Source organism: Syngnathus typhle, linkage group LG2 (genome assembly GCF_033458585.1).
Source record: "Syngnathus typhle isolate RoL2023-S1 ecotype Sweden linkage group LG2, RoL_Styp_1.0, whole genome shotgun sequence".
Lineage (NCBI taxonomy): Eukaryota > Metazoa > Chordata > Actinopteri > Syngnathiformes > Syngnathidae > Syngnathus > Syngnathus typhle.
The window spans coordinates 17,135,295-17,418,896 of NC_083739.1; the positions used below are offsets into that span (position 1 = coordinate 17,135,295).

Consider the following 283,602-nt stretch of genomic DNA (forward strand, 5'->3'; position numbering starts at 1 on the left):
TGGTATCTGCGCATGCAGTTTTATCAGGGGTCAATTTTCACTCTCAAATTGATCAGATTGCTGTTTTACCGTCATTGCTAGCAATCGTAAAATGATTAAATGAATCCCAAATTCTAATCAAAATCTAGTGCAGAGACAGATTGGTTGAACAAGAACCATTTGCGTATTGTACTTATTTTCCTTTAGGAGCTGCTATCAAGCTCGTGGAGATTTTGACCCCATTTTCCATTTTTACTGAAATCGGTGTAATGTAGCGCAATCGCCACAAGATGGCGTAGGCAGCGTCCCTAAAAGCGCCTAATGTCAAACTGAAAACAAATATAAAAACGTATTGGTCTCGGGAGGTTCTATAAAAACAGCTTGTTTTTATACTTTGATTTAGGTGTACAATTTTGACTTTATGTGCGGTACAATTGAATTGAACTATGTTTTATTTATTAATTATGTTAAAATGCACCTTTTCACTGATAAATTGTGCATGCACAAATAAAAGACAATGAACGGAATACTGTCCTTGTCACCCACTGTTGCAGGACCCTTGACTATTTATTAATTAAAAAAAAAGTCTTAAAATATGTTTTCACAGGCTCTCAATGTGCAAAATGTAGAACAAAAAATAATATGTACAATACAGATCCAGTTGCCACAGAGAGAGAGGAGACTCATTCTAACACTGAAATGTTCTGTTTAGACAACTTTAAGATCAAACGCAGACAAATCAACGCACCTTTCTACAGATTGTGCCTTCCGTGACTGTAAAAGCATGAATCAAGGTGGTCCTTAACACACTACTGTACACTGTGCATGCAAATTGAAACTGAAATAGAACTTTGCTTTTGCTAAAATTCCAATATTAAAACATAAACAAGAACATTATTGCAACCACGCGTTGACAAGAGAGGGAAATTCAAAGGAATATTTGTTGGAAGACATTTCCAGCTCAATGAATCACTGTTTAACACTTGCTCCTCTTCAAATTACAGTGAAACTGTTGGTTGAGCATTTTCATTTTATTTGTAGAAGCTTCATCTTATTTCCTGGAATAAGCAAATAATAGTGAGAAAAGTCGATACATTTTTAATAATAATTACAAAAATGAACGAATACGACTCACCCAGTCCTTTAAGAAACTTGTTGACTCCGCTTGGTTCCGGGTCGGGAGAAGAGTCCAAATAGTTTGCCACTCTCGTTTCAAACAAGCCTACAGAGGAGAAACACACATTATTGCATGCAGATGACATATTCTGCCATCATACTATTTTTCAATACAAATTCCAATAATTGCCACAGGCCCATCATTTTTTAAAAACGAACACAGTGCCCCTATTTGGGAGAGGCAATCTTTCATTTTTTTTTTTTTTTAAACGAAAAATAAACAATGAGTATTACCCCTTCCTCCTCCCTTGCGCAGCTCTTTGTCCTGAATGAATCCGGCAAACATCTGCGATTCCATGAAGAGCTGCAAGAACTGACGGACGCCGCGCGACGGGTGAGACTTGCGGAAGTTGTCGCGCTGAAGCTCCCGGCTCCCGTTGGACGATTCTGCCATGTGGAGGGGATAGTGGCCAACCAGCTCCACAAAGAAGCGCACAAAAGCCTCTGACACCAGGGAGCACAAGTCCACCGGCTGGCCTGGACGGGACACAGAGATTAAAGCCCACCTCTGAATTTGTTTCCCTTCTCTGACAAATACCAATATGTATGTAATGATTTTTATGTGACATTATTGGACACATATGTGAACGGGCATACTGATGTGTGTATATTGTGTATACAGCAACGGTGTGTGTGTGACCAGGTTTTAATATGACTCACATATGTGATGTCACAAACCTTCAGACGTGTCGCTGTCCTCCTGCTTGAGAATCTCTTCCCGCTCTTCTAGAATCTGCTGTAATGCTGCTTGAAGTTTACTAGGCAGGATGCAGTCCTCATCACCGAGCTACACAGAAACGAGGCATCAGATTACTTTCCAGTAACACTGCAAAGACTACAGTGGTGTGGAAAAGTGTTTGACTTCTTTTGCATGTTTATCACATGTTTCCTCAACAGCAAAGGGGGGCAAAAACCTTTCCTTTGCTCTGTAAATGTCAGGTGAAAACTTCATCCAATCATTCTCAAAATACAATCTTGGGTTTACATACCTGAATGACAAAGTCATCTGCACACAAATCCACAATGAGCACCTGCAAAGACAGAGAAAAGCTGATTTGAGCATCATTCACATTCATGTTCAGGGAAAGCAAACAAAAAAAGTTGACAAAATGAATAAAATACACTCCAAAACTAGACCGTCATTCAGTTAAAGGAGGCCAACTTCCACGTGGTTCATCGTTTTGCAAAAGCGTCTGTCATTTTGTGGGACAGTGAGGGACTTCCAGCTTCTCCAACATAAGACTAAATGGATGGAAGAGTTCCACCATGACTCAAGCCACAGAAAGTCATTCTTCTATTTGCATGTTTTCAACAAAAAGGAATATCGAATTTCCTCAAATAGTGTCATATATTCGTAAGTGAGGAGACCTTTAGCTGTAAAAATGTATTTCTATAATATAAGGCAGACTAAATACCAATAGAATTCAGAATAAAATTTGACTGTTTCCATCCATGAAAATCATTATCACATTTGAGTGTGATAATTAAAAACGATATGAGCAGAGTAGTTGTGACCAACCTCTTCTATGGGGAGTTCCAGCACCTGGGGCAAGGAAGGGGCCAGCACCCCAATGAGGAAAGGTGTGGGGGAGCAGGTAATGTCCAACATGCTGGTAGGAAGCACAGGCACAAAGGTGTGCTGCCAGGTGAACGGGTAGAGCAGCGCCAGCACTGCGTGGCCGCAACGGGACAGCACGCTGTCAGATCAGATCAAACAACCACGAGATGAAGAGATGTCTTTCATCGAGGAATGTAAGTTAAGAAAAGAACACAGACGCGTGTTGGTATGTGTTTGTGTTGGGGGGGCGGGGGGCACCTGAGTTTTTCAGCGACAAAGATGACTCTCCTTTCAAGCAGAAGGGAAGCAAACACCTGCAGGAGTTTTCCCACACTGAGACACTGGAGCAGCGTGTCAAAGTCCACATGCTCTAGTCGGGAGTCGACGGGACGACACAGAGTCAGCACCTGCATTGAAAAGGTACGAGGACTAAAAAGGCCAAAGTCCCACAGGACACTAAACTTCAGGCAAATGGGACTGTTGTGACCGCCAGAGGACGGAGCGTGAATGTAGCCTTACACAGACGGCCTGACATACTAACTCAGACACAGAAGAACAAAAGTGCTAATTAGCACTTCCCTCCTGCGGCTTACCTCATTGCCAGTGCCAGGCAGGAAACTCTTGACCATGACTGTGCGGCCTGGAGCTGGGAACGGCGCTTCCATCACACTACGCATAAAAGGGTAAACGAGTGCCGGGGAGATCTCTCGGCGCCGCTCCACCTCCTCCAAAATCTGTGCGGGCAAAGTATTGTTGCTTCTGTGTGTCACTTCAAAAGTATTTGGACACCAGGCACTCATCTCATGTGTTGCCTATCAAATGGTCGGTGCGCTGGTATGAAAACACCATTGCAGCTTTCGCTCGATTACCTGAACGAAACGTGCTCATAACTGCAGAGTGAACTATCTTTACCTTGGCAAACAGGTTGAAACAGCCCAACTTGCTGACGACACAATGAACCTCAGGGAGCCTTTTGCCCTTTCCGCTGGGCTTAAAGAAGACAAAAGTTTCATATATCAGACACACCCATGACATCAATGCTCGAGTGTCAACACTCCAGCAAACGCAGTTGGTTTAACAACATCAGACTCCACGGAGCACAAAGGTAGTAGGTTTAAAAGCATTTATAGTCCAAGGCAACAAAAATCGAACTCAGTCTATGGTGTTAACAAGCCGTGTTACCTCACAGGCAGCAATCTTATGAGACTGTAAAACTAAAAATCGCTGCCAGGACACAATAGGCGAAAACCACACAACACAACAGCAAGACCACATAATTTCAACCCAAAAAGACTGTGGGGAAGAAAGTGCTTTGACGGTTCCCTGCAAGACAAAAGACGGGAAATTCTTCTCACTTTCAGTCATGTGGTTTTTGCTTCACGATTCACACGCACTGAGCCTACAGAGTTGAGTAAGCATGTGGCTGGCTGCCATATCATCACACAAACATCACGCTAAAGTGACTCACCAGGATCTTACGGCAGTAACAGAACCAGCGGCTCCCGTCTTCTCCGGTCAAGACGAAGGAGAATGTCTCGCTGGTAAAAACAAAACAAAAAACAAGTAAGAATTATTGTCAGGCATGAGTGTGCATTCAAAGATCTGACGAATGACTTTTCTGTTTTAGGGAAAGCACAAAGGGGAAGTAGAGATCATCAGGGAGCAACTTAAAACAATGAGAACATACCGGAGGAGGTATATCAGTTTTATTGGTGCATACAGAGAAGCAATGTATTCAAAAATATCTTCATTACTGTGATACAGTAGTATAGACTGACTGACTGACTGCACAACAACAGACCGCCAACTATTTCGTTAGTATTACTGCTCAGATGCCAACAATGCATGTAAACGTGAGAAAAAAATAACTAAAACTTACCCTAGCCCTAGTTTGAAACCCTAAATTTATTATGAAACCCTTACCCTAGGTTGAAATGCTGACTTTAGTTTGAAATCGTACTACATTTAACCAAGAACCCTCACCCAAACATTTAAACTCCACTGCTAACCCTAACCCAAACCCTAACCCTTGCCCCTAACACTAACCCTAGTTTGAGACCCGAACTTTAATTTGAATGCCTACTTTGAAACTACTTAACCCCAGTTTGAAATCTTAACCTTATTTTTAAACCCTACTTTGAAACCAAACTCCTAGTTTAAAACCCTACTTTGAAACCCTAACCCCAGTTTAAAAAAACGGACTTTGGTTTGACACTGCAATACGACACTTAATCAAGAACCTTAACCCTAGCACTTAAACCCTAAAACCAATCCTGACAAGAGACAAAGGTTCGAATTGAATTGAAGGAGCAAATGGAAAGCTCTTATTTAATAGTTGTAATATTATGTAGTTTGTCCAATTGGAGTGCCCGTCACGTGACTATTTTATGATAACTCGGATATAGTCAAGTTTATAGATATGCCAAGTGTCATCTTCCACGATGGCTGACCTTGGTGTGTGCGCTGAAGGCTTCCAGTCACGTACATCCGGGAAGCAGAATTTGGGAATGACCTTTAATTGATCTTCAGCTTCTTTGGAGAGTCGAGATGATTTTTCAAACTGAAAACAGAACAATTCATATTTAAACCCAGGGGCAAGTCACTTGATTTGAATTGCTCAGTGATTCCCATTCCAAAAGATCATCTACACGATGATACAATAAGGTTTGACGATTGTCATCAATCACTCATCATAATCAGAAGTTACAAACCATTTTTGGAAACTGTTGCGTTATTTCAGGGGAGTAGGTATTGGCTGGGGAACCTTTCCTCAGAGACACCACTACAAAGATCTGGAAGAGCTGCTGCTGCTGTGCCTGGATCAGGTCTTTCTCCAGAGTGCGATAGCCTGGCTTGCGCTTCAGTGTCGACTGTTTATGAACAGATCTCCTTAAACCTGCCGGATGGACACCACACAGTGAGCTTCCTGTTTTCACAAGACATTTAGGGACCCAAATATCCCAAACATACTACACTGTAAGGGTTAAGAGTCATTTTAAAGGATACTTAAGATACCCTGTGTTCCAATTTTAAAGGTTTTGTACTCTGCGATAGATTTGTATGGATAGATTTAATGTATCGGAATTATAGTTGATACGTCAACATTACAAAAAGGAATTCTACCAATGACACATTTTTTTTTCCCTGACGAAGCCTCCGGTGGCCTCACATCGGAATTCTTTACAAGAGTAAATTTCTACTTGGCGATTAGTCATTGACTGCGCAAGCCAAGTCCACAGTTGGAGCTTACAGAGGAGCGACTAAAGAATAGAGAAGAAAATAAGAGGCAGCAGGAAAAGGAGTTGAATGTGGACAGCTGCTCAGAGGCACTTTCTCCTCACACTTTTCTCATTGCCAATTAACTTTACAAAAGCTATCTAGATGATGTTTCTTTTTTGAAGGTTTTTGTACGGTTGTTGTTTATTTGCAAGGACTCAAGAAGACAGAATACAGACACGAAAAGCCTTTCATTCTGTGTGCTACCTTTGCCATTGTCTTCAGGGTCGCTCTCAGTCCCACTGGTCTCCTCTGGCCAGTTAAAAATGGAGAGATTAGTGACACGCAGCGCTGCGGAACGGCCTTACAGTCACCCGCGGACATGTTATCAAAAAGAAAGTGAATTCACTCCGCGGACATGTTATCAAAAAGAAAGTGAATCCACTCCTAATCATCTAAATTACTGATACACATTACATCTGTACTTTACAAATAGCTGTAAGCGTGTGTACGTTTGTGTGTGTGTGCCTGTGTCACCTCGCACTGCAACTCCTTGGTTTTTCACTCGCTTCCTCCCTCGCTTGTCATCAAATATCGTCTCGATCTTATTAACGTACTGTGGGGTATGAAACACAAACAACACGTTTTTGTTAGACCCCATGATTCTGGAGCTATGACAAAATGATAGAATTGATGCCATCTGGCTAAAAGGCTCTTAACAAGTACATTCAAAATCATAAAATTGAAATGTATGTTTTAAAAGGCCATTTTTTTTTTGTATTTGTGTAACAGAATATCATAAAAAGTTGAATAAGTAAGGGGTCTAATGAACATCGGGGAAGAAATTCCGGTTGACTTTAATGGACAATGGTAAATGTGCTTTTGTTAAGTGCTTATAAGCTACAGAAGTCAAGTCGAGGAATGAACTGTATTCAAGATTCAAGAGTTTTTATTCGTTTTTTATTCATATTAACGCTTACAATCGATCTGAGTTATAAAATCATGTCTTGGAATAAACATTTACATTGCATCCTGCACAGAACTCTGAAAAGTAATCTAATAGTAGTACTAGTAGTGGCACCCACAATAGAGTCGTGACAAATGCCGTATTATTATAGACCCCTTGAAGTATGTCATACACAATGACACTTTTGTTATTGGAAGATGAAATTACATGTGGTTATCGTTACAAAGAGTTGCCATTATAGGTCTCTTATGAATAGTAAATTGATACTGTACCTTATTAGCAAAGGTCGTTTCTGTCAAGTCACTCTCTACAGCCATGGCTCATAGGTTACGTTTTTATTTATATCAATGCGCTCTTAAGCTACTCATTTATCTCTTTAGTTCGGTGTCTTCTACTTCCGTCTAGTAACAACAGCGTCTCCATTTATATCCTCCACCTAAACAAATGACGTCACTCGTTCTACCACATTGCAGAAAAAACACCACGTGACTGGCTGAATGGCACATGGAATGCAAGGACAAAACCAAACTATTACCAGAGGTGTCTTGTGGATTTTAGGAGCGCTTGTGCGTCGGGGGGTTGCAGCATTGGCGACGGTTGATCTTAAATGTGGCATTGTCCTCCTCTCCATTTTGGTTTGGGATTTTGCGTGGCGCTGTAAAACAATTAGTCAGAAATACAATGTAATTCCAGAGGAATGAATCTGAAGGAAGCTTCGCTATACAGTGAAGTCATGCGGCAAAGGGACCAAAAGCACTGCCGCAAATAGCAAAATGGACAGAATAATAGATACTCACCCAAAAAGGGTTGTAATTGCCTATACGGTTGTGGCAAAACGCAAAAATGCAACTCCTTCCTTCAGTGAAAAAAAAGGTGCTTGGCACAAAGATGTAGTTTTATTTTTGATCCGAGCTTTGTCAAGCAAGTGAAATTTCCCAGCAGTTAATAAAGGATATGCTACAAAACAAATCTGTCTCCTTACCTTTGTGTTGTGAGGCCTGCTAATAGGAAGACACATAGGGGGTAACTTGATATCCTCGTAAGGGTTATCTCTGGTCACTTCACCTGAAGTGGGATAAAGTAATGGGAGAAATTGAAATAACCCAAACTCTTAGGATCCAATGTGTTACTTGTTAAGTATGGAATGGAAAGCTGCAATTGCCAAGAATAATGAATAATGCCTCATGCTAAGTGCAAGACAACAGACAAGTGACATGATTGTTATTAAGTAGAAAGGCATGCTCATACACAATTACCGTATTTTCCGCACTATAAGGCGCACCTAAAAACCTCCTATTTTCTCAAAAGCCGACAGTGCGGCTTAGAATCAGGTGCACCTTATATATGGACCAATATTGAGCCACTACAGCAGGCGTGCCAAATGTATATATCTTATATATGGACAAAGTTTTAAAATGGGCCATTCATTGAAGGTGCGCCTTATATATGGACAAAGTTTTCAAATGGGCCATTCATTGAAGGTGTGCCTTATAGTGCGGAAAATACGGTACATACTGTGTATTTGATGTGTCCATACTTCAATTGTGTATTGTTTTTTTGGTTCATGGTTTTGCGGTACATACATGTAGCACAAAAAAAAATGCGTAAGACAAAATTTCAGCGTTCATGTGTTCTGCATATCAAAAATCGTCGCGTGTTTGACTATGAATTCAAATAAGACTTTGACACTCAAGCAAGCTCAACTTACAAACAATGTCTTCATAAATATTGTCATCGGAATATGCATGGTGAAGGGTTGAGTGCCTCGCTTGGTTTCCCTTCACAGTGGGATGCATCGCGTCCTCGTACTCAAAGGACCTCCTGTAGAATTATGACATTCATTTATCACAATAGCATGTTTTTCTTCGCAGTCAAAATGTTGGAACATGCCCTTCCCCCAAAGGAAAGAAAATCCTATCTCCGCCAGCGATCACTTAGTCATTTGCGAACGAGTCTGGACTTGGAGGTGTACTCCCGATCAACTGTTACGTAAGTGCATGCCAGTGACGGACGGCATGATCAAGCCAAGCGATGACGACCCCAGTGAAGTTTGAGGAAGGCTACATCCTGAAACAATAGGGAACAATGCTGGCAGATGTGACGTGACATCACACTTGGATGCAAGCCAGCACTCATGTCAGAACAAGGCCTTTAAACACCTGAAAACACCATCAGGTGCTAATAGCAACATAGAAAAACATTGGTGACATAGAACAAGCATTCAAAATATTGAAATTTTGAGAGTACACAGATGATCAACTTTGGTGCATCAACCCACCTGTTATTTTTATGCCTTGAAAGTCCATTGGTCCTGGCGACCGGACACGGAGGGGGCGGGAAACTCGGCGGGTGGGCTACCCTGCGACCCCTCCCGCTGGGCTGGTTGTTGTGGATTGGTCTGCTGTTCCATGGCACTGCGTCCTTTGTAGCTCCCTGATACTTGAACGTCCGTTGTGGTTTAGGCGGAGCTTCATCCAAAGACGTTCTGCCTTTCTCCCAAAGGCAGCGGTCCACTTCCAGACTACGCCAGAAACCCCGAGAAGTATAAAAGTTCCCAGCGGGCATGTTGTCTTCGCTGTCATCGGCTAACCGTGGGAGGTGTCCGGACTCTGCATCAACATCCAAGATGCAGTTTGACTTTAGCTTGCCATCCACTATGACTTTGTCTGTGTTGGAATCCATGAAAGGCAACATCAATACTTGTGTCGACTTGTTTCCTGGGCTGGACTTTGGAGCAATACTGCAGCTTCTGGACTGTGCTCGGGATTCCCGGAAATCCAAAGCCAAACTCTGAGCGTTGGCAAGATCTTTACGATGAAGGTTTTTGTTCGAACACCCATTGCTCAAGACACCCTCGGACGAAATTCGGGCCACACGCAGAGGCTCGGCCTTCATTGAAAGATCCTTGCTTCGACCTTCCCACTGGGAAATCCTCTCTCTGATGTTGCGGCCCGGCTCGGGAGACTGCGGGCCTTGCCATCCTACAGCAGCCCCCTTGTGCGGAGGTTCAACATTCGCAACCCCTCGCCTGCCTTGCTCCACACTCAGAGCCAGCATGTTCAGAGGGGGGAAGAGTCAACTTGCCTCCGGTTCTCCATTCATGAGCACACCCAAGAAGTGCCGTCTTGCTTATGTGTTTGCCTGCTTGTCTCATTTTGCAAACCTAAAAAGTAAACACACATATATCAACCATTAATCACTCTGCGCTTTAAAACAAGTCCAGATAGCTAATTGGGGGCTCAAGCAAGGCAGACACGCGTGAGACCATCCTTCCAAAAATAAAAGCAGTAACAATATGGAACAGAAATAGGGTTACTGCATGTCATGTCTTGAGCTGACCCAAGCCCCGCTGAGGCCTCAGGGAAATTCTGCTGGTTTTGTCTTCACCCAACGACACAGCGGAATATTGGATTTTATTCAGTGCTTTCAAGGCTCACTTTCACATGCAGCAGTTTCAAAATAGAGTCAGTATGTGAAAGTGTTGTGAAATACTTGACACAAAAATACTAGTGCGTGTCAAAAGAGAGAGCAATAAGTAAGAGTAGGTGACAGGTTTTGACCACACTTTAGACATTCTATAGAAGTGTATGTCTATAGCCAGCTGTGAGATCCCCGTTGTGTGGACCGCAGCACTCCAGTCTTGTTTACATGTACACTGTGAATAGCCAGGGGAAAAAATGTAAATGTGGTCATACCGGCCTGCTAAATTATTTCAGCCTGTACAGTGTGACCTCGATATAGTAGGATTCTGCCAAGTAGGCTATGCAGGGAAAAGTCTTTTATTCTCAAAGCATTTTGAATGGTCGTAAATGACAACACATGATGATTTCATGACAAATCTGTTACGAGAGGATAGGGCGGCTCTAGAGACAGCACGTTTGCTGTATTGAAGAGAGAGCAACAGCATATTTTTGTTAGTTTATACAAACTTACATACTTTGCATACTTTTATAGTGTTATACTTATCATGTCAATCAATGTGGACATATTCCTATTAATTTGTATATTTTATCATGTCAATCAATGTGTAAATACTCTTATTAATTTATACACACATAGTTATTCAATCAGAACACTGGCACAGAGCTTGGTAACTTTTCCATTACACATAAGGTAAAGTTCATTAACTTCATGACACATGAACACAAAACATTCAGTAGATGACAAGACGGGTGATAACAGAACAAATATTACTCCACATCTTCGTTTTCCTTGCTCGACGACGGACATCTTGAACAATAGTATAATACTACTAATAAATAATACTACTAGACCAGCATTAAATGTTCAATGTGGCACAACATCTGGCAGTTTGGGATACCCTATTGTCAAAGAATAAAGGCAGTTCAAAAAGATGATGATGAAATGCTAATGGAGCGATGAATTTAGCCTTTTGTGTTCAAATTAGAATGCAATGGTCGGCGTTTCAAAAATGTGTCCTAAAAAAAATTTAATCAAATCAAAACAATATTTTCTCTTCAGATTTCAGTTTGCAAGCATTGACAGAAAGGTTTCTACCCACTCTACACATGAATATATTCATCAGCAGCATTCACCCTGACTGCACATCAATGTAGTCAGTGTACGCATGAGGGAAAGGGAGGTGGGGGCTTGTCAAATTCCACAACACAACTCATGAGCTTCATAATGATATGTGCTAAATTCCATTGGAGCAATAATGAAGGAATTTGAGGACTACCTTTAAGCAGAGCCATTCTCTCACTCAAGTGTCGCCTTTGTTTTGGCTTGACCTCAATCCAATGCAGGCTTGGACTGGAATGCGCTTCCAGTGGCGTGCCATGACAATGTGTCTCCCAAACTGACCCACTTGCATTAGTTGCACATTTTCACAGGAAGGTTGCAGTTGGGTTTCCTGCACTGCAGGAAGATAGATCACCCGACTATCCATAATGATGGGGAACAAGTTGCAACCACTTATTTGAGCTATGTTGAGATCAGATACATTTGTGAGCCTTTGAAATAAATGACAAATGAGCAATACGATTCGGTGTCAATTTATTAGAAAATCAATGATTTTTTTTAAATGTCAATGCTGCATATGGAAGATGTACAGGACTTGTTATTGTTTGTATACAAATAGTTGGCTGAAATGCCTGCTCACCCACTTCGGGAGACATGACACTACACACCCACACATTGTGCTGCAAAACAGTGAGGCAAATTAACACAATAACTGCTCCTGTTATGATAAAGTTCCGCTAAACTGTCCACGTCATTCGGCGGCTTGCTGATGAGAGGCAAGAGTCTATGAGACTTTCGGAGATGACCACATGAAATCGATTAGTGGGGAAACGTGTCGTCTTGACTCATCGGGCTCAATCCAACCCTAAAAGATATTTCCGCATTTTACAATTGCGTAGAACATGTTAAGGATTGAAGAAATGTGAAATGCAGACAACTGCAGTACTCCAAAGCTCCTCTGGCATTACAATTATCACGGAAAATGTTCTCGAGCATGACTTTTTCTGGCCACGCAGCTGCAAGTGTCAGCTTGTAAGTGAGTAGCGTAGCGCACATCACTAAATTCTGGAACTGTACAAAGTGATTTGTCACACTTCTCCATTTGGCAGACTATGGGATGGTTTTCCCAGGATAAGCCTGTGGACTGTGGATCTGGACAGCTGTGTTCGGGGTAAATAGTTTTCTGTTTCAAGCATGACTGTGCCCCAGTCCACATAGTCCACAAAAGGCATGCTTGGATGAGGTTGGTGTGGAAGAATAAACCTTTGGGATGAATTAGTATGAGGAGGCACTCTCAGTTCTTCAGTCTTGTCGCAAGAGTGGAAGTTGTGGTAGAAAAGGAGACACCTTTGGGTTTCGAATGGGAGCTCATGAATATTTGCCCATACCCTGTAATGTAGTGATTCCTACCCAGTCAGCCAACAAAGATCATCACGTATTCTGTGGAAAATTATCCAAGTTCACGTTTCATTATTGTTATTCACTTACCACAAATCAACATTGCAGTTAAGGTAAAGGTTGGGAAACACCATCCTAACGTGACTGATGATAAAAATAAGAAAAAAGAACAAAAACAAAAACTCCAAGAATAAGGAACTCCAGTCCAACCTACACATTTCACACTCGCCACAAAAAAAAAACACTATACTGCAGTTTTTTTCTTTATCTCATTCACTGCCAAGTACATTTAAATTTGCCAACAATAATCCAATCCAACCGGTATATAACAAGCAACATATATTGCAGATATTCAGGTTTTTAAATCACTGAATAAAAGATCCCTGGAGATGGTGGATTGATCGCTTTCACACATTTTGAATAGAAGACAAAGATTAAACAACAAAACTCTATATGTACTCTAATGGCAACACATAAGTGAATATGAATGACATGCATGGTATAAGACAGGGCTAATTTTGAAAATAATCAATATTTACTCTCAATATACCGTATTTTCCGCCCTATAAGGCGCACCTAAAAACCTAAAATTTTCTCAAAAACCAACAGTGCGCCTTATAGTCCAGTGCGCCTTATATATGGACCAAATTCCTAAATTTAAACTGGCCCAAAGCATTGTGTCATGAAATCAATCATAAGTGGCCCGCTGAAGACTATGAATCATGACTCAAAAAGACTATGGATCATTATTTTATGATTATAAAGTAATTTGTTCCGTCTGAAGTTGAAATAAAAAAGATAAAATGGAGAATGATTTGATTTGGATTAAAAATCTGACATGATGCATTAATGGTGCGCTTTATAGTCCGGTGCGCCTTATATAAGGATAAAGTTTTAAAATGGGCCATTCATTGAAGGTGCGCCTTATAGTCCGGTGCGCCTTATAGGCCGGAAAATACGGTAATAGCTTTGATTTATCCTTCCATCCACCATCCACTTTTTTTTCCTACAGATGCTGTCCATGGAATTAACTTTGTTGTTTCTTTCTGATATCAAAACCATCTCCCGTTCTTGTTTTTGTTCCGTTTGCATTGTCTCAGGAGTAAAAAAGAAAAAGAAAAGTCACTATTTTGAGAGATGTATCTTTTCAACAACAAAATCCAATTGTTTCCTCTACTTTTTGGTCAGAAACTGGTATTTTAGGTGAAACCAACGCAACGCATGATGTTCTACTGCTGATTTTCTAGGATTAAGGAGAAATCCTAATGGAAAAAGCGAGAAGCAAGCATTTTAGTCTTCTCTTTCTTGAGCTAGATTCGGTGTCATGAAACACAACGTTCTGTCAGTCTTGCGTGATTAGTCAAAATGCTCCAAAGCGGCAGAAAATACGGGGGAAACTCCTTGGCAAAAGGCTGGTAGTCAAAACAAACAAAACATTGCACATTTCCATTATTGCATACAAATAAAGTGGGGCAACACATTATTACCACCATTTAGCAAACAATAAAGAATGTCAAACTCATCATCGTAGGTTGTTTACGGAACAAAACAAACATATATGCATTCAAAATGAATGTATCGATAAGGACTTACCGGTTAAATGAAGTGCAAAACTCATCCTCGTCCCCCTCGGCGATCAAATATTTGATTTAAAGTTAAGACTTTGGTCGCGCTCATCGTTCAATGGGAAGTTTGGAGACGTGGAATTCTGCATTCAAAAATATTATAGATACTAAGGTGTGGCTTCAAACTAAAGTTAAACTTAAGTATTTGTGAATGCGTGTCAATTGATGTGCAGTCCAACAACAACAAAGAAAGTTGCAAAAATAGAGGGACGAGTAGCGTTTTGCAGCACTCGCCCTACTCCCATTGAGGACAATTACAAAAGTTCAAGCTAATAAACTCACGCAACTTCCCGTTTAAAGCTTTCAAAATATAGCCGAAAAATAGTTGAGTTACGGCTTTCAAAATAACATTTCATCAAATGATTCAATGTCACATCGTTTTGACTTTGTTTGACAGTGAGGCAAACGTGCTATTCAAAAATATTGAAATATTCCCCCCAAAAAAATCTTCCCTTTAAAATCAATGACATGCTGTAGGTTCAACACACGATTTCTCACCAAATATGATAAAATGACTGCAATGATTTAGAATTACAAAAGATCAACATTAGTGACTAGTCTCATTGAAATATATTTGGTTGGTGTTGTAAAAATCAAGCAAGAGCTGAGTCACTACGTCTACACTGGACAAGATCCTATTGTAAAGCAAATAAACTCACCATTTTATCCTGGAGTCATGATCACAGAGCAAACATCACAGACAGACTTTTTTTTTTTCCCGACTTCATCTGCTTTTAATGCGTTTCCCCATGATAATGCACTTGCAGTACATTACAGCGTTCGCAGTTGTTCTGTGTTGCAGATGAAGTGAAAACTAAAGCCCTTTCCTTCATGAGTTTGTTTTATTCCGCCTTCATACACTCTTTGATGAGGTTGAGCTCGTAGCAGATGGTCTCATAGCGGTACGCCATACGTATTTGGGCCACATTGGTCTTACGGATGTCGTTCCCTTCCGGTCCCTCTTTCAGGTAGTCCTGACCCAAGAAGTGACTTTTCTCCTGAGCACAGACAACAGAGCAGAGGGAATGTTAATGATGGACGAGCAGCTAGCTCCATCAGTTGCCACCAAAAATGATTACTTCATCTTACCAAAATGCTTTGGACAATTGTATGCTTTGAATCTTCCCCCTCTAATACTACGTATAAATGTCAAGACCCCAATGTTTGAATGCAACGCCTCTATCAAAAGTTTGGCAACTCTACCTCATGCGACAGTGCGCTCTGCAGCACACTGTTCCTGGAGATCTCGCACATATCGCAGGTGCTCAACTTGAAAACCTGCGCTGCAATGGCATACTCCTCCATCAGAGGCTCCTGCAGGTAAGACAAAACGACAGCATGGGGTACCTGTCCATTCACTTATTTAGCCCACGACCAAGACCTTGGTGTAATGGAACTGCATGGGGTCGTCGGTGGAGAGGGAGACCACCAGGCCTTTCTTTTGGAACTCCAGCAGGGGGTTCTTGGCGTACTCGAGGAACAGACTGTTGTTGCTCAGGGGGGACATGGCGATGGGGATCTGGGTCAGGTAGTACAGGTACTGCAGCACCGGACTCTGCATGGTGGATGAAAGTAATGACCTCACTACAGTTGTTTTTCCGAGTCATGCTGATTCAAATGTCATGTGACCTGACATTTCACTCTAAATTTTGGCTGATAACAGATTTGTAAAATGAGTCTTTTTACACACCACCTTGAGTGGAATAGAAAAACATAAAAAGAGCAAGATGTGATTGAAGCATGCCCTGGATCAAGGCTGCCCTTGCACACCGTCACTGACCTTTTTCAGGTTGAGGCCATGGGAGATGTTGTCAGCAGTCATGAAGGCGGCCAACAGATGAGTGATGGCGCCGGCTTCACCGCAATGAGGCCTGAACGTGAATGTGTTCATCCCCCGTTGTCTGAAACACAAATATACCAAAAAAGATTATTCGTGAATGCAAACTGATCTGAGGACAAATGTATAGAAGTTACAGCTTGATGTCACCGACCTCCGCAGTTGGTTGAGCACAACGATGTTGGCATACATGTAATAGATGTAGTAGGTGTAAGACGGGTTCTTAGCAATGTCCCACTCTTCTGGTTTGGGACTCTTCATGCTGAACATGTGACCACTGTGCTTGGACTCGTCATCCACACTGTCGAAACCTGTCACCTACACAACACGAAGCAAATGGTCAACTTGTTTCTGATTGTGTGAATGATGCTCGGATTTGAACATTTTTCTCGCTCACATGCTTGAGGAAGATGCTGAGCTCGGGGTTGGACTTCGGGGCAATGGTGGCTTGGAACACGGGGAGGAAAATGTTCTCCAACATCTTACCAAAGTGCGGGACAAAGTCCCTGCCTCGGAAGATGTCACTGAAGTAGAAGCGGGGCGAAGCATTGAGATGGAAATGAGGATTTATTCAGCGGGATGATCAAGCGTTGCCATGACGCTGGGGACTCACTAGATCCTGGGAATTTGAATCATCCACTTGAGGTTAGGGGAGTAGACCCTGTGCTTGACAAACCAGCTGGACAGGTTTTTCCACTCGTTGGCCGTGCAGCCGTAAATCGATAGACGAGGCTCGGCATATTGATACTTGGCATCCTCCAGGTCGCTGGCGACTTCCTGCTCAAACAAATGGTGTGTCAATCGACACTCATTTTGTGGATAGTGTCTTATAAAAGTCAACGTTTTAATTGTTAAGATGCAGCACGTTTTTTGACCATCTCCCATCATCAATAATACAACATTGTACTTTTACTTTAGTTTTCATATTCACCTTAGAGTGGAGATTATTGCTCTGCCATCACTGCCTTGGTGGCGAATAATAAGGGTACTACAGTTATTAGATGATGTGTGTAATATCATTTAGGACAGCAACTGACCTTAATGATGGTGGCAAAGTATTCTCCATTGATGTGATTCTCCGTCTTCATGTAGAGGTCACGCAGCTCGCTGGCTCCCACAGGATTGTACTTGGCATTGAACTTGTCGAAACGCTGAAAGGTTTGTCTGCCCTTTAAAGACGAAGAAAAACTTATTATTTTTAGTTTCTGTGAAAAGTTAGAAAACTGTAACATTACCACTCCATTTTTCTGACATGGCAACCTTTTTCCGGTAACACCCAAAGAATTGTAAATTACAACATTTTAGTAGTAGTAATTTTGAAATTGTTTTTGTGTGTATAATAATAATAATGTATAAAAACTCTTTAGCATATTTCACTTATGTAATGCACTTTGGTGATCACTATAAAAAATAATAAAATATGTAATAAAAAACACTTCAACAATACCTAGTACATAAAAAACATAATTAAATAGTTTAACTTTAAACTTTCTTCCTGCAGTGGTGTATGAAGTTGATAACTTACAGCGTGCACGTCCAGCGAGTCCACAGTGAGGTCGTACGGATGCAAGTGAAGGGACTCAAAGAGCTCCTTCAGGGTGACCTCTTTGCCTTTGAGATTTTGCACGACGCGGTCTGCGTCCACGCGGTACGACTTCTTGATGAATCGTAGGAGATGTTTCTGGTTCATGCAGGCAGCGGCGTGGATATGAGTGTCCACCTGAGGAGGCAAACGGTGCCCATGTGACAAATCTTGACCATCGTTAAAAGAAAGCAGATTGAAGTTCTGTTAACGATGATGGCTACCTTCCTGCAGTTGTAGAAATCCCTGTGGGGGTTCTTCTTTAGCTCCTTCAGCTCCTCCATCTCATTCAACATCTCATGCACGTTGAACTTGGACATGAGGAACTTCAGACGACGGTGAGTGTAGGTCTTCCTGAAAGTAGAGCACCATTCACATACATGAAAGAATATCCCAGGAAAAGTCTACTAGAACATCTGAAGTTTGTTACGAGAGAATCAGAGGCACTTAATTGTCTCCCGTTTGATTTGAGATTGAATGTGATTGTTATTCAAATGCACGCAAACAGAAAACCACCCGGACAAGAGACTCACGTGGGACCCTGCGCGATGAGAGCAATGAGAAAGTTCATGTCGTCAATGAAGGTGGTGTAGTTGACACACGGCAGGTTTCTGGGCTGATGTTTGTCTGCAGCTTTGGCGTCGTCGTACACGTAGATGACGCCATCCTTCATGCGTGCAACATAGCCCAGATTCTCTGGCAGGTTCGCGGTATCGAACGGATCTTCCTCCTTCTTTGACGGAGCTGTGAAGACTAAGAGACAAACAAACATTGTGTGGAAATGTTCAGAGGTGCACTCCAAGACAGAAGTATGAGCATGGGCATGTCTGTGTGGAATTGGCATGTAGAACTCTGCTATTATTAATTTTGCCTTTCTGGCATTGTTATTCGATGACGGTCAAATAGATTTATACAGCAGATGTTGAGAATTAGCGAGGACAAAAGACTGTCCTCACCGGGCTGCACCTGGTCCTCCACCTTGAAGGTCTGGCCCTCGATGTCACGGAGGCACTGTGAGGCCGTCTGTGGGAAGCGCTGGTAGGCCAGCCTCATGTACTTCTCTCTGATGCTCAACGCACGGTACAGTCCGCTGCAGGAAATCTCAAAGTCGTCCATTGTCACCTGAATAAAACAAACAGATCAACATTATCTTTTGTTATGAAGGACACACGCTTTATACCAGGAAAATTTCACCGCAGACCGTCACACAACATCACAAAAAGTAGACATCCTGGAAGAATACAAGTGTTCTGTCTGTCAATATTCACAGCTATCATAGAGAGGTGAACAAAAATTTAAAAAGCAAAATCATTTTGATTTGCATTCATACAGATGAGTGTTTATGTTGTGATTGCAGTTTTCTCTTTTTCGAGACGTTCCTGTTAAATTGTGGTCTCAATCCACAAATGCGGTGAAAATGAACAATATACGTCGTCATAAATTCACTTTTATAAAACTAAAGGTAATTGCAGCTCTGCTCAATGGCTATTGGATCTGATACAGGCGAATCATTTGGTACATTGTCAATTTAATATGAAAATTCATATTTGCATGTATCTCATATCAGGAAAGTTGGTACACAAGTATGAACTGATTTTAGATCTTAGCTCTCCTCGACCTTTTAGATTTTAGAAAAAAACAAAGTTCATATCTGCTTTTATGATACCGACTAAGATCTTTGATTGTAAATATTCACGTAAATTATTAGAAATGTCAAACCTTGATGGAGGTTCTGTTTTTATCCAACTACTTGATGGAGGTTCTGTTTTTATCCAACGAGTTTAATTTAAGTGAATATTAGCGGCACCGAAGGTGAATCACGTGGAGTACAATACCCCAGAAGCGTAGTCCCCGAGAATGGCCACCCTTTGGAAGTCCGGCACTTCCAGGTAGGTGGGGACGTTCCCATCCACAGACACCTCAGGGACCGCTGATGTCTGGGCAGCAGCCCTTGGCACTGCCCCGAAGCGAAAGCGCTTTTTGCTGTGGATGGAGGCAATCAATAATCAGTTCCATGACATGCATACAACCAAACAATTTTAACAACTACAAAACTAAAGCGACACAAACTCACCGCTTCTCAAGATCATCATCAGTATGCAAGTGGTGTGCCATTTCATGGTGGAGGATGGGACAGTCCTCTGGCACGTCAAAGACGGAGATCTCATCGCGGATGTCCTCGCCTTTGGTCTCAGATGCAAAGATCTGCTCGGCAAAGGCCCGCATCTTGTCATCGGTCGCTGTGGGATAGCAATGATAGTAAAAGTGCTGAGTGTGTGGAAATGCTGGACGTTCCACATACTGCCATGCAGCACAAAGACTAAAGAGCTACGGCAATCCTGTCAAGCAAAATTCGGACCAGTTGCTGATCAGACTCCAGCAATACGCGGCTACAAAAAAATGGAAGAAAGATAACAAGAATAATGATGCACAGCACCATGGCTTCAGTCCAATCTCACAATGCCTGCTACTGATGAAGCAGTGGCCTACATGCAGTCATCTACAGGTCTACTCCAAAGACTCATTCCACTATGTGGCCCGTGTGGTCAAACGGACCATGTCTCACCCTCTATACTTACTATGTTCACCTGATCATGACCCCGGCAAGATAGTAGCGGCACCCAGGGTAAAAAAAGAGAGTGTTAGAAAAAGCATGAGTTAGAAAAAAAGATGATTATACATAAAGAGCCAGGAATACAGAAGATGGCGACACCATGTGTCATCGTCACAAAATACAAGTTGAAATCGATTGGAGATTGAAAATCATTGCTGTCCACCAAAATCACACAGTATATTTGCATATTTAGGAAAAAAATAAAAGAATTCTGTATGAAATGAGATTCAACAAAAAGACAGTTGTGGTTGACATCAGTCTTTGTCATTACTGGTAGCAATCTGTGGTGGCATCACTAAAGAACTACACGTGGAATGTATCTGTTCAAACCTCCCAAATGTGAAACCTCAAGAGAATTGCTGACGTCTCGTGTGACATCAAGCATGATGACGGTAAACCCTCTGAATCGGAATTTGTTTTGTTTTAATCTTGCGCATATTTTCTTCAGTGTAGTTTGGGTGAAATTTGAACTTTTAAACTAAAAGAGGTCTTTATTTCACTTGTCTTTTCACAAAACGTTTTGATTTATAATCATTTCCATAACATTACTCAAGTGTAGACAAATCATTGTGGAAGAAACGCTTACCATATCATGTGAATAATTGTTTACTCTCAACATTGTACACAATGAACTGGCCTTCTAAAATTAGAACCTGCAGTTTGGTATCTGACTTGTTGCTGACATAGCCTACGTCACAGCAAAGGCGTGACCTCTGACATATGCATTCACAAGATTACATGGGCTCACTTGTGAATTTTTCGGCCACCCCGCCCCCCTGAACACTTCAACAACACTTCCACTTTTGCCATTTAAATTGTGTTGAAGCACATTGCCCCCCACTCACCCGGTACCAGAACTTTCGGCATGGTGACTCGTTTCGTGCGCGTCTCCAAGAGAATAAATGAAGAAGGACTGTCGGCCACTGGACCACTGCGGTGCTGGTGGGAGTGCACAGACCAAGTGGTGGGTCACGGCAATATGAAGCTCCTGCATGGGGTCGCCGCACATGAAACCGGAATCTGCTGCGCCCTAAAAGTGTGCATGCTGAGTCGCAGCGCCCATTTCCCCCCAACCCGACACCACCCGCACTCAGAAGTGTACACGCCTCTATTTTAAGTTGAGTGTCACATGCACAACCCACGGACGTGACAAAGACCCACGAGTAACGCAATTACAGGCCGATTAGGGGGGAATCAGCATTCTTTATGTATGCAAAATTCCAGTATCCTCTGGAGCACTGCCTAATTGTACCTGGAAGATAAACTCTTCTCAGGCCTAAGAAAAAACACAATTTAGTAAATTGTGTTTTATCAAGAATATGTCCTACTTTAGTGGATGCTAAGTTTGAAAATAAGCTCTTTCACATTGCTGATGGACATTCTTAATTTATAAAGAAGTTATGTTACCTCATGTTTGTCATTTTTTAACTGCAACACAAGTGTAAAAATAAGTGGACACCAAAAACAGTCAAAATAGTCAGTCTTTGATCATGAACAACATTAATGATTCTTATATTTTTTGCACATACACATTTCATTTGAATGTTTCAAGTAACGTCTTGCGTGGACATTTAAATAAAAAATATGAATGTTTCAATAATGTCTTGCGTGGACATTCAAATAAGATTTTTAAATCTTTCAAGTAATATGTCTTACGTGGTGCAAAACACACCATACTGGCATTTTATGCAACAGGCCTCTTGAACTCCATCCATCATGAGACGTTGCACCGTAAAGACAGTCAGTCAGCAAGACATCTATTTTTAGAGAACGTGATCTTAAATGTCAGAGTGCGTTTGACGGCTGAATAGGTTAGAGATCAAGTAAAAAAAAAAAAAAAAGAAGGCAATCGAACCAAAAAAGTGTGAGCAAAATAAGTAGTTAGTGTAATACCGATTGCATACCCTGAGTAAACAATTTAATTTGAGATACTGTCAGGAGTTTGAAACTTGGCTGTTGATCTGCGCCATAAAAATTCTTATCCAACAACAACAAATTGTGCTTATCATGTATCCAATTTTAGTGGGTTGTCATGATACTGACGCCTGGAAGCGTGAAGGGCTCGGCACTCGAGGGTCCTTGTTGGTCCATGTTAGGTTCAACTTCAAGGACACCAGTCAAAAGATAAGCAAACAGATGAATCATTCGTCAGTTTTAAATTGAGATCTAAATGACATCGAGCTGCTGGACCTTTGGTTTACACGGAAACATGGAGTTGGAGGGGTCCAAGTTGCATCCTATCACATTACCTTGCCCTCCCACCACTTCCCACCCTTCTCTAATAGCCAACAACAGCTGCCCGCACGTTTAATTTTATTCGAGCTGCTATGTGATTCTCAAACTTTAGCCATCAAGTACCCCCTAAAACAAATTTTTAAAAAGATTCTGAACTAGATTTCTTGTTGGAAATCATCTTGAAAACAAACGAGTGGTCTCAAGGACAAGGACGAATGATTTTGATGTTTTAAAAAGAAAAAGTTGCAAATGTTCCAAGTGTAGTACTCAAATTAAAGCGGGAAGAAAAGTCAGTGAGTGTAATATGGGTGGGATCAGATTCCGCCTTTTGGTTGTTGAAATGCCTTTGGGACTTCAAATTACTCTTAATTAGTCTGTTTTTTCCTCCTGCGCAGAGCGCTCAGTTAAGCAGACAGTTCCCATCATCTTTACCACAAGCAGCACGAAACGGTAAGTCCCGTTAGGATTTTTTTTTTTGAAGATCCTTGAAAATTCAAGAACATTTTGTGTTTTAGGGATTCACTAATTCCATTCAGTCATATTCCTAATTATTTTTCCTCTTTTGTCAAGGGCAGACCAGGTCTCCAGTACTGTGCTTGAGATCTCATCATGGAATTGTTTTATTTGACCTGACCTTGTAACTGAAATCTGATTGTACAACAACTGAACTTGACTCCCCGTTATCTTTATATGAATGTTAAATCATTCAGTGCCATTGACCGTTATAAACGTCGTATCTATAAACTGGGTTGGCAGTGAATGAGTTCATATATGCCCTTATTTCTTAAGTCTCTTTCACTAAAACGAAATATTTTTCTTGTCAGATTATGTACGATGGAAATCAAAGTGTCTGTGGATGGCGTGCCACGTTTGGTTTGTGGGGTCACAGATGAGACAACATGCCAAGAGGTGGTGACAGTGTTGGCTCAAGCTTTGGGTATGTGGCTGCTGTAATGAATGAATTCATTTAAAAAGTTGAAAACAAAACCCTGTCATCATTTTTTGATTCAGGCCAGCCTGGGCGCTACATGTTGCGCGAGACCTTCAAAGACTTCGAGAGGTGCATGGCACCGGATGAGCGGCCTCTGGAGATGCTAAAGAAGTACGGGGAACACTCGAAGGAGGTCCAGCTCACTTTGCTCCACAGCGGTCCTTCAGTTTACGACGAAATGAGCAGGGCCAAAGTGGGCCGACACCAGCCTTGTCCACCGCTGCGGAGAAAAGAAACCGGTGCTAGAAATTGGCGTCGGAGCGGATCGCTGAATCTGCATCGGCAGAGCTTTCCGCTGTCCTGCCTGAGGCAGGACACAGACCAGAACCACGAGCTTTTGAAAAGACCCAAAAGAAAGTCCCTGACTCTCATGGAGGAGGCCTGGGAATGGCTAGAGAGTCTGGGAAAAACACAGGTTTATAGTACGTCATGCGATAAGGACAGCAGCAAGAAGACGACTGAAAAAAAGAAAACTTTTCTGAGTGTCACACTTTCCACAATGAGAAAGAGTCCACATGAGAAGAACCAAGTCCGAGGTCACAGAAACTCAAAGTCCGACTTGGATCAGACATCTTGTTGCATGGGAACCCAACAGAAGGTGAAAGAAAATAAAAACTCCAAGAAAGCTCATGTGGGGAAACTCGATAGCTTCTCCGATTTGAACAGTGACAACGAGAATAATCGCCTGAGAGAAACGATCATCTGGCAGCTCAGCATACTTCAAAAGCTCCAGGTCCAGATCGGCGATGTGGACCATGAGATTTTAGAGCTGGAGAAAACCGAGCGGACCAGGGAAGAGCAAAAAGTGATTGAAGAAGAGACGGAGCAGATCAAGTTCTGGGAGAATGAATTAAAAGCAGAAGAAGACTTTGAGAGAGATTTGCAAAATCAGTTCCATGGCCTGAAAGCAAAGATTGTGGACTGCAAGGCCAAACTGGAGGACTACAAAACAGAAATGCAAAAACTGGACTTCTGTGGAGCTCAAAAGGTTGACTCCAAAGAGGGCCGACACGCCGCAGACGGCAATCCGAGCAAGGTCTCAAATGGGCATCTACTTGAGACGGAACGCCAAGTAAACAGCGACAGGAAGTGGCCGCCCAGAAATATCAACCCTTCTCCTGCTTTATTTCCTCCCAATCAGATAAAGGAGCGCCGGCTCACTGGGCCAGCTGAGCTCAGGGAGTGGTGGGCATGCTGGTCTGCAGGCCAAAAGTCAAACTCTAACAAAAAGGTGACTGCGATACACCGCTCGGAGCTCACGATTTATTTGGGCGGTACAAAAGATTAAGGAAGAAGTCTGAGATTACGTTTTTTGGAATGGGCACCTCAAAGTTATAACTACAACCATATTGCGACTGCTATGGGTGCTTGGACTCATGGCCCTTTTCACTTAATTCCCACCAAAATGTTATTATTTTAGCATGTGCTTGTTTTTCAAATCCGTAGGCACCTCATGCGCAGATTTCTTTTCAATTTTTTAAAATAGATTCATTTTTCCTGCCTGTGATTTTTTCCGCAATTTCACTTTACTTGGCGTGGGAAATTGAATGTTCATCACCAGTTTCGAATACTTTTTTTTGGGCTTGTATAAAAAGGGGGGAGAAAAAAACAGAATTTAAATTCAATACATTTTTAAATATCAATACAAGTATGCATCATTTATTAAATTGAAATGAATAGTATTTGATAAAGTTGGACTGAGATATGCCCGGAGGAGGAAACGAACCAGTGCCTGATCTGTGCCAACCATTGCAACACCAAAGTCTTGTTAAAGTTGGTAAGATGTGAAGCAGAAACAATGTGTTGCCGTCACATTGAATGCTTGCTGCAGAATGGATCGTTAAAAGTATATAAATGAATTTCATTTAATCAAACTAGTAAAACTCATGGAACTTATGGATATGAATAAAGTACGGTTAGAGACTACTACAAAGCACTTGGTCAATGAGGAAAAATAAAGAATCAGAATAACATAGGTGTGAATGTGGAATGTTTTTTTTTTTTTTTTTAAATTGTTGAGCCCAAGCAGATGCTGTGCAATTACATTGATGGGGGGGGGGGGGAGGAAAGAACCCACACAACTTGATTTTCATAAAACTTTAATTTGCTTATTCGTTCAAGACCATTGACAAAGGTACATAGGGACCTCTGAACGTGGTTCAACTGAAAGCCAGTGATCTTTGCAGACTGACTGATCCTGTTTCGATTTTTCTTTTTTTTTTTTTTAATTTAGTTTCTAACTCCTTACTTTTTCCCCAATAAATCTGTTCTCATATATGAAGTCTGACGTTAACTAAAGGGGGGGAAAAAAAGAGCACACATTACATACAGTATTGTTTAACCAACAGGTTCGGGATGCATATCGTTATCTTTACTTAACAAGAAAGCCATTCAAAGATTGTTCTTTATATTGGTGGGTGGCTCGCTGGGAAATAAACAAGCTTTTTAAAGCTCCACCACCCCCTTCTTTCATTTTGCTTGTAGTTATTTTTAGGCACCTTGTTTTTCAAAGTAGACAGAGTTTCAAGAGGGAAAAAAAACAACATGTGCAAAACAAAACCCAACCTAAAAAATAAAAAAAAAATTGCCGATATAAGTTGCCCCAAGGAATTCTGCACCTGGGAGAAATTGCTTTAGTGGAGCTAGTGAATACCAAAAAAGTATTTAAAGGCTCCAGATTGGTAAAACTAAACAATCCCACCCACACAGTCCATGCTTTCAAAAAGCTCTCAAGTCAAGCATTTAAAAACTGCTCAAAAAAACGAGCAGAGAAAAATCCTCGGTTGAAGCTCGTACATGAGAAATATGATCCTCCTTATGGAGGGAACTTTGCTTTATGCAATTTGTAGGAAAGCATACAGTAGCAGAAATCTCACAATGAAACCATTTCAAGTGTCTTTGGGTAAAGAAGCAAACAATATAAGGAAACAAAATATGGAAAAGACACTCAAGACATTCAACCGCTCCAACTAAACAAGAGGACAAATTTACAGGTGCAGAATTCCAGACAAAGCTAATTGCAAAACAATTGGGGCTCGGATGGCCACACAGTCTTATTTAGAGGGACAAGGCCCTGTCCCTACTCACAGCTAGGATATATCATCACACATGCACACGCTCAGAGATCTCACGTGCACTCATCAAGAACGTCATACAATGTAGGCGGGGAGGGGAAAGGGGAGGAGGGGGAACTTGCCCAACATTTAGCCATGGCTCCATGAATTAGGTGGGCCAATTGCTGCACTGTGTGCATACGTATTGGGTTTTAAGCGGCTCGTGACGTATCAGGTTCACAGGTATCCCCCCCCTCCCCCAAAAGCAAACCCCTCCCTGGTCTACCAGCACCAAACAGTATTGCTCAGTCAATGACACCAGGCTGGCGAGTCATGCGCTCCACATTGAAGCCCTGCATGGGAGACAGTTGAGTTTCAGGTTAATGGTCACAAACAAGATATATGTTTTATGTAGTAGTGATTTTGTCCTTAAAAGCTGGGTACCATGAAAATCAATTATGCTTAATATGTTATATCAATTAGGCTTAATAATCTTTAATATGGAGGCCCTAGAATGCTAAAAAGAAATAAATACATGACCAGTACAAACACATGTTATCAAAACAGCCTTATGATTATGTATCTAAGCATTTAGGTATTCAAACTGATTTTAATTTATTTCAGCATGTATTTATGGCACTCCTGTGTGACACGTGAAATTGAAATGGATATCCTAATTTGGCAATTTTCTGCAGTAAAAAGTGATTTTCATAACATTTTTCTTTTCGAATAAGTAATAAGTAAGGAGCAATATCATGCTAAATAAACAAAAAACACCTAATTCCTCACCACAAAGACCCCCTAAGCGGTGTTTTCCTCCATTGATTTTGGAGCATTCCTATACCAGCCCTGCCTGATCCATGAAAACTACAGAGCCTCCTTTCCACAGCCCGCATCTACCCTTGCTCTACACGCATAAACAGCTCCACTGCCACCGCTAGGGAGGCAGCATCAAATATATTATGAAATGTTCCCACGAACCCTCAGCAATATAATATGGCCAAGTATTAGTCATTGCTGTTTGGTGTATTTAATGACTTTTATTCTATGTAACTTAGATTTGTCCTACGTTGTCATCGATCGTGCCTCGTGTCTACCGCCTAACATGTGACTACAGTAAAGACGGGCTTTTTGTGAACAGAGGGTGTCTTACTTGCGGGTGAACAAAATAGGCACCAAAATGACTCGCATTTCATTGGAAATTAGATCACCATTGCGCCAAAAGTGATCTATAAGCATGTGCCTATACTCAACAGTGAAAAGCTTAAAACAGCACGACACAACTCCTTTAAGGCCGCACTAAAGACAACATCACATACTAACAACCAATCACGGCTCTGGTTGCGAATGTCACATGAACCCAGTTGTGCTTTGATAACCAATCCGATTGAGGTACCTTTGAATTGTCGGGACCACGCGGCTGTCTAACGATGATGAGACGAGGGGCGCTGGCGTCGTCCAGAGTGATGCTCTTCAGTCTGTTGACCAGACGGTCCGGACGTGGTGTCGCCACAGGTTTTGGCCCCTCGCTGCAATAAGGTTGAAACAGAATGAAGGGTTAGCTTCATGCCTCTTCAGTACGGCCAGTGTTACACTTCGCTGATCAGCGGGATGATTTGGTTTACACAAGCCTCACAGTGGTCCTACCTGACTCGGCGCACGTTGCAGGCACTACATTTTCCAGTGCGTTGATTGAAGACTACCGAGAACTCCACTTCATCCCCGGTCTGGAGCTCCAAGTTATCCTGGACTTCTTTGACGTGGAAGAAAAGCTTCTTGCTCTCACCAACTTCGTATGTGATGAAACCAAACTAGGAAGAACACAACTTCGACTAAGACTAGTTTTTCTTCCAGCAAGAATCTTGACATATTGAGCTGGTGTGTGAACACAACCTGGTCCTTGACAAACTCCACCAAGGCTCTACGCGGAGGCACTACATTGCAGGCCATCTTCTGTCCAGTCTGGGATATTGTGCAAACCTGGAATTTCACCTGCTCTCCCTTTTGCAGACAGGTAACCTTGTTAGCCATACCCATAATCCCAAAGGGATAGGTCTGGCCTTTACCTCCCCCTGAAAGAACCAAGTGTAGATTAAAAAAAACAAAAATAATCTTTTATTTAAAAAAATAAAAACAAAAAACTTTTAAGGAATTGTGAGTTCTGCCCCACCTTCCTCTATGACTTCAATAAGCCCTTGATATTCTGTCTGAGAGGGGTCCACACTGCGTATTGGACGGATGACTTTCCCCACCAACACTGTCGTATCAACATCATCCCCAATGCCATTCACTGAAAACAATGGATTTAATCAGATTCATTGTGTACACTGTACAAGAACGCTAACAATTCTCCAAAGGCAAACTCTTACCGGCAGTCACTTTGGTGACCTTTTCAGCACTGACTTTATTCCCTTTCCCCTTAGAAAGAGTATACTCCACTGTGTCGCCCAACTCCAAATCATCCAAGTCCCCACACATTTCACTGAAGTTGAAAACAAACATACACAAAAAAAAACATGAAACTGAAAACATTTCAACATCCAAGTGAGCATTTAATTGTTTTACCTGTAGTGAAAGAAGATCTCCTGGTCATGATTTGCAGTCTCAATGAAGCCAAAGTTATCCTTGAGTGTGGCAATGAAGCCTAGCAGTCTCTTGCCACCACTGGCACTACGGTTCACCACCCTGATGGAAACTGCAGTCTGCTGGCCGCTTCTTTTCACTTCGTTGATAGAGAACTCTACCTAGAGGTTGAAAGTGACAATGCGTTACAGTTAGCACAACTAAAGGTACTACTCAAAGGGTTCTGTTGGCAAGCCATGGAGACTATTTCAAACATTTTGTAGATTCTCTTTAAGGTCAAGATTCTAGAAGAATGACAAAAAAAACGTTTGTAAAGTTATTTGATCAGGTGAGATACCTTGTCCCCAACCTGTGGGCGATATCCTCCCTCCAAGTCTTTTGTATGGTATGCCACAGTAAGTTTCACTCCGCAATCTTCATACGCGATGATCCCGTCCTCAGGTTCCTACAGGGAGAGCAACAAAATTGAAGTCAATGCACTATTAAATTTCTCCCTCTTTGATAATGGAGGGGGTAAGTATATGACCATGTGTATCAAAATAGCAATTTACTTTTCTTTAGAAAAATATCAACGAAGCACATCAAACACACAAGTTATAAGTATGATAAATGGATCCTATGATTTAAGAGCTTGTTAAAAAATCTTGCGTGCATGTGAGAGTTAAATTCATAATGTACTTAGTCCAGACTGCCCCTATGTCAAGGCATTCTGAAAAAATGCAAGTAACGTTTTCATCTACTTGAGCATGTGCAACCAGTGCACATTTTATTTATTTATTGAAATCTTTTTTACAGTTAAATTTATGCTCCACACTTTAGCGCCTATAGTAAAAATTAGTGGATGTAAATAATCATTTTGCAATGTGCATCCCTAGAGTTTCTATTTGCGCTCTAAAAATGTTTGGTTAGGTTTCACCGTGCTCCTCGCAAAAAAAGGTAGTCTGCTAAACATGATCATTTCGTCAGAATGGACTTTTGCTGCATGCAGTGGGCCTGAGGCCTACCTTGTCCTTTTTCTAACAAGAAGAGGGAGAGGAAGTGGTGATTGAAAAAGAAAGGAAAAAAGTCAAAGAAAATGAACTGAGTTGCCCTTTTAAATGCAACATGGCTACATTGCCATTATCTGTTGCAATTAACAACAGTACCTTTTCTTTGCCCTTGCTGGGACTGGCATTTTTAGCAGTGGCTAACACAACTTCTTTCTGCACCACACCCATAAAGCGCTGCTCAGACTGTGTATGAAAGGACACCGTGCCCTTAGGCAGCTTCTTGATGCGTACGGCATGGTTCCTCTGAGCAGAGAGCATATCCTTGGCAAAGACAAGATCAGATCATGAGATTTGAGTTTTGTTTGTTAAATTCAGACATTGTAAAGTGCATGCAAAATCTAAAAACAGCGTCACTGGGGAAAATGCAACGTACAGGCACAACAGTAAACTCCACTTCATCAGAGATGTGCAGCTGGCTCTCTTCCAGAACTTCACTGAAGTGGAAGAACATCCGAGCATCACGATCCACACACTTGATAAACCCAAAACCGTCACGTATAGCAGCAATCACGCCCTGAAATAAGACTCAACGTTAGTCTGGATGGCGGTGTCTTCCACATGAACCCGCTAATTTGCATGAATTCAGTTAGGTCGTTCACCATTGCATCTCGCTCACCATTTCACGGGTCTCTTTAGTGACATCAAAGGAGTCTGGGAGTATATCGATGTTGGTGGCCCGCTCCAGCTTGTCTCTGCGGTCAGTGGAAATGTTGAATTGAACATGATCGCCCTCCAGAAGAGTCACCTTTGACTTGGTGTCCTTTTCACCAAATGGCATTTCTTTGTCACTGAATCCAATACGAGCACTGATACGACCTGGGAGAGGGTCATTCTGTGCCAGCAGAAAAAAAAAAAGAGTGATCAATAAAAGGTGTGTTCTACTTGGGCAATCTGAATTTTCCAAACCGGCTACCCCGGCAACACATTTTGACTGGTGATCGACTTGCCTGGTTTTTGGTGGGAACCTTGGGGATGACCTTGCTGACTGTTCCTTCAAACTGTTCAATGCTGATATCCTCAAAGATGACTGTTCCTTGAGGGAGAAGTCTCACTTCTGTGGCAACCTCCTTACCCTTAGAACACAGGAACATATGGTTCAAGAGCTCAGTATGAAGTAATGCAGAATTGTTCAATTGTTCAAAGTTGTGTAAAAATCTGGGAGATGCCTACATTACGGTCTTTGATTGTGAACTCAACATCATCTCCCGCCTGCAGAGCCTCAAGATCACCCTTAAACTCGCTGTAGTGAAAAAAAATTTCCTTCACCACATCAGCCCTCTCGATAAACCCAAAGGCCTCCTACAAAGACAATGGATGGTTAAATATGACAAAATTGTACATCTAATATTTGCATAATTGCAAAAACTCTCATTCACAGTAGGTATTCATTGCACCAAACCCCACGTGCATGAGACAATCCATAATTCTGTTACGTCAGAACATGGTGAAATGCCGTATTTCCCAAACCAACGGTGGAAGAAGCCATTTTGGGTGAGTCCGTTTTTATGGAGGCGGATTACAGTAAAATCCTATCATTTTTCAAAACTAGGCACACAGTGTCATTCCAAAGTGCTTCTTGATTAATGACAATTGTGAATCAATTATGTGACCTGCATTATCATTAATCTTTAGGTTGACAAATCATGATGTATTTTGGAAAGTGTTGGACTTGAGGAACCAAATTTTAAAATTGAGAAATCATGTCATGTATCCACTTGGTAAATATCTAAAAGCAGATAATTGCTCAAATAATTGCTAGGGCACAAATATAAAAACACCAGAGTCTAGGCTGAAACACCCTCAGATTATAACCCAACTATTCCAAGTCCAATGTTTAGTTTTTGAGTCACGAGCCCAGTCAAACAATGTTTTCAGTGATCATTCATTACCTTTGTAGCGCACACCACACCTTGGCAGCGCATTTGCTTTTTCGTCACGAGTTGGATATTACGAGCACTGACCGCACCAGAGCTGAAAAACAGAGGGTGTATACAAATCATACAATTTCATGGTACCAAGGAAACACTAATGACCAAGACAAAGCACCAGAACTCACTGCTTGTTGGTCTCCATATAAAAGCTAACTTTGTCGCCAGTGTCCAAGTGGGTATTGCCCTCCACATCGTCAGTAGTGTAGGTAAGGTAAAAAACTTCCTGTGGAAATCATAGCAGTGTCAAATTGTGAATGGGTGGACTGCTTATAACTGTGCACTTGAAACAACTTTAAAATCCTGACATTGCACATTTTCTGAGTCATGGTCATGTGTCCCAGATGCCGGACATCCCAATCATTGATTATCCAACACTACATAGTATACGACACTTCAAGACAACCCAAGATCGGCCACAACCGTAAATATTTTTCTACGACACGTCTGTCGGAACAAAATCCTGGCTACAACCATAAAGTCTGAGCTTGACCAAACAGAAATCTGACAGAACATGAAGGAAATAATATGCCTGTTGTATGTTACAATTAAGTGGTTTAGAGGGATAATCCAGGAATAAATTCTTGACACATTACCCCATTTCTTTCATAACAAACACTTCCAGTGGGCACCTGGCCAGGAGCAGACTTCCCATCTAAAGTTGCAGGAATTGAGGAGACAACCTATACAAAACAAGGGCGTTGGTTAACAATCATCTTTGCCAAACCTTTCTCAAATTAAGGTCAAAACATGAACACACAGACAAAGTCACACACACACACACAGACACACTTAAGCACGATAAGTTGACTACCACCTATCATGATTGAGAACAAAAAAGGTGTGCACCACACACACTATCTAGCAGAACAGTTGGATTCAAATGCCTTGCTCAGGGGTACAGCTGTGATTGTGGGGGTGTGTCAGGAAGAGGCCATCCCATATTTCTACTCCAATTACATGCCCTTCAATCAGGGGGCACAATCAAAACTACTCCTGTTCAAATGTAGAAATATTTGGAGTTGGGATGGTAGTCCCATGAAAAGTATACAATATCCCTTATTTGACAAATATCCACATGTCTGCATATATCATGATCAAGCTCAGTTTCTCTTGATATTAAAGTTTTTTGTGAGTGATGGATTCCTTTTCAACCACACTGAGTTGCAAAAAGGAACCAAGCCACGCTCTGAGTGAAATCCACTATGTTTGAAAGACTCCCTAATTGACATACCCTACTCAAAGCAAACATTTACAATCAATTACAGACCACTTGAGCATGGCATCAGTCTTCCATGGAGGTCACACACCCCAAGAAAACACACTCAAGACAACATGAAGGCCAACAGTCTAATGTAACTTTTGGCTTAAAGTGATGTGAAATAAATAGTTATATACTGCTGTGTATGTATATACGGTATAGAGCTGTATGGAAACGCCTTCCTTTAAAATAGAGCTCAGTTGTTATTTTTTTTATCTCCCTGTTGTATTTTGCAGTGGTGGTGGTTATACTGAGGTCTTTCCAATATTTTGCCTATTTAAAATATTGGATTACTCAGAATGACAGCAGAATTCCTGCCACAGTTTATGTACTATGCAATATGCAAATAGCTGCAATGTGTCTGGTTGGTCTTTGCGTGTTTGTGTTGTGTCTTTTTGTACCCAATTGGCTGATCTTGTGCATACCTTCTGAAAAACTCTGAAATTAAACATGACTTGAGCAGTTTAAAATGACAGACAAGGACAGAACCAAATATAAAACGGTGTTCCTTAACTGGATGAATATAACCATGCAGCACAGTAAAGGGATAGGCGTGCAGGTCTGGCCCCACCTGGCCTGAAATGCGCTCCTCTGGCAGCACCTCTGGCTTAATCTTAAGCAGCTTCACTGCTATGGGCTTGCCAGTGCGCCTGTCAGAGGAAACCTCAAACTCAACATCATCTGCGGAGAGAACAAACAGCAGAGGGGGGGGGGGGGGGGGGGGGGGTTAAATAACTATTTACTGTGGGCGGAAATTAGAAACAGAGGTTTCAGTCGGTCCAATATTCCTCACCTCCTATTTTGAGGTCCTCCAAGTTGCCACAGTACTGAGAACAGTGGAAAAAAAGACGAGCCTGACGTTCAGAACACTGGATGAAGCCATACGAAGTCAAAAGCTTCTCTATCACCCCCATCTCTCTAATGCCAGGACCTGTTCCATTGGCGTATGCAGTGTGTCCATTGTTATGGAGCATGCCTGGGTCAAAACTCATCTGGGGAGGAGGAAAGAATTTGAAGTTAAAACATTGCAGACACCGCTAAACAATAAACCTCAAAATTGTTTCCTATCAATCTTGGAAATAAATATATACATTTACAAAAACATGCATATGGCAAACTTCAAAAAGGTGGAAAGGGGAAAAAAATGTCATTAAAAAGCTTCTATAACTGATACAGTTGAACTGTGTTCCAGGTCAATTCAAACCATTCGCAGCAAAAGAAGAACATGTTGCACAATGGTTGAAGTTGCATGCACTGAAATAAAAAAACTATCATTCAATTAGGAGTTGTAAGTACAGTAATAACTGCAATTCAGTAAGTAAAACTTAGTCGTAAAACTGAGAAACTGTTCACCTCCCTCTACAGATGTGACATATAGGTCTGGATTGAAGCACAGAAGCCTTTTAATAAACCCAAACCTATTTAAACATTACTTTAACTGACATCCGTAATATAACCAGGTCAACCAAATTCATTTGGCCACTACAAATACACACAGCCTTTTTGTGTCCCAAGTGCAAGACACTGATAGACCGACTGGATTACTGGCTGGATAACTATCTTTCTCTCGAATGTCTCCATCTTTCTCCTTTTCTACTCTCGGACCCAGACGTGGACTAAGCCAGGCCCGGTGCCCACATCTGACCCCGCATTTCCTAATTATAGCAATACATATCATACCTACACACATGGCAATCTTTAGAAAATAAATGCAGAATAAGGTTAGGTTGGCGTGGCCCTCAGAAAGCATACCCTTCTCATGTGGCCCCTTTGCAAAATTAATTACCCTGCTCTAAATCAATCGGCTGTGGCCGTGGTTTCTTTCCAAGACGTACTAATTTTTTTTTTTGCCTCTGTTGCCTAGTGCTTGCTCAGTTAGTCTTTTTATAAAACAAGCCTAACTAAAAGTGCAGTTTTGACCTGCTCCATGTCTTAAGTTCCCGAGGAAACCTCTGTTTTGATAAAAAATATATATAATTGGATAAATTAGAAAAAATAAAATTAGTTGTTTTAACAATCAGTAATTGCAGTTAAATGTGAAAATGAACAGTAAAAACTGCTGGAATAATAAAGAATGCTCTTTTTAATGTGACAGTTATTTGATGGCCACAAAATATTTTTGACTGAAAGACCATACACGGCCGCTTGCTATACCATCATGATGGTCAGAACCTTGCTTTCAAGACATTTTTGCCAACGTTGGGAACCTCTCTAGCTCAAGAACTCCTGACCTCGGTCGTGACTCAAGTTAAAACCGACAGAGCCACACACCTTGGTAGAACATGGCTTTACAACACCACACACAGTGCATGCTGTTAAACGTCACACGATGTTACAGAAATGTAAAATCCTCAGGGTCACCCAGCATGCCCTCTTACTGATCTCTGGTACAAAGGTGTCCGCTTGTGTTTTCTACTTCCCGAGTGGGGACGGCAAGAGAACGACGAGGAGCGGGGAATAGACATGGGAGCGGTAGAGGAGGTGGATGGGCCAGTGCTGCGAGCCACTGGGGGCTCCGAAGTAGCCCTTTCCATTTCTGACATTGCGGCTTGACCTTGCCTATGCTGTTGGAGAGGAGCATTTCAAATTCAACTACCTTTAAGCAGATCATAGAAATTGTGTCATAGCAAAAGTTATTCAAAACGTCAACATCCAAGCTCTGCCAAAATGTTGCCTAATTTCCTTCTCGGCACAGCTATTGGCACAATATAGCTCAACTTTATGGTAGTCAATCGGAAAACCTCTGCAACACCAAGCGGGAAAAACCCACAGATACCAAACAGCACACCAGCTTCCATCACTTTTGGATGACTTTTCTCAACAACAGAGGAAAAAAATAAAAATCAGCTTTGGTCAGTTAAGACGTTTCTGATGGAGTGTCCCAAAAGGTTACTGGAAGACTAAAAGTATTACACTGTGGAGGGAATATCAAATGATTGGGCAAACAACAGTGCATCTAGATTGCAGTGGCGATGATGAATGGTTATGGGGAGAGGAGGGGTCCGAGATCAGCCTCTTTTGTTGGCTCAGTAATGAATAACTTAGTCCAATGAATGGAAAGGGTCTTATTTTTATTGTCCATTAATAAGGGTGAACAAAAATCGATCTTTGGCAGCCAGTTTTTAAATTTCTTGGCCATGGATTGCAGGCAGCGATTTGCCCGTGTAGAAGATGAAATTGATGAACCTGCATTGATATGTGGGGGCGGTGGGGAGTGACACGGGAGGCAAGAACAGGAAATGTGAAAAGTTTTGATATTCTTCTTGGAACAGCCACCCAGGAACAATACTCCCGAGCAGAGGCTAGTCTCTGGAGCCCAGAGGGGATGGAAGGTTGGAGTGGCCATTCACAACCAAGAGATGCAGAGCAAGGCAGGCTGATGAACATTGGATGGGAAGGGTGGATGAGAATTCGATGGAAGGGCGGTGGGGCTTTATAGAAAAGAGGTGCGAAGGTGGCACTTACGGATCGGCCATATGGCGACAGGCTGAGTCCGACAGGGGAGGTGGTGCTCAGGTCAGCGCTAACAAACGTGGTGGGTGGCGACGCGGGCATGGTAAATTCAACAAAGCCTTTCCAGGGGCTGCCCATATTTTCCCATAAACTCAAACCACGCTTGCTTGAGCGCTTCTGCTGATTTTGATAAGTATATATGTTTAATTCTGTTTGTTTGACTGTAAATGATTAGTTCTGATTAAACCACCCAATGATACATCGCTGGATGTCTGCAGGGGCGAAGAGAGGAACAAACAAGACGGGTGAGGAAAACATGTCAACCGGCCACAATTTCACAAACCAAGTGGGAAAGTGGGTTTGGGCTCTTCCCTGACAGAGAAATGCAGATTGTGGAAAATGAACTCGGGAGAAAATGGCGTGAAACAACAGTAGGCGCACAGCGGTGGCTACCAAAGGCAATCAAATAAAAACTTCATTTGTGTTTTGTTGATCACCTAAGGATACAATTAACAATTTGCGATGACAAAATGTTCCGTTTGAAAAGGATGATCTAAAACGAACAACAGATAAGAACCCATAAAATTGAATGTCTTACAAGTAAGTAGGGATGGGCGATAATATTATATCAGTATATATATATAGAATATATATCAAAATACTTTTTTTACTCTTCAAAATAAGCAGCTCAGATGATGAATGAGTGAATGAATAAGGACCCACAGGAAAAAAGGCTGAATTTAGGTTAGAAGGCTTAAAGGGCAAACCCCACCACTTTGGTTAATTGACTGAACCAACTTAAACCACTAGTGGAAACGGAACGCTTCAAGAGGGGGAAATGTGTGTTAAATAGCTAAATATGTGCTGGAAATACACTTAAGACTCACCTTTATTAGCTGTTTTGAAAAGGTAGTGTGCAGGTAGAGTCTTGATGCCTAATATGTTTCTGCAGATCTCTTCATACACGGTCCAGCACACACTCACGCACTCTTGTTACAGGCTTGTGGCACCAGTTGTAGATGCTTGCATCAAGCAAAAGCAGGAAGAAATGTTGCGCAAAAATTAAGACAAAAGCAGGTACAAAAAAAGACTGCTTCGAAAAAGGTTGGGTGAAAATAGTGGGCGAGCGGAGGGGGTAAACTGTATGTGTGGAGCGGGAGGTTTATGGAAAAATAAGATAAACGAGCAGACAGCAGCTCAGTCCACACCCCGGTGTCGAGTCGGCGGTGCGGTGAGGATGAGGAGAGCTAGGAGCAGCGTTGGGACGTGTGCTTTGTCAAAGCTGTTGAGTAGGCACAAACTTCTGGTTTCAGATCAGTTGTTGTCGTCTCTTCAATAGTTTGGGCGTAGGATTGCTTCTCTTTTACTTGTGTAGACTGGCCTGATGTTGGTCTTTGGTCAATTCAGGATTTGGTTACACTTGTTGTTTGAAACCCTTGAAATGAGCCTAGAGCCAACGTGTCTTGTAGTCATGGGAGTTGCAACGTTGCTTATTTTGTTTTGGAAATTTCTCTTCGGTTTCTTTCTTGTGATCTGAACTTTGAAGCAGTTGCGGATGGTACAAAAAAAATTCAGTCCCGTTTCACTTCATACTGTTGGGGTAGAAGCACAGTGACAGGGACAAAGCATTAATACGGTTCAAACAAACATACGTACATCAAATGAAAGGGTTGAGAGCATGAGAGCAAAATACAATGGTGTTCCTCAATTTTAAATGCCTCTGAGACCAAGGCGATCAGATTATTTTCTAACATCGTTCACATCTAATCTGATGATCATAAAATCGGACTTGGCCACTCGGACCTGTAGTGTAAATCCAGCCTCGGGGATTACCGCCGTTCACTCTCTCATATGAGTGATACAAAACAGTGTATATTCTGTGTGACATGCAAAGGGATTGTGCCATTATGTGTTCTGGGGAAGCCTGATTCATGGGTATAAAAATAGATTCGACTCAGACGCCTGTGATTGCAGCTGACTAGATTGAGTACAGAAAAAAACGCTGGAGCAACAAGCGCTCAGGCATACCTTCAGATCAAGTCATGATATTTATGGCTGCATTCCTCTAATGTGATCTAGCGCAACACTTTTGAACACGAAAGTGTATTGCGTATGCGTAGCCGCATGTGCTGTCAGAGTACATAGGGGCTCGTCCAACAGAAAAAGGATTTCTTTCAATGGGAATTTATTAAGGGCTCCTTCAATGTCAGTGAGCTTGCAACAAGGTAATGAGTGCACAACCTTGGGTTTTGATTTATAAACTTTAAAACCCCATTATATATATATATCTTTTTTTTTTAAACAAATAGCAGTATCGATGTTTAGGGAACATTGGCCAGAGACCCACTTCATACATTTGTGTTTGCTTCGAATGTAACCTTAACACACATTGGTATTTCTATTGGCCCTTTTCCCTTTAGCTTACTTGTTCAAGCATGTGTTTGACGTTTCTGTCACTGTCCGTTAGACAAACACCATTATGTTCTAAAAACTGTATTTTGTTTGTTTTCCAAAAACATTGAAATATGGCTTCGGCAATTATGTTATTTGGAAAACAATATGTACCTTGGGTTAATAAACGTTGCAAAACATAGGTAGTATTTGATTGACATTCTTTTAAAGGGGTTTTGTCATTTTTCAACGCGCATAATAGTAAACCTAGTTTTGTAACATTTTTTTCCCGTCTAAGTTACTTTTACAGAGAGTCGCTGATGGCGTAAGGGGGTACACTTGCCTGTCTTGTGCGCCAACACCGTGAGTTCGATTCACGCATATGACGTGAGAATATGTGCGTGTGTGTGACAAAAAAAAAAGTTACTTTTACACGTTTGTCTCTAATTGTCACACTTAGGACTTTACATTTGACCAGCAACACTGTTTTTATAACGGTGCAATTTGGAGCCCACTCCAGGTTATGTCTATTTCGATTCCTTCAGCTTCAAATCACTCAGTGGGCCTACGCTTGCTCAAGAACAACAAGCCCTCCTCTCTCTGACAGGAGTCGCCATGTGACTTCCCAGCAGTCGCCATACTCAGCTGGACCTACGAACGGCCTGAGCAAACACGTTGCATCACACTACAGCCGCTCAAGGTGCATGACCGCTTTCACAAAAAACATGTCCTGGAGCAAGGGACGATGATTTGCTACAAGTCGTTCCATAAAAAACATGTGTTATCTCAATGACCTTGTCAGGTGGCCAAACGGAACCACGCAGATTAGCATTTAGCTAACTATTTGGTGCTTAAGCCCAGGGCGTTCCCGATCGATTCACGCGGTAGTGGGGGCAGTCAGGGTCCCAAAATAAGTTTGTCACGGGAAATGCTTGTTTGCTGCGTTCAAAGTCGTATACGCTGTCACGCAGTAAACTCAACACTACGGTTCATGGAGAACATGCGCCACACACTGAAGGCAAAACAATCGAGGGTTTTGTTACTCGTTTACAAGTCCAACTTCGGAATTATGATCAACCTCATTGTGTAGCACCCATTTGTACACTGCTCGTATTGCACTCAAGCAACTTGGTATATTAGCAACGTTGGCTTCATTGAAGCCAAACATGGACTTTAAGAGATACCAGTAGACTGCGGTTAACCGGGACCGTTAAAAAGCTAGCCGCACGAGGACCGGACAACAAAGAAGCCGAGATTGGAGATCGAAATCGAGTTTGTTTATCTTTGTTGTCAGTCAACTGTCACGTATGCGGGATCAAAACAAACTATTGCACAATTACCGTGTCACCATTACATTGTGGTGTCCAGACATAGTCGCGGGCGTGTTTAACCAGCGGTAACGTGGTAAGGCCGTACCCGGTGCTAGCGGCTAAAGCTAATTCGCTATGCTAACCAACGGGGTCCTTGTACGGGGTGATTTATGCTGAGGGGAAAACGTCGGCTCTCACCAAGGCCCCACAAGCACGGCAAAGCGAGGGCATGGGAGTTCGATTTTACCTTGCCATCATCACAAATTGTACCTACCCGCTAGACGTGTCCATGCATGTGTTTAATACAATAAAGAACCGTAAATATTTATAAAAACTTACCCCAACAGCTTTCAGCACTGTCACCAGCGCCGCTAGAAGCAGCACGGCACATTACGTAGTGAGTCTGATGGCTGCTATCGCGATATTTGCCTAACGCTCGAAAACCAAAGAGTATAGAGGGGGGATGAAAGAGACTCTTACTGTACATGTTGTTGTTGTTTTAATTACTTTGGAACAGTCCTTTTGCAATGATGTATGGGTGCAATTAATTTAAGACACGAGCTTTAATACTGCATTTGACAGTGATAGTGCAGACACATTTATTATGAAAATACACTTGAATAGCTTTTAATCAGTTCACTGAATCACAAAGTCTTATTTTGTAAGGAAATTGTAAGTGTGTCAACTTCGTTTAGTAATGAAATTTTTGTTTCGATTTCTAACGTTGTATTCCCCCTATATTAGCGACTGAGGGTGAATTACATTTTAAAATAGAGGGGGAATTTTAATTTAATAAAAGCGAAACAAACGGAAGTGACGACAACTTTGTGCTTCGAGGACCAGGATACGAGTTTTGACTACAAAATAGACGGTCCACTAATCGTGTTCAACGCACTATTACTGTACTCCGGGAGACATTTTTTAATTGTATATTTAATCGTTGTAATATTCGTATGCATGTAAAACTAGCTACAACATAGTAGAAGCTACCTTTGGTGCACAAAGATCACAACGCTCGTGTCGGCAGAACACTGAGGTTGTCTTAGCCAGCGGGAATTGAGGTTTGTAAGTAGCTTGTCAGCGTTAGATGAACTGTTCACCTTCAGGCAAATGGCCTGCACTTTAGAGAAAGTGTTGTGTGATGCGCGGACACTGTTGGAGAGGTTGAAAGAGCACGACACAGCCGCCGAGAGCCTCATCGACCAGTCCGGGGCCCTCAGTCTCAAGGTGCGGAGCATGAAAGAAGTGGGAAATGCTCTTCCGGACAAGGTAAAAGACGTAATTTGAGCATGCAACAAACCATTCCTCAACTAACAAAGTTTACAGCTACAATCCTGTTGTAGACATACCTATGGGTGTCAATTGTTTGTATTATTGTCAATCACAATAATTTCCTATTCCAAATTGCGTTTGGGTTGGGTGTGAGAATAGCTATGTGACTAGAAGCACATAGCTGTGATTGGCTGGCGACCAGTCCAGGGTCTCGCTCTTGCCTGAAGAGAGCTGGGATGGTCTCTAGCTCAATAAAGTGGAAAGATGGAGCTAATTTTCGTTAAAATAAATAAATAAAAGTATGGAGGAGTCATGTGGTCACTGAATGGTCATTGAAAGCAGCCTCTAAAATGCCTGGGCTTGCATTTGTTTTGCAGCAACTTTGGGGTTCCCGGTAGCAAGGCTCAGTGTCTTACTGCCATTTGTTTGTGATGGCTCACTTTCTTCTAGTTTAGTCGTGATGCTTGATGTGTGACTTGCTTTACTGGACATAACCCTTTCCCTCTCTTACTCCATCAGCATGCAGATGACACTTCAGAGGTCCAGGAAATGATCAAGTACAAGCCTCATGTCCTTTTGACTCAGGAAAACACTCAAATCAAGGAACTCCAGCAGGAGAATAAAGGTTTGGAAATATCAATTCCCTCTTCTTTCTTTCTTTTTGTTTAGTACATTGCTAGACTGTCTGTATTGACAATGTGATCTTTTGTCTGCAGAACTCTGGCTGTCTCTTGAAGAGCATCAGTACACATTGGAGTTGATCATGGGCCATTACCGCAAGCACATGCTCCAGATGATGATGGCTAAAGAGGAGCTGGACACCAAACCTGTTCTTATACTCCATAAGGACCACGCAAAAGTACAGCAGCCGTCTTTACAGTATTCACATCTTGCTATTTTCACATGAATCCAGTTGCAGCTTCATTTCCTAATCTTCTGATTCAAATTTCACTAAATTGAGAACTATGGCATTGGCTCTTATGCAGGAAGTACAGACCCAAGTGGGGCGAATATGTGAGATGGGCCAAGTGATGAGACGAGCAGTGCAGGTGGATGATCAGCGTTATTGTTCCGTTCAAGAAAAGCTTGCCCAGCTTGAGGTAACTAGACTCTTTTGTCCCGTTGACAGTGACAAACCCAACCTGTGGGCTGTGGCATGGAGGGGAAAAATTTGTGGTTGTCTGGCTAAATACAGAAAATAAACAAAGAAAACATTTCATCCTGCTGGATCCTTCATCAACATTTAGTATTTGGTGGTTCATAATTGAAAGCACAAAAAAAATGCCAGAAATATTTTATTGGAGTGTGTTTTGGTTACCATTTTTTGTTCTCAGTCACGATTTGTTCTTCCTGACACTCTCTTGGTCAGATTGAAAATAAGGAGCTTCGAGACCTGGTGGCCATTAGTAAGGACTCAATGGCACTGACGAGAGAGGAAAGGACCAAGCCGCCAACAACACCGACACATGAAAACAAGACCCAGCCAGAGTGCAATGATTAATATAAAGTGCGTCGTCAGGATCCGTTTGGCCCATGCTCCATGGTGACAAATGATCTGATAAACCACTCCATTTGGTTTTGGTAATAGTGCAAATTTGTATTCTGTATTCTGATTGTCTATTGTTCATAATTAGGTAGATGGCCGAGTTGTAAATTCAGTGGTTACTTTTTAAAAGAACAATCAAAAGGTAATTTTGTTGTTTTTGGCCAAAGATGTATTTAATTTATAAAGACATGGGTTCTACCTCTTTGCTTTTCATACACTTGCTTATAATCACTCATGTTGGACTTTTTACCTGAAGCAACCAAATGTAATTTTAAAAAGTGAGAAAGACTGTGCTTGATGCTAAATCGACGTCCATGTTTTTATTTTTTTTTAGGTTACTGACCCTTTTCTTGCCTTAGCTGACTGCACGTTTATGTAGTAATCCCCAAACATGGCCACGTGTCTTCGTATTGGAGTACTTTTTGTGTCATACAATGTGCTTAGTTGTCTCAGGAAATCAGAATTATGGTTGAAAAATATGTAATTTTGAGTATATCGCTAGGAAAATTGTAAATAAAATTATACCAATGAAACTACAGTAGTGTTTTTGGGATGACTGATTTTTTTGGGGGCTTTCATAATACTACGTTGAATTTCACCCTGGCGCACAACGTAATAATATCGCGAGAACTTAGTGCTGCGTTCAATGCAACAAGCATAAGCGAACATTTCCTTAGCAGGTCTTTCGGTATCGCAGTTTTGTTACACTTTGGACGCAATTTCAGTTTGGTCTTTTCTTTCTATAGTCCACATAAATTCAAGCTTTTTCCGGCCTGACGCTGCATCCACCTTTTTTTTTCCCTAGCATAATTTCCTTATTTCCGAGTACAATTGAAAGCACCACGAGTCCGCTTTTGACACAAGGAGCCTGCTTCAAGCTAAAAAGCTCAGCATGTCTGAGAAGGAGCTGGGGAAAAAGTGGGACCGATGCCTTGCGGATGGTGTTATAAAGCTTGGTAAATATCCCCAAGCTTCTCCGTGTTTTCTGTAATCATGGCAAGGATGCGGCACAGCATGAGCTTGTAAAGCAGCAGTTGTCATTGAGTGGTGCGGTAGCTAACTAGCTAGCGAAGGGCAAGCCAATGACCACATAACATTTTTTATTTTTTACACGTACGTATAACACATCGGAACTTTTCGACACGAATAATATATCAGAACCTTAACTCGAATGGCGGATCTTTCGTTCACAGTGTTTGAAGTTCAAATAAGCGGCATTTTAACACTGTCGGTGTTGTTTGGTTTTCATATAATAATACCTGGCTTTGACCTTAGTTATTCTGAGGCACCATTATGCTTTTAAACTGGACATTTTATTTGTTTGTGTTGAGAGAGTCCGAGTACAATAGCATTTTTGCCCTAAAATGTATTTATTTATTTAATTAATTAATCGCTTGTTGTAGTGGTAATTATTATTGGAGAGCATCAAGTCTTCAAAATGCTACATAAACGCTATGTTTGTTGTACTGCAGTAAATCCCAATACAATGAAAACCATTTCACTGTTGCTCTCTGGAGGTCATAGGGTGTTTATTCCAATCTTGCTTTGTTTCCATAGGCACAGGTCTGAGCTTGGGAATTGTGTTTTCTGTCATCTTCTTCAAAAGTGAGTTCCATTTTGTTGCCGCTCCACCTCATGAACAGACAAGCATCTGATGCTGCACACAATGTTTTGTCTCTGATTCAAGGGCATACATGGCCTATTACGCTTGGCTCGGGGATGGGCCTTGGCATGGCATATGCCAACTGTCAGAATGACCTAAGATTACACTACTTGCTGCATAAAAAGGTAAGTAGGATCTAGGGCAACTCCAAGCCTGTTGTGCTTTTATCCGCTTGTGTATTGAAACGCACAAGAATGTTCAGATGGCGGACAATGTGACACAACCACTGATTTCTACTTTTTTTTTAGGGCAATGTGGAAAAAAATTCTCATGAGTCATGGCGCATTCGTACGTTTGTTTTTGGTTTTTAACCAATGTCCTTTTTTTTTTTTTCAACAGGACCAGTAATTTCAAGTCATCAAAGAGCTTCTTTTTTTTTTTTATAAACATCTTTTGTTTTGCTTCTGTGGGAGTCATTGTTTGCACTGTCCTCCTATTAAGACACCCATGTCTCCGTATTGGAAAACCCTTTCCCTGTGTGGCTCTGTATTACATATGCCTGATCAGGATCTGTTTATGTAATAAAATGAGTATGCAACACAATGTGAAGGTTGTGTTATTTCCACACAAATTCTAGTGAAATAAATGGATTAAATCCACAGATTTAAAAGATTGGTTCTCAATTTACAGTCGATCATGTCAGATGGTTGGTCACAATCGTCGCAATTTTGAACTTCAATCTATTTTCTATGGCATTAATTAAAGCCTCACCAGGAGCTCAAGTCTCTCTCGATTACCTTTGTGGTGAAATGACTTTCCAGACAAATAATTGTCTATACTTGATTTGACTGCTACTTTTTTAATACCGATACAATACGCTATAAGCACTTAGTACAAATATTTTGGACGGATAGTTTCTGACACCTAGTGGTTAGCACTGCAAATGACCATGTAAAATAGAAACTAGATTAGCCTTAAATGCCACTTTGCTTCTGTTATTTAAAATAATGTCAACAAAAGGTTGTCTATGAAGTTATTGAGAAGAAACAAGTCTGCTTATAAATAAAACCACAAGGTAACGTACTCCAACGCATAGATACTATATCTAAAATATGAAATTAAAGGCCAAGACCGTTGGCTAGTCAGGGGCAGGGCACTTATCGAGACAATCATTCACTCTCACATTAACAACCTCACAGAGTGGGAACTGAACCCACGTTGCCTGCGCAAGTCAAGAAAATGCACCACTAGGCCATCAGTGACCAATAATGAAACATGAGTGCCAATCAAAACATTTATGAAAAGCCTAAAATTTTTATGCAGCTCCTTTATTGGATACGATTCTACTGTGCACATATTATCCCTATAAATCAGTGAAGCGCGTCAAAGGACAGAGTAGATAAGGATTCCAGTAAAAGCTTCTTTGCAAAAATCTCAGCATGAGCAAGCCAATTCATCTAAACCCACCTTTTAAACGACTCACTTTACAGATGAATCTTTTTACTCATAAAGCATGAAAACTTTCCCTCTGGGTACAAAATGCCATGGCCAAGCGTGGAGCACAGCCACCCACACCGACACCATTAGTATGTCTTGGCTGTGATTGTGCATGCTTATGCATTAACAGCCCCAACGCTTTGACACACTCCTTCTCAGAATCTGTTCGACTTGAAGGGGAGGCGCGCTGGAGTGGCTGACACGGGGATTAAGGAGAGCGAGAGACTCTAAATGCAGCGTTACAAGGACCGTGATACCTATGCACCTCCTTAAAAATGGATTTTACCTCGCTTTTTTTGCTTCCCTGTTGCGTCTCCCGGAATAGAAAGAAGTGCCGGCAGAGCACAAGCTCAGCGCAGACTTGTGAGCTGAGGGGGAATTTGTAAGAGTCTCTTGTTTTGCTCTCTCATATTCTTGAATGACGCTTAACTTTTGGATTCTCCTGGCCATTGAGTGGCTCATTCATGCTCTTCGCTGGGGACGGATGGATTGATGATAAATGAGACAGTTTGGAATTTTGTGAAAACAACTCTAGGACATGAGGACACATCTCCACAGGCAGATGTTTCACTTCTGGATCTTCATCTAGTTAACCCGCTTTGTGAGTGGTTTGTTTCCAAAGAGACAGCAGCATCCGGAGCTACTTTTCATTTACTCAGCAACCGGCACCATGCCCGGCTCTGGACCTTTTAGGAGCTACAACGGCAGCTTTCCGAGCAACGGCGCTTGGAACATTAGTGGCGGCGGTCCCTGGTTTCTCGCCTTCCTGCTGAGTGTCATCATCCTCGTCACCGTGTGCGGCAACGTGTTGCTGATCGTCTTGGTTTTTGCTCACCGCTCTCTCCGGTGCACCTCTAACTGCTTCTTAGTGTCCCTTTTTCTGTCTGACCTGATGGTGGCGCTGGTGGTCATGCCCCCCGCCATGCTCAATGTGCTGTGCGGGGCCTGGGTGCTCTGGCCGGCTTTCTGCCCTGTGTGGCTCTGCTTTGACGTCATGTGCTGCAGCGCCTCCATTCTCAACCTGTGCGTGATCAGTTTGGACCGCTACCTCTTCATCATCTCGCCACTGCGCTACAAGCAGAGGATGACCCTGCCTCGGGCGCTGCTGCTGGTCGGAGCGGCTTGGGGGTTGGCAGCGCTTGCCTCCTTTCTGCCCATTGAGATGAAGTGGCACAGTATAGGTCATCTGAGCGGGCAGCCTTTGGGTCCAGGAGGCCAAAGCACCAACATCAGCTCCTACTCGGACTTGCTGTACCCGGCGTCCTACTTCCAGTTCCACGGCCTTTATTTTCAGTGCCGCCTGCAGGTCACCTTGCCCTTCGCTCTGGTGGCGTCCTTTCTCACCTTCTTTTTGCCCTCTAGTGCCATCTGCTTCACCTACTGTCGAATTCTTCTGGCGGCTCGTAGGCAAGCCAAGAGGGTCGCGGCCCTGAGCCACCCGCCGCACCCTCATCCCTCTCTTGGCGAACCATCTCAGCCTCCTTCACTCGGTGATGGAGCCCACCAAGATGGAGATGACTGCAGTCATCAGGAAGCCCCGGTACCACAGAATGCGCCGGTACGTAAAGGGTGCACTCACACTAGTCTCAGTTTTCCAATAATGAGCACATATTGCGCAATTTCCGAATGGGTTATATGAGTCTACCATGCTTGATTACTCCCAAAAAATCTTCACTCCAGCTTCTGTTATTACTGTAGGCGGGATGACAATATTTCAATTAATTACATAGAAGTGTGACATAATAGTGGCCCGATAGTAGTTCACCAGTGAAAGAAGCTGAAAAAATGATACGAGTTCAGCGGGTTGAGCTCCATCTCAAATTTTTGGCGGTTAGTAAAGCCATCGTGACTTATTTTGGTACCTTTGATAAAACAATGCAAAAACAAAGCCTGAACTGAACCCAGAGAGTAGTGCTTGGTGGTACCACGGAGTGGAGTGCAAAATATATACCTACAAGTCTCCAATAGCCAGAGTAATGACAAAAATGAAAAGCTGATCCTGTTCCAAAGCAATGCAAAAATGCCTTCACGCATGTAGGATTGGAGGAGGGTGCAAAAGAAGAAAAAACCCTGCAAAATTTACTGTACAATAAACAAAATGGAATTTTTTTTACTCTGACATAACTTTTTAACTTTTTAATTATAACATATTTTTTTGTTACGTAAATGATGATTCCTTAATACTTAATTGAGACTATACTTTGTGCAAATTAAGGTGACGTATACATTTAATTTCACTTGTGACTTTAGCCATCAGTGAACAGTGAGCGCCATCTGGCTCACAGGCAAGGTCGGAGGGCACTGAAGGCCAGCCTGACGCTTGGTGTTCTTCTGGGACTCTTCTTCTGCACTTGGCTACCCTTTTTTATCATCAACATGGCTCAGGTCAGTAAAGTACACTTGCTTCCCGCGTCGTGTGCAAATGAAAAATGAATGCTGGGTGATAGACGCCGGCCCTTCACAGTGCTCCCCATATGCTTCTCAATGGCTCTCTGCATCAGAGCAATCTGATTGGACTATTAGTGAGTACTTTTACGCGATGTCAGGGGAGTATGTCATTTCCAAAATTGCCACTTTTCTTTTTTATGTGATGTTGTCATATGCTGAGGTTTAGGCACAAAGGGAAAGTACATGCGCTTAAAACTGCCAAATCCTTACCAAAAGTGATGATTTCCCAAATTCACTCATCTTGGAGTATTTGTCGTCTCGAAGCACCAGCCCTGCCTGATCCAAGAAAAAGACAGGGTCCTCACTTTGTGACATTATAAAATGAGGACCCGGTGGTTGTTACTAAAGGCAACACAATATCATGAATGTAAACGCAATAAAATGACTCGTCTGTCTGATACTCTTCAAGAAGCGACAGCAGCAGTCTGTGGTGTCCTTCTGAGTCAGAGGTTTTGTCACTTCTCTCAAATGAATATGGATGCGTGACCATTTCAGTGTTAAATACATGCACCGGCAAGAAGAACGTTGGCTACCGCTCTGTTTTTGTATTTGCCAGCCTTGACGTCAAATCGTCGTTATCCAACAGAGGATGACATGCATGGATTGGCATTTCAGCTGTGCGTCTGACTCATTTCAGAATCAAGAAAAAGAACACTTTGTCGCCACCACTTATGCTTGTTATTCATCTTCACTTGTTGATCTTCATGGCCATGACAGTTCAAAACGGCTCCATCTAAATGGTGGATAACATTTATGCTGTTTTTCAAGCTTTTGATGCTCCAGACATTTCGACCTCCCCGGCCCAAAACGGCACCACGCAGACTGTGCCTGTGCTCATCTTCCTTCTCACACTCAATGTGGTGTGTGAAACACACACACACACATGCATACACGCAGGCCTCTCTTTTTTGTTTCACTGCACCCCCGCCATCTCATCTTGATGATATTGGAAGCTGTCCTCTAGCAGCTGTCTCCTTTACAAGTCCTCTCTAATCTGACTGTTTATGCACTAACAGGCTCACTCAAATGTGTGCACTCTTATTCAGAGGAGAATGTTTTGTTAGGCCACAATTTAAACTGTCATTTTTAATTTGTTCTAGCAACATTTGAATACAATCGATTTTTCACAAGAACTTTACAGGAATACTCAAGGAGGTCAACCCAAATGTTTTCTCTGTTCTGTTTTGGTGCGGAGTTCCCCTTTAAATTTGGAGGGTAAAGGGAAAAAACCCATTAACCTATATTTTCAAAGCATTTATTGTAGTTTTTTTCTCCAAAGAAATATTTTTGTGGGTATATGCAATTTTTAAATCATCACCACAGAATAATAAAATCCTGTTAAAAACACTCCCACTACTGTGACTCACAATCCCCTTGAGGTACAAAATTGCATTAAATAAAATAGACAAAGCTATAGAATAAAAGTTTCTCAGAACTCGAATGTGTAAAAACAGCATCAGTCCTGTCACATCAAAGCGTAAAATTTAATTGTTGAGCATGATCACTGCATTTGAAGAAGGGGTGAACTCAGTGTCGCTGTTTTCATTTATTCAGGCAGTGTGTGAGTGTGTCCCTCTGGCGCTCTTTGACGCCATCACGTGGCTGGGCTACTGCAACAGCACCATGAATCCCATCATCTACCCGCTCTTCATGAGGGACTTCAAGCGTGCACTTGGGAAGCTCTTGCCATGTTCCTCCTCGCGGTTGCCGAGACAACCCTCACCAGCGGTTTCCCTATCCCTCCGCAACTCGGGAGAACCCAACATTTGCAGCCAGCCCCCGTCCCCTCTGGCCTCGGATGCCAGCCCTCCGCCTGCCACCGCTACAGACGCTGTGAATTTGCTGGAAGCCGAGCATGCTGGAAGTGAGCTGCATATCCTTCTTCCCAATCAGGTAGTCACATTGAATTGAATGACTGAAAGGGTGACCACTAAGACATTTTGCTAGTCCAATTGTGACCTCTAATGACCTTTACCAGTATAATATTTCCCTGCTACTGTGTATGTTTCTTTCCAAGCGATTGTTTTTAGCATAGGCTCAATGTAATACCCTCACATGTAGAAAAGAACAAAGATAGTCGCTAACAGTTTTATTTGTAAGCTGTTTATTTAATCGCTGGGGGAAGAGTAACACAAATACACTCAGAGCACGTGAAAATGGAAAATACTTTGATGGCCACAGTTCTGATCTAGACACACGCAGACTTGTTGACATCATAACACACCAACCCACCAGTTTTTCTGGACTCCCCCCCCCCCCCCCCCACACACACAATAAACAGCGTTTCACTGTAAACTGCAAATACATTGGATAAAGGTGACAGTAACACCATAAATTCTAATATAACAGTAAAAAAAAGCATAATTGGACTTTAGTTCCATTTACCAATAAACTGTAATTAAAGTAAAAGGAATGTTTTTTTAAACAAGGTTTCAATCAAAAACATACATATTGTTTGAAGTTACTTAAAAAATTGTGTCGACCATTCATCCATTCATTTTCTATACCGCTTGTCCCCACGGGGGTCGTCATTTTACGAAATTTTAGTGGTTAAACAAAACACTTCATTTTCACTTGAAGCTACAAATGTTATATTGCTGGCTCTTACCATTTCTGGTAGGTTTTCACGAGAATAAAGTACGCAGCATACTGTACTGTATCATTTTTTTTAATTGAACCACAAAAAATGGCATTATTGGCAAGGAAGAAGCGGATTGCCAAACAGAGGAAATTGACAAGAATTAAAATGAGTCTGGCTATTTTGAGCAATGACAGATGGCCCCTATTCCATGACTGCACCTTTGCATTTTTCACGTTTATTAGCAAGAAGTACATATGAAATGTTGTAGTTTTAAATATCATTGTGAAATACAACATGTACAGTAAACTATCGGTATGGCTTGGCAGATTGGCAGTGCCCAGTGGGGTCTTGCTTATGTTTAGCATTATTACATGGAAAAGTGCTTTTTTTTTTTTTTTTTTAGTTGGCTGTTGCATTTGCAACGAGGTAAATCTGCAATTGAAACTGAGAATCGCCGTGGCCACTTGTAAAAACTAGCGGCGGAACCTACAAACTGTGCGACAGTTTAGTCGCGTTAGGCCAAGAGACCGACATGTTCACTGACACTGAGAGGCAAACCTTCAACAAGAAGGTTCACACTATCTAATCCCAACTGTATTGCATGTTCTCTCTGTGTTTGCGTGACCTCCGCCAAGAGTCATTTGTCAAAGTGATGCCCCAAACACCTCCACCCACTTATTTCAGTCCGTGACTTGAGATTCACCGAATCAATTCATTGCAGAACCTTGTAGACGTCACTGCCTTCATTTTATCACAGAATCCATCTCACTTGTCATGAGAAGTCTGTTCAAACTCCGTCATTTTTTAAATCTCTCTTCAATGCTAAAACAAAGAGTTGATAAAAATCAGCCAATCCTGAAGCAGCCATCTCATTTTTTTGGTCCACTTTGTTCATGACTGTGCTCTGCAGTCCAATACGTATCATCCCAGCTCCAAGAGACATGTTCATCATCGGGCTCAGGCTCTTTGCTCTCATTAAAAACTTGTCCGTGGTTGGTGGCACTCTCCTGATAGAGAGCTACATTGTTTGTGTGTCTTGGTGGACTTTTTGACTCATTATCATCACAATTAAGGCCGTCCAACAGATCTGAGATATCGGGGACGTCCCAGCCATCGGTAATCGCCTTAGTTGAGTCCTCACCAGTGTGTGTCTGGACTGAACTTTGGGTTTTCCGCAACTGCTGCCCGATGTGGCTTTGGTCCATGGTGTCTACTGTGCCCTCAGTAATAGATACAGGTCGAGGAAGCAAGAAAGAGGATCCTGGGACCTCTTTGGTGGGAACTCCCACAGCCACCAAAATGGTGTCCATTTGACGCATGTAGTCTAAGTGACCTTTCACCTGGAGAATATAAAAATACTAAATATGTGTTTAAATTTCTTTGTTTCTTTTCTTTCATTTCTTTCTTTCATTTCTTTTATTTCAAAATTATATTGGTGGAAAAAGATTTAAGATGATGAATGAAGGTGTTTTCACCCATCTTTGATGGCTACCATTTGGACATTATACCACCCTCTGCTGACTAAAATGAAAAAAGTGACAGAAATGTGTCCTCAGGGTATCATTGCGAACATCACGACGTTCCACCACCAGAATAATGTCTTTAAAGTAGGCATGTGAGGAGGGCACAAAGAACAATGTACTGCCTTGAGTTTCTCTTAAAATTATAAAATTAACTACCGTAATTTCCACACTATAAACCGCTACTTTTTGCACACGCTTTGAACTCTGCGACTTATCTGTCTTATTTATGGATTTTCTTATGATTTTTATGATATTGTAAAATGATTTGTTTTGTTAATACAGGTAATATAAATGAGGACAATTCATTTAAAGTCCGATGTGTTTTATATATGTATGAAGAAAGCAGGATTTTCCCTTCCATGGTGGTGCGGCTTATAGTCAGGAAATGACGGTATTTGTACTGTGGTTAACGTAACATTATACTTTCTCTTTTTTTTTAATGTTTAGGTCAGTGTGTGGTTGCATTAGTGTATTATGTCACTGTGGTATTAATGTTGAAGTTCATTCACATTTTATTAAATAAACTGGTGTGACCATTTTTGCATACTTTTTCAAGGAATATATTTATGTTTATTTATTATAATTTATATGTTTCATTTGTTTCATTAAGCTATTCATTTTTATTTCATTTTCATTTATACATTATTATTAGTTTCCATCCATTTTATTTGATGAATCGGACAAAGACTTTTCTTTAGTCTCCTCTTAAAATGAAATCTAAGAACAATGCATTTTGGTTCTCTTAAAAGTAATAGTGTACACTGTGCAGTAATGTACAGTACTGTTCAAGCCCCCCAAAATATTGTCTTTGTTTGCATGATACTGTTACTTTGAAACCCTCAATTCAGGCGACCCATTTTTGAGACAAATTTATTCCAACAACCTATGTTGAGTGACATATGCCTAATTGCAATCTCTGCAAGACAATTCTGATAAATACAACTTGCATTTCAAACTCAAAGCTGTAATTGGTTGGTTCCCTTCCGCATTGTAGTTTTCTTTTCTAGTTTCTAGTCTAGCGCTTCCACTCCAAATAATCAGAGGGAAATGTTCTAAGAATCTGATAATGAATAATATTCATAATATGAATAATTTTGATTGATTCGTTTATATTTGTATAATTTATATAAAAGTATTGTAGTTCATTTTCTTCTCTGCAGAAGAAATGAGCAATAAATGAAAAAGTACATAGAAAAGAATAAACATTCAATCCATTTGGGATTTTGAAAGTTAAAAACAAAAAAAATGTAAATGTCCCTTTATTTTATACATTTTTGAAAAACCTTGTGTTAATGCTAATGTTAAATGTAAATGTCACTTAATTTTATGAGAGTGACTGACATTTTTGAAAGACCTTGTGTTAATGCCACACTCCAAACCAGTTAAAACTGATACTGTGTATTATTGTATGATCTTAATGCATTACAAATATGTATTTAATCAATTTCGTCATATTTCTAATTCCAATGAGATTTAATAATAATAATAATAATTCATTAAATTTGTATAGCGCTTTTCAAGAACCCAAAGACGCTTACAGGGAACAAGGCAAAGACATACATGATCGGGGAGGAAACAATCGGATAAACTTAAGAAGAGGAAAACAGTTATGGGTAGGGGATCAATTGATCAAAGGTCAAGGGGTGGAAATCGCTGCCATGCCTGAATTAGTTGTATGCACCCAAAACCCTACTAACTCATCAGTGACCTTATTTAAGAAAATCAATTTAAAAAAAATGACTCACCACGTGGGAGAGGTCTACATTGATAATGCGGCGATCCTGGATGCTGATTGGCTGTAGCCCAGCAACACAAAGCTGAGCAGCTGAGCTTCGGTACAAGAACCCCAAGAGCCAATCGCCTCTGAAATGTGGATAAGGAAGAAAGAAGAATTTAAGTGGGCTATGTAATTAAATCACAACTTTGCTGAGAACACAGCAGCTGTTAAATAGATTGCAGCTTGATACCCAGCATTTCCTTGAATATGTAAATAGATCACCTGCAGTAGCCATTGACTATTTTTCCAGCCACCACCTTGGTTATTCTCATCCAGGCCTTCTCCGAGCCATCTACAGGAGCCCCGAGCAGGACCACGTCCTCCACAACACCTTCACTACCTGGAAAACCAAAAGAAGTCACATTCCTGGGATTGTTCCTTTCCAATTATTCATGATAAGTGCCACACTTTTTCAATAGGAGACAGGTCCACACTGCTGGGAGGCAAGTCTATGTAATATTCGCCAGGTTGTTGTAACACTCGCAGACTGTGGCTTGGTGTTGATGATTTCCAAAACAAATATAGACTCATCAGACCACAAACAAGTTGCATTTCTGGATGTAGTGATAAAATGTGTTAACTGACAATGGTTTTCTGAAATGCTCCCGAGCCCACGTGGCAATATCCCTAAGACAGAGATGCTCATTTTTAAAGCAGTGCATTCATGTTGGTTTTCATCCTTGCCCATTACATGCAGAAATCTTTCTTAATTTTTCCAGATCTTTTGCTGGTCTTATGGACCGCAGATGACGAAATCCTTATATTCCTTGCAATTGTACATTTAAAAAAGCTCTCAAACAGCTGGACTATTTGCAAGCAAGTCAAGCTGAGTAAGTCCCACTCAGTTAAAAAGAGGTTGATTTAAGAAGAAACTTGATTTTCATACCTTGATCCTTAGCGAGCTCTTGAAGACAGAAGTAGATAACTCTGGCCCCAAGACTGAAACCTATCAGACTGACTGGCCGCTTTCCCTTTAAATACAGAGAACCACATTTGTTGCAACATTATGGATAGAAATAAATGTCTGTGAAGTCCAATCCATCAATTAGAATTTCCCCAGTCTTGTTTTAAATAGATGCTTTTGAACATGGCTGTCAGATGACTGGCTTCAGATCGCAGCAAAAAAAAGCACTTCCTTACTTGTTGCCTGCTTCTCAAAACCTGAGCAAGGTGTTTCCCGACCTCAGCCGAACGATTCAGACAAACACACCAGGGATTGTCGATGACGCTGGCGGCGGCCAGCAAAGAGGCGGGCCATGTCAGAGCTGTAACAATACCTGGACATGGTCGAAACATGTCACTAAGCACCAAGTAAGCTGTCATATTTATGTGTTGAATACAGTAGAACTAATTATTCAAACTTGCTATTTGAAAGTTGATCTAACAATCCTCAGGCTAAATATACATTGAAGGTTTAAACCCAGTCAGGTGAGATTTCAGTTTAGAGAACATCTAAAGCGCTGTTTCCCATTCTTTTTTTTATCAAGCCACGGAACAAAAATCTACATTTACAAAAATCTCAAGGGCACATCACCAAAAGATGTCACAAAAGCAGTATAAAGATACTGAAATAGTGATGATTTTGTCTTAATTTGCTCACATATGTACACAGAAGTACACAGAAGTATGTGATAATTAAGAATGTTGATGTTTACAGTATGATGGTGACAGTTTATCTCTTGAATTTATGATTGGTGATTGGTAAAACACACACACACACACACACACACACACACACACACACACACACACACACACATGCACACGCAGGTCTAGATGTTTCAGGCAGCCTTCTCCTACCTGAAAGAACGGTGTACTTTAGGGCCTCCTGAGCCATCATGCTAACCAGCCCGTCCAAAAGCGATGTCATGGCTGAGCCCAGATCCCTGAGAAAACGCGACTCCCACACCAAGCAATACTGCTCTCCGCACTCTCCTAGGCTGCACCAAGGGGCCTGGAACGAGCCTAGATAAGCGCGGTTAGCCTCTTATGTCAAGTCGACTGGGTGGCAATTTCAAATAGAGTACTACTTAGCTATTACAAGTCAAGTATGTACTACAAGAAGTGCGTTGGTGAGTCAAGATAGCTGATCAATTTTGCTATCTTCTACTTGTATCTATTTATTATGCAAACAAGAACGTGTGCATATTCACAAGATAAAGTGATATTCAAGTGACATATGTATGTATCCATATTTATTTGTGTAGTTTCTAGATAAGTTCAGTGCCACTTTGAAAACCTCTGCTCTGTAACTACCAGTATCGACAAACACAAAAATACAAATGGCCGTTCATTTTAGTAGGCATGCTATTTGGTCATTTTAATTGGATCTCAATGACCCGCTTAATGTTGTTGTGGCCTTAATCAGTGTGATTGCGTTAGTAACTCCAAAAATAAATAATACTATGAATCACACTTACTGTATTTACCAGTGCAGAGCCACCCTGTCACTGTGATGGTAAGGTGAAGATGCTTTCCAGAGCTGAGGGGCAGGAATTCAAACTCCTCTATTGCACCCACACACTTATTCATCTTGTACCCTGAAGAGAAACATAATGTAAAAACTGAAAACACACCTCGAAGACAACAAAACAAATAAAATGGCTAGAAAATAAGAATAATAATGAGAATAATAATGATTGAGAAGTTTAAGAGACATTTCTACTCCTCTTTGCACCCACCGGTAAGTCCAGCCCCAGCTGCTCCAAACAGCGAGGCCATAATTGCAATGCCAGTGGCAGAGCCCAGAGCAGCAGCGCCTCCGGCCCCAATCACAGCGCCAGCCCCTGCTGCCACCAGGGGGGCTGCCAGCCCACCAGTCACACCTGACGAACAACATGCAAAAATAAATTGCCAACCAATATAGTAGACCTCATTAACATTGCTTAGGAACTGTTCATGTTTCCTCATGTAGTAGTCATTGACAGGCGATCTCTCCATTGTGTACCCATCTTCTCGCCATAAGATGGCTTCAGTTCCCCCAGGCCACGTGATAAACAGCATGAAATATGGATGGATAATCACCAATTAAAGTTCCACCACCAACTGTTGCTAATCCAATAAGAAAGTAGCGTCTTAATTTTCGTCCCCGTTCTCTTCTCCGGCGCCGGGATGACTCCTCCCTGGTAAACAGAGGAATAGATCAATCAATCAGCTGTAAATATTACATTGTGCATCATCAAGGCAGGATTTTGAAAACAGTAAGCCACTTGCTAAGCATCTTACTCGCTCTCCTCTCCTCCTTCCGTCAGCCTTTCTCCAAGCGTCTCCTCAAATTCTTCCAGCTCTTGTGGAGACACTCGGAGCAGACAGGTGACATGCCGGATGAGCACCCTCGCTCTGGCATCATAGTGGCCTGACAGCATGAGGGTAAACATTTCACTTTGGCATCAGTGCAATGGGCAGTTTATTACGAGAAAAAAGGAATGAATATATGATTTCGGTCAAAAGATGTCTGTAAGACTTGTGTCAAAAGTAAAAGAATACATGAGCTGTTACTCCAAGTCAGTTCTGTCAAGCCCTCATCATTTGCCATTAATGTTAGGAATGATTGTGTTGTGGGTTTTATTTCTTAATGTTAACAGTGGTTAACAACATGACCTTTACAATTAATAACTCTTTTATGATGGAGATATTTGGATTGTTGAACACACTGTTGAACATACTTGCCAGTAAGGGTTCTTACCGTCTTTGAGAGAAAAAGACACCAAATCCTGCAATTCACAAATAAATATATTTAATGACTAACAAAAATAGAATAGCAAGAATTAAATCGTGTAAAACAACATTTCATATTTGTTTACCTTACTCTAACTTGTTTTTGTGATACCTGTATGATGGGCATGGTGCCTTCAGCCAACAGCGATTCAGCTTGCAGGATGGACAGGAAGGTGTCAGAGCCCTCAAAGCCCAGGCCTGACAAAAAGGCTCCCATGACGGGCATCACAGATTCATCCAGGTCCAGCCAGTGGACCAAACCCTGCAGGTACTGTTCCCTAAACACACTAGCGGGTGGGGGGAACACATAAACTGGGATAACGCCTTTTGACATTTTTTGGTTTGGACCTAACTTGATGCTGTCCACTTTTGTTATTGTTACCTGTTTTCATTCCCACCAAACAGCTGCCCCAGAGAGACACCACATAGTGCAGCATAGGCAAATCGGCCCTGTTCACTCATCTGTCTACTGATAATTCCATCGGGGCTTTGGTCACAGGAGGCATCTTGTGCTGCTTCTGCGCCCCCTGGATCTGAGGAGATAAACAGTAGGTACTATAGTGTAATTATTAACTCGATTAGCAGTGAGATTCAATTCGTGTAAAAGGACATTGATACCCTACAAAATACATTGTGTCAGGAATAGTGTTGGGGAGATTACAGAAACTCAGTTAACCAGAAGATGACATACTTAAGAGCAATTATGTTGTCATTTTGAATATATACCAGTGGCATATTTTTAAGCAAAGAAGCGTTGTTTCAACAGGCAACCGAAATAGCTTCAATGACCTAGGTTACGATTTCTCCAATGGGCTAACCTGAATTGGAAACGCGATCGCTCTGCAAGTGGAAAACAATGTAAAATAAAACTAACTGGAAAAATAAAGGAGTGACAACTTGTTGGCAACAACAATTCGAGTACACAAGTTAGTCAACATCAAAACAGATGCGCGCGCAGTTACTAGTGATTCACAAGTACCTTTTCATAACGTCAACAGTTGCTCAACTGTCGGAATATGGAGATTAACAGATTATTTCACATACCAGGATTGAAACTAGCGTCCGCGTTGCTGTGTTTTGCCTCCATTGGTTTACAGATGTCACAATTTACACGGTTGAACTTTAGTTGCCTTCATGGCTTGCGACCAGGCTCGGATATGTCACAAGCAAATACGCCTACATACGTTCAGACAAAGCACCATAGAACATGTTCCTTCAACGGTTTTATTTATGATAAGAGTAAAAAATGTAACCTGTTATATTTTTAATGAAAAAAAAAACATATTAAAATGATGACTTGTCAAAGTAACGTTAATGTTTAAACTCTTGCTGGCAATTCTTAGTGACGTGTAATCCACGTGGCCTAAAATTGGGCGGAGCTTTCGAAGAGGAAGCGTTACGTCAGTGGGTCCCAAATTTTTTTACTTGTGGAATGACAATATTTACTTATCATCTTGGGGTAAAAACATGTTTCCACGTGACACACTCCCTGTTAGTCTTTAACAGAACAAAATAAACAACCCTGAATTAGAATACAATTCTGAAGTTATTTCTATTTGATCATTTCATATTGATGCATTTAAACTATAGTCACTCTACAATTTAGCCGAGTTGCGTGCAAATATTGTCTTCATTGATAAAATCAATGAAAAAAATATTTGCAGGTATTCTGTATGATAAAACGGAGTTGAGACTATATATTTAAATGATGCTGTGTGGACACACTTTAATTTCTCTCGGGGTTTGTATACAGATAAACACTTTAATTTCCCTCGTGGTTTGTACACAGATATTCAGGGTGGGAAAAACGAACAATTTTCTTTTCATCTTCATCCGAACCGCTTCATAGCGAGTCAAATTCTGACAAAACAACTAGTATCACTGTTGACCGTAATTTCGATTTTTTTATGTGTCTTGGCATGTGAAGAAATTGACAATAAAGCAGACTTTGACTTTGACCAACAGGGGGCAGTTTCAACCTGCAGATCTTGATGTCCTCAAAGTCCGAAGTCAATGTCGTGTACCTAGTAAATACAGAACAGTACAGTACTGCACTGCCTACCCTGGGCCTTGCTTCCCATCTTTTCGACAGTTTAATGGGGATAAGATCTGAATCTTGTCTATAAACAAAAAAGAGTGAAGGTGGCAGGCAGTAAAGGTCATGTGGAACAACTATGTATTGAGAGCACTTTGTCAAAATAATATCTTTACCTTGTCGCTGAAGAATTCCCAGAAACACATGTGCGGTTTGTGTATCTCAGAAAGGCATCCTGTTTATGTTTCAACTGAACAATCTGAAACAGATCAAAACTTGAGCAGTTGTAGAGCTCCTCATCAGGGATTGCAAATGATACACAGTAGCTTCGGAATCTTTGTCTTGTGATGATTTAGGACTCATTCAACTAAGCAATGATGATAAGCAGACACAAAATGACAAACTGGACCCTCGGACTTGAACCTCTAAAAGAATATAAAAGACATGGAATGTTTAGTTCTTAAAATGATTTAAAAGTCACAGTTAACATTAGCATGGATTTTGTCTTTACAAAGAGAAGCATTACAAGCATTTTCTTAGCAAAGATGCTTTGACACAGGCTCCCTCTGTCAGTCGCCCTGTCAGCCATCGATCTGCACTCCAACCAAAAACGTCTTCTTCCACCACTGAATAATCTCTGCTGGTGTGTGTGCTCAGCCTCGAAATGGATTACTCATTGGTGAACAAACAGCTAGACATGCTTGGCTCAAACCAGACAAGTTCAAACAAATCCCATCTTTTCCTATACCACTAGCAGACAATGACAAGCCTTTTCTCCCGTCACCTTGTCAATCGGCAGAAGTTGAAACCACTTCAACCTTGAGGGCGTGTGTGTATGTGTGTGTACATAAAGCAAAACAGGAAGTTGTGAAGCAAATGACAGGGGCGAGCTAAAAGACTTGCACATGTCTGGAGTGAAAGGCAAGGAAGACTTGATTGGCGGACAATGGGCGGATGACAGGCCCAATGGAAAGCTTGTCATCTTTGTGACAGTTTCAAGGGCATCGGGATGTTCGTCACACCTGGCGAGGCCTTCGGGTGCAAGTTTGAGTTTCAGCCTCACCGTAGACCCTCCTCTGGTATGTCAGTCAACAGTCGAGATTTGACCAGGTGGGGAGATTGTGGCTTTTGTTGCCTTTTGTGTCCGTTTAGGTTAGTGTCGGGAAAGGCGTGGCTTGTCCATACAGTACCTTTAGTTGGTTAAAAAGCTCCGCCTTTGACTCAACCTGCCCAGACAAATTCCTCCGCAAATGTGCATGTAATTACCAAGTGTACATTTCTAAAAAGAAAAATCAGACTCACATACCACAAAAGTGACCTCAACTACCTTTTGTGTGCATGTGTCGGTCGATGAGGGCTTTGATTCCGCAATGCTACATGTGAGGGCTTGTGCGGGGGTTTTGTATGGAGTGTCACTTTGGGTGGAAAGCAGCTGGGGTGCAGTAGAGGGAGTGTGCAGGATGTGAAGCAGCAGTAAGGGCGGCATGAATCACAATATTAAGAATGAATGCACAATGCAGCTGTTATCCTCTGTGGCCTGAATTGCCCCAGAGCATCAGGAACAATCTCTTTTAAAAAGATCGTAAGAATAACATCTTTTTTTCTATGCCACCTGTAGAAACAAGTTGCAACGTGCTTTAGTGGCCACAAAATCAATGATCCGAAAATTAATTTGTACTGAAACATATTGAATGATGTTTAGGTTTTTTTTAAACTCTGTTGAATTAAAAAATGGTTTTTGCCAGTTGCCCATCCCTGATCTTCACCCATGCATGGCCTAACAGAGCAAAGAGGGTTTCTTTGAGTCCTTGTTTACCATTCAGCACGGTACCAGACTGTGATGACTGAGTGTAAAACTTGTCAGTTAAATCCTACCAAGTGAAGTCAGTTTGTGGCGCTTCCCACAGGCAGCAGGCTGAAGTAGATGAGTCATCGCCGTTGACCTTTCTTCTGTGGTTTCAGTATTTTGTGGGTTGCTTGTTCTTATGGGTCAAAGTCCTTTGTGTCATTGAGAACAAGGGAGGGCTCAGGGCACATGGAGGATTTGAATGGGATTTTATTTGCTTTTATATTGTTGAGCTGTAGTTAGTCTGGCAGAATTCACATGGATGTATCAGTTACTCTGCTGAGGGCTCTTGAAAACAACAAGTCAAGTGTTTCCATGAGACTTTAGGCTCATTAGTGGTCCAGTTTCTCTCAAGTAGCTAGCGTACATGTAACTTTCTATCTCATAGATATGGTCAAACACTGCCCCTGCCTTGAATCTGTGCCTCTTTTCATGGTTCATCCTTTTGTTTGGTCTTCTTGCTAAGCCAATAATACGCAGACATTCATCCGTACATATTCTTCTGGACAAGGGACCCCATTGTCTGAGCTGATTTCTCAAGAGGAGTCAAAGCTGCTCCAAAGAGAACCTGCATTGACCAAACTTGGCAGAACCAAAGGGTGTGTGTGATATTTCACTGTGGAAACCCGTGGGTGTTGGCCTCGTTACTGTTGTTCATTACGAAACAGATGTTTAGCCAAAGGGAACCAGTAGTACTGAGGTTGGAACTTGGATGGAAACTTGAATTATGCACTTTCACCTACCCTGACAAAATGCAACCCAGCTTCTTCGTGGCTTGTGTTTAACATAACTTGTCATATTTGTTTGGGTTAGTCCAAGATTAAGCATTTGGGTTCTTGTAGGCTAAGAGTTGAGAATTTGAGGTAGAGTTGAAGCTTCCGAATGAAGGACCAGCAGATTACATGGCTGTTAACGGTTGCTTTTGTGGTTGTCACGTTGCGATCATATGAATGAGCTACTGCTTCTGCTTTATAGTGGCACCCCGTGTAAGTAATGGATGAACCCGTTCTGACACGCAATATCTTCCTGCCATCTAAATTGGGATTTCCTCTGCGATACACTCACTGCCATGTTTGGAAGAGTAAACAATGTTCCAAACGTTGAAGGTGAAATGCCTTATGACAGATGGAGCTCCACAGAAAAATACCCACTGTGGACATACACAGGATGCTCTTTAACGAGGGCAGGAAAGTAGCAATGACGCAGATCGGGTGGTACCACCCTATCAGGAAGGTAGAAAGCACTTGTCTGCTTTTCTGGTCCTCTTCAAATCCCAAAGAGGGGGAAGTACCAACAAATTCCTTGTCTCTATTTCAGGGCTTTTATTCCTGATCTGGTAAATTATTCTGTGGTGTTTCCCCACCTTTCGGTCCAAAGAGCACAAACACATCCTGCAGATGGCGTGTCACCTTACAGGATATTTTTTTATTCCTCCAGAGATCCAGTACCCTCCAAAAGTATTGGAAGGACAAGGTCAGTTCCTGTGTTTCAAATGATGACTATCAGACAAAAGTTCACAAATCCAGCTTTTATCTAACAGTATTTAGATGTGTTAAACAGAGCATCGTTTGTTTGAGGTCACCCGTGCACCCAGAAACAAACATGAAGTAAAAGAGGTTGTAATAAAGGCCAGTAGAAGTCTTTCAAATGAAGAATGCAACAGTTGGTGAAGTCAACGTGTTGCAATATTGAAGCAGTTATTAGAAGTCATGGCACCAAATGTTGGTCTCATGTTCATCTTTCAATCCGAAACCAAAATCAAAGGAATTGACTGTGTCCAATACTTCTGGAGGAGACTGCATATTGTCATCACTTTTCATAATCATCACCCTTGGATCTATTTTCTCCTCAAGCATTCGTCTTGGTGTTTTGGCCGAGTTTGCTGAGGGACAGACTGCATTCTTTCTCTGACTCAGGCGGTACAAAACCTCAAATACCAAAGACTGGCAAAAAGGAAGAAAAATACTGGCAACTGTGGACCATGTGGAATCCATTCAAATCTGATGGTGCCAATCATACAGTGCGTTTCCAAAACAGTGTTTAGAGAGACTTTTAAAAAGTCATAATGGCTGCTTGCACAGTTCCAAGCTACGAGTTAAGTGGTGGCTCATTGAGTGTTTCAGCCCCCTCCCTCCCCCGAAGGATATGCTGCTGAAATTCCATGATATCACACCCTCAATGAGATGAGCAAAATGTCATAGAGTTTTCCGTTGCTGTCATTTCGCACTTTTTGCCTCTTCCTCCTACCCCTCCCACCGGGGGTACGGCCCGGCCCGAGACTGAGCTGAAGTTTTCTTTCTTCCCAAAAATATGTCCATTTGGAGCAAAGATGTTATGCGAAAATTCACGCAAATTGCAGAACACCACGTGCAGATTGAGATGCTTGGACGTGCTGACACAAGAGCGTGTGGTTGGAAAGTGCTGGAAATGTCTGTGATGTAGTTTCAAACACGAGTTGGTCAGCTGTGTGTAATGTATTGCGATGTCACGACGTGATTGAAGACGCAACGGGCTTGTGTGTACATGTGCAGAGGGGGAGGAGGTGATATCCTAATACGTTTCCAAGAGAAAATGTTCTGTGGATATCAAACCGATTGACTGTCAAAACACTGGAGAAGGATTCCCATTTGTGGTAATAAGGCAGCCATTGTGTACAGTACAGCAAATGCACGTGACAACATGTTCAGTTCACCAGGAGAAGAATAAATGTAGCTTACTGGTGTGTTTTAGCGTTCTATTTGAATGCAATTGTCGTAATATTACATAATAAATCAGCAGACTTAGATGATCACACTTGTCAGGATTGGAGGTTTCCAATTCTTGCCCTACTGTAATGCTAGTCTAGTGTTTAGTTACCAAGAAGGTGTGTGTACCAAAACAGGGTGTGTTCATTGTGAATGTCTTTACTGGAACAAAAGTGAATCCAAAGTGTCACAGTGGAATCCAAACCTTTGTTCAATCCCACTTAAATTCCAGCATCCTTCTCAGTCCATTTATCCCACTGGGCCTCCTACTGCCTTTGTTTCCACTTGGCTTCTGTCACACAACACACACACACACACACTGTTTTCGAGTATTTGTGGTGCCTTCTCCCTGTGCCAGAAGTTCCCTAATCTCTTAGACGCCAAATATTCTGTGGGGCATTTTTGTTTCTTGTTTCTGTTTCCGTCCAGATAAATAAATGAATAAATAAATAAATAGTATTGAACGTTCCATGCATCTAGTTAGTCTGGAATTACTTTTCCCCAATTGGTTTAATATTTGAACCATATTGCATGTGGGTTCTGTTTATGCTACCATGGCGCATATTGCAATTGTACCACTTGAGGGCAAAGATTTGGAATTGTGTCACTTGAACCATGCAGTCCAAGCGGGGCCACTGTGAAAAAATAGACACCTTTTTAGGGATTAATTGGGGAGCAGCATTTATTAGCCTGGAGTCTCACTATGGCAAATTCAAAACCCAGACATATGCCGATGCAGGATCATCAACATTTCTTTGGGATGAGACCCAAGAGGACAATCGGTTCGTTTATACTAAGTAACGTCATATAGCTCAAAGGCTATTGAAAGAAAATTTCAAGTCCATTGAGGATAATCCAAAATCAGCTCCCTGCGGTGTTTATGACCTCATATCTATTACCGTCAAAGTGGGAAGAAGATGTGCTGAAGTTAAAATGTATTTTTGTCCCTGCCAGTGGGGGGGAACATTTCTGTCCCATGTCCAAGATGTTGATGCCTGTCTGAATGGTGAACACGAGCCATATTTGCTATTCCTGGTTGGAGAAACTTGACAGGACAGGGGAGGAGTGAAGAGAGAAGACAAGTGAGGTAAGTTAGTCAAGTTGAATGGAAGGCGCCCGAGGGCTCTTCTGTGGGGTTTGTTTCATAATAAAGTCTTAAAAGGGACATACAGTAGACAATTTTGGGTCTCTGGTGTATCTGCTCAATCTGCAAGTGATGAAGGAGACAACCAAGTAAAGCTGTATGTAGCTAAAAAGGAGATCTCATTTGCTGTCATGTACAGTATGTCAATTAAAGTGCAAAGATCAGGCAATCAAAAAACTAATTAAATAGAGAAGAAGGACTGATGCGTGCTTTTTTGTTGTTGTTTTATGGTAGAGTTAATCCCCAAATTGTCTTTACAATAATATTATAATTTAATCATAAAATAGGACGGTGCTTCAATTTGTGTTTAGGTCCGCAGAGAGGGGGGGGGGGGGGGGGTATCTTGCTGTCCTGATGGCTCACCACTAAAAAAGGGAAATCGTTTGTTCTGAAATTCTCCCATTACCGGAAACGCTGCACCTCATTACAGTGACTTGACAATGTATATGGGGTTCATTTGCATGGCCGAGGAGCGTCAGGATACTCTGAGGAAGAACTTGGCGTCTCACTTCAGTTTGAGTTTGCGGGGCGTCCACCCACCTTGCTGATTAAAAAAATTAAAGAAAAATATTATACGGGAAAGAAAGAAAGACTCAATTATGATCTGCATGGAATTTTCTTCCTCAAAGTTGGAGTTCATCGCATCTGTCTGATTTGGTGGATTTACATTCATCTTGAAACGCCGCAACAATACATTTCATGTTTACATTGCATTAGGTGGGTGGACCAGTACCTTTGTCGCTGCAGTCATGGAGAGGCACTTGCCGCTGACATGCGTGCTCATCTGTTTGCTCCTGAGAACTTTGAACGCACAGGGTAGTGCACCTGTGGGAGGTGAGTCAAATTTAAATTTAATTTACAACATGGGGTTATTCCCTGGGGAAAGTTCAAGTTCAAGACAGAAAGATAAGACGCTCATAAAAATACTCCAGCACAATAACGCACAGCATGAACAAAGCAGCAGGCAAAAGATAAGCATCAGATGGCCGTTTTGATTTCACATGAAATACTTGAACCTCACATATATATATATATATTTTTTAATTTGTATTATTCTTTAGTTAAAATAAAAACGGTACGTATGGATAAACGTGTGGATGTACTATGGGAACGGTATGTGTCTATATTTATGTATGTATATTTGCATTAATGTATGTATGTACAGTATGGGTGTGAATATATGTACAATATTTGTATAAATAGTTATAAATAAATCTCAGTATTTTATGTTATTGTTATAGTTAAGTACAAAATGAAATTGCAGGAAACTTGTTGGCAAGTAAATATTTTGTCAACTTTCCTTTCTTAATTATATATTATTCTTTGTGCGGTACATAATAGGACTGTAACAATTTTAATTGGAGGATTAATTTAATTAGAGGTTTTGGACAATTATCAGTTTAAAAGTGGATCTAAATATTTATTCAATTACCAAAACTAGTTGTCCATTGATTTAATAAAGGATTATTTTTTAATTAATCATTGGTCCCACTGTCCTTTCAATGTCCCCCTTCCGCAAAACCCACAATTTCAATAATCAGCATTAGAAGCTTCATAACGATCCTGATCAACAGGGAGACATTGAAAACATGGGAGGAGAGCAGCCCTTCAGGACCCGAGGTGGAGGGGCCTGCTCTAAAGCATCATAATGTTATTCTGACACAAATAGACTGTTTTTTTTTTTTAAACAAACACTTCAAGCATCCAGGAGGCTAAACTATGTGGTATAACTGCTGAGTCTGTCATTGAGAGTTAATATAGTAGTTGTGAGTGAGATGCCGCCACTGTGCTATGTCCACAAATAGGGGATGATCGTGTTAAATCCCCACAGATTTGTGGGGAAAAAAAAGAAGCTGTACACCTGTTAATATGTGCAAGTCACCACCAACCTAAACATATACATCGACATAAAGACAAATTTGCTCGTGAATATTGCAATATTATTGTGTAAAACCTTATTGTGTGGAACACAAATTGGAATGTATCAGATGGTTTTCTGTAGTTCCTTAAAGCCATCTGCACTTTACATCTACTTAAAATCCATCCCCATGTGTTCTGCAGGTTGCAAATCCGTTGAGTAGATTTCTCATCACAACTTTGAAACAGACAAAGTATTGAGACACATCCTAACCAGCCAATTAATCAATTAGGCTTTTACTTTCACTGTGCAAATTCAGTTCAGTTGTATTTTACTTTTTAGTCTAATTTTGCTATATTTAGGTGTCATTACTGTGACTTACAATAATATATTAATGAACACTGAGACCAATTGTGTAATTGGTACTTGGAGGGCACAGTATTATTATTATTTTTTTAGGTTGTATGTGATGTAAGGTTTGGGAACGGCTGGACTAGACCTCTCTCTTGAATTTTTAATACTTCAAGATGTTTCAGGCTATTTATTTTCCACAGTCTACATAGGCATGCTTGGATGAGTTTGGTGTGGACCAAACTGACAGCCTATAACCTTTAAAGTCATCAAACACTTTTAGAAGGAACTAGAACAAAGAGACGGCAGGCCCTCTCTAATTGACTCCATACTGTACTCCGTTTCTCACTTCCTCTAGGTTAACCCCCGAGCATGACGGCTCTGTACGTCCAACCATTATACTGTATCTACAGATGTTTAAGATGACTGCATAGTGCCTGCACAAAGGTGCAGATGGTGGGGAGGGGACGGCAGTTGTTGTGATATGGTGAACCCTCGACACACTCCAAAGTCCAAACAGTGAGACTTATTGTCAAAAATTCTTCATGCATGTGTGTTCAAATTGTGTATGGCTCCACACTTGACTGCATTCAAATATAATTAGGAATTGAATCATTCTTAAGCAATGTTCTGGCTGCTTTCTGAGCACAGATCTGATATCTGACACATAATTAGTTTCCTGCCACTAATGGTCTGAAAAGATGACACTCCATAATCCCTTTTTATATTCTCCCCTATTGCTGTCACTTTATGTACGGCGTGCATGACTATCCATACATTCCTTCCCGTCTCTCGCATGGAACTACCCGCAGACCGCCCCTCTTCTTTATTTACTGCCTTCTCTGTTTCCTTGCCCAACCTCCTTTCTTCACTCACCCGACACCCTCAAGATAAATAATCCTAATTTGGTACCCACCTCCCGCATGTGCTCTAATTTAGTTTTTTACTCTTAAAAGTCAACATTTCACGACATTGCCTTACTGGACTGGAGTAAAATTACAACCAGGTAATCATTTAGTTTTTTTTTTTTAATATATATTGATTTTAATGTGATTGGAGAATCTCTGTGTAAATGATATGAATTCCAAGCAGAGAAGTTGCCATATGGTGGTCGTCCACCTGGATATTGCTCAAACTTAACAATTTGATGTTATAGCTTTATTATTATTAAATGTAATATGTTCTGCATACTGTTACTTTTTTCCGGGGGTTAAATGTTGCAGAATCCAGCTCATTCAGGAAACAATTGTGTGCAATTAACTAGTGGTTAATCGTGCCATGAAGCAGCTACAGTAGTAAAACGGAGTGCAACCGTGGTTGCGACCTGCATAGCTGCTGTTGATTATGTCTAAATAAAAAACACTGTGAGGCCTTCAGGTATGTTAAGCATTATTTCGGTCACTACAGTAGTCCATTCGAAGCAGGCGTTCAGAACATTCAGGATGATTCTCCCCATGTCATTTAAAAGGCTATTTGGAAAATTTGATTTAAGACGATCATTTCCCCAGATAATTTAATTAAATATCCATCTGTGAACCAAACAGCCTTTTGAATAATCCATTTTATTTCATTGAATTTCTTCATCTGCTTTTATTTCTGCTAATGTAGACAAACAAAAGAAACATGCTCAGCCAAAAGATCTCCTCCCTTCCTTTTGGGTCTGCAACTCACTGCCCTGAAATACTGAGAGGGGACATTTACTGCTTGGGAGCTTTTTATAAACACTCCTCCTCTGATGCTATCACATTGACGGTTTCACTTCGAGGTTCCTGTTTGTTGTGCTTTTGTCTTATCGTCACTGATATGGCAGGCTTTCACGCTTTAAGCTCATTTTTCTTGGTGGGGGAGGTGCGATGATGGGTGCTGGTTTCGAGAGCGTAGTGTGTATATTTTGCGGAATGAAAGGCAATCCCTGGAGAACTTAGAAACGTTTGAGTGTAACTGTACGTTAACAACACAATGAAAAAAAGTAATTGTTCTTACGGTCTTTGTACATATTGGGTCAAAATCAACCAAATACATTTAAAAAATAAATACATCACTTCCATCTGCTACAAATGCGACTAAACAATGTGTGAGTTTTGACTTTTTGTCTCCTTTGTATTCTTCTGCATAGTTCTTAACTGCTGCGAGGGGGACGTCCTTTTCCTGTTGGATTCCTCTGGTAGCGTTTCATCCTATGAGCACTCCGGAATGCTCAACTTCCTATCTGAGCTCCTCCTGCCGTTTTCCCTGGGGGAGGATCAGGTGAGGATTGGACTTCTACAGGTGGGCACCCAACCACGCCTTGAGTTCGGATTTGATAGCTTCCACACTCAAAGTGGCCTGCAAAGGGCGTTGAACGCCACCAAACCCCTCAGGGGGGACACCAACACCGTAGAGGCACTGAAGATGGCAAAGAATCGAGTGCTGAGACCAGGACCTGGAGACGGGGCTCGCCCGGGGCTCCCTAGGGTGCTGGTGTGGCTGACGGATGGGGTAAAACCGGGTGACGTGATTGGCCCAATGGCTGAGCTGAGGGAGGAGGGGGTGGCCGTGCTGGTGGTCTCCACCGGGCATGGTAACTATCAAGTATTGAGGCAAGTTGTGTCGCTACCTGCTGAGAACCACCTGTACTTCGTGGACATTGATGACATGAGCATCATCTTAGAGGATCTGCGGGATGCCATCATCGGTAAGGTATTCACTTTACAGGATATATGAGGTCATATCGAGTGTTATTAATTTTGTTTTAGTAAAGGTGACAGTGTGGCTGTCTGTGGCAATTAAACAAACTTGCTCTGTGTTATAAACCGCCACCAACAAAGTATCTTTTGAAGCATTATGCTGAGTCATCAACAGGCCTCACTAGTGCAAGGTCATCGCTCTTGGATGGACATCAACATTTTCCTCCACACCGCAATGGCCACTTGGCGCTGCCATACTCATAAGTTGAATTTCGAGTTGCTACTTCACCCAAGTTCCATGCGTGCTTCTGAAGACATGGACACTGGAGGGCAATCCGGAGTATGGCTCAGCGCATGTGTAATGAGATAGCGTGATCTATTCAGGGATTAATGAGTATTTACGTACATCCCATGCTACTGTGACAGACATGACACATACAGATGTATATATTCTTTATTATATATATATAGACTGAAGAACCTGTCCCGTTCTGTGCTGCCAGATTAGGTAGCTGCCATGACCCCCCCACAGGGACGCAACAATTTTACATTCATAATGCAACTCATTGCCACGTCGCATGAACAAATACAGAATATGTGCACAACAAAGGCCAACGGATAATCTTGTAAATCCAGATAGCGACACCTTTGCGTCATTAATTTGCTACAGGGCCTGACTGCTCTAGCTATATTGAGGTCTTATTGCAAGGGTTATGAATGTACTAAGAACGCCAAGCTGGTCTGCACTTTTGTTTCTGTGTCAAGCAGAGACATTATTAGCACTGTGTCCTGCTTCGTCGTCTTTCCTGAATGTGAACAGGCACTCTCTATGCTGTGCAGTGGTCCAAATTAGTGATGGATTTAGCTGCCAATTTTGCTCTCTAAATTTTGGGGTACAAATAAGTGATGATGATTTCTGCCGAGCAACAACATTTTCAGTTCGACAAGTGAAAAAATGTCCGCCGCTGAAATAGATAAAAATGGGTAGATTTTGCTGCTTAATTTATATTCCACAAATGCAATATTAATCTGAATATCGCGGTATAGACTAATGAGTCGGATCGAATGTATTAACATGCTTATATATTGTAAAGAAAATGTTTTGACCTACATTACAAGTACATTGATGTTGAGAAAATATTTTAGACTGTACTAGTTTTAGTATGTGGGTTATTACTGATTTAATTTAATAAACAAGCACCACTTTTATTTTTCCAATGTGCCTTCCACAGAGATAATCCGTGCCGAGCGTATCAACGTCCGGGATGTGTCCTCCAATGCAGCCACGCTCCAGTGGCGACCTGTTCTATCCGGGTTGGCAGGCTACTACGAGATCCGCTTTGGTCCACTTCCATCAGGCGGGACAGGAAGTGGCGGAAGCGGTCATGGGACCAGTCCCAGCACTGGCGGTAGTCAGTACCAGAGAGTGGTCCAATCATCAGAATCCAACACTATCAGGCTAGCAGGCCTGAAGCCTGACACCACCTATAGTGCCACTTTGACACCAGAGTCCAATCAACAAACCTTTAACACGCTGTCGGTCAGCTTCACGACACAATCAGGTCGGATTTGAAACCCTTTGGGGCATTTGCCTCTTGCTGCAAAAATGATCTTGCTTAGATTTCCTTCTATTTTCACTGTCTCACCAGAGGTACAGAGTCCAACTGTGGTCACGGTCTCAGAATCGGGGCCGACTAGCGTTCGAGTGAGCTGGGGTCCTCTCCAGCCGGAGACCGTCTCAAGTTACTACATAGAATACTCTGCCCTGCCCACTGGAAAGCTGCATACTGTCACACTAGACAAACGGCAAAACTCCACGCTCCTGAAGAACCTCCAACCAGATAGCACCTACTTGGTCACCGTTAGCGCCCGACATTCATCAGGCAAGGAGAAGGCAATGTCGATCAAAGTCTGCACGCAAGAAGGTGAGTGACAGTGACTGAAAAACTTGGTGAATATAGTATTAGTTTCTTAAATTACATAGCAATAGTGTGGTATTTTATCATTTTATTTCTAGATTATATATTTTATATACATCACACTTAAAATGAAAAGAAGATTGTATACAAATAAAATAAAACACCAATATCCAGCGACCAAATAAATACCAGACTATCTGCTGGTATAGACACTTTTTAAGGAATGCAGTAAAGTGCAATGAATTCAAATAAAGTGCTTCAGGTAACATTCAAGTATGCCTAATCATTTGTTCAGGAGAAATGCAAATAACATAATGAAGGTTAAATTTTAACAGCATAAGCTTGTTCTAAAAGCCTGATTGTGACATCTCAGTCCGAACATTTTGCACTGTGCAAAGAGGTGCGTGTCGCTAATAGACAAAGAAAAATATGGTCATGTGTATGAAAACTGTTTAGTAACTTGTTAGATGCCATGGTGGTTGTGTGTGCTGAGCTGTAAATTGAATGAAGTGCACTTCCTTTTCATGGGCGTGGTGTATAATAATTACGTTCATTCCACCCAGTAATTTAGGAAAACAGCCACCTTGCACAATAGACATAAGCAGAATAACTCAAAATACTCCTCCAAGTCAAGAACGTGTAAATACGCACTAGTATGTCAAGTTATGGTGGAACACAAGTCTTTTTGAGGGGAAGCATTTATTTGTTTAAGGGAATAACTCAGCCGAAAATTGGAACGTAGGCCACTCATTTAGGATGTGATGTGTTTTGCAGCGACTCCAGCCCTGGATGACCTGCAGCTGACCACAGTGGACAGCCACTCGGTGCAGGTGGATTGGAAAGGCAGCTTTGATGGTTTGACGGGCTACTGGCTCACCTGGGAAGGACGACAAAGAGTTGCACAGCGTTCTTCTTTCTACTTGCCACCCAACTCAATGTCCACGCGACTCACCAACCTCCCTCCTTCTGCAAGGGTGTGCGTGTCACCCATTTATAAGACAGCACGGGGTGAGGGACTGTGTTGCACGGCAAAATTGGCCTCAGGTGAGAAGCATGCTTTATACGTTTGTTGGTCTCAATCCACCCACATTCTGAATGGTACCTTTATTAAAAATATGTTTTTTTATTTCACCTCAAGATGCTGTTTTTGGCATTTGGCCTATGTTTTACTAATACATTTGGAGGATTTTACTGAATAGCTCAAAACAACTTTATTAAATTGTTAGGACGACTTTGCAGTATGTTCAAACGACTGCCGACTTATTTAAATGATTTTGCTGTAGGTTCGAATAACGTAGCCCTGTCAAAAATGTTTAGTCCACATTGGCAATTTCCTACTTCTCCATTTTAATATTTTTGCTCATTGTGCTTTCTCCTAACCTTCTAGATGCGTCAACGTACGGCTACCGATCATAGCACTGCCTAACAGCGAGTGCACCTAACCAAACATGGAGGCTCACGGCAAGAAGAACAATGTTGACATTGCATTCATCATTCTTATCCATGCTTCTCCTCGCTTCATCCAGGAATGATGTGTAGCTTGTCATACTGAGTACTCGTGTGGAAAACATAGACACTAAAAGTGGTCTGGTACAATGTGGAGCAAGCCATTTGCCAAAATTTGAAACACCCAACAAATATTTTTATATTTCTATTAGCTTGCCCAGTTAAAATATTTAAACGCATAATTCATATTGTTAAAGTGTTCATGCTGCCCCACTAAGCTAAAATAAACATATCTCAATTCAATCATACATAGTTATTTAATCACTTTTATCGATCTTCTTAATGTGAAATTTTGTAAATTGCTGTTCTATTAAGGAGTATTTTTAAAACAAAAACATTTTGACTAAATAAATGCATCACAGATATTTTTCTAAGGCCAGGCTGGGAATAGTGTGATAGATTTAGGTTGTTTGGGACAATGTTTTGCACAACCTCATGCCCTAAACATTTGTTTTGATTCATTTTATTTGACATACACCACAAGAGAAAAGTTAACATTTGGTCTATTTGTTTAACGAGTGAAAACAGAAAACATTTTTGTATGATAACATACTGTTCTGTAACAACCCTTGAGTTTAAGAGTCGTGTTCCTGACCCAATATATATTTATACTACAAATGTCTGAAAGAATATACAAATTCTGTCATTCTTATTTATTCACTCCAGACACCTGGGATTATAGTAATTATGAAGAGTTTATACACTATGAAGACGTTATTTTTTTTCCAAGGCTGTTACTGGTTTAATATTTGCTGCCATCTACTGTCGGCAAGTACCGCAGGTTCATTTCAATATTAAAGTAATGTACTGTTGGCAACACAGGTCCCTTTGTAATTACGTGAATTTGTGGATTAATCCAAATAAATGGGATCTAGTTGAATATTAAATGAAATGGACAGTAGTCACATCATTATTTGATCCTTCAACCATAGACCACAAATACAATCAGAATATTATGCCCCACGATTTCAAAAGTGACACACCTAATTGTAAAGATAAATGATTATTTTATTAGGAAACCAAAGTGGAATTTATACATATGCACCTTTTGAATACATTATTTTATATATCTTTTGGTCTAAAACGAACTTACAAAATAATAGTGTTTCAAAGAACTTTAGTTGTTTTAGTAATTTTTAAGTTCATGTTCAGTATTTTCTTGTTTTGTACCCAAAAATGAATGCACGTTTGAATGATACACTTATGATTTTAGTTAAAATACCAAAATAATCGTGATTAAAATATTTTTTTCTTATTCGTATTCATACTCATATTTCATATGCCCCAGCAGTAAGAATACGAACGGCGTTTGGGGCATTTTCCCCTCGCCATGTGTGGCTCTACGTGAGTGCTTCGTTTTACGGCGGAACGAAAGCGTCGTAACACGAGGAGCGTACGTACTTTGAGGCGAAGTCCGCTGCTGTTTATTTAGCAACCAGTTGGAGGCGTCACTATCACATCCCGTCTCCCGTGTCAAGCTGCACTATTCCAGTCTTGACATTGCGAAGATGGAGGCTATTAGGGTTTAAACCCAGGCAATAACCTGGAGCACAAACTGCGCATTTCGGAGACCTGCTATGACATCCCCATTTGGGCCAGGTAAAGTGAAAATACTCGTTGCGTATTAGGCAAACGAAAGCAGTTCAGTTCCGTTTGCTTGCTGAGCACCGATGACAAGGCTAATGTCAACGATGGCGCTAACTCGGCAAAAGCTTGATTGCAAGTCGAATAAACTACAGCGTTGCTTTGGAAGAACTGTAATGGTCTCTGCGCTCGACTACATCTGCTCTTGTTTGTACCGTACCGCAGATGCCAAGCAGTGGCTATCGTGAGGGAGCTAATCTTACATATTGCGTTGTTCTCGCTAGCTAGCATCAGCAAGCTAATGGTCCCGTTTCCTGGTTGAAATTCTGACCCCAAGCTTAGCATTCGCTGATCATTTCTTCCCGTTCATTGACACATTCGAGCATATCGGGACAATGTAACAATTATATATAGATATGAGACATGCCTGATGAGCCCCGGTTTACTGTCAAACTCCACAGAATGCACATCAGTTAGCATTTATTTCCTGGCATGTATTTTTTTGTGTGTGCATAGAGTTAACCCATGAGCAAATGGTACTCTCTCTTTTTATATTTATCTGTTTTGTCACGCGCAACTGAATTGGTTCAACTTTGCATTTAACGAAATATTTGCAGCTAACTAGTTATTGTGACCAATCATGGTAACAGAAACGTATGACAGGCAACTGTACAGCGATGTGCATTAAATGGTCGTAGTGACTCTAATATGTTGGGTGTAATGGAAACGGGAAGACATATTTTATTTGATTGGTAATGAGTGCATCAGTGCACGAACTGATGAATTGGTGGTCTCACTGTAGTTTGGACTGGTTCAGTCAAGAATCCAAAATCTGTATAAATCTGGTAAATGTTGTTTCTTTGCAGTTAATTTACTTGAATAGTTTTGCATAGCTTTTCCATGGCGTCACATGGTAATAAACATGGTAAAAGCTACAATAACATTTTCTCCAATCAAATATAGCGTTCTTTGAAGACAATGGCACATATAAAGTTCTGACAAGTTACAAGAAATACGGACTTCTTCTGCTGTCTTATGCCTAGCACCTATTAGGGACGTACATCTCGCCCGTATCTTAATACATGGAGTGCGATACTATTCGAGGACGGTTTCACTTGTGGAATGATTGAATTTGGTTCAGTTTAGTGGGACTACAATTCGATTCAATATGGTTGTCAATGAGTTTCTTGTTTTACAAGTGTATGAATAGACTTGTCAGTAGGGCTATAGGGAAAAATGTGCGGTATGGTTGTTGAACAGTATGGCAATATCAACATTATTAAGATAATTAACATGTATAAAAGAATGAAATGTTGACTATTAAATAAGATGTGTAAAATAAAATATGTAAATATTTTTCCAATGAAAGACGATTATTTCAAAGTAGAATAATTTGTTTCATTTCGATGCACGTGCATCTTTTAAATCCAAACAGATTTTCTACTTCAAATTCTTCTTTTTTTTTTTCAGACCACTAGTCCTACGTATATTTAAAATGCAATGAATGTCCATTTTGTTTTCTTTACTCTTCTCAACATTTTATATAGAAAACACAGTAAAATGAATAAACACTAAATACACATAACATTTTTAAAAAGTACCTAGTGGTCTTAAACCAAGGCCAAACTATCAAATTATGGTTTTCTTTCTTTGGCCCCCACTTGTCTTACCACTTTGGCTCCGTCATGTTGTTTACATTTGTGGTCCTCTAGCTTCAGCTACATGGACCTTCAATCGTTGATCAAGGTGTAGCAAGGGAGTTAGGTAAATATATCATGCATCAAAATAAAGCACTTTTCAGAATTTTTGAACGTGTGTCCGCAGGTGTGAGTATGAGGTGCGAGTAGAAGAGCAGCAAACGCCGGCACCATGTACTCAGAGTGGCGCTCGCTGCAGCTGGTGGTGCAAAGCGACCAGGGCCACCTCAGTGTCCTGCATTCCTACCCCACCAACGTGGGCACCGAGGTGGCCAACGCTGTGGTCAAGCCGCTCTGCACGGCTGTCAGCCCTGTCGCCACCGAGAACATCCTCAAGACGGACAAGGAGGTGAGAGAGGCCCGTGCGCTGCGTAGGTTCGGAATGCCCCCGGGAAGTCTGCCATCTGTTAGATTAGAATCCGATTACCTTAAAGTTCCGAAACAACCGCTTTGGTAGAACTATCGATGCTTTGGTTGACGCATCTGATGAATTTGACAGTGCAGCTTCAAAGGCAAACACAAACGACGCTTTAAGGTTGTGCTTCACTTTGGTTTTCTTTAGAAACAATACAGTATATTGAAAATATCTGTCATCGTCATAAAACCGTTCCTGTCTGTGCGGGCAATGGTTTAATAACTAACTGTCATGCAAGTCTAAAAAAAAATAAAACTTCGGTTCATAAGCAAAGTATAACTTATCAATTTTAATGATAGTTGGCAATTATAGAATACAAAGCTGTGCCTTGAGCTTCTTCCTAAAAGAAATATTTGTCTTTCAAGCAATACAATAATTTGTGCACCATATATTGTTAAAACGTGCAAACAATACAATTCTAGAATAAACGTGCCCATTACAAATGGTAACTGTTTGGCTCCCAAGGTGAAATGGACCATGGAGGTGCTGTGTTACGGCCTCACCCTTCCCCTCGAGGGTGACACTGTCAAGCTGTGTGTTGATGTGTACACGGACTGGATGATGGCCCTCGTGTCACCCAGGGACTCCATGCCTCAGCCTGTGGTCAAAGAGCCCAATATGTATGTGCAGACCATCCTGAAACATCTCCACAATGTCTTTGTGCCAAGGTACGTACGTCCCCAATATGTGTCTTGGACATTTTGGCATTCGCTGTTGATATTTGGCTGGAGCCCGTTTTATGTATGACCTTTTGTTCACAACTGTTCAACAAAACGGATTGAAATTAATTTAAAGTAAGTTATGGGTACAAAATATTCAGTTGGATTATTGAAAGTTTGAAAGACTCCTTCCACATGCTGTAATCACATTGAATCGTCCTCCAGGCCTGACCAGCACAGCTTGAATCATATCAGGCTATGCCAGCAAGTCCTGACTGCTGTCCAAAAACTAGCACGAGAATCTCTTTGTATGGTGAGGGAGACCTGGGAGGTGCTGCTACTCTTCTTGCTTCGTATTAATGACACCTTGCTTGCTCCGCCCACCGTTGGAGGTAATTCCTGTACATCAATTGCAGACTCGATGAACGTACTCCCTATTCATGGGAGAGGCCTATCCGTTTTTAAGCATGAGGTTGCAGTTCGAAAACCTAAGCTTGCATTGCCTTGCTAACTACCACAACCTAACTTCTCGTTTACCAGTGGGCGTGGCAGAGAAACTAGCCGAAAAGTTAATGGGCGTGCTGTTTGAGGTGTGGCTTCTGGCGTGCGCCCGCTGCTTTCCCACGCCGCCATACTGGAAAACGGCGAAGGAGATGCTGGCCAACTGGAGACATCATCCACCAGTTGTAGAGCAGTGGAGCCGCGTAGCCTGTGCCCTCACCTCCAGGTTAGTAGTTAAGGAGTAAGTGCTTTTGAGTGCTTAACATGTCGTACAAGGTCGTTTTGCAGTGATAAACAGTCACACTCGCTCTGTGTTTGAAAAGAAGCTCTGTTGCTCCGCCGATTCAAAACTAAATAAGAAAACAATGAGCATGTTGGGACAGGTAATTGATATTTTGTGCTGTGCTATTTCCCAGGCTAACAGACTAGTAGTCATTAGTTCATTTGTTTTCTTTATTGGTTGGGTATTTTAAGGGGGGGGTTGCAATATGTAGTTGTACAGTAATACTGTTTAGTAACAATGGCCGTTGGAATAAAGGTTATTTGGTGTCCTCTACTTGAGTATTGTGTAAACAGTCTTTTGTTTGCCATTCTCTGTTCAGACTTCTGCGCTTCACCCATGGGCCCTCCTTCCCAGCTTTTAAAGTTCCTGATGAGGATGCCAACCTGATCCCTTTAGAGATGGACAATGACTGTGTGGCACAGGCGTGGTATCGTTTTCTCCACATGCTCAGGTACATGAAGTTCGCCCAATGCCAGAGCACGTGCTGCCCTTTCTCCGTTGAGCCTGTGTTTGTGTTGGGAGTGACGAGAGTTGTGGTGCTGTCGGGGTACCAAAAGCCTCCCATAACTACCCTATATAATAAAAAATATTTGGGTTGTATTCATGTGTTGATCCACTCGTTTCCAATTAGATCATGATCTGCACTGTGTGCTGAACTTTAAATTCTAGATTTTCAAACCTTCACCTATTTACATTGTAATGTTATAATTACAGAATTAATTTATACAACTCAAGAAATATTTTAAAATTCTCACATTGTGATGCCATAGAAAGCAGACCAGTCAAAACAAAAACACTTGTTTTCTTTTAAAAGTTTCACTCTGGATGTTAAAAATAGAATGTAATATGATGTACGCATTATAATTGTCCCATTTCTATCTAATCATGAGTCATGTCTGTGGCTAAGGCACTGACATTTCCTGAAATAATTGCATTGCAATTTTTGTTCTTAGCAATCCAGTGGACCTGAGCAATCCGGCGATAGTGAGCACCACTCCCAAGTTCCAAGAACAATTTCTCAACTCCAGCAGCATCCCACACGAGGTGGTTCTTCATCCCTGTCTCAAGCAACTGCCCCAGATTTTCTTCAGGGCCATGAGGGGGGTCAGCTGCCTTGTCGATGCCTTCCTTGGTAAGTCGATATGAATCTTCCAAATAGATCCACAGTGTTGTCCATAAACTCACCAATTTTTGTTTTTTAACATTTACATGTCCAACATCATAGTACATGCATACAAGTAATATGAATATAATTGAAACTTAACAAACTATGTAACCTAACCAGGATAGGCAAAGTCTGCAAGAATTCCAAGGTTTCCTTTTTTTTATTTATTTATTTATTTTTTAATCGTACGTAATGGCAGTTACTTTAGCTCTGCCGTGCGGAAAATCCCGATGTCAGTAAAATCATCAGAATCACGTGTCGGTGTGTATTTTTTCTCTATACTGTAGGTGTCTCAGTTGAAAAGAGAGATGTGCGGGAGAGGGTGTTCTCTTTTTGTCCGGTGCTGCGTTCCCATGGTACAGACACCACCTACCGTGTTGTATAATATGATCAAATTCAACTGTTCATTGGTGGTGATGAATTTAACAACTGGAGTTCAGACCACCTTGCAGGTGAATCTGTAACCCCTGCAAGGTCTCATTTGTGGGCAAGGAACAGTCAATCAGGATGAATATCAAGCACCTATGATTTGGTTCTAACCACTTGTCTGGCATGTTAACAAATTAATTCTGCCTAAAATCAACTCCCAGATTCTATTGTCATTTTGTCTCCTTCTCTCCTAACGGCAAAGAAAAAGTGCTTTATTGTCACACTTGTCTTCCCAGCCCAGCTCTTCCAGAAAAGCATTACCTCATTTGATCTTTCCGTCTCATCAGGCATATCCCGTCCTCGAGCTGACAGTGCCCCGCCCACCCCAGTCAACAGAATGAGCATGTCTCCACCTCCCTCCATTGCCAACACCACGCCCCCTCACAGCCGCAAACAGCGGCACACGGTTGTCACCAAAACCACAAGCAAGAGTTCTACTGTAAGTTCAACTCAGGCACCGTGTTATGTGATTGACTTTTAGATTTTTTTTTTTTTCTTGATCTTAATTGCACAGCCGTGTTAGTGGTCCACTTTTTTTCGTTCGTGACAGTTTATGAATGAGACATGGGAGGCTTTTTGGATGACCTCCGTCACTTATTAAAAAGGAACTTAAGTCACACATTTTCTTTGCAGTAATAGGTTCTTTATGCCACCACAAGTCCCAACGTGGTATTCTGACTAATATTGTGTCAGACGAAGAATTAAGCAGATCAATACATACTTTCTCATCCAACTCGGGGAGCAGCCATTTTGACATCTGCTGTCACCTGAAAATGACATCAGACTGCTCTCAGGCTTGCATTGCAAAATGTCACAGTTCACCTGTTTTCTTGGTTTGGTCATGTGACCATCTTCAGAGGGGCAGCGGTGGATAACACGCCAGCCTCCTGAGATGGCTGAAGATGTGTGGATTTGCCATCTGAATTCTTATTCATTCATTGAATATGACCAATGCAGGGTAGTGCGAGTCAACCAACAAAAGCATCGCAGCAGCAACAGACCTCTTCGTCACCGACCCTGCTGTCCAGCCCAAACCAGAGTAGTTGGGAGTCGCGGCCGCTCCCTGCTCCGGCGCGGCCAAAAGTCAACAGCATCCTCAACTTGTTTGGCCAATGGTTGTTCGACGCCGCCTTGGTGCACTGTAAACTCCACAGCGGCCTCAGCCGAGACCCCAGCATGACTGGTAAGGCATGAGACGAAACCCCACTCTTATCCTTTCCATTCCATGCATGGGCAGGTGGGTGTTTTGCTGCTGGTCAGTTAATCTGCCTCTTTTTGTGGTGTTTTTCTGTGGTTTTTGTGTCTTATTTTATTTAAACTGTATGTTGTTGGGGTGTTCTTGCCTTTTTCGTTTTCAGCCATTGACTTAGAAACCTTTTTGGGGCCTTTCGATGTGTGAAGGGTTTCGCGATAAAATAATCACCAGATTTCAATTCTATTACATCACCCAACAATGTAAACCTGACCACAATGAACCCTCGTTTTAGGCGGGGGATACCTTCCAGGGGGGGGGGGGGGGGGGGGGGCAGTATACTGTAATTCTAAGCCAGGGGTGGGCAAACTTTTTGACTCGCGGGCCGAACTGGGTTCTAAATTTGGACCGGAGGGCCGAACCAGGAGCAGATGGACGTAGTGTTTGTGTGAATTAATATAAGCGACCTGTAAAGGTCATTGCATAAAAGATTTTGGCCTTTAGTAGGTAGTAAAGCATGGATATTCCAAACAAGTTTTTTGAAAACAAATGCATTTATTAACAGCATTAAAAAATAATAATAATAATTCACTAAAAAACTGCTATCAGTGATTCTCATAAAATACGAGACTGTTATTATGAATAACAGTCTCCATCACTTCAGTGCCTGCAGGTCAGATTAATGAAAGATCTTATGAGATCACATCAAACGGCAAACATTCTGACCAAATATATTATCTTGAAGAATCGGTGAACGCATACATCCAAATAAAGTAATCAAAACGGCAACACAGTGAGGGGTATCTGAAAATCAGAGCAGAGTTTTAACTCACAAACACCTTGTAACAGAGGTGAGGAAACGAGAAACACTTCCTTAAAGTAAGCCTTAAGAACTTTACAGGTTAAGATTAGTCGCAAACAAGTGGTGCATCAATGTCCTTGAGCATCCTGCATTGTTTGAAAACGAGAATGGTCGCTAGTTTCAATCCCTGCGATGTGTACAAATCATATTCAAAATGCCTCCCCTTCATTTTCAGTGGGAACAGTGTTGTTGGTCTCCCTTTTTTGCTAGTGCGTCATAGTCTGGAGTAAAATTTGTTGTGGCAATTCTTAGGCGAGATCCGAGGTGTTGGTCCGTTTACCTCGATCTGTGACGGGTTGATGTTGACGTTCATGTGGCTGAACGTCACGTCGCGTACGTCGAGCCAAATTGGCCACTCTCTTTTAAATGCTCGGCACTGTGTCCACCTTGGGCGACTCATTTTAATGGAAGGATTCCAGGGGAAGGTTTGTGGGTGGCTTTAGCGCAAAACTGCACCTGGAAGCTCAGCGCGCGAATTACAAGAATGCTGTCGTCACAGCCCACGCTCTAAATTCGGGACTGATACAAATAGAGCGCGAGTGCGCCAACTCCGTACTACTGAGTACGTATACGCACTTGAGTGTGCACCGAGCTTTCTGACACGGCTTCCGGTAGTAAATGCGCAGGCGAGCGCTTCCCCCATCTACTGGGGAAACGCAGTCATTGCAGGCAAAATGACCAAAAAAAAAAAAGTTTAATAATACAATTTTTTTCAGGGTTGGCGGGCCGGATTAAACGGTCCCGTGGGCCGGATGTGGCCCGCGGGCCGTAGTTTGCCCACCCCTGTTCTAAGCGCACTGAGTGACAGTATGCATGGTTGTTTTTGTTGGTCCCTCGCTTTCGTCGCCGCTTTCTCTTTGTGGAGTGTCCTGTCTACGCTTCGCCAGTGTCTGATTATAGTGAGTCACTTGTATTTGTCATTTGCCGAGGACAGCAACAACAACAAAACCTCAATTCATGCCTTAAATGAATTGGCTGTGCTTTGATTTTGTGTCTCTCCACTATTTCTGTTATCTTGCAGCCTCTTTTATCCAAATTCTCCTTTCTTATAAATCTTGTAAGTAGGAACAGCAGCTTTGTTTTCCCTCACTTGATTTGCGTTTCTTGACCAGTCTTCCTGTTTTTGAGTTGAGTTCCCCCATGATCATTGCCATTACTTGCCATCGTTTTATGTTGTCACTCTCCATTCTCCCGCTAAAACAAACCAAAACAACTCCATCAGTGTTATCTCAGCGTCCTCTGGAGGTGATGGAAAGAGTTTCATCAACTGACAACTTATCTCGACCATAACGTTGCCAGTCTGTTTTATTTGTTTTTTTCCATTCGGCCACTCTAATCCTTCCTATTGGCTTCAGCTCATCTCAAGTTCAGCTTCATTTTGTTTTGTCAGTTTGACTTGAGCTCTGGTTTTACTGGTTTGGTTCCTCAATGCATGAAGTGAATGATCTGTACCCTGAGTGGTAGTCATTTAATTACAAAAGCCAGAAAGCTGACACAGGGATTTTGTTTTGTGGTTTTGAAACTTTACTCGCTCATGTTTTATGTCCCTGGACGGCAAACTCTTTGTGTCAGAATTCCCTCTGTTGTATGCTCTTGAATTATGGGAGTGTGTGGATTGTCATGGATGTATTAAGTTTATTTGGATGTGATAGCAATTTTGGTTTCTTTTGATGGTGTTCTTTATTTCTTTTGGTGCTAACATTTAAGTTTGCCTGTACAGTATGTGCATGAGCACTAGTCACGTTCATGAAAAAGCCACCTTGCAATTCAGGTTGCTTTCATTCTGTCTTTTCCCACCCTATACAGCAATAGCTACACAAGTAGGACTGGAGCTGAGAAGGAAAGGTTCCCAAATGTCCAGCGACTCAATGGTGTCCAATCCCATGTTTGATGCAAACGAGTTTCCGGAGAGCTATGAGGCAGGCCGGGCTGAGGCCTGCGGGACTCTCTGCCGCATCTTCTGTAGCAAGAAAACCAGTGAAGAAATTCTGCCTGTTTACCTCTCCAGGTAACATTTTCAGACTGCTTTGTAGTGGGGAATATTCCCTCAATAGACGCTCATTTATTGATTTCAGTACTGTGCCCATCCCTACTTAAAGGAACAGAGTTGAATTGAAGCTCATGAATTTTATTTCAACGGTTTGCCCAGTATTGAGAATTCTGTTCTCCTCACCAACAGGTTCTACATGGTGCTGATTCAAGGTCTCCAGATCTCTGATTTCATCTGTAGACCTGTCCTGGCCTCCATCATTCTTAATTCTTCCTCTCTCTTCTGCACTGACCTGAAGGGCATCAATGTGGTTGTGCCATACTTCATAGCGGCTTTGGAGACTATTGTACCAGACAGGTCAGGCTCGTAGCATGGTGCTTGTAGGCTGATCATAACCTGAATTATGTTTTGCCGTGATTTTTTTTTTTGGCATAATTAATTTTCACAAATCTTTCCACTGGCAAATTTGGGATATCACTTGAAGTTTGGTGAAGTCTGCCTGCTGTGGTCATTTGTTAGGGAGCTGTCCAAATTCAAGATGTATGTAAATCCCACCGATCTGAGGAGAGCCTCCATTAATATTCTGCTGGCAATGCTGCCACTGCCTCATCACTTTGGCAACATCAAATCGGAGGTAAATTGTAGCGTTTATTCATTCCCGAAGCTTTTTGGAGGCCAATCTTCTGCACAATACATTCACTTCAGTGTTGATAAAGATGGTGTCTCTTTAAAGGTTCTTTTGGAGGGCAAGTTTAACGAGGAAGACGGATCGCCGCACGACCAGCCTGTGTCTTTTTTGTCCCTGAGGCTGCGTCTCGTCAATGTTTTGATCGGAGCCCTGCAGACAGAGACCGACCCTGCCAACACACAGCTCATCTTGGGTATCTCCTGCTATATATTTTTCTTTACTTCAAAGTAGGTGCCCCAAAATGCTTGAAATCAGTTTAACACATCATTTCGAACAATAAAAAAAGGCAGATGCAATTTTCAAATGAACAGAAATATTCAATAGTCTTAAGAATAGGATAAAGTGTTTCGATATTTTATTTCTAATGCAACTAAATTATTTAATTTCTGCTACTTACAGTATAGCATAGTGCTCAATATAAATAACTATGATTTGTTAGAATAGCCTTATGTTTATATTTAAAAATCATTAATTGTGAGAATTGAACTATTGTACTTTATTCTAAGCCTTCATCTAAGTCTTATTAAATTGTTCTTCTCTTTTACTGTGCATTGTAATCATCCAAACCAACATTAATTATCCAAACCAGTACTCCTTTAGTCATTTTAATGTTGTCATTTTCATCTGTTCTCCCTTCTCAGGTGCAATGCTAAATATTGTTCAAGACTCTGCACTGTTGGAGTCCATAGGCACACAGACTGAAACAGTAGGTCTTGTTTGTTTGTTTTAAAAACTTATTCCAAAGAAGTATACGTGTGCAACGTGCTGGAGCAGGTTTCTAATCCTCTTCTTTAATGTTGCTAGGGAAGCATAGATGGCAGTCACGTGACGGTGAGAAACCAGAGTCATAGCAGAAATAACAGTGGCATTAGCTTCAGCAGTGGGGGCAGCACGGAGGCAACCAGCCCAGATTATGAACGTCCTGCCCAGGCACTCCTTCGAGACTATGGTAGGAGACGTCAATTCACGAAAAAATCTCTTTTATTCTTCTTTTGTTTAGTTTATGGTATTACAGTGCTCCCTCGATCATCGAAGAGAGTTGTGTCCCTGACCTGTCGGGTGTATGTAAAAGATTTAACACATAGAGAGATGTATAATTTCTGCTTTAAAGTACCCCTCCAACACCATTAAATCACATTTTAACCTACTAAAACACATTTTAGACACATTTGCGAACACCCAAAAAATTTGGACGCATCTTGGCCTCGCACTGCTGGGTGAGTGTGAGCATTGTTAGATGTCGTCTTTGCCTAGAATTTGAAATGTACTAATTGAACATTTTTACTTCTTTATAGCTAACGTGGTTAAAGTGGTGTGCAGAGTTAAGAGCCGTTGGATAAAATATCTCTGTAGGTGAATTTGCTGTGATGCTGTGCTAACTGTTTTTGCCACAAGAAATGAAGTCTCTGAGATGATTTTTTTTCCCACTCTCCTGCCAAACATATTGTTATCCTTTTCAAATGTACTGTAGGGCTGAGCAATGTTTGCAGCGTGCATTTCTGAGATTGAATGTCACAAACTACTAATCTGCTGCTGATATGACATTTAATAGTACTTGGGGTCAAAAGTTAACATTAGCCCCGCACTCAATTTTTGTACTTCCTCTGTTTGAGCATGATTTTGTGATAGTTTACCCAACAAAAAAAAATGTTCATAGAGTACAGTCAAACCTTTGGAGCACCAACACTTATTTGAATGGATCACATACTGTGTGTACAATCCAGTTATTTGGGACATCAGACATGATTGTGGGGGGAAAACAGTAAGAAGAATTGAATGAAGTCAAATGTCAGCATTGCCCTGCCCTTTTTGTACCAATTGCATCTAGGCTTGAATATGTGGGAAATCTTCTCAAACTGTGCTTCCTTTCCCTCACCCATTTTTTTCCTTCAATCTATCGATGTAAGGCACATCTTTAACTCCATGAAATGTGGTGTTTTCTATGCTGTGCTCTATTTGGTATTTCGGGCTGTTATATGTTTTAGCTCTTCCAGATACAGCGGCAGGCCTGTTGGTGCGTAGCATCCACCTGGTCACTCAGAGGCTCAATTCCCAATGGAGGCAAGACATGAGCATTTCACTAGCTGCCCTGGAACTCCTGGCTGGCCTTGCCAAGGTAATGCCTCATTGTCCAAACCCAGTTCAGTTCCTTATACCATATGTATGAAAAGAGAAAAAAAAGTAAAAGGTGTATTGTATCCTTTCCCTAGAAAAAGATTTATAAAGAACCACTAGAAAATCACTTCCAAACTCACTTAAGCACACTTGCAATAATTTTGTCTTCTGTTTAGGTCAAGGTGGGGGTTGACTCCGCGGATCGTAAACGGGCCGTCAGCTCTATATGCGGGTACATTGTGTACCAGTGTAGCCGTCCAGCTCCTCTTCAGTCCAGGGACCTTCACTCCATGATTGTAGCTGCCTTCCAGTTTCTTTGTGTGTGGCTCACTGAGCACCCTGGCATGCTGGATGAAAAGGTGCATTTTAAATGGAGCAAACAAAATAATTGCTTGATCAGATATGAAATTAGAAAGGTATCGTGTACTAGCTCACCTTTAATATCGTGTAACCTTGTTTTGGATTAGGATTGTCTGGTTGAAGTATTGGAGATAGTGGAGCTGGGAATTTCTGGCAGCAAGTCCCGTCAGGAACAGGAAGTGCGACACAAAGGGGAGAAGGAACACAACCCCGCTTCAATGAGGGTGAAAGATGCAGCTGAGGCCACGCTATCATGGTGAGATGCAATCAAAAAGCATCAGAGTTGACATTTTGTCTTATGTTGTTGTATTCGTAGGGAAAAATCTTTTAATATTGTGCAGCTGTGCATATGGTCTGGAAATGTGAAAATATCCCTGCCCGTTTTATCGTCATATACCACAACCCAAAAACTCCTGTTTTGCTTGTGTGGTCATTCAGTATCATGCAGGTCCTGGGAGCTTTCCCCTCTCCGAGTGGGCCTGCGTCCACTTGCAGTCTGCTCAACGAAGACACCCTAATTCGCTACGCACGACTCAGCGCCACCGGGGCCAGTAACTTCCGCTACTTTGTCTTGGACAACTCGGTTATTCTTGCCATGTTGGAGCAACCTCTCGGCAATGAGCAGAGTCAGCCATTGAGTATTTCTCTTCACCTTTGATTTTTCGAAGAACCACTCTTGTTATATAGGCTGTGGTGTTTCTCTCTCACTCCGTGACAGACCCCAGCCCGTCTGTTACAATTCTGATCCGAGGGACGGCAGGCAGGCATGCATGGACCATGCAGCTCTTCCACCAGCCCAGAGGTGCTCGGGCCAGTCAAAGGGTGAGATCACACAGAAGATTGCTGCATTTTGAGAGAGAGAAAAACAAACAAAACACAATTTGATTATTTTTCCCAAATTGTTCAGTCAGACTGACGACCCCAGTGGTCTTCATTACCCCTCTCTTCCTTCCACAGCAGGTATTTGTTCCCGAGGGCCGTCCAACACCAAACAACGATGTCGGGATCAAGTACAACGTCAAGCAGAGGCCGTTCCCTGAGGAGGTGGACAAGATCCCCCTTGTTAAAGCCGACGTTAGCATTCCTGACCTGGATGACATTGTTAGCAAAGAGGTGAGAGAGGTTTCTGTCATTTGTCTTGTCCTTCTCTTGGCTTGTTACATCTAATTGCTGAATGACGTTTCGTTACTAATAAACTCAGGAGTGTTTTATTGAATGGCAGGAAGATCTGAGCGCTACAGATATGCCGAGTTATTTTCAACACGCCAGTTAATGAAGATTTAATGGGTGGCGGCAGGAAAGAAAAGCGTCAAATGTTTGTGTCTGGTTACATGGAAAATGAGGTGGTGCTCTTGTTTTTTTTTTTCTTTTCAATTCCTGAGACTCGATGCACTGAAACGATTCAAGAAAACAGCCATAACGGTTTCAACCAACGTGTGTCAGGAAAGGTGCCTGGTAGAATTCGATCATGCTGAACATTGACAAATTGGCAATTTAAACATTGTACAAGTTGCAAATGTTTTGCCAAGGTCTCCATGCAACACGGGCCAATTGTTGGGTTACAGTATTCCAAACCCTAATTGGTTAATTTTCCCCATTTCCACTCATGTCCCATTCCTGGTGTAAACATAAATTTGTCCTCTGATTAATCTATTTGAAATGCTATTACAATGAAGTCATAACCACTTTTGGCTTTTAACGTTTCAACGCTGGGAAAATAGATGTCTGTCTTGGGAATGTGGTTTGTGCATTTAGACATTGTCCACCCCATCTCATTTTGACATGTTTCCACTTATCCTCTTCATTCAGCTGGAAGTTCAACATGACAAGCTTCGCATTCTGATGACCAAGCAAATAGATTATGAGAATACATTGGAGCGGCACGGTGACGACATCTGGAAGTCCAAGCCTTTCCCTGACCCACAGATAGACTGCAAACCTCCTCCGCCTTCGCAGGAGTTCCAGACAGCTCGCCTCTTCCTCTCCCACTTTGGTTTTCTTTCTCTGGAGGCGCTCAAGGTCTGTCAACAATTCTGCTCGTTGAGCTAAGTAGGGGCACTATATAGTTGCTCACTTTTAGCTCAATGCTATGCTTATGTGATTGTTACGAGATTCTTACTTGACCTACGTACATTGGTGACTTATTGACAGGAGCCCAACAACAGTCGTCTACCTCCTCATCTGATCGGCTTGGAGTCATCCTTGCCGGGATTCTTTGATGACATCAACTACCTAGACCTGCTCCCCTGCCGCCCGTTTGACACAGTCTTTGTTTTCTACATGAGGGCTGGACAGAAGAGCAGCCACGAGGTGAGGAAAACTAATTACAAAATGTCATTTTTATAGCAGTCCCAGGATCAATTTTACGGTGTGAGAGTCAACTTTTTTTCCTTAGTCAAATGTTACTTGAGCAATGGATGCTGTAACCAATAAGTCTCAAGTCAAATCTGTTCTTGTGCTGTCTTTTCAGATCCTGAGGAATGTGGAATCATCCGCTAGCGTTCAGCCCCACTTTTTGGAGTTCCTTCTGTCCTTAGGCTGGCCTGTGGACGTAGGAAGTCACCCAGGGTGGACAGGACACCTCGATACGAGCTGGTCCCTCAACTCGTGCTCCGACAATGACGTACAACAGACTGGTAAGTGAATCAAACGGGGACAACTTGTCAACTTCAGTGATATGAAGAAATTTGAGGTGGTCTCTTTCTTCTACAGAAGAAGCAGCTACTCCCGAGGACACGGGAGGTGCAGTGTTCAACGGGGAAAAGAAAGTTTTGTACTATGCAGATGCTCTGACTGAAATTGCCTTTGTTGTCCCGTCGCTAATGGAACATTCTGGTTAGTATTTATATCAATGACAACTTGAAGGATCTCACTGTAAATGTATGAAATCAAAGTGACATGAACACATTTCAGAAAATTTTTCTGTTTACCTTTCTGTTTAAAGATGTACTTTATAATGTTTCCATTCCCACAATTTTAATCCGTTCTCGGGTTGTCTTAATATTTCTGTGACATGCGTTCATTAAAAATACCCGGAGGATCAAGAATCACAATACGTCTTACACCCAGTTTGGGGCCTCATTGAAGTGAAATAAGGGTAGTCTACAAAACGGTTTTATCTTTACAGAGGAGTCATCAGTCCACAGTGACTGCACACTGGAGGCCGACACCAACATGGACCTTATGCCCAGTATACTCAAACAGCCGAATCTCACACTGGAGTTGTTCCCTAATCACTCGGACAACCTGGAGTCTGTCAAAAAGGTGACGTTTGATTTATTGGGCAATATTTTGACAGGACAGTTTAATTGAAGTTATGTCTTTTTGCGATTTTCTATAGCTGAGTCCTTTGGTGAAGACCAAGAGGTCTTCAAGCGGAAAATCGTTCCCACCACTGGGCCCAGAGACAAAGGTGTTTGTCGTCTGGGTGGAACGATTCGATGATATCGGTAGGCATGTTTGTACTGGAACTTGCTAGCAATTCCACTCAGGGGTTACCACTATATATATTGTGTTACAAAAGTGTTTGATCGTGTGGTCTTAAATGGTTTCTTGAAAAAGTATTGTTTGTGTTTGTAGAAAATTTCCCATTGTCTGATCTTCTTGGTGAAACCAGCACAGGTTTAGAAGCAAGCATGAGCAACAGCACCTCCTGCAGGTACTCTAAACATGATATTACTCAAGTAGACCCCCCTAACCTAACTGTACCACCAGAGTGCTACAGTAAGTTTTTTCCATTTTATTTCTTTGGTTTTAGCCAGTACTGCCATTGACTGACCCTGTATGTCCATGATGGAATACAATGAGTTTCAAAGATGATTTCACATTTTTGTTTTTATAGCATTTTATTTATATATTTGTTAATTTATTTATAATTTATACTGTCTTAGTCAGACCCACGCCAGCGAACATGGGATACAGTCACGTTATTGCCCCGAGCCACTGCTAATGTAGAATAACCCTGTCCTCAACTTTGATGCAAAATTGAAAGTGTTGTTACAAAAAATAAAAAACTCTGCAAAGTGTTGCTATAAAACAGGAATTGGAACATGTAGCATATGCAAAGGCTTGCTAAGAAAAGGAACTGTGGCCAACACGTGACTCCAGTTAAGAGTGATAATGGCTTCCAGCAAAGTTCAATACACTCACCTTTGAATGAAAGTTGCTGCTAGAAAACTGATGCTAAAATTGAAACCTTTTTCCCCCATTTTCCCAATAAATTATTAGAAGTGCCATTCAACGTCTATAACAAACTGTCTGTTCTAATTTAATGGCACCATATACTAATAATTTGGAAATTCCTTTATATTTATTATGTTCACATTATAAAGTGTTTAACTGTATTCCTGCACACAGAGTCCTCGGCAACATGCGTTAGAATACGTCATCTATCATACAAGAGGGCAATTTCAGTTACCGCTAGGCTTTCTGGTTTTAATTTGATGGGTTTATATTCGTGACCGAGTGTTTTTCACACAGTATTTGTCATAGTTATGACTTGTCTGATGCATTAGTGACAGGCTGACGCTAAGAAGGGTTACGTCAGCACTTTAGCAGCGAAACTGTTACGAATTGAGGATGCTCGATATTATTAAGACGAATTCTGCATTTTATGTGCAACATCATCGCTATAAATGTTGCTCCTGCTTCAGATCAGGGTTACTCGAGAAGGACGTTCCACTGATCTTCATCCATCCTCTCAAGACGGGCCTCTTTCGGATCCGACTGCATGGCGCTGTGGGCAAATTTAGTATGGTGATCCCTCTGGTGGATGGCATGGTGGTCAGCCGCAGGGCGCTAGGTAGTAGCCTCCATTTTCTATTTGTGTTCTTAGTACTTTAATGAGCTTTATTTTTTAGGGCTTTAACAAAGTGTACTCATTTTGTGAAATTTCATCACATTACTAAAAATACTTTATTGCGTCATGATTGGATTAGAACCAGCATCTAGTACCACTTAAAAATAAACAACAATTCATATCTATATAAAATACTCGCCATCATTACCCGCATTCAAATACAGTAACATAACAGGCCCAAATGTTCATCAAATGTGAGAATTAGGTTTTACGCCACATCAGTCCATCCATCTTTTACCGCTTATCCGGAGTCCGGTTGCAGGTGCAGCAGCTTAAGCAGGGAAGCCCAGACTTCCCTCTCCAACTGAACTGCACTTACTCAGACCACACGAACTCGAACAATTGCAATTTCTGGCACGATACTGCAGGCGGTAGCAATAGGAGTACTAAACAAAACCTTCACTTAACCACTGCGTCCTTCCCGGCAGGCTTTCTGGTGCGCCAAACCATCATCAACGTGTGCCGACGAAAACGCCTAGAAAGTGACTCGTATAACCCGCCGCACGTGAGGCGGAAGCAAAGAATCACGGAGATTGTGCAGCGGTATCGCAACAAGCAACTGGAGCCTGAATTTTACACCTCCCTCTTCCATGAGGTGGGAGAAGGGAAGCCTCACCTCTAACACAGTCCCTGCCCTGCCCTGTCTTAACACTGGCTCACAAGTGCACACATGTACACATTAACACACATGACACACACATATGTATGCTATATGTGCATAAGTCATCCACAACACAGAATCTTTATATTTATACTGTTCAACATTGTTATTTATATGAATCCATATCTCAACACTGTCTGACTTGAGAGTGAAGTGTGAGATAAAGGCTTCATTTCGAGGTCACAACAGTTTATTGATGGTGTGAACGGCCATGACTGTCATTTCATTCGGAGGCCGTTTATACGTGACTTTATTTTTTATTTTTAACTGGACACGGCAATGTTTTGTTGTTTGAGCCTGAAAAGATAGCGCTAATGTAACTAAAGTCTTGGCATAATCCCACTTACCATTTCAGTGTGAAAAAGGTGGTCTGTGAAATGAGAGGACATACACGTTTGTTTGTGTGCTGCTGGGTGGGCATTCACAAGTATGTGATTCATGCTCGGGCTGGGAATCACACTTCCTCAAGATACAATCTATTGCCAGTGGTAGTGATTGTATAAAAAATACAGTGATTTTTCTTATATCGCAAGAAAACGCATCACTATCTATAAGGCACGTGGAGTTATGATGTAAGTGTGTCAGTACAGTATAGAGCGATAATGATCGTTTGCCCCACAATAAAAATACAGATTGCAAAGATCTGTAAACATTTTGGAAAGTATTGTAATATGCATGCCAGGCCACTAGTCGGCAGTGTTGCTTCATTCCACCCTTGGTTTAGCAGCCATGTCCATTTTTACAAACTACCATTTCTCTTTCTAATGCTACAGTGTTAACAAACATCCACTTTTTCCCCACATGTCCTATAGCTTTACAGCGTTTTGCATTTTCAGGCTCTAAAACAAAAACTCCCCCAAACATTTGTATTCTGAAACACTAAAATGCCCTTTCGGTTTCTGCTTTTGCAACAATTTGTTCTCATGCGCAACTGCAATACAAAAACGTAATGGTCGGCCTTCCGGGCATCCTAAAAATGTTCTTTCCGCTTGCCATGCTGTGGTTTTCTTGTGGCCCCCACGCACTTGTGTCCCAACACACATTTCCAAAGACAGGTGGTGGACTCTTTGCCAAGGTGGAAACATGAAATGTTTCCGAATCTGCTGATGCAGCATTTCATCAACACACTAAAGTCTTCCTTGTGCACACCGGTGGCCATGGCAGCAGCTCACTTGCACACAGATTGGTTTTGAATGATTGTTTTTAATGGGTGGCGGTTTTATTATAAGGAAGTCGTTTTATACTTGCCTAAACCGGCCCTGTTCTCAAGCCACTGCTGGGTGCCTGTGCTTCTTGCGTGTGTGTATGCTTCACTAGCCAGTCAAACCAACCTAGATAAGCGTACCCCCCCCCCCCCCGAAACGCTCCATCAATGGCATTTAAAGACCACACTGTCATTTTAAAGAATGAAATCATACAATCCCGTCTGTGATGCTTGCCTGTCGTGATCAGAGTTCACTGCAAAGATATATAGTGTCTCTTTTTTTTATTAAGGAGTTTTCATGAGATAAAGTCCGAGTATTACTAGAGAAAAAATATTTTGCCACTTAACTCCTAATAGTAGGACACAAGTCACAATTGTACAATATATTTCCTATCTAACAATGGTATGTGAAGCCGTGTCCTTCTGAGGATCATGGCAACTTTCCCAAGCAATGAAATGGTGCGTTTGTAACGAGGACGCAAAGGCACGCTATTACCCAAAGATGACATGGACGGTCAGAGAAAGAGCGACACCTCTAAATGTTGGGTTCACTGTTTTGTGGGAATTTTGGATTATAATTCATTTTTGTAACAATAACAATATCTGAAGAAATATGACTTGGAACCCTTTATGCATTTCACGGAAGTCCCTAAAATGAACCACAGCAGTTTGTGTGTCATGTTTTGGCGATTAATGCATTGGCTCAAGCATTACAGCGTTATTTCTATACATATCAAAACGTCTGGCTGCATAGATCTAATTTTTTACATTCTAAGTAAAGACAAGTGTGCAGTTTTGTCCACACGTTAACTCCCACAATTGTTTTGGGTTCAGTCACTGTAATTTTGGTTCAAGGCCCCTCTCACTGCCTTGACTGTAACAAATGTGATCGTATTTATCACAAACGTGGAACAAGGCGAGTCTATTTTGTTCTGTTTGGAAAGTCTGAATGCACTGAGCACATTCTATGTTTATTTTCTTAATCCCGATTGGTTACCTGAACATTTCGCTGGCTCCTTTTTTTTTTTTTTTGTACCTTTTTTGAGCAAGTGTCTATTTGCAAAGAAACCCCTGCTGAAGAAAGAGTTTTATGGTGTGAAAATGTAAATGAAGTGGCGCTATGGACTTTTTAACTTATCTAATTGTGTGTGACTTACTTTTTACTACGGTGCTTTATGCACATGCCTTTTATGGGAAGGAGAAAAATACCCTTTTAAATCTGCTCGGAGGAACGCCCACAAACAATCGAGATGTCCCAACTTGTATCCTGTTACTTCTTCACTGGTTGATCGTATTTAAGGACTTTTACCATGTACAGAAACGATGAAGGATGAATTGTAAATATACTATAGCAGAAGGCATTTACAAGTTGTCTGTTGCATTCCTCACTTCAGGTGGGGAGACGGGTTGTGTATGTTTTTGTGTGGGAGAAGTGCCGAATGTAACATGCACCCATTAAAGCTATTATTGATATTTTCGTTGCTGCCATGCTGGTTTTTATATACCCCTTGAAAATAAAGTGAAATCTCAGTTTTACAAAAAGTGTGTGTGTGTGTGAGCGACGAATGTGTAGGCAAGAAAGTTGTAAAATACTAACATTGTATTATTTTCTTACTATTTTTCCACCACCATTTCTAACCTTGAAATGTGGTCGAAAGTATGTTTATAATACATGAAGTTCAAATGTTTGTTTTGAAAAAGGACCTATTGTGTTTTTATATGAAGATTGTTAGCAGGTTTTGAGGCTTCTGGCAGTTACAGTTGTCAGTTGATAAAAGTGAGAGTGAGCCAGTCAAAAGAAATGGGCGCGGATATTTGTCAACTTGCCAACAGCTACGGGGTTCATTGTCAAAAAAAGTTGCTGGACTTGACTATTTAGAGATGCTACTCAAACAGCATGTATGCAACTACTATTTTATGGGATAATTTAAGCCGCCTTGCTGTAGACTGTTGCACACCAATAATGTCCTCGCATGCAGGTGGTTTTTTTTTTTGGTTATGCAATATTTTTGCCGCAACGCGGCGCCATCCTCTCAGATTTGCAAATTGGCATGCAAAACCAATTTTGGGCGAATGCTTGTGCGATCTATCCTATCTTTTGTACAATTATCCAATTTCCCCCAAAAAATTGCTTTTCCAGCGTGGTGTTGAAGTGGTCACTATTGAGTTTTCTGCACGCCCATTGTAATGCATTTGGAGAAAAACGCAATTTGTCCTTTTTTTTTTTCTTTTTCTTTGCACAGTTCAAAGTCAAAGTCAGCTTTATTGTCAATCCCTTCATTTGTCAAGACACACAAAGAAACCGAAATTCCGATAGCGGGAATGTCTCTTAATAGCAGAAACGGCAATCGTGACCAAAATGAATGTGGACATCTCTGTATACATTAGACATTAAGTGTGTTCTACATTAGGAGATTCTTCAGTGACTGCTTATGGAAAGTACGATTTTAAACATCCATAAAATCCATCGGGGTGATCATTATTTGCACTTGTTTTAAATTGGGACGATTGTTCTTTTCGGACATGAAACATGTTAATCTTTTTTTTTATATTTATGTATCACAGGCATCTTCCAGCGTAAGCCACTTCTCGTCTATTTTTTTTTTTTTTTAATTCATTTGATTTCGTTTTTAGTTGCGTGCATCTGTGTTAGTAGCGTTCACACACGCACGCGTCTAAATCATGTCCCCGATGTTTTTTTTCATTGCCGTGGGCCCCTGCGTGTGACTTGAGGGTGTCAACATAAGAAGAGAGTGGAGCCCCCCACTACCACCGCCCGTGAGTGAAGCGGCCCCTCCTCTTCGCCCCCCTCGGGTGCCCGCTCTTCAGCTCTGAGCTGCTTGTGGTTCATACAAGCGGTCTTCTCCTCTTGTGCTGGTCGAAGTTCACGCGTGGTGCGCGGTGCTGCGAGCATCTCCGCCCGGGGGACCTTGTGGTGGATCTTTCAAGATGGACTGAGGGGCCACTGGCCGGCCAAGTGCGGATACTCGACGTGAGAAGACTACTTTTTAATTTTATTTTTATTTCCAACCTCTTGTTGCGAGGCACCTTTTTGAGGGATAGACTCCCCCACCATGGAAGAGGAAGACGGGCATCTGGAGAACGCGGTCCACACCGTCAAGGAATCGGACCGTCAGCAGCGACTCAGGCTGTGTGTCCTCAACGAAACGTTGAACACGGAACGGGATTATGTCCGGACTTTACTCTTCCTTCAATCGGTAATTTGACTTTACCTCTCACCCTCTTTTGTGTTCCTATTTACTATTGACGTTTCGCTCGATCTCCACGCCAAACTCCAACCACGAATCCTTTGATTTGTATGCGACTTCACTTGCGTAAAACTGTCACGCAAAGTGTCATGTACGTGCATGTCCTAAAAAAGTTAACCAACTTAATTAATTCGGCGGTACCAGTAACACAATTTAATGATGCATTTTATATTAAGCGTCGCTTGATCTGCGGTGCATCAAGTGGTTTACTCTCTTAAAAAACGAGGAATCTCAACGGGGTTTGGCCTGGACATCCACGGCGACAGTTTCTGCTACTTTTACCAACTCTTTTTTTTCTTTTTCTTTTTCTATTTAATCTGTGCACTGACTTTTACATGTGCATACAACGTGACCTTTGCATAGGCTCATTTGACAGCTTCGTGTTACTGAGAAGTCACACATGAGTTTATCTCACAGACATCAGCACCTCCCTATTGTGTTTGATTGCTCAGGTTCAAAACAATCAGCGGTGTTGCAAGTAAATTGCTATTCATGAGCAATCAGCACCAAGACACCCACCTTTTCCCCTTCCAGACCAAGATAAGGAACCCATTCCAGCACTACCCCCCCCCCCCCCATTGTATCACTTTTCACAATGAATATGCACTTAGTCTTGCAAATTGTTCCTCACAGACGTCACTGTTGGCTTCCATCAGAACGTGCAACATTGGCTAACTTCCGAATCAGCAGCTTGTCAAATTGTGCATCTTTTTGTACTTTTGTACTTTATCTCCCTGTTTGTCACCGTCAGCGCCGTTTTAAATGCAGCCTGTCACCAGGCACGCTATTGTTTTACGCACATGCCAGTGGTTGTTGTTCAATTTCAACATTGGCAAGTGTTTGTCACACGCAGTTTCCTCTTTCTCTTCATTTCGGTCACATGCTCGTCTGCACTTCCCCACTTTTAAACAGGTCTTTTCATCCCACCCTGTTATAGCGTGCTATGCTGTTCAGATGAAACGCCAGGCGAACGCTGCACCACTGCGATGTGCATTCATCCCAATTATACACTAACAATATTTATATAAAAAAAAAAAAAACTCATCTCTATGGCGCTGCCACGTAACGGGCGGTCAGTGCTTATCTTGTGTTGCAAGATGGTTTGGGCAGCAGCAGCGGGTCTTGCTCTGTCCCCCTCCCCTTAGCAAACCCCCTTCCGGGAGCAGTGATAATGGCGCAGCCTCAAAGATTTATCAGAGATGTCAGTGGACATGTGAAAGCTGGCATCTCCCCATTAAAGTGGACTGTGTTCAATTCGAGCAGATTCTGTTCATCTTGTCTGGCCCTCATTTTTTGATGGCTCAATCTGGATTCATAAACAATGAGTCAATATTCTTTCAGGTTAATACAATATAGAGGTGTCGAAATGAACCGATTAAATGAAAAATAGTTAATTGCGATAATTAGTCATTTTTAGACATTTTTAAAATCGAGACATTTGTTTAAATCATCTAAATCTTCTGATGTCAGACTCTCAAAAGTGACGATTTTCCGATTTTTCTACTCTTTGGTGAAAATGGTTAACTTTTGTGATTAGTCAAAATAAGACATTTGCAAAGATCTGCTTTTATTTTGGAAACAGTGACCATCAATCATGTGTCAATCATTGCTCTTATAGTGTTCTCATATGTTCCAACTGTTGCGGTCAATGCATCGTGATTGTCGTGTTTTTTTTAGGAAAATTTTTAAAATGAAAAACTGACCCGCTCCAACAGAACCATTCTTGTAGTCAGTCTCATGAAAGGAAATCACAATCTTCGTAAACCAGACAGCACACGGCAGTGTCTCGAGCTCAAACTTTTAAGAACCAGCCAATGTCAGAGTGCCAAAATGTGGTATGGATGAGTTTGGCGCCCATCATAACTTAATATGAAACACATTCACATCAGATTCAGTTCTCTGTACATCATAGTGTTGAAGCCCAGACGATTGGCTCGGCCAAGGAGAAAATGTCGCACTTTACTCCCCCCCCCCCTCCAGAAAAAAAGTCTTCCACCCGAAGCCCTCCTCTTCTGCTAATCTTTCACTTGCTCTCCATCCAGACCCCAGCTGAGCCTGCCTTCTTACCTCAGTGGGAGCAGAGGCTTTGTAACCACTTAGCTCACAGGGGTGTTGATAAGGGGAGAGAGGAGTGGGGGGGCTCCGGCCGTGGGATCTCGGGACATATGGTTTCAGTAAAGATAGAGTAATTCAAGGTTCTCCCTTTTCTCCCCGTCTGTCCCTTTACAAACCTTGTTCTGTCTAATCAATAGCCATCACAACACAAAGAACTACAGTTGGCATGTCAAATACGCTGTTACGAGGCAAAAAAGGTATTTGTGTTGGGGTGCCTTTAGAGTCAAGAGGCTAAATACATTTCAAGTAATGAGACAAATGAATGGTTATTAAATGAAAACCCTTGGCAGCATTATTCTGATTAGTTGCATGAAGACAGGTCAAGGAAATTCTTTTTGGTTTGAGGTCTGCTCGATGCCATTGATGAGTGAGCTGCTGGAGATTTCTGCTTTCTCACATTCTCATTGGAGCTTTTCAAGCAAGCCTTGCAAATATTGAACGTCACCTCTTGCACTAATTAACACTGATTTATTTTTAACCTCCCTTTCTACTCGTAGCGGAACTTCCGCCAGATCTATAGTTATACAAAAAAGCCTCACAGTCAAAGTAACACAAAAAAAACCCCATGAGTAGGTGGCGCTGACGAGCTCATTTTGTGGGGGTTGGGAGTGTGAAAAGAAGGATTACAGGATTGGTTTTGTGTTTGTTTTTTCAGGTGTTATCATTGCACATCTGAATTTTCTACTCGAGTGAAAGCCGCTTTGTAAATAAGCCAGAATCAATTGCCGTGGCAGCTTTTTTTTTAGGCAATAAATTCCCTTGTTAGCATCTGATCACTCCCTACTGCTGTAGATTAGTGGGGATTTTTTTATGGAGCTGCTTTGTGTTGAATCTTGTACAGTACTAAAATGTAGGCCATCCATGGCTTGTGTTCCTCTATTTCACTCTTGGTGAGGGGATTTCCCTATAGAAGCATAACAATGCCGTTTGCTGCCGTAAAAGGCTGCAGGGTCGTTTTTGGGACATCCGGCTTCCTTTGTGACTTGTTTCCAGCCAAGACAAAATTACCGTAGGACGAAGACTGACTCTTTTATGGTCCCATTTCACAATTTGACAGTCATTCCACATTAGTTGCTCCCTGCAAATCAATTAGTTATGGGAGTTTGGTGCCTTGCTCAAAGTGAGCCCTCACTATGCCAGTTGGGGGACCCCAGTGCAGGGCCCACCGCTCATAAACTGACCATGTAAATGTTGGAAACAGAAGACATGCAGAAATGTTCAGTCTTGGCATGTGGCGAGTACACCTAAGCCAGTGGAACACGGTGCTAGAGTAGTGTTTTGCCAATTACTGGCCTGGCCTGGCATGCATGTTTTGTTTTCTTTTTCGGGACCGTCAATAGTGAGCAATGTTGGGAAAGTGGTGATGGTCATGCCAGTGTCTCTTCTTTGACGCCTGCTCTCAGGAGCCAAAGAATAAGCGCCTATTGTTGATGCTTAAACCATTGCAAGTGAGTTTTCATGGCGTACACTGAGCCCCCCCCCCCTCTCTCCCCCCAGGGGTGACGGAGTTTCTCGCCTTATCTCTAACGCCTGTTCACGATAGACAACGGTTGTGGCCTCCTTTGAGGGTTCATCTTTACTACTTTGGGATTATTGGAAGGATCTGAAAATCCCGTCCTTCCTTTGGGCTGTGCACATGAGATTGTAAAAAGATGATGTTGTTCTGGGTTGTGAGCGTGTTTCTCTGCAGTGTTTTGTTGTAGTTGCAAGCAAAGAGGATGAAACACACTCACGCATGCTCATACACAACAACATTGCGGCTGCAGAGAAGCCGTCATGCGGCAAGCCGTCTCGACTTCCGGTGCAATCTTCAGCATGTGTCAACTTCTTTTTGTTTTCTCTGCTCTCGGTCGTTTCATCCCTTCTCTCTCAGTGGCACACACAAGCATCAAGTTTCTTTAAAGGAGGGTGGTATAAATAGCTGAACTCTCTTTTTGGCCTCCAACGCCAGTGGTTTCAGTTCAATGTAACCTCAGTCGAACTGAAGTCATAGCAGGGCACACGTCGTGTTTTGGAAGGTTTTTTTTTTTTTAAACAGCAGCTAGAGGAGTTACGGTGGAGGCCTGCTGAGGTTTTTGCGAGACTTTATTATTATAACCCGGCTTTAAACAGGCCATTTAGTCTCCACATGCAGCGCGTCACTCCCATTTTAATCGAGCCATCAATTGTTTTAGTAGCTGATGAAGCTCTGGTGAAGCAGAGCGAAGAGAGTTAAACAATTTGTTTCGATTGTTTTTGCTTGCGGTTAAGCGGAAAGAAGCAAGCAAACATTTTTTTTCTTAGAGTCGTTGAATGTAATTTATGATGAATAAATAGTGTTGTTAATATAACAGCACTTTGGTGGTAGCAAAATATCTTGAAACAAACATTTTGGTGAGGGGCTCATTTCGGTTTGATCTCACTTTGCAAACAGATTTTTTTTTTTGTGAAACATGCGGTTGGTTGATTGATCATTTGAATTGTAGCACAGTCGACCACTTTGTTTCAGGACCCCGTACAGTTCACTCAACTTGTCGCTTGGTGTACCTTAGGGCAGGTACTTGAAGATTGGCGCTTTGCTCTCTGGCATATTTTTCACAGCAGTGTCACCATAGTGAAAAATGAAGGTGAATGGCAGTTGACTTTTTTTTTTGTCACGTGTGGTAACGTGTTAGTAAGCCACGTTCTTCCAGGCACAAGACCGCGGTAGGAATTTAAGGAATTAAAAGTTAGCAAGTCTAAACCACTGTAATACCCAGAGGCATGATGTCAAACGCCCCACCCTGAGCTCAGCGCACCTCCTCCTATCAAGAGCTGCTGCTACTGTGTGGTAATATTTGGAGTGGGGGGTGTCACATGGAATGTATTTTATGCATATTAAAAGGTCAGGAGTTCTTCAACCAATCCGTTAACAGTACCTGTCACATCTTATCATAGTGTCGTATGTATTTTTTTTAAGTGCAGTGTACGGTACATTTATTCATGCTGGATAATGTTTGCACTGAGGCTTGCAGGGGCTTCACCAACTTAGGTAGCAGCCTTAAAATGTCTCTCACATTTCTCAAGTACAACCAGATGTGTGCCTTCTCCGTCGGGTCAAAGGTCTTTTGCCCAAACGATAAATGTTGAACAGATTTCTGAAACTTTTAAAACCCGTCTAAGATTACCAAACGGTTGAATTCTTTGTTTAATCAGGGAAGGTCAGACTAAAAGTCACAGCCTGCTTGTGGTCTGTGCAAGCCATTAGATCACGTGACGTGCAAAGGAAACCACCACGTCTTTCTGGCCACGTGACTGGTAAAAAAAAAAAAATCAATTCAAAGAAAAAAAATTGCTACTGTGACGGTAAGGGGGAGCTGTCACCATTGAATCATTTTAGAACCAATTATCCTATTGGCCCTTCCATTGAATAATCGAGTCATGTTTTGCTGCATTAGAAGCTTCATGGTGGCGTAAATCCAACATCTGGCAACTTTGACTTTACATGTCACGTATATTGCACTCTGACATCTCATCACTTGATGGTTTCTTAAGTTTGATGCAAAAAGATAGTTACAAATTCATATTTCTAGTCTATAGTTGCAGATGTTTGAGTTACCGATATATTCTGCTTTTCCGATATATTCTGCTTTTGAGTGTTACTGTCAGATTGTCCGATTGAGAAAATATACTTCTTTCTATTGTTTAACCTTGTGTGCTTCGATAAATGATGACTCCACTCCGTGCCATAATGGTTCTTGACAGTTTCTTGGAGTGTGGATGCTGAAGAGCCTTTTGCATTTCCTCAGTATGATGACATTTTTATCAGCCAATATTAGAGCATTAAGGGCTTTAGTCATCAGAGATTTTAGTGATGATTCGGTTCTTGGGTGCTGACCAGAAAGATTGTCTGTTTTCACCGTGGGTGGCTTAGTGACATTCCAAATGAGCTACATGTATTTTTCTCCAGAATCCATTGAGAAATTAGAACAAACAGTAGTCAGGGAGTGGCTGCTCCCACATGTGAAGATGAGACTGAATATAGGTGAGTTTGTGGATTCTGGGTTGGAAAAAAAATATTTTTTTCGTTACAATCCACCACTGTGCTCTTTCTCATACCATTCTTTTTAGTTTGTGATAATGATGCTAATGGATCATCTTTGGCTTGAGATACCCATTTACCTATTGAGTTGTTTCTATGGCATTAGAACCCCCATCACTAAAAAGGCCTGGTCTGCCACAAACACGGAGGACGTGCTTTATGCAACAGATTATATTTTAACCTCGAAAACCAAATACAATCCGTTATTTGTACTCCCCCATAGGTCCATTGCAGGTGAAAATCTGGTGACTTGCACTACATCACACACACACACACACACACACACACACACACACACACACACACACACACACACACACACACACACACACACACACACACACACACACACACACACACACACCAATGTCCAGATGGCCTCCTCAATCTAGTCCGTGATATGTTATCATTACATGTCATCCACTTCTAGTAAGAATCCCTGGGGAAAGGAGGAACCCGAGTGTCATGACTTTAACAAATGACGCACCCAATTACTTAAGTGAACATTAACTGGATGAACAATCGGTAATAAAGTCCAATAGAGTCCCTGGGATGAACATCGGTTGCCACTTCAAGTCAAGACGTGGTTACATATCTATCATCATGCCAATAATCCGTTCATGAATGTGCACAGGAAAGCTTCGCTCCGTTGCTATTTCTTTCCCTTGTGAGCTACTGAAAGAACCCTGAAGTTTAAAGTGCTTCAAAATGAAAGTGAATAAGGGCCGAGGGTAGTAACTGGACAGCATTCAAAGAAGACTTCTTTGTTTTTTAGCAACTGGATGTGCCAAAACAGCTTTCTCTTGGAAAACAGCGAGGGATTGGTCGGAGCGTTGTAGGAGTTTTCTGGGCGTGTGAGAGGCGAGCTGTGAATTAAGGCCTCAGGGAGAAAGAAGTCTACTGAGGTTCGCTAGAGTCCTTCATTGTGCTAGCGCCACGGGCCATTCTCAAACTCTGCAGCACTTTGCCCTCTCAAGAGGGAATTTCTACATTTATTTATTCAATTTCATGCCATGTCGACCTCAAAATGGCCCCAAGGCCTCTCCCAAACTGCCCTGTGCCCCTCCTCTTTGTGGCTGGCTACCCCATTAATGGATGCATTCTTTTACAGCTTGCTGTTTTCTGGTGGATGGGATGGGCTTCTTTTTTTTTTTTTAGCCTGGTGACTAGACAACTTGCAGTTAAAAATCCTTAATATGTGGTTGGCTTGCGCCCTTCTCCCTGTAGGCGTGACAACGAATAGCATTTAAAAGGGATTCAGATAGCAAAGTGCTTGACCACTACATTAATTCAAATTTTCAGTTTTTGCAAAGCCCTGATTGGTTGATTGCCTAGCAGGCTGTCCATACTTTCTTTGCATACGTTATGCATTATTTTGCTAAAGAAAATTTGGACAAGATGTTTTAAAAGAAGAAAACAGATCATCTTCTCTTCAATCCCTTTTGAACTTTTGTAAAAGGCCCGAATTCAAATTCTGACCCCTGTATTTATCTCCATCATTTGGGACATACTGGCACGATGGGGAGCACCTGGAAAGCAGCTGAATGCTTTGCTCAATGATATCTCACTCTTAATCTTGATCAAATGTTGTACTTTAGGGTAACAAGAATAGGTTGATTGATTGATGGTACATTTGGACACAACAATAACAAAATGTTTAACTTCAAACAAATGAACGAGTATTGTTATCATTTTAAATATCGGTCGTTTACTGTCCTGACATGGCAGACGTGAGGGCAGCAGGCTTCTTTACTCACCACCCACTGGAGCGAACACAAGGCCACACCAGCATATGGGCCATCTGGCTCTTCACACCTTCCTGTCTAGCTCTTTGTTGCTCCCGATTAACAGCAGCAGTTAGGGGACCCTCCAACACGTATCTGGCCCTTTGACTGAAGGTCAATCCATCCATGCTGGATGGATTGGACATGACACCAAGCACAGTTGGCTGCAATAAAGAGTGTTTGCAATGTGTGTCAGGTGGCGATGATGATGGATACTGGCTCATATCAAGATGTTAGGTCAGATGAATGACCTCTAAGGTTGAAAGGAGTCGGTTGCAGGATAGTAGTTGATCTCTAATTTGTTTTCGTTGCGGAACATTTTCGCTAGTATGACGAATGGAGAAGGTGTTTATGTCTCTTTTTGAAAACCAGAGCAAACCAGAATGCTACGATTATTTGATTAATTGATGGATTAATAGATCCATTTGGTTCAAAACATATTCCATAATGAGATCCCTACAGTAGTGTCTGTGTTTGGACTTTGGGATTGCGCATTGGTCTAGGAAGAAAATGTTAAATGTTGTGCTGTATGTAAAGCCCAGAGAGGATCCCAATTCCTTATTTTTGTCTTAAATTGTGAAAGAGTGTGAAAGCCTGAAAAAACTGCTGGATGGATTACTTTTGTCAGGCTGATTGTCACAAATGGAGCGCCACATAAACGTTCGCACTTGACTTGAGATTCAGTGGCATTAGTAGTTAAACACGTCCTTCCTTTTTTCACAAAGGCCACACTTCCTGCCCTGAAACAACATCTGCTGCAAGAAGCACTGCCTCCTTGGTGCAGACTGTTTATTTTTCTGCCCCGACTCCTTGTGCCACTTGTCTATCTGCTTGAGTAGAATGGTTATTTGTATGGGTCTGAAAAAGCCCTTGTTTTGTTCTCCTTCCCCTTCTTCCTGTTTGTGGGACGCACGGAAACACACTTGCAGAGGTGTGCCTATGCACTTGTGCTGCACTTTGTTTTCCTTCAGTTCTTTTGCATCGCTTTTGTACTTTCATTTGCTGCATTAGAAACAATAGGATGGAATGCAAGGCGCACTATTGTTTTTATAGAGACAGAATTTCACGTTGTGCTTCTGTTGTGTGCGTGTACCTCATGTTGTATTTGCCGCAATAAAGTGGACGGTGACACAGCAGTGGGCAGTTTCACAACGCCTGTTCATGAGACATACAACATACAACAACATGAAGCTATGATGAAAGTGCATCTAATGACAAGGGGTACGCTCAAAACGAGCGACATACTTCTGTAAATACACGCGATGCTTCTCATCAACCAGTGCTTGCTTTTTTTCGTGATATCTCTACATCATCATCTTATGACCGCAGTAGTTCTTGTTTTAAGTTTGAGAATACTTTTGCTCAACCGTTTCTAGTTCAGAGGAAATGGTGCAGAGTTAGAATTCTAGCAAAAAAAAAAAGTTACTGCATGTCATACAAAGTGTGCAAGTACCACATAAACGATGAAGTGGTAAGCATGAAAATGCGATCGCAGTTTGCACAGCTTCCCCTTTACTGTTAAAATGTTGAATTATTCTCTCGTTACCTTTGGTTTCAGTACCAGTTCTTTAAAAATGGCGATTTAAAGTCATTGCAACGTTCACTTTCATAGTCCCATTTTGCAAAGTTTTTTTTACTTTGGTTGATATTTTATTGCATGAACAATTCCCGTTTTGAGTTATTCGGGGACTTAAATGTTTCAAATGTAGCCCACTTGTACCTTGGCAGCCTTATAGTAGGCTTGTTATTTAGCTCCGATGGGATTGCATCACCAGCAGTTTACCTTTACAGCCTGCCGCCCTTCTGGCAGGAGGCCGTCATGTGTAACGTCTCTCTTGAGTCCTTGCTGGCAGTTCACAAGATGAATTTGTGTCCCATCTGAGCAGCTATTGTTAACACACTGATGGATGTCGCTACTTTTTTCACTGGCGTTCGTAGTCTGCAAGCAGTCAAATACGGAAAACGCAAAAATAGGAGCCAAGCCAAGAACCATATTTGCCAATATTTTAAATGAATTGTCATCTCCATCAAAAATAACAATTATCGTCAGATAATTTCGCAGGTTAATTCTCCAAATATCCAAAATGTTGTGCATTTTTGTCATTAAGCAATAGTGTATTTTTTAGCACAACTCTCAAGCTATAATTTCAGTTTTATGAAAAGCTAATTTAAACGGATTGTATAGTTTCAAAATTGAAAGTTAATATAATTTGAATCAGATCGGTACTTTATGATAATTATAGACTGAATTGTTGCCTGTGTCTTGAATGTGGAATGTGGGCATTCACTCTACTTCTGGTTCTGTTGATTCAATGTCACTCAGTGTGAGGTCCAAGAAAAGAAATAAACAAGTGCCACATCCACACACACCTACGGGCTTATAACGTCGAGAGAATGAAAGCAATGCTGACTTTATCTTAAATTTTCCCTATAGTGTTCAACCTTAGAATAACGGAAACATCTAAGCAAACTAGAACTGTGGTGGTTTTGCATAACCATCGACTGAAGATGAGACCTCAATTGTCTTTTCCAATCGGAAGAGCGTCCAGTAGCCCCCCACAGTTATCCGAAAAAAAGCAAAGGTCATCAGAGATGGCGATAGGAGAGAGTGAACAAGGACCATCGTCTGCATCCTTTTGTATCTCAGTATGCCGATTAAGAAGTAATGAGCTCAACAACTGCGTCCAGAAGGGAGAATCGAGTTACAGTGTTTGCTTTGCATGACTCCAAGAGCAAGCGGTCTTGCATTTTCAATATTCAGCTCATTGTCATAATGTCCAGTACACAAAGTGCTTGGCTGTATTGTGTTCTTGGAGCAAATGATGTGAAACTTGTGTTGATGATTGTCATATGTCCCCTTTTAGTCGCACTGTAACCTATAAAATGCAACTTTCATTGCCATTCCTGAGTTCCCGTACATAAAACGGGCAGTATTTCTGTTGTTTTGAGTTTATGGCGATACCGCATTGGTGCTTCAACTTAAGAGGTACCTAATTCTTTGATCCACACTTGTATCTCAAAGCAAGCCTCCACTAGCGTCATTTCAAACGCATCCCTCAGGCAAGGAATGTATTTCTACTTCGTTTTTTTTTGGGACGTTCCAGTTCACTTGTATTGGTGCCAAGTGGGGCAGTGATCTGTCAAAAATCTGCTGATAGACATTACTGCAACCTACACCACCAACAGCATGTTTGACATATTTCGATTTGTTCGGTCCTGGCAATGGTCATTTTGTTTTGGCCTGTTTTCGATTGCCATCGTACTCTCAAATGATTTCAATCAAGATGATCAAAGTATTGATTTCTGACACGTCACTTGGCAAATGTTTAGTACGTGCGTGCACACCCTGCTCTGTCTACTGATGTCAGAGTCGGAGACAGAATTTGTGGCCGGAGAAAGCCAGAATCCACTCTCCAAACAAACCTGTGTGCTTTGTAATGGAACACTGACAACAGCCAACACAACCCTGGGTGAGGATGGCCAATAGATGGAGGACTCGACTGAAAGGGACTCTTTGTTGCTCTGGCCCACCGACTATAACCCATTGGGTCGCCACATCTGTGAAGCACATTTTTTGTCGGATATTTTTAGTTTTTAAACTCACTTTATCTTGCAGCATTATCACTTCCCCCTATTTTATTTGTTCATCTTTTGCCCTGCTAAAGAGAATCACCATCAGCCACTGGGCACTCTCTCACTTGATTGAACCCTTCAGTGTGGACTTGTGACAAATTGCCATATGGAGGAAAAAATAATTAGTGCACGCCTCAAGTACTGTGGGTTCCACTCCAAAATAACAGCCAGTAACCCAACTACAGTTTCTCTGTTTTTAATTAGAGAGGTGGCACCTCACTGTCTTTGCATTTTATTCTGGTCTCCTCAGAAATGATAATTTCTTCAACCTTGTGAGCAAATGTGTGATTATAAGTGTTAGCCGTCTTTTTTCTCAAGGGGCTGCTACTGTAAGTAACACTTGGTGTTGACTTGGAGTTTATTTTTATAGCGCATAAAGTGTTTTATTGGATCTGACTTGAACTTGAAGCTGCAGTATGTTGTAATTTTAATTTTAATTTTCCTTACATAGCAGCAAGTAAATTCACACTTCAGAACAGCTACATGGGGCAACCCAGTGGCAAGGAGTTTTTTTTTTTTTTTATTACCTTAAATCAGTGCTTCTCAATTATTTTCTGTTACGCCCCCCCCTAGCAAGAAGAAAACTATTCGCGCCCCCCCTCCCCACCGTGACTATCCTAACTTGTCTTGTAAGTCGTAAAATGTTGCAAACGTGACAGAAGTAACAATGAGAGCGCCACTGCCCCCTGCTGTAGTAAACGCGCAATTACACTTTATTCTAGTACTGCCAAAAAAACACGCGCCCCCCCAGGAATAGCACCCTGGGGGGCGCGCCCCACTATTTGAGAAGCACTGCCTTAAATCTAGTGGTTTTACTCTCTTCCACAGTCGGACAGTGGCGCTAGGTGTGGAGATTTCACAAAACTCAGAGTCTCCGTCTCCGCTCTTTGCATAACCGTTTGCTAAATTCAATGCCGTCACTACAGAATTGCAAGGCCAGTCTCTGGCCCTTAGCAACACTCATAAAGCGCAACACCATTCATTACATCGACAGGAAGAGGAAGGAAGATGGGGGGGAGGGGGAGGGTTTGATTCTGTGGGTTTGGAATGGACGTCTCCACTTTATCCTTCTTATTTTTGAGCCGATGGTTGTCTGGAGCGTAGGTTGAAAGTCAGACGGATAGAGGTGGTTTAAGACTGTCAGATAAGGCATAATGGCCAGAAAAATGGGGAAGCGATGGGCGAAGAAAGATTCACATCCCTCTTTTTTTTACTGGCTTAGTTCTCAAGTGCACAATGGCACAACCTCGCGTCAAGTGATTCTGTTTCATTCGTAAAATTCAAAGCAGAGCTCGACAGTGAAACAGTCATTTTGGTTCCTGTTTTCAACATTACCTTTCAGGTGCATTAACTCACCGTATCAAATATGTTTAACTAACAAAAAGCAGTGCTTCTATGTTTTGCTTCAGATCCAGGGTTTGGATCAAACAGCTAAATACTGATCCGGTTGTGTTTCCATGGCAGGACGGCACTAAACATGACATCATAGTGGCGCGACACTGTGTATCCCACCAACGAATTAAACACAGAAGTGGTGCATAAGACGGCACAGTTCAGACTTTAGTTGGACAGAAGAGAAAATATTCTCCCCACTGCGGCCAACAGCCACACACTGAGAAGGAAATACAGAAGACTCTTGTTCCCCAACCCTTTTTATTTATTAGTGTCTTGCTTTGACTGGTGCTGGTTCAAATTGCAACCCCCCCCCTCCCGTTACTGTTTGTTAACCAATTATTGTTGTATATTTAGTGTTGAGTGTTTCAAAACACAATGTCACACAAGAGGAATTGCTGTACTCGCCAACCTAATTCCAGTTACTTGTTTGATCATTGTTTTCCAAAGTAAAAGCAGATGTTTACAATAGTCTTATTTTGATGAAACAAAGACTCTCGGAGAATGATTGTTTTGTCCAACATACTTAACATATTGTATTTTTCTTTCCCTTTCCAGGCATTTTTGCACAGAATCAGACAAACTGCAGATGACCAGCAATGTCTCTCACCTGAACATGTCAAGGTAAGACTGACTGTTTTTTCCTCAAACAACAATCTGGATTTCCTTCCACACGGAATTGATTTATCCCGTTGTACCCTTCTACCCTTCATCCTGATCCATCTGTCGGCCACTTCCTTCCTCTCTCCTTTCCTTTTCCTCTATCTCTCTATCCCCTCCCTTTAAATCATCCCACTGTTTATAGATTCTGTTTTCCAACATTGAGGACATCCTGGAATTGCACAAAGAGGTGTTGTCCTCTGTGGAGGCCATCCTGCAGCCTGAACCCCAGCCCCATCATGCACTGGGACATGTGTTTCTCCAGTTTGTAAGTCCAACAGAACACAAACACACAAACAGCAACTACATGGGCATGAAAAACATGCACACTTCTAACCACAGATGTAAGGAAAATAGCCCGAATTCTAACTTTGCCTCTAGCACCCCCACTCCCCTATTCACTGAGACATACGCGCCACCCGCCTCTCCTCCCTCCCCACATCCTCCCTTACTAAATGTCACTCTCTTATTTAGTCACTCAGCATGTTTACATGCAACCATCCTAACATAAATTACTCCAGAGGGAAAACTATTGTATGTCTTCCTCTCTAGCGTCAGGATCTGTTTGGTTGGTCACTATTGTGTTTTTTTTTCTGTCATCATTGTACTTGGGCATCTTCAGATGGAGCTTTAGACATGTTACTACTTTTTGGGATTCAATAGCAAATGCGGACCTGCACTGGGCTAGTAGATAAATCCATTCATTCATATCACGTAAAGACTAACAGACTAACTAAAAAGCGAAATTATGCCAAGTGGTGGTTAATGCTGAGTCTGCATAGTTTGTGGTCAGTAGTAGCAAATGAAAAGGGGATTTTTTTTGGGTCCTCACTTTAAAGTCAAATGCCTTGAATGAATATCAGAAGAACTGTCTGCGCTGACTTTAACCACAATGTAAAAACATGCTGCGAATGTTACTCATATTGAACTGCACTGGCTATATTTTCCATGGACATTTTCTAAATTACTTTTATTTATACCGGTTTAATATAGCACCGTTCGATTTGTGTCATCAACCTTTGAGATTACTTATAATGTATTTGGAGCGTCTCCTCGGCTCTTGGTAAACATTCCACCCATCCATCCTGCTGCCTCCACCCCACCCAGCACTTCCACCGCTACCACCGCTCCCCTCTGTTTGAACTCGTATGGCCTCTGGGGACAAACAAAGAAGAGTCTGTGTCCTGTGAGGAAGAGCTGCTGTGTCAGTCTGCGAGGGGACAATGCCTTTCTGCTGGTCGATCGCACTCCATCTCCAGCTCGTGCTGCCTCACTTTGTCTTGCTTTAACCAACTATTTTCAAGTCAACTTTCACTGAGGCCGTTGAGTGTTACAGCTGGGTACTGTGCCACAGTCTGTTGCAGTGATGCTGGAACCTGAAACCACATCTTTAAACAAAATTGCTCCACCGTAGTTTGGGTGATTAATTAATCAAAGGAACTAAAAGCAAACCGTCGTTAAATTCTCATCGACATCACAATGCACAATATTTTTGTCAAAGCACATTTTGCTTCACCCTCACTTAATAGGAAGTGCTACATTGACGCACAAGTGTGAAGTGTTGTGAATTATTTTCTCATTTTGACATTTAGGTCCTGCAATGATATCGCTCATCTTTTATATCTGTTTTGGTAATAATATTGACAAACCTATCTATGGTCATACGTACGTCCCAAACAACTCTGTAATTGCATGCTGCATGAAATGACTTGTGTCTGTTGATGACGCCTTCTATTGGCTCATCAGATGAGACCTTCACACATGTGGCCGAGACGTCAAAGCCGTTCCGTCTGTCAGGGTGGAAAATTGATTACGGGAGTCTTTTTCCATTACTGCGTGGTCAGACTGGGCCACAGAAAGGTCAGACTATGGAGGTGCAAGCAGGAGGTGCTTGGATTTGGAACTGGAATTTGACTGGAAAACAATTGAATATGATAGGAAAGAAGATGGTTGACTGAAGGCAGTATTTACTAAAACTGATCTTTTTAGAGATCGTGAGTCAAAGCAGTAAATCAAAACCATGAAATGTCATTATTCATTTAGTCATTATTTGCATAAAATAGTCCGTTTACAATGTAGATACATTCCACCATGTCTACAAAAACATTTGCAGAGGTTCCTTTAATTCCAACTGACTGTCATGTTGTGTCAGCAGTCAAACAGTCTAAAATTCCAATACAGATGTTATGACCATTTCATGAAACTGTTCCCTTAAAATTGTACTGCAAGTGTAAATATTGTCCCAAAGCCAATCCCCACATGGGCTGAGAAAGTATCCAATTTAAATCCCATCACAAAATGTAACTTGATTTCACGAGAACTATCTGGAAAGCTAAAACCCATTTCTCATCTTTTGGTACTATTTATAATTTTCAACTCAAGTCCTGTATAAATAAGAATAAACAAGTATAAGTTATTTTAAAAAGAGCTTTAAAATGCCCACTGTTTTCTTCAGCAACATGAATTGTGACACAACCTGGCAACGCTCTCCCAAAATAATAATAAGTTTGTATGAAATGTAGCTAGTGTGAAAAGGCTCACATTTTCACATCATGTTTCTGCTGACGTGTGGCGCAGTGTTTATGTGTTGTGCTTTGCAAGTACTGCGCTTCCCCCTTTGTAGCTGCATATCAATTACACTCCCCTTTTGCAGCTCGTGACCTTCGTCACCTTCAGCACTGATAGCTTTCAGCCAATTGGTCGCCCCCGTCTGGCACCCTCCGGTCGTAGCCCTTGACCCCAGGCTGAGTTCAACACCATGACTGGGATTTGATTAACCTCCCACATTGTTCCATAAGACCGGCTGCCAATCAAGGCTGATCATTAATATTCAAAGACAAAGAGTTTCATCCTTGAAGCGTCTTTATCGGCACGGTTATTGTTACTTCAGGTTCGTTTTTTTTAGCCGCATCAAAAACTAGCTTTTGGAGTCAAGAAATCATAGTTGAAGACTCTGCCCGGAGGGTAATCCCGCCTTTCCAAAGTCCAAAAAGTAATTGCATGTTGGACGCGAAATCTGAGGCGTCAATATTTGCTCAATCTGGGCGTCTCTTCTGCGAGTCTTCCAACACTCACGTCATTATACGTTCTTAACTACAGCCATTATGCTTTCACTTCTCAGAGCGTGACACAAACTTCTCGTTTTGCTTTAGGAAAAACATTCCAGCGAAGAAGAATTTAAGTGAAGCTTTACGTTTATCAAAGACTTGGGGAGCTATTCTGAGCACAAGTGGTGTCTTTCACCATCGTTCAGCATAGTCAATTGAAAGGCACTACTTGCGGCGACTGTTTGTTGACGTCCAAGGACAGAAAATCCTTCAGGTCGGTTTAATCGTAAGCATAGTTAGCTGCAAAGGCACTTATCCAAGAAAAGGTTTCTCTGCTGATTCTGATTGAGAGTGCAAATGATTATTGGAGATTGAGTGATGTCACAATTTATTTGGTACATAGCAAGTCAAACCCATGATTTATTTGGCACAGTTTTTAATCCTGAGTGCCATTTTTGAAACAACCCACTAATATTTGTCCGGACCTGTGGTTGAGGGTTGGAGCACAGAGCGGGACTCAAACTCGCTTTGTCTGTGTGAAAGGCACCAAACCACGACACAACCAAAGCACATTTTAAAATTGACCCAAATATAGGTCCAGCCCCAAATTGTATGATTGCAGATTCTGCTTCCTTGATATCCAAATAATTATAGTGACATATATTTGAGGACCACGTGCAGTTAGTACTCATAGTATCCCATTGTAGGGATTGTAGCTAACGTTAGGTACTACATAAGAAGGGCTCGCAACAGAAGGCAGACGAGGTCAATTGTGGCCTCAATGGTGTCTCTGCGTTGTGTCCCCAATGCTATGTGAATAATGAATGATGAATGTATCACTTTACACATGAAAAACGGGACATAAAAAGAAGTAGTCCATTTACAAGACAATGTGTCATTATTAACAACTGGCAAAAAGGTGTAAGATCTGTCATCCCTATTTTTTTCTTCTATTTTGCAGAGGGACAGTTTCTCAGTTTATGGCGAGTACTGTAGCAACCATGAGAAGGCTTTGCGGCTCCTCATGGAGCTAAACAAGATACCCCACATCAGGACTTTCCTCCTGGTGAGTAGCCAGTTTTACCCTCTTTAACTGCACTGTGTATCTTTTATGAGTAATATGTTCCTTAATGGTGCTTGTCCTTACATTTGTTCCCAATTTGTTCCCACCCACTCCCATCATCATCATCTGTCTCTCCAAATCTCCCTCTCATATGTTTCTTCTAATATCATCTCCCTCATCCTCTTTTTTCCTCTCATTATGTCAACCCCATTTCCATGTTTTAACACTTGCATAAAGAGACTGAGACCATAGGAGGGTCCTAGGGGTTCTTCCTGCCTGGACAGGATGCAACTGCCATCAAGGTCACTTTTGTGTGATACTCTTGTAGTGTTTCCGCTGCCAGCTGTTTCCATGTTTTGACACCCCAAACGCCGGGCCCCAGACAATAAGCTCAAAGCGGTGAGCAGGATTTGCAGAGGAAATTTTCTGCAGACTTGTAGGGACTGAGCAGATAGGGGGCCGGGGGTCAGCCAGCTGCGTATTGCTGGCAGCCGGGATGGGATTGGTAGAATGAGCCGATGTACATGAGTTTGTTGTTTCCAGATGGTTGCCGCTGCGGCTTTCTTCTGACCCGTAAGTCTGGAAACAGCGGGATCAGAGTAACAATGTTGGTGTTGACTTTGGAATTACTGATCAGTCTTTGTTGCGGCTAAGTGATCCTCCATCTAGGTTCATCAAATTACTTCACATCATTCGTATGTAGTATGTGTGCCAGATTGAGGTCGGAGGATACCACTGGCTTGGTCTTGCAAGCTTCAGCAAAACAGAAACATTGTCACAGAGTCAAACAAACAAGATACAAGTTGAATTCCGCTATTTGCCAAAACACGTGGTCATAACAAAGTTGCATAACATTTTTTAACGTGTCAACAACTAAATTCCAAGCAGCAACAGTTTAACAATTCAGGCATTTGGAATTTTCTTTGCTTTTTAGTTGAATGTTTCTTTTGTGACACCTATCCCAAAAGAACATACTGGAATACATTTCCAAGCAGTGTTTCCATGTATTTTAGTTCAGATTGAATGGTTTTTCTTTCACAGTGTCAGGTCATTCTCTGCAGTGTTAAATTCCCTTGTCATTTTCCTTCTCTGAAAGCGAGGATATTCATGCAAATTGGAAACCGAGCGTCTGGAATTTCATGTAAAAATCTAATGTTAATTAGTTTGGAGGAGAAGAAGAGAAGTTAAAAGCAGAAAAGGAGGTCAGACTGAAGAACCAAAGAAGAAATGGGGGAGTTCTAGCTTTAGGCTGGCAGATTATAAACAAGTAGGAAAAAAAAAAAAGAGCGAATCGGTGCACTTGATTGGATTTAGAAAGTGGGGTGTTCAATAGAGATAGATCGTCTGCATGAGTGTGTGTGCGTGCGGCGGGTTTTTTTAAGGAATTTATTCACCCGCACAAAGGCTGCACAACCACCAATTTAAATCAGTTGGCTTCAATTCAAAGCAGAAGAAATGTATATTGCCAATTCATCTTTTTATATATATAAAGACATCCATATACAAAAGAACTTTCGACAAACAAGTACTTTGAAGACGCCAAAGGAAAAACCTTCAACAGAACCAATGTATCGGGCAGCCGTCTGCTTCGACCAGTGGCATTGAGCAAAATTGGGCTTGTCAAGCAATGAACAATACACAATACAAATCAGCAGTGCGAGAAATAATTGTAATAGTAGTAGAGCGAGGCGCTGAACTTGATTGGCTTTGTACCTCTGAGATTAAAATTGTCTGACCTCTAATTTGGCAATTTTTACGTTGTAATCCTCCCGTAAGAGATTATGGAAGTAGAAATAATCCACTTCAGATTTACTGATTACCCCTTTTGCCTTACTCTACTTTGTAGTGAGATTACACATAGAAAAATGAAAATGTAACGTGACTAGTGCTACAAAACCACTTCTGAAATGGCATCATGATGGTGTCAAAATCAGAGCATCTTGGTGCACCATGGGAAATCCCCAAACAGTTGAGGCCTATGGCAGGATAACAAAGAGATGATTCAAGACAAGCCTGAGCCAACCTTAACTACAGTATAAGCTTCACCAAAATGGTGGCTTGCTCTTGAATATAGAGTCTGCCTACCAGACTGAATTGGGAAGAATCTGGAAGAAGGCTCCACCGGTGAGGAGCCCGATTACTAAGGGCCTCCTATTTTCGAGATTTGGGAGCCACAAGCAGATGTGGTCTCTAGTACTCTACTAGGAAAGACACTACGGGGGTCATTGGAAACATAAGGGGACATTTTGCTTATTCATCTCTGTTTGTTTATGTACGTATATGAGCCCCAAGATAGTTTGGTGTCCAGTCCAGGTTGTACTCCGCCTCTTGCTTAAAATCAGATGGCTTAGACTCCAGCAACCGCCACTATCCTAATAAAGATAAGCTGTAACGGAAAGTTGGAATGGTAAAATGGTTGATATACTTTTAGTTGTCTTGTCAGCAGCCCAAATCAAACTAAAGATGTGACAGTAGTGGTGGCGGAAGCTGACATAAAGGCGCAAAGTGTAAGTCAGAATTTCTGTCATTGTGACAGGATGTTGTGGTTTAGTATAATTTCGAAGAGTTTAAGTAAAATCAATGCCACTCTTCGCACCACAATTTGTTTTAAAGAAGCGTTTTTGTAACAATGAAAGTTGCATGACCCAAATTCCTTTTCATTGATTAAAAAAATAATTGTTCTATGCATCCTTTTGACCTCGGGCATGGTTAGCGCTGTGTAAACATGTAACAATTTGTGTAGAAAGAAAGGTATTTGGAAAATGCGCCACATCCGTAACTTTTCTCCTTAACAAGAACAGATTACAGCTCTGTAACTAGCGATGTTACACATTGCTGTTCTGAAATGAAATGAGAACAATTATCATAGGTCATTGCTGAAAGAGAAAGAAGAACAGAAACAAATGCTGCACTGAAGGCTGTGGGGAAAGAGTCCAAGCTCAAAGTTTTTTTAAATCGATGTTTACCTTTAGCATCGATGCCAATAAATCGTAGAGCATAATATCGATTAATCGATGTGATCGATGTATCGTTACACCCCTACTATTTGCGTATTAGACCATTCCTTTCTGTTTTCTGTTTTAAAAGTATGAGTGCTACAGAGATCACCTATGCTTCATGTTAATTGTATGTTCACTCGCATGCATATTTGCCTCTTCCACAGCACTGTATGCTACTGGGAGGGAAGAAGAGCACAGATATTCCATTAGAGGGCTATCTTCTCACTCCCATCCAGAGGATCTGCAAGTACCCTCTTCTGCTGAAGGTCAAAACCCACTCAAATCTGAATGACCAGTGACTTGCTTTTTTAACATTTCATTTTTAACACTGATATTTACTGTATATCCAACTTTTAATTGTCTGCGCAAAGTGTTAGATACTGTCATTGTCTGGCCTGGTTTGACTGTTGCGTGCAACATTTTGACCACATGTCGATCATTTCCTGTACATGACATGCCATATTCTGTTGAGTTAAGATGTTATCATTGTGCAACACTATATTTCTATTACATTTAAATTGAGTGCTAATTATAATGACAGACATAATGAAGGATATCCATTTTATCTGATGACTTTGCTAAGGTAAGTCAAACCAGCTTTTATTTGAATTTGCTGAAGGAAAATCAGAAATGGAAGATCTTGATAAGAACGTGTCTGGTAGCTATCAAGATACTAATTGTAATTTATGCTGTAGTAATTATTTTCTGCTGACAAACAGAACGTCTTGTTTCTAAATCTCCCCCGGCTCCTCCCGTTTATCCACCACAGGAGTTACTGAAGCGGACCCCTAAGAAGCATGCTGACTATCCCGCTGTAGAGGAGGCTCTGCAGGCCATGAAGGCGGTCTGCTCCAACATCAATGAGACTAAGCGGCAGATGGAGAAACTGGAAGCCCTGGAACAGCTGCAGTCTCACATTGAAGGCTGGGAGGTGAGAACAAGGACAGCAGAGTGACAGCAGAGTGAGGCCCGAGTGAAAGCGTGACAATTGTAATCAGGTTGGGAAATGTGTGGGGGAAGTGGTGGAAATGAAGAAAATTCCCATGGTATGCTTATCCTTTGACATATTCCTTTTTAAAACATTCCCATTCACACCTGATTCTCACTTGTGTCACTAAAAAGACTGTACAAGGGGTAACTAAAACCACAGCATGTTCTGCTGCATTTGACACTTTGTTCCTAAAGTTTCAGGCCACCCTGGACACAACTGGATGGTCGTGAGACAACGTGGGGGGGTTCATGGCCAGATGTGACAATCTGTGATTGAGATGGATTCCTGCCAAGATTTTCAAACCGTCCCAAAATTTGCCACGGCAGTTACAGAGCAGTTGACCGAGTCGGCTATAGTGAAAGGGGGTAGAAGCAACCAAAGCTGGCAGTACGTAATTGGGTGTAGTAAAACGTGGAGGCTGTCTGTAGTAGGACAGAAAGGATATGTATTTCCATGGCTTCTGCACTCTCCGCCTACAACTTTTAGATAGTATGCTAGCTTGAAGTGGCAATGCACCACCCCAAATGGAGGAGAAAAAGTTGCAGTGGGAAAGTGTTGCCCCACCGTAAATTGGTTAATTTTTGTCTCAATCTTTTTGTCCCTAATTAGGTACAAAAAAAGGGGAGACAGTTTAGTGCTGAACCACATCATTGAGCTTAGACCGTAACATTAAGGAAAAGAATAAACACATAAACACCCTTCTTCTCACAGGGCTTTGGAAAAAATAGATTTGTGTTGAGTTTGGTGCAAAATTGCACTCTGAAAGTGAGAACTATTTACAGTAATATAGCAAAATACTGCATCACATACAATTGTGTTGGCAAAACATTCCAAATGAATGTCACCATGGAGGCTTGTGAACGACTATGCAAAATCGAGGGTGGACAGATTTTTCATACGATACCTGAAGAGGTCCAAGAATGTTGTAAGACGTTTTGCATCACTGACAAATAAAACAAGGAGTAGATCACACATTTCTATTTAGTGCATACCAACAATAAATACTATCCTAAAGAGTTAATTGCCACCGTAGCCAAGAGCCTGCAGCAGGGGCACGGATGGGGCTTGGGAGCCGAATGAAGGGTCCAGTGCATTTTTCACGCCTCCCTCACCCACCACAACGGAGGCCTTGTCTTAGGAGGCACCACAGGGACAATCCACCTACACAGGGTGCCAAGGGGGATGCCAACAGGCATTCTGCCCAATCAGAAGAGATGGAGGATGCAGAACGCTAGCCTTACCAGAACTTGGGGGTGGTTCTATGAGGGGACCTTAGGAGGGAAGAGAGGCAAAAACAAAAACGGAAGGATGGACCCTGAGAGTGGGCCTCACTAGTACATCCTACTGTGTGCATGCCAAAACCAAACCACCATCTTGAATTTCCTCTCCACAAAAATGTCAAAATTTGACCATGATCACTGATCACTATAAAATAGAAAAACAAAAAAAATCCTCTGTAAAGAGGATATGTCAATAAATACTATACGCCTAATAAAAATCTTTAGATACTCCTGCACAAAAAACAATCCCAATCCATTTTCTTTATGCTTCTTGTGGATTGTATAAGTCCCAAACTAGCAAACTGTTGGAAAATGCAGCTATCTCATTCACATTGCATGCGGGAGCCGTTAAGACGAACTTGCAGGTGAAATGAGGACACAACAAGTTTTTTTTTTTTATCTTTCAGTGTCTACTCCCAACAGTCACCAACTGGTCCGGCATAAATATACTCTTGACTGTTATTTTTATGTTCTAGGTTGTACTCCTTTGCTGTTGCGTACCCTTAACAGAATTTGTTTAATAGCCGGATTCCCATTTTTCATTGCACGGATAGCATCGACGTACATGCCCACAATAGCGTCAGCACCCAACAGCATCAAATGGATCATATGATCTTGTGTTTGAACACAGGCATTGTCTTGCTCATTTGTACATCAGCGTGGTATAGTCAGAAAGACATCCACTTCCCACCAATCCCTAACAGCATTAGTGTCTTGTTTTCTTCTCTCAGTAGACTCTCTTTAGGCTATTCACCTGCAGCCTTAATGGAAGCCCAGTCCACTCGCACCCAAGCGGGTCCAGATACATTACACACAAATGCAGGCACATGCCCACACATTTTAACTCAGTGTCGTTAACATGAGGTTCAATCGATCGTAGTCTGATACACAATCTCGTGCTTAGCCTCAGCCAACCTTCTCAGTGTGTCTCTCCATACATTTGACTGATGACCTTCCATCATAAAAACATCCCCGCGGGACGCAATAACTGACACTTGAGCACAGGCGTGGCCGGTCGAGGGGGTTTCCACGGTGTCTAAACATGAAAGACCGCAGTGTGGTCCAAATCTGATGTAAATGTGCCTAGGGTGGTGTCCACACATGGGTATATTTAGTTCCGGATGATTAAGAGTGGAATCAGCCCTTTAACAATGAGTAATGAGACCTGATGAGCTTTCAATTTCAGCGGGCCTTGTTTTGTCTTCTGAATCTAATATGTGAGTTTTTCCTTACAATATAAGGTTAATGGGAGCGCTTGACTTTTTACGATGAGCTCAGTTGTGCTTGTTGGTAGTTTAAGATCGGTAATTAGGGCATACATATCTTTCTAAACGCAATTGAAACATTCATTTAAAATATATGTTTGTAACCATGACACTTCCACCAACGTGTCACTTTTCTGTGAACGGATGTACTGGTGCATTTAGGGTCTTTTCTAAGTGCAGAATTTAAGGCTTAGTCTCCACCCCCTCCTAAAATGGGATTTACGTTTCCCTGAGGAAAATATAGAGCAAGGTAACCCCCATTGACTACGATGTTTAGTGCATTCCTTGCATTACAGCTGCGGCCTGCTGACATTTACATTAAGTGCTGGATGGCCAAGCATATGGTCACAAATTTAGGGATTTGTCCATTAAAATGATTCAATTAAAACCAAAGTGTTTTTTTTTCCAGCGTCAAGTCAAACTGTTGGTTGCAAGATGATTCCCATTCATAACATTATACTTTTTTCTTTCAGGGGACTAACTTGACGGACATCTGCACAGAGTTGCTGCTTCATGGAAATCTCTTGAAGATCTCAGCGGGGAATATTCAAGAGCGAGTCTTCTTCTTGTTTGATAATCTTTTGGTCTACTGCAAGAGGAAGTCCAGGTGAGAAATAGTCATTGAAGGAAATAACTAATGGTCATTTAGAGAGTCGTTGAGGAGGTTTACTGTACAGTCTATCGACCGTGTAACTGAATGGGGTGGGGGGGACGACATTTGAATAAATATATTTTTCTTTTCTGCAGGATATGCCCGCTTCATTTTTGTGAATGTTTGCATGAATGTGGAAGTGTTGCAGACGCTGTTTCACTGCCACCCCGGGATGTTTTTCGTGTTGAGTGTAACCACAGCGCTGTCTCATTTCCTAGGGTTTCTGGCAAAAAGTCCACCAAGAGGACCAAGTCTATCAACGGTCCTCTCTATGTGTTCAGGGGCAGAATCAACACGGAGGTGATGGAGGTGGAAAATGTGGAAGATGGAACAGGTTGGTGTTTACTCAGCAATGTTGCATTCAGACTCTCTTAGTCAGATTGTGGGCTTGACTGGTTATTCCGTCATTGAAATCTAAACTCTTCATTAAATCCCTGTCACGTAATAAATAGAATGGCAGTAGACCTCTTGAACCATCCAGGTTTGGGTAGTAGTATGTATATACTTTTATAAACACACTTTCTGTCTATGTAAATTTACTTCCCCTCACTTTGGTAGATCCCTTTTTGATGAAATTTTGAAATTTTCACTCCATAGACTCATAAAAAATAAAAAATAAACTTCTTTCTTCCTGAATTTGGTCTTTCAGGATTACAATAGGTACTATGAAACTGATACTTGCTGACTGTTTGGGTGGGGTGTTGTCGTTTCACAGAGGATGTCGCGCACAACCTCATGCGGAATACGACCTGTTTGATGTCCAATATTCCGTTTGAGGTGTGGTTATAAGTCTGCAGTGCAAACGTTACCTCCAGCTCAGTGAGAAATGTGCATACTGATCAATGCGGAAAGCCAACACCTCATCTGTGGGCTGGATGTGGTTCGCCTATCAGTGCGATTCAGCCGGCACTGTTGTGAAAATGCGTGTGGCGATTTAGAAACACTGTCTTCCTCTCTATCACGTGCTTCCTCTTTCTTTTTCTTTTTTCCATTCCCCTCACATAATAAGTGTTGAGACTATTTGTGAAATCTTATCTGCTAAGATATTAACTGCTTACATATCTGGCCTAAATACGTAACAGATAACTAATTCCTGAGTTGAATAAGATAAGGCCGAGTATTCTAGTTTCAGAAGGGAAGTTTTAGCTTCTAAGGTAAAAGTTAGAAATGTCCCTAAGGGCTCCTAAATGTGCCCAGATGTCAGCGTTTCTATTGATTTCCACCAGAAGCAAAACGCTCCCCCAGTGTATGTGCACACCCAAGCCGACATTTGCTTTTCCCAATACTACTGGAGCTACTCCCTACTGGGCTTCAAGTATGTCAAGTATTTATGTGACTTCTGCCCATGAGGCTAATGTAGCCCATTACCGGAGGCCATCAATTATTTAGATTACCGTATATACTGTAAACGCCACTGTCCGAAAATCAAGTCATCTCGGTTACTACATTCCAGTCGGTGAAGAGAGCAGTAAAATTTGCGTTTGTATTCTTATTTGTTGTCTTGATTTGCTTTGGTTTGTTGTTAAAGGACCATCATTTTTGTTAATTGGATTCATTCAACTTGTATTTCTAAATGTGTGGGGTTTTTTTTCCCCTCCACAGCGGATTATCACAGCAACAACTACACCGTGACCAATGGCTGGAAAATCCACAACACAGCGAAAAACAAGTGGTTTGTCTGCATGGCCAAAACAGCGGAGGATAAGCAGAAGTGGCTGGATGCCATCTTGAGGGAGAGAGAGCAGAGAGAGAGTGAGTAACCTTTTGCAGCCAGTCGCTGGCGGAAGAAAAAAAAGAAACTTTTTTTTCATGAGACTCACTTAAATATCATTATGGACAATGCAGTGCATTTGGGGAAGGCTTTTTGCTGCCTCAGGTGACAAATTAATGACTGGATGTAATTTTGTCTTGAAATATCAATGTTGCGTCCTGTGGCGGTGTTCCACCTTGAACATGAGTTTTGGAAAGAAATATGACGCTTTAAGGTGGCATGACATTTTGCTTCAGTCAAAATTAAATGTCTATTATTGCGTGTTACATGGTTGAATAAACTGCCTGGCCAATCCTAGCTTTCATCAAATTAGCATTAAGGTGCTGAAAATAGTTTGTGCTTTTAGTTTGTTTGGATACCAAGATGTAGGTCAAACATTCTGTTTTGTGGAAAGATCAAAATGTTAGTCTCCTTCAGGATTGACGGAACAAAAACGGATTTGAGCTTGACCATTTAACCTGCTTTTGTCACCCTAAATTGTGTTTACGCTGTCATTTTCATCCGTCCTTTGGCTTAAAAAGTGTTTCCACCTGTGTGATGCGGGCCATCTGTCGTGATAATATTATGTGTATTATACACTGTGAATGGCTATAACCAGATTTGTCGTGCAACATAAAAGGCCACCCGATAGTATTGATGGCTTAAAAAAAAAAACCCCACACATTTCGCAAGATGGTAAATTTGACTTTGTAATCTGTAATATGTCGAATAATCTCCCACAACAGATTTTAACAACGTCAGATCTGCTAGTGTGATGAATACGCACACAGGAGTGTGCGGCAGCTTGCGGTGTTAGATTACGAGCCGGCGGAAACTGACCTGAGGCTAACAGATGCCCGATCGGTCACAGCGGCCCGTTTCCACTTGCGCGTCCCTTTTGAGTGTCCACTTCTCACTGTCAGCTTACCTTTCTGTGAGCCTCTTTATTTTGGTCTTTCATTCTAAGGTTTGTTTCAACAAAGCCTGACATTTCACCTGATACATCTTGTGTGTTTTTACTGCGCTCGCACGTGGCTCCAATCAATCGTTCTAAAAGAGCAAACTGTGAGCCAGCCACATTACATTGCCTGTATTTATGACAATTCATGCACCACACACACAATTAAATTATTTTTGTAACATTATCCCAAACAAACGTGTCATTCTACTAATTATGGTGCCTGACGTTCTGAAGTACATCCCACTGAATTCTCGCGAGAACAGCCTCCTTATATGTATAATGTGATTAGGTCATGCTGGTAAGTGAAAGATGACAAACAGCAGCTCAAGACAAACTATGGCAGCTGGACAAGAAGCTGAGAGGTCTCTGCACTGAAAAGACCCCCGTGTGTTGCTCAATAACAGTCATTGTTCTTCAGCTGCTGTCACACGTAACAGAACCCAGCAACCATCCCGGTCCGCCAGTACAACCACCTAAGACTCAGTGAACATATCGACTTTTCATTCATTCTTTCTGTCCCTCTTATCTTAAAATCTTAAAATAAACCTTAAAATCGCAATCCAACACTTGTCGCGCACATTTTATCGCTTTTCGATAAAACTAAGGAATATTAAAATCGTTCGATTTCATTTGACAGGCATATAAAGCACACATTATAATAGAGCTCTGGGAAGTTCCGCTTTAAAACCCCCAAAAAGTTTGTTTCCATCCTTATAATTATTTATTTAATTGTTCATTTTTCTTCACTTGATTGGGGTGCTTCTACTGTAATCGTGAGTTTTCAAGTTGTCTTAACACACAATTGAAATACTAATTTTCCTTTTTTTCACAAAGGTCATCACGCATAAATACATTTAATTTCACGCTGCAAACTGAAAAGTAACCGGAACAAAACTTTGATGAAATTCAGTTCTGCATTACAGCACTTCTTTAAATATTATTAACATTGGGATTGAGGCTAAAGAAAACCAAGCTACCCTGGGAAAATATTTTTGTTACTATTTATATTCACTGGAACCTCAGAAGTACAACTCAGTTCATAACTGTTGCTGGTAGATGGTAGATGTGTTCAGATTTTGACAAAGGCATCAGAATGATGATATTCATGTTGTGTTGGATGTGCCCTCTGAATAGACTTTGAGTCTCAGGCTTATGGTGAGCAAATGACAGACAATTTCACAATGCGGTTCAGAAGTTCACCAAAACCCACAAGGAAGGAGGTCCAAAAATGGAGGGGCAGTGCAACTCACAATAGGCCCTCACAGTACATTCTTTGCTGTATACAAGCCATGCAATCACATCAACACAAAAACAAGATCCCAATCACAATGCCCTCCTCAACCTTGTCTCAAGAAATATCTTGCTCAGTTGGAACTAACATCTGGGATTGTTCTTCTTTTTTTTTTTTTTTGTCAAGATGAAAGTTTGGCATGGTATCAATACAAGCGGCTGGGAAGTTCAGATGTGCTTATTTCTTCAAATAGACCCAAGACCTGCTTTGTTTGTTGCTTTGAGGAAGGCTGTCTGAAATAGGGTAGTACAGCAGGCAATGGGTCTCTCAAAGTGCAATTTACACAAATGTATTATTTTTCTTAATGCCGTGACATCGTTTCTCCCTGTTACTTCATGTAGGTCTCAAACTCGGAATGGAGCGGGATGCTTACGTGATGATAGCGGAGAAAGGAGAGAAGCTCTATCACATGATGATGACCAAGAGCCGGCACCTCATTAAGGACAGACGCAGGAAGCTCAGCATTGTGCCCAAGTGCTTCATGGGAAAGTGAGTGCAAGGATGCCGCAGTGCTTTTCACAAGCACGCTTGTATTCAGTCTTCGTGGAAAGTCTTGGCAAGATTTCCTCTGTCTTCCCTACATCCTCTATATCCTCTACCTCTGCTTTGTCTTTTTATTCCAAAGCCTTTCCTTCATCTCAAGCCAAGTCCTTAGTCCAAGTCTTCCCGAAAAGTGAGGCCAATCTGACATCATGAATAATAACTGGTACCAACCAGACTTTTACCACCAGGAGACCTCAAACTGAGGCGGTCCCTCTTTCATTCAGGTTTTTGTAGCACAAATAAATAAAAAGAGCCTTTTCGAACTTGTCTTGGAGACCGATAAATGAAACTCTGTGAAACTGTTATAACAAGAAAAGTAAATGAAAACCAAAACATGGGCAGGACTGTCTGCAATGTGACAACTCTAAAAGTCATTGATATTTCATCAACTTTACTGTGATGAGTACTTACTTGCCTTATTTTTCCAATTTCATTAAAGTTAGCTTGGATTGGCTGCTTTACACACTCCAGACATAGACTTTTTATTTGCATGACTACCTGGGCTGGGCTGGGCTCTTCCACACAACATAAATCAGGACATAACCCTGTTAAATTTTGAGTTTTGTCCTCAGTCAATGACCTGGTCATTTATAGTCTGCTTCTTTCACCACAGACAAGTTCCAACTTGGGTGAACCAAAAATATAATTAGTCAGTATGAACCACTGTTTTTTTGTTGTAAAAAAATAAACCTTATTTATAGAAGAAAAAGACAAAATAACAGAAGACATTATAACTAAGTCAATGAAACCTCCATTAAAACTGAAACATGGTTAACACAAATAATAACACAGAATGCAAATATATTCAAGTGTAACAGTTTTGAAACTATGGATATATATGGTTGTTGGTAGAATATTATATGAAAGCTCTCTGGTCAAACACATCATATTTGGTAGTGAACTGATTTATCATGTTGATAGAAAAATCCATTGCTAATATATAGAAATAGACCGGCTGTTCGGGAAAACACCCGAAATTCCTGATGGCCAAGACACCCGTACTATCTAGGGTAAAGAAAGACAATCGTAATTCCAACATAAATACAAATGCACAATAGGAATTATGTTTTTAAATGTAGCAGAACCAAATAAGAAAAAGACAAATAAAAAATTGCTTGTTGTTTTCCAAGCAACAATTTCCTCAGCGGCATCACACGATGTCCTCTGAATACAAATAGCATAAGTAATTTGTCTGGCTTGTTTGTGAAGCGTAATAAGAACCCTTTCATAGCAGAGCACATACTAGCAAAACATTGGTCTTTGTTGACTTCCAATATGATTTAAAGAACCAGAGTACAATAATATGATTTAATGAGTTGGATCCAAATAAAAGAGAAATAAATATAGTTCTAAAAGAGCGGGATGGTTATGATGGGCCTCTGGCAGCACTCTGCTCTCTCTGCCCTTTAACTGAATGTGCCACCGGTTCCGTTTGTTCCCATCGGGGCCCACTATTTTAAAATTGTGAGTCATAATTATCATGTTCTGCCTGTCCACTTGTATGTCACAGCTTAGCGCCGGCAGTCGCTTTCAATCGAGTTCAAGTTGTAATGTTAGTCGACGTGAGCTTTCTCTCCTCCTGCAAGTCCGCGCTGTCCTCACTTCATCACCGTGTCAAGTGCAGTTGACGAGGGCAACTAGTATCTGCTCTGTGCATTCGTCTTACTGTCCAACGGCCAGCAGCCGGTGCCTGCGCACTTATTTAATTAAATAGAGTGGCCGCTTTGATAACAGCCTGCTGTCCTGATAGCAAAATGTCATCGTCTAGCTGATCTTTGTCAGCGTTAATACACATTAACACTGTCCTAGTATTCTTTTTTTCCTTTCTTCTTCATGCTAAGAAAACAACTTGTGGGGATAAATGGCATAATGTCCAAATTCCTTTAAGCTTTCATCTGATTGGCACTAGCGTTCCTTTTACTCAGTAAAAACTTTGTTCATCCTAGAAGGCCGACTGGGTTACTTGACGTACAGGTTTGTAAAAACAGCAGCAAGCATTGTCTAACTCGGTATACTATATTATTGTCCCGAGAATATCAGAACAAAATGCAATATGATCATATTCATGATTGGTTCAAGGCCAAACAACATGCATGGATGAAAGGCACCAAGCCATTATCCTTGTCGTCCATCATTCACTGTGCGGTGGTGGAAAGCTTCCTGTGCTTTTTTTTTTTACACATGCACACACACCATTAGCAATCATGGTCATCATGATAATTTCTATAACAGCACCGTAACCCAAATGAATTTTGCATAGCACCTACACGCACTTGAGTTCGCTGTCAACTTCGATTACCAGTCACCGGCCTTGATGTGAACGTTCACGAACAAAGAGGCACCGTGTGCTAAAATTGAACGCAAATGCGACAAACGTGGACCCGAGAGACATCGGACGCACCTGGCTCTTCCCTGGTCGGAGAAATTAATTATGATCAAGTGCAACTTTTGTGCTGCGGGCTCTCGACAAAGGTTGCCATGGCAGATGGTTCAAGGTGTCCGCTCTCTTCTCTTGCATCCTCGACGTGCATGCACACACTTCCCATAGCAGCTAGGTGTGTTTGTTTTGTGGATACTCACTAAGGGAGTGGCCACATACATTACACCGATGCCTGGAAGCATAATTTAAATGTAAATGCATTAATATTGCCTTATTATTATTGTATACAAGCACACATACACACTTATGTTCATGCATGGGCTCGCGTCCTGAGATCAAGTGATGCAAGCAGACTGAGTCGATTCAAGAATTATTTCCATACATGCCCGGCTGACATTAAATCTAAAGACTACCGTATTTTCCGGACTATAAGGCGCACCTAAAAAGCAAACATTTTCTCAAAAGCCGACAGTGCGCCTTATAGTCCGGTGCGCCTTATATATGGACTAAATTCCTAAATTTAAAATGGCCCGAAGCATTGTGACGTGAAATCAATCATAAGTGGCCTGCTGAAGACTATGAATCATGAATCAAAAAGACTATGATCATTATTTTGTGATTATAAAGTAATTTGTTGCGTCTGAAGTTGGAATAAAAAAGATAAAATGGAGAATGATTTGATTTGGATTAAAAATCTGACATGCATTAATGGTGCGCCTTATAGTCCGGTGCGCCTTATATAAGGACAAAGTTTTAAAATGGGCCATTCATTGAAGGTGCGCCTTATAGTCCGGAAAATACGGTACTAATGTAAATGGCAATAATATCACAGTTTTATATGTGCAATATAGTTTTTTCATTTTATTAAATTGTCTTACTTGGAAAGACAAATGTTGGTGCTCATACCTTGGTTGTAGGGTTCAGAGTGGATTTTGTGATCCTACTGGATGACACATTAACCTTATCCATGTGCATTTTGATATGCAAATGTGGAACGACCGTCTGCCAAGGATATGTTTTCATTTTGGTGCTGATCACTTTGTTAGTTTACTTTGTGGCTTTGTGGGTTGAATTTGATTTTGGCCTTGATTTGTCAATCACTGTGCACATAGTGTTGAAATCAACAATAATGCACACTCGCATTCACATCTATGGGAAAGTAAAGGTAGCATAGCATATATGTTTCTAGATCCCCAAAATTTCCATTAAAAGTATGTATGGCAGATGCTCTGATTGCTCCCCTAGTTTTCTTGTTCTGGTTTCTTTGCACTTTTCTGGGTTTTTACATCGAAGAAAAACGCTGCCTCATATGGGCTGCCCTTCCCATTAGCAGAAAAGAGCCATTTAGCGATCAATAGCACAGTCAATAATGCATTGTGCTTGTCATATAGAGACAAAGCTTTGGGCAAAAACATGCTTACTACTCAAAACATCTTCATCTGCTTTTTCACAGTTAATGCTTGAAGAAATGTTGACAGGATCCAACAGAAACAGTTGGACTCTTTGCGTCCGCTCAGTTTCTTTTGGCGCGGGATGCATCACTGCACCACAAATATTGTTGCGTCTTCACCACCCAAGTGAGCGGTGCTGCTGCTGCCGCATTACTAAAAATGCATTTTTCCTCTCACAAATTCAAAGCGCCTCCAGCTGCTACCCTGGCTCCGCTGGAGTCTTAGGAGATGAACTCCCCCTCTCCAAATAGTAGAATTCGCTTTGATGCGAAGTCCTGACAGTTAACATGTTGATTTGTTTCAGAAGGCAACGTGTTTAACTGATGAAGTGAGTGGCTTCTAAATGTGTGAATAAAATGACTAAGCAGCTTGCTGAAATGATCCAAATTGATTCACGATCCATAATTGGCAATTGGTGCAATCGGCAGTTGAACTCAAGGCTCTAATTATTTCTGAAGCCAATACCCGTCCCTCCCTAAAATCATCCCACAAGAATCAAAATAAAGCAATAGTTCTGTGTGAGTTAAAAAAAAAAATCCATCATTGACTCCTTTCTCTTTGTTTTTCTCAGCGAGTTTGTATCGTGGCTGATCGAGAGCGGCGAGATCAGTAAACCCGACGAAGGGGTCAACCTCGGACAAGCCTTGTTGGAAAATGGCATCATTCACCATGGTGAGATTTCAACACAAGACTGACTTCTTTTCCCTCTTTGTTCTTGCGTTTATTTGTCCTTTTTTGTTTTGTCCACACACACCAAAAGCTATTTGCTCAATTTTCATCCTATGTTTTTATTTACTTATCTCCGCCAAGAAACTTGTTTTCATTGCCGTTTTAGTTACAAAGACATTTTAAGCAAACTAATTTTTAAGATATCTCTGGAAAAGGTTGGAACTTGCTAAGGAACCTTTTATGGGGGAAATACATTTTTCTCACAATTTCCATAACTTCCTCATGTTTTTGTTGGTGTGTGTGTGTTCGAAAACAATGATATTTTCTGGGCAGCTAGATGTTCAACCTCGTGACATTCAATTTCGCAGGTGATCTTGAATGTATGTGGGATAGAGGGAGCAATTTTCAGAAGAAAGAAAATCAAACATTAATGGCGGTCTGCCCTCACTTAATCATGCATGAGTCGTATTATTAAAATGTATGCATACGAATGAGGTGGGCACCTATGAAAGTCTGCAATCTGATGCCGATCCAAATTTGGACTGCATTCTCACTTCCCTGCTTCAGTTATTTCACTGACGATATCTAAAATCCAATTCAAGTGGAGCAGCAGATTTCACCCAAGCCTTTCTTTGCAATTTTATCACCAGGCCGAAGACTTTCTCATGACATTTGCAGCTCCACTTACCTGAATAATGCATCAGGCAATGAAAGACAAATAAGCAGCTATAAATAATGTACGAATAAAGTGATCCACATTGGTGCTCAAGGGTCTCCTGTCCAGCTCCCAGTGTTTTTTTTAAGTTTCTCATGGAAAATCCCCCTGAAGTCTACCGTCACTGTGGCTAACCCCCATAGAGAGATGCAGTGATGACATGCTGGCTTCTGTGGCTTTACACTGAGGTCTACCCTGGGGGTCGACCCTGACAAGTAATGTGGGTCATGCACGGGTTCAACGTTTAAAGGAAGGCACTTAAGATTTTCTCAGTTTTCATCAGCTGTACATTTAGTAGCACCACAACCATAAGAGCTGAACTATTCATCTGACAAACTCTCCATCTCATATTTGACATGTCATAACAACTGTTTTCCCGACACATTCCTTTGGTTTAGATGATGAAAACCAGCAGCTTGTTTGTTGTGGTGTCTTCATATTTGTTATTTTCCAGTTTCTGTGATGCATTCAGTGGAAGCCAGAATTAGATTTGAATGCAATAAATTGCTTGGAGGATATTTATGGAAATTAATATGTGTCTGCCAAGGTGAATATTTGAGCCCAGTCGTGAATTTATAACTGCGGTTTCCCCTGAAGCTATCGCTTTGCTTCTTAACATTACGTCACTGGACACCGTTTTTCCTTCGAGATTTGATCAACAATCCAGTGCAATCCGGAATCTGTTCCAAGATTATACGAACCGATATTTTCTATATTTTAAAATTTTCAATACTTGTAAGAAAATATTTACACATGACTGAAATTGGAACACCCCCTCCCGTGTGTCATTTCAGTATCAGATAAGCATCAGTTCAAAAACGAGCAGGTTTTGTACCGTTTCCGCTACGACGACGGCACCTACAAGGCCCGCAGCGAGCTGGAGGACATCATGTCTAAGGTATCCCATTTTTGTCGTCATCCTCTCGCTGTGTACTTTTTTCAAATAAAACATTAACAAGATGACCACTTCTGTGTATCCCTTCTGGCACCCATCGCTGCTCTTTAATCTGATTTGGCAACATTCGGGTTGAGATATGCTCTCTGAAAGACCGGCCTCGGGGCACCTCAGCTAAAAATTTCCGGCGTTGAAGCCATTTATGTGCTTGTTTATGAAAGGTGTGTAATGTTCTCTGAGTCAACGGCCCTGTGGTTCTTCTCTTTAAGGGTGTCAGATTGTACTGCCGCCTTCACAGCCTCCACACGCCCGTCATCAAGTAAGCACCTGCCCTTTTCCTTGCTCACATTATTTTTCTTTCGAACTGGAGCTTATCTCACTTTGCAAAAATGTAGTGGCAACCGAGGAGAAGAATGGAAAATCAAAAGTACCCTGCTCGTTGAAGCACACACGCAGCCCTTCGTTCTTAATCCGTCTGATTACAGTATTTAGGTCGCGTTGGTGCAAACAAAAAACTTGACGTTCAATAAATCCAAAACACACAGGACGCACATCAACGCATACCAGACAATTTAGTAAAATATACGCTCAAACTTTTTAAATACAACATGAAATTGAATTTCTAGACTGCCCTGTATTTCACACTTTTTGGGGGAAGTTTGAGACCCTACATTGAATATGACACACTGGCCAATTTAATTTCTTATCTAACTAGTATAGTAAGGGTAGTTGTAGGAATATGTAAAAATGGAGAACATATCAAATTGACAAAAAAATGTGAGGAGTCGTGTTTGTCTTCGGTTTTATTTGGCAAATGCCGACATTTTGAGTGAATGAACATTACTGATTTTACTTTTGTTGCTTTAGGGACAGAGACCATCATTTGAAAACATTTAAATCCGTGGTGCCTGCTTGCAAACTCGTGGATTGGCTCCTCTCACAGGTACTTTTTCAATTTGATCACCTGTGGCACAGTTGTCAAAATAACAACATGCGTGTGTCAGCTTAAGAGTCTCATTGAATGGGAACTTATTTATCAATACCATCATGATGGGTGCAAAAAAAAAAGTTTTGCTCCGCTGTTTTGTAATCTGCTTTGCACCAAGGTGTGAAGATGTAAACCGGTGATGATAGTGAATGACAGTGTGTGTCATGGTTTCCAGGGAGACTGCTCGACACGAGAGGATGCAGTGACGCTGGGTGTGGGTCTCTGCAACAACGGCTTCTTGCATCACGGTCAGTACCTGCTGCCATTTAGTTAGAGTTTGTACTACAAAGCAACTGTAATTAGCAGAAAAGCCACATATTTGCGGGATTGCTTTAGTTTTGTAAGCAATATGCCTACTCTATAGCGCAATTTTTCTGAAGCAATACATTTTTCTAACATATCATCTAAACCAATATTTTCAAGTACTGTCCCAACCAATGTCACAAAAAATACACACTTAAGTCACAAAGTTTAGTTTTTTTCAGCCTTGAAATGTCTATCCTAAAAAATCTGAGTTTAAGTAATTTGGTAAGTGGCACAAAAAGACCAGAGTACAAGGAAATTTTGCTAAGAAATGAGTGGACGTCAATAGGAAATCAAGAACAACACAACATTTTGAGGGTGACTATGGCATTTTACACTAAAGACCCACCCATCAAAAACTGACCTCAGAACTGTTTTTGGTCCACTCCCTAATTTTAGGGACGGATGCCTTAAGAAATACCATGCGTCATAAACTCTTTAATCTTTTAGTCCACACTGTGTTAGTGTGCTGGTGTTTCCCTCCCGCCCAGTATGTTGAACATCAACAGCATTTGTAGTGCATCCTTACCGGAGCTTGTTTAGTTTAGCTACATTGCTGTCTGGGTTATTCCAGTGAACCACAGCAACCGCCTCAAGGCTCAATATGAAGCAGGTAACCTTCATGATCAAAAGTGTTTGCGTGAATGCCATATAAAGTGTAAGGGCTGCCATTCATTGTTTTTTTTAAAATGACATTTACATTGGCATTGCCTTGTTTCCAATTTTCGTACTGTGTGTGACGAGTCTTGGTGAAATAATCAAATTGTGGTGCTTCTACCACCACTCTTTTATTATATGCCCCCACTTTAACCCTTTTTAAAACAAACGTAATTCAAGCGAATGCTGAAAACGACACATTCTAAACAAACCTAAAAAAAACCTCTAATTGAAGGCCGTGATTCACTCCTTTGTCAAGACAACTCATGTGGCCCGGCCCTGTACTGGAGGAATTCACTCGCAAGTCGCAAGTCGTCCTTCCTCAATCTGAATGTTTCCCAAACCGGAGAAATGGTGATTCATTTTCGGAAGTCCAGCAATGTCTCCGCCTCCCCTGATGATTGATGGTTGTAGAGAGGATGCAGCAGTTCGAATACCTGAGCACAGTAATTGATGACAAGTTGATATTTGAGCATCAGGTTGACGCTATGCGTAAGAAAGCGCCTTATATATTACAACTAATTACAGTTTCTGTATGAAATCCCACTAAGTAGTTGTAAGTACTGGCTACACACATATACATGTACATGCATACACGCTGTTACCTTCTATTTTGAAGCGTCACCTTTTCAGGCGTGTCAATTTTTTTTTTTCCCGTTGTCCTTTTTCATAACCTTTTTCTTTCTGCCACTTTCATCTTAGCCAGCACATCTGTTGCCCTTCACCCAATTCTCCATTCCTCTTCTTCTTTGGACTGTCCTTGACTTCCTGCACATCTCCATCTGTGTTGTGGTGCAAAACAGGCAACTAAAAAGCAAAACATTCAGGCATTGAACTCTGTGTGAAAGCTGCCAGAGCACTTTCACTTGCACACAATCATCTCCCTCGGCATAACTCTGAACATCCTGATCTTAACTTTCAAGAGAAGACATTGATATATAAACAAACACGTTGTTGCACTCCCTCCAGTTGAATAATTGTCATTATGACACCATAGCCTCGATGACTCAGAGGAAATAAGACTCACTTTGGTTCGAGGTGGCACAAGACTAACGTCAGCGCGCGTGTGTAATCATTTTATGGAACTCGGGGTGCCAGGTGCTTGTTAAACTTCACAACAGCTGGGTACCTTTGGCTGATGCACACACACACAAGCAGACACAAATTCTGCCGTAAATGATTGTTTTGACTCATTTGTTTTGTTCTTTTGTGACTCATTTTCATTTGTTTCTATCTCTTCCACTTCAAAGAAAGTACACGATTTGCCTTTGCAAATAAATTAAATTAATCCAGATGTTAGAATCTCAATGCTCGGACAAAAGTTATTATTAGGCCACAGGCTTACATAGTGAAATATTTTTTGGTCAAACATGTTAAGATCCATAAACAATTTGAGAGTCTCGCTTGGCATGTCTTGGCAATTGTTATGCAAAAATGCTGTGATGTGCCCATGCTTGTGCGCTCAAAGTGAGTGTCATCACTCATCAGTGAAGTATTGCGCAAGTGTCGCTCATGTAAGAGACTACCGCAAAATAATACTGCGCTGCAATATGTACTTTCGATAGTCAAGCAGAGGACTCTGTTTTCTCTCATCATTTGATTTTGTGATCCCTCCTGCAGTTTTGGAGAAGAGCGAGTTCAAAGACGAGTCTCAGTTCTTCCGCTTCTATGCGGACGAGGAAACAGAAGGAACCAGCTCAAAGAGCAAACAGCTCCAGCGGAATGACTTCAAACTCATTGAAAACATCTTGGTGAAGTCTCTGGTGGTGAGTTTTCAAATATGTGTGGGGCAAAGTACACCCAAAAATGAGGAAAGAAACAGTCCTGCCTGGACCGAGATTCCTTTTTTGCATTCAGTACTGTAGAATATAATAGTAGTTGGTCTCTTTCAACATTAATGTAGCTTCTTGTTGCTAGGCAGAAGTTATAATTCTTTTTTTTTGACAACTTATGGAAAGAAGGATCTTTTATTTGATCACTTGGTCTTCATTATCGAGTAGACCTCACAAAATTGGGTGTTCTCCTCCTCCAACAAACGTAATTTAAATGATCAAGTCATTAGCAAGGCTTCAGCAGCCTCATAATAATCCTGATCATTTGAATCAGGTTGTAGAAGGGAAGAGACATGCAGGACAGCGGCCCTTGAGAAACTCTCTCCATACCATAGAACATCCTCCTCTCATCTGACACCATCATCTCTAGCTTATCAGTGCTTTGGAGCAGGAAGATGGCTCTCACTTAATGAAAGCTAGCTAATGTGTTCACTAATGACAACATTGAGCTTCCACTAAATGGGGAGTAGAGTGCAAGAAGCAGAGATGCTGTAGTACATTACGCACTCTTACACTCAAACATACACCATTAGAGACCAGTGGACAGATTGCAAAGTTTCAGTATAGATTAAATACAAATCGTAGGCAAATCGTGTGTTTAACATTGCATTCTCATCAGACATACTTCCTTACTTTCGTATTGCTGCATGAGCAGGTCATAATATTAATGACACAGCTAATGGCTGACGACAGCAACGATGATAGACTGCGAACAGTTCCGAAAAAAAAAAGGGCAGTATTATCTGTGTAAAGGCAGAATATTTGATAGAGCCGCAAGTGGCCAATGACTGTACGTGCTAGACAGGTTAAATTGAGTAATTCAATCTTTGTGTGCTAGATTCACCCCGAGGAGGAGGATTACGGCTTTGAGATTGAGGAGAAAAACAAAGCCATTGTGGTGAAGTCTGTCACCAGAGGCTCACATGCAGAGGTAACACACACACACACTCAATGTTCCTTCCCCCTGCCTCATGGCATTAGTTCCTGTAGGTAATGGCTGTCTAATGTTTGGACGGCTGCTGTCCATCTCTTTCTTTCCCTGGAGGAGCTTTGTTGTGATTGGATGTCGGGGCACTGGGCAGGTCCACTCACATCTCCTTCACAAAAATAAGACACACAACAAATAAAATACAATGTGCCACATGGTGGACTGGAGGTTTGTTTTGAACACATGCAAGGCACTTTGAGCTACACTCCCAATTCTTTGCTCTAGGCAGAGGATGTTTTTGTGTGTGAATGGATCTTATTGATAGAAATCAGCCATATGCACCTGGTGGCTATCTAAGTTAACAATTTAGTGTTGATCCAAATGAAGATCATTTGGTCTTGACAAATGTCTCAACTCTACTTGGTGCCATTTCTTTATGTCATTTCAGTTTCCCACATTGCTCTCCTTCTCAGAGTCTGGATAATCTCGCTCTGTTTCTCTGTACTGTTTTCACAGTAGACCCTCAATCTCTGCTCTCTTTTCTCCATTCCTCTCTTTCCCACTTTGTCTTTTATTCATCATCCTCAGTGTCCCCAACCTCTCCACAATAATACCCTTGGTAGTTGTGACACAGCCTGTGTGACAGAACATTGAATGCGGCTCAGCTGATTCCCATGGGGCTCTCAAAGGGGTTCTCACACACTCACTCACGTGCACGCACGCACACACAGCCTTTTGACTATGATACTATTACATCAAGTCAGGCAAACTCGTCTCTGCTCCTCCCGGTCATTCATCCATCCTGGGCCGTTATCCAGAGTCGAGGCCCCAGCTCAGCCAAGGGCACCCCTCCGGATGTGTGTCTAGGACACTGGACTCACACAGGGCACACAGTCTTCTCACAACGTAACTCCATTTCATGTCCTATAGCAGGTCGCCACGTAGTGGGAGTATCATTTGTAACAGGTTCGTTAAAGCTTGTTCCTGACAAAACCAAGCAAAGCATGCGTCAGGATGTTATATTGTATGATTTAAGAAATGTGTTGTACGGCATGATAGTGAATGACAGTTTACCGATCTTATGTTTCACACCAAAGGTACGGTAGGTTTCGGACTGTGCTCCTTATTATTATCAAAACTTCACAGTGCATTGAACCTGGTAACGCAAGTGCTGAGCGGAAATACTCGACGCAGTCCTCTCGTGACACTGCTAACGATCCGACTGCAGGCATAGTGGGACGGTGTGACCTATTATTAAAACGGTCATGTGTGTCCATCTGTCCATCCAGATGGCAGGTCTGCAGGTGGGCAGGAAGATCCACACTATCAACGAGGACCTGTTGTTCCTCAGGCCTTTCGCTGAAGTGGAAACCATGATCAACCAGGCCTTCTGCGTACGACGCTCCCTGCGGCTGCTGGTCACCACCAAAGCCAAGGAGTAAGTCAAAGCACACGCAAACAAACACATGCACTCAAGCGTGCGCTACTCCGGTCTGACGGGTTATTTCTCTTTCAGGATCGTGAAGCTCCCTGACAACCCAGACAGCCTTTCCTTCCGACTACGGGGTTCGTCACCCCCTCATGTCTACGCCGTAAGGAAAGGTGAGTCACCTGTTGCATTGACTGCATGAAATGAATCCCCCTGTGGCATGTAGGCTCGAGTGAATGTCCACATTGCCAGATTTTGAACCGCTTTTAAGTGCCTTTTGAAATACTCAAAATGACAAATTTTGAGAATTAGCTAGAATATATTAGAAGCATTAGTTACTGAGATTTTAGGGAATATGTTATTGCATGTTGTCAATGGAGATGCAAAAGACATTCCTTGTGAAGGTCACCTGGAACAGTATTAGAACTAGAAAGTAGGTAGTTGCGAATTCCAATTTTTGTCACATTATCAACTTCTAGATCCTTCAAGTTTGTCAACTGGAGTTATACTGTAGTCATGGAGAAATTAAGGGAATTCAGATCAAATGTGAGCGTTTGCAATTTAGTCAAGAAGTTCCTTGGGAAACGATACTATTCCACTTTATCGAACACATTATCGCTGACGGAATTCACTTCCTTTGACAAAGGTAATAAACTCCAATAATAATCAAAACAAAATGTCTGTTAGTTGTGGCTCATATGTTCACTGGCAAAGTAGTTTTGCTAATGACTACTGTGCAGCTGCCGAGGTGTAATTGAATTTACATTTCCTAAACTCACTTCCGGGCCCCGTATGTTTTGCAGCCAGGGCCTCAATGTTTGGCGATCCGTGCACATATTTCAGCAAGCTTATCCTTACAATGACACCATCAGTGCTGCTAAATGCTTTGAAAGCGTTTATGGTGTCAAAAAGACAAATAACTCGACGGAAGATGAGGTAACTCTAGCCTTTAGCCACCTGTTCCATTCTGCCCTTAGTGAGCCTTTATTGGCTTTTTTTTTATGACCACCTGTCACCCATACAGCATTTCGTCAAGGTTCAAATCCTTGAAAAGTCAAACTCTACTTCACGGACACTTCAATTGATGCCCCTTTTGTGCACAATTCCATAAACGTAACCCTAACCAAACCTGTTTTGAACTGCAATCGAACATTAATCACCTAACTCAATTTCCCTCTGTGCTGTCCAATTCGGGATCCAGCAGTGTTGTAGTTAGGTAACTGCCGGCACCTAAGGGAGGAAGTGAAGTAAGAGATATTTTTAGATGGGAGTGATGCAGATAATGGAGGTGTTGATTGGGCATCCATTCGGTAAATCCATTAGCGGCTCAGAACAGCATGTTGTGGGGGAAAAAATGGATGTCTGTTTTTTTGCTGGAACAAAAAAGCAACAACAAAACAACAAGAAAAACAGAAAGATGATGTTCCAAAACGCCTCAAATGAATTGTATTTGAAAAAAATGAAATGCAGTGGAACCATTAGAGTTTCATCACATTTTGTTCTGATTTTAAACCCAATACAAAATAATGGAAATATTCATTCATTACCCGGTTAAAACCTTAATTAAATAATATGAAGCTGGTAAAAAAAATAAAAAGCGACATTTAATAATGAGAAGTAGTTGCTCATTCTTTGACATTCAGTATCACAATTTTATTTGTGAAAATAATAAAACAGGCTACCTCAATGTGGCTATGGTGACGCTTACTGTTTGCTGTCTTTAGCAACTTCTCTTCTCATATTCTGCTTCTCTTCACACTCGTCGAACCAGTCCATTGTTTTGATAAAAAAGGTGGGAAAAAAGAAGAAAAGGTTCTGCAAGGTTCTTGTGGGCTACACTTAAATTCTAGAATTAATCCTGCTCACTGAGCTGAGGTTTTGCAAGATTTTCCTGACCTCCAGTGACATCATCCATTACACGTGGACAATTTATTTATTTAAACAATGCATTGCTGTCTCTCTGGCACTCACTGATCTTACCTTTGACTCTATGCAGGCTGGGAGGCAGCAGGGGCAGGGCTTCAGCCTGGTCAGGTCATCTTGAAAGTCAACGGCAATAACGTCAACCGCAGCGACTACCAAGAGGTTCTGGAGCACTTCAGCGCACAGCAGACAAACCTCGAGCTTCCCCATGTGGTGAGACAACACGCACGTACAAATCAAACATGCGGATACTCTATTACTATTTGTAGTCTGCAAAAAACATTTGCATTCCCACCACTGTTTTGGCTTCAGCTCTGGGCCACATGGTGTTTTTCCATCTAAATTTGTGCAGAAACGTAATCTCCCAAAATAACTGAAATGTAGGTTTGTCGATCACTTTTGCCAATAATGTCTTGGTTTAATTTTGTGCTTTGCTAAGTCCTGTTTGAGTTCAGAAGGTCAGTCTTTATTATACTCAGCCAACATCCAATCTCTAACCCTCACGTCTGGGTAACAGGAAGTTAGTGGTGCCAAGCAGTTTTTCACAGAGCTTTGAACAAAGTGGGATGTGGAACTGTAGAGTTTTGCTTTCTTTTAGGCATTGCCGGCTACTGTTCTCTTTCCAAAGCCCCTTCGCTTATACACTGTCTCGCTTTAACTACTGGAATCCTGACTATAACTTCTGACACATTTGATCATTTATTATTACAATAGACAATAAGTTAGCAATTTATTGTTGCAAATTCTATTAACTGATGTAGCATTTAATATTCACCTCTGGATCCTCAGTGTCAGTGGTTGTATCGTGCTTTTGAGGATGTGGAAGATCTTCAAGGCCAGCCAGTTTCAGCTGACGAGGAAGAGAGTCCGTTCAAGCCTTACCCGATAGAAAATGGCTCTGACCACAGTGAGGAAAATGGCACCAACGGAACAGGTGACCGATAATGTGCACCCCGCCTCACTCTTTTTCTACATTGTTCTCGTTATTCTTTTTATAAATATACCCGGGGACGATTAAAATCCTATGACACTATGTTAGATGTGCTGATGCTTTGCTGAATGACACAGACTAGGTATTCATGTATTTTTCTATGGCCCCCAGATTACAGACTGGGAAACCTTTCTCTCTCTGACGACACACCGCTGATCAACTTGACTGTGGATAATGTCCACCTGGAGCATGGAGTCCTCTATGAATACGTCAGCACCGCTGGGATCAAGAGCCATGTTTTGGAGAAGATAATGGAGCCCAAAGGCTGCTTTAGCCTCACTGCTAAGGTGGTTATACTTTGCTGATGAATTAGTTTTAGGGATTTGCTAGGTTCCAGCTAGGCAGAATTTGTGTGTGTGCATGCGTGTGTGTGTGTCACATGTCACGTAGTATATTTCTTAAACGCTTTCTTGACTGTCTCTTCACGCAGATTCTTGAGGCATTCTCTAGTGAAGACAGGCAGTTTGTGAGTAACTGCAGCCAGCTCATCTCACAGAATGACAAAGTGGTCACCATGCCACAGTATGAGTTCAGGCAGATCTGTGATACCAAGCTGGAGAGTATCCGATGGCGCATCAACCGCTACCGGAAGGTATGGAAGCCTCTTGGTCTTGTTTTAGTAAACATAAACTCTTTCAGATCTTTGTGGAGACATTTTGGCCCACCCTTCCTTGCAGAATTGCATAAATGAGCTATTTATAGCATTCAATCACGTTCAAGGCCAGACTTTGACTAGGCCACTCCAAAATCCTTTTTTTAAGCCATTCAGAAGTTGAGTTGATGGTTTGTTTTGGATCGATGTCCTGCTGCAGAACCCAAGTGCGCTTTAGCTTGTGGTCACGAATTGATGACCGAAGATTCTGGCTGAGATTTTTTTTAGTAACGAACAGAATTCATGTTTCTCTGAATCACAGCAAGTCATCCAGCTCCTCTAGTTGCAAAGCAGCCCCAGAGTAATTTTGGTCAGTAGTTGTTTGCCTTGAAACTCTGCCCATTTTCTCCCATATTGTGGAGTCATTGCTAACGTTAATCGAGACAAGGAAAACTGCATACATTTTGAGATTTTGAAAATAAATACATTTTCTTAATACATTTTCATGGCACTGTATGTTGTGTATACTTCACTCCTGTTGTGGTACTTTATAAATACATTTTTATGGCACTGTACTAGTATGAAATGTTATAGGACTGATTGGCATTGCCCTTTTCTGCTACAGTAATAATCAAGAATCGTATGTACTTCATCAATTCTTAATTGTTGTTTCTCACGTTTTCTCCCAAGTTTTCTTTGGAACTGCGAAACATGGCCTGGCCCACCTTCAGGCAAGCTAACATTCGAGCCCACCCGCTGAGCTGCATGGACTTTGTTCCGACCAACTTCCAAGTAAACCAGATGCAGGTTTCCTACCCCAAAAGTGCTACCTCCGCTGGCAGGACTTTTAGTATACGCTTTGGACGGAAGAACTCTCTGTATGGTCTTGACCCGGATCAAGGTAGTACCATATTTATTGATAAATAATTGTACACTGTGTTTTCAGAACAATGCAATACTCTCATATTCCTTTGAATCCTTTGAGGTCAGTCTGTGACGGTATGAGTTGTAATAGCCGACCGACTTAACAGCAACTCAGCAATCACTCCGTCTAATTGACCTTTATGGCCATTTAAATCCCACAGAGCAGGGAATGGAATGCCATTAGTTTGCTACGGCAGTTCCCATAGTAAATTTGAAGAGCGCTTCGCCGTTTGGACCCCACTAGCCTTTGGCCACGTTCTTGCTACTGACCTGAAAATGAAAAGTGACTGGTGTCATTTGCCAACGCAGGAATGTGATGGCGCTACAGCAAAGGTCAAAGGGCAGAGCAAAACAGACTTTGCGTGTATATGGGGAAAAAAAAAGTCTTGGCACAATAATTCGACAAAGCAATGCAGGATTTATACAATTCGTCTTTGTTTGTAGTAGAGTCCCTTTTTGACTCTGAAATAGTCCAATAACTTCATCCACTCTCATGAGAAATGTAAATGCAGTGCAGCTGTCTAGACGACATCTCTTGCAGTTGCATCGTTCCTGTCAGGCCTTGCACTTCGTCAGACATCTGCCTTGCAGTTGCATTGAGCAGATGTTCTCTTTCATCTAAATAATGGAGCTTTTTAAAATAGCGTACTGGGCACTGCTTTATGTCAACGTTGCTAATAATACTCACTGTGGGTCCAAAGTGAGATTTCTCAGGTTACTGCAGCTTGTTTTATCTTTTAACTAAAGTAAACGTTTAATCCAACTCAGCTTGTCAGCCGCGGAAGTGCATCTCAATAAGCTCGTCCCTAAACGGAAAGTAGACAAAAGTGTTACTTCATAACATTCAAACATCTGTTGTAGATATCAATGTCAGACAGTCAAGTCTGTTTTTCACCCACCGCAGCCCAAGTGTTTTCTACTCTGCCCTCTGCAATTCTTGATTCCATGCTATACACATCTGCACTCTGTTATCGTGAATCGCCTCTCGATTGTATTTGAGTCTACCCAATTTCCAAGCTACTGCATTCTACTCTCCTCTTCTTTTTCTTTTCAGCCCAACTGAACCCAATGTCACACACCCAGCATTGTGTGACAAGCATGGGAGCTCCTTCTTGGAACTCTTCGGGCCTGGAAGGGGAGGACGGAGAGGAGTCTATGAATGGGGGCGAAGGTTTGACAGACAGCCGAGGTTACGGCGAAGGCGGCTTGAGCTTTTTGCTCAAGCAGGAGGACACAGAGACGCAGAACGCCTACCTTCACTTGTACAGCCGCCTGGACGTTGCTGTTAGAGAAATGAAGCAATACGTGGCTCAGATAGATGTGTAAGTTGGCATCGGTTGATTGTTCTCTTGTCTTTCGCTCAACAGGATATCATGACTTATCTTATCGAAACATTGGCCTAGACGTTTATGCGCGTCTCGCCTCCACAATGATATTTAGAAAACTCTGTGGAAAGAGTCGGGAGTTGTCAAGCCCACGTCATCATTTGGCCTTTTTTTTTTTGGGCTGTGCGCTTTGCTTTGTTTAAAGCCGAGTATTTAAAAAAGGAACATTCTTCAGGCCCAAAATGTTTATGGGCCAGGTCAGCGCATGAATAGAAGAGAGAAATACGTGCTTTGTGAGTCTGTACCGAGGAAGGGGTGTAACGTGCAACATCGAGTGGAATGTTTGATAGTGGGGAGTCTTTGTCTTGTGACATAATGCAGAGTACATGATTAGCACGCTAAAATGACTCTGTTCATCAGGTTCTTTTTCTTTACTGACTTTTGTTTATTTCTTTGATTTCTCTAGTCTGTTGTCATCCATCACCGAGCCCACACAGACCCAGACAGGTGGGGGAGAAGCTCCCGTCTATGAGACCGGGCAGCCCCCTTCTTTGGGCCCCTCTGAAGACAGCTGCGACCAGGACAAAGTGGAGCAAGGTGGCATCAAGAGGGTTTGCTTCAAGGTCAACGAGGAGGACCAGGAGGACTCGGGTCATGACACAATGAGCTACAGAGACTCCTACAGGTGACTGAATCATGTCCTGAGATTTACGTATAGCTTCTAATGCCAACTACACTTGAGATATCTTTACTCATTCTGCAAAGTTGATCTATTATTGGATAAACAAGTTCTTAGTGTTGTCAAGTGGAGACACAGGAAACCCTTGTCTCACACCTGGATTAAGCATGAGCAAGTGTTTAAACTGGTTTACTGACTTCACAAAGCTATAATGCAGCTCATTTCCCCCCTTTGGAGCCTGACAATTCAGTCCAGATGTTGGCATCTTAATTTAAGATTGCGGGGCTAAAAATGACTTCAAAATGTTTTGGTCTGATCCGGTTATGTGATTTGCTTATTGTGAGCTCACTCATGATGTGTGTGCAATGTGTGTGTGCCTCACTGAGGCCTGCCCTCCACCACCCACAAAGATGCACTTATTGGTTGTTGGTGCGGTGGGACGGTCTATAATAGAGCCAAGCGCTTGGGGTGCGGCCTTCTGGCCCGGTCTCTCATTAAGGCTCAGCCACAATGTGTGGAACTACCTCATCGCAATAGGATGTGATGGAAAATGTAGGCCAGGGCCAGGCTTTGTTTGTTTGCTCACGAGTCTGACAATAACTTCAAGATTACGGTAGGAGGATGCACTGGGGGATATATTTATTAATCATCAGTCTTGCGCAGTGCTGAGAGCTGTACTATTTGAAAAGAGAGAAACAAGATGAAACTGGTCTACGCTCACAGATGGGTAATAATAAATGTCACTGCAGTAATTGTATGCAAATATCATGACCGAGGAGCTTCTGTTGGAAACTGCAGTGGAATAGGCTGTAAATCTCTTGTGTGAATCCTAATTCCTCTGAGAAGAGGAGTAGTGAGTTTGAGGCACGTCGTTGATCCCTCGTTGCTTCTTGTTCTTTAATTAGTTGTTTTTTTGGGTCTCCTGGGTTTTGAATTGAACTGAAATGATGTACTGACATCATCACCTAGTGCGCTGGCATGTAATGTAATTACTAAAATACACAGCTGTCCAATATAGTCTTGACTTTAAATGACTTGCATCTCTATTTCTGTACATATGTTTAGTAAATGGTAAATAGTACTCATATAGTATTCTGTAACATTGTGAATAATTCATTCAATTATTATTTGGGATATCGTATGTCATAGGATATATCATATTATATTCATTGCAGCATTCACAAACACACTCATTAGATTAGCTGCATTGCTTGCTTGTATGAGTGCGCCAGTGACTGAAAAGCAAATAGTGAACCTGAGCCAAACCGGCGACAGATTGCCATGTTAACACTGTCCGCTTAATTGCTGCCATCCTGCCCAATCCCCGAGCAGACATGCACACATACACATGACAAAACACAAATGCTCGGGCAGGTGAAGACTGTCCATTGCTCTCCTACTGTGCTATTCAGGATGATGACAAAAGCAGTCTTGTCGTGTGGTTGCACGGTGGATTTACTGCTAGGCCATCCATCATTTGCTTGCACTCTGTGAATCATTTGCAACACCTCTGAGCCACTCAAGTACGCGCAATTAAAATTGCTGTATAATTTAAGCCTCGTAAATCGTAAGATCCTGCGAATCCTGTTGAATCATGTCAACATAGGCCTATAAATACCTCAAAAAGTACCAGGTCTGCACATTTACTGTATTCTAGTTTGACTTTGTTTTCCACATTTAAGTAATAATAGCGTACACTGCTACGCTTCTTCTGAAAGCTAACCCTATCACAGAAAAGACATTTACTATCAGAAACCTATTTGACAGCATAATTACAAATAAATCCTGGCAAACCTCCTCAGAGTGGAATGCCACCTTTAGCTATCTGTCGCATTTTAATTGTGTTGTTGTGTTTATGTGCTTTTTCATCAGTGAATGCAACAGTAACCGAGATTCCGTTCTGTCCTACACGAGTGTGAGGAGTAACAGCTCTTACCTGGGGAGTGATGAAATGGGATCAGGTAACAAAAAGTTGAAGAGAAAATGTAGTAAGGGGACAATTCTTGTTGTCGTTAGGTATTGGTCCAAAATGACACACTCTCCCTCTTTTTATCTGCTCTCGCACACTTTCAGTCCTTTCTTTTATTTATTTTTTTCTGCCGGGCATCTCGCCACATTGTAAAATAATCCCGCTCCAAAGCGAGAGCCGACGCAAGGAAAAATGCGTCACTGCAACTAACAAAACAAACATATCTGCACAAAAAATGGATGCAGTTTGTCGTTGCGCAAATGTAAAATACTAATAAAAATACTACTTATTTGTTTTATTTAATTATCAAAAGTATTCAAGTATGATGCTGAGGAGCTATAACATGCAGCCAATATCACACTTTAATTAATATTGAATAATTGAACAGGTCTATATGATGTCAAAGTCAAAGTCTCCTTTATTGTCAATTTCTTCACATGCCAAGACACACAAAGAAATCGAAATAACGTTCCCATGTGGTCTGCTTGCTAGGGGATGAGCTGCCTTGTGACATGAGGATCCCTTCAGACAAACAGGACAAGCTGCATGGCTGTCTTGAGCACCTTTTCAACCAGGTAGGTTCACTTTGGAATAAATGTGCTGCTTGTACAGTATGTGCTCAAGTGTACTTCTGTGCAGTACTCAAGTGATTCTCAATATTTGGCAGAAGTAACGCTGGTGGTACGTGGGATTTCTTGGGTGGAATAGAAATCTCTGACTACAAATAAAATGTACAAAATTGAAAATTTGAAATACTATCAAATATTAGAACAAAACTTGTAGCTAGTATGCATTTAGCCCGTTACTCTTTCAATTAAATACAGTAATTTTTTCTACTTTTCAAACATTGTACATTTTCAAGTATAATTCAGTTGTATTTAACTGTAGTAAATTAAATTTGCATTTTATTTTTAGGACCTGTTTATTTTTAAATAGATGATCATACTCGTGTACATTTGGCACGTTTCGACTGGGGCACTTATCCCAAATGGACAAATGCTCTTCCGTGTGACCGCTTGCACTTAGTAGGGACATGGGAGTGTTGCCTAACCAAAAAAAACCCTTCCGTTTTGAGTTAATACTACAAATGTGTTTGCATTCCTGTGCGAGCGCTTATTTGGAGTTTTTGTGTGTATTGCACGCAGGTTGACTCCATCAACTGTCTCCTTAAAGGGAGTGTCATGACCAAGGCTTGTGAAGAGACCAAACACTTTTACTCTGACCACAGCCAACCAGGTTCATATTTGTTTATGTGTGTATGTTCACATGTACGTGTGAGACTGTCTGAAATCATGTTCACAGCCACTGATACTGTACATACACTCACTTATGGCTGGCTTTATCTGGACAGAGTTTCGCCAGACAGAAGACTGGACGGTTCGTTGCCGTTATGTCATCCACAAAAATATCCAGGAGGACCCTTGGAACCTTCCCAGCTCTATTAAAACTCTGGTGGAGAACCTGCAGAAATTTGTCGATGGTTTGTTCACCCGCCGCTGCATTATATGACATATATAATATTAACAGCGTGTATAGTTTTGTATTGCGCATACTCACAATTATCACTACACATTCTTTTCCCGTCTTATTTTTTCAGATGGAAAGAACCAACTTCTCTTGGCCCTGCTTAAATGCACAGGTACTGCAACACATTTTTGTTATTAATGTGATGGACTATTAGAGTTTCTCATATTTTGACTGTCTCATGTATTACATATAATCTGACAGCGTGAATCAAACCACTGAATTATTATAGGCAGACTTTTGATTGCAACTCTAGTATTGAGTCTGTAATCTAGATTGCGCCGATGTATACTTCATATTGTGGCTGGTCTGTGTATGGTTGGAGGCAATTACCTTCATTTATTTTTTTATTTTTTTCCTTCACCAGACACAGCGCTGCAGCTCCGGCGCGATGTCATCTTTTGCCAAGCTGCCACGGCTGCCGTGTGCACACTGGCTGAGCAGCTACTGGCCGCATTACGATGCCGCTTCAACAACGCCGGCGAGTACCAGGAGGACAGCAAGGAAACTAGCCGCAAATGGCTGGAACAAATATCTGCCATTGGCGTACTGGTGCACTTGCAGTCTACGCTAGCGCCGCATGTGGTGAGGACAAGCAACACATTGATGCGACGGCTCTCATGCAGGGCTGTTCAAATCCGGTCCTCGAGGGCCACTATATCAGGATCATATTAGACTTCTGCAGAGTTTGATGAGTTGAATCAAATGTGTTGGAGGAAAATATCTAAAATGTGGGATAGTGGCCCTCGAGAACCGCATTTGGACACACTTACACTACATGATATGAACTAAGGCATTGGGCCACCTGGAAGGAATTGATTAAGAGGTTTGTTTGAATATTTTGGTGCATGTTTTGTATCAAAACTGTCTTGCTTTTGCGTTTTCTCTACCTGCCTCATCTCCACCCCGCCTGCAGAAAGAAGAGCGGACCATGCTAGAAGACACCAAGGCGGCTCTGTCTGACTTGGACAAAGTCACAGTGTTCTTCAAGCAACTGGAGGATGAATGTCTAGTTGCAAGTAAGCTACAAAGGCGTATTCAGTCAGTTCAGTCCAGCCCAGTCAAACCAGGCTGCTGGTGATGAGCAGCTGTTTGAGTCAACAGAATTGGAATAAAGTTCCATTATGTCTGGAAATGGTCACAAGAATTGCAAATTCTGCACCTTTCCATCTCTGTCTACATGATGTAAAAGTGTTGTTTTTTTTTTAAAATGTTTTATTGAAGTTGTATTACAGTGCAATTGAATGATAAGTAGTGGCAATGTTCCTTGGACATTATTGATCCAACAGCCCAGGATTATTGGCATTGTAAAGAGTGCTATCACCACATAGTGTCTGCCAGGTGCATCTCAGCCAATTTCACAGGCTTACAGCTTGAAGGCTTTTTAAGGAAAATGCTGACCCAAAAGGAAACTCTTTAAATGTCATCATTTCATTTTTTCCGAGTGGTGTGTCGTAATTGTAAAAATCCCATTACTGCTTTCACAGATGCCAACAGATATGTCGCGCCAGTGTTTACTGTAATAAAATTAGGAGAAGCATAGATGTGATTTATGGAGAAGAGGCAAACTATATTTTTCTTTTTATACTCCAGTGCAACTAATATCTTTTAGGTTCGCTCTTGTTTTTAAGTATTAAAACCATGCAAGTGCCAAGTAATATTTCTCTCGCTCTCTCGGTCTCTCGCTCTCTCGCTCTCTCGGTCTCTCGGTCTCTCGCTCTCTCGCTCTCTCGCTCTCTCGCTCTCTCGCTCTATCGCTCTCTCGCTCTCTCGCTCTCTCGCTCTCTCGCTCTCTCTCTCTCTCTCTCTCTCTCTCTCTCTCTCTCTCTCTCTCTCTCTCTCTCTCTCTAACAGCACTAAAAATCCTTCAATTTAAAAAAAAAAAAGGCAATCACTACTTTTACCCCATTGTATTTGCATGTTAATTGTCTCCCACATTCCAAATTTGGCTGTCTTGATAATGGCTCATTGTGTGTGTTGCAGACTCACCGGTGTGCTACCAGGTGGAGGGGAGCCGACAGGCCCTGAAGGTGACGCTCTACCTGGATAGCTGGCACTTCAATGAGCTGCCCAGTCGGCTGCAAAACGGCGGCAACCTCAAACTTCACACCATTCTCTTCACCAGAGGTATGCAGGAGCCAAAGGGCCAATCTGTTTTTGGAAACGGATTGCTCTGTATAACTGCTCACTCAAACAATGTCCCTTCTACATATACAGTATTGTCGTTCTGTGTAAGCAGTCTTAGTTATCAGCTGCCAAAGTGTACACATCTATCCAAACCGACGTTAAACAACACCTGACCAGACAGACGTAAAAAAATCATCCATAAGCATCTGAATCCTTTGTTAATTAAATAAATATCTCACAGTGTTGTTCAGGAAACCTCAGTGAAAAGACAAGCTTTAAATGTCAGACTTCATACATCACTGGGGGTCTCCGCTGCCCTCATTACACACTGAAGTGCTATTATTAATTGTCTGAAGCCATTTGCTTACCCACCTTTACTTTCTCCCTTCACAAGTGCTCCGTTCCAGCTCAATGTGAATACTTCACCTCATGCATCATGGAGCTAAGCGCCAAAAAGTCATTCATTTTCCACAGACAATGGCTAGTTGGAACACTTATCCAACCAAAGCACTCATATGCTGCTCATATGTTTGTTAAATGTGTGCAATATGAAGCTGTATATTGCCCTCTAGTGGAAGAAAATGTTTTCTACAGATGGAAAAGAAGAGTGTCTTGAGATTTGATTGACGGTAGTAACTCATGAAATAATTTTTAACCTTGTAATCTTAACTTTTAAACATAGACATTTTACAATTTGATAAAAAAAAAAAAAAAAAAAAAAAAAAACTATATGTTATCATGTGGATTGAGATGATTCATTACCAGAATTCAGAGTTGTACATTTTGGTTTGCATCATGGCTTTGTTGTAAAACAACATATCCATATTCAAGAGAGTGGATATCAAGTGTATGAATTGTATTTTTTATTCATCCACATATTATCAAAGGGGAAGTCGTGTTAAAAAGCTTCTTTACAATAAACGTTCTAAACACCCGGACGTGTCTAAGCAAAGTATTTGGATTGGCAAAAGTGTAAAGGCATAAAATGAATTAAAAGAAGTGATATATGTGATGGATGTATGCATGGGCAAAGGGTTTCAGATTTGTTTATGGAAGGGAGTTAAGACCACAAGTCTACTGCAAAGATAAACAGTGATGATCTGACTCTTGCTTGCCCTCTTCTGCAGCACTGGAGCGCCCAGAGGGTGTATCCCAGCAGGACTACATCACCATGGAGGAGTTCCAGCAGCGGACCAATGCTGTCTCCTTGGAGAAGGTCAAGGCCTACTACCGCAGACTCAGGTGCTCAGGATGCTCGCCGTTAAGATAATTCACTTTGGTGGTGTTGCTCCTGGGCTTCTCCTAAAGTTGTCTTAAACCCTTTTAGGATGTATAGATATATCTAAAAATGAAAAGAATATAGTGATTAATACTACACATGAATTTCCTTACATCACTAAATTGTGATACGTACGACTAAATACACCTTAAAATGATTCTGAAAGACTTTTGTCATCTGTTTGTCTTTGTGGAATGACTGCAGGTGGCTTTCCGATGTCATTTTATTAACCATGAGTCTTAAATTCCCTACTTCCCAGATGTCTGGAATGTTGCGTCAATAGAAATACACAGTGACTGATCGTTCATTCTTGATTGTTTACCTACATTAATAGAATTTGTCTGCTGCATCTTTGATCATTTTAGTGCAGGACTGTTGTGTTAATAATAATTCCATTATGATGTATTAAATAGACTAAAATTGTGTTCTTTTGAAAGAAAAATGTGAGAATTTGACACAAAAACCTTTTCTGTCACAATAGGGCCTTCTATTTGGAGAAGTCAAATCTCCCCACAGACTCAAACACCACAGCAATGAAGATTGATCAGGTAAATATTCCCTTATTCTCAGTATTCTGCATTTTTCCTTTTCTTTTGCTGCTTTCTAATATCAAGTGTTATGCTACTCCTGCAACTTAAGTTCAGCTGTATGCAATGTTGTGACTGAATATATAAATGCAAGCACAGATACTGGGCCTTGAAGTTAGAGATCTTCGACCGAGCATTGGCAAAGTAAGATGAACTGGTGTCTGTCCCGTTCGCTCACTGGAAAACCTCCATTAGCTTGTCAAGACATCTTCCATTAACTCCGACTAACATCAACACTTTAGCATCCCCTATCACTTCCATTTACTGTTTATCTCAGCACTGATTACATTTTAGAGCCCCAAACTGACGGTAGTGTGCATTTAGTTTCCTGCTACTATATTAAAGTATTCCAGTGCATAGTGCTGGGCTAGCTTGTAGCATCTTGTTCGAGAGATGCGATTGAATTCAAAGTGTCAAACTGGTCATTTTTTACAAATTACTCCGTAATCTTAAGTGTTGAAAATGGCTTGCTTTGGTTCAAGATGCAATGTTGAACAAACCTGCAGTTTTTTGGAATCACCTGAATACTGGGTTTTTTTGGGGGGGGAGTAAGGCGATTTCGCCCGACACCAGCGATATTTGACATATAAGGATGGTAAATGTACCCTGTAGAAAATAGAAACCAGATTTCAGTATAATGGAGTCGAGTTCTGTAGCAAATGCAAACCAAAACTACCACAATGAACCATAAGTTCTTGTGAAGAATCTTACATTTGATTGTGTACATGTCTTTAGAATCTTCTGGCACTTGACAATCTCAATCGTCGTCCACATACAAATTGGATCAATCAAGTCCTTCCAAATATGATTGGCATGGGCACAGTTCAGCCTACCTGGCTGCCTGTCAGCCTGCCAGGAGTTGACCCTTTCTTCCGTCCCGCAGCTACTGCGACCCCTCAACACGCTGGACGACCTTTGTCGACTGATGCAGTCCTACGTCAACGTGCGCCACGGTGCTCACGGCCACCCTTCGGGTGTCAGCGTACTGTGCGTGTCCTCCGAGCTGTGCAATCGCCTTGGAGCTTGTCACATCACCATGTGTGCCACGGGCATGCAGAGGTCAGTCTTGCTAATGCAGAACAGTGATGTCATTCCGTGAGGGAGAACTATGAACTCACATCTGATTTCTCTGTGCTCAATGCAGAAGCACTCTAAGTGTGACACTGGAACAGGCAATGATCCTTGCTAGGAACCACGGCCTCTTGCCGCGATGCATCATGCAGACCATGGACATCATGCGCAAACAGGTAACCCAGTGAGATATTGACATTGAAGGAAATACTTAACTTTTACAGCTGAAAATGACCAAATAAGTGAATATGGCTCTGAAATCTCATATTTTCTCTGCCTGCCACCAGGGGGCAAGAGTTGAGCTCTCAGCTAAAAACCTCAAAGTCATGGACCAGATGCCGCCATCAGCACCAAGGTACTAAATAAAAAAGTTCCTCAATGTATGGCTTTTGTTTAGGCAGAATTCCTGAATTCTGTGTTTTGTCCTTTTGACAGGCTCTTCAAGCTGTGTTTGCCGCCCTCAGATGGAGAACTCTGAAAACAAACACACATGAAACAATGGAGTTTCTCGCCACTTTTCTATCAAAACGACAGAACCGCTCCTTCACTTGCTGTGTTGCCATGGATTCCAAACCCAAATATTAACTTGACTGAGGCGCTCGATAGTATTTGGCTTCAGCTTTCAAGACCAATGCAACCTGAAGTTTCAACACTGAGAAGCAGCCTTATTTCTGCATGAGTATTCTGCCTGCACAGAGCTCATAAAAAACGGAATTAACCAAACTAGCTGTAGCTCCCATCCGAAACTCAGAGGTTGTCAGGTTTTTTTTTGCCTCAGACTCCAACTCCGGAGGTCTGTCTACATTATCAAGACTGGTGTTCCACAGAGCTCAATGTTCGGACCCTGACCGAACAGTATTCATTAAGCAAAAAGTCATGGCAGAGGAATTCAAAGTAAGGATTTTAGGGGCGGATCAAACCCTGTGCGTGTGGTTAACTGTGCAATTACTGTAGGCTTAGTGTGAGTACTGTATTGCGGCACTATATGAAGGATAGTTATTTATTGTGACTGAAAGGAGAGTTTCTTTGAATCCTTTACTTCAACCACACCAGGTTTAAAGAATCTACTAGCATTCCAGCTGGCATATTGAGCAGTATTTAAAGGACCAATGACCTGCCATTACTGCTTGTTTATTGTGATCTAATTTATGTGAGCTTTTGACAGGAGGTCTTTTATTCACATTCAGGGAGTATAAGGGAGGGAAATTGAGCAGAATCAGGACAAACAAAACAACGCACCATTTTGTCTAGTCAATGGATAGCGATATTTAATCATTGGTAAATTATTAATATATTCATTCAAATGTACTACCTGAAGGATTCCCTTCTAATATTGATGTTTATTTTAACATTTTTAAAAGGTCAAAAGACTACGTATTAAAATAGACTCAGTGAGGGCATGTGACAGTGTTAGCAAAAAAGTACTGTAAAGAGTTGTTAGGTGGCGCTAAACAAAGGGATCAGCGTAACATTTCGTTGTACTACATGCAAGCCGTAACAATGGCAAGCGCCCATGGTAGCTTATGTCTTAAAACGGACAGATAATGCCATATATTGGATTGGATATTTTTATGTCTAAAATATTGTATCAAAGTTTTGCTTTAAAAAAAAAATTAAAAAAAATGAATGGACACTCTGTCCATGACAAGTGTACCCTCGCCGATCAGTGTTGTTCTGGAAAAAGGTTTGAAAGACATTTCAGCACTCTTGACATGCTGCATTCATTCGGCTGATGGCGTCTCCTACTGACTATTTATTCATAAGAAATCCGGACCCAAACCACATCCAATCCAGTGTCAGGTCGAGCAACATGCATTGCTTAATTGCTGCATTGGCTCATCTTCCATGCGCATTATTGGTTTCGATTTGCTAATGACTGCAGCATGTTGAATAAACAAGCATGTCATTGGTGATACGTTGTATTTACATTATTCTAATGTTTCTTACTGTATATATGCGATATTTGCAATTTTATCTTGCTTGAAAATAACTGTACAAAGGTTCCTTGTTTCTAAAATTATCACTGTAAATGCAATCTTAACAAGCTAGTAAATAAAACGTTCCAAGTATGACAGTTCTTGTGTGTGGTATGGACAGTGAAACTTACTCCTGCTCATATTGTATGTAGTTTTGTTTCTATAAAATATGTGGCAATGCATAAGTGTTGTGATACTATCATTGGTCAAATATTGCGATTCCAATGCAAATTAGGTTTTATGTTACTATGGCGACTATCAAAAATTGTGAGACAGTACAGCAGGGCTACATTTGAACCACAGTCGGATGAGGTACATATTACTCTAAGAGAAGAAAGCTACACACTCGTCAATATTTTATGAATATTGGCCATCAAATAGAAGCCTTCCTTGTATCCTAGTTACTGGAAGTTTTATTAGCAATGCACAAGAGTCAAGCAATGCAATCACCATTCAACACGTTTGGAGCAACTTTGCAAGGAAGAGTGAGTGGGAAAAGAATGACATGCCAGCAACGTTGCCCCAAAACCCGACTGTTCAAGTTACGATAAGTGCTTCAACAATGTCTTGTTAAACAGAGAGTACGGTGTGGACAGATTACACCACATATTGTTTCAGGTTTTAATGTCATCTTAGATTGTTCAGGTTATCTATTCAGTAGTGTGATGAATTAGTAATGAGTATGTCTCACAGTTTTAAAGATAGGGATTCATATTTTAGGATTCCTGTGTCGTGTTTGCATGTTTTCATGTTTTCATGTTTGTGTGTTCTGTCCATGTCTTCATTAGGGAAAGCTGGGGCCTATCTCAGCTGTCACTGGAGGAAATACATCCCTATAGAAAGCCTTCAATGATGCTGGTGAGATTTGGAGCAAGGGTGGGCAAACTATGGCCCTTGGGCCACATACGGCCCACTCCCTTGTTTTATTGGGCTCATTGAGTGTTGAAAATATATTTAGCATTACACAGTCAGCTTGTTCAGAATCATGTTGCTAAGTGAAGGTCTGCCATACCAGTGAAAAGTGGCGTTCCACTGATTCTATTGTATTAGGTTGTAATATCACATTTCACCACTAGCTGGATGAAATTGCGAAATTGCACTTGCATTTGGGTCTAACAGTACGTGAGTAGGTGTGATCATTTTTGTAGACTTGGAATGACATACAACATACAACCCCAATATAATATATTCCAATTTTGTGTGAGTTAATTTTGTGAAAATGGACCACATTAGTTCTTGCACTGATTCACTATTCAGCATTTTATCATCTTCAAATTTTATACAAGAAAGACCTTTGTACTGGAGAAAAGTCATAGTATGTGTTTTTTGTTGTTTCTATTCATTCCCTTAAAAGGCAACATTGATCACTTGGGCAGCTGCTAATCGATGAGCTGGCAAACTTAAGGGAAGGCTTTGCGATATGCGATTTTTCCTGACTGTCTCCTACTCCAGTGGAAGACGACGAGGTGAAAGTCAAACTGCAGATTGGGTGAGGAGAATATTCCATTTGGCTCTCACGCACGGACCGGACCGCATTGGCCGCAGCATTGAGTGCGAGCGCGCGCGCACACACCCAGACACACACACGCACACGCACCCTGGCACACACTCCTCACTCATCCAAGGCGATGCATTCCGACGCCACGGACCACTCCTCGCTTGAGTCGCCCCAGTTTTAGGATGGTGCAGAAATCCCTCAACGGCGGTGTATACCCAACTCAAGCCGGCGAGAGGAAGCACAAAGTCGGCTTCGTGGGTCTGGAGCCGGGGGGTCCCGAATCGAGCCGGGACGGGGCGCTGCTCATCGCGGGAGCGGAGAACAGCACCAAGCGGGGCAGCAGCATCCTCTGCAGACCCAGAGCGAGCATCTCCTCCGGGGGCAGAGGCAGACCTCCCAAAAAGAACGCCAATTACCGCAAGCTGCAGAATTTTCTCTACAATGCGCTGGAAAGACCGCGGGGATGGGCGTTCATTTACCACGCTTATGTGTGAGTGATGCTTCTTAATTCTTGGCCTTTTATTTTGTGGGGTGCCGTTTCTCCTCGATTTGAGAGAAAGGAGCAGATAATCTAAGATTCATTCATTCATTGATGACAAATGTCATCAATGAATGAATGAATCTCATCAATTAATCTAGTGACGAAAAGTTGATTTGGTGCTGCCAAGTTGACTTGTATCATCATTTTTGGTCGTCATTGTGTTCGTCATTGCGACATTTAGTCGATTTTCCAGTTACTCGCATTTTTGTCATACCTACTTTCTATTCCTGGCATTGTCCAAATAGGCCGCTTACGTTTTACAATCTCCGCCAATGACGCCACAATATAAAAAGGATTAAACCGACAGATTTATAATCAATCCCCCAAATTAGGATATAAATAATACAATGTGTCAACCGGGGTATCTGCGTGCGTGTGTGCGTGCGTGTGCATGTGTGTGCGTGCATGTGTGGTGAGGGGGGGGGGGGGGGGGGGGTCATCTTGACAGGGGTACCCTGTGTGCTTCCCCCGCCCACCAGAATATCTTCCCATTTCAGGTGATGGAGGAACAAGAGCTAGATAATGAATGTTAAGAAATAAAATGGATTAAAACAGCTACACGAAAGAATCATGGTGGAGCATAAAAACCACCAGTGTCTGGTGTAGATAATATACTAAGTGAATCTGGAAAAGTAAAACTAACCATGCAGTACGGGGTTAGGTATATATTCTTGTTCACAAAGCTACAGGAACACGTTTTGTTATCCAATTGACAGTGATAAATGTTTAACTTTTTATTTTTGTCCTAAAGTACATATCACAGCCAGAGTTTTTGGGGGATATTGTATTAGTACTTCTACTTGAGTCATCTGTGTGTCAGTCCACCAAGGTATAGTTGGTCTAATGTTTGTTTGGAACCAAGAGATTCTGACTTCAGGTTGAAGCACTGTGGTGTGGAGAGCGGCATCAGCATTAGCAAGAGCCCACTTGAAGCTATCGCTGCCTTCAATCTGGGTGGCTCCATCTATATGTATCAGTCTTGGCCTCTGGCATGTTCACTGAGGCATTCTATTCCCACCATGTTTTGAAAATAGGATCACCATCCAATGACAACCTCGTTCACTTTATGACCAGTTGGAGCAAAATATGTATATTTGTCCATGTTCTCTTAATGTGCCACGGCACAACGGTGGGCAATTAAAGCTTCTTATTCCATGGAGGGACAATTTCTTTGCTGCCCCTATTGTTAAGCTGATTTGGCTAGTGAGAACAGCGTTCTCATTTTCCTAAAAATGAACTACTCTTTTTAGGGTTATTATTGCAGTCATATAGATGATAGATTTGACAATCACCATTCTCATTTTTAGCTATTATTTCCTTGTATTTTCCCCCCTTCAACAATAGCCTAATGCGTTTAGGCTTCCCTAATAATAAAAGTGGAGCAGTCGAGTGTGTAACATATTATATGGGAAATACTCACATTTTGGATTTTATTGTGATAGTGAAAATGCCATTGAGTTATTTGACTGCCACGAACACTTTTTTACTTGTATTGCAATTATTGACCATAGTGACCACACCACACTGAAGTAGTATGATGTCTTGCGGAAGGGTGCATAGAATGCTAACAACTAATGACGGACGAGCAAAATCTACTGACACGATCACCTGGTGGACTCGTCACCTTCTAACCTAATGCATTACAGATCGCTTTTCTCGACACTTCTTCTTACTCGTGTCCTTCTGGAATCATCAAAGACACCATTATGCACTGTCAAGGTCACTGTTGTGGATTGTAAATGTAAGACATGTCGATCGATAACTGAGGTTCAACTATTTGAACTCTCATTAGCAAAGAAGCTAGTAGTCGATACGAGTGTTAAAGCCAACATCATTTGCCAGCTTGTCCTGCTAAAATGATCAATTTGAACGTTGGCAGCTCACGCGAAGCAGATCATGTCTGAACCTCACTGTGTTCTCTTTACAAAGTAGAGAAGGCTCTTCAGCAGTGACGATCATAGTCGGTCATCTGCATCCTCAAGGAAAGAGGGCAGGTTCGCAAACAAGGTCACTGAAGACTAGGTCAGTTTAAACTTTTTTTTTTTCGCTGAGCAAGTCAGCTAAAAACTTATTCGGAGAGCTTGGTTAGTTTTGGTTAGCCCATCTGCACACACACTTAACCTCTTCAACTCAATTGTAGATTATGGAAGGTGTATTTTTTACAATTTAGGATGAATATTAAAGAATATTACCAGCATCAAGTCATTTAAAATTGAATCGCAATGACCAATGCTTAGAAACAGCAAGGGCGAAAACAGCCCAAGCTGAACTAATATCAAGTCTTGTTTTTTTTTACTCCCTAGAAAATTAACCGCAATCATTCCAGACTCTACTGGAACATTAACCAATTCCTGTTAAAGATGCCATCATCAAGCAATGTAAAATAATTTTGAATACTCTGCATGCAGTGAGTCTGTTTGCAATGTGATAAGACCCCATACTTCAGTTGATCTGGAACAATTGTTTCTGTGCTTAGGATAGTAGGCTACTGCCTGTTTTTGGTCGGCGACGAGAGCTGGGCACTGATGTGATGATGTGATATATATGTATAATGATAGTAACGTTTTTATCGTGCCACTTCTCCTTCTTGCATAGTGTCATCCGTCACTTGTCTTGACTATTACTGCAAACGGCCAATGATGAGAATGACAGAAGGAGTCAAATTTGATGTTTCACTTACTATCCCTGTTGCATCAGGTGGCAGAGCAAATAATATCCAAGGAAGTGAGAATCAATACGTAGACATCATACACAACAAACCTATTTGTGCAAAATTAACATCAATGAGAATTAATAAATGACGAGATGGGTGGACACACATCAACAAAATCGTAATTATTAATACTAATTATTTAGTTTGTGAGTCTAAATTGACATTTTGCGACTCATCAAAACACAATGGATAGCAAATCTGAGAATCACAGATTTTTAAATTTTTCCAATAATTAATAGCCAAGACTCCTAGCTTGTAAAAGACAGTAGTGTAACTGTTTAATATTAATCGGTGGAAAACAGCACATATGAACAGAGGTCATTTTAGTTACCCTGTGACTGGGCATGGCGTCCATTATTTTTGAGTGATGACTCCAATTTGGGTAAATTCAGTACTTTGTATCATCTGATGGATCTGAGTCACCACCACTTCCACAATGGTAGAAGAAAAAGGGTGTTGGCTGGTGTGTGCTGCTCAAGATAGTTGTGTTGACACTATTGCAGTCTGAACCTGGAACTTTTCCAACAATACAATGAAAGAGAAACTTACATTTTTTGTTGTCCTCCCTTAAGGTTGAAAGTTGACAAGCTGTAGTGCTTGCCAGTCACTAGTCAAGTACATCATGACTGTCTATGGCTTGTGGTTGTTATTACAAGAGGGCACATTTTCCTGTCTTCTTCCCATTTCAGTGGAGTGTGTATTACCTCCACCCTCTTGGTATCCAACCACAGTGATAGATACCCCAAAAGCAGGGTGCCCAAAACTGCTATTGTACAGATTTGGTTTTGATACCCTGCACAAATTTTCAGTCATTCTTGTTTCTGTGTTGGCGTTCTTGTCTTGATGAGACAAATAAAATGTAATTTTCATGAAAATGTGACGTAAGCCGATTGGGCCCGACAAACCCACCAACCGACCTCACTTTACCGATTTCCTCAGCTCGAGTTTGTCGCAGCAGTCTATATTTAGCTTCGACGAGCATGCAATGTAATGCTGAGTGCTTGATCTGCAGCTCAGCAAGAAATGCCCACTTTTCTGCTTCCATTAACAGACACTTGATTGATCAATAGTCACAATTCTATATATTTCTGTATTACACCACCACCACCACCAAAAAAAAACCCCCTGTAAAATTGGAAAAGACCAACCTGAAGAAAAGAAGAAAGAAAGAAAAGTGCAACACAATAGAATAAAGTAAAAACCGTCCTCGTGAAGTCAGGGGAAAACGATGCACTGTACACAACTTTCCTAAGTTGCAGAAATTTGAAGTTATGCAATATTATTGCCAAGGAATGCAGACGTTTAGTCCGGTAGAGTTGCTTGAGATGGATAGCATCAGTAGTAGGACTACATGGCCGGATGGCTAACTAGATTTATTTAATGGTCATAATGCAGTAAGAGTTTTCAGCCTGGAGTGAGAGGTGTTCACGTGAGGAATTGTGCCAGAACAAACACTCTACACATGTAGTATATGCCACATGTGAGTTAGAGAGAATGTGAATAATGTTTTCCCACTCATTCTAATGAGAGGAAAAGCCATAAAATGAGACCACATTTATAAAAAACAAAGCAAGACAGAAGAAAAGCTTCTTTCACACATTGTAAGGGCTGTCTTTGAGCCAGCAAGCTGTGACTTCAGCGGCCATCAATGATGTATGAGATGTTCGGTACGGAAGATGACCTCACTATAACCTGACGAAAACAGAAAATGCACTTTGACGTGACTCACAAATGAGATCCACGCCACAACAACATGAATTCTACTGTCTACAAAAGGCTTCAGTCCATGTTTTAAAGGAAACTTCAATGACTAAGCTTTGATAATTTTTGTCTATAGAACCACAACAGTGTTGGACCAAAGTTCTTGGAAAATTGGAGGATTATCATTCAGGGCATACGAAGGGACCCCATTCAACCCCTGATAGATGGATTAATTAATTACTTAATTAATTAATGAATTAAGTCATTTTGATAGATTTTATTTAAGGACTTCCTACAGTGTACATGTGACATCTGAGCCAGAGCTCTTGTAGTGTGTGCCATCTTTATTCCTTACTGATATAAATGTAGGTCGTGCCAGAGATTCTGTTTCATCTGCTGCATTGATTCCAGTTTCGAATTTCTCCAGGCGTTCTCCATTAGGTAAGTATTGGATTCTTTCCAGGAGCTCTTTTTCCCTGAGGATGTGTCCTGCTGTGTCTCGCGCTCTTATAATTCAGTTATCGTGCAGCCAATGAAATGGTAGCAGGAAGTCATTTTGGGCAGGAAGGGGTGGTTGCACAAATTATGTTTTGATTACTTGAGTGACTTGAACTCCATGATGTACTTGGTCCAAATTCATTTCATTGATTGATTTGTATTGATAATTTTCAACTCTGGTAGTAGATGTGGCGTAAAATCCAAATGAAAACTGCTGAAACCAAAAGCTTGTATTGATCTTCTTTTCTTCAATCAGCCTTTTTTCCATCCCAAATCTTCCTTTCTTTTTTTTTTTTTTTGCAAATTCACTTCTACTATCATAAATCATTCTTAATGAGCTACTTGGCCAGACTTTGTAAATGAGAACAGTCAAAGCACCACCCATTCATTTTCCATTTGGTTTTGTTCACATTCGAGGAATCAATCTTTGCGTTAGATTGACCCACAGAAACCAAAACACAGAGTTGGATCTGAAGTCAACTAATAATTTTGGTTGGTTCCCACACACGGGCAATTAATTTCTCCTTGTCCCTTTTCTCTGATGTTTTGAACAGTTTGCTTTCTTGAGCCTTGTAAACAAATATAGTCTTTTTTAACATACTCATGATTTTTTGTTCCTGTGCTCTTTCCTGTCTTTTCCTATAGCTTCCTCCTGGTCTTTTCCTGTCTCATTCTCTCAGTTTTTGCCACCATTAGAGAGTTCAAAAATAGCTCAGAGAGTGCCTTGTACATTCTGGTGGGTATTCCTTTTCCCATTTAACGCACAACACAATTGTGCACCCCTTTAAATCAAAGCGCTAACGCCGCCATTTTATTTCTGCTGCAACAGGAAATCGTGACCATCGTGGTGTTTGGAGTGGAGTACATTGTGAGGATATGGGCTGCTGGCTGCTGCTGTCGATACAGAGGATGGAGAGGGAGGCTCAAATTTGCCAGGAAGCCTTTTTGTGTCATAGGTGAGGAACATTCACGTCAAAGGTCAACTTGGATTCTGTCGGTGTGTTTTGGGAAGATGGCGCTCAGCGTGGCATGTCGCTCTCGACAGACATGATGGTGCTGGTTGCGTCGGTGTCTGTGCTGGCGGCTGGATCTCAAGGCAATGTTTTTGCCACGTCGGCCATCAGGAGTCTGAGGTTCTTACAGATCCTTCGCATGCTGCGTATGGACCGCCGAGGGGGGACTTGGAAGCTGCTTGGATCAGTCGTGTACGCCCACAGCAAGGTGGGTACATACCATGTGAAATGTTGATTTACCCTAAAAAATGTCAGTCGTAACCATTCCTTTCCGGATCAAACTTTGCAATGATTAAACATTTGATTATTATATGGGAAATGTTTCAATTCATTTTGTAAAATCTTTTGATAAATCAGCCATCTAGTGACATGCTTCACATGCGGTCGGGTGGCCTGTGCTGGTTAATGTGTCTTAAAAGTAAACTATTAGTGGGCTCTAAAAGGCACCAAGAACCCACAGAAGACATTTGTGTTAATGTGAGGTGGTGGGAAGGAGCAAGGGCTGATGGGGGAATATTCTAAGACATTTAAGAAATACAGTGGAACCTCGAGGAACAAAATTGGTTCCATGAACATTCTTGTAACCTGAAACATTTATAAATGGAGGTAATGTTTGCCATTGCCACAAAATATTATACTTATCTTTATTTCCAGTGTGTTGTTAAATTAATATAATGCAATATATGTGAAAACACAATATTAAAAAGTCATTTAAAGGACATCTTGCATGGGTTGTATGTGTAGGAACTCATCACAGCATGGTACATCGGATTCCTGTGTCTCATCTTGGCTTCATTCCTGGTCTACTCGGTGGAAAAGGAGTCCAACAAAGAGTTTGAGACCTATGCCGATGCCCTTTGGTGGGGACTGGTAGGACTTCTCCGTACTTCTCCGTCATAGTAATGGTCAAACCTATTTATTCATTCTCTTCAGCATCTCGTGCCACATTTCATTGAAGCGTTGTATTTTTCAAATCTGTCCCCAGATAACTCTTACCACCATTGGCTACGGAGATAAAGTTCCCCAGACTTGGAATGGGCGCTTGCTGGCGGCCACCTTCAGTATGATCGGCGTGGCCTTCTTTGCACTTCCTGCCGTAAGTAGCATACTGTGTGTGCTTTGTTTGTTATCAAATAGGAAATGATCTCTTATGGTGATGCAACTTGAGCTAAGCTTTGGTTTATTTGCTGTCCAAGGATGTATATAAAGTGTGTTCATCCAGCTTCTATACTTCTGATCCTGATTAGAGTCATGGCCGACGTGTCATACCCTGGACTGGTCGCCAATCAGTAATAGGGTGATTCTGAATGTTGGTCTGATCGAGACTGAAAATGATCACTGAGAACCACTGTTCTTATTGAACCAGCTTTTCTCTTTTATATTCAGCTGGGCTGAATTCTGCTCCGATAATGAAATAAAATGTTAGCACCAAGGACTTGCAATTAACGATTATTCTAATGAGCCATTTATCTGTCAATTGCATTATTAGTGAATGAGTGATCTAGGAATTTGACAGAAAATATTGTTTTCATTTATATCTCATTATTCAAAGACAGGATTGAAATTAAAATTAAAAGTGCAAAGAAATGCATAAACATAAAAGGATTACGATTCAGTGAATGGTTTAGGCCGTGCCAAAAAAATCTTTGAAAGGGTCTTACTTTTACTAAGCACACATACATGTATAATCAGTCTACCTTTGAGGAGGATGACAGAAATAGGATCATTTTGACTCTTGATATGCTGAAAATATAAAATACTTTTGACATTTTCAAGTTAAAGAAAGTCTCTAAAAAATTAACCGATCATCAAAATAGCTGTTGATTGATTTTCTCGTCACCTAAAAGGAATTACTGAAGCTTATTTAACTGACAAGGAAGTGATCTGGCAGTGTTCACACCCACAATGTCCCCAACACCCATTTCTACCTGTATGCATTTATGGAAATACCAATTAGACGGTTCTTTGTGCTAGAAATGAGCTGGGCTGAAAAATAGGGCCCATTGCATTGCATCATGAGCGGTTTTCAGTTTTGTTGGTGTTTTTCTTGTGAACTCGCAAAGAGACTTCATATTCTCAAGTTATTTATCTCCTTCACATCTCCCCTGTGGTGTTATATGCCGACCGCGCATGTATTTGTTACTCGTTATTACATGCTCAGCTTTTTACCTCCGATTCAAAGAGGTCAGAGTCAGCAGTTATGCGGGTTCATTGTACCCTTTGTGAACCCCCCCCCCCCCCCCCCCACTGCAATGCAATGTCAGCACTTGACACATTTGGGCTGTGAAACAAAATCCTCACTTTACTTATTTTTATTCAATTAGGGGTTTGATCTGTTTTAAGGATAGCTTTGTTAAAAAAAATACAGTAAACTATCCATCCATTCATCTATCCATCTCTTTTCCAGTCACATCTCGACAAATAGTAGCTTCTAGCATCTTACTACCATGTCGACTTACTCCAACTTCCAGTGTATAAAATGTTTTCTGACGTTCCTATGTTCTTCTTCTCCTTCCTTTACAAAGTGTTGCAAAACTCAAAGCTCAAAAACTCCAGGGAAAGTAAACGATAAACATGCTTGCTCAGTTTAAATGACATTATATGCTGACATTACTTAAAATAAAACATAATTTATTACTTACAACTGCAAAAAAAAAAAAAAAATCCACTGTGATCCTCTGCAGGGCATTCTTGGTTCTGGTTTTGCCCTCAAAGTTCAAGAGCAGCACAGGCAGAAACATTTTGAAAAGAGACGCAATCCCGCAGCAAGCCTCATCCAGGTACCCATTTGAACGTAGCAATGCTTTACAGGGCTCCTTTGTCCTTGTCAGCCGCTCTGATTTTGTGCCACATCTTCCTCTTACAGGCTGCATGGAGGTTTTATGCAACCAACCTTTCCCGCACGGATCTGATATCCACTTGGGATTTTTATGAGCAGACTGTAGCAACCCCAATGTACAGGTAAGCTATCATTCAATCAAATGTACTCTTGCAGAAGTTCCAGGACTGATGTCACAAGCACAAATCCAAAGTTTTCGCCTTCAACGTGAGCCCGACAGTCAGCCAGTACATCTGCAAAGAGTTTCTGAGACATTTGCTTCATTTAGTGCAAGAGAAAGGTTATGACCGGGGCATTATTTTGAAAGATATTGTTGTTACTTTGTAGTCTGGATTAAAATACACATTTTTGAAAAACAGCTCTGCAACATTTCTGACATACTTCTTAATCTCTGATGTCTCCTGTAGATTGCTTTAAAAGCTTTTTACTGTCCGATGATAAGATGATAAGATGCCTTCGTGACTCTTACAGCCAAGATTTGATTCCGCAATAGGATATTGCAGCATCTCTGTTCTGCTTAGAAGTCCTCTATTTCATCCACGTTGTAAATGAAGGTGATGAGCAGCGCAAAAGTCAACTGCCAGACTGATTGCAATAAGCACCCGCAGGCAAAAATCAATCTTTGCTCAGCAGGGAAGTGAACATGTTTTTGCAGAAAAGCTAAATGTTTCAAGTGTTTTTCTCCCTCTCAGATTAATTCCGCCTCTGAATCAATTGGACCTGCTGAGGAATCTAAAAGGAAGGTCTTTCAGGTACGATCACCACAGAGACTGATGCTCTTTGGGGTAATTAATAATGATGAACGAAGCTGAAGTCGTAAATCAATCATGTCAGAATAGAGCTAACACAAGCATTATGCATTATTTAGCTATTAAAATTGGTACGGTTCCTGATATTTTCACCCTCACATATTTAAATGAGGTAGCCAACATAATAAAAGACATTGTATTACAATGTCAATAATTTCTTTCTTTCTTTCTTTCTTTCTTTCTTTCTTTCTTTCTTTCTTTCTTTCTTTCTTTCTTTCTTTCTTTCTTTCTTTCTTTCTTTCTTTCTTTCTTTCTTTCTTTCTTTCTTTCTTTCTTTCTTTCTTTCTTTCTTTCTTTCTTTCTTTCTTTCTTTCTTATTGCCCATTTACAGTTTTGCATTTCTTTCTAATCTAGTACATGGGTGTCTATGATTCCATCACTATGAATGAATATGTTTAAAAAAAAAAAAGTTAAATTATTAACTTACTGGTTGTCTTTGAAAAGTTGCCCAGTGGCTTGCCTGCTATCATTCATGTTGTTACTTCAACCCGATTTTCAAAGACAACCAGATAAAGGCTGCTTCAAATACATCATCATCTGATTAAATTGTCTGCTAGTCCCAGCCAACTTTTACAATCTTCGTCTCTAGAGTCTATTGCTACTTTTTGAGAAATTTGCCTGTTCTGCTCACAGGAAGGAGTCCCAAACAGAAACCTCTCCCAGGTCGGTAATATGATTGATTCTCTTGTCTTTTCCTCTTCTCCTGTTGGCTTTTCGTCAACTCTGCTTTTAGCTGCTGCTGAGCCACTCTTCTTGGAGGGAGTGTGTGCGTGCGTGTGTCTGTTGGCAGCCATGGGTGTGGTTGTACGTTACAAATGCCTCCTTCAAGAATGGTCTTGCTGCATTTGCATATGTGATGCTCAGGGATGAGTGCTCACAGCTTCCCTAGTACATTCCATTACTAAACTGACTTTTGACAGCAAAGCATTCAACATCACCACAGGAAAAAAGTGTTTTTGTTTTTTTTAAACACTTTTCAATGCTTTGCTTATCTTTTGCCCTACCCCCGCACATTCACTTGGACAAACGAAACATGCTTGATGACATACGATCAACACTTTATTGTGACTTCAGGCATTAGAGTGAAAACACTAAAATGTTGAAAAATGGAATTTGGTGTTTTGATGCTCACAGAGGTATGATAATTACAATAAAGTGTCATTACAAACACACTTAAGCACATGCCGTTGCTTTGTTTTTGTCTCTTCTACTGCTCCAGTAATGAGAATGCACACAAAGACAGACTTTGTGGTTGCTGTCCGAGAACTTTTAGGTATAGTTCTTCCACAAATACTACCCACTGCACTGCAAGTTTGTGTGTCACCCCCTGCACCTCCGTTCTAATCCCGCCGTCAACGTATGTTTTTTTTTTGTAGGTGTGATGAATTTGGGTCACGTGAAAATAGTCGGTTCTGTTTGAAGGAAGTTTTTCATATTTTAAATTCTAATTGCACCACTGGTTCCACAAATTAGTGCTGCAGTGAAAAAAAAGACAGGCAGTGATTTAATTGTAAATAAAATACCTCATTTATTGAATAAATACTCAATTAATACTTTACTTAATTATACTAAAAGAAATGTTCAATTTCTCATAATTGACTCCTAATCTATTGTTTGGGATATCGTCAGTTTTTTCTTCTTTTGTTTATCCTTTCACTGTGAGGCAGTGGAAACATCCATAATCACAAGTGGCAGGTTTTTAATCATCTTCAACTCTATATTTTTATTAAAAAAAAAAAACATTTGTGTACTATATATGTACATGCTATGTCATATAGAAGAATATTTTTTTTCAAATAGTAAGAAGCATATCAGGAAGCAATATCAAGAAATAATCATTCCAACTGCGCATGAAAATACACCTCCTTTTCTTCAACTCAGGACGAATAATAGGCGGAACTATGCCACACATTACCTGCACAGTAGACGTGGCGTCTGTAAAGTTGACAGTGCTGGGGAGTTGTAAGAGCAAGTGCAGCATGGAGCAAAAGCTCCTCGTATTTCAACAGTGACCCAAAAAGAATCAGTTATTGCAAAGGGATTGTTTTATTTTGCAGCATTTCTGTGTTATCTGGAAAGAAACCATACAGAGAAACATATTACTGCTCTATCAAAGCGAATGTATTTAATATTCATTTGAATTCTTTCTGTAATTAAAGCATTTTCTTTGCTTGCTGCTTTTTTGCCACTGCTGACTATCTTCTGACTGATTGTTTTTGTTTTCTTGTTTTCACAAAGGACATTGAGTATGATCCTTTATTTGTTTATTGCATGATTTGTGTTGTCCTTTTGCACATAGGCAGAGAAACCACCGCTCATCTTTTTGAGATGGCACTTTGCTTCCCATGCATGCTTGCTTGTAGCTTCCTGCTGCTTGCCTGCCCTGCTGAATGCCCCACCGTGTTCCTATAAGGACATGGATTCCACTGCTGTAGGTTCCCATGAGGTAAGTGTCTCACCAGTGTGATACTTTTAACAGTTAAACAAGCAAGAAGATAAGGACACGTATATTGTTATGCTTCACAAAATGTTACTTAACCTACAGATGCCATGCAGTTATTTTCACAAAGGCTGACTATTTCTTGTCTTCCTAGTCGGAAGGCGAGCCTGAAGGACAAGGTGTTCCCCAGTCCTTCCAAGCCCCCATTGGCCAAAGGGAAAGACCAGTCTCCTGGACCAGAAGATGGTCCTGAGATGAGCCCTGGCAAGGTCGCTAAGAGCTGGAGCTTTACGGAGAAGAACCGAGGACCCAAGCATTCCTTCAGAGTCCGAGGCAGCGCCTCACGACAAAATTCAGAGGGTAAAGCATCTCAAAATACACGTTCATTCAGAAAGGTCTTAGACTGTACCTTTAGAAATCTCCAAGACCTCTAGAATTCGGGAACAAAGCAATGATCTCACAGAAGTATAAAGAATACAGTGTCGGGGAAGTTATGAATGCAGATCATCCCACTCAAGTCATTTCACTTCACAACAAGCAAAATATTGCCACTCCGGTCGAAGTGTACTTTCTAAACAAAGTACATGTAGCGCATTTCAAACAACCACATACTAACTTTGCGTTGGGAAAGTTAATAAATGTCCAATGAAAAATGCCTTAGACTGGCTAACGAAAAGCCACGGTGTCTAACACTTTAAGCAACAAATACTTGAACACAAAAGGTGGAGCAACAATCGTAAACAGGTAATATAACAATACACGCAGGTTCTATATCTTCTATGAAGAACAACTCATAAAACTGCTTAGGAGTTGTGACAATGGCACACACACCATAAGTAGCAACACAAGGTCAATTTCATTGAAGCAAGCAATTTTTCAGGTTTAATAGCTAGTTTAGTAACATTTGTCTGTTACTTCTGTTCTGACTAGAATCCATAATGAATTGTTTTCCATGTCTTTCCTTTCTCTCTCCTTGCAGCAATTGAAGGTTTAATAAGTAAGACAATGGGATATATTTGGTTGGCTTATAGGGGGGGACAGTCGTCAAGACAAGCTTCATCCATTTGAAAAACATGCATGCTGAAATCTGCTGAGATTTTTTTTTCACTTGACATGAACCCCTTTTCTATTTTTTCATTTTAGCCCTGTATTTTGGGATCTATAGCCGCCACTAAATTTGCCGGGATAAGTGAGCAAATTGCCACTGATGGTAGATTAGTAAGTTAGTCGTGGGTTCAAGTCAAGTGGTGTCAAGATAAAAGGGAAAATGCCCCCAAAAGTGCCCAAGTCGCCATTTTGCATGAAGAGTCCTCACTTTAACTAGCATCCGTCAACAGCGGTCGACTCTCGAGACCTTTGCCTTACTGCCACAAAATCCATCAAACCACCATCTGGCTCAACTGAATTGAATCAATACTCAGCATAATTTCAGAGTACTTGTCAAAGGTTTCAACAAAGCTTCACATCATCTGTACTCTCCTCTGACTCTGCACTGATTTTATTCTGTTTCACAAAGCCAACAAATGTTGCTCACAAACGTGCTATTGACCACTTTGCATATTTTCTCTGTCAAAGACAAAAGCAACAGCTATGCTTTGCTTCTTCTCTTGACACAGGTCATGGGAGGGCCAATGTCATCTTTCTGAAAGTGTCCTTCTCTTTCTTCTGTAGAGGCCAGCTTTCCAGGAGAGGACATTGGCGACGACAAGAGTTGTCACTGTGAGTTTCTCGCTCAGGAATTGCCACCAGGGTTAAGGGTTGCAATACGAACAATATGGTAAGAGTTCACATTTACTCTGAGTCTCCACTACTATGCTATCTTCACGTTCAGTTTTCATCTGGGGAAGTTTTGGCATGCACCTGCACAAAAATGTTTAAAAGAAATCTCTCATTGGATGGACGGATTTCTTTATATTACGATTTTCCGCACACGGTAGTACGGATAGAACAAAGGCACGGTATGTTGAAGCATGAAATATGTGTCTTCCCACAGCATTATGACTTTCTTGGTGTCAAAGAGAAGATTCAAGGAGAGCTTACGACCATATGACGTCATGGATGTGATCGAACAGTACTCTGCAGGTCACTTGGACATGCTGACCCGCATCAAGAACTTGCAGTCCAGGCAAGCACACGTTTTATTCTCCAGACCAAACGTGATAATCTTCCCATTACACAGGTTGAATGTCCCCTTGAAGAATTATGCACAAAAGCATCGCTCGGGTTGTGCTATGTAGAGTACGAAATGTTGACTCTTCTTGTTAAAACACCAGTGAATATCTTTCTGAAGTGATGATGATGCTTTTGTTTGTTTGCTGTACACACACATGTGCGCATAAGCCATACCGCCTGTTTCAGACATGTGTTGTATTCAGTTATTGACATCAATCACATGTAAAACAAATCCAATCTGCTAATTTTAATCTCAGATTGCAACATTGTTTGCAGTCATGTTTCTGTCCACTCAAGATCTCCCATGAGCAGTACATTCAGTATATTCCGAAAAGAAAACACAAACCGTCACTGTCGGGTAGAATCCTCTTATTGCCAGATAATCTATATTATTGGTCAAGTAACAAATTATTGATTATTGAAAATGGCTTGGTTAATTTCGGTTACCTGAAAAGTGATGGTTTTAGAGATGCGAGGATTCCGCCCAATGCCAGCAATGCACTTTCATGCAGACTTGGCTCACTCTATGTCATTTTGTGTACGGAATATATTGAAAGCGAAGATTAATTTCTCACATGGCTTCATTTCTGGATTGCGCTCATATCGTCTCTGTGTGCCTTGCCAGGATAGATATGATTGTTGGGGCCCCTCCCCCATCAACACCTCGCCATAAGAAGTCCACTGAAAGTCCTAGGTTAGGTCAATAGACTTGTACATCCAGAGTGACCATTTTGCAAGCATTGTCCTCAATTTTGAAACTGCTACATTAGTTAACTGATATTTTTAGTTTGGACAGAAAGACCCCTTTTTGAGTTCAAGCCACTCTTGTTTCATTCTGATAGAGAATGCATGCAGATACATAGTAACATTTAAGATGAATGTGTACGAAAATCAAAGCAATCTCGAATCACGTGACTGTGGCTTCACTCAAGGGGGGGGTTCTTTGCTTGGTGTCAAACTGGGGAGACAGAAAAAAAAGCTCCCGGTCAGGGTTCAGTGTTAACGACGCATGAAATCACAAATACGTATGCAAGAATCTGTTCTCACATTCATTTTGTATGACATTGTACAAATTGTCAAAATGGTTTGATTTTAGGGTAGCGTAAAAAGTTTCTTTTTAATCCTTTCGAAAGAGTACTAACTCAGTTGCCAACTAAACTTTAGGTTTTAATATGAGAATATATATATATATATATACTATATACTATATACGTATATATATATTTTAGCTTACTCAGATATCTTATCGTTAAATTCTAATCCTTTTTTTTTTTTTTTTTTACTTGGTGCCCTACAAAATTCTTGTGAGAACATGTTGCATGCATCGTGCTGCATTTTGGGCCAGGGCCTTCTTTTCTCACTCAGCACTAACCAACCAGTGACTGGTAAACTTTGTACTATACATGTCATGCATGTATGTACATCTCAGATCAACACATCACTCTTCTGGAAATGCTCACTTCATCTTCACATACAGTGGAACCTCAAAGGTCCAGCGATTTGTTCGACATTGCTGGCAAAGCATAAATTATTCATATTCAGAAACTTTATCGTCAAAGGAGACCAGTGCGCTAGCACCATCAGCGACTATTTATAATGTCATGAATTGATAGAAGTTGACCCAACTATCATCACCCTAAGGTCGACTAAACAATCTCATGTCCAACAACCGCTACTAGTCATTATCAGCAAATCTAGCGCTAGTGTTTAGGTCAAATTTTAGCATTCAGAATGGTGACACAAGTTTGAGGTAGACATTAGTCTAATGCACTTTTGATATTTGAATCTGTTCAAAGTCAAAGTCAAAGTCTGCTTTATTGTCATTTTCTTCACATGCCAAGACACACAAAGAAGTCGAAATTACGTTCCCACTATCCCACGGTGACAAGACATAGTACACAATATACATACAAGTAAACAACACAAAAAATACAAACAAGAAGGCACAAACAATGAATAAATAAGAGTGATAAATGAATAATAAATAAACAAATAACATAATAAATAAGAGGAGCAAAAATGGAGCAAGTGTACATACAGCAGACAGTCAGAATATAGCGCAAAAGTACAGGACGCTACACACCCCTTCTCATGTTACTCCATCTCAGTAAGTTCAGTTCCATCATCACAGATTCCCATCACACACGAGACATTTCAGAAAAAAGCAAAGCCCCCTTGAGGTGAATGAATCTTTTTTAGCATTAGTATGAATTGTGCGACCAAAGGGGGATCTGAATTTAGAGGTTCCACTGTAGTTCAGTTATTTGTCATCAGTTTATTCATCATTAGCATGACAACATCAAATTAAATGCTGTTTTCATGCGTTTACCATGTGAAAATAAGTCACAATTTTGTCTCTTTCTAAGGTAGTCTTTGTGGAGTTTTCATTATACAAACAACAACAAATAGTCACTCAACACCATACATTTTTTGGCTAACTTGAAGTTTAACAACCACTGTTACTGTCCAATAAAAAAATCCCAAGTTTAGAAAAAAAATCACCAAATTTGGACATATGTTAGACAGCACTACGAGATGATCTCAGACCAGAAAACCCACAAACTACCAATTATTTTACTGTATGTAGGACTGTAAAGTATTTGTAACCTCAGATCTGACATTTTCCAATGCTAGAGTTGACCAAATAGTGGGTAAAGGTTCAAAAGGTGAGGCTGAGTCTTCAGAGGACCCAAGCATGATGGGACGTCTGGTCAAAGTTGAGAAACAGGTGAGGACGGCAGCTCCGGTTGGAGCCTTCAAAGCTTCTCCTGATGTGTGTGCTTTGCTTCTGGCTGCAGGTGGTCTGCATGGACAGAAAGCTGGATTTTCTGGTCCATGTGTATATCCAACGCATGGGCATTCCTCGCTCTGAGACAGAGGCCTTTTTTAACTCCAAAGAACACTATCCAGCACCGCCTTACCACAGCCCTGTGGAGAACAAGGGGAAGGAGGAGATGGTGAAAGAAGAACGAGAGATGAAGGACTTCCTGTGCAATGATGGGTCTTTAGAGCAGAAAGAGCCTTTATCGGATGTGCGTGTGTCGGGATCAGTGGTTTCCCCGACTGTTAGTCACAGTCGCCCTTCTACCTCGTGGCAGCATCAGCTGCAGCACCCCGTCAGCCAGCCGGCCTGGAACAGCAGCATGGCCAATACCCCTTCGCCCGTCTGTGGCAACGATTCCCCCCGACTGTTCCGCCTTCCCCCTCCGCCCGCTCCGCTCCATGACCGTTCCAGCCAAGAAAGCGGCTCTCTCAGCAGGAAACGACACCGGAGGCAGAGGCGGCGCCCACAGGACGCAACCAACGCTGGTAGCGACACGTCCCTCTCCATTCCGTCTGTGGACCACGAGGAGCTGGAGCGCTCCTTCAGTGGCTTCAGCATCTCTCAGGCCAAGGAGGATTTTTTCGGGGCGTCCTTCGTTCTGGGCTCCGGTGGCAATGGAAGAGGAGAGTCTATAGCAGGGACTGAAGCCGGAGTCCCACCTCCACTCTGTGCCAAGGTGAGGCCATTCCTAGCGGAGGGTGAATCCGACACAGACTCGGACCTCTACGCCCCCTCCCCCCTGTCCTTCACTGGAGAGGCCTCCTGTGGGGAGAGAGGGTGGCCCGGATTCAAGTAGCGCTGCCCACCTCTGCCCTGCTTGGTAAAGAGGCCAAAATGGTCACGTGACCCGGAAGCAAATATTGTTCATAATTTTGACCTGGTGATTTACAACTGAACATGGACAAAATACCCACTCGGAACGAACACTGTCTTTGCCTGGGATGTACCGGAACACAATAAGGAATGTTTTAATACAGACGTGCAAAACTCATTTTTGGCAGAGGCCATATCGTAGTTATGGTTTCCCTTGAAGGGCCTCTTGTACTATCACATATACACAACAAATTCATGAACGAGTAGTTTTGAAATCAGAAGCCAGTCGAAAGAATGTTTGTCCAACTACTTTTCAATTTATTTGGAAAAGGAAAGTTGGGAGTGAAAAATGCTTGCTATATCGCAATGTTATGAAAAGACAAGTTTGTTCTACTACGTTTTAGTTCATTTTAAAAGCGAAGTTGGTAACGAAAAATGCTTGCAATATCGCACTGTTATTAAAAGTCAAAAAGACAATTTTTGGTACTTTAGCAAGAAACATGATGTCGACGCACATGATTTGTCACAACATAGGAAGGGGGGGGGGGCAGATCTGGCCCCCAGCCTTGAGTTTAACACCTGTTTAATACTTTGCATAAATATAACAAATAATGATTGCGTTCATTTGTAATATTTATTTCTATTTGAGTTAAACCTTCAAGGTATAGGGTGTTCTACACTTAAAAGAAATGAGGTGTACTGACTGTATCTAGTTCTCCACTCAAGAATAAATTGATGAGTGGTATTATCTTGCCCATCATTTCTTGTAATTACACATACTGTAGAAAGCAAAGTTGTGTGTGCATCAGGAAAGAATTCTTAGCACAACTTTGTTCACAATGTGGTGTGTTTCAGCCTTATTTCAATGTGTACATTTTCACTTTTGATCAAACCCTGACACTCACTCAACACCCCACATAAACACATGGTAGCAAGGAAGAACAGAATGCAATTTAGGAAAAACATCAGATTTAAAAAAGAAAGAGGAGGAGGTTTAGAGGAACATATATTTTCATTTTTCATTCATTTTCCTAACTTCACTTCCAGAAAAAAAAATGCTATGGTCCGTCATGTTCAGGATCAAGAAAGTAGTTTACTGTTAAAATACGTCTGGACAAATGAAAGCAAATCACTTTTGATGACAGGTGTACAAATAAGAGTCCACACTTGGCTTCCTCCCACATTCAAAAATAAACAAAATATGCCCTTTTATTAAATGTTTTGTTACTTACTTTCCAAAAAGCAAACATGAAAGACGATAATGCACCATGGACGACTGGGCCTTCTGCCATACAGCCCCTACACTGTGGAACTCCCTCCCCAACCACCTAAGAGCACCCCAATCTACTGATTCTTTCAAAACCGGACTTAAACTCACCTCTTTACCTTAGCATTTCCGTAATTTCTCTCATATCCTGGTTGTTTTATACTTTCCTTGTTTTGTTTTCTTGGTTTTATTTCCCATGTAGCACTTTGAGATTCCTCCGAATATAAAGTGCGTTATAAATATAATTTATTATTCTTATTCTTATTATTAATGCCATTAGTATGCGCCATTATGTGAATGCAATAGTGGTTTGATTAAGTCAGCTAATTTAGAGACATTAGCTAAAATTTGCAGGTTGCAGATCATTACTCACCCTGCATTTCCCCCAAGAGAAGCTCCCCCAGTTATTTAACCATTCTGAAGCCCCTGCATGGCATGTCAATGGTTGATTTCAGGTCTCCTTTCTTCTTTTCAGATTGAAAAAGGCAAAAAAATGTCATTTTGCCTTCCATGCACCAATTAGGTAAGATGCTGCTGTTTCCTCTGTACTAAATGAGAATATGCAACAAAATGCAGCTGACTTATTTCAGATTTAAAGGTTCCAAAATAACTGACATCTGAAAGTTAATTTCCAATGTGGGATCTTGTTGCAAATTAAAAAAAGCATCCACGGTAACACTAAAAGCATGAAATGGAAGTGGACAAAGCATGTTCAGAACTCATTCACAACAAAGCAACTCAACTGCACACTTAACAAAGTAACATGAACATAACATGATCACATTCTGTAACATTTAGATTTATCTCACAGGATTCACAATCCATATTTTGCAAAAAATAAAGAAACCACCTCACTGGCATGTTTGCTACTCGCCAAAGAAGTGTCTCTAAATACCTTCATGTAATCGTACCTTCATCTTCAAAAATAAAATGTTTTCTACATGTGCAAAAATGGTTGCCTCTTCTTTAGATTGATGGAATATATCTGAGCCTGAGAGCTTCATTTCAGAGGGAGACCATACAGCACTGAGTTTTTAGCGGTTAATAAACCATGAAGCGAATTTCTGATGTCCTTCACCACTAAGCCATTGGTGGGACGTGAGGTCCAGGTAAGCCTTCTCTCACAAGCACTAACAGAGCTACTCTACCAATTTGTTCCAAATATTTGATTATTTCAGTCTACTTTCACAGTTTTGTAGCGTTCCTCTTGGCAGCACTGTTATGTTCTTGAGGATTCTGGAAATAAAGCTGGATTTATTGTCCAGTCTGTTTGTAACTAATCAGATTGAAAACGCACCTTACCTGTGTTTGGCAAATTGAATGGATTGTCTTGTTCATGTCAGATAATTGTTTAAAGTTTGGTCTACTGCCATTATAAAATAAAATGTTGCTTGCAACCCCCCCCCCCCCGCAACCATCAAATTCCATTTTGATTATTCTGAGAATGACATTTATCCAAACCTGCAAAATTTATTAAACTTAATCTAATCTTGTTAAATTAGAACAAAAAAAGTAAAGAAAAACAGGCAATTTTATCTGAAGCTTTAATTATAAAACACTTGACATCTTTCAAACAGTGCATAAAAATACATTCACTCAGTTTAGCTTCCTTAAAAGAACATTTTGTACAAATAAACCAAAAAACAAAAACTTTGAAAAGCACAGCTAACACCAAGTACACCGGCAACATACAATAATAGGAAGTGCACCCATAACAACAAGAGACAACATCTTTTGTCAACAACAGTTAGATGGGGATGAAAGCAGTATTCATTGGAACATTCAACATTGATGGTGAAACAATAAATGCGGTAATCCAATACAGTTCATCGTCTATTTGGATATCTTACAAGGATAAAGCAGCTTTGGCACATTTGTTATCACATTTTGATTGCAGTTAAGAAACTCCATTACATTTTTCCTTTTTTCTTTTTAAATGTTCTTTTAAAGTGCAGGTACTTATGTGTAGGGCATCAAGGGGAACCTAATGAGCCGTTACCTCTTCAATCTGCTCAGCAGGGCAACTCAAATAAAAAAAAACAACAACTCAGAAACCAACAGTGGTTTACGACCGGAAAAAAAAAAGCTTACCTCCACGAGTTCAAATAGATATATCAAGAATGCAAATGTGCTTCTCCGTTCTGATTGTATGTTTCAACTGTTGCGGTTGCCAACTTTGCCAAACGGAAGATTACTGAAAGTGCCGAAGAAAAAAGGATTAGGACGATGCTACTGATTCCACCATTATTCTGAAAATACAGTGGCCTTGTTTGTGACTTGAAACGGTCGTAAATTGAGGCCAACTGAAATGAATGGAAAAGCGATTCATCTGTCCAAGTGTTGTTAAATGCACAACGTAGCTCTCTCCATCTGCTCATCCATGCCAAGGCCGTTCATATACAGAAAATTGTACATAAGTAGAGGTCGTTTTTCTGTGAAATCTTTGAGTATAACTTGAATTGTTTGTAAAAACGGACATTGGTAACTCAACGTTCAAATTCTGTTGCGCACGGACCCGAGACTAAATCCTCTTTCGTCCAACCACTTCCTAGGATTGGTTGTCGGCCCAAATTCATTGAATAGAAGTTGTTCACACCAAAACACAATTTTGTAGTGGCACCAAAACACAATTTTGTAGTGGAATTGTGGTGGAAAACATTTGGTGTCGCCAAGGACTTGACTTCTCTTCTCTTCTCAGCATTCATGCACTCCTCATGCTTTATATCAAAGTGAGTACACTTTCTTTGCCTTTGACTTGTCATTTAAAGATGATGTATGTCTGTGGAACTGATAACGAAGAACAGAGAGAGAAGTTTCTCTTGAATGTTGGGGAACAATAACCTCCCTATGGCTGAATGTATCAAAGAAGAAGCACCGGCCACTTAAACCAAGACTCCGCAGATGAATCGCCGGTGTCACAACCTGGCATGTGGGTTGACGATGACACCGTCTGCAGCAAGCTCTTTCACGGGAAAGTCGCTCTTGTCTCTAGTTTCATGGTCACTGCTTTCCCGGCTGCTCTGAGGTGATTCTGGAGGAGCCTTGTACAAGATGCTGGCCAGTAAGAAGAAGATTGTCCCCAAAACCTGAAAGAAACAGTGACATCACCTAAGCCACATTTCCACCAAGCAGTCTAGTTCATTATAAATCAAGAACACCGCTGAGTAAGCATTTACCTTATAAATGACCCCAGCAAGGAGCATGTATCGGCTCATGGCTGAGTTCTGATAGAGGTAGCAGGAGCCCTGCTCTCCACACTGATCTTGCCACAGTAAGCAGGAAATGTCAATCATGGAGCCAAATGCGATAGGTCCAGGAATACCCCCTGTGAGAATAGGCAAGTGACAGGTTGACAAATCAAATCAGGTTTAAACCAACCCTATAATATGTGGACACTGAACCTTAAAAAAGCAGGCAGCTTCCAAATGACTGAGCTGGTACACTGATTTGTATTAAGTAGTCGTCATGATTACCTCGGATGACCACCTCTCTTATTGTGTTTGTGCTACATTCAGCACTGATAGTATTTTCAGGTGCTGTGCTTTGACATAATAGCGCATTCAGGACGTGCAATGATTGGATTCTAAAGTAGAGCTTTCAGGACGTGCAATGATTGGATTCTAACGGCATTAAAGCAGGTTGATCGTTGCCACGACCTTGACTGAAAAGTAAATCGTACTTGGGGAACTGCAGGGAAGACCTGCTATAAATCTCCATGACTCAAAGTGAACCTGAAAACATCCATGAATCTTACCAAATGTGCGCACCACAATCCACTGGATGCCGAGCCCGAAGGATCTCTGACTGTCTGGCACACACCTAAAAGGGCACAATAGTTAGAAATATTATCACACACTCGATATCACGTTGCAGTGCAAGTATGAAAACATGGCCAATTAACGACTCAAGACAGCACTTTATGACAGTTTCCTTGTAAAGAATGCAAAATGTGACTTTGTTACCTGAGTGTGGCAGTGAGCGCCGGGATGCTGCAGAGGAAGGTGAAGAAGATGATAATGAAAAAGAATGAGAGGAAGGCTGACATGTGTTTGCATCTGCTGCCACACTTTCCCGCCACAGCGAATCCATTCTGGTCCAAAGAGGCATTAGCCACAACCACGCAGCTACATCCGGAGTACACCTAAGGCACATGCCACAGGATGCGAGATGACACACTGGTCACTTCTTCATTATCTTTAGTTTTTCTATTCATCCATCCAGAGTGGTTTGAATGAAGCTTTGAAAAGAAGAAAAAAAACACACCAACCTTTTTGCCCGTGGAGTCCTCAGTGTGGTTGACGGAGGTGCAGCCAGCATGGCAGGGCGAGTAATACATGATGTTATCAGCACCGCAGACAGGGTTGTACAACTCCCAGACACAGCTACAAGCTTCATTGCAGCTCACTGTCAAGCTCTCTGTTACAGAAGAGCTGCTGAAGGAATTAACCGGCAACCAAGATGGAACACAAAGAAAGTTAGTTGGTGCTTCCATTTCTCCTAAACTACAGTATATGGTAAAAAAGAAAATCTATTTTACTTTGACAACTTCATTTAGTCTGGCACATGTACATATATAGGGAGAATGATCCAACAGTTCCAATACATCTACAAGTTTACCTATTTCTTGGACCCAGATGACTAGGTAGAACATTGAGCTGTTTGAACTGGTCCTTGGGGCTCTTGACAGCAGACTGGTATGGTGCGGTGATTCCGGCCAATGGCACATTGGGGCAGTAGATGAGAAAGATGAAGGTGGCGATCAGACTGACCGTAGCGCAGAGCATGCAAATACGAATGATGCCTCGGCAGCGGAGCTTCAGTTTTTTTACGATATAGCCTCCCAGGAACGTGCCCCCTCCTCCCGCGGGTACCACCATGTAACCTGGAAAATATGAGCAAAGGAGGAAAAAGGATTCACTTTCATAGAATGAATGCTAGTTTGAATTTACTCCTTAACAGCGTAATATGTTCGTCACTCACCAAACCATGTGGCAGCTTCAGATGCACTGAGGCTAAACTGAGCCTCTAAGAATTTTGGACCAAATGTAGACATGCCAGCAATGAGGGTGGCCTCCGTCGCACCAGCCAAGCACAAAAACAAGAAAGGGGGATTCTTTAAGAGGAGCAGCACAGATCTGGAAAACAGGGCAAATATTTTATATTGAATATATGTATTAAGGATACAACAGTACATGGCAAAAAATTGAACTGCTCAATATGCTTTAAAGATAGGGTTAAGGTTTTAAACTATAGCGTTAGGGTTTCAAAGTAGGGTTTCCAATTGAAGTTAAGAGTTTCTGACTAAGGTTGGGTTAGGGTAAGGGGTTAGGGTCATGAGTTAGGGTTGGGGTTTAAATTGTCAAAACTATTAACTAAGGTAATCCCAGAAGCAAAATTCCGCAATAATTTGATAGGAAAACTTTTTTCTGGACGCACAAAAATGTGTCCCGAAACCATACCAAAAACCGTGGTGCAAAAACTGAGGTTCGGACCGTCCCTGTACCCCTTCCCTCGTATGTCTGTATTAGGGATGTTTGATGCCGCTTTATTTTTTTTCAGCCTGATACCGTGCAACTACTCAACTCTTGTGTACCAAAATCAAGTATCGGATACCACTAGTACTTTTGATACATAACATTTTGTTTGTTCTTTCATCTATTCGTTTAAGATACACATTTACTCGTTGAAGACACTAGAATACAAATACTAGTATTTATATTCTAGGGTCAGTAAGAGGATAACAGGATTACTCGCATAGTGAGAATAGAAAATATTCTGGGTTCATTTCTTTGGATTTTTTTGTCTGGATTTTCATCAAATAGTTGAGAAGCTTGTTCACATGTAAATATGAACATTCCCAGAATCTGTAAAGTAGAGCTACATTGAACTTACTTTGGCATGTCTTTGACTGATTTTCCAAACTGAGGGTCTGAAGCTGTGGTGTGACTGCCGTCTTTGAGCTGGTGGGCCTCAGACACCCGCATGGCCTTGTGCTCCTGAGAGCCTGGAAGAACCAAATTCAATGCCGATGTCACACGAGATAACAAAAATCTATCTCAAGAGGAAGATTATTTGAAACCAAGTATTTAGCAATTACTATTCAATTTCAATACATTTGTCATTTGTCTTAATAATATGCTACTTGCATGTTTACTGTAATTATTACGTGTGTAAATGTATTCAGTGAGTACCTGGCAGCTGTCTTGGGTAGCCCAGGATGGGGAACGCCACCAAAAGAGCTGCTGCTCCTCCTAAAAGGAAGCCGATCCACCAAGCACCAACCCACAGAGGGTTCTCTGGAGTCATGTCTGTCCTGTTGCCACACGTACACAAATTACAGTGAGTATTTCTTTCGAAAAGATGATTTTGCATTTTTGCTCATGACCAATATCAAAATGGTGGTATTGCAGGCCCAAGTGTTCCACAAAAAGGGGAGAAGTGTTTTATTCCTAAAATAATATATAGTATTATAAGAATATGCAGAGTCAGAACATTACAATATGGTTAAATACAGCAAAAAAAAGCTGATTCAAATCAAATGTATTGCAATAAACATGAAAATTGTACCAAAATACAAGTCAACTAACTCTTCCAATAACACATACACACACACGCACACACACACACACACACACACATAATCAGACTCACGTAAGGTTGATCTCAGTGTAAATGTTGAGGAAGTAACCCCCGAGTAGATAACCTGCTGCTGGACCTACAATGGCTGCAGTATAAAAGATCCCTGGGGACAAAAAGTGAAAGCATGTGTGTCACTTCAGGTACTTTCTCCTCTGTGATTTACGTGTCACTTTTCTCCAAGCTTCTTTGTTCAAAAATGGATCAGGTATCATAAAGCAGGTCACATTACAGTTTTGGTATCGGCCTCATGCAAGTTGCGATTTTGACACGGTAACTAAAACAGTCAATATTATAGAATACAGACTACATTTTCAACCACCTTGTGCTGTAAATGTTTTGAATCAATCCCAAAATGTGACTCACCAGTGTAAACAGGCCCGTAATTTGACTTGACATTTTCATCCAGGTACGTGACTCCCAGCGTGTAAAGGGGTGTCGCGCCCACACCATGGAGAAATTGTCCCAGCATGAACACAAAGCGATAGCTGGACAATCCGCCTCCCTCTTGGTACTGACAAGGGCTGGTCCGGTTGGCAGAGCACATTCCACTTTGCTTGGACAGGCTGACCTGGTAAGGTGGCGTGGTGAAGTGAGGCAAGGCGAAGATGAGAGAACCCAGAGCCATGAGAAGCACCCCCCAACCGAGCCAGCGAGGCTTGTGGCCCGTCCCGCCAAAGTAGCTGACAAAGGCCAAGCAAATACATGCCGCTATGTCGTAGGTGCTGGCAATGAGGCCCGCCTGGTAGCTTGGTAGGTCGAAGCGTCTCTCGATGGTTGTCACCACTGTGTTGATGAAGCCATTGATAATCATCCCCTGGAGGAAAGAGGCCACGCACAGGAAAAACAACACCCAACGGGGAGTGTTGAAGACTTGGATAGCTTTGGGCGTCAGAGCCCCCCAGCCGCAAAGATGATCCGAGTCTGTGGCGGATTGATTTAATCTAATCTGTGACTCTGCGCAAAGGGACGTTTGCGCCTCATAAATCTGTCCCGGAAAGCTTGAAACTCCAGTGAGAATACATGGTTGAACCGGACCATCGATGCGTCTGGGTTCCGAGTCTGTGAGGTTGTCTATGTGAGAGTCCTCAGGGCTGGGGGTGTCCAGAGAGGGACCCCTGCTCAGTGGGAGGCTACGAAGGTCAAGGAGCTCCTGCCTGGAGCTGAAGGAGGCATCGGCATTGACCATTGAGGGTCTTGGGCTGCAGATGGGGTAGGAATGTGAAAACTACTTGGAGAGGGCAATGTAAGCTACTTGTAAAACAGATTAAGGCAGCAGGCCAAATTGAAGTGTTCCAAGGTCTTAATCCAGCTGAGTCTCTGCAATTAAAAAATAGTAATTTCTTGTGTACTGTATTCCATGCATCCACCCTGCTTAGTGCTTCTTAAGGCTGCTCTGGTGCTTTATAAGGCAACACGTCTTGTGGTCTCCTACAGAGAAAAGATCACAGATGGAGGAGGATGTCAGTTTTCTGCTTAAATAGTACGACAGGAAAATACATCAGTCTGAAAAGTAGACCTGCTGACAAAGAAAAAATGTTATGTTCTTCTAGGCATGTGACTGTTGGGCATGGTATGGAGACAAATTATTTTGGAGGACACTATGGACAGCAAGAAAATAAAGCAGAAGCTAAGGAGTTGCAGTTGAGGAAACAGCTTGTGTATTTGTACACTCCTATATTGATGCAATGATTTACCTCATTGACTAATGAGATATTCTTGGAAAGCCGACTGGCCAAATACCATATTTTTCGGAATATAAGCCGTTAATTATTGCACAACCTTTGAACCCTAAGGTGTATAGTCCAGTGCAGTTTATCTATGCATTTGTACATATTCTCTTATATACAAACATTAAACACCTGCGGTTTATAGTACAGTGTGCCTTATATAGGAACAAAACAGGATTTTCCCCTAATTTCAGCTGGTGTGGCTTACCTCATATTTACTTGATTGCACTCTACCTACTGCTCAGTATTACTTTTTACTCTGCACTTTACTGCTTTTTGCATTTCTGGTTGGATGTCAAAGTTCTTTTTGCTGTACTGTACTTGTGCTGTACATTGACAATAAATTTGAATCTAATCTAATATCACAAACAGTATATACAGTACATGGATAGCGCAAAGCATTTGCTTATATTAGATACATTTTCCTATTTGCCCCTCAAATGCATCCATGTTTGTCAGATATATTTTTTCTTTTTTTAAAGCAAAATAGGCCATCATTCAGTGTTCTATAGTTTTAAGTAACTGCTGCATTCTTGATGTTTTCAAAAATAAAGCCCTCATGAAAAATAAACATTATATAGTTCTGGTGAAAAATGTCATGGTAAAATTCACAAATAAGAAAATATTCAAAAAATTAAAGAACAGAGAAGTTCATATTATTTTATCCACAAATAACTCTGGTTAGATCTTTCTTTTTTTAAGCAGAATCGATTTAGGAATCAGAAATGAACTGATAACTGGAATCGGAACCGGACTCGTGCAAATGTAAACGATGCCCAACCTGAATCAAGAGTTAATAAGACTCTTTAGTCACATGAAACCATCGCCACAATATTACATGACAGTACAAAAAGACTTGTCCAAATGTTTGTATTAGGTAAACAAACTAACCAGACTGATAAAAGGGACCATAGCCGTGTCTTGAAGACATTTTGTCCAGTTAAAACTTTGTTTTAGTCTAAAAACAGTATCCTCGTGGACAGTTTGAAAACCAAAATGGGGGCTATAGCAAAACATTGTGATGCAAAAAAGAAATACTCTTCCAATGAAACACAGAAGAACATTACCACAAGGATGTGAAGGAAAGTACATGTGTTGTAATAAAAATATGACTTAAGTAATGAGTAAATATTTACAACAATTTCTAGGGAAATTTTGCTTTGTTACCAGATACCGCGTGACTTTTGATAGTTATATTGAAGTAACAATGAAACACTTTTCTCTCTGTTGAAATAAAAAAAATTCTGGGGCCTCTACATGATACTTTGTTTTGCTCCTACAAAAGTAAAATGTGACAATGCATTTTATTATTTTTTAAACAGCAGTCTTTACATGTCCATGGAAAAAAGAAATGCTCCAAAAAGAGGCTAACTGTCGTGTCTACTGCTTGCCCTATTTAGGGGTTGTGAAGAGCTGGAGCCTATCCGAGCTGATTTGAAGCCAACAGGCTGACTCTGGTCGCCAGTTCCATCACAGGGTGCACAAAGAGACCATAGCCATGCATTCCCATTTCACACCATCACAAATTGGAACTGAGCCCAAGCTGCTTGCATGCTGAGCCTCAACAGCACACCATCAGTGATGGCAAGATACACGTGAGCGTTATTTAACACATACAATTAAGCCAAACTGTATAGGCCGAGTTGTTAACTTCAAAGAGTATTCTTATGATTCAAAGTTATGCATATTGTTTTCAGTAAATATATAAAAATAATTGTTTTGAGTGTCCTGAAAAACACCATGATTCGATTATGATAAAATATTGTGTCTTACAGCCCCTTACCTTTACATGTCCATGTCACTCTCAAAAGGTCTTGAATAGGGTCTGGTAAAATAGAATAGAAATGATGAAAGTGAAACAAGTTCTAAAAGCATGCAAACTCAGAAAGCCTCTTATAGGGGAGTGCAGGAAACACATTAGGACACACCCACGGGGGGAGGGCCGTGCTCACTCTGATGCTACATAATCCATTGCACGATAGAAATATACTGCTGGTACTGCTCTGAAGGCCCAACGTGATTCAATCCACCACTACACATTGACTCGTCCATTTTCTGTGCTGCTCATGCTCACTATGGTCACAAGTGAGCTGGAGCCTATCCCAGTTAACTTTCGGCAAAATGAAGGCGACACTGTTCACCAGTCAGCATTCTACCGTTCACACTGTCACTGAGTGGAAACTGAAACCAGGCCAATGTACACCTACACCATCAGCAACTAAAGATGACACATTCACATCGTTTTCATTTGCTTTAGTTCCTCAGGGGGTCTTCCCTGCTCTGTGGTGAACAAAAGTTTCTGAAGTAGCAAGGAAATGCTCTGAGGTTGTGCTTTTCAGGAGAGCAGCAAATTCAGTCAGGCTCCATTCACAGTACTGTACGTCTAAACATTCACATTGGATTTTATTTTTATTTTTATAATGTGCTGTTGTACGGAAGAGGATTAGGGCCAGTGAAGAAAAAAAAAACGAGGGGTGACAGGATTCTGACTTTTTTTCTCAGAATTCTGACTTTAAAGTGGGAATTCTGACTTTATTCTCAGAATTCTGACTTTATTCTCAGAATTCTGAGAATAAAGTCAGAATTCCGACTTTAAAGTCAGAATTCTGAGAATAAAGTCAGAATTCTGAGTTTAAAGTCAGAAATTGGGAATTCTGACTTTAAAGTCAGAATTCTGACTTTATTCTCAGAATTCTGACTTTAAAGTGGGAATTCTGACTTTAAAGTCAGAATTCTGAGAAAAAAAGTCAGAATTCTGTCACCCCTCGTTTTTTTTTTTCTTCACTGGCCCTAATCCTCTTCCGTACAACAGCACATTATAAAAATAAAAATAAAATCCAATGTGAATGTTTAGACGTACAGTACTGTGAATGGAGCCTGACTGAATTTGCTGCTCTCCTGAAAAGCACAACCTCAGAGCATTTCCTTGCTACTTCAGAAACTTTTGTTCACCACAGAGCAGGGAAGACCCCCTGAGGAACTAAAGCAAATGAAAACGATGTGAATGTGTCATCTTTAGTTGCTGATGGTGTAGGTGTACATTGGCCTGGTTTCAGTTTCCACTCAGTGACAGTGTGAACGGTAGAATGCTGACTGGTGAACAGTGTCGCCTTCATTTTGCCGAAAGTTAACTGGGATAGGCTCCAGCTCACTTGTGACCATAGTGAGCATGAGCAGCACAGAAAATGGACGAGTCAATGTGTAGTGGTGGATTGAATCACGTTGGGCCTTCAGAGCAGTACCAGCAGTATATTTCTATCGTGCAATGGATTATGTAGCATCAGAGTGAGCACGGCCCTCCCCCCGTGGGTGTGTCCTAATGACTGAGACTTTATTCTCAGAATTCTGACTTTTTCTGAGAATAAAGTCAGAATTCCCACTTTAAAGTCAGAATTCTGAGAATAAAGTCAGAATCCTTTCACCCCTCGTTTTTTTTTTCTTCACTGGCCCTAATCCTCTTCCGTAGTTGATGGACAGAGCGGAGGATCCCATTAAATAAAGACACTCTAGTGTCATTTGTAGTTTAGTCACCAAGAATGTGTTTCCACTATTTTCATTTATGATTGTTTCATCTTTTTTTGCATCTCAAATCAACCTCGATGAACGAGCCAAATTTTACAAGTCAGGTAGATCTTGAGTCTAAAAAGAGCATAGATTTCAAGGTTGAGGCACACTTATACAGCCCAATAATTTCTGTAAATGTAAACATGTTGCTTTATCAAACCATCCAGTTCCTACACTGCTTATCTTCTCGAGAGTTACGGCTGAGGTACAGTCCATCCTATTAGATAAAACTTAAGACTACACCCCACAGTAGACTGGTCGCCAGTCATTCACGAGGTATTTATAGCGTCCCTTTGCCCAACCATTCACACTCAAAACTGTCGCGGAGAGAGCGGAAACTGAAGCTGAGTGAACCATAGCACCGTTGTCACTGACTGCAAGTTGCTTTCTATTTATCTCAAATTGTTGGCAGGTATTGAGATATCAATAGCATCATGTTTAGTGTTTCCTTAATCCATTGAGGCTTTTTTTTCTTTTCTTAATGTGATGTTACCCTATGACACTGTATATTTGGTTATATTAACTACAATATCAGTAGACCATTGCGTTGATGCTGAAATGTTACTTTCCGTTTGAGTGGTGTGTGTGGTCAGTTTTGATATGAGTTTTATGAGGGGTGTGTGCGCGTGTATGCAATAACGCTGACTTTCTTGTTAGTTTCCTATTCTGAGTCACTTCCGTATGTAGGCTGAAAAAACTACCCTAAAAGTTTCTTCCATAGAAAGTAAGAATAAAAAATAAGCAGAATACTGTACCTTAATTTTGAACTTTGTGTCTCACTGCCAGACTTTTCTTTTGTATTTGTATCCAGTGCTTTGTTCGAGTTGCGGTTGTTAATAAAACGAGTTGTTCTATCTGATTTTGTTGTTTGCACTTCCTAGTCCACTTTGACAAAGGAATGCCATTCATTCCCCCCTGTAATTACATAGTTTAGATATTTATTCAGTTTTTTTCATGCAGATATTATCGCTCATGAAATGCATGTAAAATTTGTCTGCTCTTCACTATTTGGTCTTTGTTGTCACGATTCGTCCCCTGTTGCTTTATTATGTCTGTTACCATGGTTTCTGTTTGCGTCACCCCTCCCCTCCTGTGTCACCTCAATCCATGTAACCAGAGTCACCTGCCTCTTGTTACCTGTTTTGTATTTAAATCCTGTCGGCCCCCACATCTTTTGGATCATTGAAGTCGTCACGTCTGTTGTCGGCATGTCTTGATGTCGGCACGGCTGTAGTCTTCTTGTCTCACGTACCGGTCAGTCAGTCCATTTATTGTTTTGTTAAGTTGTCTCAGTTTGCCGTTTTGAGTTTCCTCAATAAACCCTGGTCTAAGATGCATTTGGTCGCCCTGCTCCATCCGTTCTATGACATTTGTCTGCTTTGTGTTGTTTGTCATACTGAAGTCATGTGTTGTTTTTTGCCATGCTCCCCCTCAAGTAATGAGTTCTTGCATTTGTATTATGTTATGTTACTCTTTGCGAACCAACATTCTCACTTAAGATGGAAAAGCTGTCGAGTATTAAATAATCCTCCCTGACCCTCCAAGCACATCTGATTACTAGTCAGATGTTGCGTAATCTTACACTGAGCTCAAATCAGTCCAGAGTATTTCAGATACTTTGTTTTATAACATTTTATATCGCAAAAAATCATTAGGATCTTATTACAAAAGATACTTCACTGTGTGTCAAGGGAAGCATTTGTGACCTGACTTTGACAACCTTTAAAATGACAATTTAAAGTGTATTACTGCTTTTTTGTGTGTGACTGTCTTAATATTAACTATTGACTAAACACTTGTCGAACAGCGTCAATTGCTTTCAACACAAAACTGTTGAGGGTAGTGTGAAACATCACACCATGCTTGTCCCATTGGTTACAGCTCAGAAACTATCCTTAAAGGCGAAATATCGGAGGGAAGTCTTTGCCCCTGCATTGCACCTTCTCAGTGCGGTAAAAATTGAACAGCAATAGGCATTGTGAAAGGAGTGCGTGGCAGTTGACACCTCATCTGTTTCTTCTGTGAATTGGGTCACACAATCATCCAAATTAAGCAGCATTTATTGTGATAACAGTGCTTGAGACATTTTTGCAGTGGTTCTTTACAGTTTGTGCCAACTATAAAGATACTTAGCTCTCAAAGTAAAATGACCAACGTTAAAATACAGTAGTGTGGAAGGGGCTAAGTGTTCATCCAAAATGAGACTGTTTTATTGCCTTAAAGTATACTTAGACTGCTGAATAGTTTAGCAGTTTGTATTTTCCTAAATATACTAAAACTATTTCAAAATGTGTTTAATTAAAATTGTATTTCACATGCATTACGTTCCGTTGTTTCAAATATATTAAACTATAACGCAAAATACAGTTGAAACTTATTTGGAGAGAGACTGCCATGTACCACAAGAGGGAGCCCAATTTTCAGAACCATTGCTCTACAGTTGATCTTTTTTCTTTCTGTCCTTCCTGTTGACTGCTGATGCTATTGGTGTGAGAGCACACAATACAATGGAGCAGTTTGATGTGCACATGTTGAAGTGGAGCAACATTTTTAGGCACACTAACCTTTGATCAATTCAAGCTTGGACTAGAACCCTCATTTCTCCTAAATAATTCCCTCTTCCACAATTGTATGCTTCCAACTTTATAAGAACCGTCTGGGAATGGCTCTTTTGTTCTCCAATACACAAAGCAAGCTCAAAATATGCAGTTTTATGAGTTTGTTGTGGAAGAACAAACTCAATCATGACATACATTTGGGATCGACCACAAGAAAGATTGGGACAGAGCCTGCAGAGTCTCTGATGACATCTGTCAGACTGTCACCTCATAATTGGTCGATCTTGATCTGTCTTATCTTTCCATCATGCATCCATCGATTAATTTATCCAGATAATAATGATGCTCTGAGGTGATATGCACATCCTAACAATCGTCATTATGAACTGAAATTTTGTGCACTGCTGAAACAGGTGAAGTAAACATGATCATCTGAGTCTAGGTGCACCTCCCCCCCCCCCCCCCCCCCCCCCTGCAAGGAGGGAACCACCCTCGCGTCTTTTGCCATGCGGTGACAAATATAACATGAATAAAACCACGCAATGATGGTTATTCTGCCCCGTCAGAGATAAGACAGATACTAGAAAAGGCTGCGTTATAATAAAATCTTCGCAATAGGAGACATCAAGGAAGCATCAGGATGGAAGATGTATGTTGCTGTGTGTTTATGACGCTCATTTTGCAAAGCACGGCAAATCGGTGGTTTACAAAACACCCCTTTTGTTCAGTGTTGTCGCAAAACCTGGTGCAGGTTGCGTGTTTGAGGCATGTCTGGTGCGTGTATGACATGGTCTGCGCACTTCTCCGCAACATCCGCATCCCCCTTCGCTCCCATCCCCCCCAAAATAAAAAATAATACGGACAGCGCTTACCTTGAAAAGACACTCCATACACCCTCCCTCGCGTCACCAAGTCTGGTTTCCTGAGTGTGTGACGGTGCAAGTGCTGCATGCTGACGTTCTGAGCACGCTGCTGCCTTGTGGAAGTGTCATGGCGAGATACAGTGACATCAACCGTGAAACTGCAAAAGTGCAGTACTGTACTGTGCTGTGCTTATGTTGCAAAAAATATTTAATTAATTTTAATATAGTAATACGATTCAGTGGCGCAACCCTAATCACAGAGATTAGGTCCAACACAGTCCAGATCAGCCTCTGACATCCCCCCCGCCCCCCTCCCACACACACGCAGAGTGGAAAAAATGAAAAAAAAAATACTACAACACCCTCAAACACCTGCTTATTCCTCCTCTCATTTGGTGACGCCACAAATTGAGGTTCCGCAGCCACTACTCCCGCCCCATCACGCAGACTGAACGCACGCTCACTTTATCATAGCAGGTGTCCCAGCAATACCCCTTGCAACGAGGTAGTCATTGCTGTTTGGTGTAAATGATTAAATTCCCAGATGTCTATAATTAACTGGAACGCTATAAATAGCATGATACAGCTCCTTAAAGTTTTCAAACTTTTCATCTGGTTTACTGTGAATTGAAGTATGAGCTTCTATTAGGTGTTGTATGAGCATTTGACCAGTAGAGGGTAGTAAAAGACTACATAACAACAACCATTTTGTGCCCTTCAATCTGAACATCCATCCATCCATTCTCAACACCGTTTATCCTGTACACTGCACAGGGTCGCGAGGGGTAGCTGACATCCGGAGAAAGGTAGATCACACCTTGAACTGGTTGCCAGCCAATCGCACGAACAACCTTTGGTACTCACACCTAAGGGGAATTTGGAGTGGTCAACTGGACTACCATGCATGTCTTGTGAAAGGAAACCAGTGTACGCAGGCACGGGGAGAACATGCAAACTCCACAACATTTTATTATTGTACATATAGAGCCTTTTATTGTACAGGAGAGACATAGCAGCAATAGGCGTCACTGATTTCAAAATGTTGCCTGACTGACTGCTCAGGGGCAAGATGTCAATCACCCGGAGTGGAAGCTGGAGGGTCGAAATGGGGTTTTAAACTAGGGATAAGGTCTCATGTAGGTTTGTAACCTAGGGAACTTCTTTGTTCTCTCTCTATGGTGAAAATGTATGTACTATAAGTTATAGTCTATAACAAACGTATGCATAATAATTGATTTGCCTAAGTTGAATTTTTGACCTTCAGACAAGCATCGGCTTTGTTTGAAATTTATCTACAGTAAACGTTTTTTTTTTTTTTCCAAAACATGCATGGCCTATATGAAAGTGCAGTGGCTGTCACCATAATTTGGCAGTATTTCAAAAGGTGTGTTTTTTTTATTGCTGATTGTGAGTTGGCTAAAGTGAAGCTCATTTGAAAAATATTATTATTATTATTATTTTGTCACTGCATGCTTGACATCCTCATGAGGAACAAGGCAGGCCTAATGCATAAAATCTGAATTCATCTGAAGTCATTGTTATTGTGAAATGCAGGAGGGCAAAGTTTACGGTGTATGTTTGTTTGTTTCGGCTTGTACATTGTCACCATTCATCACAATTTCATCCCATGCAGTGCTAACACATGACTTGCCAGCGTGCTTTCTGAGAAGGCCTTCCATGTGCATTATACGACGGTAATAATATGCCACGTAAAAATGAAGTATTACTTGGAGCTGAATGATGCTCCATGAAGAATTCTGTTTGGTACTGATAGATACCTCAGCCTGTAGATGCAGGCATCTGTCGCCCTTTATAGGGCCACTTTTGTGAGAGTTGAGTGATGTTTCATTAAATGAAATGATACTGTGATAAGTGATAAATGCTGTGTGTAGAGACGCGTATGTCTCCTGTACCTCATCGGATGCTTGATGTCACTCTCCAAGCATCATGTTTAGCTTCTTATGAAACACAAGAGGGCACTCTGCTCTATATAGTGAAACCTCTGAAACAGCAGGCCCACACACAAACACACAGCTTCAGGAATTGTTCGTGACCACAGTGACGACATGCAACGTACATAATGATCTTGCAGCGCTCCCACGTGTTAAATTCGGAAATTTGCGTGGCTGCTCAGCCATCAAATAGGAAATTATGCAACCGAGTAAACCTTTTCAAATCCTTTTTCAAAATTGTGTCTGCAAGCAGTTCTGATTTTTGGGGGAATGTGACTTCTCAATCAGGCTAATTTTTATATTTCCATTTTTGGTTTTCGGGGGGGAAAGGGATGAACAAGCCCCTCTGTTCCTCTGTTCCCCTCATGGTAAAAAAAAATAAAAAATGAAGCCATATTAACCAATGGCCCTGCAGTAGCGGTGCATACGGTCAGCAAATGACTTGAGATAGGACTGCCCCCTCAAAACAGAGTAACTGTAAATTTTTACTCTGTTGATTTATTCTATTTTCTTCTTTTGCCAGTTTGTTTTTACTGGAACGCGTGCCTACATGAAAAGAAAACACATCCTAGCAGCCTTAAAGCTGCTCTGCAGTACCAATAACTAGACAAACATGCAACTGACGCAAACAAGACAAGCCTCCACTCAAAAAAGTTTCTTTGTTGTCTACTGCTCATTGGATAAAAAACATGAAAACAAACTATAAGTAAAGTGAATGAGCTGAATGCAACACACACACACACACACAGGGTGAAAACTACACTTTTGCGTGATCATGCAGTGGTTTGAGAAGCTTGCAATTGTGCTGAGTGGAGGGATCCTGACGTTGGGGACCTTCGCATTCATCACACTCAGTCATACACACTGCAGTAGCCCCGAGGCCTGATCCGCTTTAATTATGAGTCACCCAGCTAATCAATAGCAAGAAGAAGAATTCCATTTCAACACCCAATATGCATTTATGCCGATGTCAGATTTAAACGACTTGAACCTTGATTACCCTCATATTGTGCTTGTATATTTATAACTGTGTGATCTATAAGGTGCTTGAATGTGCGCTGGCATTATTTCAGTCAGAGCGAGCAGCATTGATGGCTCATCTTGCATATTACTGGAAGCGAATCTTACAGCGACGCAAGAACATTTATAATATAAGATAAGAATGGATTTCTCAACTTATTTCATTTCTCTGTAAATACATTCACCCACAGGCCACTGTACAGAACATTTTTATTTGTGTGTGTGTGTTTTGGGGCCTTCATACACAATTGTATTATGACACCTGCTTCTATTTTGCATAAATCTAAGGAGTTCTGGTAAAAAAAATGAACTTGGACCCAATTACTGCTGACATCACATATTGGTAAAAAACAAGAGATTTCCCGTCTTATTACAATTAAAATTTGATGAGACTGGTAGAGACATAATATAATTAGAATTATGGGCAATTTAAAGTATTGAAGTTAACATAAACTAGTTGTAGAATCCTACACTCTGCACATTATTTCATTTAGGTACAGCGGCATCAGGCGGTTCTTCATCTTCAAGGGAAAAACAATCGAAATATTGTTCTCTGGTCTGACCTTTGACACTAACCGCCTGAAAGATAATATGTCAGCTTGCTTTTTAAAAGCGTAGGAGTCCGAAAATGGAGACAAGTACTTTTGATTAAACGTCAGAAGACCAAGTTGGTCCAAGTAAAATTAATCTGTTGGAGCATGAAGAACATAACCTGGACGTGCATCATTAGCTTGGTGCTAACACAGCGAGAGTTGGCTCCATAATTTATTCTATCCACAAGGATTATTATTCTAGATTGAAATGGATGTGATCCTGAATTGCTCTGCACCAGTGTGTAACATGAGTGATGAGGTCGGCGTGTGTGTGTAAAGTGAGGGTTGCATTGGACATGCGGATTTCAGAGAGGGTCAACGCCACTTGTCGACAATGTGAATGAAAACTGCTGAAAGTGTTATCGCTACTCTCAGGGAGATTCTCAATCACTTTACTCGAGCCATATGTCCACAGTTTGGTTTGGTACAGTAAACACTGATTTGGCCTCCTTCTTGTCTTCTTTAGATGTTCAGGCAAGGTGGTCCATAATATGTGACGTACGGTAACTAAAGAATTAGTTCCACCTCTGACTGCACTGCATTATTGATTGGAATCAAGAATAAAAGTAGACACTAATACAAAGGACAAGTGTGAGCCTCAATGCATTCCAATGGTTACAAGGAATTAATAGTTCTCCATCAATCTATTATTGGGCAGCCATATGTCCGTATGTCTTGGTAATGTCTACTGTTTGTTGGAGTACATGGAATACTGTCGACTATCATGTTTTAACATGTTTTATTTATGTACATTATTTATGTCTTTGTTTATTGTACAGATCTAGCCTCAGCCACTTAAGCACCTTCTGCCCTGGTAACTGCAGCACAATAGTTAAAGAACTCGATGGGTCACATTATCTTTATTTGCTGGCCTAATTGTCAGTAGTCTTAAATGGAACTGAACAGAATTAAAGACTAAGAGACACCGGCACACTAATGCAGAGATATGAGTGGGTGGAGGCAAAGTAGAGAGAATATGTCAGGAAGTGACCAAGCCCAAAGTTAGAGAGTTAGTTAAATGACACAGAGTCATCAGGAAATATGGGACCACTAAAACACGTTCAATGATTTATTAAAAGGCTCATGTATGACTAGCATGAAGTATATCACACTGAAATCCACCTCTCTCAACTGTACTGGGATTAGGCAATGCAATAACTTGAGTAGGTTTCCAAATATTAACTCAGCACTATCATTCTCATTTGCCCAGCAATAGAACAAAACGCCTTCTTTTCTCTTCATGCGTGCTTAAAACTAGTGTCAGGGTCTCAAACAAGGAATAGGGTTTCAAACTAGGGTTTCAAACTCGGGTCAGGGTTTCAAACTAGTGTTAGGGATTCAAACTAGGGTTTCAAACTAGGGTTAGAGTTTTAAACTAGGGTTAGCGTTTCAAGCAAGGGATAGAGTTCTCAACTAAGGTTTCAAACTAGGGTTAGGGTTTCAATCTAGGGTTTCAAACTAGGATTAAGGTTTCAAACTGGAGTTTCAAACTAGGGTTAATTTTCAAACAAGGGTTAGGGATTCAAACTAGGGTTTAAGACTAAGTTTAAGGTTTCAAATTGGGGTTTGGGTTTCAAACTAGGGTTTTAAACTCGGGTTAGGATTTCAAAGTAGGGTTAGGGTTTCAAACTAGGGTCAGGGTTTCAAACTAGGTTTAGGGTTTCCAATTAGGGTTAGGGATTCAAACTAGGGTTAGTGTTTACAACTAGGGTTTCAAACTAGGGTCAGGTTTTCAAACTAGGGTTTCAAAACAAGAGTTAGGGTTTCAAAGTTGGGTTGGGGTTTTATTGTTTCTTATTCTTTCTGGCTATTTTTCTTAAATCTAGATACTTTTATTTGGTGTAAGTCTCAGCTACTCAGGGGAATTGTTGTACACTTCTGAAAAAACACACGACCTCACGGGCAAACACACATCATTGTGACGGAGCCGTCTGCTCCCTCCTGTCGCCTCATTTGTTGCGACATCAGTGGGTTTTCTCCAAGGAGGCTCTGTTTTATGCCCTTGTCAGCAAACTTCAGCTTTCAACTTCCCTCACTCACTCTGCTCCTTTATCTTTTCACTTTGCCAATTCTTTAGTACCCTGCCACATATGTACTGATCATCCTCTTATTGTACTTCTGGGCTCTCTCCTTCAGTCGTCTTCTTTTGAGATGGTCATTTTTTCTTTTGTTTTCAAGTGCTCAGTATGTCAAAAACGACACAGCTAATTTTAGGGTAGCACTTCGATCAAGGATGAACCCTTAACCATTTGCTTGTAGTGTCTCTTGGGCAGTTTGCCATCGCCTCACAATTAAAACGCTGCAGTCACTTCTTTCAGGTTCCAACGCACATACTATCACAAGAACCCCATGTCTGCATGCCATTTCATGACATTTTCTCGAGAAGTGGTGTAAGAGCCAAACCTATTAAATACAATGCTGTATGTTTGTAAAACTCAAGGATGCATGGGAGAGTCATAGCTGCACAACAAATTCTGAAATCACAATTTTGAAAGTTTCCATGCTAGATCAAATTAAACTACACAGTTAACACTGTGACAGAGTTGCAAGAACACTTTTAAGATATGAAATATATAATTGTTGAATAATTTAACATCAGTGTGTTGTGTTAATTGTTAACACTGTCATTGCTTTTCTTTAACTAGGAATAAGCTTTAAATTACTATACTATCACTATATGAATATATCACGATATAAATAGCACATGTGTTTTATGGCACTATGACATTTCCTATGGCACTACAACACTTGCTTTTGAAATTATATTACAGCTGAAAATAATATTAATGCACTGAATGGGTTAAAGGCTCACTGACATGCACCTCACATTTCAGAGGAGCACAGAACCTCTGCCAGTTTTTACGTTGGGCGCACAGGCGCCTGTCTGCAAAAGTAGTACTCAACTCTTTTGGTGACTCTCACAGAGTTGAATTAGACAAGGCAAGTGGTGAATCAACATTGTAGAGTATTTTCAACATACAAAACCAAAGCTTGAATTTTTGTTTGATGTTCTGTGTGCACATACAAATTGTGTGTGTGTTTACATTTACAGTATATTTGTTATTATTTATAAAACCAATACTATGAGGAGCGTTGAGTGCCAGTTTAGTTGTTGACGTTTGTGCGTGACTGCTGGCCTGCGTTTTGGTTTGCCATTTGTTTCTTCTCAACAGAGCAGTTCAAGTGTGAAGGAGGGTCACAACAGCATTTTCAGTTAAGACGTGATTGTCAGGGGACACATACAGGCAAGTGAAGTGAAATTTACTGCTTCATCAAGCTGTTTGGTTTTTGCTCTGTGGGCAGGCAGTACCATTCATAACGCACGCACACACACGCACACGCACGCACACACACACGGACACGCACCCACTGCCTCCACTGTGCAAAGCATTTGTATCTTTAAGGTAAAAACCACATTGGTTTGACTTTACAGACCCAAGATGAAAGTCCACCTCTCTTAGTCGATGAAGGTCATAGTCTGCATACTGTATATGGATACATGTCAGGGGGATGGTACAGCAGACAGCCGGTGGATTTTGCCCAATACGTATGTGGAGGGTGCTTAGGTAAAATATGAATAAAGGTGATTGGGGAGGATGTGGAGTGATAGAACAGAAACAATGAAAAGAGCAAGGCGGGATAGAGGCTCTGTTACACTGCAATAGATATCATGTGAACGCACTGCATATTCTTTTCTTATTTTGTCTTTTTTTCTATTGCTCTCACTGTGCAGGATGGATGGAGGTCATTCATTATCTGCCGGTCCACCGGGACCAGTATCTTCTTCAGCAGTTTAAACAACCACGCACCACAGCAGTGGGGGAGGATTCAAAGAGGGCTTGAGGTGCATAATTTGTACACATTTCCATTAGGGATGAGCAATTGGCTAGATTTCAGTTAAGGTATGGATTGGAAGGTACCACATCGATTACTGGTGAGCACGTCTGCTTCGTGGGTCTGAGGCTCTGAGTTGGAGTCTTTGTTTGCTTGAAAAGCAAATGAATGACATTTTCAATTTCATTTAACAATTTGATTTTTTATTATTAAAGAACAAATGACATGGGTTTTTAGTGGTGGCTATTGCTAATATAGATTCTGAAGTTAACTTCACAAGTGATATATTTTTGGCACTTGCACAAACCAAGAAAAAAAAGAAAGAACCGTCAATGCTCGGCTACTTGACGGACCTAAAACATAACCAATGGGAGTCTGATGTTCACCACTGATAGCATGAACAATTAGCAGTAACTAGTATGTCAAATAATACATTTGAAACTAAATTCTACCACATTATCACTTATAATGACAACATCAAAGTGACACAAACTTGTCCCTGCACTCACTAAGCTCGTGCATTCACATGTCGCTAACTATAAATTTTTATTTGCTACAGAACACAGTTATTAATAACCTGTTAATTAAGGTACGCATGCATGCACACACACACACACGCACGCACACACACGCACACACACGCACACACACACACACACACACACACAAATGTTGACAAACAAGTGTGAGCAGCAGTTCTACACCGCTTTTCAAAGCTAATTGAGGTTAATGAGTGTAAATGGTGAGTAAAAACCCATTAATGAGAGTAATTAAGATTAGCACGTGTGAGACAAATTCAGTTGGAAATATGTACAGCTATCAGGGATGATTTTCTACCCCTCCAAGATTGAATTACAGCCCTCGATTGAGAATTTATACAACTCCATAAAAATAAAGTACCTCTTGGTTTATCTATTTGTTTTAGAGTACGGTTGGTAATGACTTTATATTGGACAAGAATGAGATGAGGAGAAGCAAGAATGCTGTACATACACACAGCAGGTAAGAAAAAGCAAAGACAATGAAGCAGAAGGTTGTCGTGCATGAACTGCATCAGCTGGATTCAATGTCGAGGCAACAAGGCATGCCAAAGTATCGCACACTCACTTCTTGGCTTAAAGACAGACAGCTTAAGATATATCGAAAGATGACATCACCTCCATTTAGATAAAGGGGCGCCGGGGGAGGAAAGACTCCTCACACCCTTGTAACGTGCCTCTGCAAAGAAGACAGACGTGAGGTTCAAATACGTTGAGTGTTTATGGGTTTCCTCCATTTAGATGGACAGTTTTGTCCGTGAAACTCGGTAGCCGTGACATGAAATGCCAATTTGACGATTACAACCTCAATCTTCCATGGAATGGAAGGTAGCAAACCTGCCATTATTGTCTTAAAACTGAATGGTGAACCAGTGTGTGTGTGAGTTTGTGCGTACAGTGTGTGTGTATGTTTGTGAGTGTACATGTGTGTGTTTGAATGTGAGCGATAGGGGGATGGGAGGCAAGAGAGGACAAGGGGGCAGAAATCAATACATTTTAACTGAAAGCCCTTGTGTAGCAGAAACAGAGACATGAAGTTGAAAGACAGGAGACAGAAAAGAGGTGAAGAAGTTCAATAGAGAAGGAAGCAAGGAGGAAAAGCCTGCCAATCATCTTGACCTTATTCAGGAGGATTCTGTTCCGTTCGCAAACTGAAGCAGTACAACTTACGTAGTTTTGTGTACGGCAAACAAATAAAATAATCTAGATAATCAATTAATGACGTTTCAGGACAATTAGTTTCACTCTTCCTGATCTCCATTTATTTTTGTTTACCCCAGTTAGTGATCAAGGCGTTTCAACAAAATACATTTTTTGTTTGCCTTGTTTGTATTTTGTTGTATAATGAAACGTGAAAACATTTTTGTATGTATGTGCCCTGTGATTGGCTGGTAGCCATTTCAGGGTCTACCCTGCCCGCCCATCGCTTTGAAGACAGCTTGCTCAGGCTCCAGCATGCCCGTGACCCCTCCTTTTTCCATTTGAATTGAAATTAAGTTATTGGTAATAATTAATTTGAATATAAGTATATTAAAGGTGAATTTTCACCCAACTTTTGGTGCCCCCTAGGGTCCAGAGCACCCTCAGCATCTGCCTATCTTGCCTAATGGGCGACTCTGATCACTGGCAACCACTCTTCATGCGTGAAAGAGACAATAAAATAAAGGTGCTTTGAGTACCTTTTAGGTAGAAAGAAAGTCATCCAAATATTCTTTTGCACATTGCATCAATTTCTATCAGGGACAGACACATGTTACGCACTTAGCCAGACGCTAGTTCCACTATGTCACCGCAAAAGACTTTACAGCAATATTCTCTGTTATTAAATGAGAGCATATTACCGTCAGCTCTCATTTATAGTTGGAATGCAGTACACACCGTAAAAACTTTGCAATTAATTTCCCTTAGCAGAATGTGCTCATCTTCTCCTCCTTTGGGAATTGTGGAAGTGAGGCTGACAGAGCTTTTAAACAGATGGATGGTCGGTCTGTCAAAGCATAGCTGAGGGAGTCCCACGTTTTAGTAAAGTCAGCTTTGGACAAGCAATACCTACTGTAATACAGAATTGATACAACCTGCCTGAATGATAGTGACAATTTTGAGTCTTAGCATTTCAGAGTAGTCATTCGGGCAAAGTGTATGCTATCAAAACCTCTCAAAAATATAACTTCTTACATTTATCTGTAGACACAGTTTCTGAGAATATTTAAGTAGAAACAGCTCATCAAAATACAGATTTGCAGACATTGAATAATGTTTTATGGACTCTTAACTTCAGGGAGTCAAGCATAAAAAGATTTGAAGCAACTGGGAATATCAAATATTCTGTTTGATTCCACAGATATATAAGTTTACTGAAAAAAACTCATCACACCTCCCCTATGGAGAAAAAGGGCAACAACTGGTGGTGCCTTTAAAGAGCCACATCAGCAAGGCCTGATGGATGATGTCCAACATCAATACAAAGTAATATAAGCACGCGCATACACACACATGCACGTCCACACACGCGCGCGCACACGCACGCATACACACACACACACACACACATGGACACGGGAAGCGCCTTCACTGTGCAGAAGACCACCTACTTACCTCCCTTCCAATTTCTTTATTAAAATGTCTTCCGTTGTTTTATGAGACTTGGCTACAATGTACACGGTAGGCTGACAAATTTGCCGATTTACTTTTAGAGTGGAGGGCATATTGGTGCCTAAAATGAAGCCAGAGGTTAGAAACATGCTTTTTAGCAGTGTGTGAGATAAAGCACCTTATTAGCAAAAAATGCAAAATTTATTCCAGAATGCAAAGTTTAAATGGATATGAGCAAAGTATAAAACATGTAAAATTATGTATGTTTCCACTTGTATGACATTCAGGCTTGTTACTTACAGCATTGACTGTACAATTAAAATGTGACATGATTAACTTTTCCTTTCCACACCTTTATATGTAGATTCAGTAGGGTTTCAAATTCCTTCCACCCAGACCTGCCTGTTTGAATTCTCATCTGTGTCCTTTCCATGTTTAATAATTGTAAAAAGAACCCCATACCTCTATAGTAATTTTCTCTCTCACAAGATTCTTCAAAAGTCCCTTCGGTTCACTCTGAGAGGTATTATGAGTTGATTGATTGCTTCAGCCCTTGTTTACCTCCACACTCATTCGAAACGCGGCACAAGTGTTTTCAATAATACCACAGATTTAATGGGTTGTAAACATTGCGATCTTAATCAAAATGTTGGCGTTTTGCTTGTTTATTAGCAAAGTGCACGTTACGCTTGATTCTCTCGCTTCTGCAGGAGCCGTTCCAATTCTGACAAGCACTGATTCATCCCAGCTGAAATTATATACAGTATATACAGTCTATCAATTTTAGAATGACTCCTTTGCTCATGACAGCAAAAACACAAAATCATTAGATCCAACTTATCAGTGTGTTTTGTCTGGATCGCCTGTTCTTTGTGAGAGAAGCCATCGTTTTAGGACCACATTAGATGATTTTTAAAAACATTAAAAATGCTGGGTTGTATTATCTAACCATGTATGTGGTTTTATGGTTTAATGTCCTTTACACATTGTTTTGGAGTTCAACGACGTACTACAATGTGACGTCACTCGACAATGTCTTCCGTGTGGGGACACACTCGGCAACACTTTATTTACAAGATTATAAACATATGTATATTTAGCTTCATAAATTTATCATTGCAGTGATTTAATTATTCAAAATGAATTCACATAACACAATATGATTTGTACTGATTGTGTGAAGCTATGCCGTCATCCACCTACATGAAATGAAGGAAATGCTTTTACTGATTGGGTAAGTCAGTGCAATCAGTGCTGCACAAATAAGAGCAATGTAGCTGTAGTATCATTAAAAATGTATTCTCTATGTATGCTAGTAATCATAATTAAGCTCCCCTTGCATTTTGTGTATGATAAAGACAACCTAAATTTGAGTATAGTACGACAGTACAGTACAGTTGAAGTGTTTGAATGAATGGGTGTTCATCTTGTAAATGCATTGACAATGCATTGGAAACACACAGCCATTGCCTTAAATTGAAAAATAAAATTACGTGATACATTTTGTGAGGAATTTTGTCTTTTAATAATTCAAAGATGGGTACAGTACTACATCAAAGCTTGTTTTTGGTGCATGCACTCACAGTACATATTTAAAAAAAAACAAAAAACATTTATAACAATGTAGTTTCACTTTCACCAAAGATAATTTCAATTACAAATTACGGTCCTGAAAAACAAGGTATTCATGCAAATAATGAATGAATAAATAAAAAAACGAGTGAGTAAATAATCAAAAAACATAAATAAATAAATAAATAAATAAATAAATAAATTAATTAACAAAATTAACAAAATTAACAAAATTAACAAAATTAACAAAATAAAATAAATAAAATAAATAAAATAAATAAAATAAATAAATAAAGTTGGTGTAACAACACTTTTCTGGACATAAATTGGGCCCTGATATTTTTATGTGCACGTATATGTGATGTGGGCGCGGGGTGAGTAGTCGGAGCAATCAATGCACAGCTACAGCTGGTTGAAGGGGACCAAATCCATTGAACAGTTGATTTGGTTCCATTTTACCAGCTTTAGCAAAGCATTTACATGAGCCGTTTGGGATGGGGAGGAATTGGACAGAAGGTCGCTGCAGATGGAGAACCCGTCTGGATGGACACCTGCAAAAGCGAGACAAGGAGAAATTATGTCAATTCATGTGGTAGATTCATCTAAACAAGCGTGCGCAACACACACACAATGCAGACACACAGTAAACAGCCGCTGATAAGTGTGCAGTTGCCCTTGAAAGAATGCTTGTTTTGCAAGTATACAAAATAGAAGATGGAGAATGTAGATGAAGAAAATTAACAGGAATACAGAAAAGGAAAGAGCAAACAAGATGAAAATAAAATCAGGAGGTGATGCTTGTGTATGCACGAGTGTGTGTGTGTGTGTGTGTGTGTGTGGACGTGTGTCTGTGGAGAGCCTGAAGAGATAAGAAAGCTACAAAAGTTGAGAAAACAATGAATTCATCACCTCAACTGTCAATACCACTAATGAAGGCACACACGGGACAGCGAGAGAATTAACTCTGATGACCTCCAGCATTGTGCAACATTTGTTTTTAACGCGTACAAACACGCACACACGCACACAGACACGCATGCACACACGCACACACCTCTGCATTTCTGTGGGCCATCTCGTGCTCCGCAGAACCCAGATGATGCACTCAGCACTCTCGCATTAGCGGGACGCAAGCCAATTGCTTAGCATTTAATCATTAGGGAATCAACCGTTCAAACAAAGTATTGACCTCACAATGCAAACTCTCAATATTTTCTGGTTGAATATGTAAATGGTGTTTTTTATGACTGTGTGTCATTTTCAGAACTCAAATTTTTGTTGAATGTGTGTAACTAAACTGAACTGAACTGAACTGAACTGAACTGAACTAAACCAAACCAAACCAAACCAAATAACAAAAAGAATATAAACTATTTAGTGCTGCTTTCAGCAGTAATGTAACTGTTGTAAAAAATATTTGAAAAACATCAAGTGCTTTTATTTTCTTCCTGGTGTAAACCATCACAACTAAAGAAAGCTACAAGGTGTGGAAATTGTATTGTATTTCATTGTATTTTTATTATGTGTGACGCTATTTTCTCCTGTGTGAAATTACGTCGTGAGGTTGTTTCAGGGAATTATTGAGCATCTTTGGCATTAACAGAAATAACATTTTAATAACTATTGTAAAAATGTAAATAGATGAGGGGAACCATGAGCGCAAGGCACAGAGTCATGGACAGTTAAGTCAAACTGGACAGAAAACTGAATCATAATATGAGAATAAACTTTTGATAGCTGTGGGATCTTTTATTGGATTTGCAGCAGCAGAAGCAGCTTTACACCACTCTGTTCCGTTCCATTTATAGCATCGGTGTAGTGGTTGACTTGCTTGACTTAGGTCAGCAGTTAGCTCAGTTCCCACTTGATGTTGTAAATGTGAATGGTTGTTTCAAGATGTGCTCTGTGACTGACTGGTGCCCGCCCAAGCAGTTAACCATAATGTCACCATGCAGTGATTATGCAATAATCAAGCAAAAAATGAACAAAACCCCCCATGATGCGTCTCGGCATCTTTGTAAATAAAGGAGAGAAAATCTTTGTGGATAACACAAGGAAAATAGCAAATGCATAGAATGCTGAATTAAACACCTACACTTTTCTCTCAATGCAGTTCCCTCATAACAAACTGTGATAGATACAGCATCAATGTTTAGGCAGACACACAATTTAGAATGAGCGTGACGATACCTCCAAAGTCTATGCACTATTTATACTGCGTCATGTTTGCACAGACAGGCTCCCTTTCACAGGCCCAACTGCACTGGAGGGACTGGCTAGCCTCATCTATTCCGGGTGTGTGCTGTCCACTGCATTCCTGCCCTTATATATAAAGAGGAGGGTTGGGTGGGGACAGTCTGACAACAGCAGGCGACAGGCGGGGCACGACGCAGTCAAGGGGGTCACGGCGAGAAGGTCAGTCGCGGTGCAAGGTATCCCGGGGGACCCGCTCGCAGTGCAAGTGGCGTTACGGAACAGCTGCCAGCCAACCCGCCGCCTTTGCCACTTCCAAGTCGGTCCCACAGCAGACCCTGTCACTCTAGTTCACCTTCTTCCTTTCATTTCATGGCCTGACGCCAGAGCTCCACAAGCCCAACTTCCCATCACTCACACTGCTGCTCTGAGCGTCGGCTTCTGTTTTCCCTCCGCTTCCCTCCAGGCCCTCTCCCCTAATCAGACCAAGTGAACCTCAGCGAGCGACCCGCTGTTGAGTTACAGGATGGGTGAGGCCTGCGAACTTGACATTGCACCACTTCCTGTCACACTGCCTTCGACCGAGATGAAGAGGCCCCGGCAGAAGTGAGGCCACTTTTGCAAACACGCCATTAAAATCCACTTAAGAAGGCAATAATCCTCAGTAATGCCGCATTGAAATGAAGCACATATAGACACGACATCCTAATGATGGTGCATGTCTGATGAGAGTGTCTGCTCCTTGGTAATGAGGTTAATGCAAAGGTTGCTATGAAACAAACGCTGACCTGTGGTCAGGCTGTAAGCTTTATCTTCTTGGCCCTGTTGTATTTATTCTTGCTCAGACAAGTGCTTCATTTATACATATATGAACATCTGGGTTATTATTGCTGACTTTTGAAAAACATAAATGAGTTGTAAAAATAATTTTGAGTTCAAATGAAATTGTATGCGATGACGACAACTATAAAAAAATGAAGAAACCACCACAAAGCAATCAGTTCATGCCAACAAATGCCATTGTTCATGTCACTTTCTGTAAAAAAAAAAAAAAAGGTTATATGTGACACAAACACAGAAAGCAGCATTGCTCCCAAAGGCTGTTCTTTTTTTTTTTATTGTTTAATCTTGTAGTGGTCTCTGAGTAGTGTTCTAAGTGAGAGCTACTTAATGGATCATAATTAAGAGGTTTGTTTCAGAAGCTAACAAATATTAAATAGGTTCTTCCTTGATCTTTGCACAGAAAATGCAAATATTCAAGGGGGATCAAACACAATTGTTTGACCAAAGCCGTACTCTTCATAACACTAACAATTGTGCAGTCCACTGCAGACAATAGCAAAGTAGCTCCTCTTCCATCACCCGGCTTGTCCACCCGCCTGCAGATGTGAGCAGCACCCTGTGCTTGACTCAGCATTACACAGAAAAAAAAGGTGTGCTGAATCGAATCATTTTTATTTTTTCAAGCGGTTGCATGAAATAAAAGCAGCTAGAGTCAAATACTACATGTCTACTTATGAAATGTATTTGGATCCAGATGATCTTCGTGCAACCATTTGACAAAATGGAATTGAGAAAATTCATCACACCGATATTTTTGCTTGCTGAAGATAAAGCACGTCTCATGGATAAAAAAATAAACTACAATAATGCATGCTGACCTTGCAAAGTAACTCAGCTCAGGTACTGAAGTGGTACACGGAAAACGTATCCGTTATCATTTGACGGTCCTCTGTGGGTTATTGCATTTGGCGATAATGCTATCTGCTCTCTGGGCCCACCTGCTTGACCTTGTGTCACTATTATGTACGTGACACACTCCTTACAAACTAACCCGGGAACACTTTTGCTCATGATCCTGAACAAGATCCGAAATGCCCCCACAATAGAAGACCTTCGTGAGTTTTCCATACAGGCAGTGTTTACTTTCTCGATTTTACCTCGTAATGATTTAATCCTCATATCGCTTTCATTCCTTAACCTTTTAATCTGACGGCAACACCCTAAAGACAACCAATAGCTATTTAGATGATATATTGAATTAGATCCACTCCTTTTTGGTGCATACTTGTTCTGCCTTTCTTTAAGGATAATCACGCTATGTAATTTATTTTTGTCCGATAAAACACCTCAGGCTTCGAGAGTCTTTATCATGCTACGTGTACAGTAAAAGGGTGTAAGCTAATACAGTAAAATTCTTTGTTTGCTGATACTTCTTCACATCAGTAATTTTGGTTATTAGACATAAGGTGTGTGTAAGAAGTAATGAGCAGCTTCTATGGGCAAGCGCACAAGGTGCACTGAGCATACGGCAATAAAAATGGGGGCTTTAATTGTTTTGCCAAGAAGATTTTCTTTGTAATCACATAAAATCACATAAAAGAATATTTAAACAGCAAATACAGAACAATGCACCTTGTAATCGGCCATGTATACAATCTATTGGGCTCAACAAGACAAATATGATATCGAAATCCAACTAGCCTTGACTCGGACATGTTGTCAACACACCATCCATAACTTTAATGACAAAAATAAAAAGACAACAAAGACGAGAATAACAGCTCTGCCAACGTTGCCATTGCTGCGATTTTATGTGTTAAGAAAATGCTGAGATGAAGGTTCAAACATGGTGGAAATGTTGTTCAAAGATGCTTCAGGCAGCCAATTATCTGACGGAAGGCTCAACTCACATGTAACTATGCGTGTGTGTGTGTGTGTGTGTGTGCGTGTGTGTGAGTGTGTGTGGGTGCGTACGTTTGTGCGTGTGTGATAAAAGAATCATTTTAAGATGATGGGAAAAGCGTCACTTTCTTTTGTGAAATGAGATTGGATTAAGATGAAGAAGGGCACAGACAAAGTTAAATGAAACAATCTCAGGTGCTGTATTTGCACGTTTCTCCTCTTTAAGACTTCCTTCACCGTTACTGGCAGTAGATGCCGTTCCATTTTGTCGGAGAGTGACGTGATGATCCACACTGGCCAAGCTTCCGCAACCCTGCCATTTATCTTCACCTTCCTGTCCGTACCGGCGACTCTGATTCGTACGCTGAGCACGCTCCCATGCCTCCTCTCCTTCACCAACACCTCCTTCCTTTCAACCGGCCACCACTTCTACTAATTTAAGCCTTGATTCATTAGAAGCTACATCGAGGTCACACACTTGATATACATTTTGTTCAATGTCGTTAAGAACACAAAAAGTTACTTTTATGACTCCCCCATAGGTACTGTGAAGTTCAATTGTGTATGCACTGCCAATGCACAGTTTTAGTTTTTCCAGTTTTAGTTCTCGCCTAGTTCTTATTGTACAAAAGGGGAGGGGGGGGGTACACCCCAAATCGCAAGGCCATACAGCTCAAATAATAAGAGATATTTTTTATGTCATATAATATGTGATTGATTATCCCTCAGCATTCACAGACGCATCCGAGGTTGCTGCTGTGCTCACTCGTATCACAGTTAATGGAATTTGATCCTGGCAAGGTAATGCACTGAGATCCGCAGAGGGGAGGCGGTGCATTCACTATTGTACAAAATGGACCCCATAAGCGATACAACAGCCTGAGGCCGGCACACGCACTCCCGCTGTTAACACTAATAAAGGCTTGTGCTTCTTTTTCTTCTTCTGTATACTAAAGCTCCAAGTTCTGCTGCATCTTTGATGCTGATTCAGCGCTTCTTGCAAGTGTGGAAAGCTCACTTGTACAGACGGTAATCCAGCTATCATATACTGTAATAGTCTCAGGGACACAAAATGGAAGCAATTATCGCAAAGCACACAGCGATCTGGGGAACAGATCACAACGCGTAACTCTTTATGGCTTCGGGAGATTTACTTTGGGCGAATGGCGCTTGTGCACTTGGTAATTTATATCCTTTACGACCTAGCTCTCATCCTCTATTGTTTCTCCTTTTTGTTGGCATATTGATCAATGAATCCATGTCTTTTTTGTTCGCTAATCACGCGCAAAAGCGTTTTAATGTTACCTTGGCTTGCTTTTTTTTCAGTCTGTTGTCCTTTTCTATCCCCCTCAATCTGTACACTTTAAATTCTATTTCGGTCTCTCTTGCAGTAGCCTTGTCCTGACTACGCACTCTTCTCCGCTTCTCCTCGCTATGTCCACTTAATGGAGGGCAGTGGAGGGCCCGCTGAGCATCTCAAAATGAGGGGCAACACCAGGAAGGACCCTTGACACTCAATAGTCATTAATGGAACAGACATGGCAAGTGCTTTCTTTTTATATTACCGAGATCTATTTTGTTGGTCACCGAGTGAGTGTGACAACATAAATACTCGAAGAACATGCCACAAGTTTAACAACGTAGTACTTGAACAAAAGCCCTCTCTTTTTTGACCCTTTCAGTCTACCGTAATTCTCTTTTGAGCTCAGAAAATCCAAAGAGACAAACAATTACAGTCATACAGTCAGCATAATCCAAACTTCCAGAACCATTATGTTTGAGCGCTGTTGCGTCCAGGTCCTTAGTAGACCATACAAATCATTTTAAAGCTACTTCAAGGCAGCATTACTGCGTACACGTTTCAGAACTTAAACAGATTGAGCATGATGCTCATGTCTGGGTAAGAGGGCCCTTGTTACTTTCATTACTTCTCAACATTGGTGCGCTCATAGAGCAGCAGCCTGCCCCTCATATCTAAAGTAATGGACCAGCTCTAGTGTCAGCAGCATCGCTTGATGTACACAAAACACTTGGGGGAGCCATTAAATTAAACTCAGGCAAACACTACTGTCTTTGAGCTCATTCTTTGTCTGCATCATAAACAACACACAACTGGGGGGAAGGGCGCATTGCTATTTACAGTCGCATGTCACACTACCTGTACAGTATTTAGAGGTTTGCATTGTGCATAGACATTTTGGAGGATGTCTGCCGGGTTACACCGGGTCTACAGCTGCATCATCTATTTGACTATCAAAAGCAGCGGAGGTAGGCTGGAAAACGATTTGGTATTTAACACAAACTGAAGAAGAGCTAGAAAAATTGGTGAGACATTCATAATTGCAAGCTGCTGCCTGTCCGTGTGTTTATCAGGTATACAAAATAGAGGAATGTCACATCGTTTAAACATTGGTTCTTTCACAGGTCCACGTGGATGACACCTATTGATGTTGGCACAGGCACAAGTACTGTATGTGCACTTATACACACACTTGCACACACACACAGACACTAAAAACACACACGCACACAGGTTGGGTAGGGTTGAGTACTTTGGCAGTCTAATGGAGTCTAATTCAAGCAGATGTCTGTTTAATTGATTGAAACAAATGACCTCAGCATTGATCCCCATTCTAGAGTGGGGACTGATCGGCTTCTTAGAGGTACAACGTGTGTGTTTGTGTGTGTGCATGTAAGAGGAACTCTATTCCACTTTTATTAAATTTAAAGCTAATTGATGAATCAAACTAATTAGTTCGTTTTTGGATCATTTCCTTTGTACTCCAAATACATGCTTCATCTTGAAAAGATGGCAAAAGTTTGACTAAAAGTAATCAATTCTTCAGTTACAGCTTATAAAACAAATTAATTGCAAATTTGAAAAAATTCCGAGTTTGACCAGCATCTCAGAATTGCTTCTTTTTAACCCCAAGGGGTGAATGGGACTGATGTGGTCACAAATAAAATTTTAAACCCACCAATGTAACCAATAAATGGGATTCACCCAGAAATGGTCCTTGGAGTACACACTCCAGATGTGCAAAATTTTTATGCGCTAAACGGCAAAATTTCATAAATCAGCCATTGCTTAACATGTTGTCATGCCTGCCTATCATCCATGATTGCTCTATTTGTAGCTGCAGTGGGATTTTCTTGTTCATTGTTACTCTTGGGTTGGCTCACAGATGGGGAAGCAGTCAAGCAGCCGGTACCCAAGCAGTGAGGGGGAACGAGGAAGGAAGGTTGGGGCATCCCTGTGTGTGTATGTGTGTGCGTGTGTCTGTATGTGCGTGTGTGCCTTGTTGTTTCACCCGCCCACATCCAGTCATGCGGCTACGGCTGGCTCAGCATGGTGCCGCAGTCAGCATTGTTGCATATTTAATGTCCTGATGAGAGCTTCCACCTGCTGACACAGGAAAAGTGACAGAACAATACCCGCCCAGAATCCCATCTCATCAACAATTCCAACCCCACCCCTTCTATATAATACACAGTCAAACACCAGAGTAGCATTACATCGATCCAATCATCGCCTTTTTTTCTTGCTTCATTTCACACACTCACAACATCATGGCCGCCTCCATGCGCTTTGAGATTGTAAATGGGAAGTGCATCCTGTGTTGTTGGATATCTAATTTTGATCAGGAATTTTATTTTAATTGTCACTTTGTGACTGTGACTTTCTGTTTGCTTTAAAACCACGCTGATATTTAAAACAAACAGAAAACAAACACAAATGTAAAGAAACATTTGTCCCACTATGAGATGGGCTACTAAGAATAAAAGAATTCAGATTTTTTTTAGGATAAAATATTTTTCAATGTAATCAAAATAGTCCCTAGTTAGAAAAAATGAAAAATTTGTTTTGAGCGGTGTTGGGAGGGAGTGGATTTGGGGGGGGGGGCGGATAGCTCAACCCAAGCAAAGTGAAATATAACATCTATTGTACATAGCCATGGTCAATGTTGATTGTTCAAAAATAAAATGAAGCTTTCAAGCAGGCCAGTCGTTTGAGTTTTTTGGAGATGCAGACTGGGTGACTACAGACAGGAGTCTAAACTTATCGTACACCCCAGCAGACTACGGCTACGGCTCTTCCTTCACTCCCAGCAAATGCGTGGCCCGTGCTGTCCATTAAGGAAGCATTTAATTATCACAACCTTAACAGGAAACTCTTGTCTATCAGCGGCATGTTTATTTGTGGAGAAAATGAGGCAGAACAATCCAAATCCAATGGGAAACTTCTCCAGTTGCTCATAATAGAAAAGGGGAGTGAAATGAAGTTTAAATGGGGCATTGAAAGGGTTCCTCCAAAGAACCATCTATGACAGGCTAGCAGACAATGCTGACCAGTGCTGTCGCAGCATCTCCATTTTGCTACTCTGTGGGTATTTCTGCAATACCGAATTGATCCATTTGAATTGGATTCAAGCGGTCCTCATCAGGGCGGATACCCATTGTGCAGATTTGTTGAAATAAAAGACTACTCATTCTCCAGTCACAATGTTACATTTCCCTGACAGCTTTGTGATGAACAAATTTGTTCTGTTGGTTGTCAAATGTCCCGACCTGAGATACATACTTCTTTACATTCCATAGCTGCTCTTGTTCATATGGGCATATAAAGAAGTATGTCCCCCAAGTGGGCCACAGTCCTTGGTGACATCAGGTCCAGGTTCCTTGGATCAGAACCACCCACGAGGCATGCGTCCATCTGTACATCTAACCGATTCAGCGTTATGGCTAATTGGAGCCTATCCCAGCTGGTGAGAGACCCCAGGACAACATCGGTGGTGACAGTTAAAGAGGTCTACTGAAACCGCTGAGAAGATAACAGGCCTATTTTGACCAAAAACACAGTACTTTAGTTAAAGCCAAGAAAAGAAAGCAAAGACCAAAATGAATAACTAAACTTATGAGATGAAAGACGGACCATTACTAAAGGTTTGCCGTCCGTCCATCCATCCATCCATCCATCCATCCATCCATCCATCCATCCATCCATCCATCCATCCATCCATCCATCCATCCATCCATCCATCCATCCATCCATCCATCCATCCATCCATCCATCCATCCATCCATCCATCCATCCATCATATTACGGTCACAGGGGAGCTGGAGCCTATCCCAGCTGACTTAGGATGAGAGCCGGTACACTACCTGAACTGGTTGCCACTCAATCACAGGGCACATAGTATATAGACAAACAACCATTTACACTTTCCATTTTTCAAACAAGCTTTGTTTTCAAACATATAGACAGAACAAAAAAATAACCTAGAAAAATGTACGTATCCACTTTAAGACCAAAGGCTCCAAAAATATTTTTAAAATCAGCCAAATATTTATTTTGTGATTTAGCAGTCACTTAAGTGGCAAGACAGAAACAATATGCATTTAAGACTTAACTAAGGACCAAGGGGTGTATTTTTGTGCCCAGTGCAAGTCTGGTATGAGGCACAGTGTAAATGACAAAGACTATATATATTTTTTAATTATAGTGTGCTAAAATAGACTTTGACATGATGGAAGATGATACTGCTTTGAATGAATCTTGCAGCAGGTTGAGGTGAGCAAAGTGCATCTATAAAGAAATGCAAGCAGACCTCCATGAGTGACTCCCAAAAAGCAGTAGGCAGTAGGGGATCACAGATCTGTGACGTGGGCAGTTGATGAGTACTTAGAACCTGCATAGTGTATGACCCCCAGCCCTTGACCACCGCCCTCCAAAGCAGTGTCGGCAAAAATAGGATGATTTTAAAAATAAATCATAAATATGATAATAATATCTATGAGTTTTAAATGAATTGATTATAATAATTAAGGACGTTCAATGCACGCCATTGTGATATTTATGAATGAAACACAATGACATCCATCCTTCTTGGTCCTTGATCCAATTTACTAAAATTACATTCCACTACCGGCTTGATGTTTCGTCTACTTTCAGCCACCAAATTGTCAGGTACGCTGGACACATGTAAAGAAAAAGCACTCAGCACCCAGCATGGCGCAACGAGACAAAACAAATTTCCAAACAACAGGCTTGAAAAAAAATCAGTTTTTACATCTGCACCGTCTACAAATATGTGGCCCAATAAATGTTGCCTAAAGCTGTATGGTAAGCGAAGTTGGAAAGAGCTGAATCTACATGAAAAGACGAGAGTCTAAACTGTAACTTCACCCAGGATAAAACTGATGACTGCCTGACTAAAAATGCAGTGCAAAAACTGTAGACCTAAAACTAAATGGTTAAATGCAGTATTAATTGACGACTAAAAGTGCCTGACATACATATGGTGCAGGGGCGGACCAAAACCCAGACTTAAGTCATGGTACTGAAAATTGCAGGGCTATATATTGTGGAGGGCTAAACCTTACTATAACATCTGGTGAGCATGCCATCAATCAGCATTGTCACACACTTCACCTTGAGTGTCACACCCCAGTAGTGGTGGTGGTTGAATGTTGGGGAGGGGTGCTGAAAAGAGGAAAATGAGGGAGATGTTGCACTTACCTAGTGGCAGATGTTGGCTTGCCCCACTCCACCATGCACGCACGCACATACGGGCACATACTAACCTCCCTCCCTCCCTCCCTATCTCCCCAACTACGCCTCTGCACCCACCCCCTGATGCAGGGCAGAGTATAAAGAAGAAAGGAAGGAAGGAATGCTTTACTCTCCCTCTCCTTTCCTTCAGTCAGCGTAGTCCAGGTGCTGCCTCTGCAGTCTGTATTTCTCTTTCGTCATTGCTTGCCACCTTCCTCTCCCCCTTGCACAAAAGTTTGAGTCCGGCATGCAGTAGCTCATCCCGAGAGCGATTGTTCTCAATTCTTCCTCTTTAGAAGTATGCTAAAAAGACATATACCTGATGATGGCAGTGATGGTGACAGGACATTTAGAGAATTAGTGTGTAAAGCAGACAAGTACACGCGCAAGTGCACACACACACACACAAGTGCACAAACCATTTTCTCAGAGATCAATACCAATTTATAAGCAAACGTACAAAGGCCGAGTTGTTCTTTCAATGAATTGAACCATTGCTGCATTAGGCATTTAATTATCACTGGGAACGAAAAAGGCGGATTTGCAAAATTCGCATGTGTGTGTGAGATTAAATTGGATGGAACAGCTGTTCCAGGTGTGCTTCTCCATCAAGTGTTGGACTGCACCGATAGAACATTTACAACAATGCAGGCAAGAGTCTTTACGTGCGAAACTTTCACCTTCAACGCCAATATGAAACTGCTGACACAACACAATATTCTCATGAATAACACTCATGAATAATGGCACATTTATTTTAATCCATGACAGAAAGAGAACGATTGTGAAAATTGCATTTGTGTCAAATCGTGTCTTGTGTCCCATGCTTTGAACATAAATTGGTTCAGTGTATCAACTGCATCCGTGAAAACTACATGAATATATCACCCACTGTGCCCCCACAACACCCACTGTTGTGTGTGTGTTTTTTTTCCAAATATTGTGTAAATAGTGCCATGGGGGCAGCGCACATCAGAGCTGCCCGCCCAGTAATTAAACTAAAAGTCTCGAACATAAATCTCACTCATCCTCTCTCATTCCTTTCTTCCTTTCGTTCTCACTCGCTTTCCCAGGGAAGGAACAAAGGTTTACTAAATCAACTGGTCAATGAGTGTAGTCACGTGCATGCGACGGAACATGGGACAAAATCACACACTACACCAGCAACCTCCCGCCAGCCCATGTCGAATTATGTTGCAAAACTTTGGTACAAAAAAGTCAACTTATTGAAGTATTCACTTTGATTTGCAAAATAGATTTTTAAGTGCTACTAGTCTAGAATCATTTCCATTCTGTAAACTCAAGAATCCTTCAGATTATCGACTCATAATTGACACCTTTATGAGGCAAGAAATGAAAATGGATCATTGAGGACCTGAATGAGGTAGGAAGTCCATTTAGTGAAGAAAGGTGGCAAGAATCAGGAAAAGGCAAGCATAATGATCTTGACATATTCATCAATCAGTGCATATTCTGTACTGCGCGTCCCGTTGAAGGTCGCTGATGAGCTGGAGCATATCTCAACTGTCTTCAGGCAAAAGGCAGGCAACACCCTATACTGGTCGCTAGTCAATGACAGGGCGACCGAGACAGACATCTTCTCTCTTATTTAACACTGTCGCTGAGTCGAAAGTGAACCTTCGGTGCAAGCACCAAAATAAGGCACCGGGACACCATCGGCTGATCATCACTGACATCGTGATTATATATTATATAATAAAAAAAACACAAAAAAACCCATTTTGAGCTTTTTATTGAGTTTCGTAAAGGGTGAAACGCTGGGAGTAAAAACTGGTGTTTTTAAAGGTGTGATTAAAGACATTTAAAAAAAAAATAAAAGATACAGTATGGTAAAAACAATACAAACTAAAAAAGAAAATGTTTCAACCTGCCAGGTTGAGGTTAAATGCCCTGCCAAAAGAAGACATTTAAATACATTTTCATTTTTCGCAAATGTTGATTGAACCCAATTCTCAGAAGACCTTCTGCGATTTACCCATTTGTTTGTCAAACCCAAAACTGCCTTTTTTTTTTTTAAATGCTGGTTTTATGTTCATTGTACTCCACTTTTGATTTTAGAATATAGACTTAATAGGCAACTTATCAAACTTACAAGCAAAATCAATTCAGCAAGAAATTATACTTTCCAGTCAGAACTTCTGCAATGACATTATCTGCTGTCATGGTGTTTCCTTGCGCTTTCAGGATTTATATTTAAAGTCAAACTCACAGCCTAGCACCAGTGCACATTCAGTACCTGCACACTATGGCCGCTAACAGCTGCATGTCGACTATAAGCAGCACAGCCATGGTGGACAGCTGACACTTTGCCTCCTCCAGCATCTCCGCAGGAGCTTTGACAAGACAGCTGACCACCATTGATCTCCATGGTATTTGCAACATGGGTAAAATTAGCCTGTGTAAGTGAGGGAACGGAATGGAAGGACATGCATTACACTTTTAGAAACTTTGCTTCAAACTATTATTAAACCTCTCCTCCCCCCTGTGGAGAGTCACACTCGTGTCCGTGGATGGAGATGAGGTCTAGATAAATTGCATGAATTAAGGTCACAATGGCATAGGAGGACATTTATTTTTGGATTTGGGATTTTTGAAAGAGGAGAATAATGAACGTGTAAATACCAATTGATAAGATTGTGATTGATGGGATTGTTGAAGCACCTCTCCGATAAATGCAAACAGGGCACACCACTGACTTAACATAATAGCTTCCTTATTCTTGGTAGCATTTCCACTGTCTCACTGCAAGTTAAAATAAACCTGCTTAGTGAGTTTTGACATTTCTTCGTACGTTTTAAATCTCAACCAAAACAGCGATACTATTTAAGATAATTAAAAGACACAAATGCAACCCTTGACCTTTTCACCCCAACTAAATATGCCGAGGCAGCATTTTCAACCACGTGCACTGCACGACAAATCGGACACAGGATGTCTCAAATGTATGTAAAATTGGCTGCAGGTCACACATGATGACAACTAAGCTAGAGGAGTGATTTAAAAGAAAATTCAACTCCACACTGTCACACGCACAAGTTGAGCACAGATGCTTAATAAGTCCACTTTGTTTTTTATCATGCAAAAAAAAAGAGACACTTGCGCACCTACCAGAAATCCAAGTGGTCCAGAGGAGGCTGGCGGCCCGTACAGAGTGAGGCGGTCGCTGCAGGCGGTGGCTCTCCTCCTCTTCCTTGCTGGGAGCTGAATCAGCGATGGAGAGTTTAAGGATGCGGAGAGGAAGAGGAGTGAAAGAGAGGACAGGAGAGAAAACGAAAGGGTCATGGGACTTGCCTTGCCTCTCTCTCGCTCTCTCTCTCTCACTTGATGGTTATAATGAGAGAGGAGGAGGAGGCAGGAAAGAAGGAAGGAAGGAAGGAAAGAAGGAAGAAAAGAAGGGGGGAAACGAGAAGGTGGAGGGTGACCCAGTGGAAGCAGAAATTGATGGCAAAAAAGGAGCCAATACCCTCTGAGAGGCTTGAGTAAGAGGAATGGTTGTGAAGTGATGACTGAGCAGTGAAATGCGTCAGCTGTCCATCCACATTGGACAGAGGACAAGCAGATGAGGTGGATGAGGAAGGAAAGAAGGAGACGGAGCGAGATAGTGAGTGAACGCTGACGGAGCTGAAGGACAAATGAGGGCGAGAAGGGAATGGTGGTAGCGAGTGGGTGGGGGGGGGGTCATGCAGGATGGAACAATTAAGACAAAGAAAAACTAAGGAGCAATGGTGTCAAGTGAAGAATAAAAAGCAAAAATGTGACAAAAAATTGGAAGAAAAAAACATCTAGTGACGTGCGGCAGTGGAGAATAGGCCTCTTGGTGCACATCAATAAGTGCATGTCCAAAATTACAGTAGATAATAAAATAATTAAACTAATGCATGAAATTTTAGTACTTGGGATTTTTCCCAGATATTAAAATAGGAAAACGCAATCCAATAAAATGCAACACAATCATATGGTTTCCTCTTTTAGCAGAAATGGATAAAACACATTCTCATAATTAACTAATAAATATAATTAGATTTAAGGTAGGTTGATTTTATGACTAAAATGTATCGCTTTAAATGATCAGTAGCTTTGAATTCTTTGAGAAAATCTCAATTATTGCTTACTCTTTTCGTTGGCCTTCTCGTCCTTTAGCCATCATTCTTCTCAAAAAAAAAAGCAGATAATAATTTATAATAGCCTCCAAAATAAATTCACTCTCAGAGGGTTTTGGAAAAAGCATCTGGGTCACTATTTGAACAGCAGAGTGTTAAAGATTGAGCAAAGCAGGTTAGACAGAATGGCGTTAAAAGGACTTCATTATGGGAAAGCGGGACAAGCAAAAGTGACAGGAAGAGAGAAAGAGAGAGAGGTGGAGGGCGATCAGAGGAAAACCCCGCCGTCCGAGCGTTTTTATACCAAGGTACCCGCAAGGGGCTCACACCCCTTCACCAGCCAGCTATCATGGCCATGGGACACAGCCTTATTTAGTGAAGAGTGGCAAAAAATAGCCTCCCAAGTGGCATTGGGAGCGTTTAGGGGGGTGGGGGGTAAAGGCGTCAGAGTGGGAGTGACCGGGCGGGGAACACTTGAGGTGAGAAATGAATGAAACTGTTACTGCTGCTCTGCTGCTGCTGCTGCTGCTGGTGATCCTTCAGTTCATTCACTGTTTTCGTTCATTCGTCCAGCAGAACATTTGCAAGGTCAGAGGTCACGCATGTTGGACCTGAGAATAGGCCTTGTTTGCTGGTTACTTTGTTTTAGGTCATCGCTGCAATGTTTGGTGGGGTTGACCACAGATTTTATGTAATGTTTCTACCAAATAAAGTTTAAAGAAACACATTTAGAATCACAAGGGTATCAGATGGCGGCCCGCGGGCCACATGCAGCCCAGAACCAACCCCCGAGTGGCCCAGCCTGTGATCCAGCCTGCTTGAATCAAATGGATTCCAGTTTCGTATTTCGGTTTTCAAAATGTCCAAAATTGTTTGATAAAGTCAATGCAGCACTTGAGTAGCTACGTATATCTACATTGCTGACTGTGTTGTTTTCAAATGTTGCTAGCAGTGCTGAAAACAGGTGCAGCAAGATACTGGGGAAAAACAACCCTTTGAAATGTAAAATTGAAAATGAAAACCGTCAATTTACTAATGTGTATGGCCTCTCAACATTTCTTGATTTGAAATTCATAATTCAATAGCCCTATTTTAAGGTAAAAAAACAACAACATGTTCTATTGCCCCTATTTGTTCTTATAATCAAGTAAATCTCGAGGGTTGAGCTTAATGTTTCTGTTTAGTGTTAATTACTGAAATGCAGGTTTGGCATGTTTGTGCATGTTTAGTGAATAGTGAGATTGTTGGATTTCTTTGTACTTAAATCTAAACTGATAAGGCTATGGTTTAGATGTAAGTTTTATAAGAACTTTGCATTTCAGTTCTTTTGAGAATTAATTTAATTAAGCTCTGGCATTGCATGAAAACATCATATCTGCAAAAAAACACAAATACATGTGATAAAGAAAAGGGCAAAAAATGTTCAGTTATCAGTCATCCGCATTAGCGACCTCTGCATCTCTAATTACCGGCTCAAATTTGAAGCCCCGTGGGTACATCCCTTTTAAGGTAAAGGTATTTTATTTCTCATCTCCACAAAGCTAAGCAAAATGTGTTCTCTGCATTTAAACTGTCCCAGAGGAGCAGTGGGCAGCAAAATTCACATCTTGTGTCAGCACTGTGCTCAATGAAGCCAACTAGAAATTGACACACATTTACAGTTGTTGGGGATCTCGGATCTTTCTGTGTGGAATTTGTAGATCTTACATAGAATTTCTCCAGGTAGTCCATCTTTGAATGGGAGTGTGAATAATTTTGTACCAGTTTTTGCTGCATGTCTGACTGCTTCTGAATTCCTAAATATTTAATTTGCTTTTGTTTTCTTTTTGCACTTCACCTAACCCTCCCGGTGATGCCGTGATAGTTCCCAGCAGACCATTTCTTGAGCTGCCGTGTGAAATGGCCTTGGAGATTAATGTTTTTTTTTCAGCATTATCTGATGGCAGGGAAGCAGAGTGGACGCACTGTATGAATCGTTTTAATCTTTCTGATGGTTGCCCGTGGCAGGCCTGCAAACAGTAAATGTGAAAAGAGTATTTAAGACCCAGGGGGAAAATACAAAGGGCCAAGAGAATGTGTGACATACATAGGACAATGTGTGAGAGTGTATTTTGTGGTTAGTCTAACTGGAGGGATGATATATTGATACGACAGTAGGTTTTGAGATTTTCTGCCATAAGTAAAAATAGGTCCGCAAAAATTCTGGCACTCATGTAACATCATTCTTATCATACTTAAAGGGCTCAAGTTCACGCAATGATCCAAGCTACGTGAACTATTCAAGCCCGAGGCTTGCTGCAATCCTTGGATTTTGGCGTTTTCCAGTAAAATATGAATACAATCGGAATCCATTTCGAAAAAATATCTTGACTTTCTCTATTGTGCCATTTGAGAGTGTAAACAGCTACTTTATACAATTCTTTATCTTGCTCAAGAGTACTTGGGCAGGTGTACAACGGGAGTGTAGTGTAGGCAACACATCATCTCAACTCATTTGTCACTCCGACTCTATCATCCATTGGCAGAGTTTGTATTGAAATGTAGAAACGATGTGTGTGGTGGCGATGGTGGTGATTGTGTCAGCGTTACGTGAGACATGTCTATATTTAGATGTGTTCATTGATTTGCAGCTGACACATTACACTGGGCCTGTCTGCGGCCCATAATTTAGGCAGCCACACAGATTGGCCAAACCCTGCCCACTAAATCACACAGCAGGCTGAAAGCCTCATCAGTGCTTATAAAAAGTACGTCCCCGTCACTTTAACACTCGTAATATGTTGGAAACTTGCAATGCTCAAAGGAAGTTAGGGGAGAAATGATTCCCAATTAAGACGAAACTCGGTAGGGTGCGGTGAAGATGATATATTTATTATCCCCAACAGATTCAACAGGACACGTGTACAACAGAAGAATGTTAGCCACTGTTCATACCCAGATTTAACAACAGATGCCATGTATGGTGCTGCTGGGGGCTTTACAGTTTTCAATGGACTGATCCCATCACGAAACTTGTGGTGTAAATTATTCTTCCTTTCTTTTATTTTAGCATGCAACAGTCACCATTGAAGCAAATCTGCCGACACTGCATGACTGGGCGTCAGGATGCCAACTGAAATGTCACTCAAAATGCGTCTGTGAATCTTAATTACGCTGTGGTCTACTGCTCCCATGACTGGAAACGTCTCATTTTTGCTACTGGTCCCGGAGAGGTTATCATTCACTGCAAAATTTGTTCTCTCACGTTCCCTAACGTGTTCAGCCAGAAGCACGGTATTAGTATTAAATTCATTAATTTTATTGGATTAATTTCATACAGAATTAAAAAAGACTTGCTCTCCTTGTGCTTCATTGTTGAGGAAGGAAGAAAACATCCAGGAGAGTCATTTGGTTTTTAATGTCATTCATCCATCAAAGACCTTTAGGCTGAGAAAAGCATTGTCTTACCCTTTATACATCTCATAAGAAGCACTGTACTTAATGTCAAGGTCACTCCTGTCCAGTATAAAGCTTGCACAAGTCCTGCTTATAGAGGGACACAACGACTCATGAATGAGCACATTCACAGGTGTCCAACCTGGACATGCAGTTCAAAGAATGGAGGGATGCCAAAGCAGAATCCATTAGGCAGGTTGTTCAGTTTCAGTGTCTCACACAGTCAATTGAGCATGAATGAGCAGAGCTGCTATTGCCTACAGCCTAGTAGGCCTCGTTTTCCAAATGAAAACATTACGGCTTGTCTTTTTCGTTCATGGATACTGAGTGTGGATTTTGTGGACCAATGAATTTTGATAATTAATAATCATGTGAAATTACAGATTGCTGCAGAATACCCAGGTTCACGCCATGTTACAAAGTCAAACAATAAATGAGTGTGTGTGTTATTAAGTGAATCATAGGCAAACTGAAGGTGTCAATCATGAAATGAACCTTATTTGGTGACTTTGGTGTCTGAAGGAAGATTTTTTAAGTTGCACATCCACTTCCCAGAAGATGAACAAAATATCAGCAGAATGATAAAGCGAGCTGAGCTGAAGCTATTATAAAAAGAAAAAGGTGAGTTGGTAAGGGGTGGTTTGAGGCTTTGGGCCTGCTCCTGCGGACATGGTGAGACGTGGCTGATGAAAGGCTGTGGGGTCTGGCTGGGATAATTTGTTGAGATATAGGTGAGATAACAGCAGCTTCTGGGCCTGCGGCAAACTCTGCAGAGCCTGAGGCTGCCTGATAATACAAAGTGGCTTCTTGAAACCTTAAATCTCTCCCCACTTCCTCCTCACTCAGTCACTCTTCTCCCTCACCTGTTCAAACTGTTGGAGTGTATGGCAGCACAAACATTTTACACTATCTTTCACCCTCTATCTATCCTGACGAAACCAAAAAAAGCGCAATTCAGCTGGAAAGCAAGAATACATCAAGATGGTGGTTAAAATAAAATGGGTAGTACAACCGCTATCGCAAAGGAAAGATTCCCTTTGACGGTAAATGTAGGACCTAGAACGCTTTAAGCTAACATTTTATTGTGATGGTTGTGACAGTCATCCATTGAAATACTAAACATGTAGATTCAAGGTTTAGACTGCAGCAAATGTACTATTATTTTCATGTTGGCAGAATTTGCTGTTCATTAAATTTGTCTATGAAATACTTCAGACAGGTGAACTCTCGTAGCTACTCAGCCCGAAAATAAAATTTAAAGCATTTATTTTGTTATTTTTTCAAAATAACATACATTTAATCACAAAACGAATCTGAGGAATTTTTTGAATTGTCCCCTTTAGCACACATTGTTAATCTGTGAGATAGTTTGGTGGTTCTTAGAAACTGTCCAGAGATTTGACATGAGAACCCCAAAATAAACTTTTTAAAAACCAGGTTAAAATGATATATGCTTTAAATCAAACTTTTGTGTTCTGTGCCCTGAATGTAGTTCACTGAGCCATTTGTTCACAAGAGATTGTTGAACTATTCCGTTCTGCTTTTCTTCGGAGACATCGACTAAAGATGATGTCGCATGTAGTAGAAATGTAGAATTTGTGCGACTGAAATACTACTACCACCAAAAATGGCCACTTTATGCTTCAAGTTTTCAAATTAAAGTAAAAAATTAAGTCAATACTATTACTCAAAACAAATTCTAATCTATTTATGAATCACCAATGTAACTTTAAAAAGTGGACAAAGGTTTTATGATGCCAAGGATTGGCATATTTGTATGTCCTTTTCAAAAAATTCAGAGAAAACCCAAACAAATCAAAGATCAACCAACGTTTGTAACCATCTTTGATATCTCTTTTCCTCTCTCTCCTGCCTTCCATCTTTGAGTTCTGCCAGCCGGGGCTGAAATGTGATGCCGTCAGCCGTCGTAAGGAGAGCTCTGTTACTGAGGCTTGTAACAGCCGTATGGTGGCTATTTTAGCGCGGACGCTTGTGGCTGTCACGTCCGATGGTGAGGGCAGCGCTGATCTGTGGCGGCAGGCGGGCCAGTAGAGTTGTTAGTCTGGTCTCATACTCCGCTGCACAGCCATTACTGTTTATAGCTGCACCCACATGTGCGTGCATACAGTATGTCTCACTGACCTTGGTTTTTGCATGATCACATGCATGTGCTAGTTAACTGCTGTGCTCAAACACATACATTTAGAACATGGATATGCTGGATTTGTATTGACACATTTTAAGATTCACTTTTGTTTCACGTTACGTCTCATTTCTATCTCCACCTGTTCTCGTCAGCACTTTTCTTTCTGTCGAGCAGTCAGCTCTCTCCAGCCACTCGCTTCCTTTCCAAATATACCTCGTTGTCTCATCAATTTGTTTGTATTTATTTACCTGGGTTTATTCAGGGTGTGTGAATTTATTGTTGTTATTGCTGTCATAGGCCATGTTTCCTGTTTCCTTTGGCACCTCGCTTTTTTACTTTGATCATTGAGTATTTTGATATTTCCACAAGCCCATCTTACAAGTAAAACAAAGCTCACACGCACGCACGCACATACACACGCACGCAGGCGTCCATGCACACACCTTGTGCTATCTTCGGTACACCTCTGTCCATGACCTAGTCCCTTCACATGATTAATTCAGCTTTATTCCACTTTATGCATTAAAATCCATCTCAGAAAGGTCAGCAGTGAGGAGGTCCCTCCATTTAGAATCGTTTAGAGGACTCAAGGCCAGTTTCCTCCCAGTAAGCTCACACGTCTGTTTAACCTCCAGCCTTAGCTGCCCATTCAATTACTGTTAGGGAACTACTTAGCCAGCAATACGACATTGTAGTAATGGGTGTGGTTTACTAAATGTGACCAAATAAAGACATGCTAAGTGAGAGCAAGGCTGGTTCTTCTTTCTACTCCCTATTCTACATTTAAGGATATTTTCTGGAATCATTGTTGTCAGTGTTTTGGCTTTGCAAGATAATTTAAGTAAAACTATTTTAGTTTTATGTTTATTATTTATATTTATTTTATTTTTATTGAGTTTTTCCTTAATATTAATTATGGAAATAAGCTTTGCTCTGATTGGGTCGCCGTTCACTTTAATTTGATAGAAAAAAGCAGCTTTCCTCGAATTGGCAGTTGCTGGTGTGCGGGCATCTTGATTCTTTCTCTTCATCGTGCTGGCTAACACTGAATCTCAAATCTCTGACTCCGATTTTTTTGTTTTAGATCCTGCAAATGTTCCTGAACACAGCACATTCCTGGTTCCAAAATGCATTGGTGTTTCTCCAAAAAGAAAGAGAAGCAGTTAATTCCTCCACCCCTCTGAGGTTGGCTGGCAGGTGATGCAAAATGTTAGTATTGCACAAAACGCAATTCGCGTTGTCACAGCTCAGCCATTTCCCAGGTCTTGCAGTCACAAAGTGGGCAGGTACTTGAATGTACGCCATAGCAATGCCAATATCTGAGCCACCCTTTTGCCTTTTGTTGACTATTTCAAAGAAGAATGTCAAATCAGAATTGATTTTATTAGCATTGTCAGTGAAATTATTTTCAGTCCGATGGTTGAACATGAAGAATGAATATCAATGAAAAAAAAACAAAGTTAATGAAAATGATATGCAATAAACTTAAACAAAGTGACATCAAGTGCAGGTGTTGAAATTTAAGTTATTCTGACTTAATGTTGATGAATCTAAAAGCCAAGGGGAGAATTTGTTGAACGAACTGTAAGTTCTGGTCCAAATAGCCTCCTGCCTGAAGGGAGAGGGTGAACTGGATGTTTCCAGGGTGAGTCAGGTCAGCTATAATCTGGCCTCCACATCCCCGGGTCCTGGAGATGAGCAGGTCCTGAATGGATGGGAGCTTACAGCTGATCACCTTCTGACCTGTTATGCATAAAACAGTGAGGCTGCACTCACACTAGGGAATCCTTAGCATGCTCAAGTTCACATCTTGAAAATATTGGCATTGTTAGAGAAATATGGTGATTTAACTACATCACTGTCTGCTTTGTTCTCATAAGTGGACACCAAAAAAATGGAAATTATTTTGTGCATTTGCCTGACTTTGGTGCTGGCAGAGTGTTTCAGTTCTACTTGCTGCGAATGCAAGTGTGAATGGATGTCTGGCTTCAACTCCCTGCATGCGACAGTGAACAAGATAAGTGACTGGATGGATGGCTGGCCTATTAGGGTAAGGCACCACCATTTCAACATGCATTTAAGGCAAATACACAAGCTTGAATTATGACTTGCGAGGAAAATGTGACTGGCTTCGATAAGTGAATTTTCTTTACTGTATAGTTAAACATCAATCTCCCTTTATGTTTCCTCACTCTGTTTTTTGACATCTCTTCTTCCTGCAGAGTTAAATATTTACTGTAACCTGACATTGGTTTGTCTTCCCCTTGACCCCCAAGTGTGAGCAGCCTAGATTTCCCCGATCAGCACTTTATTCCTCTTCACCGCTCTTCTTTTTCCTTTTGCAACGGGGCAGGGGTGGGGTTGAAGTGCCAATCCCACCATCCCTTACTCCGAGAACTGAGGGGGTTGTGAGGGGAGACTTTATCATTGTCTGACTGTCCTTCAAGAATTACCCCCACCTTCCAGAACCTGAGTCAGCATCAGATCACCTTTTACAGAGAATGCTGTTAATGGACTCTGTTCATTTTAAACTACTTTGTAGCAGCAAGGTGGATCACACCAACACGTTTAGTCACATGCACACAAGCCTGGCGAAAAAAGTAAAAGGTCGAGTCCATCAATCGACAGACATCTTTATCTTCAACTCATATCATTTTGTACAGGACAACAAGAACTGGCCATTTATCAATCAAACATGCCAATGCCACAATGGACTCAAAAGACTGGAAGAAATCCAGCCATCAACAAAGAATCAATCTTGTAACAGCTAATTCCCTAATTTGATACAGCCAAGGACATTTACTGTTTCTTGACACACGCTCCACTCGCATATTATATTTTCAAGGCAGTTGCTATTATCTTAATCGATTTCTTAGTGGATGTTCATCAAAATGTGGCAATTTGTTGGCAAAACTGAGTGAAAGCGATATAAAACCTTCTTCACACCTAAGCACAAACATCGGGACAAAATGCACTTTGTACAGCCTTCCTATGTGCTCTTGAGCAATACAAACACCCATTTGTTAATGCATGCCCATAAAACGCTAAAGCATGGCTATTTAAGGCTTACGTAGAAATAATGGGTTGGTAAGAACAATAATGCTACATAAAAAAGAGGATGTCATAGAAAAATTCACAATATTCTCAGAGCATCTATTTTCTATAGCGCTTGTCCTCATTAGGGTCTCGAGTTGAGCTGGAAACCAGTTGATTTTTTGTGTGAAAGGTGGCGTAAACCCTGGACTGGGGCACAGACAGAAAAACAAACAACCACACCTGCACAACCACACTGATATACAATTTTGGGTGCTCGACCAACCAGCATCATGCAATATTGATGTTTTTGGGGGAAGGTAGAGTATCCCGTGCATAGCATAGCATTCACGGGGTATGGTTGTAAACTCGGGAGGCCGGAGCTGAAATTCAAATCTCCAAAATTCAGAAGTGTGAGCCACATGTGACACGTACTCAGTGCTTATCTGAGTAGACAGTTGGTCTATGATGTATTTGCGGCAGTTGTTTATTTTTAAAAAAGAAGGCATATAATTCATGATCATGTCACCTTATAAAAATCCCAGTCAACATTCATACATAAATATTGCCGACCTCTGCTTATCTTCCAACACCTGAATGCCGAAAGCTAAAAGACTGCCAGCAGCAGCACTTTGGGGTTAATAAATGAGCCACAAATAGGGGTTGACCTCCAGAAGATACATAAGATGATTAAAAATGTTGCTTTGACTCAGCACAAAAGCAGAGAGCCTTATGACAACCTTGACATTCTGAATGAGTGATTTGTGTGCTCTAATAAACTTGGACCCTGTACGTGTCTCCCACTCTGTGATATCATCTGTTGTCAATCATTGCTCATTTGTTGGAGAGATTGATGTTAACGTTCAAACTATTGCTGTGCGGATAAATCGGACAAGAAAATAATGTTCCCCCTTAGAAATAATGGAAAAAGAAACATCAGTGCCAGGGTCAAACTATTGACTTCATAAAATTCTTATGAGCTGGAGAGGCAAAGTTCCAAGAAATATTTTGTCATGCATTTTGACACAAATTCACAAATAATAATTCTTACTAAGGCACTCATTTAATGGTTCTTATTAATGATGTAACATTATAACTATGCTTCTAGCCCAGTGGTTCTTAACCTGGGTTCGGTCAAAGCCTAGGGGTTCGGTGAGTCGGTCTCAGGGGTTCGGCAGAGCCTCCACTGCGGAGGTCCGAACACACTGATTTATCATGTACATTTGTGATGACGCATATCTGAACTAGTCTCGCAAAGGCAACAGCAGGAGTCACACTGATTTGCAGGTATGTCATTTGATGTGAGTTCATGCATTGTGTTGGTTTTGTTCTTGATCATGCACGGCTCATTTTGTGCACTAGTAAAAAATATCCATGGCTTGAATTTGAATAAAACAATTTCATTTTTCACTAAAGAGGGGTTCGGTGAATGCGCATATGAAACTGGTGGGGTTGGTACCTCCAACAAGGTTAAGAACCAGTGCTCTAACGTTCATCCTGCCACTTTAACCTGCAAAACGTCATTTATGCCAAAGAACTTTGAGTGCCCAAAAAGTTGTTGTTATAGATCCAGGTTGCAATCTGTATTTATGAAGTCCGCCCGCCTTCCTTTCTTGCAACACTTCTCACTTTAAGTCAAGTTGATGTGGTGAGTGATTTATTAAAGTCAAATGAATTTGAGGTTTATGTATTATGACTAAAATAAGATTTAAAAAACTTAGTCTCTCTTTCCCTTCCATTGCTGCTGCTTAATTTTAGCAACTGTAACTCGTGAAGGCAGACATGTCTTCGGCGCACGATGTATGTTCACGCTGGAGTCTGATTGCAAACGTTGAGACCAGCAATGTTAATGTTGCCTTAGTGGAGTCCACAGAACTCACACAAAAGAGTAGGCAGGTGGTGAAGGTGGTCATGTCATGATAGCGGCTTGGATCACAAAGGCAGTGAATCCCCAAAGTATCAACAAACAAGTGATTGCAGTCGAAGTGTCCTTTGGGCTGACATACGTAGGAGAGGAGGCATTACCCATTTTGGCTTCTTCAGCCTCCTCATCTTCCTCACTTGCCTATCAGCATTCCACATGAGGTCTTAGCTAAGGCCAGTCCCTCATGCATGAAGAAGGTTGTATGACTGATACTAGACCTTCGCCAGCCAGCCAATTTTCACCCTCACACAAACACATACGTAAACACACATCTCGCTGAACACACACGCACACAACATGCGGCAGACGCAGCACATTCTCCTCGTAATGTTAATGCCTCAATTTTGCCGCTATGGTTCGCACGTGCCTAAAGGGGGGGAGCCTTGAAAGAGACTATCTGCAAAACCTTGTCCTTGGCTCCTTTTGTTCTACACAAATGTTGACCGTGGTTAAATGTAGGACAGTTAAAAAAGGACATATGCATGCATATACGCACACACACAGGCAATTGTAGGCAATACCATCTCACAAATAGAGCTCCAGTACCATTTTTCATGTGGTCCAGGCTCCCTTTAATTTAGTTCATTGTTACTTAAAGAACAAATGAAACTGCTGCACACAGAAGATTGCAGCTGCTTGGTCACTTGGTCACCTCAGCAGGCTTATTCATATTAACAGACAGACCTGGGGCCTTAGGGTTCTTAACATTCCATCTTCAACCAAGTCATGTTTAACTATAATAGACAAATAGAAACATGCAATGCAGTACAACACCAATACAAACGGCAAAAACAACAATTAGATGAGTAAGATGGATAACATTAATAAAAGAAGGATATATTTTTTTCTATGTTATATCTTCAACCTTTAATGTATGTATTGCCAGCCCTTCCCTTGACTGTCACGTCTCGTCCCCAGCCGTGTTACTGTGTCTCTGTTGTCTTGGTTTCTGTCTGTATGCTCGCCCCTCCCCTCCTGTGTGCCCATGATTAGTTTGATTATTCTCACCTGCCTCTTGTTACCTGTCGTGTATATAAGTCGTGTCTGCCCCTCATGTCTCGGCGGATCATTGTGTGTTGTTGTTGTCGTCGTGATGTCGGTTGGTTCCTGTTGTCGGTTGGTTCCTGTTGTCGTAATGTCTTCACGTCCTTTGTTTTGCGGCCCTGTCGGTTAGTCCTTTTGTTATTTCATTAAGTCATGTCAGTTTGCCGAGTCTATTAGTTTGTTTTGCTGAATAAACCCTGGTCCAAGCTGCATTTGGTCGCCCTGCTCCATCCGATCCGTGACATTGACCTCCTGTTAAATGGTAGGCAAGCCCTCTTTCTGTCTAACTTCAAAACTCGTTTGAAAACCCATTTTCATTCTTTGGCTTTCGACTGACTTTGTTATTGTTCTACTACTGTATATGAATTTGTGGTTCATTTGACTGTTTTACATTTGACTGTCTTTATGGTTGTCCCACTGCTGTTGTGACATGCGCTATGTCAGTAAAATTGTAACATGCAAACCTTGACTTTGACAGAGTTTGGTGAAGACTTGAGTCTCAGTTGAGTAAGCAAGGCTAAATTCAGCTTGGATTTCTTTTGGTTCAGTGCAGCTCAAGAAAGCACAAATATGACACTCTTAAGAGTTCAACGTAGCAGAGGTCCGGTTTCCAATGAGAGCAGTTAATGTTGACTGAGTAAGAGATGGAATAGTCAAAGAAACAAATTCAGGTACAAATACATTCCTTTAGTAGACTATTTGGGTTTGACATCAAAAGGTGAATATGAGACAAGCGACCAGCAGTACCACAGGCTCTAGTATACAACTTAAACAATAGAGTTATATACACGTACATACGATACCACGTTAGGTGAGCAAAAATATCGGCACAACTAGACTCGCCAATACACTGACTGTCATATGCAGTCAATGCTAAAGCTTCCGCCTTTCAAACACAATAGACCCCTGGGTGTTGGGCGGATCAGTTTCTTGCTCAAGGTTTAAGGTCAGTGCTTTGGAACCGGATTGGACTCTGTCCAACCTTCATTCCCAATTCAATTTAATTTTTACTGAGGTGAGTCTTAACCCTCTGGTCCCCTTGCCAAGTCCTTTAAGATTGTCTTTCTGACAATTTGTGATTTTATGTGATTTGTCATGTATTACTATTTTGAGAGCAAGAGCAAAGGCAGCATGACAGTAAAACCAAAAGATGCTTGAATAGATGATGTTGATAACTTAAGAGTGAGGAAGTACTAGAAAGAGAAAGGAAAAAAAACTATGTTGAGAGGCAAACAGATGAGCTGAGAGAAGATGACTTGTTGCTGAATATAAAGGTGGCAACAGCTGGTATAATCTGCTGTTGTCAGGGAACTCCTGGTGCTGGAACACTTAAGTTCCCTGCCAATGCATTCTTGGATAGCTTGGAATATAACAGCCTGAGCATTTGGATGGACAGCAAAGGCTAAAGAGAGACCCAATGCGGGGATGCAGGCTGGGATTTTATAGGGGGAAGCAGCTCAGATGTCAACTGGGCTGGGGGGTTGCGTCGATGAGTGAAGACCTCTGAGGGACCCTGCATGCGACAGTGTCACCTTCCGCTAAGCTAACGACTGGACATGAATATACAAATAACCTTGCACACCTATCTCCACCAGCACTTCTGATGCGGCTATATCAATGACCGCATTCTTACTTGGACAATCACTCTGAGAATGCACTTTTGAAGTTAATTTTCTTAGTGCTTATGGCATTGAAAAAAGCAGAGTCGAGTGTGAAATAGTAGATTTGTCTTCACAGGGGTGTAGACAGAATTATTTTCAGTGTGGAGGCTTGGGTGAAACAACATCATACTGGGGGTGGGCTTGTGAGCGGCATGCATAGATCATTTACATTCTTGTATCCCCTTTGGAAAAGAGTAGTCATCGTTAATCTTGCCATCCAGTCAGGGTTTTATGACAGAACAATGCCAATTGCACTCATAATACAAACAGAAATAAGTTTAAGTTAAAAAAAACATTTTGTTAAGACTATTCATATCTCATGCACTGATTTTGCTAATCAGAGCAATACATTTTCACTGAGTGTCGTTGCCATTTTGTGAACTACGCTCAATGCCGTTAAGTGCCGTCCTTTTTACCTGCCAAGGGAATTTACCGCGATTCTGCTCGTCGCGGTTTACATCCCGCCTTCCAACATCGAAGGCGACAGGATCGCGGCTCTTAGTGAACTGTACCAGGCTGTCAGTGAACAAGAGACAGCGCACCCTGACAGTTTCACCATCTTCGCTGGGGATTTCAATCATGCTAACCTGAAGGCTGTTTTTCCGAGGCTTCACCAGCATGTTAATTTTCCTACGCGTGGCGACAGCTTCCTGGACCTGGTCTACTCTTCGCATAAAGGAGCTTTCAAAGCCGCCCCCCTCCCCCATCTTGGACTTTCTGACCATATCACTGTTATGCTTTTGCCCGCATACAGACAAATGGTGAGAGCGCCCAGGCCAGTTCGCAAGCAGGTACGGGTGTGGCCTGAGGGTGCCTCTGATGCACTGCGTGACTGCTTTGGCTCTACTGACTGGGTCATGTTTAGGAGGGCTGCCACTTGCGACGATCGGACAGACATTGAGGAGTATACTGACTCTGTTTCCTTCTAAATCAGGAAGTGCATTGATGATGTGACTCACTCAAAACCCATCGTCACTCGGGCTAACCGGAAGCCATGGCTGACGGGGGCTGTCTTCAGGCTGCTGAGGGCCAGGGACAAAGCCTTTAGAGCGGGGGATGAGGCTGGCTTGAGGACTGCGAGGGCTGACTTGTCCCGGGGCATCAAAGATGCAAAGAGGGCGTTCTCGTGCAAAATTACCGCCCACTTCAAGGACAGCAGGGACGCACGGAGCCTTTGGCAGGGCATTCAGACCACCACGGATTACAAGCCCGCGCCGCAGAGCTGTGAGGGCGACGTCCGTCTGCTCAATGACCTCAACCGCTTCTTTGCTCGCTTCGACGCTCAGAACAGCACTTGCCCGCTGAAGGCCACTCCCCCTTCACACGAGCTGCCCCTGTGCCTCTCCGCCGACAGCGTGAGGAGGGCGCTTGCCGCTATCAACATCCGTAAGGCGGCGGGCCCTGACAACATCCCGGGTTGAGCGCTGAAGGACTGCCCTCTGGGAAGAGGTACAGAAGCCTGCGCTCCCGCACCACCAGACTCTCAAACGGCTTCATACTCCAGGCTGTCAGGATCCTGAACTCGCTTCCCCGTTCTGCGTAGCGTCCTGTACTTTTACTGTCTGTATGCACACTGGCTTTTATTCCTTGTGTTATCTATCTATTTATTTATTGTTACTCTTATTTATTGTTTGTGCCTTGTTTTTTATATTGCGTTGTTTACTTGTATGTCTATCGTGTAATGTTTTGTCACCGTGGGATAGGGAAAACGTAATTTCGATCTCTTTGTGTGTCTCGGCATGTGGAGATGTTGACAATAAAGCAGACTTTGACTTTGAAAATGGCTAATTTATTCACAACTAAATGGCACAGACACAAATGTTAAGTCAAGCCCTCGCTGTCTTTATGAGTCACTTGAAAGCGTAACAAAATAAAATGCTGGTCAGAAGCACATCATAATTATCTTGCAGACATTAAATCTTGTCGTTTTTTTTTTTTTTTATGGTGCAGATTCCGTAAATTTAAATGCTGTGTTTGGTTGCAATCTATGTAGTAGTTGGTACATTGCACCATTAGTAATCAGATCACTCTTTGTGTAAATACTTGAACATCCTCAAAGCAGTCATCTTTCTTGGTAAATAGCCTTTGCCTTCTGAATTCCCTTGACATTCTTATCCGCATCACCAATATTGCTGAATCAAGCCTTATGCGTCACTTTGCATTCTCAAATGAGCAGAGCAGCACTTCGCACACGCACACACAAACACTGTAGTAGCTGTAAAGACAAATACATGGAGATGTTCATTTTTGTATGCTCTGATAGGAGTTAATACAATCTCATCAGACCTCAGCTTATCGCAATGTACGATCATAGATCACAAACATGGTCCCGTTATACCGTCGTCACCGGTTCCTTGACTACCAGAAGAACCTTCAAGGAACCTAATGGCACTAATCAATTCACCAGCACTGACCTCTAATACATTTATCAACAAACCAGTTCTAGTGTTACATTGATTTTAGTTGACTAGATGGATATAAATGCGTCAATAAACCTTTAAAATGTGATTAAACATATTTGCAGGTAAGTATGACACATTGGATGTAATTCATTTTACATAGACTATACAGGCATATGGGGGGCATTTTTTCAGGTGCTGCAAAATTCCAGCTGTTCTAATCGAGCCATCAACTGAAGTGGACTGTTCTAAATTGGCTGGGCAGTTATATCTGTCACGTGCTGAGTAATGACATTGAGGTCAGCCTCTGGTCAGCCAAATAGTTGTGGCTGAATGACGCCTTCCAATCTTTTTTATTGTTCCATCACTATCAGCTAACTGTTTTAGTGGAACAATGAGGGAGACGTGTATTTTGCTGTACGGTGTGTGTTTGAGTGTACGTGCATGTGTGCGTATTAGTGGATCTCATAATCGGACTACTGATAAATTGCCATGCCGCCTTTTTCAACTGAACGTATTCACTTCATAACCCTCATAAAACACTCCCTGTACTTTGATCTCCTCTTATGTACATTTATCACACACTCACTTTTATGCCTTTCACTTGTCCCCATACTAGTATGTAAAGCACGGATGAGTGGGAAAGATTTAAAGCAGCTGTGGAAGCGTCCACAACTACACTTCACCAGTAATGCAGCAATGATGTGATAAGGAAGGTAAACTCAGAAACGCAGGTTTATTATTTGTTACGTTGTCAATAATATTTGATGATCGACTGGAGACCAGTTCAGGGTTTACATACGCGATACAAAATGGATGGATGGATATTATTTGACGTTTTAGTGATCGACACAGTTCAATATCATCCGATTGTTACTGCACTTGAAATCTCTGCCAATCCTACTAGCTGCTTGAATCGGAGACTAGGTAGAGGCTGACACTGCTGTGCCCCTGGTTAGAGAGTTGGCAGCGCTTTATTTATAAAACCCATGTATCACTGCCGTGCAACAAAGGGAAAGCGTAGTCAATAATTTCATTAGAATATGTTCACTGCGCTAGTCTGTGTATTCTGTATTCTCATTAAAATTGCGTTTGTGGAATATGATATATGTATATGCATGTATTCAGCTCAGGGGGTGTCCATTTTGCCACTTGCTGTAGAGTGAAAATGACATCACAGTGAATGTCAAATGACCACAGAAAACACGTGAGCCATCATTACTAGTTGCCTATTAAAAAGAACATTTTTGCCCTTAAAATTGAAAATGGATATTGAAAAGAAGAATGGTCCCCTTGCTCCTAGTGTAGAGTGGCTATTGCCTGCGTGACAGATTGTCGTCACACAATACCCACACATGGTCCAGTAATACAGTACTTAGACCATTCCTCCCTCCCTACCACCTCCTCCCTTCCCCCTGCTCACCTCCTGAAGGTCAGCCCCTGGTGAGTTATCTGCCATTTTGCTGAGTCCACCAAACAGCGGAGCGTCACGACCTGGCCAGCCACTGACGTCCTTACAGCAAAGTGGGAATGACAGCTGTCGCAGGTTCGCCTCCCATCTTCACCCAGTTTTCCTCACCTTCGTCGCCCACCCCCTCAACCCAATTTTGTAGTGATTTATGGTTTATTGTTCCTTATCGAGTTTCAAGGTTGCTGCTGCTAAGGAAGGCCCACGAGTGGGGGTGTCGGAACTGCCCCCTCTGTGGGCCTTGATGGACATCATCAGCCACCTAATCTTCAGAGTCACATGTTATTTTCTAAATTGAAAATACACATACACACACACTTGCACGTGAACAGACACACTAAACAAAGCTTATCTCTGAGGCTTAAATGTGATTTTAAAGAAAAGAAAGTCTAATTCCCTCAGAATTTGTGTGCGTGAATGAATGCTGGGGAATGGTATAACAAAGTTGAAACGCAAAATATAAAAAAAGGCAATGGCGGAGACAACAGTAATTACCCCATCCCAACGTATAACTGAAATCTCCAGATAGCATGCAAATGTGGCAGTACAGACGTGATCACAATCAGCAATTTGACTAGATGGTTACTCAGTGTTATGCTATGATATCTGTGTCTTGTATTTATTTATTTGACCATTAATGACATCTGGAAAATTTGTTTTTCTTTAATGATCATAATCTCAATTTGAAGGGAATTTGCAACACATTTATAAAACAAATCCCAGTATTCCAAGAATAAAGTTTATTTTTGTGAGAATGAACAATTAATTATTGTGAGACTCAAACCAAAATGTGGAGAAGTGTCTTTGCCATATTTTGTTTCTTTTTGTCTGACAAATAAACACGTGTTGTCATTGTTGGGGTTATGCCATCGTATACCATCGTAAAATTATGAATTTTCCCTTTTATTCTGAACGTTCCTATTTTTTTTATTTTTGGCCCGCCATGCGACTCGTTCAGCATTCTTTTAGAGTTTTATCATGTTCACTGTTTGTCATTCATTTATTTTTGTATAAACGTACATCACTTTGTGGTGGTTTTTTAATTGCTCTATAAACAAGGTTCTGTTAAATTGTGCTACAGTATTCTTGCCATGTGCATTGTCCCTAATTTCCTAGAAGTAAACACGTTTGGGTCTTTGATTGTGAGCATGACATTGGCACAGGATTCTCAGCTTTAAAATCACTTATGTTTCACTAACCAATAAGTGACATGTGATTGACATCCGACCAGTTTGGGGCGCACTCCACCTTTCACCTAAAGTCAGCTGGGGTAGATAATGGATGGGCTAAGTGTAGGATCCTGATTGCCCATCTGTGTTCATCTCCAATAACAGTTGATCAGGTGAGATACCACTGATTCCTTGGCCGTTCATTGTTGCCACCAGTAGGTTAACAGTAAATTACAGTGTACCCAACTATAGGGGGTGCCCTGGAGAAACTCAAACCAATTATTCCTTGCTGCTCCTTTAAGGTGAGAGCAAGTCCAAGGAGGGGAGAAAGGGGAGTGTTAAAACAAAAAACGCATACTCACTGCAGCAAATGTGAAGCAGTCAATCCATCACAAGGCTCCCAGGGGGAAAACAGTCACGTAAATAGAAATTAGAGGGACAGTAAGCTGCAGTTATTGGTCTTTCTAGATGGAGAACAAACAGTGAGTGTGTGTGTGTCTGTAAAAGATAGTCTGACTTATTCAGCAGTTTTGCATTGTGTGTATGAGCAAAATTTGCTAGTAGAGAGCAAAGGCCAGAGAAAGCAGGTTGAGGGAGGAAACGCCATCATGAAGCGTGAAATACAGGCAAAATAAACTTGGCCGTTTATAATTCTTACAGGCTGAACATTCTTTTTTTAATTGTTTTGTGCGCAAAACTGAAGTGAAGCCAACAAGAGCGGGATTAGGGGTGTATATAATGTTAAAATTGACATTTGTGTGACTTGCACGGGAGAATATATGTAAACAAATTATGCCAAATTCAGAATTGTGCAATATTAGGTGCATTGACATTTAGGCATTTCACTGCAAATGGATATATACTTACAACAGAAATAGGAGAATAAGAGCATAGAAATGAGCAGTTTGGGCAATAATGTAATGTACATAAAATGAGATTACGGAAGGATATGATGCATTTAGTGTATTCCATTGAAACAATACTGTTCAATGATATCATATTGATTGACTAAATAAAAATCTACATCAACAATATGCTACATTTGCAAAAAGGGGAAGAATTTCCTTATTTCTTTCAGGCCAACTGAACACTCCATAGTAGTATTTTAATTCAATGCCAAACAGTGTTAATAAAATCGCATTCATGTAATGGAGAATGTGGCAAGCCTTTAATATACACACACGCACGTACGCACACGCACGTGCACGGGTAAAAAGAAACACCAGGACAGCAATACATTTTCCAATTAAGGCTCATCCTATTGGTTGCTGTCACTTGTCTCTATAATGTGTATTATCTAAATGGATTGCTAAGTAGATTGCGGATACCACATATAACTGTAACGTGTCTGATTCTTCATTACAAATATGTGCTTTTTTTTTAAGTGGTGACATCATCTTGGAAATATAAGAACATGGGTAACTTTTTTAAAAGACATAATTAAAATAATGGACCCTTAACCATATATAGTGATAGAAAAAAGCATAAATGGGGAGTACTTCAAATTTCGCACATGACAACATTAAAAAATGATATGAAGTAAGCGTGATTTAACTTTCCAAGTGCATGGCCTTCATTAGAAATATTAGAGTACTTAGAGAACAAAGGTTTCGCAGAGGCCACTTTTCAAAACAAAGGCACTGGTATGAATGCACTTAAAATGTATTTGTTTTCTCACAAATCAGCAAACTAATCTAGGAAATTAGATGCGTTCTCGTGCCAAATCTCAGACCCGAGACATCAGCAGTCCTGTGAGCGATTTATGACGACCAGAAGAAGAATGGCCTCTTGCGTGGTGATAGCACCATGAAGCCTCATGGTCCCAAAAGCTTGAAGGGAGAAATAGAAGACAGGAAGAAAGAAGGGGGAGTAGGAAAACACTCAAAGAGATTAAACGCAATACTAAGACGATAGTGAAAGGTAGAGTGTGTGTGTGTGTGTGTGTGTGTGTGTGTGTGTGTGTGTGTGTGTGTGCGTGCGTGTGAGTGCATGTGTTACTGTCCATTATGGATTAGTTGTGTGTTGGCCCTGTTTTTATGATGCATGCAATATACTGTATATAACCGATCATTAATGGACACGTGGATGTCTTCATAGCTATTCAATGAGAACCACATCACTCTACGCTCAGCACTCACTATGCTTGTGTAGCCTTCTGGGTTGCAGTGCCAGGAACGCCACATTGCATCTTACAAAGTTGAACATTCTGTTACAGGATCTTGAAGTGCTTTTGGCATTGGTCACCCAACTACTAATTATAGTGTCACCTGTTGCTTTGACTGGTGAATACACTGAATACACAGGATAGTGCTTCTTTGCGTCTTGTAAGACCAGATAAATTACTATTGATTTGTTAGAGCTTGTCACCATTCAAAACTGCGAACCCTTGGCATGCATCCAATAAAACACAGCACAGGACATGATTTGTGTACAGTAAAGGATTTAGAAAAAAATACGTCATTTTCACATGCAACATTTTTATGTCTAAAAGGCAAGATGTGCTCGTGAGCATTTCTAGGGTAAAAGCTAAATCTACAGGCTATATTCTGAATAGGTTTGGAGGACACTATCAAGTTGAGCTCGATGAGAGTGGTAATTAAAAACTATTGGTATAATAGACAAGGCACCCTTCAAAAGGGGCTAAAAATGATTATGGTACATTGTTACCTTTAAGGCAATTGCACACACGTCATGCAGCGGAGAGCCAGAGGTTTTTCAATTATTCCAACCAATTTGGAATATTGGAGCTGTGACCCACAGCCATTTATGATAAAGACATTGCTACGGAGGAAAGCAAAGACTGAGTGCAGACAGAGGCAAAATGCAGAGCTGGGTGTATTTTTTTTTACCCTTGAATTGCCCTAATTATACAGAGCATTGATTTTACAATGCATCCATGGATTGATTAGAAGAGCTGTGCACCTCCCCTAAGGAAGGAGGGCTTCACTCTCACTGCTCCATTCTCCTCTAATTGCATCCGTTCGTCCTCTTTTTGTTACCTTCTTACATTTTCACCGTTGTCCTGCAGTAGTAACCCACAAACATCTTTTAATGTAGGTTTTACATCACAACTGTATGCTTCCAGAAACCTTCAGAGCAGGCCTGGGCTATTGGCGGTTTCTACCATCAATAGTTTGGCCAATGACTCGATGGATGCCATGTAAACTAGGTCCAACTTGTAATGACAATGTAACCCTCAACACTGCAACGTGCCGCAGGTGGATTGATCGAACGGTGCAGAAATGTGGGGGTAGGGGTGGCTTTTCATGATAAAAAAAAAAAAAAAGGGAAAAAAAGGCAGTTGAGGCTGTCCGATGTTGGCCAATGAGATGATACCGATAAATTGTGGCCAAGTTGCCCATTCCTTTTTTAGTTACAATGTATGGTTTTGGTGTTTAAAAGGGTTGCCATATATGAAAAAAAAAAATCGTCATTGGTAAAATTGTCAGTCTGATTTGACAAAAGTAAATTAGTCAAATGTATTCCTCTTGTTGTACCTCTAATTTTATTTTCAGGGAACCACTGTACCTGAGGAAAAACTTTGGAGACAGATATTTGTCATTAGTGAAATGAGGGTACAATGAAATAGTCCTAGCAGATTTAAACCTCATCAATAAGACACCAAATTGATACCAATCTGTTTTATATTTAACTCCAACACTCACAATGGTCTTGGTTGGAATTTGGAGGCTTCTTTTGTTTTGTTTTATTTATTTTTTTCTTCAACAACATAATTATTTCCATAATGAATTTTGTCTCAATGGTGGTTTTTATTACTGCCAAAGATGGTTTGCCACCCAAAATGTGTAGTCTTACAATAATCAAACGACTAATGAAACCATATTCCACTCTCAAGCCACAATATGGTTCTGCGCACAATCTAACGAGACCCAATAAAGAGCTTTCAGCCAAAATTGTGGCATTTGGCCAATTGACGTTAATATTTTTCTCGTGAAAATATGTGCATTTTGTGCGGTCATTTCCCCCAGTCATGTTCATCACTCCATCTATTCCTATACTTTCATCTACCAGCAACTCACCAACCCCGAGGGTGTAATAATCTACTTCTCATCATAAGGGAACCGAATATTTAATGGGATGATGAGATTATGTGTATTTTACAAAGAAGAGATGAGTATACAAATATAGAGTCCCACTAAAAGGATTAACTGTCAGGGGTAACTGAGGAAAGAAAGCCCCTCGAAATAAATAGAATAACTTATAGTGCTGAAACGGAGAGACGTGTGTGTTTAAAAATCAATTACACAGTAAATATGACACGAGTCAGCAACGATGCCCTCGAGGTAGAGAGGATATATGTCGTGCCTACACATCAGTAAATCTGATCTGCCTACAGATGAATTACTTATTTTATGAACAGAAATCTGTGTGTGCACGCGTGCATGTGTGCTTGTGTGCGTGTGCTTGTGTGTGTGTGTTTGCGTATGTGTGTATGCGTGTATGCGAGCTCGAAAGTGTTTTTCCTTTTGTATAAGATTGCACAGGCTAAAAAATCCTATTCACGATCCTCCTTTCACTATTTTTGTATATAATGTAACGTACAACTTTCGGCTACCTCTGTTAGCCACGAACTGGTAGCCTGCCGCCTCGACAATGACCAGCAGTGTGATGGCAGATTCCTGTAGTGGTCGGGCGGGCAGGCAAGGTTTTTTGTGGATTTGATGCCAGAGGTAGCAAGGTGGTAAAATTTTCAAGGGAAAGGTCGGCAGTTTTTGCTGTGTGATGTACAAAGTAGTTTGAGTGTGTCGACCTTTAACAAGGTGGAGTTTTGATCTGAATCTGGGATGGAATCTCATTCCAGATTTTGCAGGGGTACCTGATGAAGCTTCTGGCCAGTGTCTATAAACTACAGAGTGATGCGCCAACATACTGCCGGCGACTTCTCACTTCCTGCCTTTTCAGCAGCTCTGCATCCCCCCTCAAGTATTCATTTGGGTGGCTAAGGTGGCTTTGGCAGGGCCGCAGTATCAGGTCTTGCCCTAATGAAGAGCATTGATCCTTGTTGGGTTATGAGCAGACTTTAGAGGGTGTGCTGAGATGTTAATAAGCCTGGCCTTATTCCGGAGGAGCTTTAATTAGCCTGTTGGAAATGTGCTTACTGTGCGTACTGTCACTCTGTTGTGGGCCAACACACACACACACACACACACCTACACACAAATCCACACGCCCACCCACACACAAGCAATTGCAGGCAAGGGCAGCGGCACAAACGTACTTGCATGCAAATATACACAGTGCACAGTCACTCATTTCATGGGCCACTGAAGTCAAAACAACATTCTGCATTTATTCAATTAATAGTTTCATTAGTGAGTTAGAAAGCGTGAAGTCATCTCATCTTCATTTGCTGTGTTCTGATTTTTCTTCATTGCCAGCTCCAAAGATGAACAGCACTTCAAATGATCTCAGAATACGAAAAGATGCAACGTCTGTAAAGTTCCAGTAGCAACTCTAAGATCAAACACAATCACGGGAAAATTACACTCACGGTTTGCTGTATAAGTGTTATTTTGAAGATTTTGATCAAAATGCAGGCAGAATGATTCTTAGTTCCACGGACATGGATTTCATCATATTAGAAGATAGCTGAGCCATCGCCAAGTTCTAGTTGACTACGTAATTATGATTTGTTTGAAAGTGCTGAAATGAAATCATGGTTACATTATTGCCTATTGTTCCTAGATTGTATAATAATGTTATCTGTCTTCTCACTGAAATTCTGTTGGGTCTTTTGATTTCCTCATTGGACTTTATCTGATTTTGTATTTGTGTCTGTGTTGTGCTACTTGTCTGTGTTTGATCAGCAGATTATTTTATTGTTTTATTACTATTATTTCTAGAACGACAATATAAAGAAACAAGTGAGTCCTTTATACTTTTGGTGTACTTCTATCCTGTGCTTGTAAAGGTCTTACTGTCATGTGACCTTGCTGCTGAACAAGAATACACCTGTGCAGGAAGCCTTGTGACACATTTTAATAAACAGCATCTGCATTCTATAGGGCACCATAGACCCCCACCCCCGCTCTCTCTCTTTGTGACTTTATAACAAGCTCAAATGTCCCTCGTACACAAAATCGGCTGTCGTCAAGAAAACAGCTTCGACTAGCAAACCTGAGTAGCTCACAACTACAAGGACACGCTACTCCAAACTAGATGAAGCACAAATTATTATGACATGAAATGAAAACAAAAGTGTTCTCCACATTATAACAAATTGCCTGTTTCTATCAGCATCTCAATTTATTCTCTCACACAAGTCGCAATGCACACGTACCTCAAAGGGGATGCCCTAGTACCTTATCGGTCCAATTGGTGAGGATGTGATGAGAAAGGCTTTTTACTTTATTTAGTGAAGTGCTGCCTAATGTGATTATTATCCTACGTGTGGCCCACAGTGAAGATCAAACAGGTTATGAACACAACCCTGAGTCTAACCCCCTCTTTAAAGACTTAAAGATAAATGTAGGGTATTTTGTTTTCTTGCAATTCAATGCCTCTGTCCTCCTTAAATAGTGTTTCATTCATCCACTGATGAATAAGGTAGCAGATGGTGTAAATTATCTTCACTATGGCTGCAATGTGTTGCTGTAAAACCACGATGCAAAATTTTATTTTTCTTCGCATAACATGACACAGTCAACAAGTCGTAGCTCAATGTTTGATTTAACTGCTTTTTAACAGTTTACACAGAAGATTCCCAATGTTTGTACATTACATAATTGGTTGGTGTGAGCTAGCGACGAATATTATGGAATGTTCAGATGGCTTGCTTAAAGTATAATGGGGCTGACTTGAACACATTGCTTTAACCCAGTCAAAGTAGAGCAGTTGCTCCCCCACATGACAATGACCTGTAGAGGTTATATATATATGGCAATAGATGGAAGGTTTTAACACTTGTACACATTATAGCGTGTTTTACAATTCTTGTGGTTCAGGAAGCCCCCCAAATGTTGGCTCCTGTGCAGTAAAAACATTTAACTGCATTGCTTAGCAAGTCTTTCAGTCAACGTCACGCACAGGGGCTATTCTAGGATCTAACCTTTGTGGGGTCCTTAAATCTCAATCAGAATTTTAAGCACACAATGCGGCAGTTAATGCAATCATTAAAAAGAGCCCTTCACAAAGTTAAGAAAAAAATGTAAACCAACTATATGTGCGTAACTATGTGAAAATGTACAGTGCCAACTTGTGTTCATTCGGAGCTGGAATGAAACTGCATCATGCATGGATCGGCGACACATTGTTAGAATATTTTTACGATCATTACTTTGAATACTATTGCATATGTAAGGATGTTAAAATAAAATGCAAGAATTCTTAAATTAATCTGAAGAAAAATGTCTGCAGTTTTATGTATTGGTATATTTAATGTATCTATTACATTGTTTGTACCCTACCTAAGTGATCTCTAGAAATCTAAAATATCCTGGAACTGAGCACATGGTCCTCAGAACCCCCTGTGACATGTCTGCATCTTTACTGCAAGTACAGTCGACGCAGTGCAGATGGTATCTGTACCACTGGTGAGAAAGTCCATGCTGCTCCCCTCTGGTTGATGTGTGTGTTGCACCTCCAGGCCTCCCTGCAGTAGGAGAATGGAAGCTCAATATTGTGTTTTAGGAAGGGCAATGGTGGCAAAACATGTAAAAAAAATTTGCATTCTTTATAACAGCTGACAACATATGCAATATGTTTTTTTCTTACAGATTATATAATTTAATGATGCCAAAATCTTGTGGCTTTTACAGACATTTGTCCCAAGTCACAATACAATTGCATCAGTTCTTAATTAGGGCCATGGATGAAGAATCCCAATTCTGTTGTTGTCATCGTGATTGCTCCCGGGTTATCTGCTGTTCTTGTTTTTTTTTTTTCATGTATTGAAAGTACAAGAAGATGTTCATCAATCAAGATCTCACTTCTCTATGACTGTTGTGGCAAAGTAATGAGTGAGAATGTAAGTGGGAAAAAGGAAAACAGTCAGAAAATTACTCAAGTGAATTCCTGACAAATCTATTTTAGCACAAATACTCTGTTGCTTTCCACTTCTGACAAAGGGTCATAGTGCATGGTGATAACAATAGCGTACCCACCAGTTGCTCCGCCACTCATCATCATTTAGGCCACAGGTGAGCTTGAGTTTATCCCAGTTGACTTTGGACAAAACAATCATACGTGCAAAGCACATGTCCCAACATAATGCCCACGCTGACGTTTTAGACAGCTGCATGTGTTCTAATTGGTATTGAGAATTATCTGTTTTAAAGGTCACCACTTCCCTGGCATAAGAATATGTTGGAAGGTGACCATGCCCGGAAAAAGACGAAAATGATGAAGATTGCAACCTAAAGAAGGATCATGTTGAAAGTAATCTTTGTGCTTGGATATTGTGTGCTGTGAGAAATTGTGCAATGTGTGCAGGAGGTAAAAGGCAATGCTGACACAGGTGGTCAGTAGCTCTTGCGTAACCTCAGCTAATTAGAGATTAGATTAGAGAGAAACTCGACAAACAAGCCAAAAATCACATTTGTTTTGACCATAAATACATTTCCAGTTTCTTTTCCACATGAATTAATTTGATGGTACTTGAGTATTGTGTATTACACGATGCATATCGGTTTGTGTTTGTAACCGTGACATTTTTTTCAAGTCTGCATGGCGCTTTCAAGGTCACTTAATGGGCAATTGCAAGTTTTTCCCCACTTTACTGTCATCTTAGTCTGTATGTGTGTGTGTGACGTGTGTGTGATGTAGAATGGGCCTGCAGTTGCGTGGTTGCACTGTATTTAGTGCCACGATATGATGTGAGGTAAGGTGAGTGATATTAAGATTCGTAAATGAACTAGAAATAAGTAGCTGGGGACCACGAAAGTGGAATGCTCTTGAAGTGATAGAATTCAGAAAGGGGACTAAAATTTGATAGAGGTTGTGGAGGGCAACGACCTTACCTATTCAAAAAGCTATTTGGACCATCTCTTACAGAAAACAAAAACTGTGCCGTGGCCTGTTGCGAGCAGCTTGCGTTGAGTCGAAAAGCTGCTTCCTACTAAGAAATCCTGCTTCCTAGTTATGTAGTGAAGAGGAAGATAAGGCCTTTCACAAAATTGGGACAGCCTTCAAAGTGAATTTGATCACTACAACAACCCGTAGTTAAAACATAACGGCATCAATTTCCCTACTGATCATAAGAATGTTTTCAATATTTCAATAATACATTTTCAAGTAATTGAATGTTGACATTTTGAGATACGCAATTTATAGATAAAACGCTATATACAGTAAGTATTTCGCGATCACGAGTTATGATTTTTTTCTCGGCAAAACATTAAGTGAGTTATGGTGACCTATCTTTCACCATGTCCGGTGGTTCTTAATTCATATCATTCACAGTGTAAATAAGAGAGGACTGTGCTTTGTGTTTTCTGTATAATACATTGCTGCCCGTCCATTTAAAGGGAATGTCTCCCTATTGAGTCGGTGCCAACTAGCATCCCACCAATTAGGTTTCCTCCAAACTGAGACCTTTCGGACTACAGTAAATAATGATAAAGAGTTCAACAGGGTGTGAAAGCTCTTTCCCTGTAGTCCCATAAAAGGCCGATTTACACAGATCATTTACTAGCACTTTGACTGCTCAATATAGCCACACAACCAGCTGTCACAGACTTGCCTGCTAATTCTACTGCACCGGTGTGAAAGAACCCCAAGCGAACACACAACCCTTACGTGCACGTGACTGCTATCTGTGCCGTCTAGTTTTTTTTTTTTTTCCCCCCTCGCCTCAATCGGGAGCCATTTTCATGACAATCAAATAAAAACATAATTTCACAAGGGAAAAATCAACCTTTGTGTTTTTAATAATCAATAATTGTTGTATACCTGTTGTACGATGACAATAAAGGCATTCTATTCATGCCTCTAAAGTAAAAATCTGTTAAGCAGTACTTGTTGACATAAAGTGAAAGAACTGGGTGCCATACTGAACAATTATTATTATTATTAGTAGTAGTAGTAGTATTTTGATGCCAGTATTTTCCCTTTTACTGAAAATGAATATCAGCTCAAAGTATAGCATATCGGCCTCCTTGTGTAGTAATCAGTTTCGGCACCACGGAAAAAAAAAAACATCCTTACAATGTCCACAGTCCAAAACAACAGTTTCCGCACATTATGGCATTCCATTAAAAATATATATATATACCGGTACTGTACACATGCCATCTCATTAAAGTATGGCCAAACTTTTGACACGCACCTTTTTCTTTTCTATTAAATACAGTGCAATGTTTTTGTGTGGAATCCTACTAAACTCTCATGAGAACCAGCAGTTACTATCAGTACTTGGCAGTCATGTGTGTATGCGTGTATATTCTACTCCCAGGGCCTGGACCCAACAGAGGTAGTAGCAGCACCAGCAGTCCAGATAGGACCTGACAGGCTGAAATGAAACATACAGATAGTGACATGGCGTCCAGGCAGACAGGAGCCAGTCTCCCATGGGTGCTGGAGATTAGGCTGACTCCTACTTCACATTCCCCAGCCAAGCAAGAAACACGTGGGGCCTGTTGCGACCCCTTTAAATCCTTTTTCTGGGAGACTTTCAGATCTGAGTCACACTGGTGGCAACTTGGAATAGAAGAGGAGGACGATGACATCATTTAGGATAAAGCATCATGGATACGAACAACGCTTATAGCAGGAAGTGAGGCCCCTCCCTACTTGTGCAGCACCATTTAAGATAATTCAATTACAGCACACACACACTTGCCTGTAAAACACTATATCAACTTTGAATTGATTCAAAGTCACATATATATTAATTAAACCCATTTAGTCAATTAGAAACATATAATAGACAGTCAACCATTTTTGCAATATGGTTCAACTAAAAATCCCACTAGGCTTTGTATTTTAATGGGACTATTAGAATGTCATTATTATATTCCTATAAAAGTTGCACCGCACTCTTCCTTTTCGAGAAGAGTTGTTCCATTTCCACAAAATATTTGTACCTCCTATGATAATCTGAGATGAGTAGGACCATATTTACTTGATGTTGAGTTTTGGGCGCATGCGTGTCACTTCACAGACACTGTCTGTTCAGAGAAGAGATCACATTTAGTTTTGTATAGAAGTGAACGACTACATTAAAACATTAGATTCACCAGAAAAATCAGAATTGCACAACTTGGCTTGCAGTGTGAAGGTTCTCTTTGAAATGCCAATTCAAAATTTATCAAGGTCACACCTGGTGTGCCTCAAGGGTCTATGCTCAGCCTTAAGTATTTTCTTATCTACATCAATGATTAAGAATCAATGCGGCAATTTCGTTTTCGTTTTGTAGATGAGGCCAAACTTTATAGATATCTTAACCTTCTTTGATTTGGATGCAATCTATAGTTGAGCTAGAAACAAGGTCAATACCATGAGAATTTTTTCATGTTTTTGTAGTGCATTACGGTTATGCGAACCCTTCAACGGATTTTAGATTGGCAATTTGAGTGTTTTGAACTGCATGGTTGTCAACAAGTCACATGACCATAAAGCATAAACAACTATTCACACGCCTATCGACACCAGTGTACGATTGTGAATCTTCAATATTTTTCAAATGTGAGAGGACCCCGGAGCACCCGGTGAAAACCCTCGCAAGCACTGGGAGAAGTTGAAAACTTCAGTCTAAATTCAAACATGCTAACCACATGTTCAACTGCCTTGTCTGTCAAAACCATAATAAAGCAGTGAACTTTTGAATAATTTTCTACCAAACGCTCGTAAAATGATGTTCAAACATGTAAATGCCTACGCTCCCCAACACACACCCTGAACACACACCGTGACATGCACACAGACGTGGAGTGCAGACTGATTCTAACCATGCATGAGTTCTGTCTGTCCACATCCAGCGTCACTCCATCCGTAGCAAAGGAGAGGACAACAAAAGTCTCAGCTTTATGTGAACACAGGCATCTGCCATCACGTGGAGAGGAGGAATGAAGCGGGAATCAGCTACGGAGATAGCCGCTATCTGACGTTTACTCCTTAGTCTTCTCCAACATGGCTGTGTCAATCGTGCACTTATCTGATGTAAGTGATCGTCTCTCCGTTTAAAGGGTAAAATTCTGTACTTTAGCCCCTCTGCAGTAACGTACGGAAGAGGATTAGGGCAAGTGAGGAAAAAAAAAAAGAGGGGTGACAGGATTCTGACTTTAATGTCAGAATTCCGACTTTAAAGTCAGAAAGTGGGAATTATGATTTTAAAGTCAGAATTCTGCTCTAAAGTCAAAATTCTGACTTTATTCTCAGAATTCTGACTTTAGAGTCAGTAAATATATGGAACCTCAGTCTTCCACCACATAGTATCACCATTAACCCTTTCCACCTGTTGTGGTCTTCGCTCACATTCATACATTCATGTGTAAATGGAACATCAATATTACATACATGTTTGATACTGATCAAACATCGTGACAATACTAACACATACTTTCACAATAATCAATTTAACACAATCATAACTATGATTGTGGATTCTCTTAGTTAGCAAGTTAAAACACTCAAGCATCTTCAAAACGTATTTTGACAAGCTGGTGACCTCTAGGTCAAGCTCAAGCGTGGAATTGCACGGTCAGCCCCTTGTCCTTACTCAACTATTAATACATTCATGTGTAAATGAAACATCAGTGCTATGATGCTGCTCAAGTTGCTACTAACTATACAATATTGCAAAACAAAATAAAAGAAAGTATATTGCAGCTTACTCTAACTGTGGTTAACATGTCTCATTCTCATTACATAACGATGAGCATGGGGTTCCCTAGTTAGCAAATTAAAATATTCAAGCAGTTTCAGAGTATATTATAGCAAAACAAAATAATATAATACAAAATTGTGTGTTGCTGTGCTTCAGAACAAGTCTTCATCTAATCGATGACTTTTTAAACTATTAATTTACTATGTTAGGTCAATCTGACTTTGGCACCATCTTCTGATGAAATTTGGAACGGGAATGGAGGTTTACTGGTTCAACCAACAAATTCCCCTTTACCAATTTTAACAATTGTTGATTTTGAAGAACTAACGTTTAAGTAACCCCTACTCAGGCCCCCTTCTTCAGGTCCTCCATGTCAAGCTTTGAAATTTGGAATTTCATCTTAGCCAATTTGTCTGGGCCAAATCCAATACACACTCACACACCATCTTTTACCATCCTATCCACCATGTAACTCGACAGCTGCTATTCCAACATGTCACTGCTAACTGGTGATGAATGAAGCCCAGTTGAGATCTTATCTGGACAGATTGTTGCATCAATTTGCAATGATGACAAAGAATTAGGGGGAAAACCTCTAAAACATGAATGACAGCATTTACACATGCACAGCAGCATGTTCTTTGATAGTCAATAAATACCTTGGGGAAATTCCTGACTTATCTTGCAGGCATGTGAATTAAAGATAGAGACTGAAATTCCACTTCAGCCCAAAGAATGTTGACGCAAAGGACAGTTAAGACGCAGTTAACGGTGATCGAAGTTGAAAGGTATTTTGTGGACCTGAAGGCGACGCCAAAAAGGGAGACAGTCCGAAAAAGAAACAAAAACTGACGCAAACAGCAAATATGTGGCCTGCAGCGGAATACGCGCCACATTTACCCAGCCGGCTTCTTATTGACATAACCACTGTTTGACCGTGGCGAGCAGTATTACCACAGGCCCCTTGACACAAACCAATGAGCACCAAGCATGATGAAGGGTGTAAATGAGGCTGTGGTGGAGCGAGTCCTCACCAATCACCTCATTCATAAGGTCGCTATCTGATTCTTATAGTGAGAGACGAGAATTACTCCGTGTGCTAAACCCTCTCGTTGGCTTTGCCTCAGGTCTGATGCAAGACAGTGCACCCAGAGTTTATACAGGAGACTGAGCTAATGTGAGAAATCTAATCCAGCTAGGGTTCATCTAGCGAGCGAATCAAAATGAATATTTCTCAAGAAATATACACTTCTGAGTCTGATGAACAATAATCTTGTGGGAGTGAATCAGCGTCCAAAGGATTGACTCGAAAATTGTTTGGGTTTTACCTTGTTGTTTTTCCCCCTTTCTTGCTTTGTTTTTGTCTTTCATCCAAAGGCCATCACAGAACAGTACCAGTGATGCCAATGTTACAACATAAGTAAAAGAGCAAAAATGTCTAATGTGGCTGCTCAATGCATCAAAGTCAGTAATGCAACGGTCATAAAAAGCAAAATAAGAACAGAATGGTGTCGAATTGTGAGTTGCGTAGGCAATTGGGCATTGGATGTGATTTAGAGCCCAGTCCAAATCATCAGTTCTCGGCATCAAAGTCAAGGGTAGAGATTTTATTGTTAGAAGCATTTTGTTTCTTTTAGCTCTTGTATCACAACAGCTTACTCACAGAAATAGGGTTCACTACATTATTTGGTTGTTAGTTTATTTGTATGGATTTTTTTTTAACGCAAGTTTCCTTATTTGGGCACTCATGAGTTAGTATACAGATCATTACCTAAAAGAAGGATTTATGATGGCAAAAGGCCATCTGCTGATTTTATTTTTTTAACAGTAAAAAATGGATTGAAATAAGACTAAAAAGTGTCCCAGAACTACTGATGTTTGACTATCAAAAGAAGAAAAGAAACTTTGGAACTTCCTGAAGAATTCCATTGAATTCCTACAAATGCCTTTCCTTCCAGTGTACAGATATGAACATTGTTGGTCTCGGTGTCGTAGTCCTTAGAGCGAAAACCACATCAGCAGTTTCAGTGGTGCAGATCAAAGTCATTTGAATGTTAGTCATCTATTGAGGTTCCATAAATCAAAATGACAGTCACTCCATTTCTACCATCACTTTCTATGAACCAGCCAACTAAATTACCAACTGAAAAATAAACTTCGGTTCAGAGGAATACTCAGATTTTTTGCCATAGACGGATTAGGTCCCAGGTCACTGATGCATTCTGAAGATAAGAGCATTTCTGTCATGGCAGCACATGACAGGATTTGAATAACATTAACTGGTCAATTTTGTTAAAACAAACAAGACAGTACTGAGCCTTTGGGATTTTTTTTTTTTAAATCAATATAACTGTATACAGTAGCATCTTTATTAGGGGATCACCCTACTTTGTTATAACCATTATATGCTGTTTAAAAAAGTATTCAGAGCAAAGTTTTCAGCTCAATAAAATGACTTACTTTTTTTTTAAACTGTGATAAAGGCGAAAATGCATTCACCACCAGTAGAGCAACCTGTTAAGTACTATCTACAGTATTTCGTCTTCCTAAAATGCAATTTTATCTTGAGAGTAATAAACACAAATGTTAATTTATTTGCTGCAAATGATTCTATATATTCTATTTCATTGAAGTAGCATTATCAACAATGTAAGTAAATATAAAAGCAAGTTTGTGCTTACTAAATTATCGGTAACTTAACAATGTAACCTGCTCTTCTTTTTATCGTTTTGGTAAACATAACAACACAAAACTTTTGGAATTGTTTAGTGTGACCTACAAATTTACCTAGAAAATGCATAAGTAAATAAATGAAAACATTAATAACAATAATTCTTTAGGAACCATCGACCTAATTGTTTTATAGCACTTTGGTAACTGTCCCTCTGAATGTTTCCAATAAGCCTCAATTATGTTAAGGAATAAGGCGAAATCAAGTGTTCAAACTCAGGACGAGCTCATACACATTAGGCTTATGTGAGACAAACTTTTCTCAGCTTGCATAATTGTTTTGTTTTGTTTGTATATTATGCTGAAATAACCATAGAAACAATAAAAACATGCATGCAAAAAAATGGTTGCTACGTTTCATTCTCAATCGCGTTAATATCTTCCAGCTATACGAATGAATGCATTTACTCCACTGCGTGAGGAAGTTGGACGATTAGAACAAGAAGACAGACTACAGTCATTGTGGGTGAAAGTCCGTCGACAATCAATGTTAAGACTTTGAAGTGGCAAAAAAAAAAAAAAAAAAAGTCGCGATATAATTCTCCTCATTAGAATGTCCCCTTTACACACGATTTTTTGTTATTATTATTTAGTCATTTCTATAAATCGATTATAATTAACCAACTTGATAAGTGTATATTTAAAACTCCTGTCACTCATTTTAACTGATGTGTGACGAATGTTTTATTCGATAGTAAATCTGCATTTTTGTTACGGGTGAATTAATGTTACAATCCAAACTTTTGTCATTTATTTAATACTTAAATTTCATGTATACTATGTTTAATGTTTAATGTTTAAAAATAAATATAACTGTGTACAAATACTAAACTATCACTTTATAAAAGGGACTTTTACCCACAATGGGAAATCATTTTTAAAGTCCTTAACACGAGCGTGATGCGCACGCACATGCGCACACGCTCAGGCCTTTCTCCTCCACGCGCGTGCAGAAACACGCACCCTCGTAATAATCTACAAGGCTCAGTGTTCTGTCGTTTTATCAGGGCTGAAAGTATTATTTCATTGTGCATTTGTTATTGCGTGTTTAGTTGTCAACTTTTATCTATTTATCTATCTATCTATCTGCTGAGTAATGGCCGTTAAATTAATAAATAATTAGAATAAATTATTTCTAGGAAAGAACATATCAGAAATAGCAATCTATGTTGTTCTTGTATTCATGTTGTCAATACGTTTAGGAAATTAAAGTTTAATTAGGAAATCAATATAAGTCCGCATGAATTAAAATTTGTATTAGTAGCTATAGGTCTAAACAAATCTTGCAGATCAGTAACTTTTGCATAAAGTAACATAAAGAATCAACTAATTAAGAGGCATTCCATTCCGTCGTTTAAATTTGGATTTATAATTATTTTGCTTTATTAAAATAAAAAGTAATAGCGCATGCAGGTGGAAGCACCCAGAGGCCTTTCAATGAGGGTGGTGGGGGCACCTATGGCCCTCCTCCACCGGGAGCCTTACTTTGGGCCTACCTCCGAGCTGGGTCACGTGTTCCTCGAGTGCATACAAAATTTCCAGTGGGGAGAGCAACTCGACACACTCGCCTATCAGCAATTATCAGCCACGGTCCCTATCTCCGCGCGACGGAGAACCACGGGAGGACAAGAAATCATTCGAAAGTCCCGGACTTACTTGACAGGACTATTGCGTAGAAGCGCCTGCATGCTTTGGAGTCTGTCACTCGCCTCCTTCCTTGCACAAAATTTGCTTTCGGGGCGCTCTCCCTTGGGTGACGTTTGGACCGCTACAGAACTGGGCTGATTTTTTTTTTTTTTTTTTTTTTATCACCCGGTTGGTCTTATCTGGTAAGATAAGACACTGCAGAGAGCCCTTGGAATCAAATGTTTTTCGTGTGTCCTTCCGCGCGTTGTCATCAATGTTGTGCATGTGTGTGTGTCTGCGTGCGCATGCCTGTTTGTGCGTGATTTTTTTTTTTTGCAGCGCTCACGGTATGAGGTTCAATCACTAGGACCAGTTAAATCAAGTTCATCCTCTTGATGCAGATGGAAAATGGTCGACGTGATGAAAATGATTTTTTTTTTTTACACAGCTTCATTTTGATTGGATATTAAACTTGCGTTTATTTACCACTTTTTAAATCACTCTCTGATTAAACACAATTTATACTAACAAGCAGCACCTAATGAAATTATAGCAAAAATGAACTGAACCGTTATTTTATCTGTTATACATGAGAATTAAGCCAGACCAACAAAGTGCGCTCAATAGTTATTTCTATTTTACATGAAATCAAGCTGCATTTTGTCGCAATTTACAGCGCGTTTCTCTATTTTATAATCTTTGCATGGATTAAATTTCACGAGGTGGCAGATTATTCTATTCTATTCTGGAATGACTGTCTCGCATTGTCTGTGGTCTTTTGCTGCAAGGAACCCTGGGAAGAGATCGAAGGAGCGTGGACAAGGTCTCCCGTGCACGTAGGACTGAGCCCAGCCCTCGATCCAAATTCCTTTTTAAAATCAAGACCTGAAGGAAGAGAGGAAAATGTATCAAAGCCTGACCTTGTCGTCCAACCAGTCCCCTTACTCACATGACACCGGGAATTATATGCACCCCTCGGCCAACTCTCCCGTCTACGTCCCGACCAGCAGGGTCCCGGGCATGCTGCCCACCCTCTCCTACCTGCAGACCTGCGAGCCGCCTCACCAGTCCCACGGCCTCGGTGCCCATCACCACCACCACCATCATCACGCCCATCACGCATGGCCCCAGAGCAACGCGGACGGCTCGTCGTTTGCGCCCAGCAGCCCTCACCCGTCACACGGCTTCTCGTACTCGCACAGCCCGCCGCTGAGCACCAACAACGGCCGGGACGCCGCCTACCAGAGCCAGCTTGTGCTCGGCAACAGCGGCCGATCGGAGCATCTCGGCGGTGCTCTGGTGCGCCCAGTGGGAGGCTCTTACACTGGCCCGTACGCCTACATGAGCCCGGAGATGGCGACATCCTCGTGGACACCGGGACCCTTCGAGAGCGGAGTGATGAGTCTGCAGGCCCGTCAAGGAGGCATGTCAACACGGCGCTCCAGTCTCGGTAGGCCGCCCTGTCATGTGCATAATTTCTGCCCGGGGATTTAACCGATAATAATGCAGTCGTGATATTTCACGGCAAACCATGGGAAGTGTCTTTTTTATCGAACAAATTTAAGGGGGAAAATACGTTATATCTTTTAAATTACATTTACATTAAATAAACTTTTATTTTAATCAAGAATCTAACAAATCTTCGTTTTTCCTCGCCTCATTAAGCTATTGTCCGATTTTTAAATCTACACTACTGAAAAAAAAGATTCAGTATAAATCAGATAAGAAAATACACAAATGCAATTTGGGGGGAAAAACGGTTGCAAATTTTGTGATTGTTGGTTGAACGGATGCAAAGGCTATTTTATATTGTTCCCATCTAAAGATAAAAAAATGAGTTTAAATTTTAGAACGATCTTCTCAGTACGATACAATTTTCCATATGACAATGCCATTAATTAATACACAAAAACAGGTCTGCTCCTTTTAAGCCAGAAAAGCACAATTAAAACTAATCAATGTTGTTAAATGTAATAATATATTAGCATTTGTATGTAGCCATTATTAGTAGTTTAACATCATTATATTTGATCAAATGTGGCTCATATTTTTGTCCAATATTTCATAAATCTGTAGTGGACCTTCTGTTATCTTTGTTATTGTGTTTATTTTCAATAGTCTGGTTTTTAACGGTATTGATTACAATCATTGCCTGTACCAACTGTATTCAATGATAATTTTACTACATGATCATATGGTTCTGCTATTTATAAGGAGGTGGTAGCCTTTGGGTGAGTGGTACGGATTTAATCAAATTCTTTTAAAAGGTCCCCCAAATTGGAGCAAGACAATTCACATTCTTCTAGAGGGAAAACCAAGTAAGAACAATCAATTTAAATGTTAATCTAATCCCTGAGCAACAGTGCAGTGTTTTGATTTTAGGGCTCAATACACACTGACACAAGAGGAGACCATTGTCCCAAGCTATTGGCACCAGTTATCTCCTCCACCATCACAAAGAGTGTGATCAAGAATACTCAAAATGTCCCTGTGCCTGCATAATTTGACAGTAAATTGACTCTTCTAAAGTCTTCATTGATATTTAGCATTTTTGATTCATTCAGTCAAGATTTGTTGTTGTTACTGGTCTTTCACCAATTAAACAAGATTAATGCTAAGGTAACATCCATACAAAATCGACCTAACTTAATTCTACCAGACATTTATTTTTTAAGGCCCAATGAATACAAAAGCACTCAAATTCATATGGAACCACTAGGAAAATATTAATAAGTAAAAATAGATCTGTGATCCTAATGAACTACAATTTACTAGTGTCCTTTGTGTGGTTGTCGCATAACCATCACTTTCCAGAAGTTGTCTTTTCAAAGGCATTCAAGTTATGTCAAAAATGCCGTAATTGTTTGAAACTGAAGAAATAAATACTAAATAATTTGAGATCTATTTTAGTAAACAAATTTGTAGAAAAGAGTCTTTGGCCTGCAATAGCAAATTGATCACAGTCTATCTGTTGTTGTTTAAAAAAATCCAATCAGTGTAATTTTTGTAGGGATATTCCGATCACTTTTTTTTGGGACCGAGTTCGAGTTGAAGTCACTTGATTTTGAGAATGTGACGATACCAAGTCCCCAGCCAGGGCATGGTTCTTTTGGATGAGTAATAGGATGTTTTGGCCAATTCATGCCAGGAGTCCGTTGCATGTCAAGGCTGTGATTGATAGAAGAGACCCCTGGATCTTTTCTGACTAACACCCCCAGCTCCCCATTCCTTCCATTAGTCTGTCTCCCCAACTCGGGTTTTGATCTCTTTCCATCACATGGCTCAGGGAATGAGAGTGGTGTTATTTTAAATTCCTCCACAGCTATTCATCACACCCTTGTGCCTAAACCAGATCCCCACCCCTACAACTTGATAAAGCAAAATCCTATAGGTTTAAAGATACATGTTTCAGCGAGTTGAATCATATGAATGCACGACAGTTTGTTGATAGTTTTACAGCTTGAATGCATACAATGAATTAAAAAATGCAAATTACTGCTATTGGGTGGAAACTTTCCATGTCCAAAAATCGCACTTTTCAGGAAACATAAAAGAAGAAAACTTTGGGAGCTTGGGGAATAATACGTACAGGTGTGGGTTGACCAATTTAAAGATTTGTGTAAAATATGAAATTGACCCAATCTGGACAGATTTTGTGCTGATGCCAGCGATATGCATGATTACAATTTAAACCAGTTGAAGAATGTGTTTCAAAAACAGCAGCTTGACGGAGACACTGCACAACCGCTGCGCCGCATACAACAATGTGTGCATGTAGTGGGACAATGCTTCCGTTGCTTTGTGTTGTTCACGGCAGGCCAGGACAAAAATGCATCTTGGTGGAATGAGGCATGGTAATGTTTAGAGCGGCATCTAAGTATCTGTAATGGTGATGTTCATTCTACCCGATTGAGACTGAGTGTTTTATTAAAAGTGCTGAAACTGTTTTGCCCAGATCTGGTGGAAGACATGGCCGCCGAAGGCAGGGAATGCGTTAACTGCGGCTCCATCTCCACGCCACTGTGGCGCAGAGATGGCACCGGACACTACCTCTGCAACGCCTGTGGCCTCTACCACAAGATGAATGGCATCAACAGGCCGCTCATCAAACCTCAGAAACGACTGGTAAGATAAAGCTGAATCACAAAAGAAGGGTTATTGTCAACAATGTCTGCAAATACAATGACACATGATTTATTTGGACACACGGAACAATGCATGTAATATAGGGCCATTATGGGGGGAAAAAAATTCAGGAATCACAATATGTCTAATGGAAGCAAAAACAAAAGTTCAGTCTAGAAGAAATAATAGCTAACTACAATCTTATTAGTATTATCAATACTTTGAATGGTGAATTCCTTTGATAATTAATTGTACAGTGAATTATTTGAGTTAAATGTGTACATTCATTAGGAAAATGCATTTATTTATTTGCCTACACATTTAGTGAATTCTTATTTGTCTTAATGTTTGAACAGTTACGAGATTTGGATAATTTATAAATATGATGTCAATGTATTTTGCTAGGATGATGTAACTTTTTAGCCATTGGCATTTATTTTTTATGGCACAAATTTCAGATTCATAGGGGTAAATTCTTCAGGAGTAAACAATACAATGACAGTAAGGCATTAAGTAGCCAGATAATTGAATGTCAAAGCGCAAGAGTACTAGACAAAAAAAAAAAAGTCTGTGAAATAGCCCCTTGGCTCATTTCTGGTGCATCTACAGAAATGTTTATTGATGTACACTGTCCCTGTCAAATAAATATAAATATAATATTCTTGCCAAACTAACTGGACAAAGAAGAGCAAACATGCAAAAGAAAGATCAGTTGGCCGTCATTTATGAGACTGGAGGGGAAAAAAGGCTGCTATGCAAGTGGTGAGTGGGGTGTCAAAGCAAGGCATCACACGTCTGGTTATTTCCCACAAGCTTGCTACCTTTTGTAGAGCAGCTGTGGTTGGTCTTTCCAAAAGCACCCCACTCCCTTACCTCACAAGCTCCTTCTATTTGTTCCATGGTGACCTTGCCCTTGGATGAGGTGTTTTGGAGCTTCTCAGTGCAAACCTGGCTGCCGTCGCTTGTGCTTTACAAAACAAAGATCATTGCTTTTGTCTTTATTTATGTTGCTGTTAAAAGGCTGTCCAACTAATGACTCATTAGTTATTTTCACATCCGAGCCTTGCAGCAATAATTCATCACTGTCGTATGTTTCGTGTCCCACGCTGGCATCCTGTGATTCTTTTTCAAGGGAACAGTTTGACTTAAAATGGAGTCCCCGGGGGAGCGCTGTCATGGATCTCAGCCAAAAGCAAAGAATCCAAAGTTTATGCTTTTCTTTTTGTCCTCACCTACAGCAGAGCACATCTCGTCGAGCCGGCCTGTGCTGTACCAACTGTCATACTAGCACCACCACGCTGTGGAGACGGAATGCTGAGGGCGAGCCAGTGTGTAACGCCTGTGGTCTCTACATGAAACTGCACGGGGTATGTTGCGTCTCCTGGGCCTATTCATGCATATTGGGCAATTTGAGAAAACTTGGTGTTCAGTTATTACATTCTTTCTTCTTATCTCTACTACTACTCTATCAAGCCTACATCTTTGAGTTTGGTGAAAAGGTACAGTTTGGTTTCCATTGTCAACAGTGACAAAAGGTGCATAAACAATTACTGTGCCATTTTTAGACACCTTACTGATGTGGTACTCGCAGCAGGTGAAGTGTGGTAGCGAAAGGGTGAGTGACGGTGAAGGTCTCAATTTCCCAGACTGCTTAAATTTACTTAAATTGAAAGCTCTAAACCAGGGGTCTTCAACTGCGGTCCTCGAGGGCCAGTTTGTTGGGTGTTTTTTTGCTGCACCACAGACCTTGCTGATCATTTGAATCAGGTCTGTTGCAGCAGAGAGCCATATAAAGCATCTAAGAAACCGACCCTTGAAGACCCGGATTGAAAACCGCTGCTCTAAACTGTCCTTTTTTTGTAAATGTGAGTGTGAATGGTTGTTTGTCTAATTAGTACATGCCCTGCAATTGGCTGAGAATGGTCTTGGGTTTCCAAAGTCAGCTTGGATACGCTCCAGCTTTCTTGTGACCTGAATGAGGACAAGCTGACATGCACACATGGATAGTTATTGCTTTAATAAGTTAATTGCATAGTAGAAAAGAAACAGAAAACCACAAAGAGGACCACCAAAGGATGAATCCAAGACAATTCGACCTCCTCTTTCAAACTCATCTTTTTTTTTTCTCCAAACGAGAGGATTCAAAGACATTGGTGTTTGATGTCAGAGCAAAGCGCTGTATGTTACATTCATCATTGTTGAATTTATCGGTGGGTTTACACAGTGATGTCATGCCACTTAATGACTAACTGTCTACGCACTCTCCAGATTCCGGTTTGCTGTTCCAAACCGTACTGTCGTGACCTGATTTAAACCGTACCATTTGGCGAGAAAATGGCTTTACAGTGTCGAGCGGTTTATATTTGTACAACATAATGCCTCTCCAAGGGCACTCTGGTTGTTGTTATCAGAGTTGCGGTGTGGGAGTGGACCTTGTGTGGGTTGTCATGACACCGTGGTCTTTGTTGTAACAGTGAGTCAACTAATGACTGCTTCTCTCCTCCGTACAGGTGCCCAGACCTCTGGCCATGAAGAAAGAAAGTATACAAACAAGAAAACGCAAACCCAAGATGCCTAAGAACAAATTACCAACAGGTAGAGCAAAAGTGCATCTGTGTAGTTGCCAGTAGATATTTTACTCATTCTGTGAGGGAAAAATAAACCGTCACATCAGCAGTTTTTACATATTTTTAATTTATGATTTAATTTATTTATTGATAATATAGGAAAAAACAACAAAGTGAGCACCAAAACCAAAGTCACAATGGGCCAAGTAAAATATCTAGTCCATAATATGGAAATAATGAGCCCACTAAAAATATAAAGAGGTTTAAGTTGGACAGTTAATGGTAATGCTTGCACTGCTAAAGAGTTATAGTTCACTACACTTTGGGCCAGCATCTAACGCAAATACGCATTGGCAGTGTATTATTGGAGAAGCAACTTTGCCCATCAGATGAACAAAAACTTTTATTTAATTATTTTTAGCAGGTACAAAAATCTGTAATTATCAAGATTGACTTTTTCAGCCATATCGCCCAGTCACACAAAATATTTTTTTTAATCTATATTGGGCAGTTTATTTGACTCGTCTCATGTGTTAAAATAAATCAAATATAATTGAAATACCTAAATTCGTCCTTTTTCTGGGTCATTACTTTTGTCAAAAATTACTTCTTAATCAGATAACAATTGTATAGCAAGAAACGATGGAGGATTTCATTGTTCATTGTACACAATGTACAGTAGACCTAAATAGTCCAACCTCAGAAACACTTTGTCATTGTTTAGGAGCACCCATCACCTCTGACAGCAGCTCGCCATCGTCGCTCTCAGTGTCTGAACACGCCTCAACCATCAAGAGTGAACCCAACATGACCTCTTCACCCTACGCCGGGCAGACTGTCACATCCGCCTCCCAGGTAATCTCTTTTTCCGAGAATTGCAGTGCAATTAGTATCCACGGGCAAATGCAGAGTATTTAAACCTTCTAACTAGCTTTGGCGGTCATTTGAAAATGAAGGGGCGCTTCGGCACTCTCGCCTGACGTGTGCGGGGGCAGCATGGGATCGATTCCCGCTCCGTGGCGATCTGCATGTTGTTGCGATTGGTTGTTCGTCTCTGTGTGTATCCTGCGACTGGCTGGCGACCAGTTCAGGATTTTGACTGCCTTTAGCCCGATTTCAGCTGGGATAGGCTCCTGCACCCCCCGCAACTCTGAAAAGAATAAGTGGTGTTGAAAATGAATGGATATTATACGATACGATACTTGAAGCACCAATTCCCTCAACCTAAGTGGAAACCTTAGTTGGACATTAAAACAAACCACTCTGGTTTTGGAAGAATCCTAATCGTTTTTATTTGCTTCCCTCTGCAGACGGCTACCCAGTTAAACACTACAGTGTCCTCAGCACATATGGACGTTAAATATGAGGATTATGCCTTTACTCCAACATCAATGGCCCCACAGAACTCCTGGTGTGCTCTATCTCAAGCTCTATCTCAAGCATGAGCCCAAAAGCACAGTCACTCAGGCTCAATGTCTTACTGGCCGGGACATTTGATGTACACACACGCAAGCACACATTTGATTCCCAAGTGAGGGGGGGATGAAAGCATATGACCCACTTGCAATGTACCACCAACTTTGCAAATACATAGACTTAAATGAAAGTCAACCGACCTCCAAGATGCAGGATGCAAGGTACCTGGACTTCACAAACTACCTATTATGGAGCAAGCAAAAGCACCAATGCAAAAATATAATCATATGACTCGGAAAGAGAGAGAAACTTACACAAATTTTACTTCGATAACATTTTGAAGTTGTTAATGTTTTTTTGTTTTTTTTTTAAATTTCAACAAACACAACGAGGACATGTTACTATCGCGGCAAAAATAAAATGGAAAGAAAAACTTTTTTTTTTATGGCTGTTGAACACAACTCATCTTCAGCATGTAGATGATTGACTTTTATAGGCGCATTATTTATGTTGAGATAAGGGCAGTTAAGTCACCATATATCATTTGACTCCACTTCTCCCTGCCGGTTGGCCATTTTGCGTGATCTCCTTGCAGGGTTTGGTAAGCAATTAGTTTGTGAGATATGACGGTTAAAAATGTAATTTCGAATTGTTCGTTTTCAAGTGTTGCAAATGTATCAGAGGTTTCCCCCCCCAAACAATTGACTGTAAAAGTGCAATGGTTCCATTATGTGAAATAGTTAAAAACAATGTAATTTTGTATTATGACAATAATGACATTTTTGTTATTGTAATATTTTAAATAGTATGTCACCCTCTGTTTCTTGTCTCTTATCAAAGTCCTTTGGAATCTTTGCAGCTTGAACTAGTTTACTATTTATTAATTTGATTGATAAGAAAAGAATGAAAGTAATAAAAAGTAAGTCTCACTGCATATAGAGATCATATTTCTGTCCAAAAATTGACCTTTTAAAGTTCAGTTTGTTCCATATTTGTTGATTCCACACCTTTGGGATTTAACAGATTACAATTTATTTATATGAAAACAGATGACACGACATGACGAGTAATTTACCAATGTAGTCTGCACCTTATTCTCAGTGGGTCATAAAAACAAACCTATAACCATCCCCCAAACTCAATATACTGTATTCTCACAAGAATTCAATAATGCAGCTTGTGATGCAGAGTCCGGTTATCACATACTCTAAAAACTGTCACTTTTGGTAACAAAGAAGCTTGATTAAACATTTTATTTTGAAAAATATATATCTAAGTAACCCAAAATAGGTTTTCTTATTACACACAGTGCAATACATGCAATATGCAGAAAATGAAAAAAATTCATTTGCACTGTCTTTGTTATCATTTCAAAATTGTTCCAATAATTATTTATAAACGTTAGAGGAAATGCATACATTATCCTTGCTGCTAACATGTACCTGAATATCTCAATTGTATTAAAATGTAATATGTGTATATAAGATATCCCTCTTAATGACTGAACCTGCCCAACTCATTTCTGATTAATTGTGGAAAATAATGGAAAGTATTTTGAACAGTTTTCAACTATTAATTGTCTCTCGCTATTATTTCAAACATAGAAAATAATATATAAACAAAACTTGTTGAAGTAGCTCCAGCCCCTCATAGAAAGTTCCTCTTTGTATTATTACCAATGTGCAATATTCTTAATTGTACTATTTTTCTGTGTAAACTACTGGAACCAGAATTTCCTGAAGGCGCAATCCCAAAGGATTAATAAAATCGAGAGTAAATCTAAAATCCTCCTGGCCAGCTATGATATGCTGCAATTTTCAGACGAGCCACTGGCCGTTAACGAAGCTCCCAAAATTACCGATGGCCACCCCGCCCCTGATTTCAGCATAATACACACCTGTATGACTTCATTCAGTGAGAAATGAGTGTGTGTATCTATCTATGTGTGTGTGTGTGTGTGTGTGTGTGCCAAGTGGGTGTCCAAAGGTTATGTTCCAACTGTGCTTTATGGCGCTAATCCATGCTGAGGAGGAGAATGCGTGGCAGTCAGCAACAAGGCTGCTTTACTGCCACCATGGCGACATGGAGGCACCACTGCGCCAACAACACCGCCCTGCTTTATGGCGCCGGGTGAGATGTTACATCCTCGCGATTCCTGGGGAAGGCCTTCATCAGGTGCCGCATGAGCAACTGTTTTTCAGGCAAAGGGTAACAAAGGGCAGGCTCCAAATGAGGAGTTAAGGAGCCTATACAATTAAATGACGTATGTTGCATCACGTATCCCTGTATAGTTCTCAGAATCATCTTTGGCGCTTTATGTCAATATTGATGCTTGTATCATGAGAGGTGACTAGGCTGCTCCACCAAATATTTTTTGGTGCATTTTCAATTAATGGTCATTGGTTGTCATTGTCTCATAATTGTAACGTTCGAGATACAGCTAAAAATGACCAAATTCAACGTAGCTCTGGATGCTGCATATAGTACGCTACAATCTCCACTTTGCTGCGATCGTCAATTTCCTCTCAAATCTAATTTGGCTCTTTACTGAAGGGGAGCTCAACCGAGCTAAGCAAGTATATTATTCAGTGGGAAAAAGCCACTGCAAGTACAGTAGTATGTGCTGGAGTCACCATTCCAGCAATTGAAATTGCAATGTACACTAGACTAAAACGACAACAATTCTTTAAAGGCATATTCTTCATCTCATGAACTCAGCAAAGTTACTTGAAGCCTTTGGAGACACACTTATGTAAAAGTGTGTTTTGAAGAAAGATTGCAGGTGTATCGCTTGAGTTATTTTGTTTTTATCCTTTTCCTGGTGACATGTCTTTTTACAACATCAACATTAAACTCAAGCGTAGCCATTCAAGTCACTATACATTATGTGTACATTTATAATTCCATGCATTTCTATATATGAATACTCTCAAGCGTTAGGCATTCCCACTTATTTGGTGAACTCCACAAACACAGCACTGCCTTTGGTTCATTTCTTCAGACAAATAAACCCTGAACTGAATTTGGACCTGAAAGCAAGGCCGGGGGCTGAGCAGGTGTCAAGGCCCAAGTGACTAACTGCATCTCAGTGTGTGCTGTTAATACTAAGCCCAAACACATAGGCCATCCTTGAACAGACCACACATACTGTGCCTGTGTATTTGCTAAATTTCCTTTTTGCTGTACTCAACATGAGATTGTGATCCAACAGTGAATTTAGCTTTCAAAACCTAATGTCATACATTGGTATATTCATTTATTGTTTGCTTGCAACTACTATTGTGCACGGGCTAAAACATCCTCAAAGGTCACTAATCAATCAGGGCAAAGGTTGTCAACAACTATAAACCAAAGTGCATCCTGTACCTTGTTGACATCACCTAACAATAGAAAATAACACCAATCAAAATTGTGCTGCTGTTCATCTAACTTAATTCTGTTGCAACAAATAAACATCAAAATGTTTCGGCTTATGCGTGAGTTAACTTTAACAAGAGAGCTCATCTTTTGGTCTTTACGGAAACTCCGGTGACCTATGGTTTTGGGGTCATGAACTGTTGTTTTAAACATGTCCCCCTGAATGATTCTCCTTACTCACCTCCTAAGTGATCTGTTGGTTGACTTCCTCCTTTTGCTGGAGTAAAACAAAAACAACAATAACAACCTCACTGAATGCATAACTGAATAGAGAGAAACACAGCTTGGGACCCAAAGCCCAGTCCAGTCAAGCCCCTTTAAAATGTTGTTTTAAGGCCACAGTGAACCCATGTTATCCTTCACTCTTTTATCAGGCTGAGTCAACAATACTCAACCTGGACAACAGCAATACAGCAGAGAGCTAACATGCTATCCAATGTGCTTGATGACTTCCACTATTTGCTGAGCTTGGAACATGCAGATGTTTTTATGTTCTCTATGCAAAGACCATGAATCAAAAATCCCTTGATATAATTAGCTCTGGAGTCAGACTGCTATTCACAGACGTATTATAAATGACTGGGAGACCTAAAATAAGAGCTGAAAACAGCAGGATGACGGATTGCTCGGTGACACTCGTGAACGATGACTTCCGTGCCCGTGAGTTTGATTGTTTCCTTGAGGAAGAAAAAAGTTAGAGGGGAAGGGAGGGATGTAAACTCAGGCCTTGAGTGCAGGGACCAATTGAGAAATTGCGCCCCGAAAAGCGGTTTCACTCAGCATCTAAAAATATGTAATTATCTGCACTTTGAAATTCATGAAATTTGGAATTCAATACACATTTGATTACATTACTGCACAGTGTGAATGAGTGATTTCAAACTTTCAATGAATAAATGGTGCCCCCTCCAATGCCCCAATTTATAGAGAATACATGGTGAAAGCGGATGTTTGTCCTTGGCAGAGGTCTGCACTCTGCTGAGTGCAGGAGACGAATCACCCTTCACAAATATCTACCTCACACCTTTCCTCCTTATTACCTCCGAGACACCTCAAGTAATATTGACAGTGTCAGCCTTGAGGGAGGTGAGGTGAAAGTGCCTATGAGCAAGATTCATGTCCTTCCTTTAGATTCTAAGCACACGCACACACACACGCATGCACACACAGTACACACAGAAAGCAGTGCAAATCTTTCTCAATAGCAAGTCGTAGGGCCAAATCAACTTTTAAAACTATTTTTCCTTCTTAAGTGGGTGAGAAAAACATATGCATGCCAAACCATATTATTATTATTATCATTATTATTATTATTATTATCATTTGCATTTGCATTCATCTCTCTGTGCGCACAAACATTTTGAGAATTGTAATGATGAGAAAGTATCAATTATGAAAGTAAACTGGTCGAACACTCATTTATGTTGAGCCATGTAACTTACATGCCTGGCTATGTTTCTAGAAATAGGCATATTTCACTATCTAGCACACAAATGCAGTGTTGGATTTATTGGCCCCAAATGGACCTCAATGCCATAGTTCCCCGCCTCCTGCCTGCACCAAAAAAATCATGTGTGTGTGTGTGCGTATGTGTGTGTATGCACGTGTGTGTCGTGCCTGGTTGTCTCTCCATCAGTCATTGGCCTGGGTTTCGAGGAGACTACTCGGAGCCCAGAAAGCAGGGGTCAAGTCCAGGCTTACTCAACCCCCACAGGCGCTCCTCCTCCTCCTCTTCCTCCTCTCTCTCCATCACCCTCACATGAAGGATGAAGGGCCAAGGAGGGAGGAGAACTAGTTGATTTTACAGAGTGGGGGAAGGAGGTGTGGAATGGGTCCAAAGAAGAGCTGATGAGATTTGTGAGCAGGGAAGGAGCAATAAATGAGAGCACAGTTGGGAAAAAAAAAGTTTCCTATCAATAAAAATCTTGGTTAGTGTCACTGACTTTGGGTAAAACTTAAAATAACCATACGATTACTGTACTGTAATGAAAAGAAGTCAATGATATCCTCACAATACAGTCGAGCGCATCTCTCTATATTCCTTCAACCTCTATTCCTTTGAATAGCATTGCCTGCATGTATGACATCAATCAATTCAGCTCGATTTTTTAGTGGTCTGAACTGTCTGTTCCTAGTTTGGACCTTACGGTAATGTGAGTAAGTGTCAGATTATAATTTTCCAAGGCTCTTTTCCAAATCTTCTCAAAGTCCTTTGAGGTACAGGTATCTTAAGTTGTGACTGTGCAAGAGTGGAAGGGTTGACAATTTTCCACGGCGCGCTTGAACACAGTAGCGCTCGCAGCTTCAGATATGTTTGGTGTGAAAGAACCGGAGAGCCTTGGGTTTATCAGTTAGTTAACCCTTTCTGGATGAATTGCAAAAATTCTCACACAGGCCCACTCCAACACGTTGTCTTTCCAGAAGTGTAGATGTTATACCTGTAAAGTTTTCATTTTTCACTTCCTATAGGTATGAAGGCAAGATGGCTCCATTAGTCTCTATAGCAGTGGTTCTTAACCTTGTTGGAGGTACCGAACCCCACCAGTTTCATATGCGCATTCATCGAACCCTTCTTTAGTGAAAAATACAATTATTTTTTTCAAATTCAAGACATAGATGTTTTTTCACTAGTGCACAAAATGAACCGTGCATGAACATCACCTTGTTCAAAGAACAAAACCAACACAATAAATGAACTCACAACAAATGACATACCTGCGAATAAGTGTGACTTCTGCTGATGCCTTTGCGAGACCAGTTCAGATATACGTCATTGCAAATTTACACGCTAAATGAGGTGTGTTTGGCCCTCCGTAGTGGAGGCTCTACCGAACCCCTGAGCCCGACTCACCGAACCTTCGATCGAACCCAGGTTAAGAACCACTGCTCTACAGTGTGTGGATGTGGATATAGAGTGTGGGGGCAGGTGTAGAGTGATGTGTGCCAGGTACTAGCCTTTAGTCACACAGTTCTCAGAGCACCAGCTCAGTTCGGTGTCAGTGTGGTGTTGATGACCGGCTCCAAGGGTCTGCTGGTATTTTGGCGTTTTGAACAAATACTCAAACACACTTAAAAACAACACTTAAAGAAACACATTAAAGTAGTTTTGAAGTCAGCACAATCTATTTAAGAATGCCCGTTTTCTCTCCAGATAAATAGAAATAGTCTTCTACATCATCAAGTACTGTGTTCATTGCCTCTCCAAACAATGGTTTAAGTGAATATTAAAAGCTGTTAATGTTAACTAAATATCATGCTCAGTCTTTGCTTTAATTATGAAACTAAAGGCTCTCATTTATTAACGTTCAAATTACTGATTTACTAAGATCCCAGATAGCAGCCATTAAATTGTGTGGTCACTAGACAGCAACAACAGGTTTAAAAGTTGTGGTGGACCGCAATCTTTAATAATGGGTTGTGCGCTTCAAGTGTAACCCTCATGATTTCTACCATGGAAGATTTGGGGGAGCTGCTCCAGTTCAAAATGAAATTTGAAGTGATAGAGGAAGTGTTAGTGGAAGAGGCAAGCAAGAATACTGAGTTACGAAACGTCATTATTGCCCCAGGAAGGAAGCCAGCGTCAGTCATATTTTGTTGGATTAAACTCGCCCCTGCCAACTGGATGAACAGGTAACATATGTGATTCATCACAATTATCTCAAGTATTAAAATCTAATCCCGTTTCTAATTTCATGCTTCACAACAGTCTGCATGTGTACAACTGGAGCTAGAATGTTAGTTTTGCTGCCTGGTGTGCATTCAGTGATGCACTGAAGCTTTGAAGATACATCAGTGGAGTGCAATTGGGGGCTCTGAGCTACCCGACGAGTATCGTTTGATCTTCTGACGGCGCTCCAGTCATCGCTAAATAATCATCATTACGGCCGTCGTAAAGACTCATTATCTACCACATCAGTTCCTCGCCAGCCCTCTTCTCTTCTGTAGTTCCTTCTCTAGCGGATGAGGATGGCTCTCATCAAATATAAACAACAACATTTCTATGGCTTTGGTATAGGAAGGTATCGCCTTAATCGCCACACGATTGTTTGTTGTCCAGGTTTACATAAAACAGTTATGGAAGCGGTATAAAGAATGGATGGCTGATGTTCTCCTCTCAAGTTGCTCCTCTTCTGTTGGATATGCAAGTCTATGCTTTGTGCCTTCCCTCCATCTCTGCTCATTCCCTCAACGTTCATCCATTTGCTTCTTGCTGGCCTTTGGCAGTCATCTCCATCCGTCTCCCTCATTTCTCTGCCTCTTGTTTCTTACAGTCATCTGTTTCTGTCTCGGCTTCTGGATGTGCACTCTGGATAACCCTCTGCACAGCCTCCCCAATGTTTCCTGCGTTGAGATGCACCCTATTTGTTTCAGTAGTTTTTCTGAGGGGAAGAATGTGCAGACCAAAGACTGACTGGCTGCAGTGGATTTAGCCAAGTAGAGCTGATGGGATACTTTCCCTCTTTTTTTTTTCCGGGTGGAGCGATATATATTCATGAGTCATGCTGGGGTTGATAGCATAGCGTGGGAACTTTTTGTCTTTGGCTAATTTACTCCTTTTTCTCCATCTTGCATTTCAAGAGCTTATGAGAATGCATCAGTGGGCTTTTAGGACAAAAACATCTCTGCAGCGGTGAGGACATGTTGATTTAAGAACCTGAGGAATGTTCCTGGATCCAATCCGTTAAGGTGCTATTATAGCTAGCATGTTATACTCCACACTTCAGGGAAAAAGATGAACAGTAATGTGATACTGTTAATAGCCTTTATAAACTATAGAGTACAATAATTCAGTAGTTAAATAATTGTAGTTAAAAAATGAGTTGGAATTTACTCAGCAGAATATTTATGTTGCTCTATGTAGCTTTAGACTTTAATGGGGATTGTTTCAGAAGTGTCCTGTCAATAGTGTATAAGACAGCACTTGGTCTTGTATTTTTATTTGAAGCTTTTCCAGTTCTGGACAAAAAATCCCTGGTAGCGGCATGGTTGGATCTTGTTGATTTATAGAGAAAAATGTATGCTATGTTTAACTTGACGGACTTTATTCTACACTTGAATGATCAGGATTTATATATTATAGGACATAACTCCAAAATCTACTGTATGCATAGCATCAGGTACATTTACAGACCTTTGGCACCATTACGCTCTGCATTACCGTTCTGAATCTTTGCATCCCATTATGACTAAGCTGACACAGAAACAAAGCTTAGTAGCCGCATTCCTTCCATACGGCAGCTCAACATACAGATAAGGGTCTTTACAGCAGCCAAATGTAAAGAAGAAATAAATACTTCCAGTCAGCTCATCCAGAACAAGAGACAGCAATTAAGCAAAATGGCCTAATTGGAGCCGCATGGCATACCAGGATAGGTGAGTTGAGACCATTGAGATCACCGTAAACAAAAAATGTTGCTACCACCTTTGAGTGTATATTTAGCAAGACTGACATGGATTAAAAATGATGATGTAACAGCCTGACAGTTTTACCTGGATAAAGTCGTATCCTAACTAAACACAAAGCGGATTATTGTTGTGTTCATTATTGTTGAGATAATAAATATAGTTTAATACTCACACTTTGTGCTGGAGCATTTAAACAAACAACCAGCATGTAAATACTCGTCAGAATTTGACCAAAATGTCAGAAAAAAAATACTGATGTGACAGTTAAAATGTGGATTGATAAAGGTTGAACAGTGGTCAGATTGACATTGGAACTGATTATTTCCTAAACGTTTGGACGTAATTGCCAAACTCCTGCCCTCGAATGATCTGGGTGTTTGTTCATAAACGGCAGATACATCCAAACCAGGAACTTTACATCACCCACCTAGGTAATTTAATTACTTGCCACCGTGATGACTGATCTATGTCCATTTGGGATGAAGGATGAGCAGTGTGCTGGGTAGAACGCAAACTGTCTATGTGACCAGTGTGTGAGTGTGTGTGTTGGCGGGTGGGGGGAAGAAACTTGGTCCCCCTTCGCTGTGGGGTCTGCTGCCTGTCAGGCTGAGTGGTCTTATCTTTCCCAAACATTTACTTAACCCTTTGTCTTACAGGACCAATGGACAATAAGACAGGCATGAAGAATCCCAGTGTGAAAACACACAAAGTGAATGAGCCAATGGGGTAACATTACAAGGAGAATAAGTCACATTTCGTTTCCACCTACCAGTCCAAATTAGTTCACTAAAGTACCATTTTTTTTCGTGTCTACATGGTGAACATTTTCAAAGTCTACAAATATAACTGATACAAAGTATGCCACTTTTTTGGCAAAACTAAAGTTTGGGTACCAACTTCATTGATAATGTACCAACAGGTTGAGGCTTGTATCTGCAGTCAATGGGAGGTCAGAGGTTATAAAACTGTACCATAGGGCAGTGAAAAGACAACTGAAATACATCCCTAGAATATTGATAATGAAGTGAAAATTTCAGGGAATAGAATCTGAATATCTTCTTTCATTCTGTATTTTACAATATATACTAGTCCTATAAATTTTCCTTTGAATGCAATAATTGAATTAATAAAAAAAATACCATAATTTTACTAACCCATTAGGATGACTTTCTAATGACATTTTCTCCGGGTTTGGTTAGATTTCTTTTATTAATAGTCCTCTAGCAATTACAACCATTTACATGTGCACTTGTAGTATTGCACATTGTAGACAAAAAATACTGTACTGATAGGTGGAAACAAAATGTGACTTATTCTCATTGTATTGTTCATTATTCAAATAGTTTGACAAGTGTTTAATACTTAAAATAAATCATTTAAAAATAAAGGGTAGGGCTTAATTGTTTAACATTTAGTAAAGTTATCTAGTGTGGTCCCAAATAATGAAACTATTGAGATCAAAACAGAGTACTTCAATCCCCTCTTTAGACAACCAAGCATATTATCGCTTTACAGGTGACATCATCAGACTTTAGTGATTTAGGCGTGTGGAGTGTAAGAGACTGAACAATGCCACCCACTCACTGAGCACCTCTCCAAGTTTGTTGGGAGTAATAATAATAACCCGAGAGGGCAACTCTCCTCCTCCTTCTATCCTCAACAGTGCTCACACTCTGTCCGCCTCCCTGCCGAGGTTTATCAGTGGTCCTGCTCAGTGTCCCACTGTCATGTCTTGATGTGATTTACGTCACAGGCTGTGAAGTCTACTTATCTCCCTGCTCTCCGCTGGCCCTACAGAGGGATGGATCCCTCCTCCTCAGCCAGCTTGGCAACCCCCAACAGGGAGGAATCATGTGGGTTGGGTTGAATTCACCAGCGGGAGTGTGAGGGGAGAGTTCCTTGATGGGACATCCACCTGCTATGGAAGATGGCTGTTGCTCATGGTCACAATCAAGATGGGAAATAGATTAAGAGGCTACAAGCGCGATATGTCATCATATGATATCATAGCAATTTTAAGATACCGTACAAAATACTAGATTTTAATTTTTTTAATGAAGCTTGATGAACACAGGTACAATCACCGTGTAAATATGCCAGAATTAGCATACAGTCATTTCTTTAGTACCCACAATATACTCATACCTGAGTCCTAAGTGATGGCCTCCATTGCCACACACCCACTCGCTGCCTCTCTTCTCCTCGCACCAACCATCTCAGCGACATCACCCACGCCACAACCTTCTGGAACACCCTGACCCTTGACACCGAATTACCACACACTCATCAGTTTTAATAGCCAAATACGATTCCACCTGTTCAAAGCTCCTGGAATATCACCATGGAATAACTGCGGTCCATAGTAAAGGGTCTAATACATGTTACATCTGTGCAAATGAACTCTTATGCCGTGTTACGGGGTTGCATGTCTGTGGCTTTGCAGTGGTATCACATTAAAGTGCGACAAAGTAAAACATAAACTATTATCGTTTTCCTACAAAGGCTTTGAAGTTATTTTTGCACACAATTTTGCATGTGTGTGTGTGTTTTTGTGCGTGCACGTGTGTCTCGCTCCGGGCCTTTGATGTGCTTTTAAAGTGGCCAATGCTCTTGCTCTGCTTTCCCTCTTGCTTGACAATTGTTTATTACATTGGAGATGTTCTTTGCGGACCTCATATTTCTCAGTAAAGAGGGAGAAAGTTTGCCTTTGAAACACAGTCAAATAATGGGATGCGGAGGAGAGGACCAAAGAAATTGAATGAAGGAATTTGGAAGGAAGGTGTTTATGGCTTCTATCTGAGTTGTGCTGCTGTACCGAAATGTTTGCATAGACATGCTTGACAATGCACTAGCTGGATAGACGTGGGAGTGAAGGGAGGAAATAATACAGAAGAAAGGAGAAATAATAGGGATGAAGGAACTGCTTGTGGACCACCCAAGTTTGCTCCCTAGTAAATAGAAAAATGGATTCTGCGCAGTGTATCTCCTGCCTTACTGATTCTTTGATTCAGCATCATTCCGCAGGAACGTGACTACAACTGTGAGCCGATTAAAAAGTACCCGTTTAGTCCATAAACTGTATTTTTTGAAAGTTTATTTACATTACTGTGGAATACAATCTAGAAAGGTACCACTCAAACTGGGGTACCAATTGTGGCAATCCACCAACTGAACTGAATGGGAGGAACACCATCTTTTTGTGCTAAATTGAAACAATTGTAATTATGGACAGCTCCAAATTGTACGCTTATGTAAACACTCGACACCTGAATTTGTCTGAATCTTATTTGTATTGCTCACCCCGAAAAGAAGGAACTTGTTTTGATTGTGCATTTGCAGTGTTAGCACAGGTACAGTGAAATTGCTGGAAATTGTCTTTCAAAGTAAAATGTGTGCATTTCATTGAGCCTTTCCTTGATTCTATAGCTTTCTCTCTCTTCCTGCCTTTCTACCAGCTTCCTAAATCCTGCTTTGCTTGCGATTGCTCGTCACTTTCCAGCCTCAAGTCCTTACAGTGCTCATTTGTCAGCTGGACCGCAACTATTGCGGTGGCTGTCCGTTATCGGCCCACGGAGAGTCTATGAAAATAGGGTGATGTGGGATTCTTATAGGACTCTGTGCTGTAATTGCCTAATTGCTTTTTTTCTCCCATCGGGAGTTCTGCTTTCTGTCAGAGCGGCAGGAGACTCTAAACAGGCCTGAAATTCCCAGAATCTCTCCCTGTGTCACTCTCTCATGCTGTTTGATTGGTTTAGCTTAGACATCATTGCTCATTGGTTGCTCTCAGGACAAATGGCTTTAAAGAAAGTCAATGAGGCCGAAATAGGATGAGCGGGTTCCTAAAATAAGTGAGTGGACCACAGTGTGCAAATACACCATGATGTTACTTTTTGTGTATATTTAAGCCTACAACCAGGCATTTATTTTCATATATCATTTTTTTTATAAGGAACCATTTGCGCCTTTGTGGGATGAATTTAGTTCAGTCCGATGAAAATTATTATAATTCATTCAATGAATCTAATATGTCTCGGAGGGATTGTCACATTAGTGAATGAAATACCATGACGTCCACGAATATGTGCGCCTGTGCCTCGCTCAAAGACGATAAAATTATGTTACACTATCTGTGCCAGAAGTTAGACCTGCTTTTTGCGAGTCTAAAACAAAGTCTACTTTTTGTAACCGATTTTCCAGATGCAGCGTGTTGCCTAAATTCACAAACACCCTGAACAAGACGATTAACCCAGCACGGAAATGACGATGCAGCCATTACGCTGAAAACAGATTACTCTCTGTTACCAAATTGTCAAATAATTCAGGGGTGAGGCAACTCTGTACTCCCCCCAAAGAGGGCGGGCTGTAACGCAGTAGACTCGACTTCCACTCACATGAAAATGAAGGCCCTTTTAAGACAAGAGCGCAGGCGCCAGCCTGTCATGTCTCCACTGTAGCATCTTTTGGGTGATGTTATATTTTACAACAATCATTATGACAAGAGAAAGACCAGAAGTTCAACAAACAAAAGTGACTTTCAATACAACATTTTTGCCTGTTCGGTTCAATACTATGTCACCCGAAGGCCATGGCCTAGAAATGTTTCAGTGTTTAAATCAGGGTTTCTCCCCTTCCTTGACTTGAGCACATTCACCCCATCTAAGGCCAGCCAATCTGTCTTTCCACGCAGAGTAGACCCTGATGGGGGTGCAGGGAACTTCATAAGAAGTGCCTAATATTGACCATCAGAGAGCCATTTGTTAGCCACCCCTCTCAGCCTGTCTTCAGTCCATCAGTCTGGTCTGCTGGAAAGCCGCATGTGTTGTGGAGTTACATACGTATGCCATCTCTCAGAGGCCATCTGTCCATCTCTATTACGTGGAATGAAGATGGATGCAGACATTGGATACGCTCACCAGTCATCCATTTCACATGATGTTCTCACTGAAAGCGTGCAAAAAAAAAAAAACTCATACGGTGACGCACGAGTAGAAAAAAAAAAAACTAAAAAAACAGCAATAGAGTGACGCATTAGAGTGCCACATTGCTTTTATCAGCAGTCGCACATTACTGTAATCCGAAGCAGGAAGTCCACAGACGTCCTGGTGGCGGAAGCACACAGGAAACAGGCCGGTATAGGCAGGAAGCCAGCAAGAGTCGCACAACAACGTCTGCAATTTTTTCATGATTGTAAACTGCTGATAAACAAACAAATCAATTGAAAAGGTGACTGCGTGTCTGGACTATGTGCATGCATGCCTCGAAAAGTGACAGGAATCGGCCAAGGCTGATAACGGCTGAAAAATGTGGACTTTACCAGAGGTAATGCAATGAAAGGAACCTTCTCACTAGCATTTTGTTTGCACTAAAAATTATGTAGCTTGCTTGCTGCCATTGGGATTTTGGTCCTCTGATACCATCCCTAAAGATTGCAATAGCCCTATGGATGCAATTCTCCTACCATGCTACAGTGTCGGGTTCTTTGATGCCATGTTCAGTGCAGGATTATAAAACTATCTGACCAGGTTTAAATGTAGGCCATTGCTTCTCCTAGTGAGAATGCGTGATAGTCGCAGATGGCAAATGTGTTTGATATTATCACCCGTCGGGGTTTAACTGAGCTGGATGTGGGAATCTTCAAATCAGCATTGTCCATCTATAAATCTACAATGCTCACATTCAGCTGAGCACACAAAAACTGGATGAACTTGACTTTCTTCCCCTTTTAGAGTCACTACACCTCAACACGCACTGTGAGATTTATGACCGGTGAGGCACTACTCTGGAGTCAGAGAAAAAAATCCATCCATCTATCCATCTTCAACATTGCTTATCCTGTTCAGTGTCGTGGGGAGTGCTGGAGCCTATTCCAGCTGACATTGGGCACAAGGGAGGCTACACCTCCAACTGGTCGCCAGCCAGTCGTAGGGGACACAATCACAGCCGCAAGTACACTGCCACAAAACAGGATCGATCCTATGCTACCTGCACACCAGTCAGGCGTGTGTATTCCTTCACTACGAGCAACTTACAGATACAAAAATATGAACCCCTAAATAGAATATTAACTTTGACTTCATTCTATGTTTAGAATGAGGTCACAATTAATTTTTAAATATGCAAAGCTTATAAGGATGAATAAGGATACGATATAAGGTAAAGTCAATTGTTGTTCTTTGTTTTGCTGACCTAAATACGGGAAAATGGGAGCTAGGGGAGTGGACTCTCAATTCAAGATGGCGGCTCGCTCTACACATCTACACGAGGCTTTATGGGCCTCATCTTCGCATTGCACCAGTGGCACATGCTGGCAATGCACTTTCTTGACTCCAGTGTGCACTTTGGCGTGGCTTATCTGGCTGTAAGAGTGAGTAAATATATAACATGCATTCATTAAATACAATTTATTAGACATACTGTTGAATGTCAGCATGTGCAATATAAACCATTTTTATTGACGATAAAATGACAAACAACAATGTCTCTTGTGTGAGTGCCCTGCTGTGTGTGAATGCTTGCGCCAACTGCCTGGCTCAGCAATTAGTGTGTGCGTGGTAACTGGAGCCATATAACTCTAATCCTAATTTCTATTTTTCTTTTTTTTATTTTACTCTTAACTAGCAGGAGAAGGCACAGCAGGGGGTGGCACTGCCTCACTTGGCAATCCTGACGTCTCAGTGGATCATGAAAGTGTAAGGGGGAACAACATTAGATTACATATCCTCAGATCTAAATATACCTGCTATTGTGTCTTTAGGTAAATGATTTTAAATATATATATATATATATATATATATATATATATGTATATATAGTATATGTTAATGTGAGCTGGACACCGTTGTAATATGTCAACACATGCTAAATGATACAGCACAGATTGACAAAATATGTTATATTGGAGGCGTGCAGACCACCCAAAAAAGGAAAGTAAAATGCATATGAATTGCCAGTATCTAATGTATACTAGAGATTGATCATTATGCTTAAAGGACCTTTCAGTATTTGCACCTCTATATTATGAGGCCTCCGACTGGAACCTAAGCTGGTTGGGGGTAGTGGGTCATTTACACTCAAGGAAGATGTATTTCGTTGATTTGCGCCGTAGCTGTCGAGTCTTAATGTGTAAGGTGTCATTAGATGTACACATACTCGAGACGTAGTGCTGTGTTATAGCAACAGTGGAATCGCACGTGCTGCTTTTGCCATAGAAGTACTTTTTTCGGTAATGGCTCCATTATTGCTTGCCACTTCTCGGAACCCTCCATAGGATACCCGTGTCAAATCCTCCAGAACCTCTCTAAGCAGAAGAGATTTAAAGCCGTGATCATTCCTCCTGAGCAGAAATGCAAACGTCTGATTCCAGGCTGTTAATTTGCAAAGTGTCTGGTTGTTCACAGCACAACCATGCTCTCCTCCCCTTAGTGCCTGACATGCTTAGAGCTGCATAAACATTTACGCAGCAGTAATTTTTAAAGGCCCTCCATGGTGTCTTGTAAATCTGCTTGACTCTTTGATGCCTTATCTACAGTACTGCTGTGTGTATGTGTGTCATTGCCTGCCATGCAATTGCCATTGTATCACCTTTCCCTATAAAAGTTCGAATTATACACAAACATGTACATGTAGGCTAGCAGATATTAGTTCTTATTATAGTAAGTCCGTTTTTGAGTGGTGGATTTTTGGTGTGCCCTTACGCAATTATCCTCCTTCCACCTGTTTGTGTGATATATGATGCAGCCATTCTGAATGAGCACCTCAGTGATTTAAGCTTTAATACCTTGGGGGGCAAACAAGGCTGCTATTGTACCAGGATGCAGCTTCAATATATAAATTCTGAGCAAGCTTCACACTTATCTGATTTCAACTTGTCTCTACAACACCTACCTTATGCATTTTATGGTACTTTGTGTAAACATTTGAATGCACGTGTGAATGGCTCTATGATTTAAATGGGAGTCATTCTAGGGTGTACTCTACTGCCCATCCAAGATCAACCAATATTTCTACGTGAGTAAAATGTTCTTTCATAGACTGAGCAAACCAAATGATAATGTCTTTCGGATGACAGCCCTCACTCAGGCGTGCAGCCTGCCCAATAGACGTGTTAAATGTTGCTTATGTAAGCATGTGAGCGAGAGGGAAAGACGCTGGTGATTTACAAGCATGTGCGGGCTGGAGCAGGTCAAGGTAATGATCATAAATAAGAGGCTCAGGAGAGGAGGGGGACAAAGAGAGGCTGCATGAACATCATAACAAGTGGACAAGTTCAAATTCCTTTAGCCCACGTGTGTTGTAACTGAGAGAGCATTTGTGTGAGCCCATTGCTCTTAATGATCTTTACATCTTTTTTTCTACATGGTTTATGAAATGAACTGTCATCTAAATCGTGCACCAGACTTAAGACCCGAAGTTTATGTTCCGGTATGTAAAGTACATTGGTTAGACTTTTACAACCTGATAACAATTCGTAAGTACAATGGAGCCTGCTAACGTGCAAATTTAGAACATTTTACTTGGGTTAATTATTTTGAATAATGCTTTGAAATAATGGAAAACTATGTTTAGTACACATAACTAAATGACAACCTCTAGGTCAAACAGAATACTTTACAAGATGTCACTCGATCTTCGACATTCATTTTAGGAGACAAATCATCCCATAAGAAATAATTGAGAGTGTCAACTTGTCCACTGCTAAAAGTAAAATAGAAAATTGTTAATGACAAAAGCATAATGTGAAAGTGTAACTCTTGTAACAAATCTTTATTGTGGTGTGTACACTACCACTAGGGGGCAGTTAAGAGCTCAAGAGTCAAATCTGTCATTCAAAGTGATGATAAAACTCCAATATGTACTGTTTCCTCTTCCTGTTTAAACACTATACAAACCAGCAAAAACAAATAAAATAAACTTGTCATTACTGGACCAAATTCTGCAACGTGTACCAGCTCAGATATTTAAATTGGCAATAATTATCACACACTTGCAATCATGCACAATACATGTTGCACAATGACACTCTCACAGCCCAGTCTGTGTCACAGTATGCCACCACAGCTCTTGAGACAGGCTCGCCCTGTAAAACACACACATGTAGTACTGATAGGATTGTGTACTTGTAGCATTATGTGTACTCATGCTGCTTTAGTTTTCATTGCGTTTCACCGGCTGCAATTTTTCACATCATCTAATGAGTACCTGGAGGGCAAATTAAAAGCGAAGACTGTCCCATGAGAATGTCTCAGCAGTCTATTGCTGAAAATCTGCATGCTGATCTTGCCCTTTGTCTGTTCTAAAGTGTTTTTCAATGAAATTCTCTTTCCTAGGTTGGGAGATGGGAAGAATTACAGCTTGGTGATCAATTACAGTGTTGACCTTTCATCCTGGCGTCACTCTGCACACGCCAAACTCGCTGCTAGGAACCACCCCCACCTCCAAACCGGATTACCAACCAAAAAAAAGAAAAAAGTTTCAACTTTAAATTGAGGATTCATCAGTTCCGCCCCCGACATCTATTTTTGCAAGGTAATTGGGACTTCTAGTGAACGAAAGAGAAAATTACAATACGTGAAAGCATTGCCTGATCAAGTTCGTCACAGAAAGGCCACTTGTTCAAGAAAACGTTTCAATTGGCGGCACTGACATCTGCTGGTATTTCATTCTAACTGCATTAAACAAAACAGAACACTCACTGAATAAATATGGAGCGTATTAATTAGTCAAACCATCCAATTATATTCTTTAGCGTTTGTTAGGGTCACAGAGG

At 41.1% G+C, this 283,602-nt stretch overlaps 14 protein-coding genes and 1 long non-coding RNA gene across 37 annotated transcripts; 10 read left to right on the top strand and 5 right to left on the bottom strand.

Annotated features, from left to right (window-relative positions):
- Positions 1-506: 506 nt before the first annotated feature.
- On the bottom strand, positions 507-15,075 carry dennd2c (DENN/MADD domain containing 2C). Of its 2 annotated transcripts, XM_061300273.1 has the most exons (20): positions 14,370-15,075; positions 9,175-10,059; positions 8,605-8,717; positions 7,879-7,961; positions 7,432-7,551; positions 6,467-6,545; positions 6,197-6,241; positions 5,425-5,609; positions 5,164-5,273; positions 4,182-4,251; positions 3,998-4,036; positions 3,626-3,703; positions 3,307-3,447; positions 2,972-3,120; positions 2,675-2,852; positions 2,145-2,186; positions 1,834-1,942; positions 1,390-1,632; positions 1,115-1,201; positions 507-1,037 (listed from the first exon to the last, which is right to left on the bottom strand). In XM_061300273.1, the coding sequence occupies exons 2-20, from the start codon at positions 9,951-9,953 to the stop codon at positions 1,006-1,008; spliced, it is 2,682 nt and encodes an 893-aa protein (XP_061156257.1). In that variant the 5' UTR covers positions 9,954-10,059; positions 14,370-15,075; the 3' UTR covers positions 507-1,005. The 2 variants fall into 2 exon arrangements, with proteins under 2 accessions (XP_061156257.1, XP_061156264.1); XM_061300280.1 differs by lacking the exon at positions 3,998-4,036.
- LOC133168622 (uncharacterized) lies at positions 3,443-7,865 on the top strand. Its single transcript, XR_009718248.1, has 2 exons — positions 3,443-4,276; positions 4,341-7,865. It is a non-coding gene; the product is annotated as an uncharacterized LOC133168622 (long non-coding RNA).
- Positions 15,076-15,224: 149 nt separating the features above from the next.
- ampd1 (adenosine monophosphate deaminase 1 (isoform M)) lies at positions 15,225-21,513 on the bottom strand. The gene is made up of 15 exons (XM_061300294.1): positions 21,280-21,513; positions 19,895-20,060; positions 19,656-19,803; positions 18,777-18,942; positions 18,354-18,573; positions 18,045-18,174; positions 17,764-17,958; positions 17,276-17,407; positions 16,852-17,015; positions 16,636-16,762; positions 16,393-16,556; positions 16,182-16,302; positions 15,783-15,956; positions 15,605-15,715; positions 15,225-15,399 (listed from the first exon to the last, which is right to left on the bottom strand). The coding sequence occupies exons 1-15, from the start codon at positions 21,299-21,301 to the stop codon at positions 15,244-15,246; spliced, it is 2,196 nt and encodes a 731-aa protein (XP_061156278.1). The 5' UTR covers positions 21,302-21,513; the 3' UTR covers positions 15,225-15,243.
- A 1,469-nt stretch (positions 21,514-22,982) lies between these two features.
- On the top strand, positions 22,983-26,369 carry rassf11 (Ras association domain family member 11). The gene is made up of 3 exons (XM_061271084.1): positions 22,983-23,119; positions 23,494-23,606; positions 23,681-26,369. Exons 2-3 carry the CDS (start codon positions 23,504-23,506, stop codon positions 24,946-24,948), a joined length of 1,371 nt encoding a protein of 456 aa, XP_061127068.1. The 5' UTR covers positions 22,983-23,119; positions 23,494-23,503; the 3' UTR covers positions 24,949-26,369.
- Positions 25,743-41,180, bottom strand: csde1 (cold shock domain containing E1, RNA-binding). 6 transcript variants are annotated; one of them, XM_061270976.1, is made up of 22 exons: positions 41,028-41,180; positions 37,875-38,579; positions 37,000-37,259; positions 35,913-36,098; positions 34,328-34,526; positions 34,106-34,215; positions 32,870-32,956; positions 32,402-32,499; positions 32,235-32,316; positions 31,516-31,644; positions 31,293-31,418; positions 30,962-31,177; positions 30,719-30,859; positions 30,442-30,606; positions 29,634-29,741; positions 29,279-29,457; positions 29,083-29,195; positions 28,884-29,003; positions 28,607-28,785; positions 28,361-28,524; positions 28,110-28,242; positions 25,743-27,066 (listed from the first exon to the last, which is right to left on the bottom strand). In XM_061270976.1, the coding sequence occupies exons 3-22, from the start codon at positions 37,123-37,125 to the stop codon at positions 27,019-27,021; spliced, it is 2,709 nt and encodes a 902-aa protein (XP_061126960.1). In that variant the 5' UTR covers positions 37,126-37,259; positions 37,875-38,579; positions 41,028-41,180; the 3' UTR covers positions 25,743-27,018. The 6 variants fall into 6 exon arrangements, with proteins under 6 accessions (XP_061126960.1, XP_061126952.1, XP_061126985.1 ...); XM_061270968.1 differs by having other exon boundaries at positions 34,049-34,215; XM_061271001.1 differs by lacking the exon at positions 37,000-37,259 and having other exon boundaries at positions 34,049-34,215.
- A 315-nt stretch (positions 41,181-41,495) lies between these two features.
- sike1 (suppressor of IKBKE 1) lies at positions 41,496-44,039 on the top strand. The gene is made up of 5 exons (XM_061271097.1): positions 41,496-41,957; positions 42,480-42,585; positions 42,677-42,819; positions 42,947-43,060; positions 43,330-44,039. The coding sequence occupies exons 1-5, from the start codon at positions 41,799-41,801 to the stop codon at positions 43,459-43,461; spliced, it is 654 nt and encodes a 217-aa protein (XP_061127081.1). The 5' UTR covers positions 41,496-41,798; the 3' UTR covers positions 43,462-44,039.
- Positions 44,040-44,206: 167 nt separating this feature from the next.
- Positions 44,207-45,712, top strand: micos10 (mitochondrial contact site and cristae organizing system subunit 10). Of its 2 annotated transcripts, XM_061271104.1 has the most exons (4): positions 44,232-44,462; positions 45,064-45,111; positions 45,194-45,294; positions 45,509-45,712. In XM_061271104.1, exons 1-4 carry the CDS (start codon positions 44,399-44,401, stop codon positions 45,515-45,517), a joined length of 222 nt encoding a protein of 73 aa, XP_061127088.1. In that variant the 5' UTR covers positions 44,232-44,398; the 3' UTR covers positions 45,518-45,712. The 2 variants fall into 2 exon arrangements, with proteins under 2 accessions (XP_061127085.1, XP_061127088.1); XM_061271101.1 differs by lacking the exon at positions 45,509-45,712 and having other exon boundaries at positions 44,207-44,462; positions 45,194-45,505.
- Positions 45,713-45,857: 145 nt separating this feature from the next.
- Positions 45,858-52,603, top strand: htr6 (5-hydroxytryptamine (serotonin) receptor 6). The gene is made up of 3 exons (XM_061271072.1): positions 45,858-48,164; positions 48,857-48,991; positions 50,609-52,603. Exons 1-3 carry the CDS (start codon positions 47,277-47,279, stop codon positions 50,963-50,965), a joined length of 1,380 nt encoding a protein of 459 aa, XP_061127056.1. The 5' UTR covers positions 45,858-47,276; the 3' UTR covers positions 50,966-52,603.
- tmco4 (transmembrane and coiled-coil domains 4) lies at positions 51,840-59,926 on the bottom strand. 2 transcript variants are annotated; one of them, XM_061271022.1, is made up of 14 exons: positions 59,697-59,926; positions 59,035-59,185; positions 58,765-58,939; positions 58,621-58,648; positions 58,161-58,290; positions 57,960-58,057; positions 57,617-57,760; positions 57,356-57,475; positions 56,736-56,900; positions 56,076-56,212; positions 55,822-55,906; positions 55,158-55,275; positions 54,904-55,021; positions 51,840-52,975 (listed from the first exon to the last, which is right to left on the bottom strand). In XM_061271022.1, the coding sequence occupies exons 1-14, from the start codon at positions 59,737-59,739 to the stop codon at positions 52,505-52,507; spliced, it is 1,983 nt and encodes a 660-aa protein (XP_061127006.1). In that variant the 5' UTR covers positions 59,740-59,926; the 3' UTR covers positions 51,840-52,504. The 2 variants fall into 2 exon arrangements, with proteins under 2 accessions (XP_061127006.1, XP_061127014.1); XM_061271030.1 differs by lacking the exon at positions 59,697-59,926 and adding an exon at positions 59,471-59,607.
- Positions 59,927-61,560: 1,634 nt separating this feature from the next.
- On the top strand, positions 61,561-75,613 carry vwa1 (von Willebrand factor A domain containing 1). 3 transcript variants are annotated; one of them, XM_061271059.1, is made up of 8 exons: positions 61,627-61,766; positions 66,232-66,364; positions 67,139-67,255; positions 70,747-71,304; positions 72,529-72,858; positions 72,946-73,221; positions 73,990-74,259; positions 74,603-75,613. In XM_061271059.1, the coding sequence occupies exons 3-8, from the start codon at positions 67,171-67,173 to the stop codon at positions 74,629-74,631; spliced, it is 1,548 nt and encodes a 515-aa protein (XP_061127043.1). In that variant the 5' UTR covers positions 61,627-61,766; positions 66,232-66,364; positions 67,139-67,170; the 3' UTR covers positions 74,632-75,613. The 3 variants fall into 3 exon arrangements, with proteins under 3 accessions (XP_061127023.1, XP_061127043.1, XP_061127033.1); XM_061271049.1 differs by having other exon boundaries at positions 61,652-61,797; XM_061271039.1 differs by lacking the exon at positions 66,232-66,364 and having other exon boundaries at positions 61,561-61,766.
- A 548-nt stretch (positions 75,614-76,161) lies between these two features.
- On the top strand, positions 76,162-96,857 carry ralgapb (Ral GTPase activating protein non-catalytic subunit beta). 11 transcript variants are annotated; one of them, XM_061304787.1, is made up of 32 exons: positions 76,162-76,320; positions 78,130-78,351; positions 78,883-79,085; positions 79,302-79,468; positions 79,617-79,803; positions 80,180-80,311; positions 80,814-80,992; positions 81,313-81,381; positions 81,742-81,893; positions 82,412-82,637; positions 85,315-85,516; positions 85,688-85,855; positions 86,018-86,132; positions 86,232-86,379; positions 86,828-86,892; positions 86,991-87,135; positions 87,482-87,535; positions 88,172-88,302; positions 88,478-88,660; positions 88,769-88,917; positions 89,100-89,287; positions 89,380-89,483; positions 89,619-89,774; positions 90,471-90,680; positions 90,813-90,971; positions 91,132-91,297; positions 91,374-91,496; positions 91,789-91,925; positions 92,002-92,110; positions 92,241-92,319; positions 93,314-93,462; positions 93,948-96,857. In XM_061304787.1, exons 2-32 carry the CDS (start codon positions 78,175-78,177, stop codon positions 94,139-94,141), a joined length of 4,626 nt encoding a protein of 1,541 aa, XP_061160771.1. In that variant the 5' UTR covers positions 76,162-76,320; positions 78,130-78,174; the 3' UTR covers positions 94,142-96,857. The 11 variants fall into 11 exon arrangements, with proteins under 11 accessions (XP_061160771.1, XP_061160778.1, XP_061160785.1 ...); XM_061304794.1 differs by having other exon boundaries at positions 89,622-89,774; XM_061304801.1 differs by having other exon boundaries at positions 88,181-88,302.
- A 1,210-nt stretch (positions 96,858-98,067) lies between these two features.
- prex1 (phosphatidylinositol-3,4,5-trisphosphate-dependent Rac exchange factor 1) lies at positions 98,068-157,449 on the top strand. The gene is made up of 40 exons (XM_061267931.1): positions 98,068-98,602; positions 112,196-112,261; positions 112,443-112,565; positions 116,306-116,410; positions 119,571-119,672; positions 120,176-120,337; positions 123,416-123,549; positions 123,813-123,928; positions 125,197-125,346; positions 127,938-128,085; positions 132,542-132,642; positions 134,149-134,252; positions 134,519-134,568; positions 135,117-135,192; positions 135,413-135,485; positions 137,818-137,963; positions 138,868-138,960; positions 140,247-140,395; positions 140,474-140,559; positions 142,383-142,522; positions 143,099-143,243; positions 143,412-143,587; positions 143,731-143,892; positions 144,583-144,793; positions 145,871-146,138; positions 146,608-146,826; positions 148,693-148,781; positions 149,282-149,364; positions 149,935-150,025; positions 150,141-150,269; positions 150,387-150,428; positions 150,681-150,898; positions 151,230-151,332; positions 152,297-152,440; positions 153,568-153,682; positions 154,201-154,267; positions 155,190-155,365; positions 155,451-155,553; positions 155,665-155,732; positions 155,813-157,449. The coding sequence occupies exons 1-40, from the start codon at positions 98,459-98,461 to the stop codon at positions 155,853-155,855; spliced, it is 4,920 nt and encodes a 1,639-aa protein (XP_061123915.1). The 5' UTR covers positions 98,068-98,458; the 3' UTR covers positions 155,856-157,449.
- A 1,290-nt stretch (positions 157,450-158,739) lies between these two features.
- Positions 158,740-179,384, top strand: LOC133146867 (potassium voltage-gated channel subfamily KQT member 2-like). The gene is made up of 16 exons (XM_061270946.1): positions 158,740-159,341; positions 164,950-165,040; positions 165,134-165,260; positions 165,350-165,525; positions 166,062-166,187; positions 166,303-166,413; positions 168,002-168,097; positions 168,184-168,278; positions 168,849-168,908; positions 169,599-169,628; positions 171,560-171,765; positions 173,077-173,182; positions 173,399-173,530; positions 174,203-174,271; positions 176,212-176,305; positions 176,376-179,384. Exons 1-16 carry the CDS (start codon positions 159,034-159,036, stop codon positions 177,195-177,197), a joined length of 2,649 nt encoding a protein of 882 aa, XP_061126930.1. The 5' UTR covers positions 158,740-159,033; the 3' UTR covers positions 177,198-179,384.
- Positions 179,385-180,011: 627 nt separating this feature from the next.
- Positions 180,012-193,941, bottom strand: slco4a1 (solute carrier organic anion transporter family, member 4A1). 3 transcript variants are annotated; one of them, XM_061272610.1, is made up of 13 exons: positions 193,842-193,941; positions 188,631-188,672; positions 185,484-186,548; positions 185,133-185,223; positions 184,673-184,794; positions 184,374-184,485; positions 183,462-183,616; positions 183,099-183,363; positions 182,749-182,914; positions 182,444-182,622; positions 182,236-182,300; positions 181,658-181,806; positions 180,012-181,567 (listed from the first exon to the last, which is right to left on the bottom strand). In XM_061272610.1, exons 3-13 carry the CDS (start codon positions 186,304-186,306, stop codon positions 181,397-181,399), a joined length of 2,298 nt encoding a protein of 765 aa, XP_061128594.1. In that variant the 5' UTR covers positions 186,307-186,548; positions 188,631-188,672; positions 193,842-193,941; the 3' UTR covers positions 180,012-181,396. The 3 variants fall into 3 exon arrangements, with proteins under 3 accessions (XP_061128594.1, XP_061128595.1, XP_061128593.1); XM_061272611.1 differs by lacking the exon at positions 193,842-193,941 and having other exon boundaries at positions 182,749-182,911; positions 188,631-188,760; XM_061272609.1 differs by lacking the exon at positions 193,842-193,941 and having other exon boundaries at positions 188,631-188,760.
- A 62,914-nt stretch (positions 193,942-256,855) lies between these two features.
- On the top strand, positions 256,856-266,451 carry gata5 (GATA binding protein 5). The gene is made up of 6 exons (XM_061273199.1): positions 256,856-258,355; positions 260,861-261,030; positions 262,269-262,397; positions 263,541-263,625; positions 264,322-264,452; positions 264,908-266,451. The coding sequence occupies exons 1-6, from the start codon at positions 257,809-257,811 to the stop codon at positions 265,040-265,042; spliced, it is 1,197 nt and encodes a 398-aa protein (XP_061129183.1). The 5' UTR covers positions 256,856-257,808; the 3' UTR covers positions 265,043-266,451.
- The last annotated feature ends 17,151 nt before the right edge of the window (positions 266,452-283,602 follow it).

Bases quoted from the DNA above. Each gene is read 5' to 3' on its own strand.
- dennd2c (XM_061300273.1), bottom strand. From the start codon at position 9,953: ATGCTGGCTCTGAGTGTGGAGCAAGGCAGGCGAGGGGTTGCGAATGTT. The intron at 3,121-3,306 runs GTAAGCCGCAGG...TTTTCAATGCAG, and splicing joins TGCCTGGCACTGGCAATGAG to GTGCTGACTCTGTGTCGTCC. The intron at 1,038-1,114 runs GTGAGTCGTATT...TGCTTATTCCAG, and splicing joins CAAGTTTCTTAAAGGACTGG to GAAATAAGATGAAGCTTCTA.
- ampd1 (XM_061300294.1), bottom strand. From the start codon at position 21,301: ATGCCGAAAGTTCTGGTACCGG. The intron at 17,959-18,044 runs GTAGCCATCATC...TTGCCTCCTCAG, and splicing joins ATTTCTACAACTGCAGGAAG to GTGGACACTCATATCCACGC. The intron at 16,763-16,851 runs GTGAGTCCCCAG...CTTCTACTTCAG, and splicing joins ATTCAAATTCCCAGGATCTA to TGACATCTTCCGAGGCAGGG.
- rassf11 (XM_061271084.1), top strand. From the start codon at position 23,504: ATGGAAATCAAAGTGTCTGTGGATGGCGTGCCACGTTTGGTTTGTGGG. The intron at 23,607-23,680 runs GTATGTGGCTGC...TTTTTGATTCAG, and splicing joins AGTGTTGGCTCAAGCTTTGG to GCCAGCCTGGGCGCTACATG.
- csde1 (XM_061270968.1), bottom strand. From the start codon at position 37,125: ATGGGCAGCCCCTGGAAAGGCTTTGTTGAATTTACCATGCCCGCGTCG. The intron at 32,500-32,869 runs GTAATGTGTCAA...TGATTTCCACAG, and splicing joins TTTGTTATGAAAGAAATGGG to GAAGTTTTTTACCTTACCTA. The intron at 31,178-31,292 runs GCAAGTCGATCA...CTGCTGGCACAG, and splicing joins AGGTTCCCACCAAAAACCAG to AATGACCCTCTCCCAGGTCG.
- sike1 (XM_061271097.1), top strand. From the start codon at position 41,799: ATGGCCTGCACTTTAGAGAAAGTGTTGTGTGATGCGCGGACACTGTTG. The intron at 42,586-42,676 runs GTTTGGAAATAT...TTTTGTCTGCAG, and splicing joins ACTCCAGCAGGAGAATAAAG to AACTCTGGCTGTCTCTTGAA. The intron at 42,820-42,946 runs GTACAGCAGCCG...GCTCTTATGCAG, and splicing joins TCCATAAGGACCACGCAAAA to GAAGTACAGACCCAAGTGGG.
- micos10 (XM_061271101.1), top strand. From the start codon at position 44,399: ATGTCTGAGAAGGAGCTGGGGAAAAAGTGGGACCGATGCCTTGCGGAT. The intron at 44,463-45,063 runs GTAAATATCCCC...TTGTTTCCATAG, and splicing joins GGATGGTGTTATAAAGCTTG to GCACAGGTCTGAGCTTGGGA. The intron at 45,112-45,193 runs GTGAGTTCCATT...CTCTGATTCAAG, and splicing joins TTCTGTCATCTTCTTCAAAA to GGCATACATGGCCTATTACG.
- htr6 (XM_061271072.1), top strand. From the start codon at position 47,277: ATGCCCGGCTCTGGACCTTTTAGGAGCTACAACGGCAGCTTTCCGAGC. The intron at 48,165-48,856 runs GTACGTAAAGGG...TTGTGACTTTAG, and splicing joins CGGTACCACAGAATGCGCCG to CCATCAGTGAACAGTGAGCG. The intron at 48,992-50,608 runs GTCAGTAAAGTA...TCATTTATTCAG, and splicing joins TTATCATCAACATGGCTCAG to GCAGTGTGTGAGTGTGTCCC.
- tmco4 (XM_061271022.1), bottom strand. From the start codon at position 59,739: ATGGAGGCAAAACACAGCAACGCGGACGCTAGTTTCAATCCTG. The intron at 55,907-56,075 runs GTAAGGAAGTGC...CTGTATTTAAAG, and splicing joins TTTTGAGAAGCAGGCAACAA to GGAAAGCGGCCAGTCAGTCT. The intron at 55,276-55,821 runs GTATGAAAATCA...TTGGTTTTCCAG, and splicing joins AGAGCTCGCTAAGGATCAAG to GTAGTGAAGGTGTTGTGGAG.
- vwa1 (XM_061271039.1), top strand. From the start codon at position 61,697: ATGTTCGTCACACCTGGCGAGGCCTTCGGGTGCAAGTTTGAGTTTCAG. The intron at 67,256-70,746 runs GTGAGTCAAATT...TCTTCTGCATAG, and splicing joins GGGTAGTGCACCTGTGGGAG to TTCTTAACTGCTGCGAGGGG. The intron at 74,260-74,602 runs GTGAGAAGCATG...CTAACCTTCTAG, and splicing joins CACGGCAAAATTGGCCTCAG to ATGCGTCAACGTACGGCTAC.
- ralgapb (XM_061304787.1), top strand. From the start codon at position 78,175: ATGTACTCAGAGTGGCGCTCGCTGCAGCTGGTGGTGCAAAGCGACCAG. The intron at 81,894-82,411 runs GTAAGTTCAACT...TGACCAATGCAG, and splicing joins CCACAAGCAAGAGTTCTACT to GGTAGTGCGAGTCAACCAAC. The intron at 87,136-87,481 runs GTAGGAGACGTC...ACTTCTTTATAG, and splicing joins GGCACTCCTTCGAGACTATG to CTAACGTGGTTAAAGTGGTG.
- prex1 (XM_061267931.1), top strand. From the start codon at position 98,459: ATGGAAGAGGAAGACGGGCATCTGGAGAACGCGGTCCACACCGTCAAG. The intron at 98,603-112,195 runs GTAATTTGACTT...TTCCCTTTCCAG, and splicing joins CTTTACTCTTCCTTCAATCG to GCATTTTTGCACAGAATCAG. The intron at 119,673-120,175 runs GTCAAAACCCAC...TATCCACCACAG, and splicing joins AGTACCCTCTTCTGCTGAAG to GAGTTACTGAAGCGGACCCC.
- LOC133146867 (XM_061270946.1), top strand. From the start codon at position 159,034: ATGGTGCAGAAATCCCTCAACGGCGGTGTATACCCAACTCAAGCCGGC. The intron at 165,526-166,061 runs GTGGGTACATAC...TTGTATGTGTAG, and splicing joins TCGTGTACGCCCACAGCAAG to GAACTCATCACAGCATGGTA. The intron at 168,909-169,598 runs GTACGATCACCA...TTCTGCTCACAG, and splicing joins CTAAAAGGAAGGTCTTTCAG to GAAGGAGTCCCAAACAGAAA.
- slco4a1 (XM_061272610.1), bottom strand. From the start codon at position 186,306: ATGGTCAATGCCGATGCCTCCTTCAGCTCCAGGCAGGAGCTCCTTGAC. The intron at 182,301-182,443 runs GTAACAAAGTCA...GTGCCCTTTTAG, and splicing joins GCGCTCACTGCCACACTCAG to GTGTGTGCCAGACAGTCAGA. The intron at 181,568-181,657 runs GTAAATGCTTAC...TGTTTCTTTCAG, and splicing joins TTGCTGGGGTCATTTATAAG to GTTTTGGGGACAATCTTCTT.
- gata5 (XM_061273199.1), top strand. From the start codon at position 257,809: ATGTATCAAAGCCTGACCTTGTCGTCCAACCAGTCCCCTTACTCACAT. The intron at 258,356-260,860 runs GTAGGCCGCCCT...TGTTTTGCCCAG, and splicing joins AACACGGCGCTCCAGTCTCG to ATCTGGTGGAAGACATGGCC. The intron at 263,626-264,321 runs GTAGAGCAAAAG...GTCATTGTTTAG, and splicing joins TAAGAACAAATTACCAACAG to GAGCACCCATCACCTCTGAC.